Genomic DNA, 288,358 nt, shown 5'->3' on the forward strand with positions numbered 1-288,358 from the left:
GCTTATATGCTATTAAGGAAGACAAGATGTACACTGGAAGTTTTATGCAGAATAAATATATGGTAATAAAAATAGCTAGTGTTCATAAAGTGCATTAAAGTTTGCAAAGTGTGTTATTTCATTTACACATATGTTATCTCATTTGATCCTTACAACTCTGAAACAGAGGTGCTATATTATCCTCATTTTACAAATAAGGAAACTGAGGCAAAAAGAAATTAGGTGACTTGCTGCCAGGGTCATACAGCTAGTAAATGAGGCCAGATTTGAACTCAGAGTATTCTTGGCTCCACATCTCATGCACTGTTGACTGTGCCACCTGGCTACCTCTAGGAAGACTCCCACTTTGTAAACCTGAGTAACTGGAAGGATGTTGGCTACCCTGGATAGAAACAAAGAAATTAGAAACAGAGTGGGATTTGGGAGAAAAATAGAGTTCTATCTAGAATATGTTGAGTTTCATATGCTTGTTGGAAATATTCAATTGGCAGGTGGTAATAGGGGACTGGAGGCTACAAAATAGACTGGAGAGGGATATTTTGATCAGGGAGTCATCTGAATAGAGATGGATAGTTGAATCCATGGAAGCTGATGGGGTCACTGAAAAAAAAAGTGTAGATGAGGGCCCAGGACAAACCTTTCCCACCCCACTTAGGGAGTGGGATATAAATGATGATCTAACAAAGAAGACTGAAAAAGCAAGAGCTGGACAGGTAGGAGAAGAACCAGAGGAGTGTAGTATCACAAAAATCCAGGGGGGGTCATCAACAGTGACCAAATGCTTCCAAGAGATCAAGAAGGATGAGGACTGAGAAGAGGTCATCAGATAGGGCAACTGAGGAATCTTTGGTAATTTTGAAGAAGGTCATTTCAGTTGAGTTATTAAAGCCAAATGGTAAGAGGTTGAAGAATGAGTGGAAGTAAAATGGAGGCAACATATGTAGACAGCTTTTTCTGGCAGTTTGAATATGGAAGGGAGACTAGATAAAGGAAGATAGCTTGATGAGATAATAGGGACAAATCAGGGCTTTTGAAGGATGAGGAGACTTGAGCATGACTGTAGACAGCAGGGAAGGAGACATTACATAGGGAAATATTGAAAACAAAAGCTGGGGAAGGAATTGGGACAGGTGTAATCTGACAGGGGAGAAATGAGGGGATAGGATCAAGAACACAAGTATTGTAGAGAGTTGACATTTGTGAGAAGAGCCACTTCATCAAAGACTGGGACAAAGGAAGAGAGGATGAGGAATGATGTCAAGGAGAAGCAGAAAAGGGTAGAAGAGGAAACTCATGGAAAACGGGCTCTTTTTTTCTCATTAAAATATGAGCTGATATCTTCTTCAGGGAGAGGGAGGAGGAGGAGGAACGTTTGTGGAAGGTTTCAGCGTAGACATTTGGAATGGCTGCTGTGGGGACGAATAGGGGAGGGGATTGGAGGGTCACCCAGGGAAGAGTAAAAGGACTGATTGCCTTGTTGCAGGGAGAGCCCGGTTGAGAGAAGATTTTGCAGTGGATCCAGACAGCAGTCATGTGATTTTTCTCCAGCACTGTTCAGCAGTAGTTAAAACCTACCAGGGTATTAGCCTTGACTCTTCACTCACCCACCTCACATAGCAAATCAGTTGCAAGATCTTACTTCCACATCTCTCAAATCCAATCCCTTCTTTCTCCTCACATATCCACCACCTCAGTTCAGCACCCCTTCACCTCTCATCCAGATTATTGCCATGGCTCCTAACTGTCTCCCTGCCCCAAGTCTCTCCTAATTCCAATCCATCCTCCTCACTGTTGCCAAAGGGATTTTTCTTAAGTGCAGAGCTGACCACATGACTCCTACTCAATAAACAGCAGAAGCTCCCTCTAAGATTAAATATAAACTCTTCTGTTTATCTTTTAAAGCTCTTCACAACCTGGCCCCAACCTATCTTCTTTACAGGCTAACTGAGGGTCACTCCCTCTCCCTTGCTTTTGATCCAGCCCAACTTGCCCTTCTCTCTTTACCTCACACATGACCCTCTGTCTCCTCTAACTGCACCTTGGCACTGGTCAGGTCCTGTGCCCTGAATAAATGTGCCCTTCCTCATTGCTACCTCATAAAAACCATTTCTTCCTTCACACACAGCTCAAGCATCACCTTCTCTATGAAGACTTTTCAGATCCCTCTAATTGCTAGCACCTTCTCTTCCAAACTACCTGAATTCAACTCCTTTATATTCATTTATGTATTTATCCTCTTTGGGTTTGTTCTGAACATACTTAGGTATGGACTTGTTGCTCCAGATAAAATGCAAATTCCTTGAAAGGATTGTTTTTTACCTAACATAGTACGTGATGCTGGTGCATAGTAAGATATCAGCTTGGGGCGCTAGATGGCATAGTAGATAGAGTATAGGGCCTGAAGTTAGGAAGACCTTTCTGATTTCAAATGTGACCTCAGACACTTACTATCTGTGTGACCCTGGGCAAGTCACTTAACCCTGTTTGCTTTAGTTTCCTCATTTGTAAAATGGGCTGGGGAAGGATATGGCAAACCACTCCAGTATCTTTGCCAAGAAAACCCCAAATGGGGACATGATGAGTTGGACATGACTGAAGATGACTGAACAACAATGAAACATAGTAAAAATTTATAAGACCTTGTTGTAATTGACTAATTGGTTGATTTTTTTTTGTTTGAATATTATTTCATTTGTTGGTGATTGAGATCCAGAGTTGGGCTTTGGCAAGACATGAGTGGTAATTAGACCAAGAAGCAAGAAATTCAAGTATAGAGGATAGTGTATAGTTGAAATGGTTAACTATAGGGTCAAGACCAGGAAGGGAAGAATGTGAAGTCAGAATTTGGGTGGTAGACTGGGAAAGCATATCATCATAATCATCATCACTAAAATCATCACCATCATCATCATCATCTTCATCTTCTTCATCATCACTACTAGCATTTCTATCACACTTCAAGGTTTGCAAAGCACTTTACACGTATGATTTCATTTGATCTTCACAACAACCTGGGAGGTGAAAGTTGTCATGATCCTCATTTTACAGATAAGAAAACTGATTCTGATGGAGGGTAAGTGACTTGCCTAGGGTCACACAGCTACTAAATATTTGAGACAGGATTTGAACTCAGGTCTTCCTCACTCCAAATGCATCACTCTATCCACAATACCTCCTAGCTGCCTATCTGTATTTAAGTATAAAAGGACAGGAGTTCATGGTTAAAATGAAAATTGGGTTTCAGAGGAGCTAGGTTGAGGGAGAGTTGAAAGGATAAGAGATTGTGGTCAGATTGAGAAATTCTTGGTCATAGAACATGTATGGTTGATGGTGAGACTATCTATGTGTGTGGCTGAGGAAGGATGAAAACACAGATCATGAGAGGCTTGGCTATTTCAATATGCATGTTGAAAACCCTGAGTAAGAGTGGGATTGAGGAGAGGAAGAATTTAGCATATGCTTATGTTCTTGTCCTTGAGGGAGGAGGGAAACTGGCCTGGGAGTTTTTAGATAATTGGCAGCAGAATAGATAGAGTGATACACACCTAGATGGAATGACCCTCAAATTAGAAGGGGTCACTAAGTGAAGGTGGTAGAGAGAGGGTATAGAAGTGGGCATGAAGGGCAAGAAGAGTGCTTTCTTCCCTTCTTGGTTCAATGTTGGAGTGGGAGGTGGGAGAGGGGGCATGAGGGAAGTTGTACCCAGCACTGGAGGTGGAAACCTGAGATCTAGGATCTTCTGGAATAACTCTGGTCTCTGGGAGTGCCAAAAGATGGAAGGAACACAGTGAAGAAAAGGAACATTTTTATTTAAACAGGGTATAAAGACTTAAGCCAAACAGCTAACTATTGACTGTAGAATTTCCAATATCAGGAAATAACCATCATCTTTTTTTTTAACACCTTTCAAAAACCTTTTGATAAATCCTCTGCTGCAATCATTTAATGTACATGATTTGCTACTGAGTTTGCAAGATTTTGACATATATTCTTTAATTCATCATGAAACCATATTTTTGTCACAATGAATATTAGGGATACTTTTATCTAACTCCATTTTTTCCAAGTATAGCCTTGATAATAACCCATAGGTCCATCATCTTGATAGGATAAGAATGAAATCAAGTTCAGGCCCAGGCACCAGTGGAATGAGGCAGAGCAGACAGGGTTAATGCAAGTGCTAATGGTTAAAAAAAAAAAAAGCAGCAGAAGGAATGCATTCATTATTGAATTGTCACCAGGCATGGAAATGCAGTTCCAAGACCTTTGAGCTTCTTGGCCTCACTAACCTGTCAATCAATTAACAGTATGCAAACACTATGGAAATCAATTAATAACAGTCCAATCAGGTGTTCCAGAGTAAGACTGGAACTCATTGGAAAGTCTCAAGCCTTCACTGAGGCCAGGGAAGAAAAACTTGATCGAGTCACATTGGCCATTTAAGAAAGTACTCCCAGATTCCTTTGCTGCTCTTGTCCTGCCTGTCCTTTCTTTTTCAAAAACCTGAGCAGCAAACTTTCAGGAGTTTGTCAGCAAATTCCTGATACTTTGCTGCTCCTCGTGGCCAAATCAGTGGCTGAGAAGGTGGCTTCATGGTAGCCTCTCCCATGAAGAAGACAGGCTATTCACTGTCTAGCAGTTATTCAGGTAATTTGTAGTTTTTGTTTTAGATGTTGATTTTTACTAACATATTAGTAAATATGTCCCCAAAGATGTGTTCAGTTTATGCATAATAAACATTTTTAATAAATTTAACTAATTTTACCTGTAAATTTTGTTATGTCTCAGGAAAGGCTGTGTATATGTGTATCTATTTCTGTGTGTCTGGGTGGGTGGTTATGGGTATATTTCAGACCTACAATTTTATTGATGCAAAGGAAATTCTCTCTACTAATGCATAGTTACCTCTTCTTTAATTTACAGCCTAGCCAGAGGAAACACTTATTAACAATGAGTAAATTTAAAAGATCCAAATTTCTAAAAGTGACTAATTACATATATGCAACACCCCCAGTTGCATGTCAGAAACACTTTCTAATACAAAATTGGATCATGCTTTTAATTATCCAGAAACCTGGAAAGTTAGGGTAAACAGCTTGACATTTAAAGTCCTGCATAGTCTGACCCCAGCCTGCTTTTCTGGGGAAATCCTTGGGAGCAAGGATTTTGTATTTTTGTTGTTTTTGTCTCTCTAGTAGCCAGCACAATGCTTAGGCACATAGCAGGTGCTTAATAAATGCTTATTATTTGATTGATTCACTCTGGTGGCTGCTGCCTGAAACAGGATTTCAGCTGTTTGTCCTGCTGAGTTGGGGCAACCAAATTCCTTGCTTCTTTCTTGTAGGGCTTTTTTTATTTTTAGTATCCCTATCTTCAATCTACTCTATATGATAAATGAGCCATTAATACCTCTAATAGTGAGGGAAATGTACCTATCCCAGGCATTTGCAGCTCAGGCTAGTGTAACCTTGCTAAATGTAGCTTCTTAATTTCAGTGGAGGCCTGTGAAAAGCATCTGGCCTACCCCAGGAAGCTCAAGCTCAAGATCCTATTTACTTTGCATCCATATGTTTCTTGACTTGCGAAGGAGAGGTTGGGGGACACCCCAAATCAATTAGCCTGGGTTCCTTCCCAATGACAGTCAATAAGACATTTCAGATGTGCCCATGACTTAGCCATTACAGTTCTGAGTATTGTCATGTTCTTCATTAGCTCACATGCTCAACATCTGTTGATGAAAACATAATTATGCACCATACTAGTATTCAAGAAGGAAGGCTCCTTTTCCCCCTGGGAGGCCTCAGAGAAGTGCAGGGAACAGGTGTGGTAGGCTTTCATTTTTACCATAACAAAGGCTATATTTCTTGATTCCCTGGGAAGACATCTGATGAAGACTGATGAAATGATCCTATACATACACAAACATGAGAAATGAAAATCATTAGAATAAAAAGTGTAGATGTGCGAAACAAAAGGAAAAAAAATCCTGAATCAGAGGTTTGGGACAAGGGAGTATAACTCCCCAGTACAAATTGGACAGATCCTCTTCTTCCTATATACTATATTCCAATCCAGGGCAGCTAGGTGGCTCAGTGAATAGAGCAGCAGGCCTGGAATCAGGGAGACTCCTCTTCCTGAGTTCAAATCTGGCCTCTGACACTTAATAGCTGCATGATCCTGAGCCTGTTTGCCTCAGTTTCCTCATCCGTAAAATGAGGTGAAGGAAACGGCAAACCACTCCAGTGTCTTTGCCAAGAAAACCCCAAATGGGGGAACAAAGAGTTGGACATGACTGAAACAACTGAACAACAACGACATGTTCCAGTCTAATTGGACTGTTTTATATCACCTGTCTTCTGCTATTTTTATACTTGGACCTATTCCCCAGGCCCCCTCCTCCCCCCATACACACATACCCTGATCAACATCATCTTCATCTCATGAAGACCCTCCCAGCCTTTAAGGTCCAACTCAGATGTCACCTGTATTCCGAGAAACCTTCTCTGACACTCCCCACCGTTGAAAGCCAAAGGATCATAGACAAGCCAGAAGGACCTGAGAGGTCATCTAATCCAACTCCCTCATTTTATAGATGTAGAGACTCAGTCTCACAAAAGTAAAGTGACTTTTCCAAGGTGTAACACATACTAAGTAACAGAGTCAGGATTTGAACTCAGGTACTCCAATCCCAAGTTGGGATTTCCACTGCACCCCTGTGATCTCTCCCTCCACAAATTTTCATAACATTTTGCCTTTGCTTCAATCTCATTTTCCCTTGTATCTTGGTTATTTGTCCTTGGCCTTCTCCATGGCTATTAAATTATAAAATCCTTGAGAGCAAGGTCTATGTTGTATTTAGCATTATATCCCTAAGCTTCAGCCAGAGCCTTGAACGGGACAGGTATTTGTTAAATGCTTATGGAATTAAATTTTAGAATCATAGAATCTCAGAGTTAGAAGGGACCTCAGCTTTAAGATTTCCATTGAGGAGGTATCTCTTAAGGCAGTTCATTCCATCTTTGGTTGGTCCTGACTGTTCAGAAGTTTTCCCTTTGACCAAACCAAAATCTGTCATTCGCAATTTCCATCTATTGCTTTCAATTCTGCCCTCCAAAGCCTAGATACAGACACGGTTCCACTGAGTCTTCACCTTTCTAAGCTAGACATCCCCAGTTTCTTCAGCCAGTTTTTATGTGATGATCTCATATAATGTAAACTGAACTGAACTGAATTGGATGAGGATCTTTGCCACAAACTCCAAGGAGAGTTTTCAAGGGGATTCAGTGTCATTACTTGTTATGTCCTGGAAAGATATCAAAAGTGCTGCTTACCACATAGGTTACCAAATTAGTGCTCCATTGAGGGCACTCTAACCACAATTCCAATAATTCATTTTGACCTTCTATAGACAGGCAACATTGGCAACCTCAGACTCTCTGTATTCTCCTTTTAAAGCATATTTATCAAGTGTTTACCATGTATAATTCACTGGTTGAAAATGGGAATAGAAGATAAATGAGATGTTGGCTCTTCCTTTGTGAGCCTGAGACATGACATTTTCAGAACTACCAAGTAAAGAAGCAGATGCGGTATCATGGGACCATGGAAAACATTGAACAAGGTGCCAAGTCCCAGCTTTTCCACTAATAGCTATGTGACCTTGTGATTTTCGACGTTATCTAGCCTTTTTCCTCTGAGACTCATCTGTAAAATGATGGACTAGGCAGTCTTTAAGGCCCCTTCTAGGTTTGGAAATTTGAATGTATTTTCTCCCCCATTTTCCAAACTTGGTATCAATTGGTTGGTATATCAACACTCACATACAGAGCTAGTACGGTGTCAGGGGATTTTACTAAAATTTAGAATCCTGGGTTCTAGTCCTGATTTTGTCACAGACTCAATGACACTTGAGGAAGTCAATTAACATCTCTAAGCATCAATTAAATTATTAGTAAAATGAGGGGCAGCATAATATAGTGAATAGTGGACCAGCCTGAAAGTGAGGAAGATCTGGATTTTAATCCTGTCTCTGAGACATACAATTTCAGTGACCATGAGTGAGTTATTTAATCTCTCAGTTTTCCAAACAACTCTCTAAAACTGTGAGTTTCAGATAAGTTGCTGAATTATATCACCTATGAAACCACAGTTCTAGATGAAAAATTATTTGAGACTAGTTGACTTCTCTACAAGGGCACATTGGTATGCGTTTAACAACTGGCTTTTCAAGAACACCACCACACTTTTAAGTTTAATCTAAAGTGTAAACATTTTTCCTATGGCTTTCTAAGTCTGGATAATACTAATAAAGTAAAAGCAAAGTAATTAACAAGGCACTGATTTGTAGCATTCACTGATTTCTGAGGTTTACACTGAAAATTTAACAATCAGATCATACTTGGGAGGTGCTGGCTCCAGCATAGCCTTGTCTGTATCTCCTGGCTAAATGACCTAGTTTTCTGTTCTCATAGATTACTATAAATATCCCTATCATTTTTCTCTCAGGCAATGTGTATGGCATTGTTTGCAACCTGTTCACTTCAGTGCCCTGCACGTAGTAGGTGCTCATATTTTTTGTTGACTCTATAAATAAATGAATAAATTAATGAATTGATTGCAGCAAGTTGGAAATATCTGCATGGTATTATGTTGTTGTTATTGAGTCACTTTTCAGTAGTGTCAACTCTTCATGACCCCAGTTGGAGTTTTCTCACAAAAATACTGAAGTGGTTTGCCATTTCCTTCTCTAGTTCATTTTGCAGATGAGGAAACTGAGGCAAACAGGGTTAAGTGACTTGCCTATGGTCACACAACTGGTAAGTTTCTGAGGCCAGATTTGAACTCAGGAAGAAGAGTCTTTCTGACTTCAGGCACTGCACTCTATCCACTACCACTTCACTGCCCATTTGATCTTAAGGAAGGCACTTAAGCTCCCTGAGAGCTTTTATATATACATATACATATACATATACATATACATATACATATACATATACATATACATATACATATACATATACATATACATATACATATACATATACATATACATATACATATACATATACATATACGTATACGTATACACATACACATACGTATACACATACACATACACATACATATACATATACATATACATATACATATACATATACATATACATATACATATACATATACATATACATATACATATACATATACATATACATATACACACATATATATATACATACATGTAATACGTATAATTTTTTTAATATATGAAGAATATAGTTGAATGAGTATGACATATTGGATAGAGAGCTGCCTTGGAGCCAAGAAGACCTGGGTTCTCACACAGCACCTTTGCCAATGTGTGTCTCTGGGCAAGTCACCTTGGGCACTCAGTGTTCTAGACCAGAGTCCTGGCTGAAGGCATCTACTCATCTAGGAATTCCCTGAATCAATGAAATCACTAGCCCCGTTCCAGTCCCTCTCATGTATGATAGGTAGAACCTGCTGCTTACTTCATAAGGCTTTTGTGATAATCAAATGAAAGAATATATGTGAAAGCACTTCGTAAGTCCTACAGTTTGTACCAATATATAGCTTTATAGTATATTTATAGAGAAATATAATATCTAAGGCAAATAAAAGGACTAACAATCCCGTCTACAATCTCATCACCAAGTGGTTATCCATCTTTCACTGGAAGACCTCTAGGGAGTCCACTATTTTCTCAACCAACCTATTCCACTTTCAAATCCCCCCAAGGATTGGGAAACTTTTCTTTATATCTTGCCTGTTAACCCCACCCACCTCACAGGGCAAGTTGCCCGGGATAGAGAGGTCAGCTCCAGGTTCAAGGTGTTCTGTAGATCCACATGGCCTAAATCAATAGCTCATGAGCCCCAGTGGATGCATTTATTTTAATAGCAGAGAGTACAATTAGTTCAAAGCAAAGGCATTTAATACAATAAGAAAAGTAGCAATAAAGCATTCCCCCAATAAACCTGGGGTGCACTCTTCCACAAAACACGCATCAGTGGGAAAAGGGGGACACACGTTGTGGTGCTGGTGGTGGCTGTGGTTGTTCATCTGTTTTCAAAGAAGACATCATGGGGTGATATCTTGACTTTTGAGTGAATTGAATTTAAGGGAGGCAGAGTTGCGCAGTCATCAGCCTCACTCTCTCTTCCTGAATTATTGAAGTCCAGTGGCAAGACAAAAGTCAGGACAACTGGTGATGGCTTGGGACGCAGTGGATGAAGGGTCAGACATGTGGCCAGATCACAAGTCTGGAGGGGCACACACATGGAGAACACATGAATACACAGATGGGACAGCTGATGTCTTTCAGGGCCCCAGTCTTATTGTCTCTGCTGGACACATAGTTCCCACGTATGTAGTATATATGTTCCCCCTCCCCCCACTTTGTCTTCTCTCTCCCTTTCTCCTCCCCCCACTCTGCTTAAAGCCTATAGCCCTCCCCCCCAACCCAGTATTTTTAGAAAAGGCAGAAAAACCCTCATTCTAGGACCCAAAATGCCTCCCCTGTTTTGTTTCCTCAAAGTCTGGATATTCCTGAAGCTTATTATCTCCTAGTAGGAGATTTTTCAGTGCCAAGTGCCAAGACCTTTAGAACAAAGAATAGCACTTTCCCATCTGGATAATTCTTTTAACCTTAGTCTTTTCTTTGGATTGCCTTTCCTGGCCTGGGGCTTGATCCCCTATGTCAGAGGTATCACGTGAGTAATCCTCAATACTCCCAAATTTGGCCAGAACTGAATTAAAAATTGGGAAACATTTAATAAGTAAAAATACAATAGAACATAGATAATGTTAACATATGGTTTTCTAAGTCCATATGCAGCCCAATGGAATCCTTATGTACAGTTTAGAGGTTCAATTTCTATTTGAGTTTGACACCTAGATCATAAGCCTCAGCCTACCTTATGGTGATTATTCCACATGCTTCCATTTTCATTCTCTAAAGATTAGGCTACAGACCAAATAATTGTCTGATAATTATTAAACTGCTCTGAAGGTTTGGGATTCTCTAGTTTTAAAACCTTAAATCCATTTCATTCTCTCATGCAGATGTGAGGCACCAAAGGGAAAAAACAAAAAGAAATGGGGAGGGGAGGGTCTGTCTTATGCAGATGTAGCCTAAAACTGAAAAGGGCTCTGCCTCACATCAAGCTTAATCTCTTCAATTTCTGCCTCCTTACAAAAGGAACATACAAAATGTTGTCTTTCACCTTCAGATTGTAAGCTTCTTGAGGGCAGGGACTTGTCCTTTGCTGCCTGGCACATAGTAGCTGGTTAATAAATGTTCAATGACTGTTTCTACCCTTTGCTGCTACAAATAGAACAAGTCTTCTCCTTTCTTGTTCTACCTCTTCCCCCATTCTATATTTAGTCATTTCAGCCATGCCTGACTCTCTGCGATCCCATCTGAGGTTTTCTTGGCAAAGATACTGGAGTGGATTGCCATTTCCTTCTCCAGCTCATTTTACAGATGAGGAAACTGAGGCAAGCAGGATTAGATGATTTGCCCAGGGTTGCCCAGCTTGGAAGCGTCTAAGGCCATATTTGAATTCAGGTCTTCCTGACTCCAGATCTGGTGCTCTATCCACTGTACCATCTAATTGCCTTTATTAAAAGTATACTACTTAAAACAATAATGAAGGGAGGAAATAAGTATTATTAAGTACCTACTATATGCAGTTCACACCTTTACAAATATTATATCATTTGATCCTCACAGCAACCCCAAGAGGTAGGTGTTATTATGGTCTCCATTTTATATTATATAAACTGAGGCAGATAGTGTTAAATGACTTGCCCAGGGTTACACAGGTAGTAAGTGTTTGAGGCCAGATTTGAATTCAGGTCTTCTTGACTCCAGGCCCAGTGTTCTAACCATTATACTGCATAGTTACAATGAAAAAATGACTTTGTTTTTAAATTTACCTTTATCCTTTTTCAAAGATATTGGAGGACAGAGGGGAAATCAAGTCTGTAGAAATAATAACTCTCATTCATACAGTTCCTTTGGAAGATATCTGATCAGAAATTACAGTGTGCAAAGCTTATTTCTCAACAATAACTTTTTGAAGCAGGTAGTATAAGTATTACTTTACAGATGAGGAAAATGAAGGCTCTTTAGAGGTGAAAAGCCATTCCTATAGGTCCACAGTCAAAGCCAGGTATCCCGACTGCACATCCATCATGCTATCTACTGATCCAGGCAGCTTTTCATAATACTGACATCTTGCTTGATCATTGTTGGAAGGAGAAATCCACATTACGGTAAGTTATAGCTCCTTCATAGTAGTCTCCAGGTACAATGCACTGGGTTACAAACTGACCTAATAATTTTGTCTGTCAGGGGAGCATTGAAAGAATGCTGGCCCAGGGCCCAATCACACCGTGTACTAAAACAAATGCTGATATTCCTCAAGGAGATGAAGCTAGAAGTCCAGCTATAGTAGTAGAGGATGGATGGCAGGGCTACAGAGTACAGATATGTTGATTAGTTTGGAAGGAGACCTCCTCTGTCATTTGACCTCCATTCACCCACAATGGCACCCCTGGAGATGAAGCTGGAAGAGAGCCCAGGGAACTGCCTTTAATGATACAGCCTGGATCATTTCAGTTGCCCCCAAAGGGCTCCAAAATGTTATATAGCCTTGGAGCCACATGTCACTAATACAACAAGAAGAATTCCTCATTCCTTCTCCAACACCATATCCTCCTGGCTGAAATTCGGCCAAAAAGCACACACATAACCTTGAGCATGGTAGTAGTTAAAAGTTTGAGGGAGAAACAATCTGGAGTTGCAGAGTCAGCTTGCTCTGCATTCGATACACCATCAGATGACTTAAGTCCTACAGGGTAAAAAGAACATATGGAAAAAGCTTATAATTCATTCATTCCTCCTGCCTGATGCAAATCCTCTGAGTGTCAGTCCTATCTGCAGAAGACTGAACATATTTAGAAATAGAAGCAGAAATATCCATGCAGTGACTTGTCCATCTGCTCCTGGATCACAATGGGTCTACAAAGTCAATTAGTCACTCCCAGGGTCCACACTCATACTTCGGCACTGCCACTCCCCACCTCCTAGAAAAAAGTTCAAATTCTAGCATTCTCTATCTCTCCCAAATATAACAAATAGATAGTAGGATGAAGCCAGGTAGAGTCTTGGGCAATGGCTACCAAAGACATTTTACAACCCTTTTTGCCTGTAGAGGCAAAGGGAATTTGGGAGGGATCCGGTTCAAATTTAAATTCTCTCTCATTCCAATGTGTGCAGCAGTGATCTTGAAATGGGGAAAAACTACAAAGGTCTTTTTTCATCCTGGATTTTAGAGATGAGCATCTCAGCTCTTCCATAGGGGCAGGTGTGTAAGTGAAGACTCTTTGAAATTGACAAGACATCAATTACATACCTGTCAGCTACAGACAAAGGAGTCTGAACCTTTCTTGAAAAACAGATTAGAAACTGACAATTAGGTGGTCTCCATTGGGAGACCTCCATGTCAAAGACTTCTCTCATCTCAAAATCCATCTGAGCATAGTAACAGGTATGAATGCACTTCATCTTCACAAACAGATGAATAGAGTTTACAGGAATAACCACTGTGTAAAAGCATATTCAAGAAAACAATGTTCAATTTGGGGGAAAAAGCCCCAAGTTTCTGAAATAGGCATGCCTCCATTTATGAAAATCCAGTACATAAAAACCCAAAGTTGGAAAGCAAAATGAACATTTATTAGATTCCCATTACGTATAGGGCATATGCCAGAGAACATACACAGTTTGGATAAGGCATAGTCCCAGTACTTATGGTGTCTGCAGTCTGATACTAACAATGCAGCAACGGATATACGTGTGTGTGTGCACTTTAGGATTTGTTTTAGCTGTGTAATGTGTAATTCCCTCTGTGTATCCTTCCCAAACTTGCACAGAGGACTCACGGCTGCCTCATGTTCTAGGGATAACCATCTTGAGGATGGTTATTCCTACCACTATAGCTCCTGAGCCCCACCTAGTGTGCTTCCCATTATAACAATCAGTTAGTAGGTCCAATTTGCTTTTTAGCAAAGGCTTTTATTGAAATGGCATAGCAAGAATAGTAGTTACAAAAGCATGCCCTTCTTCCCTCCCCATAACATGGAGCGTATTTTCCCACAAATACACACAGGGTCCATGGGAAGAATGGACTTACAATTAGAGCACAGTAGTAGCGAGGAACAATAATAGTAGGAACTATGTATGGCAAAGGGAGAACTCAAAACTTCAGGTCCTGGAAGTCCTTTCTTGAGTCCATGGCCAGAACATCTCTCTGCCTTGACCGGTCAGGCTCCCTGAAATTACCTTCTGCCTTGGGTGGCTGTTTTTCTGCATCTACCTGTCCTTCATCCACTCCTAGTGCAGCTGTTTCACTTGACATCAACCAGAACCATCCTGATGGATATTAGTGCTACTGTTGCCATAGCCAGAAAACTCTAGTCTAGACCTTTCAGAATTCACAAAGTCAGCACCTGAACATGTCCATCTTAGGGCTACTTCTCAGTCACTTAGGAAATGAAATGCAAAAGATGCACCCCAATACACTCTCAGGCTTGCCTAGGTGGGGCACAGGCTGTAGTTGCTATGTGCTCCAAATGCATGGAGGTATGATTGAATAATAACAAGAACTAGCACAAACATATCACTTTAAGGTGTGTATAGCTCTTTACAGGTGTTACATCTTTTGATCATCACAATAATCCTGCAAGGCTAATTTTATTATTATCCCCATTTTGCAGATGAAGGAACTGAGGCTGAAAGAAAAAAGTGATTTGGCCAGGGCTAGGAGGGGTCCAAGGTAAGATCTGAACTCATATCTTCCTGACTTCCAGTATATATTACACCTCACTGGCCCAGATCTTGGGAGACAGCTCAAATTAGTCATGCCTCACTTGTAGCCCAAATAAGGAAAGAGGATTCCAAGAGCTAACTCATTCTGAGTTAGTAGCAGTTAGAGGTGTTATCCATCACACAAAGTAAGCCCTTGTACATGGCCAGAATTAGGTTCTTCAAGCTTCTCCACAGTGAATTAGAACCTAGCGGGAAATATCTTCATCTGCTCCAAAGAATGGCCTCTCTAGCCCAGTTCACTGATGTCACAGATTTAAGGGTGGATATTTAACCCTGGTACTTGAATCATGTGAGGATACATCTTAACTGAAAAAACCAGAACCTTTATACTAGGTACAAAAAGTAATTAATCAATTTAGGAGTGCTTGAACCTAAAAATAAGAATCATTCTCCTAGACTAATAATATATAAGACAATGGGAGAGAGAGAATTCTAGTCTCATACCCCCCAACCCTCTCAGAGGAAAACAATGTGGCCAGTTTCATGGACCCTTCTACTGTTCCCTTTCAGGTCAGATCAAAATTTCCCTGGGAGAGAAATGGGAAAGATTCCAGAGATATCTATCCATGCCTTCCTCCAATTACATTTATACAGCCTCATGTGGACATGATATAACTTACACGGAAAACAAACACACACCCACACCCACACCCACCCACACCCACACACTTTACACATAGATCAAAGGTTAGGAAGAGGACAATCCAGGCAAGTGAAACAATATGAACAAAGGTCCAGAGGAAGAAAAGCATAGAACACGTTGACTGGAGTATCAGTGCATATATTTTTGTTTGTATTTCTGGATTTCTAGAAGTGAGTGATTCTACGAGATGGAAGTAAGAAGGGAATGTGTACTAGGCATGGGGACACAGCTTACTCAAAGGCATGAAAATGGTAAATGGAATGTCCTACACAGGAAACAGCTATTGGCCAATTCAGCTGGAGCTTAGGATGTGGGAAGGAGTGTGATATACAATAAACTTGGAAAAATAGCTGAAACCCAATTTTCAGGGACTGAGAATGTCAAACTTATTCTGTATTTCGTATTTACCCATTGGTGTTCATGCTATTTTCCCTAACTAAAAATGCAAGATCGTGGGGACAGTTTCCTTTTTTCTCTTGCTATCTCCATTGTCTGGCATACACACACACACACATACATATACACACATATGTATGCACATATAGACATATATTTATGTACATGTATGTATGTATGTGTATATGTACACATACATACATGTGCATAAATATATGTGTGTATATACACATATACACATATAGGTGCATATATACATATATGTATGTATATAGGCACTTACTAGATGTTTATTGAATAAATGAATGAATCAGTGAGATGGAAATGGGAAGGAAAGAGTTCAGACTTTTTCTGGTAGACAGTAAGAAGACACTGAGTTATGGAATGATAGTAATATTTTATAGTTAGATAGCATTTCACCGTTACAAAGTTTTCAGCTACACAGTTTTCATTTAATCCTCACAACAATCCTGTGAAGTAGGTAGTGCACGTATTACTGTTCCCATTTTTCAGACAAGAAAATGGACACTCAGAGACTGGAGAGATCAAGTCTATTCAACAAGAATGTACTGAGTGAAAAAAAAAAGAAAAGAAAAAAAAAGTACTAAGTACCTAATATGTAAAAGGCACTTGTGTTAGGTGTTGGGGATAAAAAGGCCCAGATGAAAAGCAATTCCTGCCTTCAGGGGGCTTACATTCAGTCAAGCCAGGTAACTTCAGGAAGAGAGGTACTAGTTGGAGGAGGGTTGGAAGGCTGGGCTTTGAAGGGAGTAAGGGATTAGAAGAGGTAGGGTGAGGAAGGGAGTACATTCTGAGCAAGTAGAGGACATCAAAGGTTATACCACTTAGAGCCACCCCTCCCTACAGACAATGGGAACTAACAGTATGATCTCCCTACAGGCTCAGGGCTGGGAAGGGTAGCTTGCTAAGGCAAATCAAATAGCTGTACAAGCCTGCAAAATCATTTGATTTGAAGAACTCTCCATGCCATAACCCCACAGGTAGTGGTTGAACTCCACTGGTACCTTCTCTGAGTCCATACATAAGTATATCTAAGTCTGACAAATGTGTGACCCAATCACACGAGAGAGATTAACAGTTTATATAGTGGAGTAGGAGGAAACACCATCTTCTGCTACATCTGCTGCACCATGGATCACTCCACACCTCCGAGGCCACATGGTGGTCCAGAAAGCTTGCTCCACTAACTAAAGCTTGCAGATGACTTGCTGTTCTAGTTATTTTGTTACCTGATGACTTAATGTGACAGAATGGAGCACAGTAGTATGCAGTGCCAAAACTCTGACAAATGGTCTCCTGAGGCTTGAAGGTTTCTGAGTCTGTTCTGCCTTTTTGTAGGGAAATCACATGAATAAATTCTTTGTCAAGAAGAACCTGGGCCCCTCTACAATTGACTCTTTTTAAAATCTCAGTTATCATTGTACCAGAAAAATCTTGCCTGAAGAAACTTTCCTGTCCAAGTTTCTTTGGCACCACTCACAGTCTCTTGTCTGCACTCTTAGGTGAACTTTTTTTTTTGTTCTGCCTACATATTTCTGACAACTTGGCAGAACTTGTGTGATTTAACAGAAGACATTTTCCGATCCTTTCCATTTTCCTGTACCATCTAGCTGAGGAAAACCACAATGCTACATACTGTGTAACCAAAAATATACATGTTATCTGTCTCTCAGTCTATCTGTCTGTATGTCTGTCTCTCTCTCATTCTACACATACACACATGCACATATATCCTCATATAATATGATATATACACATACACCCACGTATATATGTGTATGCATGTATATATGTGTATATGTATGTATGTAGCACCATTTGTAGCAACTCCCTCTGACACTTGACTCAGAATAACTATCTCAGACTCAAGGTACTCTCTGGTGCAACATTCACTCAAAATCACAACTAATATGTCTCTACCAATATGTTTACTTTTTCTCAAGTCAGCAAAAAAACAATTAGTTGAAAGCAAAAAAATTTTTTTTAAATTTTTTTGAGACTGTGTCTTCATACCTCACCCAGCTAGGCAGCTAAGTGGCATCATGGATAGAGTGCTGGGCCTGAAATTGAGAAGACTCATCTTCCTGAGTTCAAATCTGGCCTCACTTACTAGCTGTGTGACCCTGAGCAAGTCACTTAACCCTGTTTGCCTCAGTTTCCTTTTCTGTAAAATGAGCTGGAGAAGGAGATGGCAAACCACTTCAGTATCTTTGCCAAGAAAACCCCAAATAGGGTCACAAAGAGTCAGACACAACGAAACAACAAAACATCTATCTGGCCCAGGCTTGAAGTACAGTGGTCATTTGTAGGATCAATCCCACTACCAAGTAGGGGAGCTTTGATCTGTTCTGTTTTTGACAGGGCCAGTTTGCTCCTTCTTAAGCAGCCTGGTGGCCCTCCACTCCCAGGGGCTCTCCATACCCTCCACACTGTCAGACTTAGTGTGAGCTCTTATAATGAGAATGAGTATGCTACTTAAGGAGGGACTCCCTTTTGTCCCAAGCCTCTTTATGACTAAGTATTTGTTTATGTAAGTTGTTTCTCTGTCACAAGATGAGCACTTGTGCATAGTTCGGTAACGATGTGTGTGTGTGATCCCCAAATCTGGTAAACAATCACTAATGATGTGTGTGTCACCCAGATTTGGTAAATACATATGTGTATCTCAGATCTGGTAAACAACTGATAAATCTTTGACAATCACATTAGGAAACTAAAGCTCTGATTAATGGTTTCCTTTCATCATAAGCTTAGATAATTGATCACCAATCAGAACTTAGGTGTAACATGTAAATGTCCTTTGTCAGAACCATAAAAATCTACTGGAGGACCCAGCCATCAGCCTTGCTCCTGAATAAAGACTAGGACAGACTGTTCTAGAATAGAACATGGAACAGAACTGTTCCAGGTTCACTAAAGACAGTGCTGATTGACAGAGACTAACCAGAATGAATGACATCTCAAAGGGATACACATAACCTCTAGCTGCGTAGAAAACGAACTGTATCATAAGCATCAGTATGAGACATGCTTACTGGGACCTTCAGGGATCAGATTGGTGGTTTGGGTTTTCTTTTTTTTTTTTTCCTAGAGGGGTTGATATTTGTATTACTGAATAGTCAACAAAATTTGATTGTGAATATTAATGAGTGTAAGTCTTTCTAGCACACCATCAGCTCCAATAAACACATGCAATGGTAAATCAGTTTTCTGTGTGCACTATGGATTACAACTCCAAATACATTTAGACCTACTTCAGCTCAGAACTCCTAAGCTCAAGTGAGCTACCATTCTCAGGCTCCCTGGTAGCAAGGGTTACAGGTATGTGCTACTACACCTGGCTGAGCAAAGGCATTTAAATAAATAACATAGCAATCGCAGTTACAATAGGACATTTTCCCCATAAACCTAAGGCACAGTCTTCCACACATAACATCCCATCAATAAGGAGAATGAGAACACATAGGGATCATACATGAAGGGCAAACACATAGAGAACACATATGGACTGGTCATACATATGAAGGAGCAACTTATACCTCTACTATACAGAAGCAGTAATGTCTTCTTGTGATATCATTGTATTGCTCTATTGGCCTCGTTTGGTCTCAGTGACTCTTAGGGGGTCTCAGCTGAATGTTGATTTGCTGGCCTTTTGACAATCTGCTAGGAAGCTGTGGTAGCTTACGGATGTTGGGAAGTGTTCCTTGCTACTAATAAATGGGCATATCTCTTTAGTGCTACTTTCTGGTCATCTCAACTCCTGTCTACTAGAGTATGATTGATTGCTAGAACATGTATTCAGATCTTGCCTCAGACACGCAATAATATCTATGGGACCCTGGATAAATCACTTAACTGCCTACAGGCTCAGTTCCTCATTTGTAAAATAAGGATAATAAGTGTCCACCTCATAAGTTTTCCAATCAAATGAGAGATAAAAATGTACTATGTAAACCTCAAAGCACTATTAAAAATCGGATATTATTATAATGTATGTAAGGTGCTTGACAGATGTAAAAGCGCTATATAAATGTCAGAATTATCATCGTCCTTCAAGCCTGTTGCAATTTTTAAAAATCTGGGTCTTGCTTAAGAAGCCAGAAGAAGAGCAGATAACCTCCCAATGGGTAAGCCTGAGACACTGCCCTAACTCGGGAAGCCTCAGGTAGGAAACAGAAGACCATGGCAATATTCCTACTGTGGAATCCGTAGCGGGAAATGAGAATATGTAGCTCCTTGATCAGGAAAAGCTAAACAGGGATAGAAAGAGAATTGCTATGTCAGTGAAGGCCCCTGTTGGAGGGAAAGAGACAAGAATGGCAGCCTTCAACCAAAAAAGGTCCACTGGAGGTGGAAGATCATGGCAGCACCATGATCAGGGACAGCTAAGTATACAGCTCCCTCCAAAGGCCACCCTGCACTCAGATTACAATCATACCAATGGAAGTGGAGAGCAACAGTAAGAACATAGGAAAGTGAGGCACAACCAAACAGGACTTGACCACACCCATTCAAGAGTACTGGAAGGGGAAGCACATAAGGAATTGAGGTTGTAGATAAGAATAAACTGGATACACTTAACACTATGAAGAAATAACATTTCAAGAGTGTGCAAGAGGGAAAGCCAGAAGAGAGTAACTGAGCAAGTATAAGCATATCCTCAGCCTAAAAATGGCTTGAAAACAAGAGCACCTAGAAAAAGGAAAGTAAAAGATTAAAAATGGAATTGTAGATAAAATAAGAGTTCTGGAGACTATAGCCATATGAAAAAAATGCCCCAAATCACAACTAATTACTGTGAGTCTGTTCATACAAGTCTTTCCATGTCTATTTGAAATCATCTATTTTCTCATTTCAGAATAATAGTCTTCTAGGAAGTGGAGAGTACCAGAAAAAAGAATTTATATAAAAATGAACAATTTTGAAGACTTTTATGAGTTGATGAAGAATGAAATGAGAACCACCATAAGAAGAATTTGTTCGGTAACAATACCGAACAAACAATTTTGAAAGTTGTAAGTACTTTGATCAATGCAATGACTATCCATTATTTCAGAGAACTGATGGTGAAGCATCCTATCTCCTGATAGAAAGGTGATGGATTCAAGGTGCAGAACAACACATATTCTTTTGAAAATATGTAATTAAGGATGTTTTTGTTTGAGTATGTATATTTGTCACAAGGGATTTGTTTTTCTTTTTTTCACCCCTAAATGGTTGGGGGTGGAATGGGAAAATGAGAAAAAAGATTTGTTAATTTTTTTAAAAAATTAAACTTTAATAAAAAGCCTATTATTGATAAATACAAATTAAAGCAACTATGAGACTCCACCTCATACCCATCAATTTGACAAAGTTGACAAAAAAGAAAATGACAAAAGTTAGAAGAGGTATGGGAAAATAAGTTCATTGATGAATTACTGAGGAAATTATGAATTGGTACGATCATTCTGGAAAGGATTTTGAAACATCCAAAAACTTACTAAACACTTCCCATCCCTTGGTCCAGTGATGCCACTACTAGGCTTTTGTCCCAAGTAAGTCAAAGAAAGAAGACTCTATATATACAAAAGTATTTGTAGATGCTCTTTTTGTGGTGACAAAGAACTGGAAACTAAGGGGAATGGCTAAACAAATTATGGCATATGAATGTAATTGAATACTATTGTGTTATATGAAATGACAAAAAGATATGGTTTCAAAGAAACCTGTGAAGACTTGAATTAACTGACGTAGAGTGAAGTGAGACAAACAGAAAGAACAAATTATATTATAATATCAATATTGTAAATTTTTTTGATAGATTTAACAACTATGATCAATGCAATAATCTATCATGATTCCAGACGACCAACGATGAAGATTACCATCTACCTCCTGATACAGAGGTGACAGACTAATAGACTAATGAAACACCTTTTTCAATATGGCCCACATGGGAATTTGTTTAGCTTGATGGGGGAAAAAAAAAGAGTTGTGGAGAAAAAAAATTGGAAGGCAAATAAATATCTTGGAACAGAAAATTAAAAAAAAAATTCAAATAGCATACTCCCTGAAAATTAGCATGGACAAAACAGGATTCAATAACTTTAATAACAAAAAGAAATATCAGAATAAGATAAACAGAATGAGAAAAGAAAGAAAACATATTTATTATTTTTTTAAAACTAATCTAAAAAGGCTTCAAGGAAATAATGTATGAGTTATCAGACTCTGAAAAACATGACCAAACAAATCACTTAATTCTATATTTCAAGAAATCCAAACTGAAAATTGACCAGATTTTTTAGAACTGGAGAATAAAGAGTGAAAACAGAAAAAAAAAATCTATTGATCACTTCCTGAAAGAAACTCCAGAATGAAACCTCCCAGGAATGTTATAGGCAAAATCCAGAACTTCCACGTGAAAGACAAAAAAACCCAACATTGTGAGTGGTGATAAAGTGCCAAGTGGTTCAAACACCAAGTACCAAGTACCAAGAATCAGTCAGAATGATGCAAGACTTTGTATCTATTAAAAAAAAAAAGAAGAAGAAAATCTTGGATTCTGCTCTTCCAAAAGTCAAAATATAAAAGTTTACAACCAAGAGCAATTTATCCTGCAAGATGAATATAATCCTATGGGGAAAGGATTGAACCTTTCATAGAATAGAGAACTTTCAAACATTCATGGTTTAAAAAAAAAAGAACAGAGCTAAGTAGAAACTGAAATGTAAACACAGAAGACAGGAAAGAACTATAAAGGTAAAATTATTTGATAAATTGGAAAGGGATAAACAATTTTGAAATGCTAACATTTTGATAGGGGATAAAGAAACATGTCCCTTAAGAATCCTAATGATGTATGTCCAGTGTCAAAGAGGAAATTAAATGAGATTATCAAAAACTGGAAATGGTGATTTTGTTTTGCTTTGATGGTTTTAAAAGAAAAAATAAAAGGGAAAAGGAAAATACTAAGGAAAAAAGGAGGAATATTTCTGATTCCTGATATTTCTCATAATAAGTACAGACAAGAAAAAGAATATACAGAAACTGAGAGAGGGGTGAAGGAAATAGTAGGCATAATATGGAATTCACTCTCATTTGAACCAGACAAAGGAGAGCTATACACACACACACACACACACACACACACACATTTCTGCACAAAGAACTTAGTGTTTAATAGACATTAAACTCAGCAGGAAATTAGGTGGGGAGAAAGGAGAAAGATTTAACAGGGATGGTGAAAGTAGGCAAGGAATAGTCATAGCAAAACAAATTCAGTTTTAGGAGGTGGATTGTAAAGGGAAGATTAAAAGGAAAGAAAGTGTAAGAAATAGTGATTAGAGAAGAGGGGAGGAGCCACAGAGTAGAAGCAGATTGCTCCAAATACAGATCACTGGAATTTATCACATTATTTTCTTTCACTTCCTTCTTCTCTATAAATTGTAGGAAAGGGGACAAAGAGGAAAAAGTACAAACGTTTGGAGAGAAATACACAATTAATAATCATATTAATGAATGTGAATGGAATGAACTTACTCATAAAATAGACGAGGTTTATCAGAATGGATTAAAAAGCAATCCACTAGTATTTTCTCTTCATGAAATACACTCTTAACATGAAGATTCACATAGAGTTAAAATGAGGGTATTAAGTAGTATTTATTATGCTTCAAGTGAATTAAAAACGAAGAAGTAGCATCATTATGTCAGATAAGGAAACAGACATGGTTTCAAGAGAGAAACAGAGAAGTTACATTGTTCTGAAAGGCACCATACCATGAAATAGTATAAATGAAATATATAAATAAAAAAGTATAAATGCTTAATCTATATGCCCTGGGTGACATAGTATCTAGTATTTAAGGGAAAAGTTCACTGAATTACAGGGAGAAATATAAAGGAATATCATAATAGTTGAAGACTTCAATATACCCCCTTTGAGACCTAGACAAATCTAACAAAATAAAAGTTAAATATCTAACTAGAACCTTAGGAATGTTCAATATGATAGATCTTTGATGATTACTGAATGAGAATAAGGAGAAACATGCATATTTCTTAGATGCTTATGGCACCTTTACAAAAAATATCCTCATAAACAAACAAATGCAGTAAAATGAAACACATCATTTACTGACCATAGTGCAAAAAAAAATTCTAATCAATAAAAAGCTTTTGAAAAAGGAAATAAAATTTAAATAGAGCCTCACATAGAAATCACAAACATGGTAAATAATTGCATTAAGAAAACAACAACAATGAGACAATATACCGAGGCTTTTGGGGTACAGATAAAGCAGTCTGAGAGCAAAATTTATATCACTAACCATGGGTATCAACAAGAAAGAAAGAAAAGATCAATGAATTAACTATACAATTAAAAAAAACTAGAAATGTAACAAATGAAATGACAACTAAACATAAAAATAGAAATTCTGAAAATCAAAAAAAGAGATCAACACAATTGAAAGCAGTAAATACATTAAATTGATAAAACTGGGAACTGAAAAAAACCAGTAAAATAAATCATGAGCTATCTTTTTTAAAGAGCACAGAATTAAATTGCCAGTTTCAAAAATAAAAAAGGAGAATTCACAATAAATGATGAAGAAATAAAGGAAATTATTAGAAACTATTTTTCCCTACTATATGCCAACAAAGATGTTACTGTAAATGAAATAAATGAATGTTTTAAAGAATATACAATACCCAGAATAACAATTTAAAAAAGAATTTAAGTAACCCAATCTCAAAAAAGAAATTGTACAAGCCATGAATGAACTATTCAAACATGAAAAGATGGATAATTGAACAAATTCTATAAAATATTCAAAATACAACTAATTCCACAATAACACAAACTGTTTGAAAAATAGAAAAATAACTCCTTTTTGGGACAAATAATATTTTAATTCCTAAATAAGGAAGCAACAAAGTAAAGAAAGAAAACTATAAATCAATATTCTTAAAAAGTATCAATACAAAAATTTCAAATAAAATATTAGCAAAATATAGCAATGTATTAAAAAATGATCACATACTGTGACCCAACTGGATTCACACCAGGAATGCAGGGTTGGTCAATATTAGGAAAATCATAAATTTAATAGGCCATTTTGACAATAAGAACCATAATAACTATACAATTACGACAATAGATACAAATAAATGTTTTGACATAATAGCATACCCATTTTGTTAAAAAAAAAAAACTTAATGGAAAAATAATAAAATAATATTCATCTAGAGGAACAAAAGAAAAATAATCTTAGTCATGGAAAAAAATTGGGAAAGGAAGGGTCTTAGCAGGACCAAATAACAAGCCTTAGGGCAGAAAAGAAATCATCAAAATTATTTGATACTGGTTAAAAAAATAAATAGAAAAGTTGATTAATGGAACAGATTAGGAATACAAAACCCAGAAACAAATGAGCATAGTAGCATAGTGTTCAATAAACTCAGAGACCTCAACTATTCTTCAAAAAATCTGCTGTTAAAAACTAGAAATCAGTCTGGCAGAAATTAGGTTTAGATCAGTATCTCACAGTACACACCACAATAAGCTCTAAATACATATGGGATCAGAATAAAAGAGTCACTTCACAAACAAACTGTAGAAGCATAGAAGGAGAGATTTTAAAGTTTAAGGATAGCGAGAGAGTTCTTGACGGAAGAAAACTGAAAAAAATTTAGAAGATAAAATGGACAATTTATTTTTTAATATACATTTTCCCCTAATTACATTTTAAACCAAATTTTTTAACGTTTGTTTAAAGTTTTGAGTTCCAAATTTTATCCCTCCTTTCCCTCTTTCTGAGATGGTAAGCAATATAGGTTATGCATGTGCAATCATGTAAAACATTTCCATATTAGTCATTTTGTACAATAAGACTCAAAAGAAAAAGAAAGTGGAAAAAAATAGTATGCTTTAGTCTGTATTCAACCAATATCAGCTCTTTCTCTGGAGGCAGTTGGATACTTCATCATTAGTCCTTTGGGATTGTCTTGGATCATTGTATGGCTGAGAATAGCTAAGTCATTCACAGTTTTTCACTGTACAACATTGCCGTTACTGTATATAACATTCTCCTGGTTCTCCTCACTTCACTTTGCATCAATTCATGTAAGTCTTTCTAGGTTTTTCTGAAATCATTCTGCTTGTCCTTTCTTATAGCACAATAATATTCCATCACAATCATACACCACCACTTATTTAGCCATTCTCCAATTTTTGGGCATCCCTTTGAGAAATTGACAATTTAAATTACATAAAACTGAAAACATTTTAAACAAACAAAATTAATGTAGTTAAAATTAAAAGGGGAATAGTTAATTGGGAAAAAATTTTGAAGCAAGTTTTCTCATAACAGTCTGATAACCAAGAAATATACAGAACTGATTAAATACATTAGAACAAAAGGTATTCCCTATGAGTTAAAAGTTCATATGGATAGGCAGTTCTCAAAAGAAAAGCACGCTATAAACGGCCATGTGAAAACATGCTCCAAATCACTAATAATAAGAGAAATGTAAAAAACAATGTAATGTAAAAGTATATGTAAAAATGTAAAAAAATGGAAATGCTAAAAAACAACTCTGATGTTCTACTTCACACCCATTAGCTGGCAAAAATATTCACAAAAAGGAAAATGACAATTTTCGGATGGGCTAAAGGAGAACAAGTTTAGTAATGTATTATTGGAGTTGAGGATTGGTACAACCATTCTGAAAATCAATTTGGAATTATACTCCTCAGCACCAAATCACTTACCTGTTCACACCCAGTGATAACACTACCTGGCTTATAGAACCAGAAATTAATAGTATACTCATCACTTGGGGGAGAGGGTTAACAAATTATATTATATGAGTATAAATAGAATATCACCCTTCTATAATAAATTATGGAAGGAATATTTTCCAAGAAACACGGAAATACTTGAATGAATTGATGCAGGATGGAACTATTAATTTATACAGTAACAACACTGTAAAGAAAAGCAACTTTGAAAAATTTATCAACTCTGATCAATTCAAAATCAACATGATTCCTGAAGACTGTTGATGACATATTTTTCCCTCTCCTAGCAGAGTTGATGCACTAGGAGTGCAGAATGAGACATTAATTTCTTGACATGAATAAATGTGGATTTGTTTTCCTGGGCAACGCTATTATGTTTGAGGGAGTATGTTGGGAGACAGAGAGAGAGAGAGAGAGAGAGAGAGAGAGAGAGAGAGAGAGAGAGAGAGAGAGAGAGAGAGAGAGAGAGAGAGAGAGAGAGGGGATAAGTATGTAAATGAAGCAGTTTAAGAAATGCTGAAGAGAATGTAAGGAGGCTCAGAGGGAAACACAGCGAGGGAAGCTTTGGAACTAAGGTGATAAATTTCTTACACATTTCTAAAAATCCGAGATGTGTATAATGGAAATTTGTAGTTTTGTACACAACCCTTTTTTCTTATTGCTCTTTGTAGATGGAAATACTTGTATTTGCTGATATTTTTCAAGGTCAGAACAACAAAAAAATTTTAAACTATGCAAATTATGTTAATGTCTTCTTATTAGTGAGCCCCAGTTGTCTTCTAGAAATGCCTGTTCTTTTAAAGCACTCATAAAGTATGTACTTTCTTCAGTGCATCAGTAAGTACATTCTTCAGTACTTCCATGGGTCCGTGATCTAATTAGTGCAGGTTATACCACATTTTCTGCATCCACATCTTCTTATTCCATGTGATTCTTGGTCACATCTTTTCATAACCTTTAATATTTTGTGGATGCCAATGCAATTCTTGTACTATTTTTCTGTAATGAACTTTTGCTACATGAACACCGTATCTCCCTTACTAGCCAATAGATATTGCTTCGTAACGGCTTTTATGCCACTTTCATGAATACATCTTCATTAGTAATAGGCAGCCACTTATATACAAGCATTTCCATTGCCCAAGAGTTCATAAACTCTCTGCTCAATAATAAATCAATTCTAGAATTGTGTTGGGGGCTGACTTTATTAACCTGCTGTCTAGGTAATCCATGTTTCTTCCTTTCTGAAAATAGGAACATTTGCCCATCTCCAGTCTTCTGGCATCTGTTTCATTTTCCCAATTCCTCGAAGATTATGGTGATTCATCAGTCTCATCTGCAAGTTCTCTCAATGCCCTGGAATCTAATTTGTCTAGGGCAGGACATTTGAGGTTACTTAGGATAGCAAGATACTCTGTTACTATCTCCTCACCTACATGGGATTTCAATTTCCTCTTAATCATGTTTATCCTGCCCTTTACAGCCTGAAGCTAATTCTCTTTCATAGGGGTGATTGATGGAAGTACTTTCGGACATTCTGGGTCATCTTTCTGGAAACAGTCTCCTATGCACTGATGCAAGATGTCAGCATGTGTTGTGCATCAAAAAATGGCCACTTCCAGATTTAGTTGTCTCTCAGGAACTTCCACTTCCACTTTACTTTCTAATCCTCAGCACCTGTGTGGGTCCCTGGCACAAACCTGCAGGTTGGTTTATGTATCTCTGTTAGGTACTATGTAGGATACGATGCTGAATGTGGGCTTTAAGAATCTGTGTCCTCCAATGTTAATTCATAAGTCTTTAATCTTTTGCGGGGTTTTCTCTATGGATTCAATAACTGTTTTACATTTGGGGATCAATTCTTTTTTTAGAGGGGGTAGAATTAGGGGAACAGGGGAGACTATTTTGTTGGCCACGTGACTAGAACATCTTTTTCAGCTAAAATCAATAAACATTTAAGCACACATGTGCAAAGTACTGTGCTAGGTGCAGGAGGATATTCAAAATTTAGATAGGTATGGCCCCTTCCCTCATTAACTTGCCCGTAGGATATGACATATATATGTATATGCATATGTTAATATATTGAAATATATAAAGCATTTGCAATGTCATATGATGCATAATACATGGTTAAAACAGACGCATATAAATAGGTTTGAAGGAAAGGTTATTACCAAGTGAAGAGATCAGGTAAAAAACTTCAAGGAGTTAGTATTTAATGCTACATGAAGACTATAAAATCATATCTAATAATTATTCAGTTTCAGATAGGGTATCATGATGGGGGTTTTTTATGCATTTTTAGACATAATTTTTTTTTAAACAGGTCTTTCACATAACCTACACATTGAATTCCAAGTGAATTGTTTACTACCATGGTGGAAGAATCACACTAAGCAATGAAAGCTACTGGCCTAAGGGGGGTCTGAGGATAAGTTGGGAGTAGAGTACATACAAATCAATTAGATTTTTTCAAAAATACTTTTTAAAGTCTGTTTTAAAATTTTATATGGGATAAAACCAACTTCAAAATTATTTGAAGATTATAGATCATAGATTTTAGAATCCATATTATCAAATAATTACAAGATACAGATATGATGTTTCAATTACACAGTATCTGAAAGAATATTCAAAAATAAGAAATTGTATTTTTTAATTTAATAATAATAATGACAGCTAATATTTCTGTAGCGCTGATTATTTTCCCAGTACTATGCTAAAGGTTTTATATTTATATTTATCTCATTTGATCTTTACAACAACCATGGGAGGTAGGTGTTTTTTATTACCCCCATTTTAGAAATGGGGAAACTGTGGCAGAGGTTAAGTGATTTTTTTTTTAAACCAGGGTCATACAGCTAGTATCTGTGGCAGGATATGAACTCAGGTCTTCCTGACCCCAGGTCTGGCACTCTAAGCACTGAGCTACCTAACTGCCTAATTTACAAATAAATTAGAACAAAATACTCTACAAATAAACAGAAAAAGGTAAATAGAATTAACTGCCCAGTGCAAACTTTTGAGTTTCTCCTACTAACCTACCTTATTGATCACATAGTAATTATTCTATTTTTAGGCTAAATATTTTAAAATACATTTTTTTCTTATCATAATCATACCACTTGCTACTAAGTAAAAATTCAGACTGTGCAAAATTATCTCAGTTAAAATAATTTGTATGTTGACTATTGGGATAATAACTTTTGTACAAATATAGTGTGGCAAAAACATCTCCCAAATATGTACAATTAACCTGCTAAATGGGAGAAGGAGGTATCTTTTCCCAATGACTTGAGAGGTAAGGTATCAGCTCCAATTTACTTTAATATAGAGACAGTATGCAAACATTTTTTAAGTGCCTTCTATGTACCAGGCACTATGCTAAATGCTGGGGATACAAACAAGAAAAAGTGGGGAGATGCAATAGAGGGTACTTGTATGGGGGCATGACATCGACGGCATCAAAACCAAGCAGAAGAGCTGATGGAAAACAAAGTTAGCTGGAAAGAGATAACTATTTGCTCCATTTTCTGATGTGACTGCAAAACCAATTGAAAAAAAGTCTTAAAAAATACACAGAGTTAGGGGGACTAATCATAGTTTATTTTCATTTTATAGGCATTATTTACCTATAATTCAAACATTTCCATAAAGTCTTATTCCTCTCTCTGCAGTTCAGACAGTTCTTGCAATATAAAGTTGCTAATGAAAGCATTTTTCTTAATTTATTCTGAATATAATCTTAAATTCACCATGTGAATTTAATGTAATGCAGTTTCTTAAAATGCAACCTAAAATCTACTGCTGAATCATAAAAAACATATACAAGCAATATCAGATTTAAAAAACACCTGTGTGTCTTTCTTCCTCAAGGACAGGGCACCCTGTTGCCTATCTATGTGATAAATTCTTCCGCCCCAATATATCTTCTCATACTGTACCATGTTTTTTTTTCATTTTATTATGGTAAAAATGAAAACAATTTAGGTTTAGCAGGTCTCTCATCATCTCTTTTTAAACAAGCAAATATACCTTGGATGGTGAAGGGTAACTCAGTCATTTTACTGTTGGTCCCCACACCTGGGACCATTACACTGAGGGGACGTGTGAATAGATGAGGAAGGAAAGAGATGGTTGTGCATCAGGAAGCACTTTAGGTAATGGGGCTTTTGCTGTTTCATTCTCCATGACCTCATTTGGGGTTTTCTTGGCAAAGATACTGGAGTGGTTTGCCATTTCCTTCTCCAGCTCATTTTACAGATGAAAAAACTGAGGCAAACAGGGTTAAGTGACTAGCCCAGGGTCACACAGCTAGTGTCTGAGGCTACATTTTAATACAGAAAGTTGAGTCTTTCTGCTTCCAAGCCCAGCGCTCTATCAATTCATAACCTAGCTTTAAGTCATCATAAGGGCAGCACTAGAATTGTTGAAGTGGGATGCAGAAAGGGAGGACAAACTTCATTTATTGCAAAATTTCACCTAAGACCATTCATGCACTAAAGAAAGGGGAAGAAAAAAAACACCTGCTTTTACTATGTGACTCTGTACATCCTGGACCTGGAATGTAGTTCTGCTGCTTTATGGGTTAAATATGTTTTTGTGGGTTTGTCTGGGAACCTACCCATGAGTTAGAACATTGTTTCTATGAAGAAAAAAGCATTTCAAGTTTCCAAAACTTGATTTAATAATGGTTGACAACAGTTGATATTTATATAGTACTTTTAAAACTTGCAACAGAGTTGGTACACATCTCATTTTAGCCTCGCAAAGGCCCCACGAAGGATGACAGATTTTATCATTCCCATTTTATGGATTAGAAAACTGAGGTTGAGAGGTCAAATGATTTGTCCAGGGTCATACAGCTAGTAAATTTCAGTCATGAAATTACTGCTGCTAAAGTTCATTTACACAAACCTTTTGGAGTATAGCCCATATATAAGCTGGGTATTCCCTACAGTTCTACTGAATAATAATAATAACGTAGTTTTTTGTAAAAAATAAACACAAATTTTTATTAAAACAAGTCTTCCTGGCTAGGGATTTAACTCATGAGCAGGAAACTTCTGGATCTATTTACTATCTGTCATCACATAGATATATCTAAATGTAGTGAAACTCAAGAGAGGCTGGCATTCAGGGAAGAATTCTACTTCTGATGAATCTTTATTTTGAAAATAGGTATTTTAATAGGTTCTTTTTTTTTTTCCTTCTAGAGACACTGGCACCTTTTTGGCAGAGCACAATTTCTCCTCCTCTCTCCCAGAAAAAGCAGTATACATTTAGTACTCTCTGGGCATATCATATTTTCTTTTACTTGAAAATCATAACAATGTGGTCTCACAGGGTATAGAGTTATCAGCAATTAAAATTATTTTAGATTTAATTGTGCTCTTAGTTGGAACTGGATCTTCCACTTGTCCTCTGTCTAGTGCCCTTGACTCAAATCTTTCTGAACTTGGGCCGGGGGCACATGGTTTAGCAGACAGAATAGAGAATTTGTATTTAGAAACAAGCTGTGTTGGAATCCCAGCTTTGGCTACTTGCTAACTTTGGGATACCGGGCAAATTACTTAACCTCTCTGTGACTCATTTTCCTTCCCTACAAAATGAGGGTTTGGATTAGACCCCTAGCATCCCTTCCAGTTTCAGCATCCTACAGTTTCCTTAACATCTGCAGTACATTTCTATGTAGTTTGGTGGTACCAAATCAATTTCCTGAAAGCTGGTACTTCTAGAAACTTTTATTTCATTTATGAACATTTTTTCTAAATGACTAATAATCATATGAAGATATTCCAAATCACTAAAAAAAAATGCAAGCAAAAACAACTCTAAAGTTTCACCCATCAAATTGGTAAAGATGATAAAAGAAGGAAATAGTGGTGGGACTATAGGAAGAGAAGGTAATCTACTGGGAAACAATTTAAATTATGTGAGATAGTCACTAAATTATATTCTTTGACCCAGAGATCCAACTTCAGGGCACACATCCCATTGAGTTCAATAACAGAAAGATAAAAATATCTATTGCAGAATTTTTTGTGGTAGCAAAAATCTGGAAACAAAGTGAGTGCCTAGCAAGGGCTTGGCTGCACAAATTGCGGTATGTGAACGCAATAAAATATTATCGTACCATGAATGAAAAATGACCGGGACTCAGAGAAACATGGGAAGAGTTGTACATAGTGCTGCAGAATAAAGAAAGCAAACCCAAGAGAAGAGAACATACAATGATATAATAGCCTGAAAATAAAGCAATGGCTGAACTCTGACTAATTGCAAGGAAAAATATTGTTTCTATCTGACAAAGAGTCTGGGGATGTCAGGTACAAAATATTGCACAAACTGTTGGACATGTTTACTTTGTCCAACAGTCTGGCTTAGTTGTTCATTTTTGTTACAAGGAAGGCTCAGTGATGGTACGGTAAGGTAAAGTGGAGAATATGTTGGTAAATGACTGTGATGTTATAAAACTAGAGGCAGCTAGGTAGTAGAGTGGACAGAATGTTGTACTTGGAATTAGGAAGACCACAACTTCTCTCAACCTCAGTTTCCTTGTTTGTAAAATGGAGAATAATTAATAGCACCTACCTCACAGGACTGTTGTGAGGAACAAATGAGATAATTTAATAATATGGCTCTTAGCAGAACTGAGGCAGCTAGATGGTGCCACTGTGTAAAGAGCACTAGACTTGAAGTCAGGGAGACCTGAATTCAAATATAACCTCAGACATTTGCTAGCTATATGACCCTGGGCAATTCACTTAATCTCGGCCTCAGTTTCCTCATATTTACTTCCCAGGATTGTTGTGAGAATAAAATGAAATGACATATGCAAAGCGCTTCAAAAACCTTGAAAATACTATGCAAATGCCAGTTTTTATTATTAACAACAACAATAATAAAACTAAAAGACATTAATAGTAAACTAAAGTATATATTTCCTTTTTTATTTTTAAAAATCTAAATAGGGAGTTAATTTGGGAGAATCTACCTACATACAATTTGGTCTTCCCATTTGGATACCATGTTAGTATCTCCAAAATCAGCATCAGTACTCAGTCTGAATCTCACAGTGGGAAGTTTTTGTTAATATACAAAATAATTAGACTGAATTAGGGGCAATGCTGCAGGGAGTAGATTTCTGCTCACTGTAAAAAAAGAAAAGGAAAAAAAAAGCTTTAATAACCATTGCAACCAGCATATGGTGGACTGGATTGCTGACTTGAGAGGTAATAATTTCCTTCTAAGTAGAGCCTGGCAACAGAAATCTGGATAACCCCTTTTGGTGAATATTGTAGAGGGGATTCTTGCTTAGGTATGAGTTGGATTAGATGGTTTCTGAGGTTCCTTCCAACTCTAGGATCTTGTGTATACCTATAATTTCACAGGGAAATAATGAAAAGCAGCCTCATTTTCATACTTTACCAATGCTCTATAAATACTTAAAAAAAAAACTGGACTTATGATTTCATTGGTATATAGTCTCTCTACCCAAAGGAGACTGGCAGTTGCCCTGTAACTTACAGTCCTAGAGAACTATCTGGTGGCCCTGAGAGGGTAAAGTGGTTTGCCCAGGGTAATAGAGCCAGTAGGCGTCAGAGGTGTTAGACAGAGGTCATCCTAACCCTGAGAGTGGTTCTCCATCCATTACACCACACTGCCTTTCTTGTAAATACATGTTACTACTTTAAAAAGATTAAACTAAAAGTTAAGCAAATAGTCTATATTTGCTTTCTGCAAATAATCTGAAAAAGTATCTATACAATCTGGTTCCCTATATTTAAAGTTTACTTAAGGAACATTTAAAAGTGTCACTCACTATTATAGATCTTATCTAAAAATAATGCATTAATGTCCATGGCTATGATTGTTAGTTGTAGGAAGCTTCTGGAAATCAAAGTCCTTTAGGTGAAACAAAAACAGTCTTGTTCAGATTTTAAACTTCTGTCTCTATGAATGTGTTTGGACTGGACACTTAATTTTTAAGTACAGTGGAATCATAAAACATATTCTTTTAACTTACCTGAGTTCAATTATGCACATTAGGCCTAAAAAATGTCTATTTAAATAGAGAAGGCATTCTGCTCACCATTCCACTCACTGAGTTTAAGCGGAATGAATGGGAGATGGGAGACATTAATCTACTGTTAATCTCAGCCGGCGTCATTTCCCTTGTGCCTTTCATAGTGTGAGCATCTCCAGGCACTGTGTGTAATTCTAGAATTTCCTCTTCATCATACACACTGACATTCTATTCACTCTGTTTAGGCTGATATAGTTAATGAGAGGTCAGTCTTAGTTGGCCTCACTACCATCCCTTGTTCCCTTTATCTTTCTTACATCTTCTTTTACCTCCAGTGACAAAAGAAGAAACAGTTATGTGATTGTGAGGTCACCCTTTAATAGTCAACACTTAATCGTGACACCTTTTCAAAAATATTCCACCCCCCCCATCAATTTATCTGTTTGGGGAGCCTCTCTATTTTTGTCTTCTGTTTGAGTAGAAGTCCTGGGTTCTTACAGCTGCCCTAATCAATTGCTTATTTGGGTTTTGTGAAAAATAAAATTTAGATCTGATTATTTCCATATCAACAATCTCAGATCCACTGGTTGTCTGATATGGATTGTTTTCTTTTAAAGAGGGCTTAACTTCTTTCCAGCTATATTGTTTAAATATACTGCAGTGTGCTGTATCAATAATTTAGAGAATTCTCAAGGATAATTTTGACCTTAGTGATTTCCACTGTACCATCTGACTTTAGAACCTACTACCCTCTCCTGCTCCAGGATGCAACTCAACTATAATGCTGCTGTAACTAAGCTCAGTGATTTTTCATTCATTCATTCATTCATTCATTCATCTCACAGACAACTGAGGCAAATTAAGTCACTGTGAACTTCACTTCAGCTAGTTCTAATGATAAAAAAATTATATTGACTAAGCTAACAGAAAATTGGAAAAAGCAGCCAAAGTAGAAATACTCAGTGATGCCTATTCAAGTGTTAACATTTGTTAATTAATAAGCTAACACATTAATTTTCTTAGCAATCCACTTTGAATCCTTCTCTCACGCTACCTATCACTGAATACTGATTTGCAATATGAAGACACAGTCCATTAGACTGTGAGCTCCTTGAGGGCAGGGACTGTCTTCTGCTTTCTTTGTATCTTTGGTGCTTCGTGCAGTGCCTGGGCACATAGAAGGAGAGAAATTGTTTCATGACTGACTGACTGAATGAATGAATAGTAGAACATTATATCTGGCCAAAAAAAAAAAACCCAAACCAAACCAAAACAAAACCTAAAAACCTGATAGCATATAAAATTATATAATGTGAGACTACTACTCTCTTATAATATTTTAGTATAAAATGCCAAATTTCTTTCCCCAACTATTTTCTAACTACATATAATTCTTATTACGTACAAGGATTATAATAATATCAGTACTTGTATGTGTGGTTGGTTGGTTTCTATTACTGCTACTGTGACTACTTAAGTTTTATATTCTGCTAATATCCACACTGTAAATTTTATCATTGGGACCACATAAATATATAAGATGTCATCAAGCATGTAAAAGTGAACAATTTTTGGGCAATAAAAACAATAGAAGAGTAAAACAATATGGTATTAGCTTTTGTTTTCTTTTTAATAAAAAGTGTTCTCAACAATGGCTATTGACTCAAAAAACCAAGAGAAAGTCAATTAGAACTACAATACTCTTAACAACAATCTCCCTTGGCTAATGTGACTGGTCTAAGAAGAGATAAGCCATATAATTTTACAGGAAGAAAGTCACTGAGTCCTTCAGAAAACACAGTTTGGCAATCTATCTTCAATATAAAATAATGAGGTGGCAGGAGTGCGATGGAAAAAACAGTCTTCGAAAACATCACATAAGGGAATCCAGCTGTGCTTGCATGGTCTCTAGCTATTTACAAGAAAAAAGAGAAAAAGAAGAGGGGGTAAAAAATTCATGTGAAACCTTGTTTAAAAACATGCAAATAGAATAGAAAAAACTATGTCAACAACCATGCATATGAAATCCATTCACAAAGCAATAAAAAACCCCACCACTCATGAATACACTTTGTTTTTTATGAAGAGTTTAGAATTTAGTGCTGTAACTTTGCTGTTCAATTTTTAAAAGATTGCCTAAATGTTACTGTTTTTAATGTGTCCAGCTGTTTTTCTGGTAAATTATTACTGCATAATAACAAGGTTTTAAAAGGGGGGCAGAGAGGTACTATTTTTTGCTAGATTTTAAAATCAGTATTTTTACAGAACACTGAATGTGTTCAAAGCTGAATCTTCATCTTGTCTCCTATATCACTCCTCCATCCTCAGCACTGAAATGAGGCTATTTCAACATTACCTATACATAAAAGATCAGAAAGACTGTGAATACATGCCTCTTTAGTTAATGTTTTACATGTGGATTAACAATCCCACTGCTTTAATTAAAACCACTTCCATCTTCTTCCTGCTTTTGTCAGATTTTATTCATTTAGGCAACGTTTCCCACTGTGAAACATAAGGTGTTTACAAGGGAAGTTGAGCATACACCACTTCATAATTGAGTATTTAAAAACACAAATTTATAAAGTAAAGGAAACTTAAAATACCATATATCAAAAGTCCTTTTAAAAAATACAGACCTTGTTATAGAACTCAAACAACTCCTTGTGGTTGAATTCCATACAAACTTTCTCCAAGTTCTGCCAAAAAAAAAAAACCCAACAAAAAAACCCAAGTTTAGTCCACAAGCTCAATTTTTCTCTCTGGCTGTCTTCAGAGTGTACCCTAATATTATTATCTGACTCAAAGATTTTTACAAGAACATTTTCTTTCTGCTCTATTCAACCATACCATTCCTAGATGTCCCTAAGACACATTCTACTTTAGCAAGAGTGAAAATCTATAGCTGCGTCTGTACCATAAAGTGACTACACAAAGGTTAATAAATAACATAGATATCAGCAAGAAAATAATTTTGTTACCAGTTTTTTCAACTCAAAGATACTACACAAGCTTGTATTTCATCTTTCTCAGCAGTCCATTTGATATGTACTAAATACTATTACCCAAAGACACTGGAGGCAGTGTATTTGATTGAACTCATGGAACCATTAATGCAATATGCCAGCACAGAGCTAATACCTCCTAGCATTAATCTAACAGTTACAATCTTAATGTCCTAAGATTGTTACATTCAGACTCAGCAAAAGTGAACAATGAAAGTGATGATTTCAAGGCTGGGACTTTTCTTCCCTTTTCAGAATACATTATATCTGCATATGCGCACACACATTTTATAAAATCCATTAGGAATAGTACAGATGCTGAGTAATAATATTGTTGGCATCATTATGATATCAAAGAAGGGCTACATTATAAACATAGTGTTAGTTACTTATGTAAAGCAGGAAGCCGCTAGTGAACAAATGTTTGTTGATTCATTAAACATTTAAATTTGATGCAATGTCTTTTGGGAATTAAAATGAACAGTGAAAGTCTCTGTGGGAAAAGTACACAGACTGTTGGACTATACAGCCCAGAGACCAATGCTGATGTCTTCGTAAATTCTAAAAATCTTAGTACTTATGTAATGCACTGTGCCTTTCTTCTGTGGATATTTTATTTGATAACAGGAAAGGAAAAGGACATTTTGTGTGAAATGAGAAAAGAAGGATGAGGAAAAACACAGGCTGTGCTGATAAAATTCAAGAGAAAAGCAGCTCCTCAGATAAAAGTTCTCAGATGGGCTGAGAGAGAACAGCTCTATATAGAGGGAAAGGTACTGAGTGATGGTAAAGATGGCAACGGGTTTACTGTTTCCCAGCAATTAACTTGAAAACGATTGTTTTCAGGATTCTGAAAGATATTGCTGGTAAGAGTTAGGGACAGACTAAATCAAAGAAATGTCTGGGGACTACAGGAAAGCTGTATCTGTCCTCATCTGAGAAACACAGATTGTAGATTACTCAGTCTGAGTTAAGAGATGGCTCACCACTTGAATCCAGGTCAGAAGATGAGGAGTCAGCAAATGAGAAAACAGAGTAAAGAAGAAGGATGGGAGAAGCTAACAAACGAGAGAGACCACTAAGAAAAAAATGTTGGCAGAAGCCAAGATTTCAGAGGCCAGAGAAGGGAAGAAAGAAAGAAGTCTATGGAGCTGAAGAGCTGCCAGAGTTGAAACCAATTGACTAGAGGCTCTCCTGGTGACGTAGGGCGCTGATTTGATCGGGGAAGTGTTCTGCTTGTGGAAAGGAAAGAAATCAAGGAAAGGAGAATCCCCTGCTCTGCACGAAGAGATGGCTAAGGAAAAGGCTGTCTTGCTCTCTAGTATCTTCCACAGCTTGAAAGACAGGAAACTCCTCAAAGATCTGCCTACGTTGCCCTAAACTGCTCTTTATGGCTAAAGAAATGAAAACTCCTTAAAGTTGATAGGATAGCAAGACCTGAGTAGCTTTGCAGATCCAGGATTAATGTGAACTGCTTTTTACTGAGACAATGTCACACTGCATAAACACCTAACCAAGTGGTACAGACCTGGGAAGTTCTGTAGACCTTAGGCTTACAGTATAAGGCTGATGGCATAGACTGTTTCCTAAAGAGACCACAGACATCTACCCATACAGTCTAGAATTTTGACCTGCTCTAGACATATGGGTTTTCTTCCTCACATTTCACAAGTGCTAGGTTTCCATAAGTTTGTGCCCTCTACTTCCATGTATATTGTATATATTGGTGAGAGAATGAGACCTAGGCTTGTGGGTGGATTTAAAAAAAATTCCTGAAGTTGCATCCTATATAGTAAATATTCTATTATGAGAATATTTACTTCTGCCTTCTTGTTTAGTAAATCCTTCCTGTTTAAGAGTTAATGGCATCATTGTGACTGATTTGTGTAAATGAGAAACACTGATGGGGCCCCAAAAGCCACAGAAGTAGCTAGCAGGAGTATATCTTCTTACATCAAGGTTATCCTGAGAGTAAGTCGTGAGCAATGTCTTAGTCATGTACCCACCACTTCTGGGGGATCACCTAAACCTGTCAAAAATGCATAGATTGGGGTGAGAGGGCCAGAACCAACCTAGAAAAAGGGAGAGCTTAGACAGTTGGGGGCTGGTGCTATGCCCTTTATAACTGTCATTCTTATAATAATAATAATAATAATAATAACAACATGCATTTATATACTGCTTTAAAGTTTGCAAAACTCTTTCTTACAACAAGCCTATAAGGTAAGCAGTGGCTAATATTATTATATCTCTTTCAGATAAGGGAATTGATGCCTTATAGCAGAACTAGATCTTGAATTCTGATTTATTCATGGGTTTCTAAGTCAGTCTTAGTGTCCCTTCCAAAAGTGAAGTGACTTGGTCAGGGTCACAAAGGCAGTGATTTGCATAGCTGTTTGAATGTTTGAATGTTAATTTTGATTCCAAATTCAGTGCTCTGTAATACCAATGCTCCAAATAGTTGAACGGTACCAAACACATTTTGAAATACATGCATTTGCCTTTTTTTGAATATCTTATACTATTCTCCTTACTTATTCCCAGCTTAGTTTTTCTTTTCTTGTTTCAATGTTCACTTTCTAATTCTTTGTCTGTTTAATGTTCTTTAAGTTAATATTACCATGATTCTAAGTTATTGCTATCTATTTCAATGACACTTTCCCCAAAAAGCCAATTAAGGTTGTGTACAAAAACTGTTCCACTTCATAAATCCCAAGCTCACAGGATCAAGTTTAGCACTGCTTCATTTTCATCCAGATATCAAGGTATTTAATCCTTAATATTAGTGTGTTCATATGTCTGCTGAAAAGTCTCATCCCTGTAAGGCTTTCTTTAAGAGAATAATTACTGTTTCCCAAAGAGACCAATTCATTTGCAACTGCCCTTCTTAGTGGACATTCCAGAACTTAGCCGCGTAGTAGTCACAATTATTTTACTGTCATTAACTCCAAAGACAAGAGTTTGACAAACATGTAACAAACACTAGTTCCCCAGTAGTAACAAGGAGTGGATAGGTCCACTTAGGTCCTGAGAACAGTAAGTCTACTTTATTCCATTTCCCATCCTGGACAAGTGTAAGGAATGAATATAAACAAAGCAGAAAAGAGGGCTTGTCCCCAGCTGGCGGCCTAGCTAATTCCAGAGCAGAAGCCAAACAAGATATAACCACACACCTCTTCTCAACAATGACTTTAAGCTAATACTGTGAATATCTTGAGCAAAACTTACTAGGAAATTTGTGTCCCTAATTTTGAGTTTTCACCTTTCAAACCATATAAAGAAGAAAGTGAAGTGACTGCTAACTTTGTTGCAAAGGTAGTAAACGATGAAATATAACTACAGTGAAAATGGGGTAGAACAAAACTATTCTTAAACATAGGTACTTTTAATGGACAATGAGCTGGGCCTAGAATTAGGCAGGAGAAGAATGTATTGGGTTGTATTTGAGAAACTGTGCAATGCTTTCAATAATCCAAAGCTGCTCCTTGCCACAAAGTACATTTTTAATACCAATTGCTCAGAACCACAGAACACCAGAATTTTAAAAGAATCAAAATCACAGGTCATATAAAGGGCAAAGGAAAGATGTATGGTGGGTGTAACTAATCTGTAGTATATTATAACAATGACTTGTGTAACAGAAGTGGGAAAAAAAGCCATCATCAAGTACACGTACTATGGAAAAGGAGGTAAGCTGGCTATGCAGTGAGAATGATCGATCACAGATGGATAGTCCAAGGGCTACACTGGTATCCATCAATGCCATCCACTGGTATTGACCTATCAGAGTAAGTAAGGATGTTTTAAGTATCTGTGAACAAAATCCTTTATGTACATTGGTATGCTGTTTAGAGAACTAAATACTTATTTAGCTAAAAGCACAAGAAAGAAAAACATCAGGATCTCATCCTGATCTGAGAGGATTTAGGGAAGCCTTGTAAGAAGAGGAGTGTGTGTGTGTGTGTGTGTGTGTGTGTGTGTGTGTGTATGCATGTGTACATATCTGCCTTTGTGATATGAATATATGAAGGTTTGGTCTCTCTGGAGCATAGGTATCATATTTATCCATATGTCCATATACCAAAATGTACCCCCAACCCCATTCTTTTCTTCTGCTTCTCTTTGTTTGCCTTGAGATCTCATATACACAGTTCTCCATTTTCTTATCTTTAAGAATAGAGAAGAGAGCAGGAGAGAGAAGTGGTGAAACTTTATCTGAAATATTTGCTTAAGAATTAAGTAAGCATCTTCTATTTGTTTAACATAGAATGCTGCTTTAAAAAAAACAAAAAACAACTCATAACATATTTGTAGAATTCATTGTGATGTACAATTCCAAAATTAAGGGTAGCCAAAGGCCTCCAAGAAGATGGAATAAGTAAAAGGTCTGTAATTTTACCAGGTTGAGTAACTTCTGGTGTGAGAAATCCCTCCACCAAAACACATAGTCCTATGAAGTTGCTACTACAGGCAAGCTTAATATCAGTAACCTATTCAGGTTCGATGTGGGGACAAAATAAGGCATTTGCAAGTCACTGAATAATTAACAAATGGGAATTTACTTTGCTCTAGAATAGTAAAGATATGCAATAAGATACTGTGGTACATATCTTCTCTGGATGTACTCTCCCTCCACCCTAATTTTGAATAGAAATGCATCTGGATCAGCAGGGTAGGTATGGTGACTCTTATGGTCCTCAGAAATCCTCCAAGTTAGAGGGGACCTAACTTTTCATGCCCTTAGGTGACTAAGAAGCTGTGTCTAAGAAGGCAGAGGCCACTCAAGTCTCAAGGACAGCTCTGCTGCCTTTTAGGAAAATTAATCCTTATTGTTAGGGAAAAGGGAACCCTGGTCCTTCTAGAGTTGCATAAGGTACAAAGATTAAATGTTTAAATATAGTCCTAGAATCATAAATTGTAAGACCCTGGAGGTCACCTCAGATGACTTTCTTATTATTGTGAGAAATACCAGGGCTGAGGCTAGAGACATAAGTAAACAGAATACAATGACCACTATAAAGACATATTAAGGTCCTAGAGATTCCCAAGATGCAAATTCAAAAGAAGACAGTAACTTTATAACAACTAAAAGTAGATTCAGAGGGAGGAAAATTTCTAGGCCATAATGACCTAAAGAGTATCTGAAAGAAATGAAGCAAAACATAACAAATGAAAATGTAAGTGAAATAAGAGCTCTTGAAAAATAAACTGGAAGGAGAATAAGTAGCTTAGAAAAGAAGGCCAATAATGAACTTCCTGGAAACTAGAATAGAGCAAATAGAAGTAAAAAAACTTTGTGTAAAAATAAGAAATGTTATAACAAAATTAAAAACTTGAAAAAGTAGAAGAAAATGTAAAGATATCATCTACAAAAAAAAAAGACACTGATGAGGAAAACTGGTCAAGGGAGAGAAGATTTAAAAATCATCAGATTCCCTAAAAACTATGAACAAAAACAAAATGCTGATAGGACAGTTAAAAATCATATATTAAAAATGCTCAGATTCATTAGAACCAGAGGGCAAAGAAAAATAGAAAGAACCTACCAGTCACTTCCTAAAAGAAACTCCCAAACGAAAACTCCTAGGAACATCAGAGTCAAAATTCAGAGCTTTCAGGTCAAAGAAAATATACTTTAAGGATCCAGAAAGAAAGAGTTCAAGTACTAAGGAACCACAGTCAGCATCATAAAAGCCCTGTCAGTTACTATTTAAAGACAGTAAATTTCAGAATACAATATTCTAAAGGGCAAAAGATAAAGGCCTGCAAGTAAGAATAACATCCTACAAGGGGAGAAATTAACTTTTTATGGAACAGAAAACGTTTGAGAATTCCTGGTTGTAACTGAATGTGAACAAAGGAGTTAAGAGAAATCTAGAAATGTAAAATACATTTGAGCAACTGGAAAGGGCTATTATGATGAAATTTTTATATTCTAAAAGGGAAAGAAGAAACAAGATGGCATTAAGACAAATAGAGGGTCAGGAGCTGGTTTTCTCTTATTTTGATGGTTTTCAGAAAGGAAAATATATACACTAGGAAATGAATGAGGAAAAAGTGGACAGAAATTACCATTTTTCACAATTGGTGTGCACAAGAAGATTCTAACTCCATCACTTATTACTTGTGTACCTTTAGGCAAGTCATTTGACCTCTGTAGGCCTCAGTTTCCTCATCTATAAAATGAACTGGTTGGACTTGATGGTGTCTAAGGTCCCATCCAGATCTAAATTTATGTTCCTATTTAGTCTAACCATTATGTACAGAATAAAATGGAAGAAGTAGGGAAAGTTGACATCATTCTTAATTGGCCAATGGTAGGTTGAGATCATACTTAAACACACAAAGATTGTGGTGCGAAAATAAACTCAGCAGAGAATGGATGGGCCAAGCAGAGGACAGTGGAGGAGTTCATGAGGAAAGGAAGAATTGGGGAGGGAAGAGTAAAAAGAGCAAAACAGCTTCATAGGGTAGAACATGGCATGAGGTAAAAGAGAAAAGGAGGGGAGGAAGGAGGGGAGGAAGGAAGGAAGGAAGGAAGGAAGGAAGGAAGGAAGGAAGGAAGGAAGGAAGGAAGGAAGGAAGGAAGGAAGGAAGGAAGGAAGGAAGGAGGGAAGGAAGGAGGGAAGGAAGGAGGGAAGGAAGGAGGGAAGGAAGGAGGGAAGGAAGGAGGGAAGGGAGGAGGGAAGGGAGGAGGGAAGGAAGGAGGGAAGGAAGGCAGGAAGGAAGGGAGGAAGGGAGGAGGAAGGGAGGCGGGAAGGAGGGAAGGGAGGCAGGAAGGAAGGGAGGAAGGAGGAAGGAAGGAAGGGAGGAAGGAGGGAAGGGAGGAGGGAAGGGAGGAGGGAAGGGAGGAGGGAAGGGAGGAAGGAAGGGAGGAGGGAAGGGAGGAAGGAGGGAAGGAAGGAAGGAGGGAAGGAAGGAAAGGAGGGAAGGGAGGAGGGAAGGGAGGAAGGAAGGGAGGAGGGAAGGAAGGGAGGAAGGAGGGAAGGAAGGAGGAAGGGAGGAAGGAGGGAAGGGAGGAAGGAAGGGAGGAGGGGAGGAAGGAAGAAGGAGGAGGGAAGGAAGGGAAGGAAGGAAGAGGGAGAGGAAGGAGGGAAGGGAGGAGGGAAGGAAGGAGGGAAGGAGGAGGGAAGGAAGGAGGAAGGAAGGAGGGAAGGAAGGAGGAAGGAAGGAAGGAAGGAAGGAAGGAAGGAAGGAAGGAAGAAAAGAAGAAGGAAGGAAGGAAGGAAGGAAGGAAGGAGGAAGGAAGGGAGGAAGGGGAGGAAGAGAAAAGAAAAGATTAAGACCCAGTGATCTGGGTCTGGATGAGAGGAAGAAAGGAATTAGAAAATAAGTGGTCCTATCAAATTCTTTCTATGCCAGAAATATAGTTTTAATATGAAAACCTGGGAGAGACAAAGAAGAAAAAGAAACTCATAGGCCAATATTTTTCATAAATATTTACACAAAAGTTTTAATAAAATACTAGTAAAAAGGCTACAAGCAACATGAAAAAATACACCATATAACCAGATTGGATTTATATGAAGAATGCAGGTTATGATTACATAACATATTAATTTGTTCATTCTACTGTCTTGGTTTTCTCCAGGTAAACATAGCCTCTGTTCTCCATGGAGAAAGCTTAAATTTTTCCAACTTAAGGATGCTAATGGTTCCAATATCCTCAACTGAGAGTTTCTTTCATTAGTTTCATATTAAAATAAAGTTGCCCCCATATTTACTTTGAACATTTATGTCACCTTACTTGTGCAAAATAAAGGGGGTAGCCTAGATGGCCTCAGAGGTCTCTTTCAGGTCTAGTTCTATAACTCTATGCAGCTTTTCAATCTGTTTTTCCTTTCATCCTCTATTTTCATCCTCTAGAAAATAGGCATCTAATGATATAGTTCAGCAAGGCCAAAGACACTACCATCAATGTTATCCTCAAAGCACAGCTCAGGAACTAATTTTTAATTTTTTTAAAAAATTCTTTGAGAATGCAAGAACTCTGGAAAACATTCTTAAGGAGGGGCTGGTGTTTTTTGCAGATGTTTTATAAAACATTTCAATTACTTTTATTGAAAAAAAAACCTATCAAATAACCACTAAATATTTTCCTAGTTAGCCAATATTTGAGGGTTTCTCTCTCTCTCTCTCTCTCTCTCTCTCTCTCTCTCTCTCTCTCTCTCTCTCTCTCTCTCTCTCTCTCTCTCTCTCTCTCTTTTATAAATTCTTAGTTAAGCTTAAAACTTTATAAGATGATATTACTAGAGCAAAAGAGATTAAACACCACAGGACACTCACCCTTGAGATCGAGTCTCTTTCCCATCTTGGACATTAATTCCCCCATCACAGTCATTTCACTAAGGTAGAGAACTAAGCTTTTAGCCATCAATGCAATTACTTAGAATGAGATGTACTAATTGAGGCTCTGCCCTCCAAGATGGGTGAAAAATAGGAATTTGGTAAATTAAATAGGGGAAGGAAATTCATTTTTCTATTTAGTTGATTTTGGGAAAAAAACAAAACTTAGGATGTAATGTCCATATCTTGATTCCTTTGTTACTCTTCTAAAAATCATTTTTAAAAATCTTTATTTTTCCAAGATTAATTTATTCTTACATGCTATTTTCTCCAACCATGGTGATAACATTTGACTCGGAGGAATACCAGAAATATTGATGGCATTTCTAATTTTTACTTAAAATTTTAGGCCACAGTATAATTTAAGCCTAACTTTAATTTCTTCCAGGCCTTAGGCCTAAAGATCAGTGCTAATTTGCAGTGATTGATTTATACCCTCAAAAGTCAAATGTCAGAAATAACATCTTTGATTTTTTCCTTTCTTTCTTTTTTTTAAAGAACTTGAGGGGGGAAAATCCTGGAAAATGGTCTCAGGGATATAGACCAAATTCCATAGAATTATCCATTAAAACCCTTTTCAACACAAGTAAATATGTATATCCTATTTGGTTCGAAGATTTAAGATAGTCATAATAAGGGAGACTGAGTGAAGAGATACTTGGGAATTGAAAGACAAAAATTCAAGTATTCTACGGCACAAGATAATGTCTCATGTCACACAACTCCAGACTTGCCAAAATCCAGACAAAGCTTCTCAGTAACTATTTTTCTGGCTTTCAAATGTTTTCTGGGCCATTACTTGCTTAGAAAGAAGAAATACCTCATATATTTCCTAAGAATATATTTGAAAGCCATAATCCTGAATGTGATAATCAATATTTAAATTTAAAACAGCCATTCATGTTAAATAGCCTAGAATTTCTGTAGAAGTTTCCAAAACATCTAATTTGACAAACTGCAAACACATTCCTTATTTAGTATGTGGGCAGAAATTAAATTTAGGCTTAACTTAGGAAAAGGCTGGGACCTGATCCTGATCTGAGAAGTCTTGGGATGACTAATGAAAGATGAGGATATGTGTAGGTCTGATGTCCTTGTCCATGGTGCTCAATCCCCCTAGAGTGCAGGCTTATAATCTACCTCAAAGTCTGCACAAACAAAAATGTGTTCCCTTCTCCTGGTGCTCTCTTTTCCTTTGGCTCCCTCTTTCCTTTCAGTTCTCTATTCATTTATCTTACCTAAGGAAAGAGGAAAGGGTGGGAGGGAAAAGCGGTGGATTTTTTCTGAAATATTTGCTTAAAGGTGTCAAGTTTCAATTAGTCTCTTGTAAGAATTTTTTTAGCTTCTACTGTGCGCCCAACACTGCATGACACTTTTTTTTGGGAGGGGGTGGATCCCAGCAAGAGAGTTACAGAATTTGTTGTAACATATCATTTATGAATTATTATATAAAGAATGTCTTGCATTTAGCAGACATTTAACAAATGCTTATTGATTGGTTGAATGACTGTGGTCAAAGTTGACATTATAAATAGGTAGAGAAAGTCAAATAACTATTTTTATTCTAGGGTCACCAGAAAGACAAAAATACTTATTCCCCCACTCCTCCATCATTGATGCCTTAAATTCTACCATAAATGATTCATTGCTTTGTGGGGAAGAAGAGTCGTGACAGTAGTAGTAGTGATAAGTAAGGGCAATAACAGTAAATGATGCTTTAAAATTTGCAAAACATTTTCTATACAACCTTTTACATAAACCTCACAATAACCCTGTGAGGTAGGTATTATGATCCTTATTTTACAGATGGGGAACCTGAGGCTCAGAGGCAAATGATTCCATTTGGCTGAGAATTATCCACACACCCTTTATTTCTTCTCCTTCATGATTCTAGCTTTTTGTCCAGTTTCATTCAACAAACATATGTTAAGTATGTGCTATGCGCAAGTTCACCACTCAATAGTCCTCCTATCCAAGGGAGGAAAAAAGTAAAATACAAATCTTTTGATCAAGCTACCTTTTAGCAAAATGAATTTGATGGCTTGATGAATGGTTAAAATAAGTTTTTGTTGTTTATCCTTGTTACTAATAATTGGTTGTATAATCCCTATTTTTTAATCTGAGAAGAAAGAGAATCAGTATCATAAAACTTGGTGCATAGGTTAAACTGAGTAACAGGAAACCAATTCCAACTTCTCAAAATTATACCAGAGAGTCTCCAAAACATATCCTCACTTTGGCAACCCTATTCCCAAAATGTTTTAAAACTGGATCATCTAACTTCATCTTTTCATTATGATATCGCTGAAATGAGACAGCTAGGTAGTGCAGTGGATACAGTGCCAAGCCTGGGTTCAGGAAGACCTGAGTTCAAATTTGGCTTCAGACACTTACTAGCTGTGTGACCCTGGGCAAGTCACTTAACTGTTTGCCTCAGTTTCCTCATCTGTAAAATGTGTGAAGAAGGAAATGGCAAACCATTCCAGTATCTTTGCCAAGAAAATGCCATATGGGGTCATGAAGAATCGGACATGACTGAAATGGAACAACAAAAATCACTGAAATACACAGAAACTCAAAAGAGACCTTTTTGTCAAGCAGGGATGTTCAGACGTGAAAACTTCCCATCTTTGACTTAAGTAGATAAATCTTAGAGAACTGACGGAGTCACACAGATATTAAACGACTTGCCAGGTATTATACATCTAGTAAGGGTCAAAGGTTGGATTTCAATCCATCTCTTCTGGTCTACAAGCTTGGCACTCTTATCTTTGTTGTGCTGCCACACAATTCTAAGAAGTTTTGTCACAGATACTTCCTTGGTGCTTAGAAATGAAGTTTATGACAACAGTGTTTACACATTCTCCCAGCAATGAGATGATAAAGAAATTTTCATGAAATGGAAAACAATTTCAAATATATAAACTCAGAAGAAATTGAGTTAGCTATGAGTTCTTGTTGAAATTCTATAATAACTTTCAAAGAGATGCAATCATGTGATAAAGTAATACTAAATATTTCAAAGTAAACATGTGGAGCACAGGTTATTAGGTTTGTTTGTTTATCTTTTTGCACACTGATATCAACAGACACTAATATTCTCAGGTATGACTGAAGAAACATTTAGCGTATTTTAGATGCATCTGATTCATTCAACAAACCTTTACAACTATCTGCTACCTGCAATGCACCATGTTAAGCCTTGGACAGAATTAACAAAGATCCAGTCCTCAAGGAGGTTACTCTCTGTTGAGTGTAATAAGAGAGTAATTTATCCAAAGCCAAGCCATAGTACAGTGTGCTGAGTTGTTTTATTCTGCATATAAATGTACACATATACACACACATAAAAGTAGCATTTTTTTTAATCTAAAGACGATGCCACTGCTGCACTATCCTTCTCCCTTTCTCTCCTCCACACCTACAAAGTAGCACTGAGACATTCATACCAAGTCCCTCTTGTGATCCAAAGCAACCATTCACAGGATGGCCATCAACCAGTTAACAAGCATTTATTAAGCACCTACTATGTATCAGCCACCATGCTTGTCGTTGGAGATATAAAAACGAAAATGACAAAGGTCCTATCGTCACGGAGCTTATATTCTACCATCAGAGACAAGATATACACATATAAATATACACACATTTTGTTGGTATAGAGAATTCCCAGGTGAGGAAAACTTCCCCTATCACTGCAAGTTGGCACCTTCTTGGCAACTTATAGTCTTAAAGGACTGCCTGAAGCACCGAGAAGTTAAGTAACTCACCCACTGGATACAGATAGAACGTATCAGAGGCAAGACTGGCCCCAAAGCTGATTCTACATCCACTACGCTGTTCTGCCTTTCTTATACAAACAAAATAAATAAGTCAATTTTTGGGGAGAAAGCACTACCAACTAAGCAAGCCTGCCTAACTGAAGCAGCAGGATATCCCAAGGGAGAGGCAGAAGGCAGCTAGTGCCAGACAAGTCAAACTACCTTAATCACCACCTTAACCATACCTCTTTTCAGATCCAGATAGAAATAGCCCAGGACCACAACTCTAAGGGCATTGGAACAGTAATGCCCCCAAGACCATTAATTCTGCTTCATGGCCACCACTGTCACCATAGAGAAAGGGCTCATTTTCTTAGCACCAGCAACACTAACTGTTGACCAACTGCCCCTAGTAGATGAGTAAGTGCAAGAGTAACCCTGGAATGGAAGTACCCCTGGAATGGCAGTACCCCTTGCAGGCTACAGGACTTGCTTCCAGCACAGCCCCTGCAGATATTATCCCAGAAGCAAACTAGAGATGTTGCCTCACACCTGCTTCTTAGGATACTGAAGTCACAGTACCAAAGTTGAGAACTCTGGTGACCAGAAAGATGGTGGTATCACTGACAGAAATAAGGAAATTCAAAAAAGGAATGAGTGTAAGGGGAAAGATAACTAGTTCAATTTTGGACATGCTGAGTTTGAGATCTGTAGAACATTCAGTTAGAGGAGAGGGGAGGCGAGGCCAACTTTTGGATGGTGAGCCATTCTATATCTGGGTAGGTGGATCTTTATATTACAGACCGACTGTTGGCTAACATATCATACATGAACTCTTTCAAGTTCCAGGTTTAAGTCTTAGGTCTTTTTTTGTTTTGACAACCTGTGGGACCTAAGCAAAGTCATTTTTACCTCTCTGGGCCTGTTCTCCACTTCTAGGGGGAAAAAAAATAGGGAGGATAGACTAAAGTGATTTCTAAATCCCGTATATCTCTAAAATCTTATCATATTCCAGAGCTTGAATTCTGTAGGTAAAACATTTGAGAATCTTAGAGTGGCTCTATGCCACAATCAGCCAGAAGAGTAGGGGCATTTCAATGGCAAATGAATGACAATACAAAATAGTGGATTATGTTTTGGGGTGCATGTGCCTCATTTTTCCAACTAGACTCTATATCCCTTGAAAGCAGGGCCTTAATGCAACACTTTTGTACAGTAAGCATGGCCCTTTAAGCACAGAGTATAGGGTGCTCAATATACATTACCTAAATGATTAACGACTGCTAAAGTCACAGAAAATTCTTTGTATAGCATTTTGAGTTCCACAGAGGAAAGATACTAAATTAATCTTAGTAATTAAATAAGTTAATATACAGACAATAAGCCTGGGTGGCTGTTCCTAAATTTACCTTCAATCTACCATTTTCTAGTAAAACCCATTAAATTCACTAATGGCAGTAAGTAAATGTACACAGACTGGAAGATTTATTCTATTTCTCCTGCCCTAAACATCTACGATTACAACCGAGAATCCACTTAGAAAACTCATTTCTTTTATTGACTAAGCTGCTCTCATGCATTAATACCAAACTCAGACTTTTTCAGTACCTAGTCTGAAACCATTATAAAATGAAAATCCAAAGATTAATATTCTACTCACTGCTCATGAGATGAAAAATGGGTTATTTCCTCCTTTATTTATTTACTTTTATGGTTAGTCTGTAAACATGCCCAAAGACCATCCAGAAAGTGCTGCATGCTACCTTTTGGAAAATTCCAATGGAGGTAAGAGGTCTGATTTTCTGCAAGCTAAAATTTTAACTACCTTCTTTTCCCATTAGTATTAGCAACTCTACTTACACTTTTCGGAACAGAAAAGCACTAACTTCACAGCAATCATCCAGACAAATGTATATGGGGATGTTGGAGTACAGAGTGGAGATAGAGAAGCCACAGATTTATGTTTTTAACTTGATTTTTTAATTTTGTCTAGATTTCAGAGTTTGTAATAATATTACTTTAGGAAGCAGAGGATTTTTTTACATAGTAGACATGAAGATTTTGCTTTCCAAAAAAAGAATATGTTCTTTTTCTGCCTTGCCCAGTTTGAGATGGTTTGCACAGCCTAACCCTTGCATTTGAAAACAAAGTTGTTTCTTCCTCTTCAAAAAAATAAAAAATCCCGGTTTTGCCCATTCCTTTGCAAGTGCACATACAGTGAAGGGAAGAAAAGTCCTAAGTGTCATTTAAGGCTCCGCTAAATTGGTTTTAGCACAATTATTAGACAACATTTACTAAATTAATACCCAGATACATTTCAGTATCTTCACGATTAGTTATTGTTAAAAACATTAAGTAAGCAACACCCTCCTCCCATTCCTCTCCTCTCCATTCCCCCACCAACCCTGCCTCTTACAGATGGAATGAACCACAATATTCCTTTATATGTACTAGCTTCAGTCATTGCAAAGATAATTTATGTAATATAATTTACTTATGTCCCGCTATAGGAAGCTGCACACGATCTCTGATGCGCCCTTTCAATTCTATTCAACAAACATTTATTAAGCACCTACTATGTGCAGGCACTATGCTAGGTGCAGAGGAAAGCAAATCAAAATGAAACAGTTTCTGCCCTCCAGAAGGAAACTACTATGTATACAGATAAATAAAATTTAAAAATCTATACAGACTAATAAGCATTTCATTGTAGTTTCATTGGTAATGGGACTCTGGTTAGGAAACACCCTCTACAATGCAATTCAGCACCCTCTCTGCACCTTATAGTCTTTGAGAGTTGCCCAAAGTGGTGGGGTCAAGCTCAACTAGAAATGGGGACTACGAACAGTATATAAGGATCCCTGCAGGCTATAGCCCCTTTTATTTATTTTCTCCCCTAGACTGCTGCACAGGAAGAGCCCTGCTCTCCCTCTACCTAATCTTTTTATCTCCCATTCCCTCTGATGGGTAGGGAGGACTTGGGGGTGAAGAGATTCAATTCCATTTGCTGCAGCCACTACATCCTGAAATTGGAAATCTTGTTCCTTTTCAGTGTGTTCCTGCCTATGCTATTTTGAAGTGACTATTAAAGCATAAGGCCCTTAACTATGATTACTGTCCAAGCCTGTTAAGTACACTGTTTGGGATTGAGAGAGGGGAATATAAGCTAAAGGAGGAGAGATTTTCTCCAAGTCTGGACTGGAGTGGGGGACAAGTAGAGAGAAAATTTTATACATTTTGGAGAAATCTGATCACATTGTAGACTGTCTTTTGAACCCAGAGAGATTCTTTTTTTCCCCAAATATTTTATTTTTATTCAGCTACATGTAAAAATAATTTTTTTAACATCCTTTTCTTTTTTTTAATTTAAGTTCCAAATTTTCTCTTTCTCTCCCCTCCCTTCTCAATGGGAAGGCAAGCAATGTGATATAGGTAATACATGTGCAGTCAGGCAAAACATTTCCATATAATCGTGTTGTGAAAGAAAACACAGACCCCCCAAAAAAAAAAACCAAACAAGAAAAAGAAAGTTTTTAAAAAGTATGCTTCAATTTGCATTTAGACTTCATCAGTTCTTTCCCCAGAGAGATTCTTAAGGAAATGATCATGGAGACATATAGGAGATTAATACAGGTTGTATTGAGACATATAGGATACTGGTAGAGTTGTATCCAAGTGCCCCCTTTGGCACATACTGATTATACCTAGTCTTCCATAGCATTAAAGCACTCTCTTACCACATCGTCCATGGGTCTCTAGTCCTCTATATACATGGAGATGACAACCCTCCCTAGCAAAACACCCAAATAGAGGAGTAAGGAATACTAACAACTAGCAGAGTCAGGAATAGCCTCTTGGCTTTGCGTGGCACTTGAGCTGAGTTCCCTGAAGAGTCCTGTGGATTCCAATCAATTAATAAGCGTTCCTACTAGGTGCCAGGTAATGTAAGAAGCAGCAATGAGGAAAGGGAGCTTTCTAGATATGGCAGACTGCCCTGTTCACAGTCATGGATGCAGGGGAGAGAATGTCATCAAAGGAAAACAAGTAGGCCAGCTTAGCTGCTTAGATTAGTGCTAAGAGGCCAGTATTTTAGATGACCTTTTCCCCTGTTACAAACATATATAGCAAAGCAAAACAAATCCCCCCATTGTCCATGCCCAAGTAAAGCATGTCTCATTCTGTGCTGAGTTCATCATCTATCAGGAGGTGGGAGTATGGTTCATCACGAGTTCTCTATGATCACGGTTGGTCATTTGTTGACCAGAGTTCTAAAGTCTTTCAAATTTGAAACTATTATCTCAATAAGAAGCCATAATAACAATTTTATCAGGAATAATAAAAATACTGAAACAAATGTACTTTTTTTCTTCAACTGGAATAATAACCTCAATTCTCTACCTCACTGAACAAGTACAGACATGAGAACTGTGTGGACTGGTAAAGATTACAATTCATATGGTTTACCAAATGTTAGTATTATACTTATTAGATTTATAAGACTACCTCAGACACTAATTTTGCACTGGTTACAATAATTAAAAGTTGTTATATCATGAAGAAGATGATTTTATAAAAGTGACAGACTGTTCCTAAGATTAAATCATAAATTCAGAATATAAAAGGAATTAAATTCATGAATATACTTTATTGAACTATTCTTAAGGATGGAGGCAAAAATAGGATAGAGTAACAATCAGTAAAAAGTGCAGAACCTATTTTTACAGATCCCACCAGGCTTCTAATTCCACAGGCTGTCCATTAAAACACATTGTCCAGCACAACAGGACTCTAGAGACCCACAGGGATGGCTCTGTACTTTTTCTGATAACAACAGACAAACATATCAGGTTTAAAATCTACAATAAATAAATGTACTTCTTGCTATAGTAGACATTTTATTGCCAATTCATGACTGCAACAGAAATTTTACAGTTTGTATGCAATGAAGTGAATGATTTTGGTAAACTATGTGAAATTATAAATATACTTCATTTTCCCCTAATTTTGGCCAAATAAACAAATTTAAAATGTTTAGCTACTCAGGGAGCATGTGCTCAGTGTTTTCTGAATTAAGAAAAGAAAAATTAAGATAAGGACATTGCTAAATTTTACCACACTCCCTTCAGCTCTCTGTTCTCTAGGCTGGGAAAGGGATGGGGGAGAAGCAACATTCGAAAGAACAGAAGATGAATTAGATTGTGTATACACAGGGACAATATTTTTCAAATACGTTTGCCCAAAAAGGGTATGCCTGTGTGTGTGTCTGTGTGTGTGAGTGTATAAATCTCATGATACCTATCTACCCAATAAGCAAAAACTGTAGGCTAAATCATGTCTTTTGTATATAGATTACTTAGCCAGTTTGAATTCAGCCCTCCATACTTAAAAGACCACCGTTCTAGCTTAAGTTATATTGATTCAGAAGCCTATCATTATCATGCTCCTCTATCTAGGTAGAAAAGAGTTATAGCTATCTATATAATATACAAATACATTGGTCGAAAGCTTTATTATTAGAATGATAAAATACTGGGTGAAACACTTTTCACAAATGGAAGAAGTCTGTTTTGCCTATGAAGATATTTCAGCTTCTAATTATATTGAAGCAGTTTATATCCTACCAAAATACTAGGGGTTTTTCTGTTGTTGTTGGCTTTGTATTGGTTTTTTGGTAGTACAGACATGGTTACATATTTTGCAGGAATCTTCTCATCTCTTTTCTTTATCCTAAAGACCACGTTATACTGTACATGAAGAGCACAGATACTCAACTAACCAGAAGAAAAGCTTTCTTAGCTTTCATTAACTGCAGCACATTACTTATTTACAAATACGTCATAATTTTCAGCCATGCTGTAGAAATGCTTAAACGTGGTTCTGGACTGTAATCAGCAAGATAAGGGTTTTAGAATACAATTATGTGGAATTCTTTAAAAATGGTGAAAATCCTTGTTAAAATGGCCTAGTTGAGAACTAGAGTTTTGTCCTATAATAAGTCTCATATATGATTTTAACTTTTCCTGGAAGTTATGCCTCTTCCTATTTTTAAAAATTAAGTATTTATCTAGGTACAGTTAAATTCTCTAAAGAACTTTATCATGAATTTGAAATAGGTATACTGTTCATCTTTTCAAACTATGTTGTATATCACTTAAAACTTTGAGGTTCCAGGAGAGATATAAATACTGAATTAAAACCATATTATTTGTTCATTGCTTTGATCAGAGTGGTGTGAATTTTGGGGCCTTTTGGTATCTGGTACCAAAATTTGGATTTCTCCTTTGTCCACAGAAATACTGACTCATAAAAAGAAATGCTTTCTTTTGTCTCTTTTAGATGACACTGTATATTATGCATTTTAATTAACCTGATTTAATTTACAGTGCAAGAAAAAAGGTAATTAAAAACATATGCTGGTTTTATTTTTATCTTGTGCTGTCATGTCAGTCTTCAAGGCAAGGGATACCAATATGCGCACTTAAATGGGTGTTAATTTTATAATTTAGCTTTAATTTACACCTCTTATCAGCTAATTGGAAGTTCTGCTTCTAGACAGTATAAAAGGATATTTAGTAGCTCCTTCTAAGAAGATCATCTCTTACTGAATGATAATTGGCACCTGAAAGCCCCCTGAAATTGCCAAACTGCTAAGACTCATACCCCCGAGACCTAAAGAGTTGGAACTTCTATGACAATGATAATATGCTTCTATATATTTCAAAAAGCATTTCACTGATTTCTGGAAATATGACATTTAGTGTCCTTTTTTTGGTTATGGCTTTCAGGTAATCCACTGATTCTTAAGTTATCTCTCCTTGACCTGTTTTCCTGGCAAGTTGTTTTTCCTATTAGATGCCAAATATCTGACCAAAGTCTTTAGACTTTGTTTTAATATTTCTTGCTGTCTCACAGAGTTACTAACTTCCATTTTGCAACTTCTAGTTTTTTAGGGAGTTTGTTGCCTGAGTAAGGTTTTATAACTCTTGTATCAAGCTATTAATCCTCCTTCCAATTCTTTCTTCCATAACTCATTTATCTTCCAAATTTTTCCTCTAGCACTCTTCCATTATAAAATTATTTTAAACTCAGGAAAAAAAACCCTTTTATATTATATCATCCAGGAATTTTAATTGAACTTGTCCTCAAGCTGTGGTTTGTTTTTTTGTTTTGATTTGGTTTTTGAGGCTTTGCTTGCAGACATTTAAAAAACTTCCCAGAACTTCCAGAACCAAAAAACAGAATAAAAATAGAAAGAACCTTCTGATCCCCTCCTGAAGGAAACACTAAGATGAAAATTATGGCCAAAGTCCAGTAACCAGTTCAAAATAAAAACACTGTAAGCAGCCAAGAAAGAAAGAATTAAAGTACCAAAGAGTTACACAATTTAGCAAGCCTTCACTATGAAGGAATGGATAGGTTGAAATACAATATTACAAAAGGATTATAATCAAGACTAACTTACTCAGCAAAATTGGATAAAATCATACAGGGGGAAAATGGATCTTTAATGAAATAAAGGACTTCTAAGCATTCCTGATTTAAAAAAAAAAAAGACCAATGATGTTGAGAAACTGAAATATATACCCAGGAGCCAAGAGAAACATAAAAAGATAAACTATGAACAAGTAATCATAAAGAACTAAATAATGATAAATTGTTTATATTCTAATATGGAGAGATGATGCATTTGTCCCTCAGATCTCTTTCCTAATCAGGAATCATAAAGAGAGTCTAATAAGACAGAGGGCCTGGGAATGATTTCATTATATTTTGGTGATCCTAAAGAAAATATAGAAAGGGGGGAAATACATTAGGAAGGGAAAAGGGAGAAGAAAGACAGGGGAACTTATCTCACATCATCAAGGTTATGCAAGAAGATACAAAGAGGAAAGGGTCAGGGAATGGGCATCACTTGAATTTAATTCTCTTCTGACTGGTCAAAGGGGGGAAAAATACATATATACACATTGGATACACGTATACATTCCACTCAACAGAGAAAGAAAAGATAAAGCAGAGAAGGGAGAGGGAGAAATAAGAGTTGAGTTGAGAAAGGGGGAAATTAGTTCTAAGCAAAACAAAGTAACTACAGAGGGTAGATTTTTAAAAAAGGATAAGAATTTGTGATTGGGCTATAAGTGAGGGAAAAGAGAAGGGCAGGAAAGCAGAAGCAGACTGAACCACAACTAGCTAAGCACACTCCTTCCTCTCTTACCACCTTACCTTCTTCTTCTTTCCAAAGAGGAGCCAGGAAACAAAGAAAAGGAAAAGTATAAGAAAATGGGATGGAAGGAAATACACAATTAACTATCATAACTGTGAATGTGAATGGGATGAATTCAGTCATAAAATGGAAGAGGACAGTAAATTGGCTTAGAAAGCCAAATCCAACATGTTGTTTACAAGAAAGACACTTGAAATAGAAAGGTATAAACAGAATTCAAATAAGGGGATGGAGTAACATCAGTTACTCTTTAACTGAAGTACAAAAGGCAGGGGTAATCTTCATTACACCCCTGGATTTCACAAATTGTAAGTACCCTCTACCTGATGGGCCTCTGCGTCCAACTGAATGGTTCCTCCCAGAACCTCCATTTAAGAAGGGCACACACGGAAGTCATGTCTCGTTCCTCTCCAGGCTATACTGTGGACTTCTTGTATTATGCTTTTGTACCATTCTTGCTACTTTTCTATGTCTACATGCCCATACTCATTACTTTTCAGCTTCCTTTTTTTTTAAAAAAAATAAGTCCTGATATCAGCTTTTAAATGTGAATTTATATTTCTTTCTCACATCTGCTAATGTGATTTTCCTAAAGCAAATGATACAATATTACTTAGAATAGAAAGTGCTTGAATTGATATTTTAAAAGCTAAAAAAACCAAGATGGGCCCATACATATTCACGTGGCTTTCCTGAAACAGAAACAAGTTTAGATGAGTCTAAGTAACTACTTAGAGATGAAAAAAGGGTAATCTAATAGACCCCTAAATGCAAACTTTGAGGAAAATATGTTATAAATTTCAACATGTTTTATACATGAGCTATTGTACAAATATTCTCCTTCACCTATACTTGCACTTGAAAAATGATTGGAGGGGAATAGGGGAAGGGAAGACACTCACACATTCAAGGTAGTCCTAAAATGAGAGCACTCATGGTACCCAATGATGGAATTACTTTCACTAGTCATCTAGTTGACACAATTATTTCAAAACAAAGTCATTCACTGAAACAGTAAGAACAGTAGTAACCACACATCTCTCCCCCATAATCCTAAAGCTTTCTTTCCCACAAGCACATGTAGAATCCATGAGAACACTGGTCATAGAGTTCATCAGTGGAGATGCACACATGTAAGGAACACATGTGGACAAAGCAGATGCTGGAAGTACCACACCTGTGATGCTGCAGTATTACAGGACGACTAATATCACTGCTCCTGCCAACCTCGGTCTTGAGGTCTCAACTGGATGCTGTTTCATTGTTTGACCACAGTCACCACAGTTTCAGATCCTGCCTAGAATACTGTTATATGCTTTCCAAAAGAACCCTAGAACTAGCAGGAATCTCGGCTTAGGGGCCTGCCATCTTCTGAGCCTGCTTCTAGCTCTGGGTTCTGGATTCGACTCATCTCATCAACTTGCTCAACTCACAGCTGGACTCCACTTCCTAATAAGCTCTGTATGTACTTTTCCTGCAAGATGCCATTGCTGGGGGGGGGGGGCAGGGCGGCAAAGGGTTAAGAGCAACATCAGGAGACGAAGTTTTCCTTCATAGCTGTCTTTCTTATTAACCACTAGAGCTGAATCCCTTGAACTGGCTAGTTTGCTTTTAAAAATATAAGCCCCAGGTGCATATCAAGGATCATCTCAAGCAGTCACCAAAATGTTCCTGTGTGGTATCAGCTGTCTTCATCTAATGGCCAAAGTCCTAAAATCCTCTCAGAGAGATTAAGAAACATTTTCATATTTTGTGGTCAGATTGCTTACTTAGTTCTTTTACAGTTTTAACAAATACAAGTAAATTAAATATGTACTCCATCTCCACAGGACATGCTCTGGATTCTTGCTAAAGGGCTCGGTTGGCTCCTCAGCTTCTGTGATTGGGAGAGGGGGGGAAGGACTGGATATTTTCTTAGGTCACTTCTGGTGACACATATGCTTTGGCTTCTTGCTAAAGGGCATACATGACCAGATGTTCCTAATTAGTCCCTTGGTCCCCATGATAGAGGGAGTGGGTAATCATGGGGCTAAGTATATACTTAGGCCACTTCTAGTAAAACATATTCTAGCCTTTTGCTAAAGAGAAAGAGCAACTAGAGGTACCTGGTTCACTCTTTGGTACCTCCTAATGAGGGAGGGTTCATGCCAAAGACGACTGAGCAGAAAGAGCTGAATATTTAGAAGGCTTAATAGGAGAAAAAACAAAACAAAACAAAAAAACTACTCTTCTCATTCTCTCTTCCTCTCTTTGAAGTGGATTGTTTGGGACTCCAATAGCCTCTCCCTTGAAACACGAGTAAGAGAGAGGATCTCTCCCCTTTTTCCTGGCAAAAATGGCAACCACATGCATATAGAATTGAAAGTATGTTTAATTTAGGTGCACCTGAAATTGGGCCTCAAATCCTTTGCTGACTCTTCTGCTTGGTACTTTAAGCACATGTGATACAACAGCAATCCTGAGATGGATGTGTCTTGCCTTGACAGCAACCTTGTGAGTCCAACAAGTTCGGGGCTTCTTGATGAGGTGTCAATTACCTAGCAAGAGGCAAATTCTGCAACAACGTCTCAAAGGAGAAGGTAGTGTCTGTGAGGCATCTTCCAGAAGATGCAGACATTTGAGTTGCACAAGTCAGGTAAAAGCGAAATATCTCTTCAGTAGCCTTTAAAAGTTATTCCAGGAGGAACAGATTGCTCTATCATATTTTAAATATCCATCAACTAATCTTTGGGGTTTTGACTAGTTCTTTTGTGGCAAGGCAAATAGATACCCTATCTATAGCTTATCTATTCTGACTACTTTTCTAAAGAGGACCCTGTTAATTCCTTTTGGGAGATCACAGACGGGAGCTAAATCCAGGCACTGCAGAGCTTTCCTCAAGTGAAAACATTCCTCTTAGCCCTCTAGGTCCATAACATCAGAGTTATCACTGACTTAAAATTTTCCCAGTGCCTTCATATCCAATCAATTGCCAAGACCTCTGATTCTGCCTCTACATTTTCTCACATTCCCTTCTCTCCACTTACAGAGTCACCATACTACCTACACTCTCATCATTTCTTACCTGGGCTATTTTAATAACCACCTCTCTGATTTCTCTTCTCCTCCTCCTCTTCTTTAATTTATCAAACAACTACAAAAATAATCCTCCTAAGAAGTAACAGGTTTAACCATGAGACTTCTCCCTTACTTAATAATTTCAGTGACTAACAATTGCCTGTAAAACAAAACATAAAGTCCTTGGCCTGGTATCTAACAGCCTCCAGAATATGGCTCCAACTTATCTTCACAGCCTTATTTCATGGTATTCCTCTTCACATATTCTGCATTCAGTCAACTTGGAAATAGTTGTTCTTTTAACACAACCTTCTTTTTCTTTGTATGCCTGCACGAGCCATATCCCATACGAGTAACGTTCTCCTTTCCTTATCTCTGTCCTTCATAATCCTTGCTTTTCCCCTTTCAAGTACAATGTAAACCTGACAAGTAGAAGACAATGCACCTTTAATTGTCTGATTGTTATCTTCCCTTCTAAAACTATTAAATGCGTAATATTTATGAAAATAATTAAGTGCTGGTTTTGGAACTTGAGAACTTGTGTTCAAATCCTAGCCCTGCCACTTATTATCTGAATTATCTGAGGTCATCTAACCATCTCTAAGCCTCAGTTTTCCCAACTGTAAAATGAAGGAGTTGAATGAAATAATTGTAAATGTCTCTTCCAGCTAGAAATCTGTGTAATCCTGCATACGTAACATGGACATGGTCATGGACTTAATGGATCTTATAAAACACCTGTATTCCATATTATCTCAACCATTAGCCTGTTGTTGAGTATTACCTGTAGCATGTTTATATGTTAGTTGAAGTAGAATCCAATCAGCCATGTCTGGACTGAGATTTTAAGCTCTACTGACTGACATTCAATGCATCATTCCTATATGTAAAGTATTAGTGATGACAGTATGGGCTACTGCATCAGATTTCAACTAAGCTGCAACATTGCACTGGAATTTAAATTTAAATTCTAGTATTTCTTTGGGTTGGTATCCGTAAGAGCTTTGCAATCATTAATTAGTTGACAGTCTTATAGAAAAAAAAAACTAACTTCTTGTGGAAATGGGAAGATTGATGACTTAAAAACATATGCTTGCAAAATCAGGTAGATCTTCTAAAACTCGCCACAATATATGCTTGTTGATGGTGGCCACTGTCATAATGTGTTATTTTTAAATGTTCCACCTACTTTCTGGAAAAGTCAATGAAAAAAAATTTAAACATCAGTTTAAACCCTTTAATTCATCTAAAGGCAAGAGCAGGAACTAGAGGCCTAGATCTGAAATATTATTTCTAAATGATTGTTTTTGTTTTTTATGATTTTCATCTGTAAAGTCTGAAGATTTATCAAAACTACATAAAATAGTTAACATATCTACTGATGATCAGAGAGGCTAAACATCAGTTTTGAAAGTCATTAATATTAATGAATTCTGTGACCCGACCTGAAGAAATAAGGCAATCTGTTAAATATCCTGATAGTAGGTTATCAATAGTAATTCTATCTTCAGATGGCTCCATGAAGTTTTTTTATGTCTAGAAAATGAACAAAGGTTTCAATGGTAGTTCACATATCTGAAGAAAAAATTACACAACAGAGAATGCATCTATCAAACATATCACTTTTTGATTAGAGGTCATATAGGAAGGCCTGTTTGAAAATCAGAGATTAATGGAATAGGGAATTAAAGCACAGATAATTCCACAGATGGCTGGAATACAATGTGGGAGCAGGTCAAATCTGTTTAACCCCAAAGTGATTACACATAATTTTTACATTCAAGCCAGTCCTGAGTAACAAATATAAAATTGAAAGGTTGGCAAGGTTTTGCCCAAACAATTGCAGAAAAATTACTCATTTCTGACATGGGATTGGAAAAATCAATTATAAAAATGGAAAGCTACATGTAGCCATGTTATTCAAGACAGAATAAAGAAGCAAGCTTATCTCTCAAAAGGATGAGAAGGGATTTGCCTTTTTCTTTTTTTAAGGTATCTGTAGAAACCAGAGGAAAAACTAATGCTGTGTTATAGGCTAAGGGCCACGCTCCCAAGACTAGCTCTCTGTGTAATGACTAGAGGTCTCCCTGCTGGAACCAAGTTGCACTAACATATATTATTTTGTAATGTTGATACAGTTAACAGCTGTCTTAATAAATGTGTATTCTTTCATATGGTTGACTTAGAAGTAAAAACAATCCTGCAGTCATAATATTGTGGTCTTACAGTATAATAAAACAAGGCAGTAACTGTTGCCAATAGCTGTAAGGAAGGCACCAGCCTTTCAACCATTATGGGGCAAGTGGCAGTTGGCAAATAAAACTTGGGAAAAATAAAGCTTATTTGCCGACAGTCATAGTATAGCATATAATTCTGCTATTCTCAAAATGATTGTGTTACAGAATCACAGCTTTTGAGAGTTGGAAGACACTTCACCAGGCACCTGTTCCAAACCCCAAATGGAAGGAATATTATAATATATCTCACAAATTGTCCTCTGGCCTCCGCTTGAAGGATAAGGAACTCACCACCTCCTGAGGCAGCCTGTTTCACATTTGGTCAGCCCTCTGTGGCAGAAAGTTTTTCTTGACTTTCAGTCTAGATTTGACTCATTGCAATTTTCATACATGGCTCCTGGTTTTTCCCCGGGGCCAAACAGAACACATCTAATCCTTCTTCTTCATGGTAGTCCTTCAAATACCTGAAGAGAGCTATCAGATTCTCCCTGAGTCTTCTCAACAGTCAGCAAGCATTTATTAAGTACTCCCTATGGGATAGGCCCTGCACTAAGTGCTAAAAAGCTAAACATGTACATTTTCTTAAAATTATTCTCTTATGACCAGGACTCAAAGCTCTTCACTATTCTGGTTGGTCTCCTCTGACATTATCCAGCTTAGCAAAGTTTTTCTTAAACTGTGCCACTCAAATATGAAACTCCAGATGAGATCTTATAAGGGTAGAGCACAATAGGACTATCTCTTAGAAGCTATGTGGCTTAAGATGGCATTAGGATTTTTGGTTGCCACACTGTACTGCTGTTTCATATTGAGCTTAGGGTCTACCTGAGCTACCTACCCTATACTTTTTTTTTTTCAGAGCTGCCACCTAATGTTTCTTTTGACTTGTAGCTATAAAGTTGATTTTTTGTATCTAAGTTTAAGACTTTACGTTTATCCTTACTGAATTTCATCTAATTAGATTCAGCCCCATGCTTTAATAAGTTGTGATCTTTTTGGATCCTGACTCTAATGTGCTGTATGTTAACTCTCCTCTAGCTTTGTGTCATCTGCCATTTGTGTCTTTATCCTACTCAATGATAAAAATATTGAACAGCCCAGGGCCAAGCCTGGATCCCAGGGTATCACACTGCAGGTCTCCTATCACAGTAACAATTAGCCAGTAATAACTCACTAACTCCTTTTTGATTCTGGCCATCCAATCAGTTCTGAATCCATATCACAGTATTATCACTTAGTCTCCAACTTTTCACCTTCTCCACAGGAATAGTATTAGATATTGTACCAAAAGCTTTACTAAAATCTAGATAAAACATAACCAATATCTTTGGACTCTTCAGAGCACATCTTCCATGTCAGTGGCAAATGCCTGTAGTGAGCACTTCCCATTTGATGCTTCACTTGATAGCAATACTCAGAAGATGACACAGCAGTACTGTCTGTGTGGCTGTATCTATTAAACAACCTTATACAATTTTAATAATTCATGGGAACACTTTCTGGGAAGAAAGTCTTTTAAGTTTGCAAAAAAAAAAAGCAATAAACAGTTCACTTGAAATACAAAAAACAAAAACAAACTACATATTTATAATTATGTTGTTGCTGTTCAAATAAGCTGCTTTATATAAAGTGCTAACCTGGCAATTTGAAGATGGCCAAAAAAATGCCTATCTGGCTAACAATTCTGAAATCTAATCTTGTAGTCCAGCATTTTCCCAAGTAATTTGATTCTGAACACTCTAGGACTTGAAATACATTTATGTGTTGCAAAGTTTCATAGTCAGTGCTGGAGAGGACAATTGTGGGGGGAGAAAGTGCATTACAAAGGGTAGAATTACAGCACTGTACCGGTGCATGAAAATTAACTCTAACTTAGAGATCAGGGTTGCACCATTGCTAAATCTTTATGGTGGGAGTAGGGAAAGAGGAGGACACATTTCAGAGAGAAACAAATTGTGGGGTGAGGCAGAAAATGGCATATTGTCTTGAGACATCTGTGTGGTTCTGGAGAGGAACAGGTCTTCTTGTCCCAAACACTGCCTTTGAAGATCTACAGTGGGAGATGCTAGTAATCTAGTGTCTTCCTGTGCTTCTTGAGCATGGAGTGTCAATCATGCAAAATTGACTGGGGTTTCGGTAACATGATTGGAATTTCAGTACAGAATAGAATTAAGATCTGAAATACATGTAATATATTTACTCACCATCACTAAAGAGATAAAATGAAAACTACAGATATAATTATCAGACATTATCCATCTTGTTCTTTCTTTAAAAAAATGAACTGGTCAAGCAAAAAGAAGCATTAGATACCCTTAATATCCGTCAATATCTAATATTTCTAAAGATGTGAATTTATTCATAGGGAAGCTGTATTTATGTGTAACAGAGACTTACTTTAAAGAAATGACGGCTGCCCGATAATATCCAAATTATGCAAGACACATAAGTCAAAAGTCGTCCTAGGTAAAAAGTACCAGTAACAGTTTGCATTGAGAAAATACCTTTCTCCCAAAGAGCTTAACACAGCTTCAGAGTCTGTCAGAAATGGTAAACCTTATATCAAATTTCTAAGTGGGTAAAATGAATATTAAGAGATAAATGGGAATTCAGCAATTTAGTACACAGAACAGAAACATCAGTGAAAGAGGGGGAAAAGCAGTGCTATATCTGAAATATAACCAAGTAAGCTGAAAAACTATAATCTTTCTCAATTTTCAGATTAAATGTCCTTTGTTTTTCATGTCACTGTGGCACCCTGTCATCTTCTGATAAGAGACAGATTATCAAGTGGTAGAAAATCAGGTCTTTGCGTGGAAGGTGCCATGATGAAGACAGAAGTAATGATAGGTGTTGCTAAACAAATTGTCAAACTACACAGCCAGACTGTAGTGAAGGAATTCCTTGAACATGAGAACTATCACTAAATAGTCATTTTTGAAACTATGAGAATGAAGCAGAATATTAAAAAGAACAATGGCTTTAAGCAAACTACATATATCATACTTCTCAAATCCTGGCTTGGAATATAGCTGAGTAGAAACTGAAAAATAAAAAATAAAAATGTCCCCTTTTCTTTTTCCCAGGAGTTGTCTAAGTGCAATGGCACTTCCATAGAAGTAGATGGTTCCTACAGATCAAGAGGTTGCTGGCATCCACAGTGGACATGACATGGCAGCTTAAGTTGTCCTCTGAACTATTTCAGAGATCCTAAGGGCTCTGGAGTTCTGACTCTATAATTAGTATGGTCCATTTCCTAAGTCTGGACTGCCTACCTATGCTTCTCTATAAAACTAACCCTTGGAGTAATTATGTACGTTTTGTGCCAAATATATCATTAGAGTTCAGGATACAAATTAAATTTAATAACATAACTTGCTTCTACTTGACAGTTTAAACGCACAAGGTTTTTTTTAGACATAAGGTTGAAATAACTATAATTTTTAATTAGTATTGCTTTTAGTTAATTTACTACTAATAATCATTTTACTACTTCTACAAGTACTAAGACCCTTTAAAATAACAAAACATCAAACTTTATTTTAGTTTGTTAAAGAGACCATAAACAAATAAAAATGTCATACTGATATTTAATGAAATCATGAAATTTGCCAATACTATTTTTTATTTTACCTATTTAAATCTAAGATCTGTTCATTCATCCTCTAAACCTTTCTTCAACATCTATGGTATACAGACTGCTAGATGCTGGGGGAGAGGTGAGGAGACAAAGTTTAGATAGGAAGAGGTCCCTGCTTTCATAGACTTTAGTAAAAGGATAAGCTGCAAACAAACAATATTTGTATAATTGGATGGAGCTGTGATTTAATTGCTCGACCTTGGGGATGGAAACACATTTGTGGATTCTAACCCTCTGTGAATTTTATCCATATCCTCCCCTAAAACCTCCACACAGCACACTGAAGACCTTATTTTAGATCTTTCAACATTTCTTGGGTATCAGTAGTGTTAAGATTGCTCATTTGTTCTCCTTCCCCTTCACTACATGATTAGCCTTTTCTGACTGTATGTGGGATCAAAGGGCATAGATTTAGAGTTTAAAAAGGACCTTCAAGGTCATTTAATCCAACTTCTTCATTGTATAAGAAAGAAACTTGGGCCCAAAGATACTAAGTGATTTATACAAGATCATACTGATAGTATTGAAAAACCCAGAATTTGAACCCATTTCCTTTTTCTCTAAATCAAGAATTCTCTTCACTGCTGCATTTGCCATACTTTTCTTCAATGTTTACATAATTTCTTGCTCATGTTATCAGTTGCACATCATTACTGAAGACAACTTGCACCCTCTATGTATCTTTCCATTGGATTCCATACACCTCTTATGTATCTCTCCATTCCCTATTGAGTTATGTTTAATTTTGATTCTTTGGCGATTGTGGTTTTCTGTGATTTTTACCACTAGGTAAATACTAGTATTAAAAAGTCGCATTTTGTGATCAAGTAACAGTTTAGAATCCCTGACAGTGGTATTCAATCTCCTCCTGTCCAGTTCAGGGCCTTGCTCATTACCTGTAATGCCTGTTCAAATACATACCCTGGTGGATTAACTCACTGAAATGGCCATCCAATTATATGTCAAAATCCTGGCGTATACCATTCTTTATAAGTTAGTTTTTAGTGTAAAGACTACTAGATGAATTTCTTTTGAGTAACTATCTATCTAAATGAGGAATCCATGTGGTATTCTCAGTCTTATTGTAATCAGCAAAGTGTGAGTCTTAAATAGGAGCATCACCCCACCACCTGTGGGGGCCTTCATTTGGATTATACATAGTACCATCCTCCGCAACAATGATAAATATACTTCTCCCCATGTTAAGCTTCACTCATAATTGATAAAAGGAGATTAATAACATATTTATACGCAGACACGTATATAGTCACATCTACCAAAGAACTGAGTATGATTCAAACACACACAAATGACACACTTTGAGGATAATCTTTAAGGCAGAATTTTGGTATGGGACAAATTTATTTTTCATACACTAAAAACATAGGATCTTGTAATCTTGATACCTTTCCAGCAATTGTGTGGCTGTGAAGAAGCAATTTGCTGTAAAGAATTTTCTACAAATGCTTCCTCATTCCTTTCTCATATTTTTGTCAAGTTCACCCTTAATGCAGTCATAGAAATGAGAAAGCAAGCACACTGAAGTGTAGTTGCTTGACTGCTTGATCTCATTCTGTTTGGTAATAACATGGCTCAAGATTTTTTCCCCATTCATTTGGTATCCTCCCCCTCACGATTCGGAACTTGATCCCTGCAGCTTTCAAAATTGTGTTTCTAGGTCCAGATCCAGAAAAAGTTCTCATCACATTTTTTATTCTAATAAGTGATAATCTGATATTATAATAAAAAACTGAAAGTCTCTAATAGAAATCAAAATTCATCTGTAAACTACCTTTCTGAAATGGCCCAGTGGTGCTTAAAGCCTAATAAGGGAAGGACACATATAAAATGACTACAGTAGAAAATCATACATGACTATTAGTAATTTTCCTTATATCAAAGAAGTCTTCTTCCTTGCCAGCTTCTACTCTTTGTTTCTAATTCTGCCCTCTGGGAATAAGCAAAAGAAATTTAGTGACTATTCCAAATTACAATACTTGAAATCAATTCTCATGTCTTTTTTTTTTTTTTGAGAAGGCAATTGGGATTAAGTAATTTGCCCAGGGTCTCACAGCTAGTAAGTGTCTGAAGCCAGAATCAGGTCCTCCTGATTCTAAGGCCCATATTCACCTGGCTGCCTCTTGTGCCACCTACCTGTTCCATTTCCCAAATCTTCTCTTCTGGATTGATATCCTCATGCCCCTTCAACTTTTACATGGGATAGCTTTAAGTCATTATCTTGGTTACCACTCTTTAAATATAATCTAGCTTTTTGCTATCCTTACTAAACACTAAAAACTGGAAAAAAAAATATTTCAGATGTAATCTAACCAGCCCAAGAAGATAACCATCTGACTACATTCTGTACATTTTATTTCCAAAAATCATCCTAAGATTGTATAACCCTTTTGAGGGCACTGTTAAAATGGAAGGCAATCCACTAAAATTCTCAAGACTTTTAAAAATAAAATTATTTCATGCGTCTTTCATTTTGCACATGTATAATTAATTGATTTTTCAAACATAAGTATAGAATCTGACATTTTCTTCTAACATAAGCCATCATATTAAGTTCATTCCATTGTTCTAACCTATCAAGATCACTTTGGAGGAGATAAGCAAAAAACAAAACCAAGAATAATCAATGGAATCAAATTACTTTTTTAAATTGGGAGAGGGGGAGAGAGAAGTTATTTTAAAAGAGTAGAAAGAGCACTAGATTCAGAATCATAAAGAGCTGAGTTCTAATCTAGTTCTTCCACTGGATAGAAAGAACACTTAACATCTTTTGGGCTCAGATTTATCACCTGTAAAATGAGAGACCTGGGTTATATGAACTCCTACATCCCTTCCAGCTATGATTCTTTGACCCTATTGATTACAATTAATCAGAAAATTTGGTATGAAGATATTAATTGAACCCTACTAAACACAGAATTTTTGCAGATCACTACAATTTGTGATGATCAAGATCTGGAGAACTGAGAGTTAACAATGAGACTATGTTTGTAAAAAATAACAATAAGAATAATACAAACACAACTACTCCTCCCACCCTTTGTTCCCACCCAAGACAACAGTAATATCTTTGCTAAAATTACTGAAACCTCTAAAGGAAAAAGCAATGTCATAGAGCTTTCAGACTCTGATTCTCCACAGGGACACCTCTGATTTCTGATTGCACATAACTCTCTTATTCAATAAACTTCTTTGCACGTTATAATCAAGTTCTTTTTAATCAAAACTAATCATATTGGTAAATTAGGTAGTACTGAGAAAGATGAAATTCATTATAATATTTTCTTTAAGGTGTGCTTTTAATCAGTTAAGGATCCAGGTTTTTTAAAAAAATAATCAACAAATAGTAACTCCAGTGAAATCTTGTTTTGTCTACATCTTTTAGTCAATTATGTGATGGTAAAGATGTGCTTACTGTGGACTATGACTTGTGAATGCCTGCCTATTCCTCACTAATTCTCAAGTCACTAATGTCATTAATATATGTGTATGTGATTCTCATAAAAATTTTATAGATATGGGAAAGCAGGCACGTATTCCCCAGCATTTTGGTTGGACCCCCTGTGGTAAACTTTGGGGAGAGTATGAATAAGAGTTGCATAAGATGAGCAGGAATGGAATGGGCTGTGATCTGCAACTTTGGGAGGGAAAATCTAAATTGATTAGATCACAGATCTATTTGAGTATCTGAGACACATTCATGCTTTTAGGAGGAAAGTAACAAATATTCACGGTCTAGCAATTTTTTAAAAAAAATTGAACAGATGTTGACCTAAGAGGAACAGAAAAGGAAAAGTGAATCAGATTTTTTATCAATTTCTACGAAGAAATATCTTTTTTAAAAAAAATCCGGGTTGGTTTTCATCAACTCTCTAATATATTAACAATTTCCAAGTTTTACAAAGACAGAAATTCTTATAAATTCCAAGTTTTATAAAGATAGAATTTTAGAAATTTTGTCTTCAAAATTTTAACATGTTGCTTTATGACCTTCTTCCTATACTTTCTGGTGCATTTTTAAAAGAGCATATTTATGTTAACAAAAATGACTCCCTAAGCCCTTCTAAACATCAAATAATTATAATTTCTAAATGCTGTTTTGAAAAATTGAGGCCTGGGGTCTAATTTGCCTTAATTTTTAAAAAAAATCTAATTAATAAGTTGGTTTTAAATAAATTCCTCTATCCATTCCAACCAATATTTAATGTACCAGTACTTATTAACAATGTTTTTAGATTGCTTTCAACAACCACTGATTCAAGTGTCACTCAAGTGACACTTGTTTCTCTGCCTACTTTGAATCTTGCCCAAGGTAGGACACTAAAGTTTTTTTGATAAATCCATTAAAATGTGTCCGGTATCTCCCCTTGTAATACTGGAAAATTAATTACACACCCCATACTCCCAAAGCTGAAAGATTATTCTACTTTTAGAGGCAACATGTCTTCTATACATAACACGTCAATATACCATGGACTGTTTACACTAAAATAACTGAGTCAAAAGCACCAATCTTAACAGTCTGTTAACAAATGTGCCTAAACTGATTGATCATTTTAAAAAATTACAGAGAAACTTCTGAATGGCTATGTGTGCAGAAATATTTCACTTTTAAGTTATGAAATCATGGCAAATGTTAATGATAAATAAGTGACTTCGTTACAATTTTTTTTAAAAGGAAGAAAGGAAACAAGGAAGGAAAAAGAAAAGAAAGAAGGGAGGGAGAGAGGGAGGATTATTAAGAACTTATGTGAATCCGGCCTCAGACCCAACAGTTGACACTTACTAGCTGTGTGACCTTGGGCAAGTCACTTAACCCCAATTGCCTAAAAGCAAAAAAAAAAAAAAAAGAACTTATGTAGCCAGGCAGTGGGCTAATAGCTTTACAAATTTTTTTTAAACATGATTTTTGCAATACCCCTGGGTGGTAACTGCAATTATTATTATTACCATTTTACAGTGGAGGAAACCAAGGCAAAAAGATTAAGTGACTTACCCAGGGTCACGTAACTAGTTAAGTGTCTGAGCCTGAATTTGAATTCAGATTTTCCTACTTCTAGGCCTAATCTTCCATCCACTTTACCACCTCACTGGCTCCAAAACATTTAAGATATCTAGAAGCCAGCAATGCAACATTCTCATCTCACTCTCTTATAGTTTTTCTTAATTTAATCCTTAATTTGCATTTTTAAAAAATTGAACAGCTCCCATACTTTAGCAGGCATCTTTTTAGATATACCCCAAATTTTCTTTATACCTTCAGATTTCTTCATCAAAAGAGAAATGGTGCAATTTATGTGCCTTTAGACTCACAATCAATTAATATTTTTCAAAACAGAAATCTATTCATACTTGCAGTTCATTTAATCCTCACTAGAGTTTAAAGTCAGAAACATTTTAAAAATTCTGAACAATTATATAGTGTCGTTGTACCAACTTTAATACTACTTGAAAAAATTTGTTGGTCAGTCACTGAGTTGTGTCTGAATCTTTGTGATCCTGTAGACCATACTATCTATGGGGTTTTCTTGGCAAAAGTACTGGAGTGGTTTGCCATTTTCTTCTCCAGTGGATCAAGGCAGACAGAGGTTAAATGATTTGTCCAGGGTCACATGGTTAGTGAGGTGGCATTCCAACTCTACGGATCTCAGTTCTCCATCTGTAAAAAGGAGTTTGTTGGGCTAAATTATTTCTATGGTCCCTTCAAGTTCTAAATGCTTGATTAGAATAGTTAATGCTGGTTATGTTAGAAGAGATCAACATCAAATACTATGCATTCTAAGCTTTAAAAAAAATCAGTCCTTGGCAAATTACATTACAAAGAACCCCTCCAGATGATCAAGAAGCCTCCAAAGAGATGCTGAGCTATACTACTTTAGGGCCATCCCTGTAAAAGAATACCCAAATATGAAGGCTAAAGCAGGAAATTGGGATTAATGTTATAGCTTCCATGCTATTCTAGAGTAAGACAGAAAATTTCATCATAATTTTGAAGAAATTTACCTTGATGCTAAAAGGAATCCATATTAATGAAATAAAGACAGTCTCTAATATCACACAAACATCTTATTGGTATCATTTGCAGTTTACAGTCTCAACACTAACTTGACTGGTAAGTTTCTTGATCTTCAATTTCTTATTATATGCCCTTTCTTTGAATTCTTATTTCATAATTTTCAAAAGATAATAAATGTATCCCATTGCATAGGGTCTCCAGGAATAGCCAGGTGTAGTATAGAAGTTCAAAATATTACTTAGGAGAAAAAACAAAGTCTTGCTGTTCTGTACCCACAAGCTTTCCCTAAAAATTAAAAATTTATATAAAATATCTTCACCTAATTTTTAAAAATATTTATTACAATGTGATGCTTCAAAAATTGAGACTATATCAGAATGAGAGGGAAACAACAAGGCCAAAATCCTTTTTGGAAAATTCCTTTTCTCTGGTTTCTTGAAATAGAAATCTAAGGACCACTGATCAAGGCTCCTCAGATGATCTCTACTGTCAAAAAGGTACACAGAAAAGATGATTTCTATGGCAACCAAGGCACAAACCATAATGAGCTCTTGCAGATTAAAATTAAACACAAATTGCACTTCAGCATAATTATGTTTTCACTGGTGACCTTCAGGCAAAGGTATAATGTTTTCCATATGCTTGCTCAATGTCCACAAATGAACAGAGGGTTGCGAACTGCACCAACTGAAGTTTCCAGTGAACTTCAAGGTTAATCCCATACAAAACACATAGTAAAAGTCCATTCTGGGGCTCACAATGGATGGATGATTTTTGTTTCAATTTAAAACTGCTGCTTTCCTCACTTGGTACCCATCTAGGGAACAGCCACAGGATTTTTATCAAGTAAAATAGCATGTGTGTGACACCACTAGGTTATTTTCTAATGCACTGGGATATACTTATATGTGTAAATTTTAGTCACACATTTTAGCTAATTTATTTAGTAAAGATTAGAGACAAATATGGCTCAGTATTCATATCAATGAAAATTTAAGGAAATGAGAAAATCCAAATTGGGTCTATCTAATTGTGACGTTCTGAACACCAGCGTGCAATTTACATTACTCAATGCTTTAAGGACAGGGAATATGCTCCTCTCTTCTACTTAATGAGATTAACATTTCTCAGTGGCTTTAATAATATAATCCGTATCTCTTGTGAGCAAAAAAGACATAACCAAAGAGAGCAAATAAATCTGAATTTGCATAGTTAGCATGTGGGCACTATTAAATATTAGCCTTGGTTTACGCTATCATTAAATTCAAACTAAGATTATGAAATGTAGATATATTATTCAGCTCTTCCAATCATGCTACACCAATTTTTCAGCAAATGTAAATGTCTTTGGAGAGGAAAAAACATACAGGATCAGTTACATCTGCCAGACATAACTAGATACCTCACCACTCCAGTACATCCTCTACTCAGCGGCCAAAGTGATTTTCTTAAAGCACCAGTCTGATCATGTTATCACCATATTTAATAAGTTCCAGGATCAAATATAAAACTCTTTGTTTGGCATTCAAAGATGTCTCAAATCTAGTGCTGAACCTCTCTCCATGGCCTTTCCAATCTTCTTACACCTCACATCCCACCAGGTACTCTCTGATCCAGTGACGCTAGACCTGGACACTGACCTCCACTCTATTTCTCAGCTCTGAGCATTTTTTCTGGCTCTCCTCCATGCCTGGAATGTCCTCCTTCCCTTTACCTTTTGGTTTCTCTGGCATCCTTCAAGTCCCAGCTAAAATCTCACCTTCTATAGGAAGCCTTTACCAATCCTTATTAATTCTAGTTCCTTCTCTTTATTAATTATTCCCTATTTGTCCTGTACATGACTTGTCTATAAGCATTTATTTATTTTTTTGTTCCTCCATTAGATTGTGAGCTTTTGCCTTCCTTTGTAGGCTCAGAGCTTAGCATAATTCCTGGCATATAGCAGGTGCTTAATAAATATTTATTGACTGACTAGATACCTAGGAATTTAGTTACTAAGGGCTACATAAAATGAACTGCTCTTGCAAGTAGAGCTGGTTTCATTCTGCAGAAACCCAACATAAACAGAGGCAACTAGTAATGCACAAATAACTGAAGTAAAGAACTAATGAATCACTACTTCGGAAAAATTTAAAAAAAGATTCAGAAGAAGACTAAGTAAATCTTATTGGAAGCAGGCTTGCTGTGTCTTCTCATTTCATCAACTTCTGTCTATTAGATAGTCTGAAGTTTTAAAAGTTGGCTATCAAAATTCCATTTTGGTATTAAAAATTCTCTGTATGATAATCCTATTTGTCTCCATCATGGGATTTGTCATTGGTATAAAATTCCCTGTATCAGAGTCCAACCATCCCACTGTGGCAAGGTCAGCCTTGGATGGATAGCCCAGAACATTCATCATCTCCAGCTAAGTCAGGTATTTCACAAGCTTCTCTAAAACCAATGATTTTATGGAAGTTCAGAGTTTCCTATTCAGCCACAACTGCTGAGGGTGGAGCTCCAGCATCCGACTAAGTAGTTCTTTTGTAGAGGGTAATCAAATGGGAAAGCTGGACCAGGGCTGGAACTGGGGCAGAGCTGTCAGATCAAGTATGACAGTTGGATCGATATTCCCAGCCTCTTCAAGCAACTGAAGCTGTCCTTTAAGTGACATCTCAACCCTTATCCTAAATAGGGAGAACCTTGGAGGGCTTGGCATCTTTCTCAGTCCATATGTACCTGGCCTGGCAGAAGCTTGACCACTTCCTGACATGTGCAAAGATAAAGATCTTTTCCAGCACCCTCATAACCCACATCTCCTTGGATTCCAGTTGAGACAACTGAAGATGCTGTTCAGGTAAGTTCTTTAAATTCTATAAAATTTTTCAGTGAATCAATATGTATTAAGTATCTCTGCCTGCCTCAGTTTCCTCGACACTAAAATGGGGATAAAAACAATACCTAACTCCCAAGGTTTTTGTCAGTACCATAGGAAATATTTGTAAAATGCTTACCAAGGCACCTGCCATTTCCTTCTCCAGCGGATTAAGGTAATCAGAAGTTAAGTGACTTGCCCACAGTCACACAGCTACTAAGTGTCTGAGGCCACATTTGAACTCGCCAATACTCTATCCATTGTGCTACCCAGCTGCCTCTATAAATGTTTAAGAATTAAAATTGGCTTTAGGAATAGAACAAACTTTTTTTTTAAATTACAAAATAGTAGCAGTTTATAATATACAAATCTATGCAAATCAAACTTAATCTGAACTCTTAGTGTTTGAATTTCATGAAGCTAGGGGGGGAAAAAATCTCATCTCTCTCTCTGTCTTCAATTTTCTCCTGCACTTTCATTTAACCTTATTCCCATCTCCTAATCATGTTCTATTACTTTCTGAAGAAAAATTATTTTTTACTTTCATGCCATTAGCTTATAGTTATCTTTGCATATCTTTAAAGTTAAAATCCTACATATTTACATGATATAAGCTATGTTCATATTCCTGAAATAACCATACTGTAGCACTGCTGAACTAAGTGATATGATCTACCATGATCAACCACTTAGCTTATTCCACAGATATACCAAAGCTCACTATGCCATTCATTGACCCAGATTAATAGTTAAGATTACCATCAGGAACTCTAACAGGCTATGTATGCTCTACCCGTCCAATTACATGACAGAAGAATTTTAAACTCAACACGTCCAAAACTGAAGTCATTATCTTTCACCCTAAACTTTCTCTTCTTCTTAACTTCCTTATTACTCTGGAGGGTACCACTATCCTTCCGGTCACCCCGGCTCACGACTTGGGTGTCATATTTCATTCCTCACCACCCATACCCAATAAGCTATAAGGCCTACCAATTCTACTAACATCTCTCCCATACATTCCCTTCTCTCCTCTGACGTTACTATTGCAGTCACGACTGGTTGGCCTCTCTAGCTCAAGGTGATGCCACTCTAGTCTATCCTCCATTCAGCTACCAAGTGATAAAGCCCAGGTCTGACCTTGTCATCTCACTTCTCAATAAATTCCAGTGGTTCCTTATTACTTCTAGAATCAAATATAAAATCCTCTTTGGCTTTTAAAGCCCTATATAACCCGATCCCTTCCAACCTTTCCAGTCTTCTTTCCCTTGATTCCTCACTGTGTGCTTCACAATTCAGTGACACTGTCTTCCTTGTGGTTCTTCACGTGAGACTCTCCACCTCCTAAGAGTGTATTTTCACTCGATGCCCCTTGCCTGGAACTTTTCCCCTCCCCATCTCCATCTCTCGGATTTCCTGGCTTCCTTCAGGTCTCAGCTAAAATCTTCTGCCTGTTCCCGTTAATTGTTAGTTAGTGTCTGCCCCTCATCTGACATGAGGCTCTTTGAGGGCTGAGACTGTTTTTACTACCTCTCTGTATCCATAGTATTTATTTAGCATGGTGCCTGGCACACAGTAAGCACTTGGAACAAATGCTTGTTGACTGATGGACTGAAAGAAATTGCTGACAACAGGCCATTTAGCTTCTGGTAGAAGACATGCAGGGAGGGGTATTTCTACTACCCCCTCAGCATCCCTGCTCACTTCTGCATAGTTTTAATTATTAGAGAGTTTTTTTCCCTGACATTAAGCCTAACTTTGCTTCTTTGGAACTTTTACTCATTGCTTCTGGCCCTGCTCTCTGGGACAAAACCAAATAAGTTCTTATTAGCTGCCCATAGACCAAAACTTAGTTATCACATCTATCCTAAGTCTCTTGTTCCCTGGGCTAAATATCTTCAGTTCTTTCTATCTATCCTCATGACAGTGACTCAAAATTCTTCACCATCTTAACTGACCTTCTTCTTGATGTTCTCCAACTCATCAATGTCATTCCTAAATGGTGGCAACCAGAGCTGAATATGATACTCCAGAAGTAGTCTGGCCAGAACAAAGTATAGAGGGGCCTGTCACCTCACCATTCCTGGAAGCGATGCCTCTCCAAATGCAGTCCATGATCGCATTAGCTTTTTGGCTACCACATCACACTGACTCATATTGAGCTCACAGGCCGATATGGCAGTTGGGGTTAAGTGACCTGCCCAGAGTCACACAGTTAGCGAATGTCATGTGTCTAAGGGCAAATTGAACTCAGGTCCACCTAACTCCAGGGTCGGCGCTCTATCCACTGCGCCACCTAGCTGCCCCCGGCAAAGTATATTTTTGCACCCCAGTCTAAGACTTTACATTTATCCCTAATGAATTTCACCCTGTTAGCCTTAGTCCAATGCTTTAGCCTGCCAAGATCTTTCAGGTTCCTGATTCTGTCATTTAGTATGTTAACTATCCGTTCTAGATTTGTATCATCCTCAAATCTCATAAACATACCACCTCTGCTTTTATCTAAGTCACTGATAAAATTGTTAAACAGCATAGAGCCAAGCACAGATTCCTGGGGGCACTCCATTAGAGACAAGCTGCCTTAGCTAACACTGTTAATAAATTACTCTTTGAGTGTGGCCATTCAACCAGATCCAAATGAATCTCACTTCATTATCATTTAGCTTGAATTTCTCCATCTTCCACAAGAATAACATGAGATACTTTACCAAATGCTTTGTTAAAATCTGTGTAAACACAAGATAGATACATAGACAGATAAAAAAAGAGGACAAATCATTTAACCTCTCAGTACTATAGGCAACTAAGACTGTATATATAAGTATGCACACGCGCAAACGTGTGTGTGTGTGTGTGTGTATGTATGGGGTGGGGTGAAAGGGGCAGAAATGATATCTACTTCATTTCTTTGCTCTTCCAGAGTTCCATAACAGTGTCAAAAGACGAAATAAGGTTGGTCTGGCCTGATCAGTTCTTGTCTAAGCTTAGGCTGGCTCTATAAAATCACTCCTTTCTTTTCAAAATGTGCATTAACCACCTGCTTCATTATCCATTGTAGAATTTTCCAAGAATTGGAGTCAAATTCATTGGACTATAATTTGTAAACGATTTTCTTACCTTTTTGAGAGCGGTGGGAGGGTGGAGAGAAAATCAGGACATGTGTCCACATTCAGTCCTATACCATCTCTCCTGCTCTCCACCATCTAAAAGATCAATGATAATCTTAGAGCAGTTTCAGTGGAGTTGAGGAGTTAGAAGTCAGATCAAAAAAGAATGAGGAAAAAGTGAGAAGCAAGGAAATAGAGGCAATGACAACCCTTTTAGCAACTCAATGCAATGAAACTGTACCACACTGAAATGAAATTTTTGTGCTAAGTATAAAAACTCCAAGAACTGACTGGCATAGGAAAGATCCTGGGAAACTATTGCCTAAAAGAATGTCAAGATATCTATCCCTTACTTATTGGTAGAGAATCTAGCAAATACTAAGTCTTCCTAAAAATTATTTAATTTTGGCCTGATTCTTAAATGTGGATGGGGGGAGGGAACTATTTGGGGTTGGGAAAAGGAAGACAAAGAAATTAACCAAAAGAGCCATAAAGGTTCTCATACTTTACAAAGACCCTAAAATCATGTTGGCTATGCAGTAAACAATCAGATTCAAGAGATGTTGAGATTTTGCTTTGAGCTAAAAAGAAAATTACTTAAAATATATGTATACCTGGGAAGAAAGATAATGTACTTTTTTTTAAGATAGCATTTGTAAATCCATCCTTCTTGTGATTGCTGGTCTCTAATAGGAAATGGTTTGGGGTAAGGAGGAGCAGTTGTATGCTGAGACTAGTAATACAACTACTAAAGTCACTCCAGGGTATTTTGGAAGTAATCTGTGTCCTAGAAAACAGGACTAACAGTCTGCTAGCAAAATAGTTTCTTGTTCAAATTCAAAAATTCCAGTGCAATCCCATAAATTTAGAAGACAACTGAACTTAAAAAAACTAACTTTCTATGTTTACTTAGTTCATTCTTGCTGGATTCATGAGTAAATTTTTAAAAGAAGACATTTATGAAGAAGGAAGTTATTTGGGGAAGTCCCCATTCATCATCTGTTTGGCCATTTTAAAATGCAGAGTCCCATACCTACACAAACATTGAAGGAAGCTCATCCATGTTGAAGCTATTCTCAACATAACCTTGTTTTCTCTTCATAAAAATGAGATTGTTTTAAGATTAATTGTCTAGTTTATGGGTAAAGAAAATTAAAAATCTAATAAGATATATTAAATCTTTTTAATTCTCAGTTCGGCTTACCAGAATTCTAATCCCCTGACTATAAGCACTTGAAACACAGATCAATTTGGTTACTTACCAGTAAGATAAAGAAAACAGAAAACTGCAACTGACATGTTGCAACTCAAAAACATAGTCAAGGACTCTTTAAGGCTAATTAAGTATTTGAAAGCTGAAAAAGAAATTACAATTTTTTGAAGGATAAAAATATGTAATTTCTAGCATGTTTTATAGTCATATGAAGCAGGGATGAAGAAGGTACTTCACAATTAGATTTCAAAAGACATCATAAAGATGTAATCATAAAAACAGATTAGTGGTTAGAGTAGATAAGTAAGACCCAGAAGCAACTGAACATAGCAATCTAATTCAGACTACCAAGAGGAATATCTGTTTAACAAGAACCTCTAGGAAAAATGAAAGAGGTTAGTAGAAATTAGGTTTATGTCATATCTTACACCACAATAAGCTACAAATGGATATACACCTAAATATAGAAAGCCACAACATAAAAACATATGAAAATGGAAGGTTCTACTGCTTAGCAACTATGGCTAATGAGAAATTTTTAATCATAAAAGGGACAGAAGACCAAACCATAAAAAAGGACAATTTTGAATACAAGAGATTAAAAGGCTTTTACATGAACAAAATTAAGGTAGCTAGAATAAGAAACCTGGGAAGAAATTATCGTATAAAATATCTTTGATATAAGTCTGACATCTAATATATATAAAAATGACCCAAATGCATATATAAGACCAAAAGTCATCTATCAATAGTTAAGTGGTCAGTTACCTAAAATAAGAAATATAAACTATCAACAACCACACCAAAAATGCTCCAGATCATTAATAATAAGACAAATTGTTATTCTTGTTGTTGTTTGTCCTTTGTTCTCAAAGAGAACCATGACATCAGGAAGGTGATGCCATGACATGCAAGTGAATTGGATCTAAGTGAGGGAGCACTGTGCAAAGTCACCAGTCTCATTCTCTCCTCTGTAGCAATCTGGGTCTAGTGGCAAAATATAGATCAGGACAACTGGACACATAAGTTTAAATTAAAACAACACCAAGGTTTTACCTCACATCTATCAAAGTGATGAAAATTATAAATGTTGGATAGACAGAGGGAAGACTGGCACAACATTCTGTTGGTAGAGCTATGAAATGGTTTGACCATTTTGGAAAACAATTTGGAAGAGTGTGAGAAATATCACTAAACTGATCACATCCTAGAGAACCCAAAGAACTCAAAGTCCCTCTCTCCCTCCTCCACCCCCCATATATGAGTGTACATACGTATACACACATGCATCTCCACACATATTACAAACTCAGAGCAATACTTTTTTGTGATAGCAAAAAATCAGAAACAAAACGGAGCAATGGCTAAAGAAATTGCGGCATATGAATGTAATGGCATATTTTTGCATCATAAGAAATAATGAATATAAACTCAGAAAATTAAAAATTTACAGAGAGTATATACTTAAATATATATATATATATATATATATATATACACACACACACATGCATATGTGTGTGTGTGTGTGTGTGTGTACAATGACCACAATAATGTAAATGAAAACAACACTAAAAGGCAGGCAGATGTTTATTAATCATAATAACCAAACTTGATCCTAAAAGAAAAGATGATTATAAAACACTTCCCTCTTCTTGGTAGTGGGGTAGGGAACTACAGGTATAGAATATTCCATGCTCTATCAAATTGTCTCTGTACAGGATGGTTTTGCTTAACTTTTTTTTTTTCAAGAATGGGTTCAAAGGAAGTACACAGTGGGGTTTGCTGGGAAATTAATAGGAATAAAAACAGGCAAACCTTAAAAAAATTATAAAGAGGGAGAACAAATGTGTGATAATTTTCCTAGAATACCTAGGATAAATTTCCTAGACTTTAAGTTCAGTTCCATGAGCAAAGCCTATGGATTTGGTTAAATGATAACATTTTTAATTAATTATTCTTAGCTTTCAATATTCACTTCCATAAGGAAGTTTTCAGATGAAGAAATTAATATAGCAGTCACAGTAAAATGATGGCATTGAAAATACAGGCCTTTGTTTTCATGTGAAGTTTGGGGTCAGTTAAAGAACTTTGTAATTTCCCAAAAGCAAGGCAGCTTTCTCTCCTCCTCCTCCTCTTTGCATTTGAACCCAGTTCCCTGTCCATCTGTACAGTCTGTCCCAGAGTGTTGGAAAGCTTTAGAGCATCCATTCATTTTGAAATTTGGACAAAAGACAAGTTTTCAATGGCTTGTCTTTCCCATGTGGATGGACAGACCACATCCCTCTAAATGTTTACACATCTCTTCCAGGATGTCTTGGGACTTGATGAAATCAAGCGACCTCACCATCCACAGAGAATTCCCCTGGCAAATGCCACAAATGGTGTATCATCACCCAATGACGGTGGAATTTTTAACAATCAAAGCCAATTTGTCTGGATGACACAAAGGTAAAAATGATACCAAAAAGAGTACATGTGGTCTAGATTGGTAATGTGAAATATGGTGATATTTTCAACTAAAACAAAAGCTCAAGTTGTGGCTAAAGGAATGTTCAAGAATAGCATTAGAATAGCATCTCATATCTGGTAGTCATCTTACCAAAGAACAGTCATCCAATCAACAAACATTTATTAAGTACTTACTGTATTAAGTACTGGGAAGGCAAAAAGTGTTCCTGAACTCAAAGACAGTATGAAAATAACCATGCACATATAAAACATACTTAGCATAGGGGGCAGCTAAGTGGCACAGTGGATACAGCACCAGCCCTGAAGTCAGGAGGACCTGAATTCAAATCCGCCCTCAGACCAGACACTTGACACTCACTAGCTGTGTGACCCTCGGCAAGTCACTTAACCCCAGTTGCCTTAAAAAAAAACATACTTAGCATAAATAAAATGTAATCTACTTAAAAGAGATTAGGTGGAGGTGATGGGGAGAGATAGGGAAAGGCCTCCTGCAGAAGTGGGAACTGAGCTGAGCCTTGACAGAAACCAAGACAGCCAGGAGATGTAGGTGAGAAGGGAAAGCAGACATGGGGCACAGCCAGTACAAATAAATGAGATCAATATGCATGGAGTAGAATATTGAATATAACATCAAAATTTTTGATGGTTAGTTTGAAGTAATTTTTTTCCTACTTTTTTTTTTCATTCCCCAAGGTAGACGTTGGCAAACTACAATCTACACAGCCCAGAGTAGGCCAATGCCAGTTTTTGCGTGGCCTTCGAACTAAGAAATGGCTTTTACATTTTTAAGGCAGTGGGTCACATCTGGCCCATCTGGACTCTTTGAGAATGGGTAAGGGAAAGGGATATAGTGATAAATGTAGGTAACTTAAAAACAAAAGATATCAATAAAAATTTCTCTAAGAAAAGAAAAAGCATCCCTTTGAAGTAAATGGTGCTATGTTAAATATCCACTGCAACAGGTCACCTGGAAAAATCCACCCATATATACAGTCATTGACTCTAATTTCTTTCCCTTAAGTCTATCCTAAACCCTCTGCAATCTGGCTTCTGACCTCATCATTCAAATGAACCTGCTTGCTCTAAAAGTTACCAATGATCTCTGAAAAGCCAAATCTAATAATATAGCTTCTCATGTTTTTGATAGAATTGCTTTCTGTGCTAATGCTGCTGTCCATGCCCGTCTCTGCAACTGCTTTCCTACATATCAAGCACAAATGCTGCTGGCTGAAACCAAAGAAACTCTCATTAGGAGGCCCTGAAGTGGGCTAGACTTACAGGTTGCGTAACCATTCATTAAAATCCGTATCAGGAAATTTTTGTTTTAAAGTTTAAAATTTGTTGAAAACAAGAGCTAACCTAAATTAAAAAAAAAAGTCACCTAAGAACTATATTGAATAACCTCTCTTTCCTGCAGAAAAATGTATCAGTTTTCGCTGGGAAAAATTTGGAGTAAATGTTAATCTTAAATTACAAAAAGTTGAGACAAATAATTTGAAATAGTAAAATGAACTCAACAGAAAATATTTTGACTGAGACATTTATCTAGAAGCATCTAAAAATCTATGAAGCTAACCTATTTGAAACTAGTTAGAAAAGAAATAATGTAACACGATTGTTCATAACTCTTAAATACAATTTTTAATAAGGACTTGGGAGAAGTAAACCCTATTTCCATGATGAGGTCATAAGTGTTTTAATTCTAATTTGATGAATAAGTCCAACAAACTCTACTTGGCTGCCCTAAGACATTTAGTATATATTATACCAATTGAAACTAAATCAAAATTTGTGGATATTTTTTAAACATCAAGAAAGAGAATTCAGCTTATTATTTTGGAACCAGCACCCCTTCCCCCAAAAGACTATGGACATATATGGTAATGTAATCTATCTCAGTAAGTTCAAGTAAAAAAATGTGAAAGCGAACTTATTTAACATATACTGAAATGTATTAGTCAGAGTCTACCTACCTACTCAGTGTATAGATGAAGAAAGTCTCTCAATATTAAGGAGATCTCTTAGATGAGCATAGTCTCAAAACTGAAGAGATCACTTAGTGCATAGAAGCAGTAATTTGCTAAATGGCCCACAGGGAGTCTTAATGGAACTATGATCCTTGAGAATTGGCTAACTTGCTTCCTAAGGAGTCATTTACTTGCAGGATGGTCAAATAAAATGACTCATTTTACTCTGTTCTGCAAAATGAAATCCAAAAGTAGTTGCACTGAAAGTGAAGGAACTTGAGGTCCTAGTCCCGTGCTTCTTAAACTGTGGTTCGCAACCCTATCTATATGAGAATGTGTAACTCATTGTGGGGGTCAAGAAAATTTGGCAACAGTAAGAAGTTTCTGAACGCACAACAACCAAAAATTAATTCAGAATCAAATGTGTAATGAATCTGAGGTGTTTCTGGTGGCACTCGCCTGTGCTGCATCGTATAACTCCACTGCAGCCTTAGTTCTGAACACACAACATGCGCACTTCACACTGCGCATGCCCTCATGCCACGCAGCACCAACAAACGCTGCCAGAAACAGCTTGGCTCAGATTCAAGACTATCGTATGTTATGAATTGCAATGATTTTACCGTACATACAAAATCGTTAAATGAATTTTGGCTTGAGATTAGGACAGAATTTCCAACAATTTCTGAAATAGCCCTAAAACATAATTCTGCCATTTTGTACTACGTATTCATGTGAAGCAGTGTTCTTAGCACTGATGATTATAAAATCAAAGTATCGATAAACTCTGGAAAACCTTGAAGATGATCTACATCCTGCAGTATCAAATATTCTGTCAAGATTTAATTCTTTATGTAAAAATAAACAAGCACATCAATTTCATTAGTATGCAAATTTGCTTTTGTCTTTAATAAATGGTAAAATTATATGTATACCAAAGAATTGTTTTAAAATGGATTTCTTTATGATTTATTATCAGTAAATGTTTGATTTACATACCTATTTTATATACCTATACACCTAGGGTCACATCAAAATTTCTCAGGCAAAAAGGGTTCACAAGCAGAAAAAGTTTAAGAAGCCCTGAATCTTAAAGTACCCCTGTACTTTATAAAAAGGGAAAAACTGAGACCCAGAGAGGTTAAGTGGATTGCTCAACGTGACACACTAAGTAGCAGAGATAATATTAAATGTCATGTTCTCTGATTCCAAATTTAGCATTCTTTCTACTATATTAAAAGCCTGCTTGTAAGAATGGAATTAACAATAAATATTCCCAAGGCAAATTGCTATAAATATAAATTAGGTCCCCAAGACAGCTCACAAAAACAATAATTTCATTGAACTATAACACAGACTACATGATATAAAAATATACATGATAAATACTATATACACTATTAATCAATCAATTAAACAGCAGTCATTTATTAAGCCCCTACTATGTACCAGGTACAACTATAAAGACAAAGAAGAAAACAATTTCCTACTGGCCAAGAATATATTATAATGAAGAAGCCAACAAATGAGTATATAAAATATAAACAGGATATATAAATATAAAGAAATTTAACACAAAGCAATTTGGGAGGGAGAACACTAGTATTTGGGAGAATCAGAAAAGGCTTCCCCTACAAGATGGTACTTGGGCAACATTTTGAAGGAAGGAAAGGATCTTATGAGATGGAGGTGAGAAGGAAGTACTCTGGCATCAGAGATGGCCACTGCAAAGGTACCAAGGCTGCAATGCGATCAATAAGGAACAAGAGGTCAGTTTGGTTGGACTGTGGAACACAGGAAAGGGAGTACATATGATGAGGCTGGAAGGACAGGCTGAGGTCAGATTATAAAGGGCTCTAAAAGACAGAGAAGTTTTTTATTTGATCCTAGAGGTAATAAAAAACTACTGGAGCTATCTGAGAAGGGAAATGAAATGGGCAGATCTGCACTTCGGGAAAATCACTTTGGCAGCAATATGGAGGATAGACTAGTAAGAGTAAGAGACTCGATGCAAGGAGATTAACTAGGAGGCCATTGTAATAATCTAGGAGAGAGGTGATGAGAGCTTAAATTAAGGTGAGCTGTATGGGTAGACAGAAGGGGTGGGGTATGACATATTCTATGGAGGTAGAAATGACAAGATGTGGCAAAGTGAAGGAGAGTGAAGAGTCAGGGGTAAGGTCAACATCACAAAGTGGGAAGACTGGAAAAATGATGATGCCTTCAACAGAAATAGGGAAGTTTGGGAGAGTGGTGGTTTGGGGTGAGGGAGGGGGGAAAGATATTAAGTTCTCTTTTGGAAATGCCTGGGACATCCATCTAGTGTGAAATGTCCAGTAAGCAGCTGGGGATAAAGGCTTGGAAACTGGACTGGATGCATCTGGATAGATCTGAGTCATATGCTCAGAAATGACAAACTCATGGGAGCTGATAAAATCATGAGAAGAAGAGAAATGATATGAGGAGAGGAGGGGCAGAGAGAAAAGAAAAGTTTCTCACTTGGGGGAATGATATGGATGATGAGTCATCAAAGAAGACTAAGGAGAAGTAGACAGGTGGGAAGAAAACCATCAGAGTACAGTGCCACAAAAACTCAGAGAGGGATACTCAGTGAGCATCCAGAAGGAGAAGGCAGGGAGTGAGACAAGAACTCAATTAGGGAAGAATAAATGGATTGGCCTGTGGCATGAAAGACCAATAATATTTAAATATTAAGAATTTATAATGTATTCAGGCAGCACACTGGTATAAATTCCCCTGGTTCAGTTCAGTAGCTTGCGAGTAGGGGCAGAGGAGATGGGATGAGGTTTGGCCAGACAAACAGAATATAGGACAAGGAGTGAAGGAGACTCACGAGTAGAGGGACAATGTGGAGCTGAATTGGCTAACTTTAGAGTTGAAATTAACAAGGGAGGGAAATGAAGTCAGAGAAATGTTATGGCCTGAGAAAGTTTCAATAGATGGAGAGGTTAATTAGCACAATAAGAGCAAAGAATAAGTGACGTAAGGGGATAGATGTCACTCACATTTTAGAGAGCTGAGTCAGGGTACCAGGAACTTATTGCTTCTGGTACTGTCCCTCTCCTCCTTAAACCAGCCACAGCAGTGGTAACATTCACTGGAATATAGTTTATAACCATTCCCTTTCAAAGGAAAGAAAAAGCACATAAGACAGAAGAATGCAAATTGAGAGTAGCAGGAAGATAATATGATCCCCAGTGGCAGATGTGCTAGGATGTAGAGGAAGGAGGAATAGGGAATTCCTAATGGGGTCCATAGCAACGCGGGTGGTAGGGTATGCTGGGAGAAAAATTGGGAAAAGAAAATCTCTCACAGCAGCAATGGTTGCAGGGGGGGCAGGATCTCCAAAAGCAGCAATGATTTGGAGAGCCAGAATGGTGGTGACAATAAAGACAGGAATAAAAAGGAAGTTGGAGTTGGGTTAGCTGGATTCACCACTTATTTGTGAGGGGCATTTGTAAGTCAAGGATTGCCTGTACTTAAAAAAAAAAAGAAAAAATAGTTAAGTAGCAAGTTGGAAAATAAGATACATTTTAAAGTTATTATCAAAACAAGGTCATATAAACCAGAAAATATGAACAGTCTAAATTTTAAATACTATGATAGCAGTAATGTAATGCAAATGGCTTTGAATATCAGTAAAGTTCTTATAGAGGTAAAGCTGATGAATTAGGAATGAAGAGACCATTTATGTAAAATAAGCTTTGAATGGAATAAAATGTATACCTTTCAAATGGGGAAGCTAGTGAGGTGTCCAGAAATGATACATTTAAATAAAGCAATTTGGCTGGATCTGTATTCATCTGTAAATAATTTACCTGCAGGCTGAGTTGAGAACTAGCTTAAAAAGGGTATGAGTTTTTAAAAGATGCCCAATAGTATAATTTAGCCTTTTTTAGGTTAGAAAAATACTGATTTTAAAGAATTCAGCATCCTTTTATGTTGAAGATCATAAGTTTAAATCATTTCCAGAGGGCAGGAAGCAAATTAAGACTCCCATGGCTGATTTGGATCCATAGTTTTAAGGGTTGTTTTTTTTTTAAATGGACCTATGATTACACTGCTATAGGGAAGTCATGGTAAGGATGCTCATCTGCAAGTATTTTGCAACTTACAGTTCTGAGCAGTTGGCTAGGGGCACTGAGAGGCTAAGCCACTTGCCTGGAGTCACACAGCCAATACGTGTCTGATGCCATATTTGAATCAGGTCTTCCTAACTCTGAGGCTGCCTTTCTGTTCACTATGCAAAACAGCCTCTCTATTGTAAATACAGAAAATAAAATGGCAATGAAATTACTTCCTAGCTGCCTAGCTGGTCACTCGCCTTACTTAACCACCTACATACCCTTCTATTTACTTTTTAAGATGTCCATGACAGAAAGTAGCTGTTTGTGTGACTATTTTGGACCTCTTTTTCTCTATCAATGGATGGTTTAAGGCATTCATTCATACTAAGAAAGGCCTTTGTGGATCCTTAGGTAGGCCTAAAAAATTACATCCTATACATTATCTGAAGCCTTCAGTTTTCACCAGAATCTTAGAGGACAGGAGCTACGTGTGAGATTTTCTTTCTTGTAAGCTGCCTGGCACAGCACTGCACCAATTAGGCACTTCATAAGCACTGGAAAATGATGGTAAATTATTCTAAATTGCCTTTCTTATAATAAACAACTTTCATGGCAATTCATCTAAACAAATATTTTTCTGTTTTGTCTACATTGTATGGTTGGTACTAGGAACTAAATTAACTACATGGCTACGGTCTGTGTGGGGGGCAAAAATCTCACTGGGACTAAATGTTTCTTGCAATTGTTGGTAAAAAGATGGTTCATGTCTGTTACTGGCTCTGGAAAAGCAGCTGATATGTGGTCAATTTCTCCTACTATCAGCCTAATCTGGGAGTGTAAAAGTACTACTGCTCATGAGCTAACTCTGGGTCCCAAAATTTGTACATGTCCTCAGAGGTTGCCAGAATCCAAATCTGGACTACCCATCATCAAGGCAGATCTGGACTGAAGGACAAGGACAGAGGGGATCTGTTCTGGATTGCTAAGAGTCAGTAAGAGGGTTGGCACTGATAAAGGACCCTATTCTATGATCACTATAAGGTAACACATATAAAGCACTTTGCAAAACTTAAAGCACTAGCCAAATGTTATTATTATTGAAATTATTATTAGTCTGAACTGCTGTAATAACCTCCAAACTGATCTCCAGTCTCTCCTCTCAAATCCACCCTCCACACCACTACCAATGTGGTACAGCTACGACCATGTGATTCCCCTCTGCACAAGCTTCAATCGTTCCCTTCTACCTCTCTGTTTGGCATTTAAAGTCTTTCACAGGCTAGCTCCAATAAAAAATGATCCTCATTCTGCCTTCTACTATCCAGTGAAATGGACTGCTTGCTTTGACATCATACACAACATTCGATCTCCCTAGGCCTTTACACAGCTGTCCCCCATTGCCCAGAATGCTCTCTCCTCACTTCTGCTTTTTCGAATTCCTCACTCTATTTAAGGCTCCCCTCAAGTAACGATTCCTTTCCCGATCCCCTGATTTGTTGGGTGTCTTGCTTTGGGTGATTATCTTTGAACACTTGTATCTCCCTATTGCCACATTATCATAGAATGTAAGCTCTGTGAGTGCTTAGCATAATGCCAGTAGGTTGCTGAATAAATGCTTTTTGATTGATGATGCCTTGCTTCTGAAAAAGTAGATGCTTGTAAAATCTAAAGAGTATGTTTATTTACATACATAGGCACTTATATCCAAACTTATTAAAGTAAGAAAAATGAGTACAAAATGAACACAGTATAAGGCAACAGCTAGGGCAATAGATCAAATATTTGGTGGAACATGTTTAAAATCAAGCATATCATTTCATCTTTGCTTGGTAATACTGTTATGGAACTGGTAAGTATTATTTTTCACCATAAGATTTATTTTAACTCTGAGTTACAAACTCAGATAAGGGGGGAAAAATCAATAACCACACAAAGATTTCACCTTTTGTATTCCAGAACCCAGAGAAATATTACAGAAACATAACAAATTATACAAGTCTTACAAGTGGAAGTACTATTAGAAAATATCTCAATCACATAAGTAGGCATTATCATCACTAAGTTTTTATACAATATGATCAAAATATATGGAAAATGATGCATTTATATTTATTAAGGAAAAACAGTGACTATACATATGCAGTAAACAAATTCTTCATTTCTTCAAGTTCACAGTGCTATTAAACATAAAGTTCTTGATTTGTATCTATCATTCTACCAATCCCAACAGAAAAAAAGTGATTTTTTTGTTCTTTCTTCAGAGTTCAGATGATAACATAGAAAGAGTAGGAAAGACACTAAATGTCAAGAAGTCTTGCCGGGAGAATATAATCTATTGTTATTGGGTCAAAGCAATTTTCCTAAACTTCTAATATATAACTGCATTTCACAATACACAGAACTCTCTTTTTGAGATGTTACAATCTTCCATTTTGTATATATTTATACTATTTGGGAATCAATACAACTCAAATAGCAAACAAACAAGGCTTAAAAATACAAACACCCAATAGTCCAACAGGATACTTAAACTTTCCACACAGCCTCACACAAAAAGCTATTTCCTGAAAGAAATGGGGCTTTTCTGAACAAGATAACCCTTACATATAACTTCCAAAACTACTTACAGTCACTACTATAAAAGCGTTAGCAGGAAATAGTCCTCATTGTTCAAGGAATTGGACATATCAGAAACAGTCATGTCTGCACCACATTATAACTGATAATCGAACATATTCATGAGTAATAGGTCAAAATGCATGAGTTTCCAATAAACCTAGATTGAGCCACATTTAAAACTCCAAGGATTCTATTGTATAAACTCTTTGTCATTTTAAACTGATTTAATTTTAAAATTCTTCCTAAATACTGCATCTCTCAGTAACTGGAAACCAGTTTAAATTAACATTATATTTAATACTGCAAACTCCAAGCTTCTGCTCTGGGAATCTCATTTTCAAGCATTCTCTGTACCAAAGCAAAAAAAAAAGTAGACATCAACATTAACTTTAGAGTTGATTTTGAAACAAAGAAATATAGAGATTCCCTAGGAACTCTCATTCAATTGAACCATATCAATTTTATTTAAACAATAAAAACCCCATCTCTCTTTGCAACACTATGAAAAATACACTCCCAGACTCCTTAATGGGGGTAAATTTCCAGGGAATGATTCCACTGAGAATATTGCCCATGTACAAAACCTAGCAACAAGACTGGGAGGAAGATTCAGCTTTGACAAAGTACCACTGTGTAATGGTGGGGCTGGTAACCTCTTTTGTCAGTTACAAATATGGATCTGTTTAACATCTTCAATAGTTTAGACCAACAATTTGGATGATCTTAAATCGCCTTGAAGCTTATTCATGCAGCAATTAAAGCTCTTCTGTTTCAAGTTTAAAGTAATACTAGTATTATAAGTAGCAACATATGGTAAGAAAAAAAACCCTCATTTTAAAAAGCATATGTTTGTCTTCTCCATAGAAGTGAAGTACTTAAGTGATTTGTGTTTAATAAAGGGAAGATTATATATGCATATAGGCATATAATATATATGTTAAAAAATGAATTCGAATTCAACTCAAAACATAATTTTCAATCTGAAGAGGAGCACAACCCTGTATGTTCTTAAAACTACATACAGTACTTAAGTAACACTTTCCTCACAAGAAACATAACGTATTTCATAAATCCTTAGTTAACCAACAATAGTCCTCACAAAACTACTGGGACATAAAGATAACAACTATAATAATTTTTATTATTCTATTTATTCCCTATCCAAAAACCTCCATAAAAACAAAGACAATCTAACTGTGTAAATAAATTAAACCTCCAGCAGCCACAGGAATGATTGTAGGGAACGGGAGCTGATAAAAGAACCACAACTAAAACGTAGGATCTTCTTGGCCAAATCACGTTCAGTGAAGTAGAGGCAGCTCAATAAGAGTCTATTTAGCCCTTGAGAGTCCTTAACCATGCTTGTGCCAACCCATTTTAAAAAAAGAAAAAGCCAGAACTGATCTTGTGAAAGGTCCCCATTTGTTCAAGTTTCACTGGGCCACCACTGCATTTATTGCTGACATGGGTGTTCTCGGACATTTAAAAGAGAGTCATGAAGGGAAATCACAAGGGCCTGCAGTGGATAGTGAAACAGTAGCAGCACACAAAGCTGCTTCCAGAGAAGTGGTTAGGAAGATATAAAGCTCCCACGAAGTGGGGAATGGCTAATAAAGTTGTGGCATGTGACAGTAAGGAATATACCATAAGAAACAAGGAATATAAAGAATTTGGAGAAGAATGAGAAATCATAGTATGATGCAGAGTGAAGCAAACAGAACCAGGAAAATAATAATATTGATTTACAAAGTGCTTTACAAATGTCATTTCATTTGATTTTTACAGTAGCCCTTTGAGGCAGGAGCTATTATCATCCCCATTTTGCAGATGAGGAAACTGAGTCCGAAAGAGGGTAAGTGACTTGAACAGCATTTCAAAACCTGTAAGTTTTTGATGCAGTATTTGAACTCAGGACTTCTTCTCTTCAAGTCCAGTGTTCTATTTACTACACTATCTAGCTGCTTTCTCTAACTGAAGAGAAACAATATATATAATCACTATAGGAGAGAAAATGAAAAAAAAAAGAAGAAACTGTATGTTGTATGACTGGACATGGTGTGGAGCAGGGTTAAGAAAACACAGATGCCTCCCTTCATTGCTGAGATGGAGATTAGAGTGCAGAATATTTCCTGTAGTATCAGACGTGGTCAAAATGGTGATTGGCATTGCCGAACTACTTTTTTTCTCTCTTCTTTTAAAATCTTTGTTACAAAGGAAGAATCATTGGCTCTTAGAGGATCAGGGAGTGAAGAAACAGGTTCAGTGATCAGAAACCAGATGGGGATCAAACAATGTCACCTTCTACCATAACTATCTGTGTGGGTATAGGTATGTGCATATGATCTTATGTAAATACGTTTGCCTGTCTTGACTGCCTTTTTAGTTTGCTTACAAAGACAGACGGCAGTATGCTAATGATAAACTTCCCATGAAAAGGTCTATATATTGATCTTTCCTGATCCCCCTTAATGCTAAAACCTTATCTCTAAAATTGGCTTCAATTTATTCTGTATATATTTTGTTTGTGCATAGTTGTTTGCATGGTGCTTCCCACCTTACTTAGTGAGCTCCTTGAAAGCAGGCACTAGGGTTGTTTTTTTTTAAATCCACAGTACTTAGCACTGTACCTGGCACATAGCAGGCACTTAAAAAATCCCTACTGACTTCACTTGACCTGACTAATGATGTTCTTGCTTCTCTGATCTCCCTTTAAAAAAGTAATTATTCACTCTAGGTTTCTTTAAATTACAAAAAGCATAGGAGCAACGGGGGCATGAGGTGAATGGAAAGACCAAGAAAGTGCCTAAACAAGATTAAAACCTGAACCTAAACAAGGTTCTTTTTCTGTGTAGGAGGTACAGAGAAGTTACGGGTGTGTGTGTGTGTGTGTGTGTGTGTGTGTGTGTGTGTGTGTGTGTGTGTGTGTGTGTGTGTGTGTGTGAGAGAGAGAGAGAGAGAGAGAGAGAGAGAGGGAGAGAGAATGAAAATGAAAACGACGGGAGGGGGAAGAAAGGGAGGGACAAGGAGGAAAAGGGAGAGAGACTAAATTAATTATAAGTGACCTTTTAAAATGAAAACTGGAAATCACTACAAATGGAAGAGGTGAATGACAGATAAGAAAAAAGGGAAAGTTAAAAGACAAGATAGGAAAACAGAGAAAAGGAGGCAGATAACAAAGAATAAAGGGATTTTTTTCCTTGCCTCTATATCTCAATTCCCTAGCACACACAAGTACAGATAAATTGTCTTTTCATGAGGAGCTAATTCTTCCTAAAGAAATAATTCATAAAGACGCTTCTTTTAAACTTGTTAATCTTGATGACAGACTATATGACTACTAAAAATGACAACTATGTGAACTCAGCTATGCAAGGAAAGAGATGGAAGTTGAAGAGAAGCAGATTTAGACATTATTAAGGAAAAACTTCCCAACAATCAGCACCATATACAAAGAGTATAAGGGGTTGGTTGCATTAGGATATAATGAGCTTCCCCTCAAGAGCTCTTCAAGCAAGGGTTGGATGACAACTTGTTGAGGATGCCCTAGAACAGATTCTTATGCAGGTCCAGATTGGACTAGATGGTCCCATCTATTTCTAGGACTATACATGAAATTTACACGTTAAAAAAGTAACATTTTCAAAGTGGTAGAAACACATTGATTATAACTACATAAAAATAATGTGTTACACGTAAAGCCTGTATCAGATTACTTACCATCTCAGGGAGGGCAGAAGGGAGAGAGGGAAGGAGGGATAGAACTTAGAACTCAAAACTTAAAAAAAAAAATCAATGTTAAAAATTGTTTTAACATGTAATTGGGGGAAAAAAGTATTTTTTAAAAAAAACTTTAAAAAGTTAGTTATGTGTTTGCATTAGCAAAGATGAAAAGAATTGGGAATGACATAGTTTAATTTTTTAAAATGAGCTGTTTAACTATATATATATATATATATATATATATATATATATATACATACGTATATATACATATATATACACATACACACACACATACACACACACACACACACACACACACACACACACACACAAAGCTTGTGTAATCTGCAATGTATAGGGCATTTTCCAATTATAAGAGGCCCTTGTTAGTGGTCATGGGAAGCCAACTGGTCAGAGGAACCTGTTGCTATGTCATTCTTCCCTTCCCTCACCCACCTACATGCATGGAGGCCACTGTGCTGAAACTAAGAAGTCAGAGTATCACCTACTTCATCAAGTGTCAAACTAGCCACACAAAGTACTTTCAAGTGCTGTTGGAACTAGATTAATATATAATTGGGAAATATTAAGCACAATAAATAAAAGTACAATTGAGTGGTTTTCTAAGTCAATACGCAGCCCGGTTCAGAGGCCCTTGTTTGTATTTGAGTTTGACATTACTGCTACATCATGGCAGCCTTTCAGATTTTGTAAGAAGAGAGAAAGAAAAACAGTAGCCAAGATTTAAGGGCTAAAGCATATAAACTTGAGTATTCATCAGCTCATGTAATTCAACATTATGAAAACAGTGGTTAAAGTTGTTTTCCATCTAATATCTATAGTTATTCAACAACCATTTATTACTTATTTTGTCAGTATGCTGTAAAGAAAATTTTGGCACAATGAAAACTTAATAGTATTCAACCAGAAAAAAGTAAAGGAAAATTATTTCATATTGTGATATTAACTTCCACACAAATATTCAAGTTAAAGTACAGCCAACATTTTTCTATTATTCCTCATATCCACATACTGATCTCTCTGGGGTTAATCAGCCAGTCATACTTATAAAGGTAGACTATATTAACTAAGTGGGATTTCTGTAAAGAAAGTTGAGTAAAGAATACTATAATGGGGAAAAGGAGGCAAAGGACAGGTATTTTTCCACTTAGAACAGAGAAAATGGCTTATTTCTAGGTGCAATTTGCGTAAGGTTCATTGTTTCCATTCATAAAATCAAAGGTGAAGAAATAGACAAGTTTAGATCCAAATGCTGAAGAGCAGAACCAAATCAGCATATTTTAATTGAGGAAATAATTAAATGTTAATGGCAAACTACAGATTCCTATACATCTGTTATTTTGTAAGCTACCATAAATTTTGCACACACTCTACCAATGGAAACAACTGCTCTTGTTATTGACACAACCATTACAAAGCAGGGCAACAAGCCATATGTTAGACACTTGTATTTAGGGAAGAAATAAAATATACGATTGGAATTTCTTCATACCATTATATAACAACTCACCACACTTGAATTTAATTGGCTTGTTTATCTCTGAGCATTTCTGACACGTCTCTATCAAACTTATTCCCCCTCCAACATGCCAAGTGAAAAGACAAGTGTCTGGGAGTTCTTATGTTAAAATAAAAAAGACAAATCCATGGTTTCCCATTCCCTCCAGTTATTGGTAGCTTCTCCTTTAAAATTACCTTAGACCTACTTGGTATGGATCTTGTGGATACCTATTTATGTACGTATTATGTACTTATCCCTCCTATTAAAATGCAATTGAGGGCAGAAGCTGTTTTTGCTTCTTCTTTGTATACTTGGCACCTGGTACACTGCCTATGATCTACTAAGTAAATGCTTGTTCATTGATTGATATCACCTAGAGCTGACCAGGCCCAGTCAGATCTTGTGGAAATTCTTATACATAAAATGCAAAACTTTTGGTACCTTAGCTAGAGTATCAGACTTGGAGTCAGGAATGTCTTGTTTCAAATCACACATCAGAACTTAATATTCCTAGGCCTCATTTTTCTCATCTGTAAAATGGAGATAATAATAATACCAACTTCACAGATTTGTTTCACAGAAACAAATGAGATAATGTATGTAAAACATTTTATAAAATTTAAAGGGCAACATAAATGTTACTTATTATTATTACTGTTGCCTATGAGTGACTATTAAGAATTGTTGGAAGTTTTATAGACTCAACAAGGTTGAAGAGTATTAATGCATTTTAGACAAGACATTCTAAATTGTTATAGAAAAAGTTGCCATTTATAATATTAAATAGATTTAAAAGATTAATATAGGGAAATAGCTTTGTTTGAGGATCCTCTGATTATTAATAACAGGCAAGGCACAAAATAGGGAGATCTGTGCTCACAAAAGGCATTGTCCACTGATACAGAGGAGCTAGAAATCAGAGTACAAGTTGAAAAAGGATGGCCTAGAAAAGGTAAGGTGATTCAGATGTTACTGTGCTGGCTGTTTCAAACCTGTGGTGCCTCCTGGAATAGACCTATGACTACTGAAGGGAGTGTGGCCCAGCTATCCACAAAGGAAAAAACAAGTGAATGAATACTATTATTCAGTTTACAACATGCGGGTAGATGGACAACCTACATAGACTCATCCATAGTATCTGCACCATATATATATATATATATATATATATATATATATATATATATATATATATATACACACACACACACACACACATATATACACATATATACATATATAACATACATACATACATATACATGTGTATGTCTATACATGTATATGTATGTGTGTGTATATATGTATGTATGTATGTATATTAGAGCAGGATTGGACTACCCTTGGAGAATGCAAATTTCTTTTAATGACCCCAAAATTCTCCCAAGAACAAAGGCCCATTTTTAATACAATTGTTCTACTAGTATTGTACAGCTATGAGGTGAAAGATCTCTTAAGATTTAAAAATCAGTCTCACGCAGAGGGAAAAGGAAAGACACATGGTGGGTGTGGGCCAGTTGCAACAACTAACAAAGAACCACAGAGAAGAACATTATTCAAGTATGCCACCTAAGAAAGAAATATATAATTAAAAAAGAAGATGGGCTGGTCATGTGGTGAGAACAGGGGAGTGATTACAGATCTCTTCTGGTGTCCTCCGTTGTAGGCCTAGTGATGTCAGGAAAGTGGAAGGAAGGGCCTAGTACAATGGATAGGCCTCATGGTGTGAACTATAGAAAGATACAGATAAGACTGGCACAAGATGGGCAGAAGTGGAGTGTTTGCAGTTGTGGTGTGTCCTTCATTCTCAAAGAGGACCATGACATCAGGGAGATGAGGACATGACTTGCAATTGACTTTGATTTGAGTGAGAAAGGGCTGTGCAAAATCACCAGCCTCACTTTCTCCTCCAGAGCCATCTGGGTCCAGCAGCCAGATATTGATCAGGACAACTGGAGATGGTGCAAGATGCAGCGGGAGACCTTGGCCTTTTTGAGCTAAGGTCTTTTCAAGCTCTCACTTTGAGGGAGGCAATGCCCATTCAGTGAATAGACCTCTTTAAGAAATGAGTCAGGGGCAGCTAGGTGGTGCGGTGGATAGAGCACCAGCCCTGAAGGCAGGTGGACCTGATTTCAAATCTGACCTCATATCAAACACTTGACACTTACTAGCTGTGTGACCCTGGGCAAGTCACTTAACCCCTATTGTCAAAAAAACCAAACAAACAGCAAAAAGTCACTTAACCCCTATTGTCAAAAAAACCAAACAGCAAAAAAAATCAAACCTATCACTGAAAAAAAAAAACATTCTCTTCTATGAGATCACAAGTCCACTCTAATGCAGTGAAGTAGCACTAAAGTAAGGCTGCTGCTCTAGTGGGAAGGATACCGGAGACTTAGGTTCTAGTATTGTCTCTGTCACCATTTAGTTATAATACACTGGGAAAGCTAGTTAATCTCTCAGGGACTCAATTCTCTCATCTGTAAAATCAGAGGTTTAGAGGAGATGATTCTTTAAAGTCCCTTCTAGCTCTAAAATTCCATAATTCTATCCAATTTACTCAATCTCTGAAAGAGAGAGCTAGAAGGGTTGTCAGAAATCACCTACCCTGGCAAATGTTTCTATAATAATTAGAAGTACATCTCATTTGTCTTCTCCTTTCCAGTGCCCCTGCTACCACTTTAGTTCCTGCCCTCATTATTTCCCTAGTAATGGCCTTCTAACCAAACTCCCTGATTTTATTTTCTCCCCTACTCTAATTCTAAACACTGAGGTCAGAAAAATCCTTGCCATTGTAAGGATAACAATGCTCTCTCCCTGCTCAAAAACCTTCCTTGGCTACAGGATCCCTCCTGAGTCTAAACTCTTTACCCTCATTATCAAGTCCTCCACAATCTGGCTCTAGCCTTTTCTCACACCACTTGTCAAGTATCAGTAATTCCAGACAATGAAATTATTCAGAATGATACAAACTAGTTCTGCCTTGTTTAACTCCTTAGTTGAAATGAGTTTGTTTCCCTGCACCTAAAATATACTCTCTTTGTTACTACCACTCATGTCCACCTGTTGAAATTCTACCTGTTCTTCAAGGAAATTCAATGCCGCTCACATCATATATCCAGATGTGGAAGGGATGTCAGGGTCAATCTAGTCAACTCTCCTCATTTTATAGAGACAGAAGCTGAATGGGACTAAGTGATTTACTTGCTAAAGATCACATATTTAGTAATCATCAAATCCTCCAAGTTCTCCTATACTTCACCCCCATATTCATTCCCCAAGACTGAAGTAATCTCTCTCTCCTCACAGCTCTGACATCACATTATTTAAATCTCTCTTATCCATTGATTATATCCTAGGCTGTAAACCAATACAAGTCATCAACCGTGTAAGCTCCTTAAGGATGAGAAGACCATGTCCTCTGCGAGTGAGAGCATAACTGTATTCCCCAGTACCTGTGTATAGAAGGTACTTAACAACTAGGTAATTCTGTTCATCTGAATTATTTGCATTTATAAGTTCATTTTTCTTTCTCTTTAGCATCCAGAAATCTTGTGAAACAAAATGTTAGAATTGCAGAATCATGGTTCTCTTAGAGTCCAGCTGGGGTTATAGTAATAGGTGATCTTGAATACTCCAAGGCTAATGATGATTGTCTTCAAAATAGACCCTTCTAAAGGGTATATCCATTCATTTGTGCTGCATAATACAGGACCTTAGTCATGAATGGAGGGCATTGTCTATTAGCCAAAGAAGTCATAAGACAAGGAGAAAACTACCAAATTTTAAAAAGCAAAATTCATAACCACTAACCTTAGTGCAGGAAGGAAGAATAATCTTACAGTTGGACCTATCACATTAACAAAGAAAAATCATATTTTATATATATATTGGTGATATTTAGTTTTAGCTCCTTCAGAAGTCCACAAAATTTTATGGTTAAAGAAAGAGCTCACAAAGAGGCATGGTCCAACACTTGATCATACCATCATCCACAGGTATGCTACTTTAACCATCACAAACTCCAAAATTCCTAGTTTAACCTCTTATCATTCCATCTTTTCTCAGCTGGGCTTGACTCAGGTCAGTCCCCTGGTAGTTTAGGTTCAATATTGGAACAAAATGGTACACTCATAGGTTATTCAACATTTGACAAAAGGAGATTTACTTAGCCATAGCAGGAAAGTTATATTCAACAAGGGAAAGTATCAAGAATCCCCTGAGCCGATTCAGCTGAGAAGAGCTTTGATCATGATTCAACAGCTAAGCATCTGACAGCCACTGTTCCTCCATCCCACACCCATAGATGGCTTTGTACTCAGGGGATGAGGAAGTGATGTCAAAAGTGTGAGACTCTAGTTCCCTGAGCCAACCAAGTCTCAGGAAATGTCTCAATACCTCCAAAGAAAACAACTAGCTTAACCTGCATGTGGGTAAGGATTAAGATGCTGATCCCACCAAATTCCACCTGTCAGTGACAAGGTCCTTAACATCTTCTTGAGGATCTTCCATTCCTTAAATGATTTTAAGACTACTAAAAGTCTACCCTGATTTCCAATATTCAAAATGCCTGATACAGGCAGCACTAGTGGAGGAAATGAAAAACTAAAACAGAAAAATAATGAAAACAGAACAAATAATTCAACAGTTCCCTAGAGTGGCAGAGTCCAAGGAAGGACAAAGAGCTGAGTCTAAATGATTAAGTCCATGTAGTGGGTTATACCAAATCTTTGCATTTCATAGTGGATCTCTCAATGTAAAAAAGGTGACTATTAGCAGGAGCAGAACCAGGAATATGAGGCCTACAGGAATGGTAACAGCACTTCCTACAGTCACTGATCTTCATCACCAGTCAGAGAGAACTGCACTGCCACCGATTTAGTGTTTCCTGGGCCACCAGTGAGAACCATCCACTCTCTGTCAGGTTCCATTAGCATAGTCTAAAATTTTACCAGGCATCGAAGTCAAGTTCATTGGACTAGAATTTGCAGATCTAGTTCTTTTCTCCCTTTCGAAAATCGAGACATTTGACCTCCAGCCCTGCAATACCTCTACATTTCTCTGCAATCTTGCAAAGAACACTGATCCTGGCTCATCAACTGCAGTTGCCAATTCTTTCAGTTACCTTAGGTACTCCAGCTGTGGCCATCAGAATCTGTTCTGTAAAGTGCTCCTTTATCTTACTAGTGCATATGCTTGCTTAGTAAAGTGCTTTTTATCTTTCAAATAACATTTGTTAGTCTTAAAGTTCGGCTAGCTTCAATTACCCTATGTTGCAGTCAACTTTCTGTTTCTATGAAACATCCTTCCAATATGTACAATTACCACACACAATATCATATTTGATTTCGTGTGTGTGCGCGTGCGTACTAGTTCTTTCACATACATTTTGTCTCCAAAACTAGATTATGCATTTTTCTAGGGCAAGGATCATGTGGAGTATTTCTTTTGTATCGTTTACTGTCTTTAATATAATTCTGGATACCCAGTAGCTACTCAACAGTTGCTTGTTGAATTGAATACTGTCCTTAATCATTAGTACTATTTTTCTGTGAAGCACAGTTGCATAAATTTAATGCTGAAAAACTGTCAACTTTTATAGTGTCCTATGACTACCACACTACAAGAAGGCAAATTCAGTCTTCATGTCCATTCAATCAATTCCTTCCCTGCCTAGAGTAGAAGAATGCCAATCAATGCCAGCTTAAGTGGTATTTTTCCTTACATATGGATACCTGCCATCTAGAAATTGAACTAAGAAAAAACCTACATCTGTCTACAGTCATTATTAAACTTTACCTGAGTCATACAAATGATTGATTTTGAAAAAATTTCCAAGTCCATTTGCAGGCACTTTCATTTAGTTCTCATTTTATATTACTGTTCAGAGTTTGAACAAGAGTGAATGGGGGAAAAATCCCAAGCTTAGATTGTGGGAAGAATGTTCATCAGATGTAAATGGTAAAATATTGGCTCTTTGGGCCTTGAATATTAATACAAATTAGTTAGCTAATTCAACTTTACTCTGTGCTCTACTCTCCAATCTCTTGACTCCTTATTCTATAACCACTTATCTCTTGATAAACCTCAGCTTTACTTTCACCATCTACTTCCTCTACTGCTCCTCACATGCCGTTGAGCTGAGCTGTAGTCACCTATCCATGTCACCTAGGTACACCATATATTCATGTTATCCGGCTTCAACTGGGTCCTCACTATAGCAAGACAATCTTCTTATTCCTCTCAGAGGCAACTAAGCGGAACAGTGGATAAAGCACTAGGCGTGGAGTCAAAAAGATCTGAATTCAAATCCAGCCTCAGACACTGGCTGTTAGTTACTCTGGGAAAGTCACTCAATCTCTGTTTGCACCAGTCTCCTCAACTGTAAAATGAGGATAAGAATAGCACCTACCCCCAGGGTTGTAGTGAAGATCAAATGAGATATTTTTAAAGCATTTAACACAGAGTGCCTGGAACACAGAAGGCACTCAATGGATATTTGTTTCCTTCGATTCCTTATCTCACTCCCCTTGAATCTTTTTATAAACCTTCTTTCTCTCCTCAAGCCTCTCAGACTTCCCCTTCCTCCTTCTCTCCCAGTTGAGGACTTGGCATCTTTATTGAGAAAACAAAGGAGAGGGGAATACACACATAGCACCATGGCATTATATGTTCACAGCATCATATAATGTAAGCTTTCTTTTCTTCTCTTCTCTTCATCTCACACTTGACATCATCTTTCACTCACTTCTCCTTTCCCTAGTCTCTGACGACGAAGTTGCCAAAGACCATCCTTCCACATGTGCCCTTAATCCCATTCCTTTATATCTTTTCCAATAGATGCAAACTCAATCATCCCTATTCTATCAAATCTCCAATCTCTTCCTATTTATTGGTTATTTCTTTATTGCCTTCAAAAATGCCTACATCTCTTCATTCTTAAAAATTATTCATTAGAGTACTGTCCTCTTGAACTGTCTTCCCATAATTCTCCCTCCCTTTCTCAACCAACCTCCTAGGGGGAAAAAAAAGTTCTCTACCCATCAGTCTCTCATCTCTCAAATGAAACTGCTTTCCAAACATTTAGTAATGATCTCTTAATTACCAAATTTGGGTCTTTTTTGAATCCTCATTCTTTTCTACTTATGCGTTGCATCTAACACCATGGACTCTCTTCTTGGATTCTCTCTACCCTCTGGGCTTTTGTAACACTTGTTCAGTCATTTTCAATAGTATCTGACTCTTCATGACCCTATTTTGGGAGTTTTCCTGACAGAGATACTGGAGTGGTTTGCCATTTTCTTCTCCAGCTCATTTTACAGATGAGGAAACCGAGGCAAACAGAGATGAGTGACTTGTCCAGGGTCATATAGTTAGTAAGTGTCTGAGGCCAGATTTGAACTCATGAAGATGAATCTTCCTGACTCCAGGCCTGGTGCTGTATCCACTGCACCACCCAGCTGCCCTTTTGTGATACTACTCTCCCCTTATTTTTCCCTTAACTGTCTAACTTCTACTTCTCAGTCTCCTTTCCTGGTTCATCATCCAGATCACAGATCACACTCCCCAATAATAAGTGTTCCTCAAGCCTGTCTTAGGCCCCCTACTCTTTTTTTTCTACACTCCCTTAGTGTCCTCATCACCTGCCATAAGTTTAATTATCATCTCTATGCCGATGATTCATTGATCTATATACCCATTCCCAGTCTCTCCCCTAAGATTCAATCCCATATTACCAATTGCCTCCTGGACATTTCAAACTGGATGTTCTGAAGACAACTGAAATTTGACTTTTCAACACAATTCGTTATCTTTCCCCCAAAATTCATCCCTTTTCCAAACTTTCCTATTTCTATTGAAGGTACTACCATTCTTCTAGTTTCCCACGGTTATTATTTTGGTACTGTCCTCCTCACTACCTCTTGCCTCATATATCCCATCACTGGCCAGACTTTACTGTTTTTACCTCTACAACTTCTTATATCTCTACTCAATACAGCCTCCACTTTTCTAGATTATTTCAATGGTCTCTGAATTTATATCCTTGCCTCAAGTCTCTCCCCATTTCAGTCCATCCTCCACATTTTACAGAAATTTTTTTCTCTAAATGCATATGAATAGATTACTCCCCTATTCAATTAATTCCAGTGGCTCCTTATTGTCTCTATATTCAAATGTAAACTTCCCTGTTTAGCTTTTAAAGCCTGTCACAACCTGATACCACTCAATTTACCTTTCCAATTTCACTATTCATTACTCCACCTTTTATACTATGTGATTGGGCAAGACCTTCTGTCACTAACACCTGACCTCCTCTATGCATTTGCTCTGGCTGTCCTGGACACATTCAATGCACCCTCTTCTTACCTCCTCCTCACAGGACTGGAAGCTAGGTGGCATAGTGAATAAGCCTCAGTTCAAATTCAGTCTCAGATACTTTGCTTAACTTCCGCCTGACTCAGTTTCCTTAACTGGGGATAATAACAGCACCTAACCCCTAGGGTTGTTATGAGGATCAAATGAGATATATTTGTAAAGTGTTTATAGCAAAGTTTCTGGCATACAGTAGGTGCTTAACAAATGCTTGTTCCCTTCTTTTTCCTTTCCTTTATTCTGTCAGGATATAGTTCAAAAGCCACCTTCTCCATGAAGCCTATACTCCTACTCCTCTCCCTCTTAAATTACCACTTATTTAATTTTTTTGTTGTTGTTGTGTCATTTTTCAGTTGTGTCTGACTCTTGGCAAAGATACTGAAGTGGTCTGCCATTTCCTTCTCCAGCTCATTTTATAGATGAGGAAACTGAGGCAAACAAGATTAAATGACTTGCCCAGAGTCACACAGCTAGGAAGTGTCTGAAGCCAGACCTGAATTTAGGAGGAGTTTATTTCATATTTATTTGAATTTCACCATTTTATTCTACATATGCATAAATATATATACATATACATATATACTTGTCTTTCCCATTAGAATGTAAACTCTTAATGATTACTGATCATTTTATCACTGTGTTCATATTCCCAATATATAACATAGTTCCTAGCATACCAGTAGGTGCTTAATTCTTGTCAACTACTCAAGAATTTGAACAAATAAAATTGTTCCTATTCTAAATTATAGTTTCAATGGAAAGGGTTTTTCCCTACCACTTTATCAGAGGGTAAATAATCATCAAAACTATTTTAAAATGGCAGAGTCTATAGTTCTATAATCTAAACTCAATGAATCAATTTCCATATGAAAATATGTAATTATCTCTTTTGCTACCTCTACATATGTTTATTATAATGCAGCACAATTTTTGCTAAAAAAAAAAAAAACTAAATCATGAGAAATTACAGTTGATACCCATTCACAATCAGAGCCTATATTTTAATATGAACTGATCAAAAATAGTCAGAGTGATCCAAGAACAAAGACAGTGACTGGTTTTTAATTTTTAGAAGAAAAGGATCATAATTCCTGCCTTCACAGTCATTTTCAATTCTACTTTCAAGATAAATTTCAGATTTATTCAACCTTAAGAGCTTTTTTCAAAAATATCACATTATAAATTTCTTGAGGTCATTGTGGCAGTAGGGGACAAGAAATCACTAGACCTGTGATTTAATCATTATAGGTTACTCGCAGATGAAAAAACTCCCTCTATCAATGCAGGTAGTCATCTTTTCTGTAGCTTTAGTCTTAGAAAACTGGGGTACTAAGAGGTTAAGTGACTTGTCCAGCGTCCCAAAGCTAGACTTAGCGAATCAGAGGCAAGAAATTTAGGCCAGCTCTACCCATTATGTAACACTGTCTCTAAATTGGGGTTCTGGATTTAAACAAAGCAACACTCTAGTCAGTGTTCTAGTAATCTACTTTCACTAAAAACATATTCTCAAGGAACCATTAAAAACTAGTAATCTGGGTAGGGTACTGCTCAATATCCCCATGATAATTCTTTTTTCTAAGTGAGCTTATTTTTAAAGCATATAAAAATGACCAAATAAATTTTATTCCTACTTCAACTTGTTTAAATGATTTTTTAAAAATTAACACATGTCTACATGTGCAATATTATCAATAAATAATATTTTATTTTAAAAATCTACACTTTGTTTTTTAAAAAACCTTATGAACAATAAACATTAGTTATCAAAACTATTGTTTTGTTGGTAATCATATACAACATTTCAGTTCCTAATAAAAAAAATTGTCAGGAGTTGAATTAGAAAAATACTAGAAAAAAACTCATAAAAATGGATCCCCTAATGACTTCATTGGTTTTTTACACATTAAAGACAACAGGAGACCAAAGCAGACAAATAAAAAAAAGTTACTAGCATAGCAAATTCATTCATATTTATTACTACATTGAGGAAAAAATTCAAATGCCCTTACCTCTAAAAGCTTTTTAATCCCATCTGAAATATATGCATATGTGCATTTTTCTGATGACATTTTACTCCCTCTTGTACCTCTTGTTGACATTTAGAACATGACCTAGTTCGAGTGAAATTACCTTGGTGAAAAAGTAAAGATAGTTTGATAAGTGATTCTGACTAGACATAATGTCTGGTTCCCACTGGTATACAAGAACTAATGGCCCTGAGTGAGAAACACTCATTCCTTCTACTTGTCCTTTCAGTGCAGAAAAAAAAAAGTATGTGACACTGACTTTTAAAAATTCTTTGTTTCTAGGCTGAAAACCAGAAAAGTAGTGAGTGCTCAGCATCTGCAAGAAAATAATGAAATAAATACTGAAATACCGTAAGACAAAGAGAACCTGAAGACAGTATCTTAGGAAATGAGAGGAAGAGGGTTTTAGGACACTGGTCTATACATACCCTACATCTCCAAAACCATTGTGGATTTGCAGAACTGAAACAGATATGATAAAATGTGTGAGGTTTAGAGTATGTTATTATTCCATGTGGTAGAATGTGTAAACTGAATGAAGATTCTTGAATATGACTGGAAGTATCACCCATGATGGCAAATAACAGTCAGAGTTGTGGAAAACAAATTACAAAAAAACCCAACAAAAACAAAAACAAACCAGGGAGTACCTGAGAATTTCTTTGAATGCAAAAAATAGAAAGTAAAAAAAAAACAGGATAAGATTATGAAGAGTAGGGCATGTTAATACAATGAAATTAGCCTTCTAGAAAAGCACCAAAAAACAAGAAGAAAAAGAGAAGGACTGAATATTAGGAGGAAGGCAAGATATGCTAAGTTCATCTCAAAGAGACTGAGTTAAGATAGAACCTGCCCAGAATGAAGGAAAAGAATAATCAAGGAATTTCTCTAAGGGAGAGACCTAATATTACACTGGAGGATGACTTCTGGGTTCATGTGATTGTATGAGGAGAAAGTTTTATATAATGCGTGGTGGCACAACGGATAAAGCTTGGAATCAGAAAGACCAGAGTTCAAATCTGAACTCAAATACTTACTAGCTGTAGGACTCTGGGCAAGTCACTTAACCCGTGCCTACATAAAACTGGAGAAGGAAATGGCAAACCACTCCAGGAGCTTTGCCAAGAAAACTCCATGGAGAGTTGGTTCACAGGGTCGAGAGATGAGTCCGACTGAATGACTGAATGAGACCCAAAGAGAAATAGACTCTGATTCTCTGAGGACCCTAGGAAAGGGAAGTCACTAATTAAGTAAGCAAATGAACCATGGTCCTACATTCTTCCTAAGAAGTTCGCCTCGGGTGGAACTCTCCAGAAAGGACCATGAATGTTAAATAGAGAATCAAGATAATCGTGTAACTTGAGATCATGAATACAAATTATCTAAAATATATACATATATATATAGTTTTTACCCAAGTCTCTCATAGGAGATTGTGGGAAGATGACCATACGTTAATTTCTAGAAGAGCCCAGTTACACCACAATCACCCCAGTAAAAGCTCTACCAGAACCAACAATGACAAAGAAAAGCAAGGAGAAACAGGCCTATCCAGTCTGGAATTACCAAAGGAAAATAAAATTAAAAAAAGACTGCCAGAGGCCTGTGAATGCCCAGAGTAAAGACAAACCAGAATAGGTGAAAGGTCCAGACTGACAGCAGGAAAAGGGGTCAAACCAGTGCCCAGCATGGCAAAGGGTACTATTTCATCCACATCCACATTCAAGGCAGGAAAAGGAGCTCAATCTGCAACAGCAGAAAGCAAGGCTAGACAATTCTGGCAAAAGGTGGGGTCTAGCCTTAGCCACCAAATTCAAGATCAAGCCCACACACAACCATCCAGGCACAGAGAATTGGTGTTTGCTAGCACAAGCCTCTAGTCTCATAATTGAGGATAGAGACATGGGTAAACAGAAAACAAACAAACAGACAAACAAAAAACCACTGAACACATTAAAGAAATGCCTTGGACTAAGAGAAGCTCAAGGTAAAAACCAAGAAGGGAGTAAATCCACAAATACAAATAGATCCTTATAGAAAAGAATGTCCTGGCCAAAAGGATTATACAAGTTCTTGGAATAACTGAAGCAAGGGATTAAAAAACAGAATAGTCAAGAAGGAAAAAAATTACAGGGAGAATTAATATTTCTTGTAATAGACCAAGGTAAACTTTGACCAAGAATTGAACTCCCCCAAAATTAGAATAAGCCAAACAGAAAATGGCAACTCCATGAAATAATAAGAAATATTACAGCAAAATCAAGATCAAAAGAATAGAAGAAAATGTAAGTGACATGTTCTCAAGAATAACTGACCTACAAAATAGGTCAGGCAGAAATAATCTAAGAATCACTGGATTACCTGAAAATGCTGACCAAAAGAAATTAACAAAAACTGCCCAGATCTCTCAGAACCAGGGGGCAAAGTAAAAATAGAAAAAAAAAATCTATCAACCACATAGTGAAAGAAACCCTGAAATGAAAATTTCCAAGAACATCAAAGACAAAATCCAGAGCTTCCAAGTTAAAGGAAAAAAAGAATACATGCAGTATTCTGCAAAATAGAATTTTTTCAAAAAGGAATCATCAATCAAGTACCATGGAGCCACAATGGGTAGGCTTATCAGACTCAAGCTTGGAATATGATATTCTAAAAGGCAAAAAAAAAAAAAGACTTACTACTAAGAAAAACCTGTCCTACAAAACTGAATCTAAGCCTACGTGAGAAAAAAAATAAATAAATCTTTAATGAAAGAGAGGATTTTCTTTTTTTAAAATTTTATTAATTTATTTTGATTTATCATAATCACTTCCATATGTTTTTGAGTTTAAAATTTTTCTCCCCCTTCCTCCCCACCACTCTCCCCAAGATGGTACACCATCTGATGTAGGCTATACATATTTATTTCTATTGAGCATATTTTCACATTAGTGGTATTGTAAGTAAAAATTAAAATCAATAGGAGGAATCATCAGAAAGAGGAAACAAAACTCAACAGAAGAGAAAAAAATAGCAATTCAACTTTCATACTTCTTTCTTTGGATGTGGATAGCATTTTCCATCACAAGGCCTCTAGAGATATCTTAGATCCTTGTAATGCTGGGAAGGGTTAAGTTTATCAATATTAGTCATCACACAACGTGGCTGTTATTGTGTACAACGTTCTCTTGGTTCTGTTCATTTCACTCAGCATCAGACCATACAAGTCTTTCCAGGTTTTTCTGAAGTCAGCCTGTTCATCATTTCTTATAGCACAATAGTATTCCATTACATTCATATACCACAACTTGCTCAGCCATTCCCCAATTGATGGGCATCCTTCTCAATTTCCAATTCTTTGCCACCACAAAAAGAGCTGCTATGAATATTTTTGTACATGTGGGTCCTTTTCCCATTTGTTTGATCTCTTTGGGATGTAGCCCTAGAAGTGCTATTGCTGGATCAAAGGGTATGCACATTTTTATAGCCCTTTGGGCATAGTTCCAAATTGCTCTCCAAAATGGTTGCATCAGTTCACAACTCCACCAACAATGCATTAGTGTTCCAATTTTCCCACATCTTCTCCAACATTTATCATTTTCCTGTTTTGTCATGTTGGCCAATCTGATAGGTGTGACGTGGTACCTCAGGGTTGTTTTGATTTGCATTTCTCTAATCAATAATGATTTAGAGCATTTTTTCATATGACTATAGATGGCTTTCATTTCTTCATCTGAGAACTGTCTGTTCACATCCTTTGACCATTTATCAATTGGGGAATGGCTTGCATTCTCATAAATTTGATCTAATTCCCTATATATTTTAGAAATGAGGCCCTTATCAGAGAGACCGGTTATAAAAATTCTTTCCCAATTTTTTACCTTCCTTCTAATCTTAGTCGCGTTAGTTTTGTTTGTGTAAAAACTTTTCAATTTAATGTCATCAAAATTATCCATTTTGCTTTTTGTAATGTTCTCTATCTTTTGTTTGGTTATGAATTCTGTTCTCCACAGATCTGATAGGTAAACTATTCCTTGGTCTCCCAGTTTGCTTATAGTTATCAGCCTTTGTATCTAAATCATGAACCCATTTTGACTTTATTTTGGTATATGGTGTGAGATTTGGGTCTATGCCTAGTTTCTGCCATACTCTTTTCCAGTTTGCCCAGCAGTTTTTTTTAAAGAATGGGTTCTTATCCCAGAAGCTGGGGTCGTTGGGTTTATCAAATAATAGATTACTATAGTCATTGACTACTGTGTCTTGCATATTTAACCTATTCCACTGATCCACCAGTCTATGAAATAGAGGATTTTCAATCATTCTTAATGCAAAAGCCAGAACTGAGCAGACACTCTGAAATGGAAATACAGGAGCCAAGAGAAACACAGGAAAGATAAATTTGATCAGTTGTGTATGGCACCTTTACAACTGACCATTTACAGATGCATAAATACCTCACAAAGAAACGCAGAAATAGTGAAAGTGTCTTTTTACTTACCACAATGTAATAAAAAGTATATCCAAGATCCCTTCAAACTGCAGTGAAGTAAAGATCCGTGCACTTGTTAAATTCCCAGGAGAGAGGTACCATCAAAGAGGAGAAAAGTAGAAAAATATGTTCTTTGGGGAAGAAATCTCATTTCCCCACCCTAATTCACTTCTAAGTAGCAGCAGCAGAAAGTTACCCAAGGGAACAAGAAGCTAGCTGGGTTTGGGGTCTCCCGGGAAGGTACTCCAATTTCATCAAAGTCCCTTTCAAATTGAAATTAAACATTGATTAAAGCAAGAAGCAGTATTGTAGTAAAGATAACAAAACAAGTCACCAGATTCACAACACTTGCCCTTCCCTTGTCTATGAATGACATTAGCAGTTCGAGAATACAATGTAGTTGAAACACAGAGATGAGGTAGCAGGGTGAAACGGCAGAAAAAAACGTGATTTATAATCAAGCGACTGGGGTTTGAATCCTAGTTCTACCTTAGTCTCTGTGTGACCTTGGAGAAATCCAAGGCCTCTTTGGGCCTCAAATGTCCTACCTGTAAAAGGAGGGTGTTGAGCTAAATACTAGATCATGTGTAATGTATGGGCTCTTCTGAATCTATGATTCTATGAATGTGAGAGGACTCTAGGACAATGCACAATGTTTCTGCCTATATCAAAGCTGTGTTCTGCCAGGATATTTTAGAGCAAGAAAACAATGTAAATATTGTTGGTATATTTCAAACTAGCTCTCACCATTCCTCACATGCAGATTATAAATAAAAGGGCTGTCTTTTATAAACTTTGGGAGTAACCCATGTGTTGAGATGAATTATTATTTTTGAAATGACAGATACATAGCATTTATTTTGTCTCTTGGTTTGCCCCTAGAACTAGGGAGGACAAATTAGCACAGTAATTACAAGAGACTGTGAATGTAAAATCCACAGGTCCATCATGTACTCAAGAGGCTTTGTAACTGGATGAGAATAAGCTGGGAACTACAGAACATGTAGCTTGGTCCATTAGGTAAATCATAAAATCAGATGGGGAAAAGATGCAAAGCTTATCTGGACCTCACAAGGACCTCCTAGTCTAGGAAAGAGGAGCCTAGTGGGCCAATCTAGGGTTTGGGAAACATAACTAGAGAGAATAGATGAAGAAGATTAAATACTAACCAGTCTTTAGCATTTAGTTAATGTAAAGGAACTTCGAATGACTTTACCCTGATACATTCTTTCTCAATTCATATATTCTTTTTCCTTGTAAATAAATCCTAGAAAATAGACTCTTTCAGCCTCTTCTACGGGTTGGGAGAGGAAGCAAGTAGAAGAGAAAGACCAGGAAATGTTATCATAGTATCAGCAAGAGGAAAAAAAATGTAATCAGGGATTAATTCAGAACATTTCTGAAAGCAGAGAAGGCATTTTAGAGGGCAAGTAAATATAGGAAGTGATGTATTAAGATCTAGTTCATGTCTTTCAGAGAGAAAGACATCTCACAAGATCAAAAAGGTTTAAAAAGGCATGAAAGGTGAAAGCCGGAGGGCCTGAAGCAAAGATCCCAGCAGAGGCCCAGGTCCAGGGCTGGATCATTAACAGAGTAATTAAGTGCTAAGCCAGAGGAAGGAAGCAGAAAGGATTCTGATCTTGGTGATGCAGCAGCACAGGGCCACTGGGATCATGGGTCTCTTAAGTGTCTACATCTCTGTGAATGTGTCACAGTGTTTACTGTTGTGGGGCACCATTCTTGTAAGTGGCTACATTGTTCCTAAGCTTGTCTTGGATCCATAAGGTCAAGCTGACACTTTACTTTTAAAAGCCCGTGTACAATCAGTAATATTCAAGATTAGTCTTTGGTGGCATTATGCCTTCAGTTTCAACAGAAGCTACATATCAATTAGAAATGATTGAAACTATTCTCAACGTTAGGACACATCTGGCAGAAGCTAAGAATATACTACTTCAGACAGTAAAAGAATTAATAGGAATTTATTCTTTCCCCCTAGGCTCTATGGTCTTCCCAACTTCCAAAATGTCCCAGGCATCGCTCCCACCCCAACCCCTGCCTTAGTCACCCAGGCGCTCAATGGTAGGTGACATCTTGGCTCCTCACTCTCTCTCTTCTCCCCTAACCAATAAGTTGCCAAGTCCTATAGATTCTATTAATATCTTTCATGTATACCTCATTCTCTCCTCTGACACTGCCACCACCCTGGCAGAGATCATCATCACCACACAGCTGGATTACTGCAATAGCCTGCTTGTTGGTCTCCCTGACACAACTTTCTTCCCACTAAAGTCTATTCTCTGCTCAGCTTCCTAGAGCAAATGTCAGACTATGTCTGACCCCCCAAAATTCCAGTGATTCCCGATTACCTCCAAGATCAAATATAAAATCCACTCTCAAAGCCTGGCTCCCTCCTATCTTTCCAGTCTTCTTACATCTTACTCCCTAACTCATATTCTGTAATCCAGTGACATTGGGCTCCTTGCTGTTCTTCACATAAGAAACCCCATACCTGAATGCTACACATTTTCACTGGCAGTCCCTGATGTCTGGAACACTCTCTCCTCATCTCTGCCTCCTGGCTTCCTTCAAGTCTCTGCTGATGTTCACATTTTGCAAGATGCCTTCCCTACCCCCCATAGTGTTAGTGCTTTCCCTCTATGATTTTCTCCAATTTATACTGTGTAGGTAGGTAGGTAGGTAGGTAGATAGATAGATAGACAGACAGACAGATAGATGATTAGATAGACAGATGATAGATGACAGATAGGTGATAGATAGATTGATCGATCCATCAATCGATCGATCTTGCTTGTTTATAGTTGCTTTCATGTTGTCTCCTCCCCTTAGACTGTGAGCTCCTTGAAAGCAAGGGCTGTCTTTGCCTTCCTTTGTAACCCCAATGCTTCATACAATGCCTGGCACATAGTAGCTTAATAAATACTTGTTGACTGACTCGATATGACATTCTTGTGTGTGTGTGTGTGTGTGTGTGTGTGTGTGTGTGTGTGTGTGTGTGAGGCAACTGAGGTTAAGTGACTTGCCCAGGGTCACACAGCTAATAAGTGTCAAGTGTCTGGTTTGTAAGAGGATTTGAACTCAGGTCCTCCTGACGCCAAGGCCAGTGCTCTATTCACTTTGATATGCCATTCTTTATGCAATAGGACACAGGTGTCACTGATCAAAGTTTCCTCCCTTCAAGACAGTCACAATATAAATATGACTGTTTTGGTCTTATGACAGTATACTCCTGAAATCTCATCAATATTTTCTTACAAGTTACATGGAAAAAAAAAAGATAATTTAGGGTTTGAGAGAAGGAAAACTCCCTGTAAACTTTCAAAAGTACCACAAAAATCTTCCAAATAAAAAAGCAAATGATTGTTAGCATAAACAATCATAAACAGTAATGGCCAACTACAAAAATGGTCAAACTAGTTTATGCACAATCATTAAAAAAATGCTAACTCTTTCTCAACTTTAAGTCAGTCACTATCAGTTGATACTTAGACTGGAATTCTAACACTTAAATTTTAAAAACATCTTCAGATGCAAAAGCTATACAATAAATGCTTTACTTAACAACAGAAAAATAAATTTATGGCTATATTCAAAATACAAACCTGAATAAAAATCAACTACGGTTGCAAAAGTGGTCTTCATTTTTTGAGTAGTATTTTTAGATTAAGCTGAATTACTTGTCAAAAAAAAATGCAACTCTGAATCACCAGTCAATACGACAACAATAACATTCTTAAACCTCATTAAAACAAACAACAAAATCCTATAGCAGTCAAAAAGCCATTCAGAAAAATGGGTAAGAGAGGAACAAGTATTTGCAGTAGTCTACCAATTTATAAAACTGACAGAAAAGAGAAACTAGTCATTATTGGCAATCTGCCAATACTCCAGGCCCTACCTCCAGATTTAAGATGTACTAAATAGGATCAACATACCCATGATTACTATTCCTGGGCACAGACTGAAAAGGTGACCATTACTGAATTTACTTTTCATTTAATGAAAGAAATAATTGGCAAGGAAAACTAGAGCAAACTGCAGCACAGACTGATTTTTGGAACTAATTTCTTCTTCAGCAGTTCACAAACACAGTTTGGGATGGATAAACATAGAGTTGATAACGGATAAACAGGTTAACTTGTTCTTTAGATATTTCAGGCCCAATAAAGTTCCTAGGCCCTAAGGGGACATAAAATATCGAATCCCTACTTTAAGTATATTAAACTATCAGAGGAAGAGAATCTATTGGGGGGTGGGGGGGAGAACAAGCAAGTTCCTTAAAGGTGATCAGAGGTGAATGGAAATACTAGAAGCTTTTGGATTAGAAGCAGATGGATGAATGAGGGATATCTTGGTGGAAAGGAAAGAAAAAAAGGATTAAAATTTAGGATTTTAGATTCAAATGTTACCTAGCTGGACCATTCACTAGCTTTACTTTTTTTTGGGGGGGGGCTTCCTTATCTGTAAGTCAATTTAGCTAAATTCAACAAATATTTGTTAAGTACCTACTACTTGCAAAGTACTGTGATAGGGATGCAAAATCAAAAGTGAAACTCCTTACCTGCAAGCAAACTAGGTCATCTGCAAGGTCCTTTCTGGCTCTAAGATTGTATGAAATCATACAACAGCCAATGTTAGGAGCATCTGGAATCTGGAAACCTGTCCCCTGGGAAAATGCCTCTAGCTTTATCACAGAAATATCAATCACATACAAGTATGTGAAGCAGTCTCTTCAGAGGTTCCTCCTATAAATGCAAGACATTCTAATATATGCCACTTTGTAGGTCAAGAACCAGAACTACAAATAGAAATGCTGAATGTTCATTTGGAAAACCCAAGGATTTGTAGCTGCTTTGAATTTCCTGATAATTCCATTCAATGCCGTTTCAAAATACTGCCCATCAAAACACACAGAAACCCGATAGGAAAAAAAATGGTGTAGAATAAGTAACAAAGATATGTCAAGTGCCAAAATGAACAGAAGCTAAGAGATGCCCATCTAGTATAAATGTTTAGTGTGAGAATAAAAGACTTGTGAACTATAAACATGAATCTAGAAGTTTATTAAAGATGATGAGATAGAAGCAACTTCTGAAAACTCTATTTGTAATTTGTTTTAGGGCCAAAGGGATAGCCCAGAGGGAGGACCTGTTTCTTATCTTACTTCACATCCTACAAAACTTTTGCAAACATAAAATACTCTTTTGAAGTCAATAGGAACTCTGCATTCAGGTGAGCTACCACGGGCCAAGAATAAGGCAGATTCTAAGAAAATAGGTTTTTTTAACGCTGTCTTTTTAAAATTTTTACTTATTTCGTCAGTTTATGGAATAAAATAAGCATTTTTTTCAAAGATGCAAACCAGGATTGATGAGTCTTTTAGATAAATCTGAACCTTATACTGTAGCTATTTTCTAATTAAATGCCATTCTCAACATCAAAAATAGAGAAAGAACTATTTTGTTTCTGATTCATTTACCTAAACTGCAAATTCCATGTAATTTATCACATGCACAAGTTTTATCCATAGCCTGGAATAAAAGTTCTCAAGTTTGACGTGCATCTTACAAAAACAGGAAAGAGTGAATTTCAAAGTTAAAAAGAGAACTTTTGAACATTGGGAACAATGATAAAGACAACAAAACAGGCCTTAAAAATTATATTGTAGGGCAAGAGAGCGATTCAAAAAAAGATAGGACTTTGTTGAGAAGGCAGACAGAAGGGGAAAAAATGGCCATGATAATAGACAACAGTAAAAAGGTATTCCAACTCTTATTATGGGTTTCCTCTACCCAAAAGAATCTCCAAACTGAGGAGACAACAAAAAACAGTTAACAAGCAACCAAAATCCCAAATAAGAGAACAGCTACATACCCAATTAGTAAGAATTTTGTATACCTCAGGATACTGAAAGAGCTTAAAGATGTGGTTGCTGAATTACTGTTTCTAACTGCAGAAAAAATATAGAAAATGGCATATTCTCTACACGGTGGAGTTTATTCCTGGATAAAGAATGGTAATTAATGGGTAAATGTCAACCTGGTATGATCTTTAAAATGGAATAAGAATTATGTACAACTTGTCCAAAATTGAATCATCATCTTTCCCCAAACCATTCCTGCTTCCAAACATCCCTATTATTGCAAGGGTACCATCCTCCCAGTCACTCAAACGTGCTACCTAAGTGTCATCCTCAACTCCTCACTCTAACCTCCCATAACCAATCTGTTGCCAAGACCTGTTGTTTCCATCTTTGTAACATCTCTAGTACATTCTTTCTCTCCCCTGATACTGACATCACTCTGGTGCAGGCCCTCATCACTTCACACCTGGTCTCCTGTCAAAAATCTCTCTCCACTCCAATCCATCCTCCACTTAGCTGTCAGTGATCTTTCTAAAGCATAGGTATGACTGGTACTTCCCTTACTCAACAAACTACAGCGACTCCCTATCACCTACACAATCAGAAAGAAAATTTCTGGTGCTGCAAGCCCTCCATAATCTCCCCCATCTCCACCTTTCCAGTCATCTTATTCCTTATTTACTCGCACATACTGTACCACCAAGTGAAACTGGTTTCTTTTGCTGTTCCTCACACAAGACATTTCATATTTGGACTCCATGAATTTTCACTGGCTGTCCCTCATGTCTGAAGCTCTCTCATTCTTCATCTCAGCCTCCAGGCTTTCTTGACTTCCTTCCTGTTCTTCATTTCCTAAAATTCTACCTTCTGCAAGAAATCTTTCCCAATCCCCCTTAATACTAGTGCCTTTCATCCGTTGTTTATCTCCAATTTATCATACATGTATTTTGTATGTGTATATACATGTATACATAAAATATATGCATACACATATGTATATTTACATGTAGATATATACAAGGTATACATATTGTACACACTGCATGTATACAAGATATATATATATACACACACACACATATATACATAGATACACATGCATGTGTGTGTATATATCCACACACATATAATATGTTGTTCAGTCATGTCCAACTGTTCATGACCGCATTTTGGGATTTTCTCAGCAAAGATACTGGAGTGGCTTTCCATTTCCTTCTCCAGTTCATTTTACAGATGAGGAAACTGAGGCAAACAGGGTTAAGTGACTTGCCCAGGGACCCCACAGCTAATAACTATCTGAGGCTGGATTTGAACTCAGGTATTCCTGACTCTAGGCCCTGTACTCTATACACTGTGCCACCTAGCTGCCCCCACATATCTTATACACATAACACACAAATGTTAATGTTTTCGTACTATTGATTTTCTCCAATTTATATATATATATATATATATGTATACACATAAAAACATATATCTACTGTGTGTATACATATATATATATATATGTATACACACACACACACACACACACACACACATACATACTATATGTGTGTGTATAATAAATTGGAGATAATCACCAGTAAGAAGGCACCACCCTTAAGGGGGACTGGGAAGGGCTCCTTGCAGTTGTTTGAATGTTGCCTCCCTTATTAGACTGTGAGCTGGCTAATAGCAATAGGAGAGAGGTAGGAGGGGAAACTGGAGATAACACGAGGGATCTTTTAGTGGTTTAAATGAAATTTCTGTTTGCAATTGACTTTTACTTTACTGTCCTAATGAGAATGTTCAACTCTACATCTGATGGCAGGTTGGTGGTAAAGCTCTCAACCCCTCTTTCCTATATACCAAAGTTCAGTACTTGAAATTGAAACTGAAAAACTTTGATTATATGGGTCCAAAATCACACTTAATCTTGATTATTTCTAAATCTGGCCAAAGTTTTATGGTTTTTGACACCACAAAAAGTTCAAAAAATGGAAAATTTAATACTAATCAGGGTTATTGTTGGTTCTTGCATTTAAAATGCAGGTATACTAGGAAGACTTGTATGGACTGATGCAAAGTGAAATGAGCAGAACCAGGAAAACATTGTACACAATACCAGCAATAATGTGTAACAATCAATTATGAATGACTTCGCTCTTCTCAGCCACACAGTGATCCAAGACAACTACAAAGGTCTCATGATGGAAAATGTTATCCACAACCAGATAAAGAACTGATGGACTTTGCAGATTGAAGCATACTTTTTTCACTTTTTTTGTGGTTTTATTCCTTTTGAACTGTTTCTTCTTTCACAACTGTGACTAACATGGAAATGTGTTTTAAATAACTGCACATATATAATCTACATCAAACTGCTTACCACTTTAGGAAGAAAGGAAAGGAGGGAGAAAAGTTTGGAACTCAAAATCTTGTAAAAATGAATGTTAAAAACTGTCTTTACATATAATTTGGGGGAAATCAAATACTATTACAAACAAAATAAAATGCTGATATTATTAGGGTAGAAGGTGAAGTTTCCAGTCCTAATGACATAGCAGCTCAAGAAAGTAAAAAATAACATAAACAAAACACTTTCTCTCTTATACCTATACTTGCCGTAGGGAAATCTGCAAGGGGAAAAAAGGGCAGTCAAATAGGTATCTTTAGTTTCTCAAAGAAGCCTCAAAGCAATGCAAGTCTCCAGAGAAAGATTTCTCAAAGATCAGAGTGAACATGTCCTCTGTCCAAAGACATTCTCTCATACTGACTTTGTAGTAGGAATCATGTCAGTCGTTCAATCAATAAACAATTTATTAAACACTATGCGCTGTGCTAAGAACTTGAGCTACAAATATAAAAATGACAGTCCCTGCCCTCAAGGAACTTATAATCTAATAGAGAAAATAATACACAAAAGTAATCGGAAAAGCTTTGGGGGCCTGCGGGGAGAGAAGGTTCCCAGGACAGAGGCATGATGGAGAAGTCCAAAGGTGTGCCAAGTGGGAAATGAAGAGCTGACTGCCTGGACCCCCTCCTTAAATGGAAGAGTTCCATTTCTGGAGCTTACAGCTCTGCCTTCCAGAGGAGCAAAGGGCTCTGAAGAGATGTGAATACCAAAGCTGATTTGATGTAAAATACAAAGACATGCGTGCACACACACACACACACACACACACACACACACACACACACACACACATATACAGTCAACCCTCATTACTAAAGGATTCCATATATGTGAATTTGTCTACTCCCTAAAATTTATTTTTAACCCCAAAATCAATCCTCATGGCATTTTCAAGGTCATGCACAGAATGGTGAGAATTCTGAGTTGCCTGACATACAAGTTCCCAGCTTAGGCTGAACAAAATGATGCTCTGCCTTCTTGTTTCGTTCCTATGCTATAAGCAACTGTCCTTCCCATGGTCTATTTTGTGCCGCGTTTTTGCACTTTTTTGTGTGATTTTGCTATATAAAAAGGCCCCCCAACATAGTGCTAAAGTGCTATCTAGTTCCTGAGTGCAAAAAAGCTATGATGTGCCTTATCGAGAAAATATGTGGGTTAGATAAGCTTCGTTTAGATATAAGTTATAGTGCTGTTGGCTATGAGTTCAACATTATTGAATCAATAATATAGTACATCCAGAAAAAGGAAGAGTTCGTTTTTTCATCACATATGTTTATTAGGGCTTACAGTACATTAATGCTTATTTTCATCAAAGCATATGCAATCAAACTTTATTGACTATTCAACAATACAAATATCAAATTTTCTAGGAACAAATCACCTGCCTAAGGTCCTGGAAAGCATGTCTCCTACTGGTGTTCATGACAAGATTCTCTCTTTGCCCAGCCTGAGATTACATCTCTCCCTCCAAGGTGGCATTCTGACAAATCTTTTGTCAATCAGACAGGATTTCTGAGTGAAAGCAGATATTCAAATTTTCTGAGTGCAGAAATTATCCTGGTCATGATCTAGAAGCACTGGGGCTTCAAGTGGGTTTTTATGGTTCTGGCTAAGGGCATTTACAAATAACAACTAAGTTGGGTTTATAATTGATTAATCTAAATTTATCACGAAAGGGAACAATCAAAGCTTATGTCTTCAGCACGTATTTATCATTTGGGACACATACATCATTAGTAGTTGTTTACCAAATATGAGATTCATACATTACTAGTAACTGTTTATCAAATTTTGGGGACACATATGTCATTGCCAAACTACACCACTCAAGACCTCATTACAGAAAAACAATTTATACAATAAATACTTTGTCACAAAATAGAAGCTTAAAATAAAATAGAATTACTCACATTATTAAGATACTTATTCCCACTATATGCTGCTATGAATATTTTTTGTAAATATGGGTCCTTATCCTCTCTTTTGATCTCTTTAGGGTATAAGCCTAGTAGTTATAAAGTTGGATGTGCACAACTTAGTAACTTTGTGGACATGATTCCAAATTGCTTTCCAGAATAGCTGGAGCAATTCACAGCACCACCAACATCACACAAGTGTGCCTATTTTCCATTTTGTGCCAATCTGACAGGTATGAGAAGGAACCCCAGAGTTCTGTCCTGGGTTGTCTGAGAGCCTGGCCAGGAGGCAGGGCTTTCAAAAACTTTAAATTTTAACATTTTTATAACAATAAGTAATATGAAGAAAGCTTAACATAACAAAAGAATTCTGGCCAATAGATTGTTCTTTTACAAGCACATATAAACTGATAGTACAATATATATCTATTCATGAGTATTTAACAGTTCTGAAAAAACCTAAAAACCATATTAACACTATAATCAGTTCCTATACAGCACATCATATTCACAGAACACAAATTCTTCCCATGTTCAATCTATTTCTGGACCACCTTCCTCTTCCCCTTTACCTTATCATAGTAGAAGTGTTGATCCCTCATTGTACAGCCTTAAGATCACCTCTCACCTCTCAACCAATATAATTCAGACTGGCCTCACTCTTCCTCCAACCCTTGAACAGTAGATTTTCCATGCCATCCCCTCTTGCCCCATTAATGAGAATTATTTCAATTCAATCATATAGAGAACTGCAAATGAATGCCAACACATTTCAGTTATTGTCCCCTCATCCAAATGAACTTGGTCAAAATGTACAATGCATGTAGTCAATTAATGCTTTGTCTTGGTATTTTTAATGTGAACAAGTTGTCATCTTTATATCTTTAAAGATTTTGAGGATTTTGTTTATACTGTGTCTCATATTTCTTTTCCTTGTGCTCCGTGACACTCAAACTCTGCACACCTATTTTCAAGCTCAACCACTATTTTAAACAATGACGATAAAACTTTAAAAGAAAATGAGGCATGAAAAAGAGATAAAATGCAGTACACTTCCACAAAATCAAATTCTTCCCCCCAAGAAACTAAACAAAACCTAAAACAATCAAAGGATGTACTAATGGCTCCCTTATTAAGCAAAACTACCCTACCCCTGACCCTAGAGAGAGAAAGTGCATCTATTTCTATTTGCATGTAAAACTGTGCAGAGTAGACCACCAATCAGGAATTTTGTAGGAAATGAGTTGGAAAGAGTTGAACAGTAGGAGGTCTACTTTGCCCAGGCACATATGAGATAATATACTAAGAATATATGTCTTTTAAACAATGTGGTAATTTTTCTCTTACTAGAGCTTTCTATACTTTGCTTTGATTATGGAAAGACTAATCACAGAAATAAGCCCTGCAGCCTATGCTTAAATGTATTTCCACCGTTACCAGTATGAACCTAAAATTTGGCCCTGAGGCCAGAATTAAACTGCAGATATACGAGAAGATTGTTGTGGGATTGGGGCAATATAAAAGGGAATGGGGATGGGAGAGGAGAATGAGAGTAGTCAAAAGAAGAATAAACAGTGTGATCCAACTTACTGAATTTACAAAAGCATATTCCTCATGGTCTTTCTCTCCCCAGACCCACCTTAATCCTCCATCACAGTTATACCAATTAGCACAACTATCTCTATATCTTCTTTTCTTTGAAGACAGAATGACATATTTTCCTTTGCAAAAATGTATCTTATGTTGTTGTTTCCAAAGCAACATTATTTTCAAGACATCACTACCTCCTAGGGAATAGAAATATCACATATATTTGCTCAACTTAGCAGTTTAAGTGTTAAGCTCCATTGCAGTGAAGGTTGTGTCTTCTCCGAACTCTAAAGCATTTTCTTTAATGTTAGAGAGACTCAGATAACTCCCTTTTATCAAGTGCTTCAAGTCTTCAAAGTTCTTATTCCTTTTCATGCTGCATCTCATTCTTAGCTGCCCCTGGTCACCCAATTTCTAGAAAGTTTGGTACCCAAGGCAACACAAAAACCCAGGAAATAATCACTCAAGCTTTAAAGTAACATAAGCACATCATAAGACTAAGATCACTGTTGAAACACAATATTCTCCACATACAAACACATACCACATGCAAGCTCTCAATGCTTGTCACTTTTATACTATGATAATATCTTGAATACATAAAATCTCATAGAGACCAATATATGTGCATAAAATGGATATTCTGTCCAGATTGAAACTGGCAACAAGTCTAAAAATATCATATTCCATTTGTATGATAATGGAAGACATGTCATGCCAGTGTTCTTCCTTTCCTCCTCAATTAATGAATTAGAATATACAATAGAATTCAACAGAATTACATAAGAGGATTGTAAACATTCAAATCTCCTTTCAGTGGCTTTCATTTAGTTACAGTGGCATTTCCATTAATGTATTACACAAAACAAGGATATATTACATTTTGAAAAGACCAGAAATTTCCTATGGACCCTAAAGTAAGAACAATAACCCAGAAGAGCCTCTATATCCCTTTTTGGTTGAATGACAGGCCTAGAAAACCAAATGACCAGCTTGATTGAATTTGAGATCTCACAAGAGTAGACAAAAGCTGGCATGCTCATACTTAAGGAAACATTTCTATAACACATAAAGCTATTTAATCACATGCCTTTAGGATTTTTTTAAAGTGCCCTCAAATAACCAAAAGAACAAAACAAAAGAAGTAGGGAAAGGAGTACTAAAGCTCTTCATGGATATATACAAACATTCACATTCATTTATTCAGCACATATTTCTTAGTTTCTATTCAAGAACCTGTGCCTAAGTGCTTCAAGGTAATGCAATGATGTACCTGACCTCAAGGAACCTACCTCTATTTCACCTCTGAAAATATTTGGCTTGAACAAATATGAGGCTAAATGACTGTGATATTTTTAACGAGATAGAGCTTTTATTATGGTCACTATCTAAAAATACTTGTTTCCTCTACTTCCCAGCCTGTCTGCCACCTAGACCCCAAGGGCTGCAGGGCCCAACTAGGAGCATCAGCACCAGAAGCCCACCTTCATCTCAGAAGCCTTCATCTCAGCCCTCCCACCAATGGCCTCATCTTTCTCCTAGATGGATACTGATTTCCTCCCACCCCCAAATACCTATGATTTCTCAAAGGAATTCAGAGCCCCTGACCATCAAGAGCCCACATTCACCTTCTTTTCAAGTTTTTCTAACTTGTCCCTTCAGTCCCTGTGATGGTTATGGTCTCATATCACTGGGATGATACACTATTAGAGACCTCAATTTACCCCCTTTCAGATCTAAATAAAAATAATTTTTTTAAGGCAACTGGGGTTAAGTGACTTGCCCAGGGTCACACAGTTAGTAAGTGTCAATTGTTTGGTCTGAGGCCAGATTTGAACTCAGGTCCTCCTGACTTCAGGGCCAGTGCTCTATCCACTGTGCCACCTAGCTGCCCCAAAAGTAATTTTTTTTAAAAAAGAAATTAAGTACCTAAATAAAATTTTAGAAAAGTTAGATATAAGTCTCTAGAGATTAGTAAATGGTAACAAAAATGAGTGTACTTATTTCTCAGCTGTGCATGGTACCTTTACAAAAACTGACCATGCATTAGGGCATTTAAACCTCACAAAGAAAGGCAGAAAAGCAACACACTACTAAACAATACAAGGTAATAATGTAATAAAATTATATTCAATAAAGGGCTGATAAAAAATTTAAATTAGAGTCTAAATAACTTAATTCTAAAGAATGGGTGGATAAAAGAACAATTTATAGAAACAATGGATGATTTCATTAAAGATGACAACAATGAGAAAATACACCAACATTTTAGGGATGTAAACAAAGCAATTTGGGGGGGAAATATTTATGTCTAAATTCTTTCATCAATAAAACAGATAAATTGTGTATGCAACTAAAAGAAATTGGAAAACAAATTTAAAACCCCTAATTAAATTTCAAAATAAAAATGCTAAAACACAAAGATGAGACTGACAAGGTAAAAGCAAAACAAAATTATTGAATTAACAGATAAAACTGGGAGCTTTTGTGGGGGAAGAGGAATCAATAAAATGAAGCATTACCTAACTTGATTTTTAAAAAGAATCAAACTACCAGTATTAAAAGTGAAAAAGATAAATTCACAGCCAATGAAGAAATAAAAGAAACTGTCAAAAATTATTGTGCTAAATATGCCAATAAAACTGCCAAGTGAAATGGATAATTACAAAAATATAAAATGCCCAGAACAATAGACCAAGAAAATAAAGGATTAAACCAAAATTCAGAAAAAGAAATTAAAAAGTCATAGATGAACTTCTAAAAGAAAAAAAATCTGTTACTAGATGAATTTGCAAATGAATTTTATGAAACATTTATTTAAAGTAGAGCTAATCCTAATATTACATAAAATGCTTAAGGAAATAAAGAAAAAGGAGTCCTACCAAATTCCTAAAATGATCTAATTATGGTCTTGATACCTAAACTGGGGAGAATAAAAACAACGAAAACTATAGATCAATAATCACTAAATGAATAATAATGCAAAAATTCTAAATAAAATAATAGCAAGGAAACTACAGAACATATCACAAAAACTATACAGTGTGAAGGCCAGATTGATACTAGGAACACAGAGTATGTTTTATATATTTAAAAAGATATAAACATAATTGATCATATTAACAAAACCAACAAAAATCATAAGATTATGTCAGATACAGAAAAAGCTTCTGACAAGAAACATTCCTATTTTTAAAAAAACACTAGAAAGCATAGTAATAAAGAGATTTTTTCATTCACATGATAAGTAGTATCTATCTAAAATGAAAAGCCAGCAATATCTATAATAGGGACAAACTAGATATCTTTCCAGTACAATCAGGGATAAAAGCAAGGATGTCCATTATCACCATTACTATTCAATATAGTACTGGAAATACTATTTAAAAAAAAAGAAACTGGAAGAATAAACATAAAATTATCACTTTTTGCTGATGATATAAGATTCTAGAGAGTCAACTAAAAAGATAAATGAACAAATGAATGATTGTAGCAAATGTGTAGGACAAAATAAACCCTCAGCATTTCCGTGTATTACCAACAAAATCCAGTGGGAAAAAATAGAATTACACTTAAAATAATTAAGGAAAATGTAAATAACTATAAAAAGTATAAAATACTTAGAAATCTATCTTTCAAGTCACACACAAGAGCTATATGAATACAACTATAAAATTTGCTTTACAAAAATAAAGACAGATTTAAATAACTTCAGAAATATTAACTGCTCATGAGTAGGCTGGGCCAATATAATAAAAATGGCAAAACTACCTTAACAGATTTATTTACTTAGTATCACACCACTCAAACTTTACAGAACTGGAAAAACAGTAACAAAATTCATTTGGAGGGAAAAAAAGATTAAGTATCTCAAAGGAAATAATTTTTAAAATGGAAAGGAAAAGGGCCCAGCAGTTTCAGATGTCAAACTATCCAACAAAGCAATAATTAAGAAAACAATTTGATGTTGGTTAAGAGATACAGAAGCTGATCAGTAGAAAAGATTAGGTACACAACACACAGATGCAAATGAGCACAGCAGCCTGTAGCTACCAGAGCAAGAATCCATTATTCTATAAAAACTGCTAGGGAAACTATAAAGCAATTTGGCAGAAACTAGATATAGACTGACATCTCATAGTATATACCAAGATAAGCTCCAAATAGGTATATGATTTATATATAAAGGTCGCCATCATATATAAATAAAAGGATTATAGAAGAAATTATTTCTCCAATCTAGAATGGGAAGAGGAATACAGGAGGTAAAATGAACAATTTTGATTACATAAAATTTAAACACTTTTTTTCAAAAAAACAATGCAGTTAAATTTTAAAAAGAAGTACATAGGAGAAAAAAATCTTTGCAGCAGGTTTCTCTGATAAGGGTCATTTCTAAGACATATAGGGAATTGATTCAAATTTATAAGAATAAAAGTCATTCCTAATTCATTAATTGTCACACGATATGAATAGGCAATTTTCAAAGGAAGAAATTCAAGGTACCAATAGTCATATAAAAAATGCTCTAAATCACTATTAATTAGAGAAATACAAATCAAAACAATTCTGAAATGCCACTTCACACTCCTCAGACTGACAAAGCTGACAAACAAGGAAAAATGATAAATGCTGAAGAATCTGTGGGAAAAAATGTTCACAGTGAAGCTGTGAACTGATCCAGTCATACTAGAAATCAATTTGAAACTATGTCCAAAAAGCTATTAAACTGTGTATATTCTTTTACTTACTCAGTGGCTATGGTATTTTTTCTTGTTGAGGTGAATGGATGACAATTTCAAGTAACATTATTTATAAAACTCAAGATGCTAAGAAAAATAAACATGTATTTAGGACACCAAATATGGCAACATTCATATTTGTCTTCCTAGGGGTCTTTTTCAGGGCAAGTTACGAGTTAAATACATTGTCTTCCTTAATCGGTTTTTAAAAATTAATTACAAAAAAAACTCAAAAATGGATCTATTCACTTTAAAGATAAGATGTAGGATGGTTTTTTTTAAAGAAAAAATCTAAAAATGTGTTGAGATAACAATTTCCCAAAACTTTTGTGGCAATAAGGATCAGATATAAGTAAATGTTAAGGTATTATTAAAAAGTCCTAGGAATAAGAGTGTTGTGAAAACTGGTATGAGTAAAGAATAACTACATAGTGACATAGAAACACATTATTAGGGAAAAAAACTGATAGATGCTTCTGAGAGACCCTGAAACAGTAATGAAAGACTTTTTTCTTTCTATAAGCTCTTTACTGTGGTGATACCATTAATTTTCTTACAAAACTCCCCATGACAATCTAAAATTTTACAAATACAAAGCACTGATAAAACTCAAACTAAAATTAAATTCACTATGCACTAATTCAGTTACTACAAGACTCTATCATTTTAATTACGCAACATCACCAATTTTATGAGAGGAAAATGCTTTAAGATCTTGGGCAAAACAATTAAAATTAATTAAAAATCAATTAAAAGCCAGATTTTCTGCAAACTTTTGTACATGAAATAAGTGAATTTAAACCAAGTCCCAAGAAAACCATTCAATTAGCTTTTGTAGATGATAGTTAATACAAATGAATTGTAAAAGAAATTCAATGGATTAAAAAAATAGCAAAGATGGTGACAAAGAATTGGAAATTGAGGGGATGCCAATCAATTGGGGAATGGCTGAACAAGTTGTGGTATATGAATGTAATGGAATACTATTGTGCTATAAGAAATGATGAGCCAGCAGACTTCAGAAAAACTTGGAAATGGACTGATGCTAAGTGAAGTGAGCAGAACCAGGAGAACATTGTACACAATAACAACCATGTTGTGTGATGACTAACTTTGATAGATTCAGCTCTTCCCAGCAATGAAAGGATCTAAGACATCTCCAAAAGTCTCATGATGGAAAATGCTATCCACATCCAGAGAAAGAACGATGGGGTCTGAATGCAGATCGAAGCATGTTATTTGCTCTTTTTTTTCCTTCTGTTTTGTTTTGTTTCTTCTTTCTTCTGGGTCCTTCTATTGGTTCTAATTCTTCTTTACAACATGACTAATATGAAAATATGCTTAATAGGAATGTATATATAGAGCCTATATCAGATTGCATGCCATCTTGGGGAGGGAGGGGAGGAGGAAAGGGGAGAAAATGTAAAACTCAAAAGCTTATGGAAGTAAATGTTAAAAACTAAAAATAAATTAATTAAGGGAAAAAAATAGCAAAGATTACACAAAAGAAAAACCCTAAGTGAAAACCAAATTCAGCTTTCATGAGAAAAAGAAGAGCTTTTTTTCCATAGATAATTTGGGCTTATAAGACCTTTTGAGAAAATTGTTAAACTAATCAGAATTAAGTGGGCTACAGTTTAGCTATTTGTGAAAGAAGGGCAACATAAAGATAAGCTAAAATAGACTATAAACTTGAATCAAAGGGACTTTTGTTGAATTTTTATCTTTTTCTATGTAACTTTTTCCAAACACTGGTATAGATAAAAAGAAGCATCAAGCTGTACCAATTCAATGCTAAAATAGAAAATTTAATACCAGAAAATTTCAACATTTTTAGCTTAAATACCGATTGGATACTAAAGAAGAATATGCCTAATCAAATTACAAAATTAATAAATACATAAATTCCTTTTCTCATATTAATGATGTAAGAGTAAAGTGTTGAGCAGATTCTTGTCATTCCCAGTTTCTTCTAAAACTTCACTGAAATGCGAAGGTCACCTCCTTTAGGAGGCTTTCCCAGTACCTCTAACTGCAAGTTCCTTACCTACTAAAGTTATATTCCTTCAGAGGCAAAGAGGTGGTGCAGTGGATGCTGAGAAGCAGAGATAAGGAGCAAGATAATTCCAGGCACGGAAGACAGTCTGTACAGATGTACAGAGATGAGAGATGGAGTGCCATTTACAACCAACTGCAAATTGGCCAATGTGGCTAGATGGTAAAATGCGTAGAGGAAAGTGTGAGAAAACTGGAAATGCAGGAAATGGCTAATTCATGAAGGGCCTTGAATACCAAAAGACTTCATAACTGATCCTTAAGTAATAGGATTTTATGAAGGAGGTTTTATCTTTTTAGAAAAATCAATTCAGTAGCTGTGGGGAGGATATGGGGAAAAACTTGAGGCATGAACAGCAATTAGAAGGCTGTTGCAATAGTCTTGGTGACAGAAGTGACTGCTTGAAACAGTACAATTGAAACAAAGGGAAATGAGAGATATGTTGGGAAAACAGAAATGACAAAACTAGGTAATGATTGGAAATGTAGGGTGAAGAAAAGTAAGTAGTCAAAGATGACACCAAGGTTTTAAATATGAGTTACTGGGAGGATGGTGGTACTCTCAACACTAATAGGCAAACTGGGAAGAAAGGAGGTCTGGAGAGGAAAGATAATGAGTTCTGCTTTGGATGCTGAGTTTGAGATGCCTACAGGACAACCAGTTCAAGATGTCTAATACAGACCCACACAACTTGTCAATAGGTAGGGGCCAAAATTAAAATAGGCTAAACTTCAGGCCACAGACAGGTTTTTAGTGGCTCACTTTCCAAGTAAAGGTATAATTAATTAATGATTAAACTATTTAGCAAATAAACCATATTTTAAAAAGGGAAATTTCAACTAATTACACTTATTACTTAAGATTTTTATCATGAAATCACATCAATGTTTAAAAAATTACTTTGCTAAGTGATACAAGTTTTAATATACTTGTTAAGGTTTTCTTTACTGTCTACATTTAGTAATGACCAAAAACATAGCAAAAAGATGACTCTTGCTCCTCTCAGACTAGAGACAGACTGACAATGGTTGGTTGCTGTGAGTCATGTAACAAACAGGAGAGTGTGTGCAGTGGCAACCCACCCACCAAGTTACATGATAGGCACAATAGTGACTAGTGGCAGGTGGGTTAAGTGGGACACCGACAAAAGACTCATTACATCTTTACTTTCTTTTATATCCTCTACATTTTTCAGAGGCCACCTGAAATCCTTTGGGGGCTGCTTGTAGCCTAAGGGCCATATGTTGTGCAGGCCTGGTCTAACAGGTAAGTACTGATGTGGGATTGGATCTTATAAGAGAAACTAAGACTAGATAAATAGACTTGGGAATCACTGCACAGAAATGATAATTGAACTCATGGGAGCTGATGAGATCACCAGGCTAGAGTTTAGAGGGAAAAGAGAAGACAGCCTAGAACAGAGCCTTAGGAGACACTCACAGGTAAGTGTGTGTAACATGGCAGAAAAAAGGAGACTGAGAAGTATGAGACAGGCAGGCTACCAAAATGATACTCTATAGGAGGCCACAACTTTACAGTCACACAGCTGAAAGATACAGACGATCTCACTGTGTTTCTTGTTGTTTGACTATTTAAAAAAAGCATTTGATTCAGTAGAACCAAATGCAGCCTATACAACAAAGTATACCCTGTGCATATGCCAAGATCATACAAAATTACTTGACAAATGTAACAAAAACAACTTTGTTCAGTGGTCTTCTGATTATGAATGTCAAATCATCCTAAAACAGGATGAGAGTGGGCTCACCAAAGCCACTATCATAAAGGATGTTCAGTACAGAGAACAAAAAGAAGACTGACTGAGAGGGAAGGTTCTCCATGTGTTCCTTTTTGCCAGTGAAATTCTACTGACTGCCTCAAGCCCTTGAAGACTGCAGAGCCTCCTATATCAGATTTACAATCACTCAAAAAAGATCAATCTTATTATTCAAATAGGAAAAACCAACTACTTATTGTCTAGACTAAGATATGCCCTCGAATAGAAAGACAGCCCATTGAGCTAATTAGTCCATGAGTGTGTATAGTTTCTCTGTCTCTCTCTTTCTCTCTGTATTTCTGTCTCTCTATTTGTCTGTCTTTGTCACAGACACACATACACACAGACACACAGACACACAGAGCCCTGAATTAAAGACTGGGGAGAAAGCAAGCCGGATTTCATTAGGGAAACTCCTTTTAAAGACAACTCCCTGAACCAAAAATCCATCTTTCTTGATACTAATATCTTTTTAAAGATGATCATAATTAAAATAACTATCAATAAAACAAGTGAATCAACATATAATTCAACTCAACAAGTATGTATTAAGCACCTACTACGTGCAACACACTTATGATAGGTGGTATGGACCCAAAGACAAAAACAAAACAATATCTCCCCTGAAGAGCAGGCTGGGGGATGGGGGATTGGAGGGAACAGATGCATATACATTTTCTTATATTTAAGACTATAATCTGGCAGCTTGTGGTGGAAGGACAGGAGCTATTGAGGAAGTGACAAGTGAGGAGCTGTGAGAATGGAGAGAAGGGGACAAATAGAAGTTGTTGGTGTAGTAGAATCAACAAGACTTGGCAAATGATTAAATAGGGGGATGGGAAGGGTGGAGGCTGCAAACCTGAGTGACTGTCTGGCACACAGTAGGCACTTACTAAATGTTTATTGGATTGGACTGACTAGATAGGGAAAAGAAAGGTTGAAAAATAACTAGCAAAGTACAAGAGATACAAGTCTGCTGAGTAAGAGAACTGGATGAGTACAATGTCACAGAAGGCAAGGACAGAGAGAGTAATAAGGAGGCAGTCAAAAGTTTCAAATACTTCAAAGAGGTTAAGGGCAACGAAGGGCAGAAAAAGGTCACTGGATATGATATTAGAAGGAAATCAGTTACTTTTAAGAGGAATAGATTTCAGTATAGGTTGCAAAGATTTGAAGAGTGAAGGCACAGAGGGCTCTTTCTAGATGTTAAATAATAAAGGAAGGTGAAAAATGGGATGACAGCTTAAGAAGGAGAGTTAAGGGGAAGTTTTTTAGAAGAGAGAAAAATCTGTTTCTAAATTTTATAAATGTTTCCCCTAAGAATCTATCTGTATAAATACTTTTTTTCAAAATGAGATAAGGTAAATCAATTTAAAATATACATTTATTAAGCACTTGAGTGGTACAAATACAATGATCAAACAAACAAAAATAACCACTGCTTACCTTCAAGAAGCTTACACTCTGGCACTTACATTTCAATTACCTGAAAATTTATATTTGTATCTTAATATTATCTATATTTAAAGTTTTAGTGTAGTTTAGTTAACAATTTAATTTATTAAGAACTAAAACCAACAAGATTTATCTTCTTTCACTTTGCTGCATATAATGCTTTTCAAAATCTATCAACACAGTTTTATTTATGATTGACACTATTAATGCTAACCATTTTAATTTTAGTTAAGAACTAATGATGTTTACAATTTTCACTTTCCATTTGCTTTTTCAGTTTTCAACTCCAGTAAGGCTACTTTATTTCAAGTTATAATTAAATAAGTTTCCCAACTAGTTGTAAAAATCAGCAACTGTGAAAAAGTGTTTGGCCTTTTTACATTGAAATTGTTTAGTTCTTTTGATCCATTTAATTAAATGGCTATTTAATTAATGCCTATGTTGTATGCTACAAAAACATCTGGAGCTTATGACAAAGGGGAGTAATTGGGGGATGAGGGTTATTACTGCCAACACACTGCCCAAAATTACACACTGTTTGGTAATGCAATTTTAGACTGCTGACTTACTGGCTTTCAGTTAATTAAAAAATGAGAATCACAGAATTTTAGAGAGGGAAGGAACATCAGAGGCCATTCAGAACAACCCATATCCAAAAGGAATCCCTACCCCAAAATCCAAAAGGAATATCAGACAAGTAGATATTCAACCTCTGCTTGATGACTTCCATGAAGGACAGCTTACCAACTCTAGAAGCAGTCCATTTCACTTTTGGTCAATTCTTTACATCAGGAAGATTTTCCTGACATCGTCTAAACATCCCCCACTACTCCTGGTAGCCAATTCTGGTAGTTCTAATTGGCACCAATCAGAACAAGGATAATCCCTCTTCCACATGACAGCCCTTCAAATATTTAAACATAACTAACCTGTCTGCCCTAAATCTTCTCTTCTCCAGACTAGAAATCTCCAGTTCCTTCCAACTATCCACATGATACAGAGCCAAGGCCATTTGGCATCCTCACTACTCACCTCTGCATACCTTCTTAAAGAGTCTTGCCCCAAAATGAACACAGCAATGTGATCTTACCAGGGCAGGCTCTGCCTTCCAATGTGTTAGCTCTCCCCTCCCTGTAGATCTGTGTCATTTATTAATTAGATAAGCAGAGTGTATATATCTTTAGCCAAGTCATTGAAAAAATGACTTAAATAGCATAAGGCCAAGTACAGATCCCTTGGGTATACCCCTATATCTCCTGTCAATTTGACTTAGAATAATTTACCAACAGCTACTTTTTAAATTCAGTCATTCAAACAGTTTTAAATTCATCTAATTGTAGTCTCACCTAGCCTACATCTCTTCATTTTTTCAAAAGAATAGTATAAAATACTATTTATTAAATGCATATGCATAAATTCTATTGAATGCAAGGAAATAAAGATAATCTATCATGACCTGTACTTGATGAACCCTTTCTGGCTCCTTGTAATCATCACTTACTTTGCTTAGATATTCACTAACTATTTCTTTAATGATCCATTTTAGAGTTGTTTTTTTTTTTCCCTGGAATTGAAGTTGAGCTCCTTAGTCTATAATTTGCAGACTCTTTTTTTAAAATCAGGACAGCCTTTTCAAAGGTAGACAATATTTTTCCTTTTCCAATCCTATGATCCCTCTCCATTCTCCATCTTGCATATATTACTGCTAGTGGCTCAGCATGCATCTTCCAGTTTTTCCAGTACTGAAGGATGTAATTCCTCTGGGTCAGTTGATATAAATTCACCAAGGGTAACTAGTTGCTATTTTTCTATCTCCTTACTTATCTTGCTTATCAACTTGCCATTTGCCATTTTTGTTGTCATTGATCATACAAGGTCATTCTCCTTAAGAGGAGAAACAAAACAGAAGCAGAATAAGAATAAAGCAGCTTTTCCTTCTTTCTTTGATCACTTATCATCATCTCATCCATTTCAGATGGCATCACTATCCTTTCTTTCATTCTGTTCTTTTCCCCCAAGAGAGCTAGAAACACCCCTTTTTACTATTCTCAGCTTCTTTCACTGGTCTCCACTCATTCAGAGTTTTAGCACTCAACACTTCTTTGGAAAGACCACACCAAACTTTTAATATCCATTCCCTGTTGCCCACCCTTTCTTCTACCTTTTGGACACATCCTTAGAATATCCACACTGATTGGGAAATTCCCTGGACATTTACATTAGTCATTTCAAACAATTTTCATTTTCTTCTTCATCTGATTATGTCTTCATAATTTTATTACTGAGAACTTCCCATTCTTCCTGGACTGATTTCCTCTGGGAAATTTTAGAGTTTTGGATCTTGCCTGTCCCGAAACCCTTTAAAATCTACTTTTCCAAAATCTAGGGCTCATGTAAGAGGATGCCAACCACAAAAGAAAACAGGACAGAGGTCTAAGGAACATCCAAGCTTAGTGAATAAGAAGTGAATAACAACAGCAAAATATGCTGAGAAGGAATCAAATAGGTAGAAGAAGAGAGTAGAGAGAAAGTATAGGAGAAGTTAAGTGAGAAGACTGTCTAGGATGAGAGGGTCAAATGCTACAGAAAGGCTAAAAAAAAAAAGCACTTATCATTAAAATCTCCTTCATCACAAATTCTAGCAGTAAATGCTTACTTTCCCCCAAGGTTTTATTGCTTCTACCCCAGCAAACAGCTCTTCCTTGTTAGCAAGAAACAAATCGAATATAAAAATTTCCCTTGTTGGTTCTCCCACCTTTTAAAGGATGAAACTATGATTATAGAAAATCAGGAAGTTATTAGTAGCCCTGCTTTTGGCAGACAGAACTCCAGCAGATGCTTAGGTTAACTGAAAACTGCCATCATTGCTACATTACACCTCTATTATCTGTTTTCTGACTTGCCCACCTATTTCCTTTTTCTGTCCAAGTGGTATGTGGTGTACTCACTCCAATGACAAAATGACTTTTGTTTGTCCCTCTGTTGATCTTTATCCTAATGTTCTCTACCATACTTCTCCTTTTTGGCTCCTAGATTACCTCATATAAGTATGCCTTATTAGTATATCATGCCAATTATACACTTAGTATATAATTGTCTTCACATATCTAGTTACTTTTGAATAAAGTATGTCTATCCAGAGCAATATTCTAGTCACAGATTTCATCCCCTCAAGTTACAGGGATACTTATGAGGCCAAATTTGCATTAAGAATTCTACCTACTTAGTATGTTTGTTGTTTAAACTTTGGACATTTGTGTTAAAACACTTCAGCCCACTGATTTTTGCTACTAATTAATAGAAAACAATCTTCCGTCTGACAAAAAAAAAGTTTAATTTCAAATAATTAAAGCTTGGAGTCTAAGAAAAAATGTAATGACCCAAGGCAAAATTTATTTTTTAAGTAAACTTCTCTAATACAGAAATACAGATTATGGCTAGACATAGATTTGGGAGTCACTAACGTAGAGGTGATAAGGAAATCTATGGGAAATAATAGGATCAATAAGAAGAAGGTAGGTCAAAAAAGAAAACAGGACAGAGTTCTAAGGAACATCCAAGCTTAGCAGATAAGAAGTAAATAACAACAATATACTGAGAAGGAATCAAATAGGTAAGAGAAGAAAGTAGAGAGAAAGTATAGCAGAAGTTAAGGGAGAAGACTAGGATGAGAGGGACAAATGCTATAGAAAGGTTGAAAAAAAAGCACTTATTAAGAGATCATTGATATTCTTTGAGAGAACAGTGTCAGTGGAGTGGTAAGTGTGCAACTCAAAAGACAAGAGGTTATGAGAATAAAAGCTATAGAGGGAAAAGCGTGGAGGGTTCTATCCAGGAGTCCGGCAGTAAAAAGCTGGAGAGATGTAGGAAGAGAGTTGGAGTGCACAGCTGGATTCTGTTTTGTTTTGAAGGATAAAGCAGACCAGAGTATGTTTGTAGGGAGTGGGAAAGTAGCTAGTAAAAAGAGAAAGACTGAAGTTAAGTGAATGGATGAAAAGCATCTATTAAATGCTTCGTATGTGTCAGGCACTGTGCTAAGTGATGAAAATACAAATACAAAAAGTAAGATAGCCCCTGCTCCCAAGGAGTTTATGTTCTTATAGAGGGGAGACAACACGAGGCAGATGGCAAAATGAGATATGAAATATGGTGTCTAGTGTGGGCTAGTCAGTAGGGCCTAGTAGGCTAGGCAAGTTTGTATTCAGGTACCAGTCAAAGCAATTCATTCCTGGAGCATTAAGGCCAAAAATAAGTGGATTAACTTCATTTACCTGTGTAGATAACATGACAAGGCGGAAATGAAAGGAAAATCTCTGGAAGATATGTGAAACATGAGAGAGAAGGAATGATTAATTGAGAAATCATTCAAAGGATACAGGACAAGAGAACAAGTAGCATTTTCTGCTTCTGGGAGCCAAGACGGCAGACTAAGAAATAAGTCACTCTCACCCTCCTCCCTCATTGACCTCTGAAAACCCAGAAAATCGTGACCCAGGAAAAACCCCGAGCCAATTTAAAAAAACAGGGCACAGCAGTCGTGTAGCCCAGGAAGCTTGGGGGATTAATGGGAAAGGCCCCTCTCGCTCTGGGGGAGGGGGAGCAGTACTGGACTGGTGGCACCCCAGCAAGCCAGTGGCAAGCCCCATCTCAGCATACCAGCGGGAGATCCTGAGACCCAGGTTGGTGGATCAGGTAAGTGCCAACACCAGGACCCCCGGAGAGCCTCAATATGGGCAGGGGAACCAGTAAACACCAATTTGAAAAACCAGCACAGGAATACTGGAGCCAAGATGGCGGCATGAAAACAGTGACTTGCTTGAGCTCTCCCCCAAACCCCTCCAAATACCTGTAAAAAATTTGGCTCTAAACAAATTCTAAAGCAGCAGAACCCATAAAAAGACAGAGTAAAACAAATTTCCAGCCCAAGACAGCCTGGATGGTTGATTGGAAAGGCATATTGCGCCATACAGGGAGAGGAGCTCAGTTTGGCTTGGGTGCACAGGCCGCAGCGAACCTGGAGCAGGCCTCAGAGGAATGAATCACAGGCAGCTGTGGCAGTTTCCAGACTCCTCAATCCACGAACGCCAAAGACAACTTAGAAGGTCAGTGGGAAAAGTCTGTTTTTGTGGTGAAAGAGGAGCTAGGTCAGAACCAGTTCCAGAGTGAAGAGCTCTGGTGTCGAGGCAGTAGCTGCGTCCTGCACTTCTGGCCCACAGACTGAGGGGGAATCAAGTGGCTGATCAGAGGGGGACTGCAGGGATCTCTTTGCTGGTGCTGAGGCAGGATTCTCTTGCTTTGCCCGTGCTTGGATCTGGGTCACAGTTCTGGGTAGCAGTCCTGGAGTGAGGAGGAGTGCTGGCTCGGTGGACCTTGTAGTGGCAGTGGAAAGGAAACCCTCCTCACAGTTCCAAGAGAGAAAAGACTGCTTGTGGTCGGTCACTCAAAGACCAGAGCACAGGCCAGGAAAAGAGTAAACACCTTGACCCTTATCATACAACCTTGGAAGAACTGAAAATTTACAGGTCCCTACAAGTATCTACGAAAACAGCTATATAAACCCCTGAAGCTTGGGACAGTACATTCTCCACATTGGAAGCAGACTCTTACCTTAACAAAGAGTTTAAAACTCAAGTAGTTGGCTGAGATCATGAGCAAACCTCGCAAAAAGAGTCAGACTATATTATCTTACTTTGGTGACAAACAAGATCAAAACATACAACCAGAAGAAGACAACAAAGTCAAAGCTCCCACATCCAAAGCCTCCAAGAAAAATATGAATCCGTCCCAGGCCTTGGAAGAGCTCAAAAGGGATTTTGAGAAGCAAGTAAGAGAAGTAGAGGAAAAACTGGGAAGAGAAATGAGAGTGATGCAAGAAAATCATGAAAAACAAGTCAACAGCTTGCTAAAGGAGACCCAAAAAAATACTGAAGAAAATAACACCTTAAAAAAAGCCTAACCCAAATGGCAAAAGAGGTCCAAAAAGCCAATGAGGAGAAAAATGCCCTAAAAAGCAAAATTGGCCAAATGGAAAAGGAAGTCCAAAAGCTTACTGAAGAAAATACTTCCTTAAAAATTAGAATAGAGCAATTGGAAGATAGTGACTTTATGAGAAATCAAGACACAGTAGAACAAATCCAAAAGAATGAAAAATTAGAAAACAATGTGAAATATCTCATTGGAAAAACAACTGACCTGGAAAATAGATCCAGGAGAGAGAATTTAAAAATTATTGGACTATCTGAAAGCCATGATCAAAAAAAGAGCCTAGACATCATCTTTCAAGAAATTATCAAGGAAAACTGCCCTGATATTTTAGAACCAGAGGGCAAAATAGAAATTGAAAGAATCCACCAATCTCCTCCTGAAAGAGATCCCCAAAGGAAAACTCCTAGGAATATTGTAGCCAAATTCCAGAGTTCCCAGGTCAAGGAGAAAATATTACAAGCTGCCAGAAAGAAACAATTCAAGTATGTGGAAACACAATCAGGATAACACAAGATTTAGCAGCTTCTACATTAAAGGACCACAGGGCATGGAATATAATATTCCGGAGGGCAAAGGAGATAGGATTACAACCAAGAATCACCTACCCAGCAAAACTGAGTATAATCCTTCAGGGAAAAAATGGTCATTCAGTGAAATAGAGGACTTTCAAGCATTCTTGATGAAAAGACCAGAGCTGAATAGAAAATTTGACTTTCAAATACAAGACTCAAGTGGAACATGAAGAGGTAAACAGGAAAGAGAAATCATAAGAGACTTATTAAGGTTGAACTGTTTACATTCCTGCATGGAAAGATGATATTTATAACTCATGAGACCTTTGTCAGTATTAGGGTAGTGGAGGGGGAAAAATTATATGTATGTATAGATAGATAGATAGATAGATAGATAGATAGATAGATAGATAGATAGATAGATAGATAGATAGAAGAGGGCACAGGGTGAGTTGAAGATTAAGGGGTCATATCTGGAGAATAAAATTAAGGGATGAGAAGGATTATAGGAGAAGAAGAAAGGGAGAGGTAGAATGGGGTAAATTATCTCACAAAAAAACAGAAAAGAAAATTCTTACAGTGGAGGGGAAAGGGGAAGGTGAGAGGAATGAATAATCTTATTCTCATAGGATTTGGCTTAAGGAGGGAATAACATACACTCAATTGGGTATGGAAATCTGTCTTACCCTACAGGAAAATAGGGGAGGAAGGGACAAGAGAGCAGGGGGATGATAGAGAGAAGGGCAGATTGGGAAAGGGGTAATCAGAAGAAGTACTTCTGAGGAGGGACAGGGTCAAAAGAAAGAATAGAATAAATGGGGGGCAGGATAGGATTAAGGGAAATAGAGTTAGTTTTTCACAACATGTCTACTATGGAAGTGTTTTGCATAACTGCACATGTATGCCTGTATTGAGTTGCTTGCCTTTTCAATGAGGGTGGGTGGGTGGAGGAAGGGAGAAAATTTGGAACCCAAAGTTTTAAAAACACATATTTAAAAAAAAAAAATGTTTCCACATGCAACTGGGAAATAAGAAATACAGGAAATGAGGTACAGAAATCTATCCTGCCCTAGAGGAAAATAGAAGGGGAAAGGGATAAGAGAAGGGGGAGGGAGAGATAGAAGGGAGGGCAGACTCCATAGGGGAAGGGGTATTCAGAATGCATGCCATCTTGGGGTGGGGGGAGGGGAGAGATGGGGTAAAAATTTGGAATTCAAAATCTTGTGGAAGTAAATGTTGAAAACTAAAAATAAATAAATTTATATTAAAAAAAAGAAAAGAAAAACCATCACAGGAGATGGCATTCTCCAGCAGGGAAATCACCCAGTGCCTCAACATAACTCTGGGAAGCACAACTCCAGAAGGCAAAGCTCCAGGCTGACAGACAACCACCAGCAACAAAATATCCCTGTGCAAGGTCCAGGCGACCAAGAGCCAAACATTCAAGTGCAAGGTCTGGGTGAGCAGGAAAAGAAACCTGGGTAAGTGCCCCCTTCATTCCAGCAGGAGAATTCAACATTTTTTTTAAGTCAGGAAATGGGCAAAATGAACAAAAAGCAGAAACAGAAACTGACCACAGGTTCTTATTTTGGGGAAAGGGAAGATCAAGCCACAAATTCAGAAGAGGACAACATTGTTAAGATACCCATATCCGAAACCTCAAAGGGGAATATGAACTGGTCTCAAGTCCAAAAAGCCTTCTTGGAAGAGTCACGAAGGATTTTAAAAGTCAAATAAGAGAACAAGTAGCATTAGCCTTTGCAAGAAGATATGAGCTTTTTGAGATGTGAAATAGGCTAAATTTGTAAGAAGATTCAATTAATAACTAGCATTTGTTATATGAACATAGAGTACGTGTAAGAGAATAAGGCATACTAGGGTAAGAAAGGCAGATTGAAGCTAGGTTGTGACGGCCAAGCTTAAACACCAAACAAAGCCATTTTTATTTGATCCCAGAGGTAATAGGGAACTACTATAGTTTTTTTTTTGAGCAAAGTCCACACCAGAAGGACCACTACCTCCCTATAGCTGAGGACCCTACACCTAAAAGCCATGAGAATAGGAGCCGGTCATTCCCACCATTACCACTAAAAGATGACTGGATGCCAACACCAGGTAAGCCCAAAAGCCCCAGAATTAACAGTCCTCTCCCATTTCAGACTACTGGTTCTACTTCCATCCCAGTCCCATACACCCCCACCCTCCCATTCAGCCATCATTCAACCCTTGTGGAGATGCAACCTGGCAATTACCTCTACAAGTATTATATTTCCCTCTTCAGCCACCAATGCCAATAAAGACTCAGCAAAGAGAGTAATGACCACCAAAGTCTTAGTCATTATCAAATGTCTCAGCATTACAAAGAGATACGGTTTATCAAAGGAAATAACACTAAAGAAAATATATTACTCTATCTGCTTTGGCATGAGGTCCACTCGGCCTTTCCATCTAACTTTCAACTGAAACCTCATATATATGTTATCTCCCCCTATTACTGGGGTTCTTAAAGTGGATCCCATGAACTTGGCTTTTTAAAGAGAATTTCTAATAACTGTATTTTGAAATAATTGGTTTTATTTATAATTTTATGTATTTTATTTTGAATATTTACAAATATTATTCCAAGGAGTCCAGAGACTTCATCAGGTTGCTAGTGGGGTCCATGAGCCCAAAAGAGTTAAGAATCTTTACCCTATTAAAATGTGAGCTCCATCAGAGCAAGGACACTCTTTTTTCTATTTGTGTGTGCAGCACTTTGCACATAATATGTAATAATGCTTTTTAATATTCTTTCATTCATAGTTTAGACCTATGCTTCAAGAAAATCATCTTAGCAGTTGTATAGAGGATAAATTAGAGATGAGAGTAGTTGAGAAAGAGAGATCCTGGATCTACCAAATACTACATTTACTAATTTGGGCAAGTCACTCCATCTCTTTAGGCGTATTTCTTCATCTATAAAATGAGGGGTTGAATTAGATAATTTCTAAGGACACTTCCAGTTCTACATCCTAAGATTTATGAAATGGCAGTGCTCAGGGAAGATGATCTTGGTTTTTAGGAAAATGTAGGAACTCTGGCCTATCAGCTATGGGTTGGAGGCAGGGATGGTTTTGGAGGTGGCACTGAGAGCTTGGAGGGAGAGCAGTAGTTTGGGAATATCCACTTTTAAAAAATGTGATAGGCTGGCTGAGAACAAGATGTGGAAGATGTTAGTCAAAATGGAGTGGAAATTTTAAAAATGAGTTTTCAAATACATTGCACGGTAGAATAGTGTTAATTCATAAGACTGCTGTAAACTGGCAGTGGACAGAGAGTTGGCTTTGTAGCAAGGAGGTCATAGTTTCCAGTCTCATCTCCGACACATGGTGGCTAAGTCTTTTTTTTTAATGTAAAATTTTATTTTTTCAAAGTTTTTATCCTTGTTTGCTGTTTTTCAAGTTCACAATAATAAAAAGTATCGATAAAAAAAATCAAGCTTGGAAATTGCATTTTACAAAGTAAACATTCTTTAAGAGATTATTTCTACCTGCTAGCCCAATGTATTGTTGATATTCCTGTTTTTCAATAGAAACTACATTTAATTTCTTAAGGTAGTCAAGATATTTCTCTCTGATTCAGAAATCTACCTGAGAGATCTGTCTCTGGCAACAGATTCAGCAAGTTATGCTTGACATTCATGGCTTAAATCTTAATTTTAATTTAATCTTATAAATAATTTTTTGAAAAGAAAATTCCATGAATATCCCCCCCCCTTTCTTAACTCTGAGTAGGCTATTTTATTTCCAGAGCTAAGAAGCAATGATAAATTTGTCCATGCATACATCTAATCATGAGGGAACTTGAAACTACTGCTTTAGATGGTGATAAATAGACCATCTGACCCAGTGACACAACTGTTAGGCACAGTTGGAGGGATGAGAGAAGGTTGGTGGACAATAACATGAAAAAAGGGCATCAGTGAATCAATGTAAAACTTTAAAAAATTATTCAACTCTGTTCCTAAAAAGCTCATAAATTTTGGACATCAAGATGCTCCAACAAGGGGGGAAATTCTAGCAGCTCAAAATACTTTAATGACTTCCCATGAAAGACTTGAGAGTGCCTTATTTTCGTCCAGCATCAAACCTGAACCAACAGAGTATCTGTCTGAGTCAAGGCCATATCTGAATACGGTAACCCTCATGAATTTTAAAGAAAAAAACTATGTTCAAATAAACTTGACATTTATATTGGGCTTGTTTTTAAATTTTATTTTTCACAAAGAAAGACTAGTACTATTTAGTGTACCAAAAAAGGAGAGCAAGAAGGATGACTACTGAAATAGAATATATATGAATCTCTTCCAATAGGTCAGCAAATACTAGGATGCTACTTTTTTGTGGGAATAGCATATTGATATCACTAAACATTCAAGAACACCAGATGCCACTGTAGGCAATATTGTGAATTAAACTTTAATGTGTTTCTGTTTCTATAATTATAAGGAAAGAAAATACAGATAATTCTTTTACAGTATTAAAAAATATAACAGTCCATAACAAAAGGTAAAATTAATATTCTATGGAAATTCTGTCAGCTTTCAGTTTTTTTTTAAATTTTTCTTAAATCTGTTAGAAGTCATTCTACTTTCCTTAATGACTTTCATTTCTCTGGTGAATGAAAAGCTTTTAAATTTTAGGGCTTTTATCAGAGTCAAGGTTTTAAACTGACCAGATGTCATGACTCTCTATGATATTTATGTATAATGAACTAAAAAGGAAAATCTTCACATTAGGACGCCTTTTTATTACTGTCTGGTTTAAAAGCACCTAACAGGGATGGCAAGTTTAATCATGCACCTTTAACTACCAAATTCACAAAACAAACAGAAGGTTTAGCATGGGAAGTAGAGAGAAATCAGGCGATATCCTCCAGCAACTCTTCCAGTAAAGCAGCATGTGGTGACTAAAATTGCTATGGGAACATGGGAGCTCATCAGAAAAATTTAGTTCTAGGTGAATGTATTTATTCTTTAACATCTTATACCTCCATAACAAACAGAAGGCATTTAAGCAGCTGTCCATAATCAGTACTATAAAATGTTAATGGAGACCAGACACATGTTATATTATACAGCTTGGCATAATTTAACTCTTATTAAGAATAAACAGATCTTTGCATACATTCTTTGTAAAATATTTCAGATGATGTTAATACATATTATAATTTCAAATGAATAAGAGAGAAGGCAAATAAGGGAATAAACAAAAGATGAATTTATGATATGACTCTGGACAAGTCACTGAATATTTCTGGACCAGTTTTCTCATCAGTAAAATGATTAAGAAATCATTTTCCAAGGCCTTTCTAGCTATAACATTAGAAGATACTCATCTTCCATTCTGAACCCATTTCTGAATTCACTACTTTTATTTTTAACAACTACTAGGCATATCTATTGTACTTCAAGAAATTTTCCAAATCAATTGTACTTATGAAATAAATCTCTTATCATTAGCTTTTCCATATTTATTCCATGATTACTCAAAAAAATGCTTTGTTTATAATAGAATTTTTCAATCACTACCATTAATAATTTTCTTTTGCCATTAAATATTTGTAATATAGCCATTAGGGCATTTGGAAGTTTTAAGAAAGTATGTTTCCTATAATGTCTTTTATACAATTTAAAACAGATGGTAACCATAGTCATCTTCTCATTTCTGATGCTAAAGGGAAGTCAGAATGCCAAATTTATGACATTAGTTATTTCCATGGCAACATACTGATGAAAAATACAAGCTCAGGATTTTTTTATAAGATCAATCAAAGGGAGAGATTAGACAATAAAGGTGAATTCACCTCTTAAACGCATGCCACCTTGAATGACAGTAAGAGGAAAATCAAAATGTACTTGGGAATTGAACTTTCTTTTGGGTTTCCCCTATCCTCTCAAACTGTGGCTAATATGAAAGTATTAATCTCCAAACCCAAAGTCATACAGGTCATTAGTGACAGAGTTGCTCTTTCTCTATTTTAATGATGTAAGCATTTAGAGATATAAATTTTCCCCTAAGTACAGTTTTGGCTGCATCCCATAAATTTTAATATGTTGTCTCACTATTACCCTCTTTAATGAAATCATTGATTATTTCTATGATTTGTTCTTTGACCCACTTACACTTTAGGATTAGCTTATTTAGTTCCAATCAATTTTTAATCTACCTTTCCATGGCCCTTTATTGAATGTAATTTTTATTGCATTATGATCTGAAAAGGATACATTTAATATGTCTGCTTTTCTGCATTTCATTGTGAGGTATTTATGACCTATTATATGTTTAATTTTTGTGTAAGTACCACGTACCACCGAGAAAAAAGGTATATTCCTTTCTATTCCCATCCAATTTTCTCCAGAGGTCTGTCATATCTAACTTTTCTAAAATTCTATCCACTTCTTTAGCTTCTTTCTTGGGTTACTTTTTGGTTAACATTATCTAGTTCTGAAAGGAAAACGTTGTGGTCCTCCACTAGTACAGTTTTATTGTCCATTTCTATTTCTTCCTGTAACTCATTTAACTTCTCCTTTAAAAAATTGGATGTTATACCACTTGGTGCATGTATGTTTAGTATTGATATTACTTCATTGTCTATGGTACCTTTTAGCAAGATGTTGTTGCCTTCCTACGGAGCAGCTAAGTGGTATAGTGGGTAGAGCACTGGACCTGGAGTCAGGAAGATGAGTTTAGATCCAGCCTCAGACACGACCCTGGGCAAGAATCTTAACTTTGATTGCCTCAATTTCCTCATCTGTAAAATGAGCTGGAGAAGGAAATGGCAAAGCATTTCAGCATCTTTGCTAAGAAAATCCCAAATGGAGTCATGAAGAGTCAGACATGGCTGAAATGACTCAACAATAGAGTTTCTTTCCTTATCTCTTTCAATTAGATCTATTTTTCCTTTTGCTTTGTCTGAGATCATGATTGCTACTTCTGGGGTTTTTTTGTTTGTTCGGTTGTTGTTTTTTTGTTTGTTTGTTTTTTTACTTCAGCTGAAGATCCTGCTCCAACTCCTCACTTTTACTTTGTCTGTGTGTTTCTCTCTGCTTCAAGTGTGTTTCTTGTAAATAGCATATTGTAGGATTCTGGTTTTTAATGCACTCTGCTATTGACTTCCATTTTATGGATGAGTTTAACCCATTCATGTTCACAGTTATGAGTGCTAACTATGTATTTCCCTCCAACCTAATTTTCCCATTTATCCTTCTCTCTCTCTTTCACCCTGTTCTTCCTCACAAGTGTTTTGCTTCTGACCACCACCTCTCCCAATCCACCCTCCCTTCTATCAGTACTCCTCTTTCTTATTCCCTTTCCCTCCTACTTCCCTATATGGTAAAATAGATTTTTATATCCAACTGAGCATGTATGTTATTCCCTCTTTGAGCCATTTGTGATGAGAGCATGGTTCAAGCATTGCCTGCCATTACCACCCCCCACCATCTTTCCCTCCATTGTTACAGCTTTTGTGTTTCTTCATGTGAGATAATTTATCCCATTCTACTTTTCCCTTCCCTCTTCTCTCAGTGCAATTCTCTTTTTCAACCCTTAATTTTGATTTTTTAAAAAGTATCATCCCACCATAGCCAACTTATGCCTGCAACCTCTGTCTATCTATACTAAGAGTTACAAGTATCATCTTCTTGTGTATAAATGCAAACAGTTTAACCTTATTGAATCCCTGGTGTTTTCTCTTTCCTGTTTACCTTTTTTTATATTTCTCTTGAGTCCTATATTTGAAAATCACATATTCTGTTTGGTTCTGATCTTTTCATCGAGAATGCTTGAAAGTCCTCTATTTCATTGAATATCCTTTTTTCCCCCTGAAGGATTATACTGTTTCACTGGGTAAGTGATTCTTGGTTGTAATCCTAAGTCCTCTGTCCTCCAGAATATCATATTTCAAGCTCTCTGATCCTTTAATGTAGAAGCTACTAAATCCAGTGTAATCTTGTCTGTGGCTCTATAATATCTGAATTGTTTCTTTCTAGCTGCTTATAGTATTTTCTCCTTAAAGGGAGCTCTGGAATTTAGCTATAATATTCTTGGGAGTTTTGATTTTTATATGTCTTTCAGGAGGTGATCAGCGGATTCTTTCAATTTCTATTTTACCCTATGGTTCAAGGACATCAGGGCAGTTTTCCTTGATAATTTCTTGGAATATAATGCCCAGGATCTTTTTTTGATCACGGTTTTCAGGTAATCCAATAATTCTTAAATGACCTCGCCGGAAAGTATTTTACAGGTTAGTTATTTTCTAACAAGATATTTCACACTTTCTTCTATTTTTTTCATTCTTTTGATTTTATTTTATTGTTTCTTGATGTTTCATGAAGTCATTAGCTCCACTTACCTAATTCTAATTTTTAAAGGAATTATTTTCTTCAGTGACCTTTTTACCTCCTTTTCCATTTGGCCAATTCTACTTTTTAAGAAATTCTTTTCTTTAGGGTATTTTTTACACATCTTTTTCCATTTTTTGTGCTTCCTTTACCAAGCCATTGACTCTTTTTCCACGATTTGCTTATATCACTCTCATTTCTTTTCCCAATTTTTTCTTCTACCTCTCTTATTTGATTTTTGGGGCCTCAGACTAATTCACATTTTTCTTCAATGCTTACATGTAGGCATTTTGACACTGTTGTTCTCTTCTGAGGTTATGTTTTGATTTTCCTTGTCACCATAGTAAATTTTTATGGTCAGGCTCTTTTTTTTTTTTTTGGTTTTTGTTTATTTTCTCAGCCTATTTAGTGACTTCAACTTTATGTTAAAGTTGGGCTCTGCTCCTGTGGTAGAACAGGAACTGTCCCAAGATTCTTGCACAAGGGCACAGGGCCTCACTGCTGGCTGGGCTAGGGTCTGGGGACCCCAGGCCCTCACATCCTTGCTGTTGGCTTGTCCTGGGCCTCAGGGTCTGGCTGCCAGCTTGCTGGGACATGGCCTGCTACTGGTTTGCCCACACAGACCTTTCTAGTCAACTTTCAAAGCTGTCTTGGGCTTAAAAATTGTTTCACTTCTGCCTTTTGTTGGTTTTGCTGCTCAAGAATTCATTTTGAGGTTTTACTTTATAGTTGTTTGGAGGTGAATTTGGGAGACTTCAGGTGAGTTCCTACCTTACTCTACCATTTTGGCTCCAGCCCTTTAACGTGATTTTTTGTTGTTGTTGTTTTTGCTAGGCAATAAGGTTAAGTGACTTGCCCAGGGTCACACAGTTAGTGTCAAATGTCTGAGGCAGGATTTGAACTCAGCTCCTCCTGACTCCAGGGCTGGTGCTCTATCCACTGCACCACCTAACTGCTCCCTGTGATTTTTTTAAAGCATATGTCTAAACCATAAGCTAGCATCATTTGCAACAGAAACACACTTATAAGTCTTCTCAGTAAACAAAGGAGTAAAGTAAGAATACCCCTTTCCTCACTATCAGATAAAGTTCCAGATAAACTAATAATAGCAACAAGATGAGACAAAACAAACACATAGACATTGGCAAAGGAGAGACTCACGTATTTCTTTTTGCAGATAACATAACTGTTTACTTAGAAATCCCCAGATAATCCACCAAAGAAACTAAGACAATAGGTTCAGTAGAGTAGCAGGATATAAAACAAATACACAAAAAACATCAGCCTTTTTATGCTGTACAGCAAAAACAAAGTATAAGATGAAATAATGGAAAAAAAAGAAACTCCATTCAAAAAAACTTCCAAAACAATCAAACAAATACTTAGGTATGTATAAGAGAAATCCCACAGAGGAATCAAATTCTTTACAACACTGAAGATATCAATATCAGTCTTGTTATGACCTTCTAGCACCTAAATAAAGAACCAGGAAAAAATAATTCAGGACTATGAATTTAACACTAATCTGTTCTGCCAGGAAATTTATCCTAAGGGCCCCCTTAAAAGTTGTTAACTGAATATGAGAACAAAAAAGGAGGGCACCATAGGGCAAGGGTAGAGGTATAGCAAACTTGAAAATTATCATCAAAGGAAGAAGTGTGAATCTTTAATAACCAACAACTTTTCTCATCCAAGTAATCGTTCAGGTACAGAACCCTATAGTAATATTGGTATGCTAACAATGTCCCCTACTTATACAGCTACAGAGTACCACAGGTAAGAGCTGAGGGCTTTCAACTCTAAAACTCTTCCATACCAAAGGGAATCTGAGATAAATCTTCCATAAGCCTATTTTCATTCGATTGAAATACTAAAACCCTTGACATTTATAGTAACTATATTTTTTCAAATCCTTATAGATAGGTACATTTATGCTAAATATCTGTGTAGAAGCACATTTAAAATCTCTTTATTTTCTCCAGAGATATTTAGAAATAATCCCTCTAGTACTAACTAAAATATCACTTTCTACAAGGTCTTTCCAAATCTCCCTTAATGTCAGTGCCTTAACTCCAATTTATCCCATGCATATACCTTGTTTCTAAACAAGTTTTTAGTTGTTTTCACATTTTTTCTTCCATTAGACTGTGCATTCCTTGAGGGCAAGGACTCTTTTTTGCCTTTATTTGTATCCCCAGTGTTTGACACAGTTCTCGGCAAAAAGAGCCATTTCCTAAGCCTTTCTTAAGGAAATAGATTAAGGGTTATGATCAGATTTAACCTTTGTCTCTACAACATTTTGTCCTTTTCTTTCTCCCAAACCGTTGCCAAATGATTGGGGCTGGGACACACCTAAGGGAACAAGTACTCTATTCAGTAGTATGCTAGTAAATGATTTAATAATCAGCTCTCTAGAAGAAAGTATATATACATATGCATATGTTTATTATAAATTTCATCAACATAAAGAATATGCAGCACAAGATTAACAAATAATAAAATACATAATACTTTTTATCATAAATTCCATATAGCCAATTCATTCTCACAGAATGTTTTGTTGATTTTTGCTAAACTTTTGTACTGCAACCTACGGCTGCAGTTCAACCATGATTTGATAAATGAAACTGCATCTCAATCTACTCTTTTTACAATAAATTTATTGTCATTACATCAGATGTGTGATCTATTTTTTAAATTATTTCTCACTTTCCTACATATTACATTCATTAAACTAAAAACTCTTTCAGCTTCAACACCAATGATTGTAATAGTGCTAACTATTCTTTAGTTTTTAGCAGGAAGTAGAACATCGTTTGATTCTACATTACTATCCACAAAATCCTGAAAATTGTTCAAACCAATTTCATATTCATATTACTATTTCATATTTTAAAATTTCACCTAAATGATGCCATTTTTTTTTTTGCCAGCTATAGATGGTAAAGTTAGTTCTTCATAAGGACAAGCAGAGGGTTCTAACAAATCAAAATGAGAATGGTTTTATCAAAATGGTTTTTTCTGCATTTATTTTTAATATTAATATTTTCACACAAATTCACTGAAAGTAGGGGGTGGAGGATAGAGGCTTCTATCCTGAGGCAGAGGAGCAGTGCTGTGTGGTAGGGCAAGAAGGGGTGAGAGGGTCTCCCTCAGTAAGAGGAGAAAAAAAGAAACAGCCAACAAAACTAAAACAAAACTCCAGATAAACTGTTGCACAGAGGTCATCACCCTTAATCCCTAAGGTTGTTTCATTTTAAAGTCCATGTTTAAAAACTGGTAGCAGAGGGGGCAGAGTTCTTTCTTTTCCTCTCCTCTTGTTCATTACATGTACAGTAACATGTTTCTGTTTCTACACCTACTCCTACAGTATAGGAGTCTCTCACTTGCCCTCCTGAAGGTACAGAGAGCAAAAGAGGGAGGGGAGAGTTGGGACTGGCCCAAGAAAATGCAGGAATCTGGGACTGGCAAGGGAGGAAGATGAGGTCTGACTGCCATGATAATAAGGCCAGAACCCAGGGTAAGATGCAGCATTGGAAAAAGAGACATCATTATTTCTGTCCAGTAAAAAATGTAGATTCATACGTTGAGTTATATTTTCTAGTACCATTCTTAGGAAGAGTATTAAACTTATAATTTTTATTAAATGGAATTTCTTTAAATGTATTTTAACTTAATCAAATTTTTAACTCAAGATTCATGCTTTTCAGTACTAATTTTTAAATTTTCCAAAGATCTTAGAGTATGTTTGATTACTCTTTGTTCTTTCTGAATGGTAGTTGATCTTTATTGCAATGCAGTTGAAAGTAATGAAAATTCTTCAAGAATGTCAATTATCAAAACAAGATGTTACAAGAAATTAATGTTAGCCAATCTCTTTTTGCCAAACCAGGAGACAAATGAACAAATAATGCAAGATATGTATGCCACGCAGCAGTTGCAGCTACTAAACTATACACTGTCCATCTCTGTCCTAGTATGAAACTAATTTTGATCATTTCAATTTCAAGTTCTTTAGCTAGTTTCTAGCCCAATTTTATTTTTGTTAGATTGGTGGTCAATAGGATAAATTTTATCCAGAAATATCTTCAAATTATTAACTTGTTTTATTTCAGATAGTGAACTGTCTAGTGATAATTGAAACTGATAATTTAAACAATGCCAAATGATGATTCTAGGAAATTTTTCTAACAACTTCACAGTTACTCCAGATTTTCTTCTTAGCTTTGTATTAGCACCATTAGATCAAAATGTAATTAATTTTACTTTTAAATATTTATTATTAAAGCCACAATCATCTAAAGAAGACAATATATTTTAATATGTTGTATTTTCACTGCAATGTATTTTCAATACATTCTAATTGACACTACTTTTTTTTTTTAAAGGCAATTGGGGTTAAGTTACTTGCCCAGGGTCACACAGCTAATAAGTGTCATGTTTGGTCTGAGGCCATATTTGAACTCAGGTCCTCCTGACTTCAGGGCCGGTACTCTATCCACTGTACTACCTAGTTGCCCGACACCTCTTCTTTTAAAGCAACAAATGATATTTTGGTACAGGAGTTGACAGAACTGTGTAATGGCTGTGTTTAACAACCAGCTACCAAAATTCCTAAAAATTAAACATCAGACCTTGAAAGTGACTAGGAGTCAAGTCCTACACACCACTGCCTATAGTCCACTGAAAGGAAGGCACCCTCCCCACTTCTTATTGAGAAAAGATTCTAGATATACCTCTCTGGGAGTAGTTCCATTGATTCCTAGAGGGAAGTGGTCCAAGAAAGAATGGAATTGTGACTTGTTTCTCAACTACTCTGAAATGTTAACCCAAACTGTATTTTTTACATGTTGCTTTTCTTCTTCAAGATTCCAATAAATGTTGCCTAAAATTGTCTTGAAAAGAGTCATGTCAGAAGTCATTGGAGACCACCATTTTGGACATCTATCTCTCAAAGCTAGAAATGCTTGGATATTATTAGATCAGTGTTAAATTGTTCTGGAAAACTTCAGCCTAAAATGAACAATACAATATTAGCATTCATATTTTTTTCTCTGAAATTCTGAATCTGAGATCATTGTTTTTTAAAGTTGACATGATGGCCAACAAAGCCCGCTTGCCCACCTATATGTCATTGTGTTTCAATATGGAAATCCATGTTATTTTAAGAGGTAACAAAAACTCAATGAAGAATTTTAAATTCCATTTTTTGCTTAGTTACACTCTAAGTAAGTCAATGAAGCAAATATTAAAAACACTGGAGAACATCTTGTGCTCTTCTTCAAAGCCTTCATAACTGAGTTAAAGACATTTAGCATCAGTTTTGTTAAAGAGAAAATTTGGAGAAATTTTAACTGAGTTGATCCTAGTAACAGAGTGTATTTACTTTCCGCAAAAACAGCCTACCTCTGTATGAAACTCTCAAGTATTAATTCTTTGAATATTACAATACATGAAAGAAAATACGAAATGGCCTTCATTCCACAATGCCCTTCTTCCATTTCTATAGTTACTTTGAAACACCAGCAGAAAGTGGGATAGATGGTGCTTAAGAATCACAGTTTTTAAAATCACTGTGAATAAAGTTATATGAACCACCATTAAGTAGAGAAATGAAAATTAAAACAACTTTGAGGTACCCCTCCACACCTATCAGAATGACGAATAGGACAAAAAAGGACAATGATAAATATTGGAGGAAATGTGGGACAACTGAGACACTAATGTACTGTTGGTGGCATTGTGAACTCATCCAACCATTCTTTACAGCAATCTGGAACTACGCCTAACGGGCTATAAAACCATGTACGCTCTTTGACCCAGCAATACCATTACTAGGTCTGTATCCCGGAGATAAAAAACAGAAAGGAAAAGGAGCTAAACGTACAACAATATTTATAACAGCTCTTTTAGTGGTGGCAAAGAATGGAAATTGAGGGGATGTCCATCAATTGGAAAATGGCTGAACAAGTTGTATATGATTATGATGGAATACTACAGTGCTATAAGAAATGATTAGTAGGATGCTCTCAGAAAAACCTAGAAAGACTTACATGAACTGATTCCAAGTTAAGTGAGCAGAACCAAAAGAACATTGTACACAGTGACAGTAATATTTCATGATGATGACAGCAATATTATGATGCTCAGTTGTGAATGACTTAGCTACTCTGATCAAGAATATTCTGAAGGGCTTATGATGCAAAATGCTATTCATCTCCAGAGAAAGAATTAATGGAGTCTGAATGCAGATTGAAGCATTCTTTTTTTTTTTTACTTTATTTTTATTGGAGTTTTTTGGTCTGTGTTTTCTTTCACATTAACTTGGAAAATGTTTTTAAACCATTTAAAAACACTAACTCTAAATGTGGAACACTCATCTTATAACCAAGTAGATGTACTACTGGAGGGATTAATCTTAACTAATCTTGACATTATCACAATAAATGAAACCAGAAGAGGAAAGGAAGCTGCAGGCAAATGAAAGGAGGGCTCACAGGTTTTCTCTAGAGAGACAAGTAAATAAGATGGCTGAGATGATCTTAATCTGTGTCCAAAGATAAAAAGAAACATTATTTCATGGGACATTTGGTCAACCTGTATGGCAGTGCTATTGATAAATATCTGTAAAAATATTATGAAAATAATATCAGCTTATGTACCAATATCTGTGGGAATGGGTGAAGAGTTAGAAAAATTCTACCAAGAATTTAATGAGACCTTCAAAAATTAAGTCAATAAATATCTTGATATCTCCTTACATGGAGTATAAAGTTATATATTATGATTAGGGATAACGACCGAGGGAGGGTAACACTTAACTTGTTAATTTTATTGACAATGGAGAGATATGGCCACCAAAGGCAATACCAGTTTTTAATATAAGCTCATTTACCAAATCTTATGAAGAAAGATCTTTAAAGACTATGAGTATACCTCCCTCATGAAAAAAGGGAGAAGCAGTGTAGGTTAAAACTAGTTTAATGAAAGCTTGTCAAGAGACCTAACTAAACAGACACTTGAGGATGGAACTGGAAGTAAGACAACAAATATATGAAAGCTAGGAAAGATTTCCAAAAGACATTTTTTGACATTCTTTTCACCACCAAGGAAAGTAAACAGTCCCATACATGTTTACAGAAGAGGTAGAAATGACCCTGAAGAAAGCAAGGAAAAGCAGCTGAACTAAAGCAAACATACATCCAGAAAAAGATTAGCGCTGGAGTGTGTCTCCACAAAAGTGTGAGAGCACTAAAGAGATCAGTTACTCAGGGTATCTGAAGGAAGGCAAAATCGGAAAGGTATGAAAAAAATTTCATCCTTTATTACTATCCCTAAAAAGGCACAAAGAACATCAATAATTACTGACCTGTAAACCTACTCTCCATTTGGCAGCTGGATGGCTCAGTGGACAGAGTATTGAGCCCGAAGTCAAGAAGATCTGAGTTTAAATCCGATCTCACACACTAGCTGTGTGACCCTGGGGGGGAAGGAAGGAAGGAAGGAAGGAAGGAAGGAAGGAAGGAAGGAAGGAAGGAAGGAAGGAAGGAAGGAAGGAAGGAAGGAAGGAAGGAAGGAAGGAAGGAAGGAAGGAAGGAAGGAAGGAAGGAAGGAAGGAAGGAAGGAAGGAAGGAAGGAAGGAAGGAAGGAAGGAAGGAAGGAAGGAAGGAAGGAAGGAAGGAAGAAAGAAAGAGAAACAAAGAAAAAGAAAGAGCAAGAAAAAGAAAGAGAAAGAAGAAATTCTTTGATGCTCCACTAACTGCAATATCTGGAATCCTTAGTTCTCTCTTCTCCTGGAGTCACAAGTTTCACTGAAGGTAATAAAGGCACATGCAGATTTCTGTTTAAGAAAGAGTCCCAAATCATCATCTCTCTGGCCACTTTTCAACTCTGTTTTTCTCCACATTCAGTCAGCCTTTTAAAAGCCAAGTACAAGACTGCTTTGGAAACAATTACTCTTAATATGGTGACAAATAGGCACCATATTATGAGTACTCTGGGCAAAGTGAATTCACTGCTTACCAAAGAAACACTATAAAAGCCAAAACAAAAGTCTCATTATATCATTGTCATTCATCTTGACAAGGCACTAATCAGTAAAGGAAATCTCCCAGAAGGGCCTTATAACTCTTTATATCAAATAACTTTGTAAAGGGCTATTTTCACCAAAAATAAAAGGGTCTTCACCCCACAATGAATAAATGATACTTCTTAATCTTTCTAGCAGCAGTTTTATTTTTAAAGAAGGAAACTTTTTAACCCAAATGAATCTCTAATTAACAAAATTCCAGGAACTATAGGGATGATATTCCAAGATAGGATGACAAAATTCTGGACAGTCTGCTCTTAGGATAAGTATTCTTAAATTATTGCCTCTTGTCACACCTTCTCCTCCTCCACTTTTGAAACCAGAAATTCTCCAAAAAGTTCCACGTGTTTTCACAACAGTATTAAAGGCAGCAGGTGGCTGGGACAGTGAAAGGAGGGGGTGAGATAGCTGTGACAGCAGTCCTTTGTATCTCTGAGACACTTGGAAGCCTGGAGAATGAGGGGGTTTCCTGTACAATACTGAGTTACTGAATTTGAGATCATTTATTATGGTACTTTTAATTTTCCTTTTATTTTTTAAAACATACACAAAATATGTATAAATAGGAAGTGTTTACCTTTTCCCTAGTAAACCTAAGTGGCTTCCTCCTGTTTAAGCTATTAATCTTGAAAATCTCATCCTGTCTTTGAAATCAATTTTAAACAAAAGGTCTGTGGTTTCAAATTTCTGTTTAAATATAAGGATGCAACTCCAATCTGGTGAGGAAAAAACAAGTTAGCAGCTGCGGGTAGGTTTCCAGGAGGTTCAATCAAGAAGGAAGATGGAATGAAACAGATTGTAAACCTTTCATTTCTAGTTGAAGGAAGTAGTTGGGGTAGGGAAAGAGAAGAAGCCAATGCTCTTGACATATTTGACTACTTACAGAAATCTGGGATACCTTAATTCTGATTCATAAACTCATTCATTGCTAAGACGCTTGTCAGAAGTCATGATATTACAATGTTTTAATATTATATGAATAAATGGTAATAAATGAAGAAAGAGTTGTGGTATACCAAACATAATCAGAGTCTATTTTTCCCAATAACACTGAAAATCAATAATACTTCTATCATTTCAAAATTTTGTGAATATTGAAGGACATTTATCACTTTTGTTTAGGTTGTTACTTTGCCTCCTTTGATTTGTAACTTTGCATCCTCTAAATTAAATAAATGTTTTTGAAAAACTTGTATCGAATGAAAACCAATATCTACAGATAAAATTTGGTCCAATTTAAATAGTGCTTTAAAGTTTATGATATGCTTTACGTGCATTACCTCATTTTTTCACTACAACAATCCAGTGAGATAGGTGTTATTTTCCCCAATTAAAGATGTGGAAAATGAGGCTCTGAAAGGCAAAGTGACTTACTGAGGATAGTTAGCAACTTAACTATCTGAGGATGGGTTCAAATATACCTCTTCCTAATTCTAATTCCTGTGTTCTCAGTTCAAAACAATGAAAAATTTTAATTATATCCTTTTATGATGAATAAAATTTTAAAAAATTCAAACTTCTAGTTAAGATTGCAATGTGAATGGTTTGGGGAAGATACAGCTCACCTGAAAAATATATGTTGAATAAATATATAATGGATGAATGAAGCATTAATCAAGCCATGATTACATCAAAGAACTGCACTCAACCCTGGGAATACAAATAGAAAATGATAACTACCTCTGTTCTCAAAGAGATCACATCCTAATAGGGGAAAAAGAACACATATTAGCAGCAGCAAGTCAGATGAAAGGCCCCTGTAGGCCTTAGAGTGCAAAGATAATGGTAATGTATCTCCTTTAAAATCAATTCCATTGGTTTAACAAATCCATTTCTGATGCTAAACCATTTGAAAATACAAAGGGCTTTGACAGTGAGAACCAGAATCTTCTTTTTCTGGGTCTTCAGCAGCTGTGTTTGCTGAGGAGGTGGTGCTGGAGAACCTGCACAGCTTGCCAGGTCCTGCCTTCACAAGAGTTGCTTCCTTCTGGACAATGGCTGGGAGGTGGGAGGGAGACAAGACCCAAATGACAGAAATTTTTTAAAATAAGATCAATATGAAATAATATTTGATCTTAGAGTCAAGAGGAATTGCTAGAATTCATTAAGCAGGGGAGTGATATGTTCAGAAGTACACTTTAGGAAATTCTCTTTGGTAGCCTTGTGAAGGATGGATTGGAGAGGGGAGAGGCTTGAGGCAGGGGGACCACTTGGGAGGACACTGCAATGGTCCTGGTGAGAGAGAGAAAGGGCCTAGACTAGAATAAAGGCTGCCAGAGTAGAGTGAAGGGGTGAGATTCAAGATGTGGAGGTAGAAAAGAGAAGAATGCCCATTGATCTGATACGTGGAGTCACACAGAGTCAAAAATGACATTGGGGTTGTAAACCTGGGTGACTACAAGGATGGTAATGTCCTTAACATGGGCAGCTAGATGGCACAGAGGATAGAACGCTAGTCCTGGAGTCAGGAAGACTCATCTTCCTGAGTGCAAATGAGGCCTCAGATACTTACTAGCTGTGTGACACTGGGCAAGTCACTTGAGCCTGTTTGCCTCAGTTTCCTCAGCTGAAAAATGAGCTAGAGAAGGAAATGGCAAACCACTCCAGTATCTCTGCCAAGAAAACCCCAAAATGAAGTCACAAAGAGTCAGACACGACTGAAATAACTGAATAACAGTGCCCCATAACAGAAATGGGGAAGTTAGTAAGAAAAATGTGTTGGGAAAAAGAATAACATAATATTTGTGATGCAGATCACAACATATCCATGCTTGCTCACCTTTTAAGATTCACTCTGCTTCACCCAAAAGGAAAAGGGGTGGAATGTAGGGGCTCTGGTTTGCCTTTTCACTGCTGTGCAGTGCAAAGTCCACCCTTTATTCCCCTGATGCCCCCAAAGTGATCTGGGAAGCAGGAGGTAGGTACGTGGGAAGAGTGCAGGGGAATTTTCCCTGTACCACTGCTGTCTTGCAGGTCAAAAATGCAAGAGGTTGGAAATTGAACAGCAGAAGAAGGAAGCAGAGTGGGGGAAGCATTAGGCGACATGGGTTAAGTGTGATTGTGTTGGAGACTAAACCACTGTTAATCTTGGAAAGAGTGGAATTCAATTCATCTTGTCAACTACAGACTGATTTTATTATACACACCCTGGTGTCCGACCAAAGTCACTCTGAAGACCACAGCCATGAAGCCAACCCAAGAATATACCTCCCAGCAGAGACAGGGCAGGCAATCAAAGGATGCCCTAGGAGAGCAATCTAAAGCCAGCAACAACCTTGGTAGATCTACTTCAGGACTAAAGCCTGAAGATCAAACTTCCCAGTATGTGAATGCACATCCTAGACTTCAAGCTAGAGTGATCTGGGTCAACCAAGGTACTCTGAGACAGACCTCTGAAAACTGACTGCTCCGAGAAACAACAAGCTCAACCCACTGGGGAATCCTCAAATGACTGAAGAAAGCTGTAGACTGTGACCATGAGGGAGGCGTGGCACCAAGGCTGTGTCTAGCTCTCAGCAGCAGGATAGGACTGAGATCTCAAAGCCAAGGCTCTGGAAGAAGGCAGAGCCTGGAACCATCATAGATGATAGGTAAACAACCTCCAGACTGTGGAATCTAACCAAGATAATTAATGATGACAACAGCAACTTCACCCTAATCCCTCTTTTCTTCAAAGGATCTTTCCCTTCCGAGGAATTTAAAAGTAACTCCTTTCCACATAAGTCTAGGAACTACTATGTGCAGGACACTCAACTACACCTAAAGGTCCCCAGTCAGGGCTCTGAGTTTATAACTAAAGTATAAAAGTCATAGTTCTGATACTCAGTTAATGCCATTCAGTCTCTACTACCTCAGGCTTGTTACTGCCTTGTTGAGTCTTTCTGTTCAATGAGAAGAAATAAGTAAAAGAAGTCATTCAAAATGACAAGTATGCTTACAACACACTATTATTGTCTTAAAGTACATCTGTTTTGAAGTAAGCAACCATTTTTAACGTTAAAAGAAAAAAGATAAAAACACCACCACCCAGAAAGTATATAATTAATGGTCTATTTTATTAACTCAATAAAGGCAAATTCACTTCCATATTTCCATTGTGTGCTGGCACTAGAGAACATATACATATAATATATCATCTAAAATTCATCTATGAAGACATCATTTTACATGCTTTAGTAAAGTTCCCATATTCTACCCCTCTCCCTGTCTTACTACAATACTGATAAATTTTCAGGGTTTTTTGGTGATGTTGTTATGCATCAATAAATAAGAGCTAGAAAAAGTATAAGGTGATATGTTAACACATTAAATGTTACAGGAATTCTACCCTAATACCACTTACTGCAACAAAATACTGCGATATCTCTGTGCAAATGTAACCATGAATTGTAATTTATATGCACATGAAATTTTAATACCTGTGCAAATGTGGAATTCACAAAAACAAACGCACCATCACTACCATCTGTGCCTTTATTATTCTCATTAATTTATCTTGTTTGTATAACTACACTTCCATACCTTTGTCACATAGTCCTAATTATAATGGCTTTGCAACATTTTACTTATAATAGGGCACTGAAGTTGGGAGCAATGTCCAGCAGACATCAGAAAATACAGCATTCTCTATCATGTTCACTTTATTCACACATTCAGCAAGCATTTATTAAATGTTGATTCTGTGCCAAGAACTATGATAGGTACCAGTATTCTTAATAAGATTATTTAAATGGTTCCATTATCTGATCAAAGTCACCAATGTCTTCTTGAGTATCAAACTGGAAGCTCCTTTATAAAATTCATTCTTTATAACCCCTCTACAGAATTTCAATCAACAAGCATCTATTAAGTGTTTAATATGTGTGGGTCACTATCCTGGGAGATGGGAATACAAAGATAAAGAATGACTCTAGGGACGGCTAGGTGGCGCAGTGGATAGGCACCGGCCCTGAAGTCAGGAGGACCTGAGTTCAAATCCAGCCTCAGACCAAACACTTGACACTTACTAGCTGTGTGACTCTGGGCAAGTCACTTACCCCCTATTGTCTAAAAAAAAACAAAAACAAAAAAAAGAATGACTACTCTCAAAAAGCTTTCATTCTATTTTTAGAGATAACATGTACATATATGAGTTTATACAGAACAAACACAAAATAAATACAAGGCAGTTATGTAGGAAGGGCACTAACAACTATGGAGATTAGAAATGGTTTCATGGGGGCTATACCTGAGCTATATCCTGAAGGAAGAGAAAGATGCTTCTATATGGCAGAAGAGAGGAGGGGAGTGTATGCTAGGGTAAGGGCACAGAGGCACAGAGATGGAGAATGCTGTGTGTGAAGAACAGAAAGGATAACTGAGCTGAACTGTAGAAGGCACAAAGAGTAATAATGTCAAATGAGACTGGTGAGATAGGCTGAAGCCAGTTTCAAAAGGCTTTGAAAACTAAATAGGGAATTTTGTGTTTTATGCTAGAGACAGTAGGGAGCCACTGGAGCTTAATGATCAGACTTACACTTAAGGAAAATAATTTTGTCAGCTCTGTGAAGAATGGATTAGAGAGGGGAAAGACCTGAGTAAGGGAGACCAATTACAGTTAACCCTTCCACACTGCAGGGTTTAGGGGCATGGCATCCCTGCAATCTGGACAATCCACATAAAATTTTTGGCCCTCTCTTCGAAGTACCAAAGAAGTCTGATTTTTTCTTTTTCTTTTATGAGGTGTTTACAATACCTTATTATAAAACTTGGGTTGAAATTATACAATACTACACATATATTTTATGCACTTCTCAGTTTCTAAACTTTTTCTGTGTTGTCTGCTGGCCTTTGCACATCATCTGCAGATTCTGCAAAATTCCCATTTAATTTCTTATGCCAAGCTGAAATATATAGAAACCATAATGGGGAAAGTTATAATGTGGAAGGGGTTAACTGTATTAGGATGCTGAAATAATCTAGGCAAGAGGTGACAAGGGCCTAAGCTATGTGAGCACTGAGAAAAGGTTGGATATGACAGACGTTGTGGAGGTAGAAATGACCAGATTTGGCAACTGAATGGATATATGAAGTGACAAAGAGTGAGAAGTCATCTATAATACTGAGGTTACAACATGGGTGACTGGAAGAGTGGTGGTAGCTTTGATAGAAAAAAGGAAGCTTGAAAGAATAATAAAAATAAATATATGGATAGCATTGTCCATCATGAGACTTTTGGAGATGTCTTAGATCCATGCAATTGATGGGTATCCCCTCAGTTTCCAATTCTTTGCCACCACAGAAAGAGTTGCTATAAATATTTTTGTACATTTGGGTCCTTTTCCCATCTTTATGATCTCTTTGGGATACAGCCCTAGAAGTGCTATTGCTAGGTCAAAGGCTAAGCACATTTTTATAGCCCTTTGAGCATAGTTCCAAATTGCTCTCCAAAATGGTTGGATCAGTTCACACCTCCACCAACAATGCTTTAATGTTCCAAGTTTCCCACATCTTCTCCAACATTTATCATTTTCCTGTTTTGTCATGTTAGCCAATCTGATAGGTATGATGTGGTACCTCAGAGTTGTTTTGATTTGCATTTCTCTAATCAACAGGGATTTAAAGCACTGAAAAAGAGATTTTTAAAAATGAAATATTTTGAGGAAATAATCAAAAGTAATAAATCTTACCCAAGAAATGGACTCCCTGGAAACTAGAAAGGACCAAACAGAAATCAATGACTCCATGAGACAGCAACAAATACATAAAACAGAATCAAATGACTTAAAACAATAGATGAAAATGTAAGGTGTATAATTTTTTTTAGTTGACCTAGAAAACAAGTTAAAGATGAGTTAAAAAATCATTGGACTTTCTGAAAATTATCATTTAAACAAAAAAATCTAGACACTATATATTTCAAGAAATCACATATGAAAACTTTCCAGATCTATTAGAACCAGATAGTAAAGACAGAAAGAATCCATTGATCACTTCCTGAAAGGAACCCAAAAAGGAAAAGACTTAGCCAAAATCCAGAGCTGTTATATATAAAAAACAAACAACCAAAAAAAATTACCCATAAGCATCCAGAAAGAGTTTAAGTCACGATTACACAAAACCTGACAGCTTCTACTAAAACGAGAGGAACACTTGGAATATAATATTCTAAAAGGAAAAAAAAAATTTAAAGACTGATGCCAAGAAAAACTTACCTTGCAAAACTAAGTACAATCCTATGGAGAGTGGAGGGGAGAGGAGAATGAGTAGTATCTTTGAAATATAAATAAAAAACTCCAGAGAAACTTAGAAAGGTAAGTTTATTTGAGTAATTAGAAGGAGCTGTTGTGATGATGTAATGCTAACACTCTAATAGGGGAAACAGAATCAAGTGTCCCTTCAGAAACTTAATGTCTTTAAAGACTATTTAGGACTGTTAAAGTCCTTAATATCATTAAATGATAGAGGGAGTGGAATAAGAAAAACAGACAAGGAGGGGAAGGGGGAATTGGTTCTATTCTGAGGGTTTGAAGACAGAAAAGAGAAGGGAGGGTAAGAGAAATATACTGGTGTTGTTGTTGTTTGTCCTTCATTTTAAAAAGGAGCAATGACATCACAGGGTGAGGTCTTGACCCATGAGAACAGGATTTAAGTGTGACAGAATTGCATAAAGCAGTCAGCCTCACTCTCTCTTCCAGAGTTATCAAAGTCCAACGGCAAGACAAAAGTCAAGATGGTGATGGCCTGAGATGCAGTGGATGATCTTGGCCTCTTCAACGTCTGACCAAGCCCTAAGCACTTACTCCACAATGCCTGCTTCAGCTGCTTTCATGGCCATTGGAAAAAAACTCTTTTCATCTTCCAGTTCCACTGGGGGAAGTCTTCACATACTTGACGCAGGATGAATGAAAGGAGTGACAGTGGAGGCAATGAGTACAGACAGCTTTTCCAAGGAGTTTGGCTGAGAAAGGAAGAGATATGACAAAGGCCAGTGATGGTTTGGTTTGGTTTGTTTTGTTTTGTTCTGTTTTAAGAGGGGACATTTGGATGTGTTTATCAATAACAGGGAAAGAACTAGTAGATAAAGAGAGGCTGAGATTAGAAAGGATGGGGGCAATCTTCTAAAGAAAAATAATGAGGGACAGAATAAAGGCACATGTCAGAGGGGTTGATCTTGTTTTTTTGGGGGGGTTGTTTTTGTTTTTATTAATAATAAATTTATTTAACTTTAGTTTTCAACATTCACTTCCATAAGATTTTGAGTTTCAAATTTTCTCCCCATCTTTCCCTTTCCCCTACCCCAAGACAGCATGTAAATTGATACAGGCTTAACATATACATTCATATTAAACCAATTTTCATATTAGTCATGTTGTAAAGAAAAATTTGAACCAATGGGAGAAACCATGAGAAAGAGGAGTTGATCTTGTTGAGGAGAGACTTCTTAATGGCTTACATTTTTTTTACTACGATATTCTGCAGAATAAAAAAATGAAGCTAATGCATAATTTTTTTTAGTCAAGGCTTTCATCTTCACACACCTCACTTCCCTCATACACACATTCTCATACTTTCATCCCTAATGTAGCCTGTTGTAGACTGTCTATTTCATAGCTTACCTGATTTTGGCATGTATAAACATCTCTTCAAAGTGATGCCAACTCCATCCTTAGTCTCAAATAGTTAAGTAGAAATAAAGTGCTGATCATTTCAGAGAATTTTCATTTTAATAAACTCTTTGATCACTATGGTTTTCATCTATCAAAGCTTCAAAATACCAAATTAAAATCCAATTTTAAATATCCATGTCAAAGAAAGGAAAGCTTGAAAATAATCATTCATTCATTCAGCTAGGCTGGGACTCTACATACCTCCCATCACATCAGGAAAATTTATCCAATGCAAGAGGTTGTGGTTCAAAATTTTGGTGGCATTTCAACCGAGAAGCAAGTAACAGAGAGGTGGCTTTGATACAATAAAAAATGCATGGAGTATGTAGAAACAGAGCTTGAATTCAAACCCCACCTCCACACTTACTACTTTTGTGACTTTGGGTAAGTCACTTAACATCTCTGAGATTCCATTTCTCAACATCTGTTAAGGGTGGCGGAAGGGATGCGGGGGATGGAGGGGATGGAGGATTAGGCTAGATGGCCTTTGAGTTTCCCTTTAGCTCTAAAAATTTACACAGACTTCTGGCAAACAGAAAAAAATATATACGAACATAAACAGAAGTTAACTACAAATTCTAAGATTTTGAATTTTGTCTTGCTAGACTGTGCAGCTATATATCAAGGGCTTCATTTTTTGGACTTAAAAAAACTTGTTCATTTAGGGATGGGGGATAGTGGGAACAACAGATTAACTTTAAAGAACTTAATAACTGAAAAATAAAAACATTAAATTTAAAAAAGGAAAATGTCTGAATCATCTATTCCAGAAAGTCTACAGTGAGTAAAATTTCCATTAGCTGGTGTTATTCAACTTTCATGACAATTCTCATTCTAAGTACCTAAGAGTAAGTAAGAGAGTTAAGTGATTAGGATCTATTACATGCCTCAGAATTGCTAAGTTATTAATATAATCCTGTGGAAATCATTCAATCTTTTTGAACTCCTATCTCCTTATTTATAAAAATAAAAATGTTGATAACTTGTTGCTTGAAAGGAAAGAGAGAAAAATGTGACATTTATATAGTTCTTCAAGCCTTTGGCAAAATAATCATGTAACACTAGCAAAAGCAGTTTGTTCACTGCTTGTCTAAAAAAGGTTTCCTCCAAATGACAAATGGTCAGGTGACTTGAACAGAGGAGGTTTTTCAGAGGAAGAAATCCAAGCAGTCACATGAAAAAATTCTCTAAATCACTAATAATAAGAAAAATGCAAATTAAAACATCCCTGAGGTACTACCTCACACCTATCAGGTTAGCTAAGATAACAAAAGAGGAAAATTACAAATGCTGGAGGAGATACGGGAAAATAGGTATAGCAATGCACTGACGACAAAGCTGTGAACTAACTAGCCCAACCATTCTGGAAAGCAATGTGGAACTATGCCCAAACACCTATTAAACTGTGCACACCTTTGACTAAGCAATATGACCAATAGGTCTATAGTGACGAAAGATAAAAGGAAAAAGACTCATGTACAAAAATGTTATACAAGTTCTTTTTGTGGTGACAAAGAATTGGAAACTGAGGGGAAGATCATCAATAGGGGAATGGCTGAAGAAGTTATGGTCTATGATTGAGATGGAATACAATTGCACTGTAAGAAATGATGGAGAGGGTTTCAGAAAAACCTAGGAACACTTATATGAACTGATTCAAAGTGAAGTGAGACAGAAGTGGGAGGAAAAAATTTAGACAACAACATCAATATTGTAAAGATAATCAAAAGTGAAAGACTTAGTAACTCTGATCAACACAATGATCCATCACAATTCCAAAGGATTTGTAATGAAAAATGCTTTCCACTTCTAAATGGAGTGTTGATGGATTCAGAACAAAGAATGGAGCATTTGTTTTCTTCTTTCTTTTTCTTCTTTTCTTATTTTTTGGTGGTGGGAACATGGCTAATTTGGAAATTGGTTTGATATGACTTCATATTTGGAATGGGTTTTGTCTTCCTAATCTTTTCAACCGAGGCTTGAGGGGCTGAGCAGAGAGAGAGAGTTTGGAATTGAAAATAAAACTCAATAATAAAGGGAAACTAAATAAATAAAAGTTTTTCATCTGCCAATGTCAACTATTGTTTCTAACACACTAGTCAGTCAACAAACATTTATTAATGCCTGCACTGTGTCAAGCACTATGTTAAACAGTGGGCAAGTGCCTTCCTTTTCCATTGATCACATCAGTTCCTATCCACATTTCAGCCTCACCCCACACCACTCCAACCTTGAAGGGAGAAAAAGAAAACAGCATTTGAAATGCTGTCCCAAGCATCTCTTTTAATTTACATCGACAGCTGAAGAAAAAGGTGCTTGTGAAAGAATACAAACAACAGTAGGATCTTAACAAAGCTTTTTGGTTTCTAAAAGTTTTTGAAATGCCACAGTTATAAAGGTAAGATTAGTGCTGCAGGAGGTTAAAATGAGTTAAAGAATATTATGCTACCAACGGATTTGTTTATATTAAATGGGACTTTATATTTTGAAAGATAAAAACCTTTCTCAGCTTTTGTTTCTCAAAAAAGCTTTAAGTCTGAAAGAAACAGGACTGCTGTTAACAGAAAAGTATGTATCTATTATTGCCTCTTACTAAAGAGATTCATTCATCTTCAGCTGCCTTCGTGTCTTACTAGTCTCATCTACTGCATTTAATTAATATGAGCAAGGGTTTTGTCTTCTCTATGTTTTGCTACAGCACCTAGCATTTATGGTGCTGACTTGCATTTCTGAGGGTCAATAGAGAGCTGGCTGCTATAAAAAGAGACACAGTCTACGTTTAATGGATTTAAGATATAGCTAATGTCAAAACAGAAGTTAAATAAGAATTACTAATAGGAAGAGATGCCAAATCTCTAGCATTCTAATTGCTTCCACATCTTTATTTCACACACCCACACACAAAAAAATTATTCTGATGCTATTTGCATCAGAGTAACAATAGCATATACTTCTCCCAATTAGTCACAACTAGATCTCTGCTGTCTCCACCAATACCCAATTTTAGCTATATATTAGATCAAATATTAATAAGAAATGAACAGGTACGGAATGGAAGAAGACTATAAGGAGAAAGAGGATTAGGATTAGAATTCTTGTTCCCAGTCCCCAGCTCCAATATCTATTCCATCACAGTGCCATCCTAATTAGCACTAGCACCATCTAAGGACAGAGCACCCTCACTAGACCCCTGATGCCTCCACTAAAACAAGGTGAATGCAATTCTATCTTAAAACAAAATTCTAAGTTATATTAAGTGATTTAATTTTTGGCCATCAACCTTAGTTGGTAAATTTAGGTTTCACAGATTAAAAAGCAATATGGGGTGGGGGTTGGATTTGAAGTTGAGGACTTGTGTCTGAATACTAGTTCTATCATTTACTATTAGTATGCTCTTGGACCAATCACTTAGGGTCCTTGATTCTCATTTTCTTTTCTATAAAATGAAGGAGTCGAAGTATACGACTTCTGCAATCCCTCCTAATTCCAAATCTATGTTCTATGATAACAGCCCTTCTATAACACAGAGACTCAACTAAATTACAAACTAAAAGTACTTAAGTAATTTGTTCCCAAACGATAAAGGACAATAAAAGGAAAATAACCAAGGAATCTTGGTTCAGTCATTGGAGTACTATCATTTTTATTATGATGACACAGCCAAATATGAACAATATCTTTCCAATTATTTAAGTCTGTCTATCTTTCTGCCAAGTGTTTTATAACTGTATTCATATAATTGTTTTGGTATGTTTATTGTACGTTTTGGTAGGTGGATCAGCAAATATCTTACAGATTGTATAGTGATTTTGAATGGATCTTCTTTTTCTCACTTTTCCTGTTGGAATTTGTAGGCAATATAAAGAAAGGGTGATTATGTGGATTTGTTTTACATCCAGTTGCCCTACTGAAGTTATTGCTTCAATTATTTTTGGATGAATATCCAAGGGTTTGCTAAGTATACCATCATGGCATCTACAAAAGTGGTAAGTGTGCTTTTTCTTGGCCTATGCTTATCTTCTCACTTTCTTTTTGTTTGTTTTATTGCTATAGCTGGATAGCATTTCTTGATTTTAGATAGATACTATTTATCATAGTGAGGAAGAGTCCATCAATTTCTAAGATTTTTAATGTCTTTTAACATAAATGAGTGTTGTATTTTTTCATAATATTTTTCATCATCTATTGACCTAATCATGTGCTTTTTATTACTGTTATGGATAATAGGATATATTTATAATTTTCCTAATACTTTATTCATATTTTAGTACCAATATTCATTGAAGACACTGATCTATCATTTTCTTTTTCAGCTTTAACTCTCCCTGGTTTGGAGATCAGGATCGTATTTGTCTTATGGAAGAATTTTGGTAAGATTCTTTTTCCTCTATTTTTGTAGATAATTTCTATAATTTAGGAATTAATTGTTCTTTGAAAGTTTAATAAAATTAATTCACTTTCAGATGGATCTGGTCCAGGGTTTGGGGTTCTTGCAGGGGAGACAGAGGTAGAGGAGTGGTTATTTCTAGTTTATTCAATCACTTTTATGTGACTGAGTTACCTAAATTTTCTATTTCTTGTTCTGTTGATCTAGGCACTTTATAATTTTATAAATATTCATCCATTTCATTTATCACTTTTAAAGGACATCCAGTCCAAGCCTCCATGTCACAGATGATGAAATTGAGACTGAGCACAAAATGATTTCAAGGTCACACCATTATCAAGTGTCAAATCAAGACAGGATTTAAACTCAGTTCTTGTTCCTGTGGCACCAAGTTCAAGACTCTTTCCACTGAACCAATGCCTTTATTTTTTCTTTATTTGTTTTGAATTTCACTTTTTTCATTTTTACATTGATAATATAGTTTTATCTTTTTAAAATCAGAGTAGTTAATGACTGGACTATTCCCCCTCCCCCTCCAAAAAAAAAACAACTTAAGAGTTTCATTTTATCAATTTAATGAGATTTTTTTGCTTTCAAATTTGTTTTTGTTTTCAGAAATCCATTTTTTGTGTGAAAATAGTTGAAGTTTTTTGGTTTATTGCTCTTCTAGTTTGTCTGCTTGGTTTGTTTTTTTTTAATAGCTGACTGCCTAATTTATTGATCTGTTCTCTCTTTATCTTGCTGATAAAAGAATTTAGGTAAACGAATTTTTCCCCTAAGGACTCCTTAGACTTCATCCCAGAAGTTTTGGTATATAATCTTATTGCTGTCATTTTCTTTGATGAAATTATCATTTGTTTTTATGATTTGTTCTTTGACCCATCAATTCTTTAGGATTAAATTATCTGACGTCCATTTAAGTTTGAAATGTTCAAATTGGCTATTTGTTGATCATAAATTTATTATATTGTAGTCAGGTCAGAAAAGCATATGTTTAATATTTCTGCTTTTCTGCATTTGTTTAGAAGGTTTTTAGGCCCTAGCACATATTCAATTTTCATAAATGAAACATATAAAGCTGAGAAGTATGTATAATCCATTCTATTTATATTCAGTAAATACCAGACAATTAACATATTTAACTTTTCTAAATCATATACAGCCCGAGTTTTTACCATTTTGTTAGATTAGTCTATGTCTGAGAAGACCGTAATGAGGTATCAAACTATTGTGTTTTTCCTATTTCTCCCTAGAATTTAATTAATTTTTCCTTTATGTACTTAAATGTTATACTAAATGGTGGATCTATTTAAGTATTAATATTATTTCATTATATATAGTGCCTTTAAATGTATGTAGTTTCCCTGTTTATCCCTTTTGACCGTATTTATTTTTATTGTTGCTTTAGCAAACATCATGGTTGCTATCCCTGCTTTTTTGAGTTTGCCCCAAGCATAATAAATTCTGCTCTAGCCCTTCATGTTAATCTTGTTTGACACTACTTAATGTTTTAAATGTATTTACCGTAACAACCTATTTTTGGATTATGCTTCCTAATCAATTTCAATATCCTTCTTTACTTTATGGGTGAGTTCATTCACTATCATGATTGTTCATGTGTATTTTCTTCCATCATAAGCTCTTTTATTTTTTCCTTTCTTTTCCCTCCCCAAATCTCTCTTTGCAAAGGAGACAGAACAAGATCAGCACTAGCCATCTATAACTGAAGTTGTCTGCTCCTGGTCCTCTGCCCCTCCTCTCTTCACCAAGCACTGATCCCTATCTTACATACTAATACATGTTAAGATAACAAATGTGAAAAAATTAATACGTTGATAAATTGTCTTGTATGCAGATTTGTGGAACCAGGATGGTTCTTATCCTACAAGACTGTCAGAGAGCAAAGGTGGCCACTTATAAGAGTTTGTTGAAAGTTTATCCTGGCCAATAATAGCCTGTCTTTCTAGACCCATAAAAAAATTTCTTAAACCAAAGATTCTTAATATACAAAACAGGAAGAAAAATACATGTAACTACCTACCTCAGAGAATTGTTTTGAGAATTCATTGAAATAGTGTATGTAAATGGTGCTACAAATTTTAAAACACTGTAAACTACTATTTTTATTAGATACTTAAAAAAAATTTTGCCAATGCAAAATGCCACCATTTTGCCAGCAAAAAAAAAAAATTAGGACTTGAGGGAAAATTAATATATTTTCCCCTCATCCATTTCTACTACCTTATCAAAAAAGTATATTCTTTGTCATAGTGTTATTTCATTAAAAGAGATCTCTTACTACCATATTTTATTTAAGACCCCAAAGTTACTATTCTAGTTTTGGGCTTTAATGATAGAAAGGTCATTGCAATTTTAGCCTATAAAAGACTCTTTGTTTTTTATTATAGTTCAACTTGTTTTAGTATTTTAGAACACCAAGTGTAAATTTTGAAGCTATAGTAGCGATAAATGATAGATCCCTGACAACTGTGAATCTATTGGCAAAAGAAGAAACAAACTTGCTGGAATTAAGTGATGGAGGTGGTCAACTGAACCTTTCAATCACCTGATGAAGGACAGCAAAAATGCAAACATTATTAAAACCTAACTGCTGATGAGTGTTTGACAGGAGACTCTGAATAGTCAAAACCTCGAGAAAAACAGATCTTTCAAAAATGCACAACACATTTATAGATACATTATGTACAAACTCCTAAAACTGTCAAGTTCACAACAAAATTAGGCAATTATTGATATTTTACATTTTTAAATAGAATGGAGTACACAAAACCCAAAAAACTAGCTAGAATAGTCATTACGATCAGAATGTCTTTGCTTTGTTATTGAATGAACAAAATAATTTGTCTGAAAATGTTTCTAAGCCCTCTATTACCTTGATGTGCTTCACTCAGTTGACCAATAAACACTTAATGACCATGCGCATGATATCACGCTAGGTAAAGAGAAACAAAAAATAGCCCTTGTCCTCATATACTTCTATGGAGGGAGAATGAGGAACAGCACATACAGAGATAAAGTGAGAATATATGCAAAGTAAATAGCAAATAAATTTCTTTAGAAATCAATCCTGTATTTGCCAAAAAACAAAAACAAATGGGGTTACAAAGAGTTTTGGACACAACTGAAACAACTGAACAACAACAATAATAACAACAGTCAGATCTATGCATAAAGAAAATTACTTTGGCAGCAATCTGGAGGATGGGCTGTAGTGAAGTGAGACAAGGCAAGGAGACCAACCAGAAGACTGTTATAATAATCTAGGCAGGAGGTAAGGGCCTGAACTAAGGTGATACTGTGTAAAAAAAGAGAAGGGGCTGGACACAAGAGATGTTATGGAAGCACACAGCAAGAATTACAAAAACACTAATACACTTTCTAAATTAATCACTTCTATCAATCACATAATCCAAATAACATTATTGCTAAGGTTAAAATTGGGATTTTTATATCTTCTTCCTAATTTACAACTATCTAGCAAGGCAGGATATCAATTTCTTGTTTCAGCAGCACAATATATGATACCTTTTAACACTGCCTTACTGAGATATCTGCTGAACCCTAACAGGAGGTGAATCCCAATGCCAATTATCTGAATGTTCCTCCAAGATGCTAAGATTTAACTCTAGTTGAAAACACACACCCTTAAAAATAAATTTCCCCTCTACTTTTACTCCAAATAAAAGAACATCTCTCAGTCTCTACAATTTATTGCACCAGAACTGGGTATATGATCCAAGATCTACTGATACTTCCCCTGACTACGTAACTATTAATTATATCCATCCCCTTAATTCACTGATACTACCACCCTTGAGTTCAGGTGCTCATCACTTTTCACCTATATTATTTTAATAGTCTCCTAATTTAGTAACCCTATCTCCTCTCTCTGCTCTTTAATCTATCCCCCACACAGCTGGCAAAATGATATTTCAAAAGCACATACAAACCATGGCTCTGCCCTGCTTTAACAAACTCCAGTAATTCTTTATTTCATCAAGAGTCAAGTTGGCAAGCAAAGCCCTTCACCTTTCTAGCCCTAATATATACCAATCTCCTTTATGAATTCTTCATTCCAATCAAATTGCCCTTTTGTCATTTTTCACAGAAGACATTATCATCTCCTATCTCTGTCCTTTTCACTGGCTATACCTCATGCCTAGAACACACTTCCTCCTCACCTGTTCCTCTTGGAATCTTGCCAAACCTGTTTCTATCTCCACAAGATTTGCAGACTCACCACCTTAGCTCACCTGTACTATTACAATAACTTCCTATTCCATTTTCCTTCTTCAGGCTTCTCTCCACTCCAATCCATCCTCCACACATCAGCCAAAGTAATTTTCCTCAAGTATGGATTTAACTATATCATCCCCCTTCTCAATAAACTATAATGGAGTTGGCCAGGTGGCACACACCTGTAATTCCTGCAGAGGGGAAAGGATGCTTTCCTTTCTTCTTCCTTCCTTCCTTCCTTCCTGATTGGGATTAATGCTTTCTTTCAAAGTAAAGTTCAAACATCACCTCCTAAATAAAGCCCTTGCTGATACCCCCAGATTCTAGTGTTTCCTCCCCCCAAATTATCTTGTATCTATTTTGGATGTGTATGTTGTCTCCCGTTAACTCACAGCAAGGACTGTTTCACTTCTTCATATTCCCAGCACCCAGTGACATTAAATAAACGCTTCACCACTGACTGATAGTCACTTTCTTTAGGTGATCATTAATCTGATTAGTGGAATGTGACTAACATATAGCACAGGGTAACAATGTGTTGTTTTTATTAATCCATCTCATACTGATTACAAGAAAAATAGTTACAAATAACTGAATACACATATAAAAGATATTGTCAATGACTTCATACTCTGCTATGCAATTCTTGAAACCCCTAACAAATCACATAAAGGGATATTCTTTTTAGAATAGGAAAATTACACTTAAAAATAATTAAATATATTTGCCTAAATCAAGGACCATGACAAATAATTTTAATTCCATATTTTAATTAAGTTTCTATTACTATTTCATTAATCATAAATTACTATCACATGAGACGGGCAGCTAAGTGGCACAGTGGATACAGCACCAGGCCTAAAGTCAGGAAGACTCATGTTCCTGACTTCAAATATGGCTTCAGACACTTACTAGCTGTGTGACCTTGGGCAAGTCACTTAACCCTGTTCGAACTGGTTTCTCATCTGTAAAATGATGTGGAAGGACATGGCAAGCCATTCCAGTATCTTTGCCAAGAAAACCCAAAATGGGCATGCAAACAGCCAGTTACAACTGAAATGACTGAACAACAATCACATGTGACCACAGGAAACAAAACAATGTTTTCTATGAATCTGCTGTCTAAAATGGTCTGTAAAATTATCAACATGTATTAGACATAAGTGCTCCAGAAAAGTAAAATAAAATTAAGACTTTGCCAGTTTAATACAAATAGATAATTTTACAAAAAATGTATTGCAAGTCTAAATACACAATACTCCTCTTGCAATGAGAATGTGCTTAGAAGCTCAATTTATAAAGGATATCCACATAAAATAGAGTTGACACTCTAACAATCAGTTCAAGACAATGTACTACAAGATCATAATTAAAGATGTCAATGGTAAAAACAAGCCAGCATCCTAAATGGAGAAGAGCAACCCCAGCCTCAAACATTCTCAACAAGATGTTAACGCCAAAATTATTTGACAAGTTATCACCTTACTTTTTCTTCTTTGCAACTGTGGCACTGAGTAGAACATATCCTCCAAATCCCTGGCCTAGCATATATGTTTATACTTCCATGAAAACCACTTTCAATTTTAATATAAGTGCACCTAAGGTTTCTTTCTATAGTACCTTTTTTCTAAAAAAAACTCAGTCATTAACATATCTTGTGTTCTCACAAAAATCCAGAAGTGAAATTGTTTCTAGAGGGGAAAAGAAATCAAATGACTCACCTCAAATCATGTAATCATAATTTATATCTAATAGGGCTGAATCAAGAACCTAGGCTTCAATGTTTATTCAGCAGTCTTTTCACTTCAATGTGGGAGGTAGTTTTGGACACAGTTTTGTCCAAAAAGTCCTGAAGCTGGAGGTAAGAGACCTCATGTCTCTCTAATCCTGGCTCTATCATTTATTAGCCATGTGTCCTCCAATAAGACACTCGAATGACTTCTGTAAGCCTCTGGTGGCTAATTTGCAAGATGTACATATATATATAATATATATATATATATATATATATATATATATATATATATATGCACACACACACACATATAATATACCTATTACACGGAAAGTGCTTTGTAAACAATAAAGCAAGATATAAATGTGAGCTGCCATCATTCTTTAACTTTATTTTAATTCCCAAATTATTTATTATTAATAACTACCTCACTATAAGAGCTACCATTTGTATAACATATAATGGTTTACAAAGAACTTTAGATACACCTTATTCCCCTCCTTGTATTCTGTTACCCAGTGACTCTGGCCTCCTTGCTGTTCTTCACATAAGACATTTCACCTCCCAACTTGGGATATTTCATTTAATAGCTATCTGCCTCAGTTTCCACAACTGTAAAATGGAGATAATATAATAAACCCTAACTCCCAAGGTTGTTGTGGGAATAAAATGAGATACTTCTAAAGTACTCTGTAAACCTCAAAATACTATGCAATGCTAGCCATCATTTTTGTGATTATTATTCTCACAATAAGCTTGTGAAGTAAGTAGGCAATTAATCAAAGCATCAGAATTTAGAGAAGCATGGAAAAAAGTGTATGAATTAACGTAGAGTTAAGTAAATAGAACCAAGAGATCAGACAATATAAAGGTGTCCCAAAAGTCTTAATTTTAAGCTACTAAAGCTTAAAACTGCATATAAAGACTATAATGATGTAAATGAAGCCCCACTGAGAGACAATCAAACTCTAATTATTTGTAATAACCAGCCTTTGTCCAAGAGAACAGATGATGAAACACAGTTCCCTCTTCTGGTAGATGTGAAGTATTATACAGACTGTCCAGTATAGTTACTATATCGGCTGGTTTAGCTTTAACTGCTTTTCTGTGTAACACGAGAAGGTTCCATTTGGAGGAGGAAAGATACTGAGGAAGGGACTATGACATAAAAACAAAAAGCATTCGTAATTTTTAAGCAGTTCATTAACATAAAATATGACAACTAGACATTTCGATATACCTATTTTTCCTTCAAATGTTTTCTTAAGACCATATAACTGGTCATGATTAATGCTAAAATCTTCAAAGAGGAATCAAAAACTAAAATGAATGATAACTTCTGTTACCATCATCTAGTCACCAGTGGTATGTTCCTATTAATTAATTAACTAAAAATGTTTCCACTTTTTTGCTCATAAAGATAGTTCCATCTTTTTTCATATAATGACTACATTTGTAAATGGGAAAACACACTTATATTGAACTTAGAGTTAACAAATTAATTCCCTGAAACCCGTGAGGCAGCAAGTATACATATTTATTGTCCTTGTTTTACAGATAAGGAAGACTGAGGTTCCAAAAGTCACACAGATGGTATTTTCACAGTGTTGAACCTAAGTGTTCTTTCCTTTAAACTAGGCATCCTTAACCTCTCTTGTCTCATGGACCCCTTCTCAGAATAATATTTTTACATGCAAATATACAAGATTACTAAGGAAAACAATCATATTGAAATATAGTTGTCAAAATGTTTTTTTTTAAGTTCACAAAACCCAGATTAAGAACACCTACTGTAAACTTTGCAGCTTGTCATAAAAACTCATTAAATTTAACGTGAGCCTCCTTGTTGAAAAGAATTTGGATTCCCAGAAGCCCTGGATTTACTATCTTTGTGATCATTTGTAATCGTTATAGTCATCGTATAGCTGTTTTCTTGGTTCTACTTATTTCACTCTATATCAGTTCATGAGTCTTTCCATGCGTCTTTGTATTCATCATAGTCTTCATTTCTTATAGCACAGTAAGGTTACATTACAATTATGTACCATGATTTATTTAGCCATTATCTAATTGATGGGCATCAATTTTATTTCTAATTCTTTATCACAATAAAGTGCCGCTATAAATATTTTAGTGTATATGAGGTATGGACATTTTAGTCATTTTATTTGCACAATTCCAAAGTGTTTCCTAAAATGGCTGAACTAAATCCACAGATCCACATGCCTATCTTCTCACTACCCCTCCAACTTTTGCTAATCTCATCTTTTGTCATCTTTGCCAATTTTCTGGGTATAATGTGAAATCACATAGTTGTTTTAATTTGCAGTTCTCTTATAAATACTGATCAGGCACATTCTTTTATGTGGTTGTTAATAGTTTTCACTTCTTTTGAGGACAGTTTGTTCTCATACTTTGGCCACATATCTTCTGGGGAATAGCTTCTGGTGAAAGAGAAAGGCAGAGACAGAGACAAAGAGAGAGAGACAGAAATACAGTGAGATGGAGGGAGATGGAAAGATCTGTTAGTTGTGAATATCTCTTGGATGCCAAACTCTTATCTGAAAAATTTGAAAAAAATACTTTTTCCCATTTAACTGCTTCCCTTCTTCTCTGGGATGCATTAATTTTGCTTGTACAGAAGTTTTTCAACTTCATGTAAGCAAAATTATCTATTTTTATCTTTTAATAGTTACTTCTATCCCTTTTTTGGTTAAGAATATATCTCCTACCCATAGCTGTGAAAGGCACGTGATCTGCTTCTCTTCTAATTTTTTATGGCATGATCTTTAATATTAAGGCCACGCTCATTTTGCCTTTTAAAAAATAATTGATAGATCTATTTTAGAATGTCCAGCCCCAAGGCAGAAGTCGTATTCTCTCATCCAAGCAGCTTTTTTTTCCCCCTTCATTAATAAAGAGATGAAGGTAGTGGAGGAAAGGCACTTTAAACAAATGCTTAAAGACATAGAACAAGATATCTATTTTCAGATACAGCTAATGTTTTCATCTGTTTTTCATTCAACTCTACTTGTTTATTATAAGGGAAGGCTTCTATTTTGATGGGGGTGGGGAACTTAGTGGTTAGTACCAGTGATACAAAAATAGAAAAGAAAGAACAAAGTGTCATTAAACATTAAAATATATATATATATAAAAACATATATATGTGTGTGTGTATATATACATATATATACACATATACATATACATATACATATACATATACATATACATATACATATACATATACATATACATATATACACATATATATATAAAAAGGCTGAAAGCAGCTCATAAGAGAAGACAGAAGTTTGGAAGTTTTGTTACTATGGTGTCAAATTTAATACAGGCTTTTAAAAAACTATATAATGGAAATTCAGTTTCATATACAATCATTTCTGTTCTTTATAGAATGAAATGTTAATATTTGTTAAGAGCATACTAAAAAATTCATTTAAAACTAGAAATTATTTGTCTTTTCTAGCAGTTTTTTATCTACAGGGTATTAAATTCTTAAAGCTCTCTTAAAATTTTTCAGTTTAATTTGTTGAAATAATTTACTTCTATAATTTTTCCTTACACAAGTGGATGTGTCTTTATGTTAACAGCTTAAAGAAAACAAAAAAAAAATAAAAATATATTAAACATCACTAAAATAAGTCAAAACTATTTCCTGTTGTTCACAGCAATTTCCATGAAATCTACAATAATGGACATTGAGAAGAATAAGACAGGTAACATTAAATCACTTTAAAGGACTTTTATACACCACTTTAACAGTTTACATATATTATATCATTTGAAATAAATCTACCATTGGTTGACTATTGACAGTCAACATAAATTGACTACTGACAAAAGAATATATCTCAAAATGTTTCGTGGAAATGGGATACTCAAAAGATAGAATTTTGCTCAATCAATGAAACTACAAGCATTCAAGCAACAGCGATGTGCCAGGAACTGTTGGGTACTGGGCTTGGATCTGAGGCCATTCTAGGTTGGAAGAACCTGGATAAAGTGTGTATTCCACCTGCTATAGCCGTCAGGATCCCAGGGTCACCTCTACCCCACACTAAAGTATCAGAATTTTAATGAAAGACAGCAATGAAAAAACTGCACTTATAATATTCACAAGACACCTATCTCAGATTCCACCTGAAAGGCCATGATATCCACTGGGATTAGTCCAGGATCTAGACAATATAAAGTTCAGAAATAGAGCTGTAGTAATCATTTATATCACCATTAAATGATGATTAGACTAGGGTACTGTCAGATGGTACTATTAAGGCAGGGACACTAGTTTTGACCCATACTCCAAATCTAGGGAAGGGGGAAACTGAGTAAGTATTTATATAGAGCCTGCTATGTACCAGGCACTAGGTGCTTTATAAATATTATCTCATTTTATCCTTGCAACAACACTGGGAGGTAGGTGCCACATCCCTATTTTACAGATGAAGAAATTGAGGCAAACTAAGGTTAAATGACTTGTCTAGGATCACACAGCTAGTGTCTCAGGTTAGATTTGAACTCAAGTATTCCTGATTCTGGGGCCCAGCACTCTATTCAATATGGCACAGTCAGTTTAAATCTAAAGCTACTCTGGAAGCTCTACCTGGCATATAATTACTTTAACGGAAATCCTACCTTTCATTTTAAGCATCATAGTTAATAAAACTGTGTTTTTGAAGAATATTATTTTAAAATTCAACCTCTTCCTTTATTCTTCAAACTTATTCACCACAATAATAATGTTCTTAAGATGCTGAGCGGCATGCTGTATAGAGAACTGGACTTGGAATCAGAATGACCAGGGTGCATATCACATCTCAGATACCTCATACTAACTGTGTGACCCTAAGAAGTTACTCAATCTGACAGTGTCAACCTGACACCCTAGGCAATTCTGTAAGACAATAAGCCATAGAAAAATTGCTGACCAGCACTGATAGAAGGCATTTCTTCTTCTGGGAGTTTCCAATATCAATGAAATCAGAGATCCAGTCCCTATTTCTACATTTTTATGGCATTTTACAACATGTATTATATTCACTACTTCATGTGGTCTTCTCATCAATGCTAGAAGGTAAGTATTGTTATCAATCTCATTTTACACATGACAAAACTGAGGTTTAAATTGGTTAGCACAGCACAAAAGTCACATGCAAACTGAGCCCATGTTCAGGAACTCCAAGCAAGGTCAGTGCTATTTGGATTAAATTGCACTCTTACTCTTAGGAGAACAAATCCTGATGCATGTAAATGATAGTCATGGATAAGTTACAGAAGTCTTACTATTTCTGTCATTACCAAGCCCCAGCCCAATAAATGTCAAAAAGTAATAAATGCTCCTGCTTGTCTACATGTGGCAAAAAAAAAAAGGCTACAATGATTCTAACAGATCAAGCTGCTTTAAGAATAGTGCTCACATATTTTCACATTTCATAAACTATGATCTTATACAAAAATACAATATATACAGTATAGCTTGGTTTTGGTAGTTATTTTTACATATTATAATATTGTTGAGTTTTTCAAATCTGACCTGTCTATCACTTTCATAAAAAGTTTTCAATGTCTAAGTTTTCAAATTTTGCCACATGTGACATTTTAAACATAGTTATGGCTTCATAATTTCTGATTTGGCCCAGACCACTGATTTCATCAGTATAGAGAACTTCCAGTTAGGAAACTTCCTTCAGCAATTTTCATCCACTGATAAGCAATCACATTTACGGCTGGCCAACTGCCATACCACACCTTTAAGGTGATCCTTTTATAGTAGATCTTCTACTCAGGGTGACAGAGATCTTTGAGTCAAAGATCCCAAAGAGGTCAAATACCTAATAACACAAGGAATAATGATTCTAGAGGTCATATTCATTCCTTCTTAAGACATGTAGGAAGGAATACTCCTACTTAGGGAAAAGGATGCTGTTTCATTAAAAGTGAAACGGATGCACAGAGAGCCTGCCTTAGAATCTGGAAGACCCACCTCTAACCAAGTCCTGGCTGAATGCCCCTGGGGAAGTAATTTAATCTATGGGTGCACCAGGAGACTCTCTAAGACATTAAGTTACAGAAAAGCTCCTGCTCACCAGGAGTTCCCGAAACAAATCACAAGGTTACACCATCTTAACAAAGCAAATCATGCTAAATCGTTTAGGCAAAGTTTACATATGCTGATTGGACAATGATATTCCATTCCTTACCACTAAGAAGTTACAAAGAGGCATAATACCTATTATAGAAATTACTGAGACAATGTGCAAGAGTCTTCTGGTATAGTCTTAATCTGGAAAATATTTTCAAGAAGCATTTGTGATGTCTTAAATTACATTTAAACAATTGCAGTGTGGCAAAATGAAAAGAACACTGGATTATTGGGCAAGAAACCTGGATTCTAACCCTAGCTCTTCCCCAAGCTCTCTTTGTGTGTATATTACAACTAGCAGGACCAGGAAGTAAGTAATCCTAGGATCATGGATTTTGAGCTGGAAGGACTATTCAGGATTATCTAGTCCAACCCCCTTATTTTACAGATGAGGAAACTGAGGTCAAGAGAGTCTGAATGACTTGCTGAAGATCACACAGGGAAGTGTTTGAGCCAGCATTTAAGCCCAGATCTTTTGACTTCAAATTTGGCATTTTCTACTGCATCATATGGACTTTCTACAGGACAGGAAGTCTAGTACCTGGAGCAGGTGAATTTCAAAGTATAGTTTGATAACTATATTTCGGTATAACTGGTTCCCCTTATAATCCTATGTATTTTACTTCATGCATTTAAAAACAGTACACTAAGAGGGGCTTCATCAGACTGCCAAAGAATTGTGTAACAGAAAAAAGGTTAAAAACTCTTGCTCTAGAATGTAAGTTCCTAGAGAACAGGTATTGGTCTATTCTTTGTATTTGTATTGTACCTAGCACAGTGCCTGGTACAAAATAGGTACTTAAAATGCTTCTTTATTAACTGTTTGGTCAGACATTTACTGCATTGTGTTGTAAGTGGGATGCAGATAAATGATCAAAAATGCAGAGAAGCAACACATTATAATGGAAACATTACTGTTCTGGAAATCCAAAGACACAGGTTCTATTCCGAATACTGTCACCAGCTCCTTATATGACCATGAGCAAGTGACTTCAACTTTCTGGGCATGAGTACCATTATCTTCAAAATGAGAGGTGTAATTAGATGATCTCTAAAGTACTTTCCACCTTAACAGTCTTTGATTCTATAGTAATTCCACACTGTTTTCTTTAGTAAACCAGGTATAATTGGACAATTATTCTTTCTTTGTCTCTAGCTACAAAGGTTAGTTTTTGCTTTTGTTTTCTAAACAAACATAAACCTTTATTGAATTGCCTTGAGGTAACTTTTTGATGTGTTTGGACCCTCTGAATTCTACCCCATTAATACTCAAAAGAGAAATCCTTCTGCTATTAAGGAGATGCTCTATTAATTTTTAAATTAGTAAGAAAAGAATTTTGAAACAAATCCCACCTCTATACCCAAAGACACCACCCTAGAAAAACACTCTACCATACAAGAAAATTCCATACTCTGGCAGTGAAAAGGATTTTGTCTAACAGCATTAGATGGATAACATTTCTGACATCTGTTTTCCTAACTAACAAAGGTTAGTCAATCTGTTATTGTGAATCAGATGGCTTAAATGTGTGTTTAAGAATGCATACTTTGGAAACACTGCTGTTTTCTGTTCCTCTTTATATTATGAAATGTTCATGGTTGTTAATGTTTAAATTCCTTACAAAAATTTCTTTTTAAAAAAGTATACGTTGCTGAGGAGTAACTACTAGCCTTTTAGCCATATCTGACAAATAAAGAATAAGGAAAGAAGCCAAGAAGAAAATTAAGTGTCTAAAAAGAAGAGTATAAACAGGATTTTTCTATATTTTACATAGATCCTAAGCTTTTATCTTTAGCCAGCATATGCAATTATTTGTATATAAACCAATCCTGGCTAGAAAAGTTACACTGAAGTTGTAACAGCTCAGTTACTAAAAGAATCCAAATCCAGATAAACTCCACAAGATACAAAGTATCAGACATACAAAGGACAATTAATTCCAATATTACATAAACAATATTACATAAAAAGAAGGAAAGAAGAAATCACAATAAACACATATAAAAATATGATCTTTATGCCTTAATTAGAAAGGGAACAAAAACAGAGAAATAAAACTATGGACCAATATCCTTAATAAATATTGACACAGAGATAGGGACTAAAATATTATCAAAAAGAATATAGCGACATGTTACAAAAGACCACATTCTATGACCCGGATGAATTTATACCAGGAATGTTGCATTGAATCAATACTAGGAAAACTATAACATAATTATATAACATAACAGATCATAATAACAAAAGTAATAAAAATCACAGAACTATATCAATAGATACAGAAGAAGCTTTTGACACAATAGAACTCTTTAAACTAAAAGTAAAAAATAAAAAATTAAAGTATAGGAATAAATACACCTTTCCTCAAAATGATCAAGAATCAGCATCATCTATAATAGAGAAAAATTAGAGGCCTTTCCAATAAGATCAGGATGTAAATACTTGATAGAAATAAGCTAAATAATTGCAGTCCTAAATAACTGGAGAAAGATAATTCCTCATGATTGAGTTATGTCAATACGATAAAATGACAATATTACTTTCAATAATTTACTAATTCAATGTCAGGCCAAGTTATCAAAGAATTAATTTATAAGGTGGAAAAAAATAACACAATTCACCTGGAAGAACAAAAGGTCAGGAATCTCAAGATAAATAATGAAAAAAAATGGGAAAATACCATATCTCAAATTATAATACAAAGCAGTAATCATTAAAACTATCTAGTACTGGTTTCAAAAAAATTTTTTTACCTTGATCAGAACAGATTAAATACACAAAATCCAGAAGGAAATGACCATGAACCCAAAGATCCCAATTACTGGAATAAGGAATCAGTATTTGATAAAAACTAGTAGGTCCAGCCTCAGACCAAACACTTGACACTTACTAGCTGTGTGACCCTAGGCAAGTCACTTAACCCCCAATTGCCTTAAAAATAAAAACTAGTAGGAAAACTAGAATGTAGTCTGGCAGAAAAAGGTTTTAGACCATAATTTCATACCATATACCACAATAAACCCCAAATAGATATATAATCTCTATATAAAAGATCACAAACAAAATAAATTAGAGGAAGAAAGGAGATATCTTCCACAACTCCGGAGAGAAGAGCTAACCAAACTAGGAGCTAAAATGGAAAATTCTGACTACATAAAATTTCAAAAAACTTTTCACAAACAAAATTAATATAGTTTGAATTACAGGATAAAGAATTAAAAGTGAAACACTTGTTTCAGTAAGTTTCTCTAATAAATGTCTGATTTCCCAGATATACAAGAAATTGATCAAAACATAAAAAAGAGCCATTCCCTAAAAGATAAAGGACCAAACAAGCAGTTCTCAAAAGAAGAAAAGTAAGTTGTCAAAAATCACATAAAAAAACTATCCTAGCTTACTGATAATAATCACTCATAAGACTGGCAAATGTGATAAAAAAGGAAACTGACAATTGTCAGAGAGGCTGTGAGAGGACAAATACTTTAATGCACTGTTGGTAGAGCTCAGGCATTCTGGAAAGAAATTTAGAATATGCCCAAAAGTCACTAAACTATGCAATACAACCCTAAGCACAACTCCTCAAAAAAAATCAAAGAAAGAGAGAAAGGTCCTATACATACAAAAATATTCACAGCAGCACTTTTTCTTAATAGTTACAAAATGGAAACTAAAGGGACATTCATCAATTGAAGAATGGTAAAATCAATTGTGGCATATGATTATAATAGGATAGATTCAGAGAAACCTGAGAAAACTAGAAGTACATGCTCTAGGCTTATTCTCCCCACCTAAAATGGTAGCCTGGGTCCCCAGAAAAGCAAACTCTTTTCCCCTTAAGTTTCTAGGGATCCCCGGGGGCTTCAGGAATGGTTTTCTACTGTTATAGCTCATGAGACCCCACCTGGTATGCTTTTCTCTGTTGTTTATCAAATGAAACGCATTAGTCATACAGACTTAATTAGCTTTTACTAATGTTTACTAAGGTGGCAAAGTATGAAGAGTTGTTACAAAACAAAAGTCGTTGACACATTCTCCCACCAGGATATACAGAGTTAAGGGGAAAGTGGGCCAAGTCCACTTAACCCTCATGAGTAAAGTGATTAACTCACAGCTTCTGATTATTGGAAGTCTTTCTCTCCCTCTATGAACTCCTCAATGACGTTCCTCTTAGGCTCTGTGTAATGGCCTGAAGCAGGAGCTTACAAAGAGCTGGTCTAATTTGTCCTTGATTCCCAATGCAGAATCTGGGGCCAGTCACTGCTGTTCCTGAGAGGCTGCTAGGACAGTGATGAGAGGTCCAAATCCTATGACGTTCTAAAGTTCACAAGGTCATCCTTTGGTCAAGAGGAAGGAGAGATAAAGGCTCTACCCTATCCACCTCCCCAAGCAACTCCCACTCAGGAGCCAGTCTAGAGTTACTCTCTTCTCTAGGATGCTTGGCACTCAGATCACAAGTCCAGAAGACCAATGGTAAAACATGCTTCCCACCTCCTGAGACAGGGACAATTGACTAGAGGTATGGAATGAGAGATCCATTTTCAGACATGGTCAATGTGTGAATTTGTTTTGCCTGGCAACGTTTGTTGTAAAGGAAGGGAGCTACTGAAGGTGGAGAGGTGATAGTGACAATCATGCCAAACAAAGAAGAGAAGTATCATTGAAATATTTTGATGCATAAAAGAGAAAACAGTGAAATTCAGTGAATGAATGGATAAGCAGGACAGCTTTGGAACCGTGTTGAATTTATTATGTATTTTAAAAAAACAAGTCATATGGAAAAGAGATTAGTGGTTTCATATATAATCCTTCTTTTCTGCTCTTCTTCATATGTGGAAATGTATAAGTTTATTGATGACTGTGAAGGTCAGAATAGCAAAAGAAACCAAAATTTTAAAGCCTGGGGGAGGGGGGGAGAAAAATAGCTAACATCTGAATGTACTGTTACTTAAAACTCATTAGAGAAAATAATAATAGGTTACATTTAGATTATGCTTTATAGCTTGTGATATCATTATAGTTTTGGTTTCAGATTAAACCTTTCTTTCAAGAACTCAAAATATTCTGTTATAGTAATAACAGCCCATGTTTAGACAGTACTTTCCTCAGAACAACCCTGTGATGCAGGTAATAGAGTATTATTATGCCCATTCTACAGATAAGGGAACTGTGGTTCCGAGAAATCAAGCGAATTGCCCAAAGTCATAATGCAAGTAGGTAGTAGAGCTGGGGCTCAAAATCAGGTCCTCTGACTTCAAATCCAGTTCTTTCCACTTCACAAGAAAAAAGATATAGTTTCCATTTTCTAACGTAGCAGCACAGGCTTTGGGCTCAACTCTCCCAGTCTTACACTAGCACTGAAAGGTTGGGTCCCCAAAGGACAGCTGGTTCCGTCTCCTCTCAAGACACCAGGGGATTACCCTAAATATTTAAGAAGGGGAGGGGTTTCTATTATACTAGAACTCATAAGCCCCCACCAACATGATTCCCACAGGTAATCAATTTATATCAATTATAATCAATTATATTAACAAGACACAGTTAGCTTTTTTAGAAACAGTTACTGGCTTAGGAATAATAAGAACAGTTGTTACAAAGCATCCCTTCAAACTGGGGGCACATTCTTTCATAAGCACAAAGAGAATCCAGGGGAAAGTGGATTCAAGCACATATGACAAAGGGAGTTGCTGGAAAGCCTTTCCAACCCGTCATGGGGTCCCAATGAAGCTCTTTTTAGGTATGGCATAGCTTTCTTCTAGAGACCCTCTTTCTTCTTGTACAGCCCTGATGCTGCCTCTCCTCAGAATATCTAGGATGACTTTGGCTCCCGATGTGGACACTGCCAGCAGCCACTACTGTTCCAGGGACAATGCTGGGATGCTCATAGGAAGTACAAAATCTTCCAACCTTTTGAAGTTCACAAGATCTTTTTCTGGGGTTAAGGAAGAAAAGGGAACAGATGTTTTCTGTCCCCATTTCCCACCGCTGTCACCAAAGTAGCACAGTGGATAGAGCTCTGGGCCTGGAATCTGGAAGATTCAAGTTCACATCCGGCCTCGGACACTTATTAACTGTGTGGCCCTGGAGGAGTCAATTAACCATTGTTTGCCCCAGTTTCCTCAGCTGTAACGTGGGCCTAACAGGGTTGTGGTGAGAATCAAATGAGGTAATATTTGTTGAGCCCTTGGCATAGTGCCTGGCACATAGTAGGCACTTAATAAATGCTCGTTCCCTTCCTCTTCCCCCAGCAGGGGCTTGGTTAGACTTCCTTCTACCACTGGGCTGACCTACCACTGGAATGCCAGAATCTGAGCTGGCTTGCTATTTTTTCCAAGCCCCAAAGGCGTGACTGAGTCTCCTCAACCAATCCCAATACACTTTCTGTGCAGCATCATTTTATTTGACCCAATGGCTTTCACTCCTTCCAAAGTTATTGGACCTCTAGATGTTAGTGCCTTCCACTCTGAAGGCCTTGCCTGCAGCTACGTCAACACTTTCACTAATTGATTCAAAAGACTTGTTTTTATCTGATAATGACATTAGAGTAGGCTACACTGAGGTAGACATGATTGAGTCAATAGACCCCCTACCCTTACAATGATATTTGACATGTATGGTATAGCAAAAAGAACCCTGGATTTGTAGTCAGGAGAGCCTAGGTTTGAATCCCAGCCACTTTCGTTATACTACCTATGTGTTCTAGGACACTCTGGTCTCAGTTCCCTCATCTGTAAAATAAGAGAGTTGAATTAGATGATAGCTAAGGTCCTTTCCAAGTCCAAACATTATTTGGACAAATATACTTCTTCCACGAAGCTTTCCCTAATCCCTAGTCAGAAATGATCTATTCACAATGCCTTATTGATACCCCTCTCATTAATTTGCCACAATCTATTTTTATTATGCTCATTTGTTTATACCATTTATCTTCCTTAACAGATTAAACTACTCAAACATTTATTAAATGTCTACTATATATAAAGAGAAGGGAGAAAAGGAATAAGCACTTTTATAAAGCACCAATTCTGTACCAGGCACTGGACTAACTGCTTTACAAATACTAATTCACTTGATCTTCACAACAACCCTGTGAGGTAGTTGCTGTTGTTATTCCCATTTTACAGCTTAGGAAACTGAAGCAAGCAGCAGTTAAGTGACTTGCCCAGAGTCACAAAGCTAGTAAGTTTCTGAAGCTGAATTTGAATTCAGGTCTTCTTAACTTCGGGCCCAGTGTTCTATCTACTGAAGCACCTGGAGAGACAATATTCTAAGTACTGAGAATACAAAGGGAAAAAAAATGAGTCCTGCCTTCCAGGTATTTACATCCTACTGAAGAGATGGCATGTGCCCAGATAGGTCAATATAAGGTAATGGATGGAAGAAGAGAACACTAACACTCAAGAGGGAGCAGGAGGAGGAATTGAGCAACGGAGGAGGCTTCACTCAGGAGGTGGCACCTGAGCTCAAACCTGAGTGGAAAAAAAGGATTCTGAGAACCAAAGGAGAGGAGAGGTTACATGAGGCAGAGCCTATCTCCAGAGACCCAGAGAAGGGAGAAAGACCACTGAGTGCAGAGAACAGCGAAGGGCTCCATTTGGCTGGAAGGCGGAGTACAGAAAAGGGAGAAGTCTAGAAAAGTAGATGGGAGGCAGCTTGCAAAGGCCTTGAAATGCCAAGCAGCAGCAGTTTCTATTTCATCCTAGAAGTAATTGGGAGTCAAAAAAGATTTCCTAGCAGAGGAATAACAAACGTGGGTCCTATATAGGAATACTAATTTGGCAGTTGTGTGAAGGATGGATTAAATAGAAAAGATACCGATGGCAGAAAGACCAATCAGGCAAAGTCTAAAGTGGGACAGATGAGAGGTGACAGAGGGGATGGAGTTGAGAAATGTTGTTGGGGTGGAATTGAGGTGGCATGACAACAGACTGAATATGAGGGAAGAGTTGAGAATGATTCTGAGTTTACTAAGCCGTGCACCTAGAAAGACAGACATATTCTCAACAGAGGTTTAAAAGAGAGCAGTGGGGATGGGGGGGGAGGGAGGGAAGAGGTGGAGGGGAAATGATGAGAGGAGGAAAGGCAAGGCAGCATGGTATAAGAGGGAGAGCACTGAACTTGGACAGAAGACCTAAGTTCAAATCCTGCTCTGCCAACTTGTTACCTGTGTAACATTGGGCAAGTTACTTCAGGAATTTAGTTCTCTGGGCCAGTCTCCACTTCTGTGAAATAAGGAAGTCTGCACTATATGATTTCTAGGGTCCCTTTCAGCTTGAAATTGATGCTACTATTCAAATATGAACTCCCTGAGGGTAATTTATTATTTACCTTTCTGTTTCCTCTATTAGCTGACCCAGCTATCTCCCACCTGATGTTAATATTTCCTCTATCAGCTGACCTAGCTATCTCCCACCTGATATTAATCATACCTCCATTCCCTGGGCTCTAATGGGTGAGCATTCACTCACCTAGAATCAGGCCACCCACCACTTCTAGCCTTTTCCACATGACAGCATCCTCCACTCTCTCTTTGAGTTCTTGTCTACTCCATTAGAAAATAAGCACACTGAGGGCAGGAACTCTCTCGCTTTTATATTTGTATCCCCAGCACTTAACAAAGTATTTGGCACATTATAAGAACTTAAATGCTTTTTCATTCATAGTATATTGCCTAGTTCACTGCTACTCACTAGGCATGTTTGCTGAATGAATAAATAGGAAAAGGATATTCAATTATCTATCCTACAAGACAAATCACTGGTGTGTCCTTAAAAATCCCTTGTGCTTTAATAACCACCATGGCTGATATAAATGGAAACTGGCTTCTTATCATTAAACTGGCATCTGTGCTCAGAATAAATGAATAAGAAGCCCATGATTTCACAGAATTTCTCCTCAGATCAAAAGGTATGATGTTATAAAATTTGAAATAATTGTTATTTATAATAAAGAAAAATTCTTTGGAGAATCAGGTTTTCTTATCAAAGTCATACCAAGACAGACATTGAACAGTAAGAACATTTTCCATTCTTTCCAAAGAATAATTATAACAATAACTGGTACGTATAACATTTTAAAATGTACAAAGTATTCTATTTCTCATCAGCTCTAAAGCAAAAAAGAAAATATTAAATTAAAATTAAATATTAAAAACTTGATCCAAGGAATTAGTTGAAGTACCACAACTAGGGATTAGATGAGAAGACAATATAAGGATCACTGGAATAATGGACATTTCTTTGTTCACTCAAACATTTATTAAGTTTCCACTACGTACAAGAAACCATCTGATGGAGGAAATAAAAAAATAAAAAATATACCACATCTGCCCTTCATAAGATCATTCTATAATAGGGGAGAAAAGAAATATATACAAACAACTACAATACAAACAAGAATATAAGTTCATAAATATTCAGAACAAGGAAGATCACTGGGCGCGGGGTGGGAGAGGCGGGGTACATGAACAGGATTCAAATGAGTGTTAACTGAATATAAGCCTTGAAGGATAGGCAAGATTTTAACAGGCAAACCTATTCTGGACATTGGCCTAGTTATACTACTAGGTGTACCTCAGTTATTTATAATTTATGCATAACTTGGTTCATTAAAGATGTTAACATGATTGGTACAACAATACCCTCCTTTCTATGATGATCAACCATAATTGTGAATGGCACTTTTTTTGGAGAAATTAGATATTAACAAATTGGGGGTACGTTTTGTTTTTAAAATGATGTGGCCTATTTCTTTGTTCATAAGCCAGCACAATCAATGATGTCAGCATAGCTCTTGGAATAAGTGTGGTTAATGTGTGCTCCCTCTACTGAATTAGTCGGCTCTAAAGAAGCAAATGATAACACTGCTTCCTAAATAAACACTTCTGTGAATTTCTCTCACCAGCCAGAGTGGAGTTGTTTCAAATTAAAAATAAAAGGAAAAAGAAATTTAGGATCCAAGGTTACGTCAGAATAGCTTTCAATATGCTAAGCATATAACTACACATCACAAAGCCAATCGCTATTCTAATAGCGCTAGACAAAATTTTGTAGGATCTTACATAAGAAAATCCATTCTAAGTAGGACTTTTCATAAATTTAAGAAATGAGATTAAATACTTCTGACCCTGAAACTTAGTATCTGAAGATCCTATTTTAACTCCAAATCATAATTTCCTTTCCATAAATAAAGTACCATCTGCAACCTGAGTATAATCCAATTTACCACAAGATAAATGAGATTTCTGTTGTCAAGGCGATTTTATCCTAGTTGTTCAAAGAAAGAGAAAAACGAAAAAAAAACCCACAAGGAATCCTTCTTAAAGGAAGTAAAAAACTAAAATTACAGTTACAAACCCACCAAAAAATTTTATAGTTTTAAAAATTAACATCAGTATAACCTCATAATACTGTTGGTTTTAGGTAATAAATTTACTTGGCAATGAAAATGCCTTATGCAGTAAAGAACAGTAAATAAAAATACTTAAACATCAGAAAAAGGTGTTTGTTTTATTGGCTAACCTAACTAGTATTACAGAAATAATTTTAAAGCTCCTCAAAATTACTATACAGAATAATAAAAATCCAGTTCATTGTTTTTACTCAGATCTGGTGTGTCCTAGAGACATCAAATAATTTAAAAATAATACTTTTATGCTAGAATCTGACAAATATGTTAGTATCTTCAAAAGCTTTTTCACCTATTGTACTTCACTAAACTTTAAAGGAGTGGAATGGTGATGATTTCATTTATTTGGTCTGTACTCATCTGATTAATAGCACTAACTTCAAAAATGTTACCAACAGAACTCTATTGTTACATACAGATTAGAAATGTAAACATACTTTTCCCACAACTACAGACTTCACAACTGATTGTGCATCTCATTTCAAAGAACATTATGAAAGGCTGAGGTTAAATCAACTAAAGAACACTACTGCCCCCTGGTGAGTCAAAAGGCAAATGACTTTTAATTCAGTAACACTTCATTTTTCTGTAAAACAAGAATAGGACATTATCTTGAGAAGCATTGACAGACAGAAACCTAGGCAATTAACGAAAACAACAACTGGGTTACATACACTAAGGCACTGCAAGACAAGTGACAGTCTCCTTCATGGGTAAATTTAGTACCAAAAAAGGAAAGCCAAGAAAGAGAAGTGTTGTAAAAGAAACAAAATTCAAACAATGTCATTTAATGTGACAGCAGTTAAGACTACCAAAGGTAACACAACACTATTCCTACGTGAATGTTAGAAGTGGAAGAATCAATTAATCACCAGCTACTTATTTAGCATCTACTATATGTCATGCTCAGTGCCGGATGCTAGCATTTACCTAGTGTTTTAAGGTTTGCAAAACACTTTACACATAATTTCATTTTATGCTCATAATACCCCTGGGAAGTAGGTGCTATTATCATCCCCACTTTACAAATGGGAAAACTGAGGCAGCCAGTAATCAAGTGATTTGCCCAGGGTCACACAGCTAGCAAATATCTGGGACAGGATCTGAACTCAGGACTTCCTGACTCCAGGTCCAGGATCTATCCATTATGCCACGAAGAAACAATTGTTCCTTCGAAGGAGCTTACATTCTAATGGGGGAGACAAGAAGTACATATAAAAACATGTACAGCATAAATACAAAGTTAATAAATACAAACATACACAAAGTAGTTTGGAGGGAGAATGCTAGCAATTGGAAGGGGAAAGGGAAAGAATGAAAAACTTTTGTGAGCACAGGAAGCTTTTCAGGTCAGAGATTCACATTCGCCTCACAATACTAAAATTTCATCAGTATGGGAACTCCTTTTGACCCACAGTGACAGCTACCTCTAACTTTGATGGTCTTCAAGAGCTTCCATAACCTGCAGACAACCTCTCTGAATTGAGGTAGGTTGGTTCTGGGATGACATATATGCAATCCATCATCAAACTATACTGAAAAAACCGTCAAAATATTTACTTTCATAATGTATATTGTTCCGCCCTTCATCAAAACTGACAATACTATTTTAAAGTTTATTTTTATATTGAAGAAAAGCCATAAAAACATATCTTCAGTTAAAAGAAATCCTCTAAATATCTTGTTTTAAGCAATCTCCAACCCAAGGTAGAAACAATTTTGCATCCTACATTTATCTTTTTTTGCTTTACAGTACAAATTTTTAGGGTTCTTGCAACCTTATTTATCCCTATTCTTGCTACATAGCATTTCAGATGTGTCAAGGGATTTCCTTGTCAGAAAGTGCAAAAAAAAATTTTTCTGGAAAAGCTGAATGGGTTGTAGTTAGGAAACTGTGTGATGATTTTAACAAGTCCAACCTGCTCCCTGCCACAAAGGTCTCTGTTTTTAACACATACGTTCTCCTGACCGTATGATTTCAAACACTGAAACTCAATAGCACATGAACAATCAGTGGTGAGTGCCTCAGAGACCCATGCTGGACACACAAAAGCTGTAGGATTTTTCCAAAGTTGACCTCTACACAAGAAGTGGCTGAGGGCAAGGGTTCTCAAACATTCTGGTCTCTAGAACTCTTTGTACTCTTAAAAATTATTGAGGACTCCCTTCAAAGAGCTCCTGTTAATTGTGTTATATCGACCCACACTTACCATATTAGAAATTAAAATATCCAAGTATTATCATGAAAATATTTTTTACCTCATAGACCCCCTGAAAGGATCTTGGAGATGCCCAGAGGTGCCCAGATCACACCTTGAGAACCACTGGCTTTGGGAACACCAAACATAATCATGTGGCAAGAAAAGCTAGACAATCCCAATGCTTCACTGACAGCCACAAAATGGAAAAAAGACCTTCGAGGAAGGCCTCCAATATATTGGGTAAGTCCTCCGGGTAGCTCTAAGGAAAAACATGTTCAAAAATCACACAAAATAAGAAGGCATGGATCAGTGGCCCTCTTCACTGATCGAAAGAATCCCCACACTGATGAAATCAGAGAGCCACTAAAGTACTGAAGTATAAGCCAGTGGTCTATGATATCAAAAGCTGTAGAAAGGTTATCTTCGAGATGCCAGGTGAGGCAAAACTAAAGAAAACAGAATTCCACAACAGTCACAGGTCGAGTAAGCACAATGCAGAAAAGCATGGATTCTATAAAGCTGTCCACTGAGCAGTAGCTAAAACCATTCTATGTGATTTTTTTTTCTTTCCTTATGGACTCTCTACCTTGGTAGTAGGTGACTGCTGTGATGAGAGAGTAAAAGCAACAAGGGACTGATCCAGAAACTGCTTATAAAGATGAAATGGCAAGCTTTGGGGCAGCATTTTGCAGCTACCGGAAAAGAAATGTGCAAGAAGAAACTGATTTTCAGCTTAAGCCTCCATGAAAGATGAAAAGTAGGTACCTTTTAACATTGCCCTGCTGCCAACCTGCCTTCTCAACAATGGTTTGATTAACTGCATATGAAAGCACTTCCAGCTCTGAAAATTACAAACTTAACCAAAATCTTTGAAATCAACTCAAAATCTAAAAAAAAAAAACCACAATCCATACAAAAACATATGCATTTACTCGTGTCCTCATGTTTTTTAAATTTTTAATTTTTATTGATAGTTTTTTGTTCATCTCCTCTTTATAGACAAGGCATTACAATTACACAATGTTCAGTCTCATTGTTCTTTCCGTCCACATCGCTGTAGTCAGATGTATGTGATTTTCCCGGTTCTGCTTACTTCCCTCTTCAATTGTTTGTATAAATCTTCCCATGTATTTCTGAATTCTCCATACTCATCATTTATTACAGTGCAATAACATTCATGTGTAAATTCATAAGCCACAATTTAAATAATGGCCACCTACTTTGTTTCCAATGTTCTGCTACAGCAAAGAGCTGCTACAATTACTTTTGTACATGGGAGATCTTTCCCTCTTTGACCTCTTTGTGGTAAATGCCCAGCAGAGAGTTCTCTGAATCAAAGAGTATGAACGTTTTAATCATTTTCTTAGAATGGCTGAGCTGATCCACAACTTCACCAATAGTGTATTAGTAGTGTACCTGTCTTTCCACAACCTCTCCAACAGTGACTATTCCCAAATTTTGTCATCTTTACTAGGAGAAACTGAAAAGTAATTTTGATTCGAATTTCTCTCATTATTGATAAGAGATTTATTATTATTGTCATTAATAAAAATAAAGGAGCAAATAGTCTTTAACAGTTTGCAATTCTGTGGAGAATCATTTGTTTATATCCTCTTACTACTTGCTCAGTGGAAAATGACTCTTGGTCATACATACTTGTGTTTGTTCCATACATATCTGGACTATCAGACCTCTATGAGAGATGCTTTCTACAGAGATGCCTCCTCCCCTTACAGCAGTTTCCCTTCTCATTCCAGCTACATTGAGTATTTGTGCAAAAGCTTTTGCTATTTCATGTAACTGAAATTAACTATTTCGTCTTTTGTGATTGCCTGTTTCTTATCTAGTTAAGAATTGCCATGCTTTGCTATAGTTGTGAAAGGCATCTGCTCTGGTTCTGTTGCAAATTTTTTATTGTGTAAACTTGAATATTCAGATCACACAACCACTTTGAGTTTATTATGGCATATGGTTTAAGATGTTGATCTAAACCTAACTTCTGCCAAACTGCATTCCACTTTTCCCAGCAGTTTTTATCAAAGGAAATTATTCCCCAAATAATTTATGTTCCCAGGTTTATTGAAAACTGAACAATTAAGAAAAACTGTTTCTGATTCTTCCTTCCTGATCTCTTCCACTGATCTCCTTTTCTCTATTTTTCAATCAGTAATAAAGAGTTTTAGTGATTAACTGATTTGTATTATAATTTAAGGTCTGGAAGTACTATTCCCCCATTTTCCCTTTTTTTCTCATTTTTTTTTCATTGTTTCCCTTAAGACTCTAGACCTTGTATTCTCCAAACGAATTTTGTAATTAGTTTTTCTAGTTCTATATAAAAATAGAATGGCATAGTGGATGGAGAGCCAGACTGAAAGACCTAGATTCAAGTCTATCCTCTAACAGTCTGGATGTGTGACCTTGGGAAATTCACTTAATCTCTCATGCTTTAGGCAATCCTCTAAGAATGTAAGTTGCAGTGAAGTTACCAACCTACATCACATGAAAGATTTTCCTGATTCCAAAACTCCCTATACCAATGAAGTCACAGGTCCAGTCCTTATCCCTATTTATAAAGTATCTCCTTGATAGTTTGACTGGTATAGGACAAAATTTATTAACTTAGGCACTACAGCCATTTTTTATACTGGTGTGATCCAATCATGAACAAGTGAATAACCTTTCAATTATTTACATCATTCTTATTTCTTAAATGTGTTTTGTTATTAGATTTCTATGCTCTGATTCTCAAGACAACTGAGATTTCTGAATGCACCAAATTTAAAAATGTGTATATTTATTGATTTTTAAATTATATTTGCATTTGGGAGGGGAAATTTAGTTTCCTCCATACATACAGGATGAATTCGATGTAATCACAGAAAGAAGAAGATAAGTAAGGAAAGGGAATTTGCTAACAAAGTTCAAATACCTATCTGTGCCTTTCCATACCCTTATAAGTATGGGGAAAATTATCTGATTGAATTGGAAGGGAGTTTGGGTTTGGCTATGTAAAGATTGAACAAACCCCAGGTCCTTTAAAAGACAAGCCTGCCAGCCCTTAGGTAGTTCAACAGTCTAAGGCAGAGAACAGTATCATGGAGTGTGACCCTGGGCCTCTACCAGAGGGCATCTAGGTAGAAGAGGATTTTCTCTCCTCCCTGTCCCACTGGTAAAAGAGTGGAACTACAGTAGGAAACCATGACCAGCAGAACACAGTTCAAGAGCATTTAAGGAACAGTTGAGATACAACAAACAGAGAAACAGAGATGATCTGCACTCCTAAAAGGAAGCAGCTTCAAGAGTGTGACCTATGGCAGCAGAGAAGAAAACTGACTATGAATTGAAAAAAAAAAAAAAGAACTAGCCCCAGCAACTAAGAATGGAACTATGGGGAGGAACAAACCCAAGGAGCCCAGCTGAGCAACACACCCAGCAAAGGCTCTAGCAGGGGAAGTATCTAGCAAGGGAAGTAGCATAGGGACTCAACAAGAAGAAAAAGGACATAAAAGCCCTGTAATACTTGAGACACAGTTCTCTTAGCTATATATATGCATCCTACATGTATGCCTCACTAGCACTATACTCTAAGTATGTACCCACTGGAAGATCCAACCTTTTTCCCATTCGTACTGTGTACATTTATTAGAGAGCGAGCCTTCTAAATGTATGGAGGGGAATATTTCATAAATACTGTTCTTACTATGCCATCTAGCTAAATGTCTTTGTTTTAAGCTAAATGTGTCTACTGTTTATTGAAAATAAACTCACTAGTGGGGGCTTGTAAACTATACCTTTAGCAGTATGGATCCACAAAGTATCTTTCTATATCTAGGGGATCTGCCATCTAGGGACCCAACCTTCAAGTAAAAATGTGTGCTGGGAAGAGGGTAGCCCAAGAGGGTACTACAGATACATGTACTATGGTACTACTGATAATATAAAACAAACAAAAAGTAAAAATTTTAAATGAAAGTGAATAATATGTGATTCTCAAATTAGTAAGAAGACACTGGAGTTTAATGAGTAGAATTGTGACATGGTTAGACCTGCCCTTCAGGAAAATTACTTTGGCAGCAGTGTAGAGAATAACTTAGAGAGGGGAGAGTTTTGAAGCAAGGAGACTAACTAGGAGACTCATTGCAATGGTCCAAAAGAAAGCTGGTGAGGGCCTGAATTAGGATGGTAGCAGCTACAAGAGGAAGGAGAAGAGGTCAGATGGGAGAGATTTTATGGAGATAAAAAAAGACAAGATTTGACAATTGATTAGATGTGTGGAATAAAGGGGAGCGAGGAGTCAAGAACGACACTAAGATTGCAAAGCTAAGTGACTGGAAGGATTATGGTGATTTTGACAGAAATGGTGTTCAATAAAAGGAGGCAGGTTTAGAGAAAAAGATAATGTAATGAGATCTGCAATGAAGATCATAATACATCCATGCCTACATATCCTGAGTGACTCACTCTTTCTTGCCAAAAATGAAAAAGTTGGGGAGGATGGGTCTTATTCACTGACCACTGCTTTGAAGCACAGAATCCCCCTGTCAAGAGGCACCTGCCACAGGCAGGTGTGATCTGGGGAGCAGGGAATTTTGCCTGCATAATTGCTGAATCACCTGGGTGTCAGTTAGATGATAACCATCATGAAGGAGACCAAAGCCTGGTATAGCTGAAGGCAGCCAGCATTGGGAGGGGGCAGAGTAAAGAAATGTTAAGCAATAATAGATGAAGACGGTAGTGTAGTTGGTTGTGTTGGAGAGAAGCCCTAAAATAGGATATTACAGAAAGGATGGGATCTGACCCATCCTCTCACTCTCTTCCTTTGATGGATTTCCGTTTGAGTTCATTCAATGGCCCCTACTTTGGAGACAACTTAGATAAAAATACAGCCATTCCACTTAAAACAAAACCTATGTATTATAGATGCCTAAAAGCACAATCAGGAAAAGACTTTTTTTGGGGAGGAGGAGCAAGTGAGGCTAAGAAGTGAGTACAGCTGGCCCCACAAGATGAATGTTCTGCAATCCAGCTTCTGACTTCATCATTTGCCTAAAACTACTCTCTCCAAAGTCATAAACGGTCATTGTCAAATCTAAAGGCCTTTTCTAAATCCTCACTCTCATTGACCTCTCTGTAGCATTTGACACTACTGATCACCCTCTTCTGGATACTCTATCCTTTCCAGGTTCTCATGATACTGCTCCCCTTGGTTCTCTCTTCCTATCTTCCTTCCTGCCTGCCTAACCATCCTTTCCCAGTCCCTTTCACTGGTTCTTCATTCAGGGCATACATTTCCCCCAAATGTCTGGCCTGGGACCTCTTCTCTTTTTCTTCTATATCATCTCGCTTGGAGATTTCATAATCTCCCATTTGGTGCACACGCAGTTATCATCTCTATATGGATGATTCCCAGATAGGTATCTCCAGCCCTAAATCCCTCCTCACTTCTGCCTACTGTCTTCTCTGACATCCTTCAAGTTTCAGCTCAAATCCCACCTTCTACAAGTCTTTCCTGCTTCCCCTTTCCCTCCCCCCCACCGCTTGTTCCTTCCTTTTAAGATTTTCTTCCATCTACTCTGTATTTACCTTGTATGTACATATTTTAAATGTTCTCTTCCCCTTCCCATGACAATTTGGTGACTGTCCTTGAGACCTGAAATCATATTTTTTGCCTTTCTTGATATTCCTAGCACTTAGCACAATGCCTAGCCCATAGTATGGATTTAATGAATGCTTATTGACTACATTAGATAATGTTAAACTCAGAGCTATTCTACAGTCACTTTATCTGTCTCCGTCCTCATGTCCTCACCCCTCATGTCCTCATCTTTATCCTCTACCCCATCCACCCTGATTTCCTCTGGGTGATGGGGCTTGATCTAAGTAGCTTACATCATTACCTTACGAAACTTTTCAGTGATAATTTATAAACTGTTAATTAATATTTCTTTGGCACTCCGCACTAGTGTCACATCTAAAAATCATCTGACGTTCTTAATAAATCATGTCAAATTTCTATTAAAAGGTAACAGTGTGGAGCTCAATATATTTGCAGTGAAATCCAAACTTATTTTTTCAGTAAGTCAATAAACACTTATTAAGCATTTACTATGTACCAGACACTGTATTATGTGCTGGATCTTGCAAAGGACAGAAAATATTTTAAAATCCACAGGACCTTAAAAGACAATTCGGGGCAGCTAAGGGGCACGGTGGATACATCTCTGGCCTTGGAGTCAGGAGGACCTGAGTTCAAATCTGGTCTCAGACACTTAACACTTACTAGCTGTGTGACCCTGGGCAAGTCACTTAACCCCAACTGCCTCACCAAAAAAGCAAAAAAAAAAAAAAGACAATTCAGATCATTGCCATATTCTAATCACTGACTATACAGTTGTTTATGATGAATGATACTCATTCCTTGGCATGTGTACAGAGTAAAACAATTTTAAAACAAAAAAACTACTGCTAACATTTAAACATAAAAATCAATCTATGACCTTTTCCACAATTTCTTCCTATTATAGAATTTAACGAGAAATTTTCCATCCAAAAAGCCATCTACAAAATAAAATAACCTTTCAAAGAAATACTAAAAAGTACCAAATTTCTTTTATGTATGACTCCAAAGCCTATTTTAGTAAATAATGACATGCTAATTTGTTATCAATCCATGTCCTTCAGTTTTAAACTACCTGCTTTTAACTTTTCAATATAATCCACAAAGCTCTAACTATAGTATGGATCTGAAGCAACAAAGTACACTCAATTCACCTGGAAATGGTTTCTTACCTTTGAATCTTCATTGCTCACTCCAAGTTCTAACACAGCTTGAGGAGATTTCAGCTTCGCTTGATTAGACTGAGCCATTTGAAGGTTAAGCTGCCATCCAATTGTCTCAAGCTGCAACAGACAAATACAGATGGAAATCAGATGGTGCAGAAGCAAAAAAAAAACCCCAAAAACCAGGCACTTTAAGCATGGCTCCCCTCATAGTAATGAACAAGAATAGCCAACAAGGCTACCCTCGTATCAGCCTTGAGTTTCCTTCAATATTCATACCCTACAATTCTCCCTCTACTGACAATTAGGCTTCTTGTCATGCCTATGAGAGTCAGCAAAACTAAGCAGTTTATAAGTAATGGTTCTATACAGTGGCCCAAATAACTCCAGAGGACTTATAAGGAAACCTATCGCCCTACTCTCGATAGTTAGCAGGCTGCTGTACAGAACAGTGCCATCAGTTGTCAGACAGGGTCACTGATGCATCTGTTTTGTTAACCTGTCCTTTGTTATATGAGAACTTTCTGTGGGAGATGGGTTATAGGGAAGCGGCAGTAATGTAAAAATACATCAATAAAATATTTTTTAAATAATACTTCAGAGACTGAAGGAAAGCGTGCAAGAAACTTAATCACTTTGTGGCATTAATGCCTTTCTCTGATAAGCTCAAAGCATTTTAAAGACATCTCAGTGACTTCAGTAAGCAAATAACAGTTGTTAATACTATGTTATATTTAGCTGGTTTAACAAGTAGGTTTTGAATGAAGCCAGGAAATATAAAGGTCAATGGTGCAATCCATAACACTGCTTTCGATAACACACAAATTTATTTTTTCCACAGAATAGAAATATACTTCATGAACACAAAGTAATAATTTCTAGGTAAGGCATACCATGAAAAAGTGAAACTATGGTTGTTCAATTTTTCTTCTTAATATATCAAAAGGTATGAGTTTGCTTTGACTAAATCTGCTAACTTACTAACTCCTGCGATGTCAAAACCAATTTAAGGTCTTGTATTTACTTTTTTCAAATTTCAAGTACCAAAATGCATAAGAAAGTTTTGTGAACTGCAGTTTAAATATTTGACAATATGCATGAGTAACGAAAATATAAGACTACTTGATGACACTGGTAAGAATGACACTATCATAACAACTTCAAATTGACTAACGTACTAATTATTTAAAAAAGATTGCTAAACAATTGGAAATCACAGCAGTAACTCAGAGCCAAAATGGAAAAAGAAAACTGAAAATGTTTTCTTTTAAAAGCTAATAATTGGACGAGAAACCAAAGCTACAGCCCTAATATAGTACCTTTCAGAGACTAGGGATGAAAAGGAGAGAGATGTTGTACAGACATAATCAAACACCACAGGCTAAAAATCAATTAAATGGAACATTTTAAATAAGGACCCTTGATGTACTGATCTTTATCACGGATGTACGACAGCCCAAGACACCAACCCACAGCTGTTTCTGAGTAACCACATACTACACACTTTAAACAACTGAGGATAAACACATGCTAGCATATTTCCACTGCCTGGGACAATTCCTGATGCAATACGTCATTGTAATCAGCAAAAAGCATTCAACACTCGTGTGTATTTTTACAAAACTGCTTTGACTGGTACTATGCCTAGAAACATCAAAAGAGGTAGAAGAGACCACAGTGGTCATCTAGTCCAACTCCATAGTTTTGCACATGAAGATAATGGAGCCCAGCAAGTTCCCATGTTTTGCCCATTGTCACACATATGGTAACTGTCAGAGATGTGATTTGAATCCAGGTCTTCAGACTCCTACTGTACTATAAGATCTCCTTGAAATAAAGACAAGATATGTTACACCTGAGAGAGCATGTAGGCCATGTATTCTAACCTACCTAGTTTACAGAAGAGGAAACTGGTGCTCAGAAAGGTTATAGGACTTCCCCAACATCATAAAACATATCCAATCAGTGGCTCAGTCTTCTCAAGTCTACCTGCAATGTCTCTCCCAGCCTCACGCAGCCGCTACCCTATTTCTGGCCTTTCTTACTTCTTGCCTGGACTACTGCAGTAGTCTTCTAATTGGCCTCCCCACCTGGGAAGTCTCTCCCCCACCCCAATCCATCCTCACAGTTGTCAAGGTGATTTCCCTAAAGCACAGGTCTGACCACAGCATTCCACTACTCAATGACCTCCAACTATATCCTGTTGTTCAAATAAAAATGCCTTTGTTTGACACGTAAAGCCCTTTGTAGCCTGGTTTCCACTTACCTCTCCAGCTTTACTGCACAAGTACCTTTTACATACTCCCCAGTCAAGTTAAGCTTTCTTTCTAGATGTTTCTCACACATAATATCCCATCTCCTTGCCTGTGCACAAGCTGTGTCTCATAGCTGAAAGGCCATGCCTCTTCACCTCCATCTCTTATAATCTTTCAAGGATGAACTTCTATGACAGGCCTTTCCTGATTCTCCCAGCTACTAGTGCCTTTCCCAAAAAATTTAGCATGTAGGTATTTTGGCCTCAGTTCTATCTAACCACCATATTCAATCTAACCACCAACTGAGCAGAAAGTTCGTCTCACTCTAATAAGTGGTTATCTAGTAAACCTTAGATCCAGTGTTGATTACATTATAAGGCAATCCCTTCCACTTCTGGAAAGCTTTAAATGTTATGAAATTTTCCCTTACATAGAGGAGAAATTTTGACTCCCTGCCTCTTCCCCTCATTAGTGCTAATTCTGCCACCTTGAGCTACATGAAATAAATCTAATCTTTCATCCACATGCTAATCCATCAAATATGTCTGACCTCTTCCCAATAAAATCACAGGTCTCCCAAAAAAAATCCAATTATCTTGTTTCACCATCACATCTTCCTGCTGAGGCATACTGAGTCTCATACGCAGTCCACCAAAACCCCCAGATCTTTTTCACTGCTGTCTAGCCATGCCTCCTCAATCCTGTAGTTGTGAAGTTTATTTTTTGAATCCAAATGTAAAGCTTTAAGTTTATCTATTTAAACTGTATCAAATGTATTGATAACGACATTAAACAGAACAGGGTCAAGGAAAGATGCCTGGGGCATTACAACTAAAGATCTCTAGTAATCATCGATCTTGAAGTTCATTTCTAACCATTATTCACTATTCTTTGGGTATAGTCATTTAATCATTTCCAAATCTATCTACCTGTCCTCTTAGCTAACCTACATTTCTTCATCTTATCCCATAGGATATTATGAGAGATCTTGTCAAACGCCTTGCTGACATCCAAGTACGATATACCTCCGGCATTCCCTTGCTCTTTCTACCTCACATTCCATTACCTCTTCCATGTAAATACAATGCCCTGCTCTAATACCTCCTCAGAATGCAAATTCTGATGGATCTTTTTCAGCCCTAGCAAATCATGAAATGACAAACGACGAAGGCACAGACAGATTTAAGTATGTGTCAGTGAAGGTGGTATTCACCCAATCAAGAAATCAGAAATCATCTGAAGTACTGAGGTAGTAATAATTAGGGTTAGGGTTAACCCATGCAAACTTCTATAATTCTTATCTACGTCCTCCTATTAGTTTGCTACAGGCAGTTTAACCAACATGCTGGGGATTTTTCTCACTTTCTTTTGACATCAGAAAGATACCAAAAGATACATTAGTTTTCCCTTCCTATTACTACACTTTCACCAATCCATCTTCTTTTTGAAACTTATGATTTTGACAAAATTCTTTCCTCCAGATCTCCCTGTTTACGAGGTGTTATAACCTACTCTAATCAATCACAAATTATTCATTGCCCTCTGGGTGATACTCATTTTGAATCCTTCAGAGACTGTCCCATGACCTTTAGCCATATAACAAAAGGATAATGGCATTAAAACGATGGACAGGGGTTTCCAGGGCACACAAGGAACAAGTTAGCAGACTAGACATTTTCTCCAATCCCCATGACCTCTCAAACCTCTCTAAAACAGAAACTAGATGCCAAAGAAAAAGCCATTTAAGCTGTCTCCAAGGTCTATCACACCCACAATCCAAAGGAATGTTAAAACCACACACACACACACACACACACACACACACACACACACACACACACACAGAGTTTACTGACCCGAGCTCACTTAGCAGCCCTCCTCAATCTCCTATGCCACCAGCAGCAAGGCTACACTAGCAGACCTTAGTAGACCCTTATGCCTCAGTACCCCTCCTGCTTTCCAGTGCCATGGAGACCTTGCCCCAGAATGCAGAAGTTTGCTCAGGCCTTAACAACCAGGTTAGTCACAGCCCTTGAGGTACAAAAGCTTTCCAGGGGTAACAACCCAGAAGCACCAGTGCTACAAAGTTCTGAAATGGCAGTGCCCGGGAAAACAGGTTCTGAACTACTGGCATGAGGCCAGAGAACTGAAGAACAGGAGTGTGATAGGTCACCAGAACAGGATAACAGAGCATGGGAAGGGGAGGATGGAGAGTTGGGAAAGGGCTGATACGTACTCCATCAAACGTGAAGAAAGTGCAACATCCAGCTGGAGCCAGGTCCCACCACCCAAAAATCAGTTGGGGTAGAGATCTAGACTGGTGAGTCATGAACTGCCATGTGAGGGAGGAGACTGAGATGCTGCAAGAGCCAGCCCCCAAGAAACTACAATCAGAGGATAGGGAGTCAAGAAGCAAGTGATAATGAAAGTAAGGGGGGGGGAAAGATTGAAAATCCCAATGGCAGAAAACAAACTCACACCTTGAACATAAACAGATAAATCAACAGGAAAGATAGCAACAACAGAAGGAAATAACGGCCTCCAGATCTAGTAATGAATTCAGACATCTACGAATAAATACTACAAAATAAAGGAAAATGAAGAGATAGAGGATCCTATAAAATTTGAGAACATGGAACCATAACGTGTTGTTCCTGAGTAGTTTAAATGAGAATTACCAGAGCAGAATTTATCCCGCACAGCAAAAATAATGAACAGAGTAGAAAAACTTGAATCTACAATGTCAAGCCCCACCAAAGAAACAAAATAGAGAGCAAAAGATTGGGAATACAAATACATAGAAATGAAGGACAAACTAGAATAAGGGAAGCAAAAAAAAAAAACATTAAAAGAAAATATGCTCACTGTGCAAATGGATCTCAAAGACAGGCTGCATAGAGAAAACTTAAGAATCACAGGTCTCCCAGAAGATGACAGAACAAAAAATGTTAACACCATAACGATGCCCAGAACTTCCGAATGTAGAAAATGAAATTCCAATTGAAAGAATTCACACATCTCCTCCAGGAAAATATACGAGGCTGCAACTCCAAGACACATAGTGATTAAATTTAACAATTCAATTAAAAAACAAGTTCTCCAAGCCATCGGGAGAAAGACCTTCAAATACAAAGAAAAAGACATCTGATCAGTGCAAAAGGAGGAAAGAATAAAATAGTGCCCCAAAGAGCATAAAGCTCAGGATGAAGCCCAGGGTGACCTATCCTGGTTCAAGCTTAACCTGACAGGACATAAGATAGCTATTCAATAATCAAGAAGAGTTTAAAACATTTTTAGAACACCCCAAACAACAGAAATGCATCAGTAAATAAATGCATTAGGTATGGACAGCAACAGAGTGACAACAGAAAGACCAGTAAAAGATTTCTTTCTAAATATACACACAAAGACAGGGCTGAACATGGAAATACAGTAGTGGTAACACTGAAGAGGCAGACTAAGGACATCATGGACAGACAGACTCTAGTGACACCCTACCTCCAGGTGAATGCTTCTTTTGTGAGACTACATGACAACATTAAAAAAAAAAAGTCAAGAATCGCAAGGGAAATAATGGGGGGGAGGGGAAGCTAGGAATGCTTACTAGCTCTGTGACCCTGGGGAAGTCACTTAACCCCAACTGCTTTACCCAAAAAAAAAAAGGCTAGGAATGGAAGGGATCCCACCAGTACTAGATCTCAAAACTATACTGTACTACGAAGTGTTAACAATAAAAAAATATGATACTGGTTAAAAAATAGAAAAGATGATCAATGAACCAACAATGCCAAAAAGCAAACATAACATAGTTTTTGACGAATAAGCTTCAAATGAATATGTTACCTAAATTTAAAAGGTCGTATCATTAAGAAATCAGAGAAGAATAGGAGCTAATTCCTCCATAAGGAATAAAGGTTATCAAAGTAGATAAAATGGATAATAATATAGGTAATTCAAATTACATAAAATTGAAAGGTTTTTGCATGAATATTGTGTTTGAAAAACTCTAATTCCTATTCCCATACTCCATGACTACGAAAAATCAGCAAAAACAACATAAGAGTTAGGAAATTGTTTTTAAAAGAACTATTCTGATATTAATCAAGAAAAAGTCATCAGATTAGTACTTTAACACTTTTCCTCACTTGTAACTGTGAGGTGAATAAAATGATTACCAATATTATCAATTGCATTCAGAAAAAGAAAAAGAATCCAATGTCAAATTGGGCCTTATTAGTTATACAAAATTTGCTTCTGTTTAATATAAATAACATACTGTCCACAAACATTTCTATATAGTAAAATGGCCAAGAATTTTAATGTTATTTTCCTATTTGTACTGCAATTCAGAAAGGTGAGGCTATTTAGAGTTTAATCAATACTCTAGGCCTTATCAACAGCAAAAATAATATAAGTCTCTCAGATTGTTAATATCTTTCAACCACAGTTTATAGGGTGTGTCATAGCTCATCTCACTTTTATAACTTGAGGTGACACATTCCTTTGAGAAACTGTTAGTTATAATGTCAGTTTAAAATGGTAATGAATTCATTATCTCTCTAATTATCATATACCATTTGCAACTTAAGATGAAAAAGTCAAAAACTTATAATCAAAATTGTTTTGCAACTTCCTCCTCCCTTCCAACAAATAAAGGTCAACTCTACCATAAGATAAAATCTTAAAAACTGGAAAATAAAGTTCAAAAGGAGACTTGTCTATATTTCTTTAAATTTTTCTCAAAAACAATTTTAGACACAGAAGAACCCTACTCCAACACTCTCAATTTTACGGATCATGTAATTGAAACCTAAAGAGATAAAAGTGACTTGTCCAAGGTGACACTGCAAATTAGTGACAACAGTCCCAACTGGAATCCAAGTCTCCTTTCTTCCAACCTAGTAACTTCAGAAGACCAAATCCTTGGATACTATGAAGTTGATATAATATTCTGTACAAAATGTAAAAAAAATGTAGCAAAAAACATGTCATGAAAGCTTCAACTGCTTCCTTACGTTAAACATTTTGATTCTGTTATCTGTTATTCTGACCCATTTCTAAAACTCTAGTTGCTTAACTGTTAGCAAATACTAAAACTAAAAAACTGAACAAAGATACAACTCATTGAAAGAAAATTCAATATAAAATTATTTCCTATTTTAGAATTCACGAATCAGGAAGCTAACATACATACCAAAAAAGGTTCATCCACCCATCTTTTCAGTGCCCAGCTCCTTCCCAATACCCTTTCCTATACTGCTAACTGTATTATATATTCAAAACTACAAAATTTTATGTTTGGTAAGAAGAAATTCCCAACCTAGAGACTATATTCTAAAAAATGATTTCTCAACTAGGTTGTTTGAAAGCCAGAAAGTATTTTCACACAGAAACAATGTTTAAAATGCTGCTCAAATTCCCAGATCAGCCTACAAAAGCCTATTTAACCCAAAACAGAAGTAAGAGTTCTCTAGAGTCCTAAAATAGATGCCTCATCAGTCATGGAGGTGACTTCGGGTTCTTGAAAGCCATGCTACCAGAACACAATTTCTGGTAATTTCTATCATGCTGGCCCCCAAAGCAGGAGTTGTCAATTTTCCAGGGAACAACCTAGCTAATTATGAAGAGGACTGTAAACCTGACCACCTGAAATTTTTTCCTCTGGCCATGGTAACCTCTGAAACTAATAAAAATTAAAAATAGGGCTAAAAATAGGTTTCAGTGTTGTGAAATCCCTTCCACATATGCAGTGACAGTAGCAGAGTGATGAAATGGAAAACTGAAGGTACTAAGAATCACAGTTTTTGGACCCTCCAAACAACATGCAAACAAACATATACAAAGCAATCTATATATATAGGATAAATAGGAAATCAACAGCGAGAAGTCACTGAAATTTAAGAGGGGTTGGGAAAGGTTTCCTGTAAGAGTGAGATTTTAGTTGGACTTAAAGGAAGTCAGAAAGGTCAGTGGTCAGAGTGGAGGAGAGGGAACATTCCAGGCAAGGGGGAAAGCTAGGAAGAATGCCTGGAGTGTGGTAAGAGAGTGCCTTGTCTTATTCATTGAACAGCCAGGAGGCCAGTGTCACTGGATTGAAGAGTATGTGTCAGGGAGTAAATTGTAAGAAGACTGGAAAGGTAGGAGGGCTTTGAATGCCAGAGCATTTTGTATTTGTTCCTAGAGACAATAGAAAGCCACTAGGGGGAGGAGGGGTACACATGGTTAGACCTGCACTTTAGGAAAATCACTGTAGTGGATGAACGGAGGATGGATTGGAATGGAGAGAAACTTGAAGCAGACAGATCCACCAGCAGGCTAATGCCATAATCCAGGTATGAGATTATGAGAGCCTGCACTAGAGTGGTGGGTGGCAGTGTCAGAGGAGAGAGGGGTATATTTCAGAGATGTTGCAAAGGTTAAATAAACAGGCCTCAGCAACAGACTGGATATGGCTGGGTGGGGGGGGGAGTGGAGGTTGGGGGTAAGGTTAGTGAGAAATCCAGAATGATTCCTAGGTTGCAAGCCTGAAAAGCTGGGAGGATGGTGCTACCTTCTATAGGAATAGGGAAGGTAGGAGTTGGGGAGGATTTAGGGAGAAAGATAATGAGTTCAATTTTGGGCACATTAAGTTTAAGATGTCAACTGGACATCTGGTTCAAGATGTCTGAGAAGCAGTTGGAGATGTCAGATTGGAGGTCAGCACAGAGGTTGGAGCAGGAAAGCTAGATTTCAGAATCATCAGCACAGAGATGGTAATTAAATCCATGGAAGCTCATAGGATCACCAAGTGAGGTAGTATAAAGGGAGAAGGGAATAGGGCCCAGGACAGAGCCCTGAGGACACCTATGGTTAAGGGAGTAATCTGGAAGAAGATCCAGCTCCACCCTCAGAGAAACAGAGGACAAATAAGTACAGTACGGTCTTACATAGATGCATATGAATGTTTATGTCTATAACAAGCATGATTATAGATAACTATATACAGAATGCACACTATTCATTTTTTTCAGAGCTGTTCATCTTTGCTTCCTTGTAAGAGGAACTTCTAAGTAAGAAAACTTACAAGGAAGCAAGGATTGGCAGCTCTGGAAAAAAATGAAGAATATTTATGATATACACTTTCTTGAAATAGAAATTTATTGCTATATATTTTTAATCCTCTCATGTTCAGCTGTACACATGGCAATGCTTTTTTTTCTTATTTTGTATTTAAGTTTCAATATTTAAGTTCACAATATGTTTCTTTTTCTTTTCTTATTGTGTATTTAAGTTTAAAATTAAAAAAAAAAAAGGAAGAGGATCCAGCAAAAGAGATAGAGGAAGAGTGGTCAGACAAGTAGGAGGAAAACTAGGAGAGAGTGGTGTCCCAAAAACCCAGAAAGAAGAGAGTATCAAGGAGAAGAGAGTTATCAACAGTGTCAAAGGCTACAAAAGAGGTCAAGAGAATGAGGATTGAGGGATGAAAAAAACCATTGGGTTTGGCACATAAGAGATCATTAGTAATTTTGGAGAATAGTTTTAGTGGAATAAAGAGGTCAAAAATTAATTCAGACTATTCCTTGGAAGGACTGTAAGAGTATAATAAGAAGACAGTGAAAGGAGACAAAATGGAGGCACCTATTATAGACAGCCTTTTTCCACACAGTTTAGCTACAAAGGGCAGAAAAAATATAGGAAGTTATCAGGGATCGAGAAATCAAGTGAGGGTTTTGGTTTTTGGTTTTTTTAAGGATGCGGGGGATACAGGCATGTTTGTAAGCAACAGGAAATAAGCCAATAAAAAGGGAGAGATTGAAAATAAATGAAAGTGTGAGGATGATCAAGGAGACAACGTTAGAAAAGAATGAATGGGATGGAATCACTTGAACAAATAGAGGGGGTTAGCCTTGGTAGGTGGTAGACTACAGGTATAAAATGGAGTATACATTTTCAGATACTGCCAACGTGTAAGTTAGTTTTGCTTTTTGTTTCAAGAAAGAGCTGTTGGGGGGGATAATAAAGGAGAAGTGACAACAGCATTAAAAGAAAAATAAAAAACAAAGACCTTCAATAAAATATTTGTTGAGAGAAGGAAAGAGGTGCCAGATTGTATTGGGATCTAAACTGTCAAGGTTTTTCCTGGAGACAATAGAAAGACACTGAAGATTTGTGAACAGGGAAATGATAGCCTAGATGTAGGTGTCAGGAAGATTAATCTAGCCACAGTATGATCCGAGGGAGGAAGATATTGCAATTGTCCAGATGGATAGTAATAAGTCACTGTATTAGGGGGATAGCGGAGAGACTAGAAGAGAGGGGACAAATACAAGAGATGTTATGAAGGTAAAACTGACAGGACTTAGTAACTAAATGTTGGGAGGTTATTTCTCTAGAAAAATAATTCCAAAACAAAGTTATTGCTTCTATTTTTTTGTTGTTGTTCAATCGTTCAGTCATGTCCAAAACTTCATAACCCCATGGATCATAACATACCAGGTCCTTCTGTCCTCCATCTGCCAAAGTCTGTCCAAACTCACAGCCATTGCTTCCATGACACTATCTATCCAGCTCAAGCTCTGCCATATGCTTCTCCTTTTGTCTTCAATCGTTCCCAACACTGGTGTCTTTTTCTGATGAGCACCATCTTGTCATTATGTGGCCAGAGTATTTAAGCTTCAACTTCAGTATTTGTCCTTCCAATGAACAGTCTGAATTAATTTCTTTAAGTATTGACTGATTTGACCTCCTTGCTGTCCAGGGACTCTCAAAAGTTTCTCTGGCACCACAATTCAAAAGAGTCAATTCTGTAGCATTCAGCTTTCCTTATAGCCCAACTCTTACAGCCGTACATTACTACTGGAAAAAACCATAGCTTTGACTTCATGGACCTTTGTGGCAAGGCAATGTCTCTGTTTTTAGGATGCTGTCCAGATTTGCCATAGCTTTCTTTCTAAGAAGTCTTTCAATTCCATGGCTGCAGTCACTATCTGCAGTATTCTTTGAGCCCAAGAATATAAAACCTGACAGTACTTCCATTTCTTCTCCCTCTATTTGCCAGAAAGTGATGGGACCAGTTGCCATGATCTTAGGTTTTGGTTTTTTGGTTTTTTTGATGCTAAGCTTGAAGCCAGCTTTTATACTCTCCTCTTTCACTCTCATCAAGAGGCTTCTTAATTCTTATTCACTTTCTGCCTTCAGAGTATCATCTGCATAGTTCATATTGTTGACATTTCTCCCAGCAACCTTAATTCTGGCTTTTGATTCATCTAGCATGATGTGCTCTGCATGTAAGTTTAAAAAAGTGACAATATACTGGGGCAGCTAGGTGGCGCAGTGGATAGAGCACCGGCCCTGGATTCAGGAGGACCTGAGTTCAAATCCGGCCTCAGACAGATAACACTTACTAGCTGTGTGACCCTGGGCAAGTCACTTAACCCCATTGCCTAGCCCAAAAAAAGGGGAAAAATTTTTTTTTAAAAAGTGACAATATACAGCCTTGTCATACTCTTTTTCCCATCTTAAGCCAACCAGTTGTTCCTCAGGGAACAAGTAAGATAATTTAGCACTCATCTATTTGAGGACTTGCCACATTTTAATGTGATCCACACAGTCAAAGCTTTATTAGTACAATCAATGAAGCAGAAGTAGATGGTTTTCTCCATAATCCAGCAAATGTTGGCAATTTGGTCTCTAATTCCTATGCCTCTTCAAAAACCAGCCTACTCTTCTGATAATTCTTGTTTCGCATATTGCTGAAGCCTAGCTTGCAGAATTTTAAGCAATTTTAATCTTGCTGGCATATAAAATAAACACAATTGTTCAGTAATTTGAACATTCTTTGGCATTGCCCTTCTTTAGGACTGGGACTGATCTTTTCCAATCCACTGGCCACTGCTGAGTTTTCCAAATTTGCTGGCATACTGGGTGCAACACTTGAACAGCATCATCTTTTAGGATTTTAAATAGATCAGCTGGAATTCTGTCACCTACATTAACCTTATTGTTAGCAATGCTTCCTAAGGCCCACTTGACTTCATTCTCTAGGATGTCTGACTCTAGATCAGTAACCACATAATAGTGGTTATCAGTGATATTTAAGATTTTTCTAGTATAGTTCTGTACATTCTTGCCACCCCTTCTTAAACTTTTCTGCTTCTATTAAGTCTCTACCATTTTTGTCTTTTATCATGCCCTTTTTTGCATGAAAATTTCCCTTGATATATCTAATTTTCTTGAAGAAATCTCTTATCTTTTCCACTCTACTGTTTTCTTCTATTTCTTTGCATTACTCATTTAAGAAAACCTTATCTCTCCTTGCTTTTCTCTGGAATTCTGTATTCAGCAGGATATGCCTTTCCCTTTCTCCTTTCCCTTTCTCTTTCCTTCTTTCCTCAGCTATTTGTAAAACTCATCAGACAGCCATTTGCTTTTTTGCTCTTCTTTTCCTTTGGAATGTTTCTTGTTGCTGCTGTTGCTCCTGTGCAATATTACAAGCCTCTGTCCATAGTTCTTCAGGCACTCTATCAGATCTAATCCCTTCAATCTATTAGTATTACTTCTCTAACAGACTTCAAATTCCCCACAAAGCTATATGCCATTAGGCAATTTTCTGCAAGGGCAGCAGTAACCTATTGTCCTCTCATACTCCAAGGAAAATGACAAATCACTAAGCAAACATCCTTTAATTAGTGCAATCCTATACCCCATAAGAATGCTTTAAAAGCTTGTGCTACAAATCATACCAAAATGCAAAGGGCCTTTTAGAAGCCTTATGACTTAGGGACAAAACAATGCCTAGCCGTAGACCCTGTCTCCAGTGCTCAGGGCCTAAAAATTACCTCCAGGGATGTGGATCAGAGAATCCACAACTATTTAGACATCAAGCAATCTGTTCTCAGGCTAGAAGATTGCTGGTCAAAAACAATGGTTTCAGAAGTTCTCAAAGAATTCTGATGCACTCAAAAGAACTGAAAATGTGTCAAAATATGGTCCTTGTTTCCCAAGAGATATTCTTCTTATTATTATTCCCCACACAAAGCCACTAAGAACTTTCCATTTTCAAGGGTCTTGAAGAGCTCTAATAATTATAATAGCTAACATTTATAGAGTGCTTACCATTTGTCATGCACTGCTAAGCACTTTACAATAATTATCTCATTTGACCCACGCAACAACCCAAAAAGGTAGGTGCTATTATAATCTCCATTTTACATATGAGGAAACTGAGGCAAACAGAGGTTAAGTGACTTGTCTGGGGTCACACAGCTAATAAGTGTCTGAGGCCAAAATTGAACTCAAGTTTTCCTGACTCCAGGCCTGGCACTCTATCCACTGTGCCACCTAGCTGCCCTCAAAACTGAAGCCAGGGTCATTGAGTAAGTCCCCTAAAATCACCACAGTCTTTAGCAACAATTCTAGTGGTCCCAAGAATTTTGAAGAAGAGGGGTGCCCTTTGGCTTTACTGTACCCTCCAACCCAGGTGTAACCTTACCAGGCAAAGACTGTAAGGGACATTTCAGTGCAGCCTGGGAGGCACTGAAATGTTTTGTGACCAAAATTCTTACAACTGCCACACTACTGAGAATACACATTATAATCACTGTGTCCCATAAGATATTGAAGAAAAACTTGGCTAACGGACAGTTCTTTGGCAGAAGTGAAATATTTAATTTGTTAATGTTTTCACTTTCAGCCAATTAATCAGCCAGTTAGCACATTTCTGCTTCAGATAAACCTGATTAAAGGTACCTTAGATTCAAAGCTCCTTAAATTGATTTCTGCATCAACAGTTAAGATTGTTTATTACCTTTTCCTGGAGAATGTCCATCTGTTTCAAGCCAAAGTCATTCCTCATCTCTTTATTCTCCCTTTCACTGGGAAGGAAATTAAATTGATTGGAATCTATTACACCAAAGGAACTCAAAAACTGCAAAATAAATGTGCCCCAAATGCTAGACATGCAACCTTGATGAGAGCCACAGTGAAGGGCAAGGACAGCACACTCTATTGTCCATGGTTTCCTTTCTCTGTCTTACCTAGAAAATAACCTTCATTATAAGAAAACTAGGCTTTACTAGGTGGCCCAGTAGATAAAGCACCAGGTCTGGAGTCAGGAAGACCTGAGTTCAAATCTGGCCTCAGACACTCATTAGCTGTTTGACCCAGGGTAAGTAACTTAACTCTGTTTGCCTCAGTTTCCTCAACTGTAAAAAATGAGCTGGAGAAGAAAATGGCAAACCATTTCAGTATCTTTTGCCTAAACACCCCCAAACAGGGTCACTAAGAATCAAACAACTGAAATAACTGAACAACAACAATAAGGAAACTCAATAAATTACATTACAAAATAGCAATTCATGAAATAAAAAATCCATTTCTTACCTATTTCTTGAAGACTCCCAATTACAAAATGATGGGTTCCATTTTAATCAATCTTAACCCTGAGGCTGGCATCTTATTCTGATCAAAGCAAGGTCAGATTTAAAAGCTTTCACAAGGGCAGTGACAGAAGTGGATAACTCCTTCCTACCCCCATTATAATTTCAACTAACAAAAAGAGTCAGGAAGGCAGTGATGGGTGTTCTGAGCATTAGTACTTCTCAACACACTAGACACTGTCTACTTGTTTTTTTCATAAGATAAAAAAGACATTTTTATTAGGATGCTCAAGACCAAGAGTTTTCCTCCATGTTGACCTCATGCATTGTCATTCAAGCCTTAACTACTTCTACCAGCAGGCAACATAACCAGTCTTGAGCTTCCCCTGTGATAGCTGCCTATACACCAAGGACAAAATAACAAAGAAGGAAAGAAGACAGACAACAGCACTAGCTGCTTCTCTGTCAAACTGTGACTATTATGCTGCCTCTGCTACTATACAGGAGAAGCAGTGAGGGGGATGTAGAGAGAGGCAGAAATTAGCAACAGCAGCAAAGCATCCCCCTTCTCTGTAACTGGAACATTGCTACTGCTGTTTTTGTCTATCTCCTTTTAAGGATATACCTCTAATTTCACAATAAAAGTAAATGGAAAATAAGGTTCTCTTTATACAAAATTCTGAGCAACTTTTATGAACTGTCTCTAAGATCATAGCTCTGGAGCTGGAAGGCCATTTAATACAATCCTCTCATTTTAAAGAAGATGAAACTGATTCCCAGAGAGGATCAGTGACTTGCCCAAGGTAGTATATATCAAAGTGGAGAGTTGCACTGTACAGGTCCTCTGATTACAGACTCAGTGCTCTTTCTACTGGGCTACCTGCTGAGGGATAACTATATCCTCAACTGCATAAAGCATCTTCCCATAGGCATCTTCCCACTCTGTAAAAGCAATAGTTCTCAAACATGCTTGGCCTGTGAATCACATATGGGGCCAAACAAGTCTTTAGCCAATTTAGTCCAGCTATTTACTAGCACCAAAAATCATCAAAATGAATTTATGTGTATGTGACCAAGACCCAGAGAACCATATATCTGAGCATCAACTCTAAAGCCTTTGACCACACTATTAATAAGAAGAATACTATTATTGTTGGTAATTAGAAAAACATCATTGTATAATAAGTATTATCAATTGGTAATAATAAGTATTATTGTAATGATAAGTAAAGAGTACTAATTACTATTACTTTTGTATAATAATGAATAATTGCATAAATATATTGTATCTCAAACCAAAACACACTGTCACATTATAAACATAAAGACAAGAAACAATGTGCATTATGTGAGAGTGGTTCTCTGCTCTTTGGGTAACACAGATGCTTTCAAAACTACCATTTTAGTTTTAGAAAACCACTTAGTTACAAGGGATTCCCGTTTGTTTTGTAAATCTTCCCTCATAGTGAAAATGAATATCCTGAAATACTTCCCACTAAGTAAATGAAGTAACAATAATGTTTTTGTCTTCAATGAACAGCCTAACGTCAACATCCCATAAGTACAGTATTTACTACATTTTCAATCTTTTATATCTATTTTGGGACTTCACTGAGTAGGAGTGCTTTATATCCAAATATCTGTCTCCACTATTCAAGCAGATTTCATATTTTTTCAAATACTATTCAGTCTTTATATAAGGGGTCAATAAAACTGTTTATCTAACATTATTGATATCTATTGTCTCAGCATTAGGACCAATAAGTATGTTGAAAATGGCTTTGTCATAAGGTATAAGATTCACTTTTTTTATGCAACATAATATCTTTCTTAGTAAAAGTATTAATATGATTATCTGAAGCACTAGTAAGTCAAGAGATGATATAAAACTGAGAAATGTTGCTTAGAAATGTTGCTGAAAAACATTGCAGAGGTTTCCTGAAAAAGATCTACTACAGTCTGAGATTTTTTTCTATTTTTGTTTCTTTTCAACATGAAATGAAGAGGTAGCAAATGTATCAAGTTTCTATCAACTGGAATTTTTCTCTCATTCCTCCTATCAACTAAGAAGGCCCCACCGTAAGAGACACCATCAGCAAGGTCCAGATCACATCACTCTAATTAGAAGCTTGGAACCAATTTAATCAATAAACTTTCCCATATCTGAGACTTCCCCTGGCCCATGACTTGCAAATTCCTGACCTCTTGCTCTCCTACTGCTTGAGATACCCATTATTAGCACCATCAACAACTACTTCTTCTGGACCAGCCATCATAATGTTTTGCATATAACAGGGACTTAAAAATGGGTACAGAACTAATTCCCATATTGACCTAAAAGAAAAAAAAATGAAATACGTATGTGTATATGTGTTTAGACAGATATGTGTGTATATGCATATGTCTGAATATCAGCAGTCTGGTCCCAACACATTTACATTCAATCACTTCCAAAGCATGTAAAAATATGACTTTAATTTGATTCACAGAATGCCAAATGCTAAAAGTAGCAAAGTAAACACCCATTGCAGTCATATGCCCAGATAGTTGCCATAAATGACCTTCTTCATTTCATTTTTAAAAAAACCCACTGTTAAAAAAAAAATTTTAATTTTAAGAAAGCTTCAGGTAGGTACTGTTTTCTTTTGGTTTTGAAGATTTAGTTGCCTAAAGTAAACTCCTGATTTTATACTGTAATAAAGTCACATGCCCTAAAAACTCTCATATAAATGAGACATGTATCTTGCAGTAACTTCAAAATCGGGAGCACCGAGGAAAGTGGAGAAGGTTATCATCTTATAAATGAATTCTGTTTAAGTGAACTTGCTTAACATTTATGGGGTAAATAAAAATAGTTATGACAACAGTATAGTGAAAACTTGTTTCTCATGCTTTAAAGGAGACTTTGAGATCTGTATCCATAAATCCTAACCAGCAATATCAGTTTTGAAGTACTAAAATATTCTACTAAAAGTCATGCCTTAAAAATTTAGAGTTACTGCCCACAAGTGTATGTTGATGATACACCACACAAATATTTCCCAACAGTAACCACTATGAAGGCTATTGAGTCAAAACTGTGGTACTTATTAGTGGTCATACTGTGTGTGTGTGGGGGGGTTTCAATTATTACTACATGAGTTATTTTCATTTTTTAAAATAATTACTGTTTTATTCTAACCTAAATATAAGATAACGAAATTATATTATGGTTAATTAAGCTATTTCATTAAATGCTTTATCTTATCACCTTGATCAGTCAATCAGTAAGCAACCATTTATTAAGCACCTACTATGAGCCAGACACTGTGCTAAGGACTGAGGATACTAAGAAAAGCAAAAGACAGTCACTGCTCCCAAGGAGCCTCTATTTAATAGGGGAGATATGAAAACAATTATGAACAAGCAAAATAAATACAGGAAATAATAAACAGAGGGAAGGCACTAGAATTAGGTGGGGTCAGGAAAGGCTTTTTGTGGAAGATGGGATTTTAGTTGGGATTTGAAGGAAGCCAGGAAAGATGAGAGACAGAACAGAAGAGGAAGGGCATCCCAGGCACAGAGGAGAGGCAGAGATGAGTGTCTGGTTTGAGGAGCAGCAAGAAGGCAAGTGTAACTGAACTGCAGGGTAAGGAGTAAGAAAACTGGAAAGCTAGAAGAGGGCCAAGGTTGTAATGGGTTTTAAATGCCAAACTGATAATTAAACCCAAATCCTGGTAGTTATATGACCCCTAGGTCATTCTCCCTCCTTTATTAAGGGGCTTTCAGTAAAGATTGTCTCACAATATTCCTCTTCCTCTCTGCCCCAACCCCCATCCTTATTCTTAGGGTCCAGCCTGGCTAGCTCTAGCCTATGAGGGCAGGAAAAGTTTCATTCTTGTCCTTGTATCCTAGCACCTCGTATACTAACAACCGATAAATATTTGCTGAATTGAATTAAGTGACTTGGCCATGGTCACTGACCCAGTTAATTCTGGACTTTTTCACCTGTCACCTAGACTATTGCAATGGCTCACTGGTCACCTATAGTAGAGGTGTCAAACACCCAGACCACAGCCCCATGACTCACAACACTCCTGAATGCAGCCTGAACCAGATTAAAATGTAATTGGGAAATATTTAACAAAATAAATAAAATACATAACATTATCTTTTAAACTAAGGCAATATATGGCCCGCAGGAATCTCTATGTAATAGAAGCCCCCATTTCTATTTGAGTTTGACACAGCCGAACCATAGGATCAAATATGAAATTCTCTGTTCCATTTTCAAAGCTCCTCACAATCTGTCCCCTTCCTATCTTTGCAGTCTCAGGACACAGACTTCTCCGTGTTCCAGCGATGCCAGCCTACTTGCTGCACGACATTCCATCTCCTCTCTCTGCGGGTCTGCAATGGCTCTGCCTCCATTCATGCCTGGGATGCTCTCTCATCTCACCTCTACCTGTCCGAATTCCTGGCTTCCTTCTAGACTCAGAGGAAACTGCACATCTTCAGAAAGCCTTTCATAGTTCCTCAGCACTTAACTCTGTATGTATCTTGATTGTTCTTATAAGAACATTTGTTATTTATGTATCTCATATAAGTGTACATATACTGATATGTCTACCCCATTAGAATGGATGCTCCTTGAAGAGAGGGATGGTTTTTGGTTTTGTTGTATCCCTAGCAGAGTTATCAAAGATTTAATATATTAAAGGCACATATTAAAAGATTTAATAAAAGCCTGTTGGCTTATTGTTTCATACAACAAAAATTCTTCAGAAATACTGTATTAGAGTGCTATAGAATCAGGATTAGTTAAATATCATTCTTTTGGAGACAATAAAAGAAGACATTCTAAAGGAGGTGATTTTTTTTTTCCTACGTTGCTCAGGGCTTTGGTTTAAGGAACCAGAGCACTTCTGACAAGCAGAAAGATATTTTAACTCCACTAACCTGTAATAATGACAAACCCAAAACATAAAGGGAAAAATATAACCACAAGAAGAAAATAGGTGAAACAATAAAACAAAATACAGACTAAACAAATTATGTCCATAAAGAAACAAGGTTATGGAAATGATCACAGTATGTTTATGTAAAGGAAAGACACAAAGAACAAAGGCTGAGCTGTACCCAGATCCTAAGAGGGGTGGGGGAAAGAGGGCAGGGAGAGGCAAGTCGAATAAAGCACTTTTGTTAACACCATAATTAGCCCTTTGGTTAATTGTACAGCACAAATTATTTCTAAAAATGATTTAGCCAAGAAAAAGCCAGGCAATCTAAAGTTCTATCGTATATTCATAGAGCACTTTCCACCAAGCAGATCTATATCACTTTAGGGAAGGCAGCTGAGACATCATCTAAGAGAACATACACACCTTTCATACATAAGGAAACTGGAGGCCAAAGAGGTTAAGTACTTGGGTACCTGCCAGTTGCAACTAAGCCCTAGAGCCCTCTTTATCCGCAGGCCAGTGCCCTCTGTGCTGCATGCTGCCGCCTCTGATGCTATATGTCTATCAACAGTCATAATGCTTCTGTAAGATTAGAGACACTGACTATATTGCTTTCCTGATTTTATCCAGGAAGGTAACAAGAACTTATTAAGCATTTACGAGATGCCAGGCCTGTGCTAAGAGCAGGAGGCAGAAATAGAAGCCAAAAAAAAAAAAGACAGCCTGTCTTCAAGGAGCTTACATTCTAATGGGGAAAGACCACACACAAAAGATCGGGGAGGTGCGGTGGGGAGATAAGAAGCATCTAGACAGAGAAATCCTCAGAAGGATGAAGCATGGCCAGGGTCTGAGCCCATCACCAAAATAAAAGCATTGAAAGGAACTCACCAATGGGAGTCGGGGCCAGCATGACAGAAGGATATTTATTATGAAGTGAGAGGCATTATAAAGTCTCAGGCACTGAGGAAAGTTCCAGGGTGAGAGGATACATACAAAAAGTATTCTTAACTTGATCAAGACAACCAATAATTCAAGATTTTTCAGTCCTAAAAATCTGACTTCCAGTATTCATAATACAATTCTTAGAAACCAAGAAATTTTGACCAGCGATGAGATAAAAGCACTACAATTTGTGTCTCTTCACATTTACCTTAGGAAGAAACTGACCCACGCCTTTCTTTTCTCTGTGCTCTTTATGTAACTTTTCTGAAGTTGCTAAGGACTGTGGTCTCCCAAAGAAGTTAAATATTCCCACACATCAGGACATACATAAGATGTCCATCTAAGCTTTAGCCATATGTTCAAGTGTATTATCTATATAATTTACATTAAAGCAGAATATACATACACTGCATATTTTATATATAATTTTTAAACTAAGCATTTAGTCAGTCAATAAGGATTTCTTAAGCACTCACTATGAGCCAGGCACTATACTAAGTGCAAGGGATATAAGAAAGGCCAAAAACATGGCCCCTGCTCCCAAAGAGCTCACACTCTATTGGGAGAGAGAACATACCTAAAATTGTACACACAAGATAAATACAGTGGAAGTGAAAGGTGATCTTACAAGGAAAGGCACCAGCAGTGGAGAAGCTGGGGAAAGGCCTCCTGCTAAAGGTCTGAAATCATGTTTTTATCAAAGTTAAGTGTTTGACTTACACATACTTCAATATAATATGTGTATGTATGTGGGTACACAGGAGAGACAGCACCCCATGCACAAAGAGTCATTTAAATTTTACCTTAACAAGAACCAGCTCTAGAAAAAAAAAACAGTTAATTTTGTGACCATAGAAAAGTTATTCCACTTCTCTGACAGTTTACATGAGTCATATTCTATTTGGGACAAATAGATAAACCATTAGGAGGACATATTAGGCTCTAATCTCAAAATGATACAAAAATATTCAGCACTGTAACAAGAACCTTAATAACAACAGTATGTAGCCACTATACCTTTAATTTATCTTTTAGTTCCTGAAAAGATTAATTTGTCAAATGATTTTTATCATGCATAAAATCTATCCTCCAAATTGGTCTAAATACATCCCTTTAGGATAACCAAAAGGATACTAAAGAAGACAGTATTTTTATTTAAGCTCAGTTTCTTACTCCTAAGGGTTCCATTCATTATATGCTGTGAGAAAATGTTGCTTTTGTTCTAATTTTTATCAACTATGGGAGTATATTTCATCAGACTAAGTAAAATTAGGCTTAATTAAAAAATAAGTTATAGTAGTAAATATGGAAATTGATTTGATTTTTTCACTCATACTAAGAACAAAGGACAATACATGATTTTTTGCTTTTAAGTAAAATCTATAATGCTTTGAATCACAGGATCAAGGACATACAACTGGAAGAGGCCTTAGTGATCATCTAATCCAACTCCCTCCTCTTACAGATGGGGAAATCAAACCCCCTAAATGGACAGAAACATCCCTGTCAAACCCAGGTCCTTTGTCTCCAAAGCCAGTGCCATTTCTACAAGACGTTACTTTTGTAAACTTCTTCTCTCTAAAAATGTTATAAAAACACCAGGCAAACCCACATGTACAAAAATATTTATATCAGCTCTTTTTTGTGACGGCCAAGAATTAGAAATCGAGGGGATGCCCCTCAATTGGGGAGTGGCTGAACAAGTTGTGGTATATGAATGCAATGGAATACTATCGTGCTATAAGAAACGATGAGCAAGCAGACTTCAGAAAAATCTGGAAAGACTTGTATGGACTGATGCTGAGTGAAGTGAGCAGAACCAGGAGAACGTTGTATACAGTCACAGCTACGTTGTGTGATGACCAACTTTGATAGACTTAGCTCTTTTCAGCAATGCAAGAATCTAAGACATCTCCAAAAGTCTCATGATGAAAAATGCTATCCACATCCAGAGAAAGAACTATGGAGTTGGAATGCAGATCAAAGCATACTATTTGCTCTTTTTTTTTCCCCTTCTATTTTGTTTTGTTTCTTCTTTCTTGTGGTTCCCTCTATTGGTTCTAATTCTTCTTTACAACATGACTAATGTGAAAATATGTTTGATGGGAATGCATATGTGGAGCCTATATCAGATTGCATGCTGTCTTGGGGAGGGAGAGGAGGAGGGAAGCAAAGAAAATTTAAAACTCAAAAGCCTATGGAAGTGAACGTTGAAAACTAAAAATAAATTAATTTATTTTAAATGTCAGGCAAATTAAAGTCAAGTGAATAATACTACCTTTTGGGGAGCCAAAATCCTTTGTCTGAACTTTTCGACTGTATCTTGACCCATACTAGCCCAAGCACTGGCAAATGCTTCAGCTTTGTCTTGACTGAGATGAACGTTCTCTAACTGCTGTTGCAGAACTACTGGTTTCACATTGTGATAAACAGCCTATGAAACAGAAGAAAAAAATATATAGTGCCATGCATCATTTCAATATATTTAAACATTAGAAGAACAGTACTATATTAACCCAAAAGCACATTTATAGCTTTTGAGGAGTTTTTTTTTAATTATTATTTCATATTGCTATTAAAACAAATTCTTCTAAAGAACAGTTTAGAGAGCCTCAGGTTAGACAGAAAGTTGCAGAAATACATGGAAAACTCAACATTAAAATGTTATTTGTGCCTAAGGGTTTGTATGTCCCAAATATATTAGGTATTTGTATAACCTCCTCCTTGTCTTTGGCTGCATAAATTACTTTTCCTAACTAGTGAGCATTCCCTAGCTATCATTCAAAACAATTAAGTACCTATGGACTTCCAAGAGGTTGGAGGGAATGATTACAAAGGAAGTATAAGATTAGAAAGCAAAGCTGAAGCACATGAAAACAAAGAAAGAAAAGATGAGGGGGGGAAAGTGTATGATTACCAACTCTAAGTACAATAGGAACCTAAGTAAGAGGAAGATTTATATGGACTAAAGTACACAGAGAAGGTGTCAAGAAGGAGATGGAATTTTAATTAGACTTGAAGGCAGGGAAAAAGAGGTAGTATGTTGGGGATTTTTGAGGGGTTTTGTGGGAGGGAGGCTCACAGAGGTCACATAAGCAAAAACTCAAAAGTATTTGTTTTAGTTGTCCTTTTCCTTTAATTTTATTTTATCTTCCTACTGGAAAAAAATTCTAGATTACTTTCTTTGTTAACTTTTTCAGATTTGACTACCTGGAAACAATAGATCCAAATAAATAACTTTCTCACTTTGACTTATCATTTATTGATCTTTGACATCAAAAAAAAATTCATGTATTTGACTAAATAATTTTAAAATAACTACTTACTAGCTTTGTTTTTAACAATATAAAAAGCAAGTCAATTAAGAAAATCCTACATCATGCTATGGATAAATATTAATATGCATAAATATTTGTTTCATTTACTTACATCCTTATATCACTTCTTCTGGAGAGAGAAAAACTAGCCAAATACTGCACCAAGGTTTTTGCTATTGCATTGTTAGTGAGATATGTATAATAAAGACAAGAATACAGATTAGGTAGACAGAGAACAAAGACCTTGCCTCCTTAACTTACCTTTCCTCCAAAGTCAAATTAAGTTTCATTCTAAGCCATCTTCTGTTCAGGGGAAAGTAGAAACAAGCCTTCTAGGGAGCAGCATTTCCCTAAAAACCTTGAGAAATTATCTAGGACTACCTCAGGCTTTGATCTGGAGGGTAGAATTGAGTGCTTAAAGAAACACACAGTCTAGTGGAGGCAGATGGAGAAGCAGTGGGATCTCAATATTTCAGCAGCAGCAATAAGGTAACACCCACACAAGACTTAATAATCTGAGATGGAAAGAATTAGCTTCACCAGGTTAAGTATGAAAAAGGAGAAAGAACAAGGAGAACTGAGCTATGGCAGAGAAGAGAGACACCAAGAAGGGCTACCAGAGCAGAAAATTCTGGCTGAAGCTTCAGATTTTATCGCTCTCTTACAGGATGAAGGGAAATTCCAAGAAAAGCTCTGCTTACCCAACTTCCCCTCTCTGTGCTTATTCATTAACAGATGCTATAACATTCTCTGCTTACTTCTTTACTCAAACGTCTCTGGTCACCTAAATTTTGCCTCAACCATAAAGAGGCCATGGGATAGCTAGAGATAAACATAAATTTAAATTAAGCAAAAGAGCCAAAGTTCTGCCTAAATGTTGGGAATTTTCCTGAGGGCTTCTGAGTAACTGCAATTGTATTCTTAACATTTCATTCTCCATAAAGCAGGAGAGACCCATGTGAATCTGAAATGCCATTATTCAGCCCCACAATTTAAAAAGAAAAAAATCTAATTTTTAGAACGGACTATGGCTAATTAAAGCTCTAGAGACAAAGTAGGAAAGGATGATACCACCCACTCTACTCAACAGATATTCAAAGATGTTACAGGTAAACTTTCAACTCTACATGGATAATCCAGTGTTCTAAAACAGAGAGGTGAGATCTCCACCCAGATGGAGGGGTCAAAAAGAAGACTTAATCTTAGCACAGCAGCACTCAATCTAGGTCTGGCTTTTGTTAGCTGGGCATAGTATGACTAAAAATATTGTCAGGTGGCCCTTATTTGAGAGATATTCTAATCACTATACCCTAATGGTCTAGATTGTAGGCAGGTAACCCCGAAGAGATGAGTTCAAAAAACAATAAAAGGCAACAAGGTCCAACTGAGACTGCATGCCTAGCAGGCACCGGATACCTGCACGGGCATCGGTTAGCACTGGAGACCACAGGGGGAACAATGCAATGGGCCCAGCAGAGATGCCAACCTAACTGAGAGAAGACCCAATATAAGCAGGGCAATGAGATCACCAAAGGACTTTAGGTTACTGTTAGGGAGCAAGCCCCATGAGAGCCATGGGGTGACATCTCCAGCAAAAAGTGGTGATCCTGAAGCTTCAGAGGCATGAACTGCTCCTCAAGTCATACTACCAGAGATTCAGAACTGAAAAGGAAACTCAGGGTTCATCTAGTTCAAATCCTTCAGTTTACATATGAGAAAACTATAGCCAAAAGAGACTAAATAACTTACCCAAAGTTACACAGATAGTAAGCATCGGAGGTAGAATTCGAACCCAGGTCCTCTGAACGCAGAGAGAGAGCTCTTTGCACTGCAGTATATGTGCTCTGCGAACACATATTCCCTGTCTCTGTGCCACTCACACCTGAACCCTCAACATGCCCACTCTCCTCAGATAGTGTGTCTACTTGTAGGAGAGAGAGAATCCTAGATTTACAAGAGAAATACTCTATTGAAACTTTTCTTATTATTCTATTTCATTAAATTCCTTTGCTTTAAACTGACTAACTGGAGTGGGGGGAGGGGGAGAGGAAGGGAGGATGGAACCAAGATGGTCCAGTGCAGGCCATGCCAGGACAGACTAGACCCCAGAAAATCCAAGAGCAGGCCTTGGGAGCCACCAAATCAGCAGCGGCAGCAGCTGCTTCTGGAGCTCTCAGCCCAAGAAGGTAAGGGTATCAAACAACTGGTCAGAAGGAGATTACAGGGGTCCCTTTGCTGGCACTAGGGGCAGGATTCTTTTATATTAGCCACACTCAGATCTCGATCATAGTCCTAGGTTTCGGTCCCAAGACGAGGAGAAGTACACCAGAGCTTGTGGCTGCAGGGAAGTGGGGACCCTAGTCATACTTCCAGAGCAGAAAAGAATGCTTATGGTCACTCACAGATCACAACACAGATCAAGTGAGTAGTAAACACACCTCTCCTTTGATCATAACACCTTGGAAGAACTGAAAACTCAAAGACCCCCAGAACTAGCTCTGAAAATAGCTGCACAAAACTGCTGAAGCAGAGAAAAGTGCACCCTCCACCCCAGAAGCAGAGCCCCATTTTAACAAAAAGTTAAAAGTCAAAAAATAGACTGGGAAAATGACAAACAACACACAAAAAAAATTCTGACTATAGAAAGTCACTATGTTGAAGATCAAAAAAAAACACTCAGAAGAAGACAACAAAGTCAAAATTGCTACATCCAAAGCCTCAAAGAAAATAAATGGGTCTCAGGCCATGGGAGAGCTCAAAAAGGATTTTAAAAATCAAGTAAGAGAGGAAGAGGGAAAACTGGAAAGAGAAATGAGAGTAATGCAAGAAAATCATGAAAAAAAAAAGAATCCACAGCCTAGTAAAGGAGGCAAAAAAAAAATACACACACACACACACACACACACACACACACATATATGTAGATGAAAATAACACCTTAAAAAACAGAACAGGCCAAATGGTAAAAGAGGTACAAAAATCCAATGACGAGAGAAGAAGAATGCCTTCAAAAGCAGAATTGGCCAAATGGAAAAAGAGGTATAAAAATTCACTTAAGAAAAGAACTTAAGGAACAGCTAGGTGGCACAGTGGATAGAGCACCGGCCTTAGAGTCAGGAGGACCTCAGTTCAAATCTGGCCTCAGACACATAACACTCTCTAGCTGTGTGACTCTGGACAAGTCATTTAACCCCAACTGCCTCACCAAAAAAAAAAAGAAAGAAAGAAAAAGAAAAGAACTTAAAAAGCAGAACTGGCCAAATGGAAAAAGAAGTTAAAAAAGCTTGCTTAAGAAAATAATTCCTTAAAAATTAGAATTGGGCAAGTGGGAGCTAATGAGTTTATAAGACATCAAGAAACAATGAAACAAAATCAAAACAATGAAAAGACAGAAGAAAATATGAAATATCTCATTGGAAAAATTAACCTAAAAAATAGATCCAGTAGAGATAAATTAAAAATTATTGGACTACCTGAAAGCCACGATCAAAAAAAAAAACCCAAACATCATCTTGCAAGGAAAATTGCCCTGATATTCTAGAACAAAAAAGTAAAATAGAAGTTGAAAGAATCTACCAATCACCTCCTGAAAAAGATCCCAAAATGAAAACTCTCAGGGATATTATAGCCAAATTCTAGAGCTCCCAGATCAAGAAGAAAATATTGCAAGCAGCCAGCATCAAAAGAAACAATTAAAATATCACAGAGCCAAGCCAAGATGGCAGAGTGAAAGCAGTGACTTACTCGAGTTTTCCCCCACACCCCACCAAATACCTGTAAAAAAATGGCTCTAAACAAATTCTAGAGCAGCAGAACCCACAAAAAGACAGAGTGAAACAAATTTCCAGCCCAAGACAACCTAGAAGGTTGGCAGGAATCTTGCACCAGGCTGAAAGAGGAGCACAGTTCAGTGTGGGCCATGCCACCAAAGACCTGGCCTCAGCGATCCTGGAGCAGGCCTAAGGGGATTGAATTAAGGGGAACTGTGGTGGTTTCCAGACTTCTCAACCCACAAACACCAAAGACAACTTAAAAGGTCAGTAGGAAAGGTCTATTGACTGAGAGAGGAGCTCAGTCCAGCCCCGGTCCTGATGCAGCCCCAGGGCAGCTGCTTCCAAAGCTCTCAGCCCACAGAAAAAAAGCGAATCAAGCAGCTGATCAGAGGGGAATTGCAGGGATCTCTTTGCTGGTGCTGAGGCAGGATTCTCTTGCTTTGCCTGTGCTTGGATCTGGGTTGCATTTCTGGGTGGTGGTCCTGGGGCAAGAAGGCGCACTGGCATGGTGGAGCTTATGGTGGCAGTGCATAGGGAATCCACCTCACAGTTTCCAAGGCAGAAAAGAGTGCTTGTGGTCACTTGTGGACCAGAGCACAGGCCAGGAAAGGAGTAAAGACCTTGCCCTTGATCATAGCACCTTGGAAGAACTGAAAATTTACAGGTTCATAGAAGTATCTCTGAAAACAGCTGCACAAAACCCTCGAAGCTTGGGACAGTACATTCTCCACAGTGGAAGCAGACCCTTACCTTAATAAAGAGTTTAAAAGTCAAATAACTGGCTGGGATCATGAGCAAACATTGCAAAAAAAAAAGTCAGGCCATACAATCTTACTTTGATGACAAAGAAGATCAAAACATACAACCAGAAGAAGACAACAAAGTCAAAGTTCCCACATCCAAAGCCTCCAAGAAAAATATGAATCAGTCACAAGCCATGGAAGAGCTAAAAAGGATTTTGAGAAGCAAGTAAGAGAAGTAGAGGAAAAACTAGGAAGAGAAATGAGAGTGATGCAAGAAAATCATGAAAAACAAGTCAACAGCTTGCTAAAGGAAACCCAAAAAAATACTGCAGAAAATAACACCTTAAAAAATAGCCTAACCCAAGTGGCAAAAGAGGTCCAAAAGGCCAATGAGGAGAAAAATGCCTTCAAAAACAGAATTGGCCAAATGGAAAAGAAAGTCCAGAAGCTCACTGAAGAAAATACTTCCTTAAAAATTAGAATAGAGCAAACAAAAGCCAGTGACTTTATGAGAAATCAAGACCCTGTAAAACAAAATCAAAAGAATGAAAAAAATAGAAGACAATGTCAAATATCTCATTGGAAAAACAACTGACCTGGAAAATAGATCCAGGAGAGATAACTTAAAAATTACTGGACTACCTGAAAGCCATGATCAAAAAAAGAGCCTATGACTTCAGAAAAACCTGGAAAGACTTATATGGTCTGATGCTGAGTGAAGTGAGCAGAAACAAGAGGACTTTGTACACAGTAACAGCCACATTATACAGTGACTAAGAATGTTAAACTGAACCCTTCTCAGCATTACAGGGATCTAAGACATCTCCAGAGGCCTCGGGATGGAAAATGCTGTCCACATCCAAAGAAAGAACTATGGAAGTCGAAACGCTATCACTTATTTTTACCTTCTGTTGAGTTTTGTTTCATCTTTCTGAGGGTTCCTTCTATTGGTTTTAATTTTTACTTACAACTTCACTAATGTGAAAATATGTTTAATGGATATGTAAATGTAAAGCCTATATCAGATTGTGTGCCATCTTGGGGAGGGTGGGGGGGAGAAAGGGGGAGAAAAATTTTCAACTCAAAAGTATATGGAAGTGATTATTGATAAATCAAAATAAATTAATAAAATTTTTTTTAAAAAGAGCCTAGACATCATCTTTCAAGAAATTATCAAGGAAAACTGCCCTGACATTCTAGAACCAGAGTGTAAAATAGAAATGGAAAGAATCCACCAATCACCTCCTGAAAGAGATCCCCAAAGGAAAACTCCTAGAAATATTGTAGCCAAATTCCAGAGTTCCCAGGTCAAGGAGAAAATATTGAAAGCAGCAATGTGGAAACACAATCGAGATAACACAAGATTTAGCAGCTTCTACATTAAGGACCACAGGGCTTGGAATATGATATTCCAGAGGTCAAAAGAGAGAGGATTACAACCAAGAATCACCTACACAGCAAAATTGAGTATAATCCTTCAGGGGAAAAAAATGGAAATTCAGTGAAACAGAAAACTGTCAAGCATTCTTGATGAAAAGATCAGAGCTGAACAGAAAATTTGACGCTCAAATACCAGACTCACGAGAAGCATGAAAAGGTAATAAACAGGAAAGAGAAATCATAAGAGACTTATTAGAGTTGAACTGTTTACATTCCTACATAGAAAGATGATATTTGTAACTCATGAGACCTTTGTCAGTATTAGGGCAGTTGGAGGAAAAAATTACATGTACAGATAGATAGATAGATAGATAGAGGGCACAGGGTGAGTTGAAGATGAAGGGGTAATACCTAAGAAATAAAATTAAGGAGTGAGAGAGATTATACTGCAAGAAGGAGAGGGGGAGAGGTAGAATGAGGTAAATTATCTCACATAAAACAGACAAGAAAAAGCTTTTACAGTGGAGGGGAAGTGGGGGAAGGTGAGAGGGAATGAGTGAATCTTACTCTCATCAGATTTGGCTTAAGGAGGGAATAACATACACACTCAATTGGGTATGGAAATCTATCTTACCCTACAGGAAAATAGGGGGGAAGAAGATAGGAGGGAGGAGAATGACAGAAGGGAGGGCAGATTGGGGGAGGGGGTAATCAGAAACAAACACTTCTGAGGAGGGACAGGGTCAAAAGAGAGAAAAAAATCAACAGGGGTTGGGACAGGATGAGGGGAAATATAGTTAGTTTTTCACAATATGACTACTATGGAAGTGTTTTGCATGACTACACATATACAACCTGTATCGAGTTGTTTACTTTCTCAATGAGGGTGGTGGGAGAGGGAGGAAGGGAGAGAATTTGGAACCCAAAGTTTTAAAGACATGTGTTAAATTTTTTTACATGCAACTGGGAAATAAGATACACAAGCAATGGGGTATAGAAATCTATCCTGCCCTACAGGAAAATAGAACGGGAAGGGGATAAGAGAAGGGGGGAAGGGTGATAGAAGGGAGGGCAGATTAGGGGAAGGGGTATTCAGAATGTATGCCATCTTGGTATATGGGAGGGGTGAAATGGGGAGAAAATTCGGAACTCAAAATCTTGTGGAAGCGAATGTTGAAAACTAAAAATAAATTTTTAAATAAATTTTAAAAAACAAACAAATAAAAATACCATATAGCCACAGTCAGAATAACACAAGATTTAGCAGTTTCTACATCAAAGGGCTTGGAATACAATATTCCAAAAGGTAAAAGAATTAGGATTATGTGGGGTCTTGATTAGTGAAAGCCATAACAAGGCTACAGTAACCAGTATAAGACCATGTATTGTTTGGACATCTACCCAACAGCACTGGCCTTGATGCCCAGGGTTCTGGACTAAACTCCAATACTAGGCAGTAAATCAAAACATTAGCCAAACCTTGATCACATGTTTAATGACACTATCACTCCTCCTCTCTTTGTGTGATTTCTATAATTACCAAAGGGCTTTTCTGGAGTCTTGGCAGGGATCGATCTATTACTGAAACTGTTTCATCTGGCAGCCACCTCAGACTGTCCCCTGATGTGAGTAACCCAATTGATTAAACTACTATCTATAATTAATCTGGAGCTTCCGGACTCTTTCTTTGGTATCAAATTAGCTCCTCTGTTTGGGGATGCCATGAATATCCTAGTGTACGGGGACATTGGACCTTGCAGATCACAACCAAGAATCACCTACTCAGCAATACTTCATGGGAAAAATTGAACATTCAATGAAATAGAAGATTTTCAAGCATTCCTGACGAAAAGACTACAGCTGAATAGAAAATTTGACTTTCAAATACAAAACTCAAGAGAAGCACAAAAAGGTAAACAGGAAAGAGAAATCATAAGGCTTAAATTTTAACAAACTTAAACTGTTTACATTCCTACATGGGAAAATGATACTTGTAACTTCTAAAAACTTTCTCATTATTAGGGCGGTTAGGAGGAGTATACAGAGAAAAGGTATGGGTCTGAATTGAATATGATGGGATGATTATCTAAAAAAATAAAAGAGGAATGCACTGAAAGAAGGGGAAAAGGAGCAGTAGAATGGCATACATTACCTCACATAAAAGAGGCACTAAAGAGCTTTTAGAGTAGAGGGGAAGATGGTGGAAGTAGAGGGGAGAGAGACTGAACCTTTGTCTCATCGGTATTGGCTCAAAGAGGAAATGACATATCCACTCATTTGGGTACGGACATCTATCTTACTCCACAGGAAAGTAGGAGGGAAAGGAGATGAGAAGGGGAGAGAGGGGAAGTAATAAAAGGGAAGGCAGGTTGGAGTAGGTAAAAGACAGAAGCAAAACACAGGGTATTGGACAGGGTGAAAAGAGACAGAATAGGATAAACAGAGGGGAAAATAGGATGTAGGGAAATATACAGTTAGTAATCATAATTGTGAAAAAAAATCACAGCAAATTTCTCTGATAAAGACCTCATTTCTCAAATGTATAGAGAAAGGAGTCAAATTTGTAAAAATAAGAGCCATTCTTCAATTGACAGTCAAAGGATATGAACAGTTTTCAAAGTAATCAAAGCTATCCATAATCCTATAAAAAAATGAAAAAATCCTCAAAATCACTAATGATTAAAAAACTGCAAATTAAAATAACTCTGAACCATCACTTCCCACCTATCAAATTGACTAATACGACAGAAAAGGAAAATGGCAAATGTTTGAGGGGATGTGGGAAAATTGAGACACTAACGCACTGTTGGTGAATTTGTAAACTGATTCAACCTTTCTGTGGGGCAATTTGAAACTATGCCCAAAGGGCTATAAAACCATGCACTTTGACCAAGCAATACCACTACTAGGTCCGTATCCAAAGATATAAAATACAAAAAGGAAAGAGACCTACATGTACAAAAATATTTGTAGCAGCCCTTTTAATGGTGGCAAAAATTGGAAATTGATGGGATGTCCATCAGTTGGGGAATGGCTGAACAAACTGCCTATGACTGTGATGGAATACTATTATACTATAAGAAACAATGAGCACTATTCTCTCAGAAAAACCTGGAAAGACTTACATGAACTAATACAAAGTGAAACAAGCAGAACCAAGAGAACATTGTACACAGTTAGAGCAATACTGTATGATGATCAACTGTGAATGACTTAGCTATTCTCAGCAATACAATGATCCAAGACAATTCTGAAAGACTTGTGATGAAAAATGCTATCCATCTCCAGAGAAATAACTGATGAAATCTGAAGGAATATCAAAGCATACTTTTTCTTTACTTTATTTTTCTTAGGGTTTTTTTGGTCTGTTTTATTTTACAACATAACTAACATGGAAATATGTTTTGCATAACTGCACATGTATAACCTATATCAAATTGCTTGCCTTCTCAATGGAGGCAGGGGGAGAAGAAGACAAGAGAATGATTGGAAAGAGGAAGAGAGAGAATTTGGAGCTACAAATTTTAGAAAAACAAATGTTACAAATTGGTTTTACATGCAATTGGAGAAAAGTGTTAAGCCATTGGGAAAAAAAAATAAACTAACTGTGAAGTTTAGCTTACTATAGAAAAGGTAGACATTAGTAAGGGCTTGTGAGCTATAATTTCATGTAGATTTGGATCCATAAAATACCTTGAACCTGGAGTAGCCATCCTAGGAGCTCCATGTGACGGGTAGGTACCTTAATTAATATGGTAATTAGGCCTCTTCCTTACAAATATAATTTTCAGTAAAGATATTATCAATTACAACTTATACATCTATCTTGCCTTAAACAACTCATGTGTTTTATAAACAATTTTGGACAATGAAAGTACCTGCTCCAAAATGAATGATATTGTTTCAAGAACCAGGTGAAGATCTTGTTTCTCTAATGAAAATGCAGCTTGGAGTTTTTCTTCTTCCTCTTCACTGAAACTGTTCTCAGTCTGCAACATATATAGAAATTTATTAGCATTCAATCAAAAATTCAAGTCTCTAGCCTTCAAAAGATCCATCTACTTTGATAAGAAAGCCTTTTAGAAATAAAGTGCAAACTGGGAAGAAAAAGTTACTCCACACAGGTAGGGATCAATAAAAAGAATACTTTGTAATCATAATCCTACTCTTATTTTCCACCTACAATATAAAGTCTGAAGTTTTCTAATGAGCAGTAGTACATAAGACATCCTGACTAGTCTGGCTGATGCAGTGACACTGAGACAGTTAACAACATGTGAGGGCTACTGTTTTTTCTGGCCTTTTCAAAAGAATCCCATTAGTCTGAAGATATCACTCCCTAATAGAAAGGTCCCATGTCACAACAGTCCAAAATACAAAAAAAGCTTTAATCCTCATTTACAGATGAGAAAACCAAGACACAAAGATGTTTTATGACTTGCCCAGGAACACAACAACTAGTATGGGATGGCTCTAAAACTTAGCTTCTAAAAAATAACCTTTCCACATGTACCACGTCAATTTAAATCATGTTTAAAATACAAAATAATCGTGTTAATACATTAAATAAGAAACCCCCATTCTTCAAGCTGTGCACAAGGATATCTACTAAAGTAAAACTATTTGGGATAATTTCACTGCTTTAACTGAAGAGACTGGGGGTGGGGGAAGGAAAGGAAGGACTGAAGGTCTTATCTCCTCTGTTACTCGCACAGAATTCAGTAAGCAAAAGCATTTCCAGTCTAACAACATTAGGTGGCCCCACAAAAATGAAATTCCAAAGGACAGTTAACTCCATAGGAAAAGTGTTATAAATAGACAATCATAAATCTTTAGGCAGAATTTTGTGACTTTACAGCAGTGTTTGGTCATACCATAACAGCATCAATCAAAATAGGCTTATCTAATGTATTTATATATTCTTAAAATAAAGCGTGGCCTGTTCTTCCTCCTTCCACTCCAGAATTGTTCCTCTCCCTCCTTTTTCTCTTTTTTGTCTCTCTTCATTCTTTCCTTAGTGATCTTCTCATTTACTTTCAAAATTTCAACAATAACCTCTATATAGATGATTCACAAATCAGTACTTCCAGCCTCAACTTCTGTTTCAGCTATAGACCCAAATTTCCAAATGCCAGCTGGAAATCTCCTGGCACCTGAAGGTCAACATGTCTACAACCACATCCATCAATCTTCCAATTTCATCATCTTTCTCCAAAACCTACTCTTCCTCTTAACTTGCATTTCTATTGATCCTTCTCCAAATCACCCACATTCAAAAACATCAGCTTTGATTCTTCCCTTTCCCCAATCCCTCAAATCCAATCATATCTATGCTACCCACCACACCATTCTTCATTCTTACTGATACTCACTACTACCACTCCAGTTTGGTCCCTCATTACTTCTTACCTGAACTCTGACAATACCCAACTAACTTGTGTTCTGGTACCTGGTCTTTCCTCACTCTAACTCATCACACATCCCTGTTCCAGTTTAATCTTCCAAAATACTTATGATCATATAACCCTCCAAATGAAAAAAACTGCAATGGTTTCCCCACTGCTCTCTAAAAAGTTTCAACTCCTTAGCCTGGCATTCAACATTTTTCACAACCGGGCTCCAGTCTCTTTTCACAGCTTTATCTCATATGCCTTCACACACTATACCTTCAAATTTAAAGTGTTCCATAGGTAACAAACTTGCTTTTATCTTAAACCTTCTCCTTTCCAACTCCTTCTATCTTCTTGTTCTCACTGATACCTGGATCTCTTCTATCAGGGGGGAGAGGGGAGGTTTGAAGGGGGTTGGTGGTAGGTAAAGCTTCCACAGCAATCCTTTCCACCAGTGGTTGCATTCATACCCCTACTCACTAGTTGAAATGGGGGAGTTGGCCACTGTCCTTTCCAGGCTCTCCCTCTACCTGCATCACTTCAATAACCTCTCCTCTTTTGAGGTTCACTCAATACACATTTACTACCCAACCAAGATTCTGGTAGTTGTTATCTACAGACCTCCACAACACTATTCCTCTTTCCTCAATGCGTTCAGTAGCTAATTCCCAAACTCTTCCTTTCACACTTGAAGACTTCAACATATATACCAGTGTTTCTTCAAACACTCTTACCTCCAAAAACTTCAACTTGCTCATTTTCCATGAGCTATTCCTCCCATCTCATCTACACAGAGATAATCATACCCCTGATCTTGCCAATACCCAAAAATGTTCCATATTCATGAACTCTGAAATTCCCTTATCTGATCACAATCTGTTATCATCTCACCCCTCCCTCTACCTTACATCTCCTAACCCTGTCCTTCATCTTCCCGGCAAATTCCAAACCCCCAACCCCCTCAATTCTTTCCCAGGCCATCATCCCTGCATTGGCTACTCTCCTAGCTTCCCCATCTCAACATCTTTGTGAACAACTTCAACCATACTGTTCTGTTTTCTTGAGTCCTTTGTTCCCTTGTCCTATCACTGATTTTGGCTTGCCAAACCTCCTTGGATTACTCCTACCATCTGCTACTTTCACTCAAACTCACCTGACACTGAACAAAGCTGGAAAAAAAAAATCACATAACCATGCTAACTACATCCAATACAAGTTTATGTCACATAATCTCAACTGGACCCTGATTGTAGCAAGGCAATCCTTTGATGCCTCCTCATCAATTCACTATCCCTTTCACACAAGAGCTTTTCCAAAGCTTTGCATCCCTCCTCTAACCACTCCCATTCTCCCAGCTGAGAATCTTGTCCTTTCCACTGAAAAAAACTGAAGCCATCTCACAAGACTTCCTCTCCTTCTCATCTCACATCACTCAGATGCCTTCTAACACTAACCCCTCCCTCATTCCTCTGTCACATGAAAAGGTAGCCCTTCCCTTTGCTATGCAAACCCTTCTATATCACATGATCCCATTCCATCTTATCTCCAAAAGACTGTCCTCTCTATCACCCCTATTTTCTCACTAATCTTCAATCTCTCCCTGTCTACTGGGTACTTCCCTACTGCCTAGTAACATACCCATATCTCCTCCATCCTCAAAACACTCCCACTTGACCTGTCTATCCTCATTAGGTATCATCTCAAATTTCTCCTCTCTTTGGTTGATAAACTCTTTGAGAAGTCTGTCTACCATCTGCACCTCTACTTCCTTTCCTCTCTCTCTTCATAACTCTTTCCAGTCTGGCTTCCAACCTCAGTCATTCAAATGAAATGCCTCTCTCCAGTTACCAGTGATCTCTTATTGCCAAATCTAATGGTTTACATTAATTAGTAATATTTTTACTATTAAGACAAAGCGAATCTACTGCAGAGAGTACTGAAATCCTAACCTCCAGTCTCTATTTACTCTATCCACTTAAACAATTTCACCCACGGAACAAAAGGACAGAATAAGCAAAAACTACATTGGAATTTTAAATACTGGTTCACACAAAGCAAAAGACCTTGCTATTTTTACCCAGAGGAATAATGCCACTATGTAAAAAAATTCTCTGGATTTAAAATATCATCAAAAGTGCAGCATAATGGAAATGTTACAAGTTAGACAAAAGCAAATATACAAACCTTCAAGTGAAGTTTCTGAAGAATTCGGGTGAGCAATCGAGGAAATCTTCCAGTATCTACTGCGTTAACCAGAGACACTGCTTTTTTCATGCTACATATATTTAAAAACAAAAAGTTAATTTTTTAAAAAATTTTAAGGGGAAATATATTAGTTACAGTGCTCTATGACCTATTTTATAATTTCCAAATGTTCTAGGTACCCTAAAGATAGGTACTTAGTATTAGTGTGCATTAGGATAATACTAAAGAAACATTCCAAAAATACTCCTACTTAAAGGGCTTTCCATGGAAAAGGCCTGTTGGATGAATTCCCTCTTTTCTTTGGACTACTTTTGCCTGGGTAATGGTATAAATTTATGGGTAGGAGTATAATAACAATGTAACACAAAGTGACTGACAGCAGCACAAAACTTTCCAATAAATAGATTATAATAAATGCACTGAGAAAAGAACTAAAGAATAAACTACTGAAAAAACTGTACAAAATAAAATCATCTGTTGTTACTAAGCATTCCCATGCATTTCAAACCTGCTTCAATTGTAGTGATTTTGAAGTCATGCTGGGTAAAGAGAGCAGTATGTGATGTCACTGTACAAGGTGCTGGCAAAAAAAAAAAAAGTGCAGTCCTTGTCCTCAAGACGCTTAGAGGACTCTCACCATTAAGACCAGGGACTCTGACTGATGAACTTTCACTACAGCTACTCCAGGTCTTAGGCCCAGCACAGCTACTTTCTGGTCATCTCCATGCCATGCTTCACTATACAGCTCTAGTTATATGTATTCACAAGATAACAGATTTACAACAGCAAGAGATTTTAGAAGTCATAGAGTAAGATAACAGGGTTTGAACAAACAGGAATGTTGGCTGTTATCTAAGTACAGCTCTCAATGCACTGTCTTCCCCTATTATAGGGATTCTTAACCCTTTTGTGTGTGTCATGGACCCATTTGGCAGTATGGTGAAGTCTACGGACTCAGAATAATATTTATAATAAACATAACATATACTAAATATAACAATAATGTTATAATAAATATAACAAAATAATATATCAACAATATGTTACAATAAATACAACAAAGTAAAATACATAAAATGACAAAGGAAACCTTATATATTGAATTAGTTATCACAATAATTTTGTTTAAAAACAAGCTAACAGATCGCAAGTAAAGAACCCCTACCCTATATGAATGTTAAGCTCACTAAAGGCAGGGGATGTCTTGCTATAGTCTAATCCCTAGCATTAATTATAACAATAATAATAAATAGTAACAATATTTGCTAGCATTTAAATAGTATTTTAAGGTTTGCAAAGTTCTTTATATATGTTAACTCATTTTATCCTGAACAGCAGAGCACTGGGCTGAATCTAGTAAGATGAGATAAGTTGGTAGATAGATAGATAGACAGACAGACAGACAGACAGACAGACAGACAGATAGATAGATAGATAGATAGATAGATAGATAGATAGATAGATAGATAGCATTTATATATCACCTACTATGTGATATATAGTGATTTTTACTATACACTGGTCTAAGTGTTTTACAATTTCATTTGATCCTCACAACAAGCCTGGAAGGTAGATACTATTACCATTCTCATTTTACAGATGAGAGAGACAGAAAGGTCAAATGACTTGCCCTGGGTCACACAGCTAATAAATGTCAGACAGGATTCGCACTCAGGTGTTCAGACTCCAAGTCTGGCATTTTATCCACTACCTCACCCAGCTGGTTCCAAGCATAACACCTGGCACATGGTAAGCACTTCATAAGTGGTTTTTAATTCATTCATTCATCAAGGCAGAGGAGGTACAAGTGTGTGGGCTGAGAGATGAGGGCGAGAAGGTGGGTGTGGGGGGAGGGTAAATGGAGAGCAGAAAGGCGAAGCCGAAGCCCCTGGCACTGGCAGCGAGTGCATGAGGGTGCCAAAGTGGGGCAACAGAAGAGATCCGCCCTCTCAGAACACAATCTTCTCACCTCCTCCTGACTTGACAGACGGCAGCGCACGTCTACCCCAGGCTCTTCCTTCCACTCACCACAAGCCCAGCCCGAGGTGGCTGCACTGCGTGCTCCCCTATGCCCACTCCCCGGTGCCCGCTGCCCACTCCCGCGTGCCCACTGCCTCCTACCCACGCCTTCGTGCCCGCTGCCTGATGCCCGCTCCCCACTGCCCATTCCCCCGTACCCGCTGACCACTCCCTCCTGCCCACTGCCCACTCCCTCTGCCCACTGCCCATTCCCCTGTTCCCGCTGCCTCCTGCTCACGCCTTCGTGCCTGCTGCGCGCTGGGGGGCGCCCCAGGAGACGGAGTGGAAAGTTGGCAGAGCCACCCTCGTAGGCCCCGGACTCACTCCACCCTCACCACCCCCGCTCCCTCCCCCTTCAGCCCTCCTCATTCTCCCAGCCCAGCCGGCAGAGAGCACAGGTACCCAGGCTACCTGTGAGTCTCGGGGAGAATCAGTTGGGTCCCCGCCGGGGCAGCCATCCTCCCCCTCTACTCAGACGCTCGGCCGCCACCTTCCGTCAGCTGCTTCTTGCCAGGCCAATAGAGAGCCAGAGACGGGACGCAGGCAGAACCAATCCCCGCCTTCCTCTGGGAATCGGACCGCGAGGATTGGTCGGCCTTGTTCCGGGAGCTCTGCAAGGCGGGTCCGCTGCCTCAGCTTTGAGCAGCCGATTGGCTGCTGCTCTCTCCCCCCCGCCTTTCCGACTTTGGGTGAAGAGTGGGGGTAGCCTAAGTTATCTCAGGTCAAAAATCTATCACCTGGAGGCCAGGTAGTGAAATTCCCGGAACTTGGCCAGATCGTTTTATCCCACGTAGAAAGAGAATCTGATTATGGAGGTTAGTCTTGGGGACTACGAAAAGTATGCCTCTTGCTCAACCTCCAATCCTGACCCCAGGTCTGAGTAGGACCTGAGTGGTCAAGTCAACCAGCATTTAATAACCACCTGTGCTCCACGCACTGTGCTAAGCGAAGATGACACAAAACTAGGCAAAAGACGGTCTCAGCCCTCAAGGAGATTACAATCTAACGAGAAGACAACATGCAAGCAAACAAATACAAAGCCGGAAAAATAGGAAATAAACACGAGGGAAGCCACCGGAATTAAGAGAACTTGTGGAAGGCTTCCTGTAGAAGGTGGCATTTAAAGGGAGCCAGGGAGGTCAGTAGTCCGAGGGGAAGAGGAAGAGAATTCTAGGCGTGGGGAGAAAATGTCGGAGCTGGGGATGTGCTTTATTCGTGGATCAGCAAGGAGGCCAGGGTCACTGGATCGAGGAGTATATGTTGAAAAATAAGATTTAAGAAAACTGAAAAGATAGGAAGGAAAGTAAGTTATGAAAGGCCTTGAATACCAAACGGAGCATTTTGTATCTGTTCCTGCAGACTATAGGAAGCCACTGGAGTTTTGTTTTGAGTTTGGGGTTTGTTTGGTTTTTTGGGGGGGAGGGGGTGACATGATCCGACTTGCGCTTTACGAAAATAGGTTTAGTAGCTGAAAATGCAGAATGGATCAGAAGGAGGAAAGACTTGAGGCAGGCAGAGGCACTAGCAAGCTGTTGGAATGGTCCAGGTGTGAGGTGATGAGGACCTGCACCCGGGTAATGACAAGTCAGAGAAGGGACCATATATGAAATATGTTGCAAAGGTGAAATGGACAGGCTTTTGCAATAGACTGGATATGGAGAGTGAGAGATAGTAAGAAATCCAGGATGACTCCTAGGTTGTAAGCCTGAGGGACTGGGAGGATGGTGATCTCCTCTACAGTTAAGGAAGGTAGGAGGGAGGGAAAGCCTTAGTGGAAAGATAATGACTTCTATTTTCGACATATTGAGTTCAAGATGTCTGAAACGCAGTTGGAGATGAGAGACTGAAGGTCAACAGAGAGGTTGGGGGCAGGATAAGTAGATTTTTGAATCATCAGAATAGAGATGGTAATTAAATCTATGGAAGCTCCAAGTGAAGTAGTATAGAGGAAGAAAGGGCCCAGGACAGAACCCTGAGCATGATTTGGAGGATGCCACAAAGGAGAAAGAGAAGGCACAGAGAGGTTGGAAGAGAAGCAGAAGCTGGTGTCTCAAAAATCTAGAGAGAAGACAGTATCAGAGAGAGTGATCACCAGTGTCAAAGATAAGGAGAATGAGGATTGAGAAAAGGCCACTGGATTTAGCAACTAAGAGATCATTAGTAACTTTGGAGAGAGCAGTTTTGGTGGAATGATAATATTGGAAGCCAAGATTATTAGGGTAAGTTAAGAAAATAAAGAAACATCAGGAAGTAGTCCAAAAAAATTCTGTCACTAAACTGAGCATATCCAAAGACCCAGCAATACTATTAGGTATATTCAAAGAGTTAAAAAAAGACTCATATACAAAAATATTTACAGCAGAGCTTTTTTGTTGTAACAATGAACTAGAAACAAAGTGGGTTATCGATTGGGGAATGGCTGAGCAAATTTTGGTAGATTAATGTAATTGAATATTAGTATGTCATAAAAATTATGAATTTAACACATTCAGAAAAACAGAGGCTTATGTGAGCTGATGCAGAATGAAGTGATAAGAACCAGGAAGTACAATTTCTACAATTGCCACAGCACTGTAATAGAAAATAGCTTTGAAAGACTTCAGAACTCTGATCAATGTGTTGACCAATTATGACTACAGAAAACTGATGGATACTTCCCATTTCTTGGCAGCAGTATGATGGTCTGGAAGTACAGAATAAGACCTGCGTTTTCAGATAGCTCCATTGTGTTGATGTGTTTTGTTTGTTTGTTTGACTACACTTATTACAAGGGAGGGCTTCTACTTAGGGGGAAGGACGAGCTGGTAAGTAGTAAGAGCTGGTAAGTAGTAACAAAATGTGAAGAAAAAGAAAAGCTTTGGTGAGACATTTTTAAAACTACACAAAAGAAAGCAGAAGAAAGTTCATTAAAGGGACCCAGACAAGCTGGGCAGTTTTGTTACTACCAGATTAAATTTAAGATAGGGAGGACTGGACCTGTGATTCATTGTTATAGGGAATGCCCAGATAAAGAAATTCGCTCTAACAATTCTAGTCAGCACCTTCTCTGCAATTTACAGAGCTGCCAGGACACTGAGAAGTCAAATAACTTGCTCAGTCACACATCAGTATGTGTCAGAGGTAGAACTTGAACCTAAGTCTCCTTAGCTCTGAGACCAACTATCTATTATGCCATGATGTCTTTCAGAAATTTAACATACATGTTAAAACCAAAAACTATGTAACAGAAGTTCACAGTTTCATATAGAATCTTCTTATACCTTACTCTCAGACACATACTCTTCGATCCAGTAACGTAGACATCCTGGTTGGTCCATGAACAGTATTCTCTCAGCTCCGAGCATTTTCTCTGGTTATCCTCCATGCCTGGAACATTTTCCCTCTTCTGTTCTGACTACTGACCTCCCTGGCTCCCTTTTAAGTCCCAACCAAAATCCCATCTCCCACAGTAGGAAGCCTTCCTCAGGCCCTTTCTAGTGCCTTCCCTCTGTTAATTAGTTCATATTTATCCTGAATGTGGCTTGCTTTGTATATATTTGCTTGTATGTCATCTCTTTCATTATACTGTAAGCTCCTTGAGGGCAGGGACTGTCTTTTGCCTCTTTTTGTATCCCCAGCACTTAGCTCTATGCCTGGCACATAGTAGGCAATTAGTAAATGTTGATTGATTTCCAATCTTTGTAAGTTGAAATGTCCATGTTTGTTGATGATAAAATGTTTGTTTGGTTTGTAATAAAAAAAGAAAATAATCTAAACACGCCAAAGTTGCGTAATTTTAAATTTGGAAAAGCTTTCAGTGGCCATCTAGTCAAACCCATGTCCCAAAAGAATCTCCTCTGTAACATACAGAAAAGGTGGCCATCTACTCTCCACCTGGAGACCTCCAATGAGAGAAACCACTACCACCTCAGGCAACTCATTCAACTTTTGGAGAGCCTTAACTGTTGGAAAGTTTTTCCTGATATCAAGCCTCAGTTTAACTCTGCAATTTCTGTCCAATGCTCCTGGGGCTAACACCTGGAGTCAAATATATCTAATCCCTCTTTTGCATAACAACTCTTGAAGGCAGCTAACAAGTCTCCCCCAGATCTTTTCCTCTCCAGACTAAGTATCTGCAGTTTCTTTAGCCAATCTTGATCTGAGATGGCCTCAAAGCTCATCCCCATCCTGGTCACCCTCTAACTTAACAATGTCCTTCTTAAAAACTGTATGCCCAGAACTAAACACAATATGCTAGATGTGATCTGATCAGGGCAGAGGACAGAGAGAGCTGGAAGCTATGCCTCTCGATGCAGCCCAAAATTACATTAGCTTTTCTGGCTGCCACATCACACTACTGACTGCTATTGAGCTTGCAATGCACTAAAATAGCCAAATCTTTTTCAAACTGCTGTCTAATTATGCCTTTCCCAATCTCTTCTGGAAAAAAAAAACCTGTCTCATAAAATTCTCACTTTATAGACTCCAATTTCTGCCACTACTAGCTTCCTTATACAAGCAGATACATGAACCTAGGCCGCCTCCTTTAATATTGGTCCTCACCTTCATATAAAAATAAAACCAGAGGACCACCAAGATTTGGATGACTTTATCCCCAACTCAATGTGGGTGAGGCTAAAAAGATCTAGCAACAAGATGGATTCTAGGCACAATTTTCACAGAATCTATGGTGGGGAAGTAGGGATTAAAAAGAGCCAGTTTCTATGAATCTCAGCTCTGTCTCCTTGCCCTAGACCCCTTAGAAAAATTAGTCTAGACACTTCTACAATTAAACTGCCATCATAATTTATTTTCTGCCTTCATAGCCAGGTAGTTAAATCCAGTTATAGAATTTTATAACTGCAGCTAGGTGGTATAATCCTGGAGTCGGGAAGACTCAAGATACTGGGCAGGTCACTTTATTTATTTGTTGGTTTGTTTATGGTGAGGCAATTGAGGTTAAGTGACTTGCCCAGTCACACAGCTAGTGAGTGTTATGCATCTGAGGCTGCATTTGAACTCAGGTCCTTCAGACTACAGGGCCGGTGCTCTATCCACTGCACCACCTAGCTGCTCCTAGGCAAGTCACTTAACCCTGTTTGCCTCAGTTTCCTCATCTGTAAAATGAGCTGGAGAATGAAGTGGCAAACCATTCCAGTATCTTTGCCAAGAAAACCCAAAATGGAGTCATGAAGAGTTAGTCCTGACTGAAAAATACCTGAACATGACTGAAAAATGACTGAACCACAACAATTTTTATGACTACAGAACAAAGAATGGTGGTGGCAGAAGCAAAAAATATGCAGATAGACAAAGTATAGTTAAGGATAACCATCTTTCTCCCAATCTGATTTCCAGTATACAGGACAGTAGCTACTGCCTAGATAGCCAGATACTAAAAAACTTAAAATTCACACAAGGGATATCTTCCTCATCAAAACCAACTTTAGAATCATGAAAATAGCTTCAATTATTGAAGCAATCATGTCAATTTTTCTCTTTAATGTTCCTGTTTCAGTGCTGAAGTGGAAAGGGTGGCATTTTGTGCTATTAAACTTGTCAAGAGGAAATTGTATACATTAAAAGTTAAAGTGAATAGAACCTTTATGTAAATACTGGTAAAGCCATTCTAGCATTATAATTTAGTGTTTCCACAAACTCAGTAGCATTTCAAGAGCGTTTATGTTGTAAAAATGTAATAGATAGTAATTAGAAAAATGAAGTCAATTTCTCCACAGACAGATTCAAAGTTCTGCATCTGCATGAGATCCCAGAACTTTCAAGTAAGAGGGGAATTTTGAGGTGATTTAATCTACCCCAGTTGTTTTACAAATGAAGAAACTGAAATCCAGAGATGTGTAGTGAATTGGCCAAAGTCATACAACAAGTTAGTGACAGAGCAGGGACATGAATTCTTAAACTAAGGATTCATGACTCCCAAGCCATTGCTCTTGCACAATACTACAGAAACTTTCCTAAGCTTAAGGTTTTATTTTTTTAAAATGCAGCAATTTGTTATAGCTAATAAAAGAAGATAGTATAAATAAATCATAATGGCTCACAGGATCATAGATTTAGAGTTTAATCAGTACTTCTTAAACTGTGGGTGGAGATCCCATATGGGATCTCGAAAAAATTGGCAAAGTAAAAGGTTTCTGAATGCACAATGACCAAAAATTAATTCAAAATCAAACATGAAATGAATCCGAGGTGTTTCTGGCAGCACTTGTCCATGCTGCATTACACAACCTCACCGCAGCCTTGGCTCTGAACACAAAGCATTCACACTTTGCACTGGCCATGCCCTTCAGGCCACACAACGCCAATGAACTCTGCCAAAATGGGAAAAGGGGTCATGAGTGGAAAAAGTTTAAGAAGCCCTGATCTAGTTCAATCCTTTCACTTTACTAATGAGGAAAGTTAGGCCCAGGAAGATTAAGTAATTTGCTTAACATAAAGATAATAAATAACAAAGCAAGGATTTAAAAACCAAGTTCCTATGACACTAATCCATCCTTTGTTCCACTCCACCATGCTGCCTCTTCAAACATTTTATTTTTCTAATGCTGAGAATTTGAGGAACAACCACCTCATTTAACAGATCAGGAAATTCAATTGTTCAATATTAAATTGGAAAAGCTTATCACTAAAGCTTATGTGGCTTGTGATATGACCTTCCTGGGTTGGAAATTAGCATGAACTCACATGTACCAGAATTATACCTAGTAGAGTGCAGTGGAATTATAACTACTGGAGAAAGAGGAAATAGCAAAGTTCCCTTGGATCATGGCCCCAGGGAAGGTGTCCCAGGGCACCACAAGGTTCTATGCTGCAGAAGGACTAAGCCCTCCTGGAAGGAAGTATTCCCTGGATTACTCAGAGGTTTTTCTATATTGTTGAAGCATTGTCAGGTGGTATTACTTGGCACCCTCTAAACTTCATCCCTTGAGACAAAGCTGCAATGGTTAAGCTCCTGAGGCTCCTAGTTAGAGCTGTGAAATGGGCACATATGAGCATATACTTATACCAGCACAGTAGCATACACAGGTCTAAACCACATCATGTGTTCCTAGAGTTTTGATTCTGACACTTAATAAAACTCCTAGATACTTTTATACATATTCATGAGACACACTAACAGTCTTGAAAGATAGCCAAGTAGCAGAGGGGAAAAAATCAATTAGAGATTATACTGACAGCCTAATTTCCTCAGTTAATGTAATCAGATAATATCACTGGAGTTCTTGTTAATCTGAATATAGTGCAAATAACCTAAGTGTTTTATTCACAGTCAGATTTTTTTCCACTTTATCTAACAAGAACCACAGGCTTGCAAAAGAAGTCTCTCAATTTATATAAATCGTTTTCTTAATATTTACTTCATACTTGAAACTTTTTGGGGGGGGGGTCACAGCTAAGTGTCAAGGGTCTGAGGCTGGATTTGAACTCAGGTCCTCCTGACTCCAAGGCCGGAGCTCTATGCACTGCACCACCTAGCTGCCCCTGTACCTGAAACTTAATGCACTGAATCAAGTTTGACTCCAGAAGGGAAAATCTTCAATAAAAGGAACTGCATCTCTTTCCCCCGGAAATGTTTTTTCAGCACCTTACCTACGTTTCTATATTAAAAAAAAGGTATAAAATATGTGCACGTAATAGTACATATTCTATTTGCTTAAATTTTGCTCTTTGGAAAGTAAAATAAAAGTGTACTATATTCTTCACCTAAAAAAAGCACAAAGGTCATTTTCAATGACAAGAGGTGAGAAGAGGGAGGGTTTTTAAAAATTTTACTTATTTGAAATCTATTTTTTCCAGATATGGAAAGAGTACAACTAATAGTATAGTGGAAAAGCATTCAACTGGGAGCCAGGAGCCTTCATTCTAGTATTCTGCATTCGACCATGAATTAGCTTTACGACCTTAAGAAAGCTGCTTCATCTTTCTGTACCCGTTTCATTGTCTGTAAAATGAGTGAATGAAAGCAGATCGTTTTGAAAAATGCTTCTAGTTCTAAAATCCTATGATTCTACATTACATACTCCCTGGAGTTACTTTTAATAATGATTTTCACCTATTACAAATCTGTATATTACCAATGAACACCTTAAAGGGTCTGGCTTTGACACCTTTGCATTTTTCTTCCTTCTTTTAAATACAGCAATCTACAACAAATCACATTGAACCCTGAAGAACCAAGCAATGAAAAAGCAACACAAGCCTCTGCATTAGCTACTCATCCTGCAACAACTTGGTAGGCATGGAATTATTGCTATGAATATGGTGTTACTTTACAAAGTAATACGGTTAAAAGTTATAAAATGTCATGAAGCTTCAGGCAGCTGCCCTGGTTCACACTGGTTAGACAGAAAGTAAAGTTTCAGAACCTCTTCATGCAGGGGGGAAAAAAAACTACAAACAGCACACACATCATAGAAGTATAATTTATTTAGTCTAAATATTATGACTTTAATAACTTCTATCTAATCACTCTATTCCTATTCCTCATAACCTTAACTTTACTGTAACTCAGAACACACAGAAGATGGTGATATCTAAAAGACAAAAGAAACTCAGAAAAATTTCCACAATACCCTCAACAGCACGAGGGAAAAAAAAGTATTTCAGTCAAGTCCTTAGTTACATACTATGTCTTACAAGAAACTACTTATTAATATACTATATAGCTTGAAACATATAAAACATGCTTTTAAAACACAACTCACATTTTCTTGGTTTTGTTTTTTGTTTTCACTTTCAAGTAGTAGTTGCAAAGTGAAAGCCATTGGGCTTTTGGCTTTAGAAACTAAGAGTTACTACTTCTTATTCTATTTGAATAAAAGATAAATTTTTGTTTATGGAAAATAGTCCAAATAATATGCAAATTTTTAAATCTCAAGACAATTTCTGCACTGGACCTCGTGACAAACAAAACTATAAAGAAAATGAGAAAGAAATTAAATTATTCCATTCCATTATGCGTAAGAAAATGTTTTCTTTTTGGCGTTTGGAACATCTTAAAGTTTAGAAAACTGTAACTGAGGAAAACCTGAATTAGCACATCTAAGGAGAGGTGCTTTTTTGATCGTTCACCACAATGAAATTATTTTTTTCATATTAATCAGACATTTTGGAAAGACAAAATGAAAAGAGTTGAGGCAATAACTTCCTATTAAGCACAAATCTTCTCACAAAGGCCTCAGTCAGGAACAAAAAATGGCACTGTGCTAATAACATCACCAGTCTCAGTTACAATATCATCATAGACCCATTTTCTATTACAGCGGCACTCTGGTCCACATTTGTTTGAGTTACATTTGGGACATGGATAGAAGCAACCTAAGCAGTTCTTCTCCAGGCAGTCACATAAGTCTACACCATTACAAATCAGCCGGCCATTCTTGTCATATTTCTTCATCACTCTGCAAGGAAAATCATGAATATAGTTCACTTTGTTTTCAATATTTAAAGTGAGTTATCTCTAGGTAAACTTCATTTTTAAAAATTCTCTTCACACTGTGCTAATAGCATTGTGGTTAAACATAACAAAATTTCTGTATACAATTTAACAGTGATACCAAAGAAAATCCAAATCAACTTGAACTATCAACAAGAAAGAAAATAACTTACTCAATTAGTCACATACAGTAACACCTCATTTATCCGGCACTGTTGAAGAACTAGGTGTTCCATTTAAGGGAATTATTCAAAAAGATAGCTTAAATTTACACCTTCAATTTCCAATTTAAAAAAAAAGATTTGGATGGAAATCTTTCTAAAACGCATTATACACATACCTATTTTCTAAAATAATGGATATTAAACTTAATTAAGCCCTTTCTTGATGATTCAGGAATATAAATTATCATGCAAAGATGTAATATGACAGTTTTTTCTATGACCTCTCCTGATGTTGGGCATCACTTCTGCTGTCAAGATCATCTGACTCTTGTAATCCTCAGCTTTTTAAATTGCTTTTAATATGTTGTGGTCTGAGAAATCAGAAAGCCAAGACTGTTAGAATTGTATATAAATAGCACTGTATTTTCGTACAGAGTATAAGAGCTTTAGTGCATTGGATTTGTAATAGCTCATGATACTTCTATTAACAGAGAAAGCTTTCATAAAAATAATTCCTTATTTGAAAAAACTTCATTAATATTGTGAAGATGATATGCCTTATATCAGCATAACAAAAGTACCTCTATAAAACCTGTATTTGCTCATTCCACATTGGTCAAAAATAGAAATGGACTTTAGCAAAACTGTCTAGTTCCTCCTTTGTCTGGAGTACTCTCTTCTAAGTGGTAAGGCCTCTACCTCCCCTCTACTTACAGTGCCTAATGCTTTCCTCCTTTCTTCATCTCTTTCCCCTTAAAATAGGTAAAGACCTGACAGCAGTATTTAGCTTATTGACTGACTCTTACTTTGTTATGAATAAGTCTGTCAATAGTAACCAGTATTGTTAACTTAACCATCATATTTCTTTAATTGTGAAATAAAATGTTCTATCCCCTCGTTAAGGAATTTCAGGTATCAATAAGTATATAAGGTTATTTTATGCAAATGCATAAGAAACAGGCGAAGAAAAGAGATCCCCAAAAATCATACTATTCAACTGGAGAGAGGGGAGGCAGAAGAGAAATCTTCAGAACTCAAACTCCACTTCCTGTATACTCTTTTTTAACAGCTGGAAGGGATCTTAAAGATGTCCAATACCTGGGCAAAGCCAGAAGATTTAAACACATTAAACACATGTTCTACTTGATCTTAGCCAAAAGGACAAGAAGCAATTCTGTGCTACCCCAGAGGAAGGCTATTCTTGGGAGTGGCTAGGGGCAGAGATGCTTTTCTTTCTTCACCATCACCTTCTTCCAGACTCTAGAGCCTTCCTTGCCCTATAGAACATACACCAGAAAGCTATTCTTCCTCCCGATGCTAGGCCTTCTCTATATCATCTCTGATAATGAAGTTTCTAACCACAAAATATGTAATTGTAACACAGTTCCTTTAATAGAGGTATTACTGCATTACAAAGGCTCAAAGACCTTTTTTTACTAACTTCCTGCTTCTTGGCTGTATTCCAGATGATTGAGGATTCCACAAGCCTGACCTCCGGATAAATGGGGTACTAATGTAATTTTAAAAAGCTTTTTTCATAAATCACAAACCAAAAAAACTCCCAAATTACAAATCTTATGTAAAGGAAACTCATTCCACAATCCCCTATTCTTATATAGTAAATTATTATCTTACTTGTTCACAGAAAAATACTCATTCATCTTTGACATGTGGGCCTTCTTTTTCTGCTCTCTGGTTTCAGGATTGAAGTCTGCAACCTGAGGTCCTGGGTTTTGAAATGCTAAGGATTTTAATTGTCGCTCTATTTGTTGCTATAAAACAAATAAGACTTGTTAGTAACTACAGCTTTATAGTTTCATATTGTTTTATTTTTGCTCAAATTGTATTATTCATATTGGCATAATGGCATGAAATATATAGTTGTTTTATATACCAAACTCCATAATGGCATGAAATATATAGATGTTTTATATACCAAACTCCAAAGAGTGTTTCAATTTTTCAAGAAGTTAATTCTTGTCATTGTTAGAAATACATAAACTCTTAAGACCTTTGAACTCTATGTACTTTTTTTTATTTTTAAAAGGTCTTAATGTAGCTAAATACTCCCATGACAGAAGAAAAAATCCTTATGCTGTAAACAAGAACTGCTAACCTCCACAGTATCTCTTACATTTATCCCTTTCTCTTCACTTACACAGCCTAGTTCAAGGCCTCACCACTCTCACCTGGACTGTTGCAATAGTCTTCTAATTGGTCTCCCAACATCCAATTTCACCCCTGCTCCAATTCATCCTCCACACAGATAGCAAATTAATATTCTTAAAGCATAGGTGTGACCATGTCACTTCTCTGCTCAAAAAACTCCAATGGCTCCTATTGCCTCCAAAATCAATACATACTCTTTTGTTCCACATTTAAAGCCCTTCACAATCTTATTTCAGCCTATCTTTCAATGCTGATTACACATTATTCCTCATCATGCACTCTACTTCAAACCAAACTGTCCTACTTATCACAGGATCTTAGATTTAAAGCTAATGCCCAACCTCCCTTATTTTACAGATAAGGAAACTGAGGCACAGAGAGGTGAAGTGACACACAGCTAGTAAGTTCTTGAAACATGATCTGAAACCTGGTCTTCCTGACATGAAGTCCAGCACTACACCATGCTGCCTACACTTGATCTTTCATCTTCTGTCTCCATTGTTTTTTGCACAGGCTATCGGTTCCCTGAGCCTCCTCACTTCTTCCTCTTAGAATCAATCCCCTGGCTTCCTTCAGAGCTCAGGTCAAGTGCCACCTACTCCAGCAGAAGTCTTTCTTGACCCCCTCAATGGCTAGTGGCTCCCCACAAATAATTTTGCGCATATTTTGCACTTAATTTTCTACATTCACGTTGTTTCCCCCTTACTGTAATGTCCTGGAAGACAAGGACTGGTTTGTTTTTGTCTTTGTGGCCCCACTACCTAAAATAGAGCCTGGCCCACAGTAGGCACTTCATGCTTGTTGAAAGGATCAAATATGAACCAGGGCTCAACATCAGGTGCCTATAATAGGTAGTAGAGCAGTATATGTTTCCAAATATAACCAGGTGTTTGGACTGATGTCCCTGTGGAACAGGAAAAGGTCTAAAAACAAAACTGTGAATTCTTGGAATTGTAGTCATAGACAGATGGTTCTCCTCCCAACAGGGGAGGGAGGGAAACCATCATGAATTGGAGCCAGTGGCAGACTTCCCCTCCTTGGCTGCCATCTGCTCTCCTCTCTTACAGCAGGAAAAACTCCAGGTATGGCAGAAAGTCCAGCCCTGCCTTTGAAACGGCAATAGTATCATTTTCTCACAAGGCAAAAGAAGTTTCTCTGGGGCTACAATTCCCAGAATTCACAGCTAGGTTTTAGAATTCTCACTAACCTCGAGGTGAAAATAGTCCAAATATATAGCTGAACCATTATCAGATGTCTAAGCACTAATCAAACATTATATAAACTGTAAGCTGGCAGTAAAGTACCTCAGTGGGCAAGGTATTCACAATAGAGAACTCAAAATCTATCACCCCACCCCCAATCCTAGAAAGGTTTTATAGCCTGCCTATTTTATCCAACCAGCACCACCCTTATCAAAAATTGATGTGGATTTGAAGTATATGGACCCACAGAATACAACTCAAATGATGGACAAACTTAAAGGATTTACTCTACACGACTCAGAAAACAAGAAAATTGTCACTTAAACTGGTCATTTGATCAAACTAAAACCATTGCTCAGGTAAAGATTATTGGATTTTTAGCTTTTAAGTTACATATTAACAAAGGAAAAGAAATCCAAGTATTTGTAAGACTATTTTAAACACTGAAGTAGAAAGAATGCTATTTTGAGGAATATTAAGAAAGAATATCAAACTAAGCACAACAAAATTTAGTTTGACCTTTATCTTCAATAGAAGAGAAACTAACAAGGGATATTCATTAAATAAATTGGGAATAAAATCATACACACCATTAAAATACGGCTTGTTATAGTAACTCAGTCTAAAACTAATTAGGTTTCTTTTTGCTCTGGCTTAAAAAAAAACTTATGACTACCATAATGTCTAAATCTGGTCTACTTGTAGATACGGCCACTAAAGTCACAAACATTACTTTTTAAAATCACATCAGTGTACTGTATATAGTACTCTATAGTATAGTACTCTAAAAATATATGAGATCATTATTTTAAAAAACACGAATATATAAATATTTTAGAAAGCATTTTATTGCACTGGACTAGAAATTAAAAGTTTTATTTCAGTTCCAATATTATATTGTATAAAATCAAAGAATCAAAACTAAAAGGAATCTTGGAATACATCTAGCTAATCTCCCTAAATGATATCACCTAAAGTGTTTTGTTTCTGATGCTTCAGTGTACTTAAATGTAGCACACCTCCTACAGGAGAGGCCAGTTTTTCCTTAAAAGGAACTGAAACTATCACAGAGATTTAATTAGTACAGAGGACTGAAGCTTGAACCACCAATATAGTTTCCTGATTGCCTGAGTACAAAATCCAGCACGGGAGTCAGTGGCTTTTTTCTTAGACTCAACACAGGCTTCTGACCTGCAAGCCACCATAGCAAACGCCAAGGCAAGGAAGCTATGCCCAACTGAATCAATGTTGCATCCTTGATGAACATCCTTTCTATGCTTCTGCTAAGTAAACTTCCTTTTCGTTAAGGAAGAAAAAAATGGCCTACAAGTGTCTCTTTACATTGCAATCCCAAACCTGTACCACCAGACAGGCCTGAGTCAGGTCTGGACTAGAACATCTAGTTTGTCTCTAATCCAAAGCAATACTGAATTAATGATGTTCCTAGATTATGTGCTACTTGGCGTCACTATGCAGGAAATTCCTAAATCACTAACAAGTTATATTCCAAAAGATTGTTTTCAAGTCAATGTTTTAGAACTCAAACCCCATTTTCCCACAGGAATAATGTTACAAAGTAGGGTTAAGTTCTCAAACCAGGCCACAAAAAGCTCATTAAACCCACAATGTACCTACAGTTTGGAACTCCATAATGCTCTGAAATACATAACAATGTTTATTTGAGGAAATACACTCAGAATTTCAATTTGGGACATCCGGTGCCTGTCTTTCTTCCCACAAGGTAGCCCTGGTAAAGCTCTTCTTTTACCACCACCACCTCCTGGGAAGTGGGAATAGGGACTTGCCAAGCTCCAAGACACTGGAGGACTTCTATTATCTGAGGAAGGGACTCCTAAGGTTAAAGAAGAAAGGAACTAGATTAGAGGCAGTAGCAGGATCTGCTGCAGTCATGTGGATAGGAAGAGATTGCAAGGAAGGCAATCTCTAGCAGCCTACAGCTGTCAGAAGAAAAAAGTGTGGGCTTGCCATTTCATTAGCACAATGCCTGGCACACAGTAAGTGCTTAAAATCTTAATGACAGATATATTAAATTCAAGAGAAATCTATAGTTAAGGTTACATGAGATAAAGAATTCCTGTATAACACTAATAAAACTCTAATTTCATACCAGTTGCTTCTGTCCAATTTGACAGTCTCTCTCAGGAAAACTTGAATCTGCATGTTGAGTGGAACTGTTTTTTTCATTATCAAGTTCAGATGGTGCACTCATTTCTGATCACTAAAAAAAAATTTCACAAAAGTAACATATTAAAATATTATGAACTTGGTAACATTATATTAGAGAGATAATTTATATATTACTAACTTGAGCTAGCATACTATTTTTTTCCTTTGTTTTTAATCACTAGTTCTCAAAAAGCGTGCTTGGGACTCACTATCTCTATTTCCACATCATATACTCACTCCTTAAGCTTCTACAATCTGGCCTCCACCCACACCACTCTGATACTCCTCTCTCTCAAAGATTTCTAGTGACTCTCTACCAGAAAGGTAGTGTCTTCAGTCTCCTTTGCTCACTGCACTTCTTCTCATCTGCTAAATATGAGCAGAACTCACTCTCATGGCTTCAACTTTAAGGGACTGACTTTAAATTGTACTTTTGTAGCCCTGATTTCTCACCTGAGCTCCAGTCTAAAACCTCTAATTTCCTGCCAGACATTTCCATTTTTGCATTTAGCTATCCTCCCAAAACAATTTTGCCTCCAAACATTTTTGTCAATAGTACTATCTTTCTCCCAATTACCTTGGTTCAAAACCTCTGAATGAACTGATACTTCACAGAGTTCCTTTCTTATGCTATCTTTTTAAGTGCTTGTCTTCTTTCTCCCTAACTCAAGCTTAGACCCACAGCATCGTAAAGCTGCTGACAAGGCAGAGAAATTACGAGGCTACTCCTGAACCAGTCCCCTGGTTACATTCCTCAACAATTTGCATATTGAATTGTAAATACCAAAGAACTGTGGAGAAGGAGGGATCTTTGACCACGCATGAAGCTGTTAACGATCTAACCAAACAAGAGAAGTTGCAAGGATAAATTCTAACCCAAAAGTTAGCTTCTACTAGTGTCTAGTATTCAATGAATTACATTGCTTGGAATAAATTAGGTTATATCAATTAGATCTACATAGTAACCCCAAGGAAATGCTCTGAAAGTTAATTTTTAAAATTAGAATTTTAAATTAATGGTCTCTAAGATGGTCAAAATGTTTTCACTAAAAGTCACAGAGGAGGTTTGTTACATTCATCTTCCTCTTATCCTCTAATACCATCACTAGTTCCCACACTTGCTAACTGAAAAGTGGTTGACATTTTTGAAAACTGTGGCAAATCCCATCAAAGCAGTTTTTGCAAAGGGATGTAGGTGATCACTATATCATTTAAGTTAAAGCTGTAGCAGATGGCTCCCTCAGAGACCAAGTACACAGATGTATCCACCCACAAAATTGCTCAACAACCCCCTGAAAATATTTGTTGCCATAATGAAAAATGCTCATCTCTTCCTGTACAAGCAATTTTAACTAGAATAAAACATTCCAAAATGTTATTTAAACAGCACAAAAAGACCTTTATCAAACCAATAACTCCAAGCAATCCAATATAATGCTGATAATCAATAACTTTAGCTAAATTCTCTAAGTGGGCTTCCCTATCCAAGTTTTAAGTGTTCATATAAATATCTCCTAGAGACTTTTAAAGTTTAAAAAAAAAAACCTTCAATAACAACAAAGTTTTCAGTAACCAGGGAATTCTATCAGATGCTTACACCTAGGACCAAAAGCAAATCATATCACTCAACAGCTGCTCTACTAAATATGCTTGGGAAATCAATTTACCTCAAATACATAAATAATGACAAAAATTTTCCTAAGTCCCTGCAGGGATAGTAAAGTTCTTTCACATTCATTTTCTTTTACTTTATATTTACACTGAAGACTTTTAAAGAGCCCCCTAATTTCTCACACTTGCAACTGCAATTCATATATATTTTAAAAAATCAACATTCTGTGATTTATTACCACCCCAACCCTATCATTTTTAGGAGAAATAAAGATTAAAATGAATCAACTACAAAGAAAAACTGAAATTTAGAAGCCAGCACTAGCCAGATTAGTTTCTCTATTTTTAGGACTTCCTGCTTTTCCCCTACAGTTTTCTTCTGCAGAGACTAGAGTAGTAAAGGAAAGGTATACATACCTTCAAGTTTGATTCAAAATAATCTGTATGTAGAAGAGAAAAAGGCTGCAATACTCATACTATGGAAAGAGAAAGAGAGAGAGATTGTATTCTCTTGTTTCCTTTGTTTTGCCAGGAAGCCACAGATTTCTCCTGGGAAAAACTGTAAGGCCTCAAAGGTGCTCCTACAATTTAATGCTTCTATAATAATGGCTTAGGAGAAGGGGGGGAAAGAAAAAATATATAAACTTTTATTTTGCCTTATTTTTCACTGTGAATCAGGTTTTCAAAATCACAGTAAACAAAATGTTAGCTCCACCACCTCTCCTACAAGACCTAGCAACATTTGCATAAACAAAATTTGTCCCATTTTGCCAACTAAAATGATTACTGAACCTCCAAGCAAAAGCCTGCCAAATGTTTCCACAGGCAATATTAACCTACCAAAAAGGTATCTTTTAGCCATTTCTCCCCCCAAAGTTCACCCAAGATCAAGCAGAAAATCAACTTCCTTAGAAAATACACTAACCTCATAGTCCTAAGAAAACTAAAGTAACAATGAAGAAGTCATAACTATCTCTTTCCTAACATAACAGTGCATATGTAATGGTTATAGTCACGGTAAAATTAGAATGAAAAACTTTGATAATTCAATTTAACATATATTTAAGATCCTACTATGTGCAAGGCAGTCTGTTACGGCCCTAGTGAAACACAAACAAAATAAACAGGCACTGCCCTCAAGAACTTGCATTCCACTTACCTTTGATAATTATTTGTCTTTCTTTGATAATTATTTTTGTGTCTATTTCCACGTGTAAATATATACCTCACCAGCCCCACTCCTACTCAACTATATACTCCTTAAGGCAAGGTATCATGTTTTTGGTTTGAATTCACCTCAGCCCTATCCCCATCACCTAGAACAGTGCTTGGCATATGGAAAGTGCCTTAATACTTATTAATCAATTGTATAATCAACAGCTTGATTGGGCAAATAAACTTGAAATATTTGAGGGAAATTTTACCATAAAATTTACTCTATATACAAATGTAATATTGGGCTATTGGATTTTTATTAGCTTCCTCCGGCTTGCCAGTACCCACTTACGTATATTGAGAAGCTATAAAATGTATTTTCTTTACCAAGGCCTCCCCTTTTCAGACAACTGATGAAGGATGAGGCTGCTCCCTTCCCCAGACAGAGGGAATTCATTCCTCCAAATGAAACCAGGGTGTCCCCTCCCCTGCCCCCCCTTTCAGTGCTAGGGCGCCTTCCAGCACCCCCCGGACCCCCCAGGGGTTCCTGCCCTCCTCCCCTCCCCCACCCCAACCCCCACTCTTCTCAGTTGACGGGAGTTACAAGAAGAGAAACCCTCAGGGGACGGGGAAAAAAAAAACAAACCATAACTGAACCTCACTGAAAATGTAAAAAACAAAACAAAAAAAGGGGGTTGGGGGGAAAAGTCAAGAAGGGAAAGGAGAAGTGGGGGAGGGGGAGCAGAGGCACTTAGGCCAGACACTAACCAGACAGCCACCGAGCTACGAGCCACACCAACTACAGCCACGAGGCGGAGTGGGAAGCGGGGCTTGGAAGGGGTGGGGCTTCAGGGGCAGCGCGCATGCCCCTTCTGCGCTCTCCCATTGGCTCCATAAGGTCCCGTGGCTCCCCAGCATCCAGCTACTGCCTTGCTGAAAAGCCACGTGAGGGCTTTTAGGCGTTGGTTGGCAGTTACTTTCATCTTTTTTTTTTTTCGTTGGTTTACTAACCCCTCAAAAAAAATATCCCTCCGCCAAAAGAAAATTAAAACGTTAAAAGAAGGTTTGTTTTTTGTGTTTTGTTTTCTGAAATTCCTGAAACTAGGAGGCATAGTTAAGAGAGTCGAAGTCAAGTAGAGACCTGACTTCAAATTTGAACTCAGACAGTTCCTTGTTATGTGACCCTGGGCGACTCATTTAACGGCTCTTGGCCTCAGTTTACCCATCTGTACAATGGAGATAATAACAACACCTACCTAATACGGCTGCTGTGAAGCTCAAATGAGGTAACATTTATTTGCAAACTTTAAAGTTTCATGCAGTGTTTCAATTACTTGAAACTGCACTAAGATTTTTGGGATAACCTGTATAAATGCTAATTATTATTATTGTTATTCCGTTATCACCAGATTTAAAACATAAGGGGAATGGGAAAAATACCAAAGAGAAGCCAAAGAAGAAATCAATTTTGGATCTATCTATACTGTGGTACATTGGGAAATTGGATGTGAAGTCTGAGAACTGGGTTCCAATCTTCCAGCTGACACATAACTACCTGAGAGACCCTGTGAGGGGTGGGGAATCTGTGTCCTCGAGGCCACATATGGCCCTCTAGTTCCTCAAGTGCAACCCTTTGACTGAATCCAAACTTCAAAGAACAAATCCCCTTAATGAAAGGATTTATTCTGTAAAACTTGGCCTCAGTCAAAAGGTTGCAAGAGGACCTGGAAGGACATAGGTTCCTGGTCCCTGCTAGGTAAATCACTTAACCTCTCCAGGACCAAGTTTCATTAGCAGCAATATTGTAGTGTTGGACTAGGTAACCTCAAGGTTCTCTTCCAACTCTAAAATTATGATGCTATTATGATGTTTTCCCAGGAAGACACTTTGACTTGGTTATTAATATCAAATGTTTTAGTATTATGTATCATTTCAAAGAATTTAAGAGAATTAGCCAAATTCTCTTGTTCCACAATGTTTTTGTATCACAGACTATTCTTGATTAGAAGGCCTCTGTCAAGGACTTGAAAAAATCTTTATACCAAAATTTTCACTGTACTAGTATTATCTTTTATAATGGAATTTGATAAATACTGAAAGAAAAGTAATTTTGATTGTGTTGGAGTAGCAGGAGTCCCAATTTTAAAAAAAAGCCAGCTTTCTTTTTTGCTTAGCACTGCAAATATCATTTGAGGAAAATGCCTAAAGAGCTCCACCAACAATAACACATCACAGTTATGTGACTCTTTAAGATTACAAAAGCTCTCTCTATATAATTTCATTTGAATCTCATAACTCTGGCAGATAGTAATATATTACTGATCTCTGATTTATAGAGGTAGAAACTGGGGGGAAGGAAGGAAGAGAGGAAGGGAGGGAAATAAGCATTTATTAAGTGCCAGGCATTATGCTAAGCACTTTATAAATATCTTACCTACATAACTCAGTTAAGAAATACTTCCTCAGTTCTCCTCAATTCTTCAATTACTGAGGGTAGGCTATACCCAGATTACTTGCATAGGAAATATATTTGATGTTTGACTGATGACTTTGTATTTTGAAACTGTCTTTTAAAAAAAGATAATTTTCATCCTAAAGGAAGAATTTTCTTTATCAAAGCTAATTCTTTCTGAACCCTTCCAGGACCTCACTCCTATACTTATTGCCTACTCTTCCAGACTCTTTAGTCTCTTCCCATTGAACATCTGAAGCTTTACCTAGTCTCAAAAAAAAAAAAAGACCCTGGAATGTTCTTGCTTTCTTTTCCAGCTAGGTTCATTTCAAAGGCCTCATCTGTAAAATGATGAGGTTGGACTAAATAAACTCTAGAATTCTGAACCCTATGATGATTTCTCTTAATCTCAAAGTCATTGATTTTTTTTTCAGTAGCTTGTGGAGTTGTGGGGACAAGTAGGCAATCAAGGAAGGTCCCCAAAATACACATCCAATAGGTGGAATCCTATAAGCAGTTCAGGGAGAAGGCCACTGCAGACAGGCAGCAAGACATAAGAAGATTCTGAAGATGGTCACTAAGAATTAGCCCCAGAAAATAAACATTTGACATCAAGGAAGTCTGTCAGCAGATAACACAGGCTTAAACATTGGGATTCCAGGCAGCTATCCAATCCCAGAGGAACTGGGGTACCAGCTAGCTAACCAAAGACTGGGTATTTGTCTGTCCATGGCATTTAAGAATGTTGACCATTCCTTCCTAAAATCTTCTTTTCTATTTGCTTCAGTGACTCTGCACTATGCTGGGCTTTTTTTTCTCCCCCTGTGGTTTTTTTTCTTTCTTCCTTTCTTTTTTAAAATTGGTGGCAGGATGGCACTGCTTACCATTCCAGACAGTGTCAACAGGCAATCACAGCCTCACAAAACTTACATGAAAACTAGGTTTATTACAAGAGAAATGAACATGCATGTGGAACCCAAAGAGTTCACAATCCATACAGAAGTCTGCATATTTATGACAACGGGACAAAGGAAGGAGGAGGAAACACAAATCTCTACCTAAAACGGGGGTAGTATGAGAGGGAGAAAGGTGCAGTAGAGGTGAGAAAACCCCTCCTAAAAGAGCAGGGCATTGGCAAAAGCCTCTTTCTTTTCTCTTGAGAACTGCTAGACTATAAAGGTAGGATAATCTGCTTATCTACAGGGTCCCAGATGCACAAGCAGTTTCTCAGCCTAGCCCAGACTGACTGGCACTTATTGATTCCCAAGGACACACAGGGTGTCCAGTTTGAGATGCAAACAACAAATTATGTCAGTGGGCGGGGGAGGGGGGCGGGGAGACACTTTGTCCTTGACTCATTCAAGGCCTCCAACATGCTTTGGGTCTAGTGTTTCAGGAAAAAATGTTAACTCAAAAAAAAAATTCAGGAGACACCTTAACAGTACTTAACAATAGCTAAGGCAACAAATAAACACATGATTTCAGGAAATGATAATCAGTTCTAAAATCACCAAGTCCACCAGCTCTGGAGTTTTCATATTCTATACCAAAATCAACAGGTACAGCTGCATCCTAAATGTGTATGTAATTTGAGGCTCTGGCCTAATCCTTTTCTTTTTTCTTGGGCTAGTGGATAGAGGTCTTCCTTCAGAATCAAGAAGACCTGAGTTCAAGTCTCACTTCTGACAAATACTCACTAGGGATCCTAGGTAAATGACTCTCAGTGCCCCCAAACAGCTCTCTAAAGCTATCCATTATAGAGAAAGAACTGGTTTGCATTGGCAGGAGAAACTTCTTATACTTATGAAAAAATCATATGGATTCTATCTTGTCATTGATTCTATTCTGTCACTGCTAAACATTTTGTATGGCTGCCTAAGTCAAGTTTCTTTGTCCCTAAGTTAAGTCCAGAAGTTTATGAATTCAGAAGTTCAGTTTTCTTCTGAGTTAAATTTAAGTTCACTTTCCCTATAAATTGGGCAGCTAGGTGGCACAATAGATAGAGTGCCAAGCCTGGAGTCAGGAAGACTCATCTTCCAGAGTTCAAATCTAGACTCAGATACTTACTAGCTGTGTGACCTTGGGCAAATCACTTAACCTTGTTTACCTCAGTTTCCTCATCTGTAAAATGAGGTGCAGAAGGAAATGGCAAACCACTCCATGTCTTTGCCAAGAAAACCCTAAATGGGGTCCCAAAGAGTTGGACATGATTGAAAATGACTGAACAAAATTTCTTATAAATCACTTTAATTAAAAGAAAATCCATTACCTCTATACCACTAGCTGTTCTTGTACAAGTAGAAGAAATATGTTGTCTCTATGCCATTAGTTATTCTTGCAGGTGTACAAAATCAGTCAGAAATAGGAAAGGAGGGGGTGTTGCTAGCTTGGCATTCCTGATTTCCAACCAATCATATTGTTTTCCCTATCTTTGATACTGCCTTCTAGTTTTTGGATGCTTCTTTTGTCTATAAAAATGATTGTCAACTCTCGTTCTAAGGTGTTAGCTTGTTAAGGAGGCTGAGACCCTGTTTAATGACAAATTCACACTTTGCTTATGAACTGATCATGCTTGGAGCTTTGTGCCTCAGTTAACATTGATTTCAATCACAACACTTATAAAATCACAGGTCTGGTTAAAAAAAAATCACTCCTCAAAGAATTTGTCAACTCTGATGTCTTCAATTATTAGCATTAAACTGATCAGCAGCAATAATAAGGTGGAAAAGGACTGGGAGCTTTAGAATTAGCAGGCCCAGATTTTTACTTTGGTTTTCCCACTAACAAGCTGTGTGACTGGGGACAAGTCACTTCACTGGACTTCAATTTACTAATGTTCAAAATAGTCCCTCCCAGTTCTAAGTTCTGTTGATTCCCATATCTATATCTTTAGTTGTGACTTCGTTTGCTTTCCACTATCTTCATCTGGGATGTTCACTGTTGCCTCAGAACTCAAAATGTCGAAAACTGAATTCATTTTCCCCAAACTATCCCATTTCTGAGAAAACAGCAGAATCACTGGCAAGCTCATAAACTAGAAAGTTTGAAGTCATTTCAATCTCTCGTTCAGCTTATATTCCCAGTTCTCTTGTTGCTTCTTTTAAAATGTCCCTTAGATTCACCCTTCCCTCTAAATTTTTTGAGTCATTATCATACTCAAAGTCTTCATCATTACAAGCCTTGATTACAACATGGTCAGGCACTACAGCAACTTCTAATATTGTTTTGCTATCTCTAATCTCTTATTCTGGTGCATGTTGCAAATCACCACTGATTGTTGTTGTTCCCGTCACTTTTGAAGAGGACAAATGACATCACAGGGTAATGTCTTGACGTGCACATGAATTGGATTTTAGTGAGGCAGAGTTGCACAAAGTCCTCAGCCTCACTCTTTAATCCTGAGTTATAAAAGTCCAGTAGCAAGACAGAAGTCAAGATGACTGGCCATGACCCAGGATGCAGTGGATGATCTTGGCATCTTGATGTCTGACCAAGCTCTGAGTGCCCTAAAGTAGCTTAGATTCTGTTGGAGGAAATGTATATACAGATAATACAAAATATACAATGAAGATACCAATAAAGGTGGGGTGGGGGATAGGAGAGTATTCGCCATTGGAAGGATCAGGAGAACTTCCTGTAGGATGTGGGACTTGAACTTAACTTTAAATCACGGGGGGTGGGAATGGGGTTAAGAGGTGATTTTGAAGAGGCTGTACTTATGCTTACAGTAACTGAGAGAGAATATGGAATATATCCTGAATGGAAGATAGCACTTGCCTCATCTATAAAACAAGAATGATACTATACTACTTATCATGTAGAGTTACTGTGAAAAATCAAATGAGAATGTCTATAAAGTGCTGTACATGTGTATATTATTGAAAGATGATATGACAGAAAAAACTGGGCATGGAGTAGGTAGGCAACAAACTAGTTATTCCTCAGGCAGCCTCAGTTTCCTCATCTGTAAAATGAATCTAGTCACTAGGTGATCTCTAATGTCCCCTTTCAGCTTGAATAGTTGCAGATTCTATGAAAATTTGAGGTCTTCATACAGAAAACAGCTTCAGAAGTCATTCAATTAATACATTCAATAAAAGTAGTCTATAAGAAATAGCAGGCATTTTTTTTTCTTAAGTGTGATTAGAAATATGAGATGCCAGGAGGGACCTAATACATAAATGGGGAATTGGAAAGTACTCATTAAACTCATTAATGATAACAAAGGTAAATAAATCTCAAGTGGCTGCTAGCTCTACTAACTAGCAAAAAAGTCTAAACTGAAGATGAGCTAAGGTGGAAAACAGGATATTTCAGGTCTTGGTGCAGGTGTGTGCTGGTAAATGTTTGGCAACTGGGGAGAGAATTTACTAAGGACACACTTATAAATTTAATCTGCATTATTAACATTTGTTCCATCGCCTTCTTAAGTCTTTATGCTCTAAACCAGATGGTCTACTCTAGACAATAAACCATCAAACCCTGATTTGTAGCATTTGCAGATTTCTGAGGTATGAAAGCTCACATTGAAAATTTAACAACCTGCTCCTTGTGTGTTGACTTCAAGGTCTTAGGAAATGGTAGACATACCACCTGTTAACCTAAACTGCAAGTCCTTCCTTCCCACAGGAAATATTGTGTTGTATTTGACCAAAACTTTAAATTGTTTCATGTAAATTACCACACCCCTTATATGTTTAAACTTTTCAAAATTATTTCAGAAACAGTCTGAAGGAGACTTTAGACAAAGGCCTTTCAGATGTTGGTCTCCTGGTGTTAGTTCTCCTAAGCTTATTAGACTGGAACCACACACACACACACACACACACACACACACACACACACACTACCCCTTGCCCAAAGAAATAAATGTGAGTTAATACGAATTCTCCTTCTTCAAGGCTTTATTGTAACAGAGATAGCATCCCTGGGTGATTGCGAGGGGGTGGCACAAAGCCTCAAGGAGTAAATAGGGGCTTTCATTAACCAACGCTGACCCATAGCGGTTTTCTGGTTGTTCTAAATGATCAAAAACCCTTAAGGGAATAATACTGGTAAGGACAGCAACATTTTGTGACAAATAGCCTAACCAGGAAAAGCCAAGAGCTGACACCTGATGCCCTCCCAACATCACAGGGACCCAACTCACTCAATCTGTCTCACTGAGGAAAGGAAGAGAATATGCATCTTTTATCCATTACTGCATATTTTCCAAGAAATTAGTAGCTAGCTCAGTAAAGTTCCACGGTCACTATAACCTGGACACCACCCTCTGAGCCAGTGACCCAGCTCAGATACATCTTGGTCTGATGTAAAGACCAATTTACTTCTCTGACTTATTAACTATTTCAACTAATGCAGCCTCATCAGAACTATCCAGCAGTGTGCACTGGCTCCCCCCAACTGTGTCATTATTAAATTTTCAGTGTGAGCATTGACACTTTAGAAATCTGCAAATGCAACAAATTAGGACTTGGTGTATTGTTTTGTGGATTGTCCAGATTTAGGAACTTTATAAAGTAAATGTTAAAAATGCAGATTAAGTTTAAAAGTATGTTGTGCTGATCCAACCATTCTGAAGAGGAATTTGGAACTATGCCCAAAGGGCTATAAAACTGTGCATACCCTTTGATCTAGCAATACTACTATTAGTTACATATCCTAAAGGAATTTTTTTTAAAAAGGGGGAAAGGACCTATTTGTATAAAAATATTTACAGCAGTAGCTCTTGTTGTAGTGGCTGAGAATTGGAAATCGAAGAGATGCCCATCAGTTGGGGAATGGCTAAACAAGCTGTGGTATATGATTGTGATGGAATATTATTATGCTGTAAGAAATGACAAGCAGAATGATTTCAGAAAAATCTGGAAAGGCTTACATGAACTGATACAAAGTGAAGTGAACAGAACCAGAAGAACTTAAACACAATAACAGCAATATTGTATAATGAATTGTGAATGACTTACATATTCTCAGCAATACAATGATCCAAGACAATCCCAAAGGACTAATAATGATGAAGCATACTATCCACCTCCAGAGAAAGAATTGATATTGTCTGAATACAGTCTGAAGCATGCTATTTTTCACTTCCTTTCTTTTTCTTTTATTCGAGTCTTCTTATACTTAATGACCAATATGGAAATGTTTAACATGATTGCAAGTGTATAATCTATATGTGATTGGTTACCATCTCAGGGAGGGGTGAGGAAAGGGAGGGATAGAATTTGGAAGTCAAAAAAATGTTTAAAAATTGTTTTTTATGTAATTTTATGTAATTGGGGAAAAAATAAAGTGTTTATGTGTGTGTGTGTGTGTGTGTGTGTGTGTGTGTGTGTGTGTGTGTGGTGTATTTTCCAAAAGAATTGTTACACTTTTACCAGCATGCAAAAATACACAAAATATTCTCCCCTAATCATCTACCTCCATCTCTGGAATAAAAAGTCCATATGTCCTCTCCCTCTTCTTCACTTCTTTCTCTTGTACCTTACCACCATTTTCATTTCCATGGTCCAGTTGGAAGATAGAGCTGAAGTTGGGTTCATTCATTATTTGTGATATATTTGCCATTGATCGCTTAGGCAGAGTCACTTCTTTCTCCATTACAGTTTTCTCTTCTGGTCCCAAGCTTTGAGTCTCTAGATACACGTGGACAGTTCCTTTAAATAAAGTGAAACCATTTAAGTAGTAAGCAACCACTGGTCAGCCTCTGGGCAAATTCACTAGTTTAGCACCTGCATGTGCCACTTCTAACCATGAGCAATTTACAGAGAAAGGAGGACAGACTGACATTCAAGGCAATGCCTTTGGGCAAAACAGCTAGCTCAATTTGGAGGTACTTAGTCCAGCAAGTCAGCAATCCTTTAGGCACCTTCTTATCTCTAATCCACATACTTAGCTAAGCAAAGTTCTGCTCTTAATTTTGGCTTTACAAGCAGTTTCCCTTACCAGAAATAATTTTTTTTCCTATGATAAGCTGACAAAATGAGCCAATTTTCTCACGTTATGGTCCCACGGGGTAGCAACTAGAATAATAAACTTTGTAGTCCAAAGAGGCAGTGAGGAACTTTGAGGCAACTTCCAAGCTTTCTTGTGCTCCTAAATCCCATTATCAACAAACATTTACTAAGCATCTACTGTACCCTAGGCTAGGAATAAAAAGGAAAAGAAATGAAACAATCCTTGCATTCAAGGAATTTACATTATATTGAAGAAGGCAACATATATTTAGATATGTATATACAGAATAAAAACAAGGTAGTTAAACATAAAGTAATTAGGGAGAGGACACTCATAGTTGGGGTGGGGGATCAGGAAAAGCTTTGTGTGAAAGATGCTAGTTAAGCTAAATTTTGAAGAGAGAGATTCTAAGAGGCAAATTTGAGGAGGGAGATGGGAAACAGAAGGCCAAGTGTGAGGGAAAGAGAGGCCAGTTTGGCTAGACTTGTAGTAGTCTGACTCTTTGTGACCTCTTTGGGGGTTTCTTGGCAAAAATGCTGGAGTGGTTTGCCATTTCCTTCTCCAGTTCATTTTATAGATGAGAAAATGGAAGCAAACAGGGTTAAATGACTTGCCCAGGGTCACATAGCTAGTACATGTCTGAGGACAAATTCAAACTCACAAAGATGAGTCTTCCTAACTCCAGGCCAAGTGTTCTATCTACTTCACCACCTAGCTGTCCAGTAGAGTGTGTGGGAAGGTCAATAATGTATAATGAGGCTGGAAACATAGGTTGAGGTATGGTTTTGAAGAGTTCTAAAAAACAAACAGAGGAGTTTACACTTTATCGTAGAGACAATAAGAAGCCCCTGGAATTTATATCATTATACTTAACATAGAAGGTTGTATCCTACTCCCCCCACACAGATTTGTAAAATAGAGGCTGTTACTGCCACCAAAATCTTCCAATGATGTGTTGGAATTCTGTAATTCTCTGTAATTCTACCCTTCCTCAACCAGACATTTTACAAATTTGCATCTGTATGCTCACTTTTGAGAGTAGACCTTCAAGTTTCAGTTCTATTGTGTGAAAATAAATGTGTCCAGTAGGTGGCAGAAAAACCCTAATCCAAAATAAAAATGCCGCTAAAAAGAGTTTTAAAAATAAATTGCAAATTAAAAAAAAAATCAAAATGAAACATATGGAAGTTAGACTCCTCATTATCACCCCCACCCTCCATTTCCAATCTTTTGTCAATTTCATCTTTGCCACATCTCTCCAATAGCCAGCCCCTTCTCTCCTCTGATACTGACACCACTCTAGTGCATCTCATGTGTGAATTATTGCAATAGCCTGGTGAAGGGTCTGTCTGCCTCAAGTCTCTTCCCATTCCAACCCACCCTTCATTCAGCCACTACAGTGATTTTCCTTTTTTTTTTTTTTTTTTGGCTAGGCAATGGGGTTAAGTGACTTACCCAGGACCACACAGCTAGTAAGTGTTATGTGTCTGAGGTGGATTTGAACTCAGTTCCTTCTGAATCCAGGGCCAGTGCTCTATCCACTGTGCCACCTAGCTGCTCCTACAGTGATTTTCCTGAGCCCGGGTCTGATCATGTACCCTCCCTATTCAATAAACTCCAGTGCCTTCCTATTACATCCAGTATCAAATACAAAATTGGCATTCAAAGTCCTTCATAACCTTGCCCCCTCCTACTTTTCCAGTGTTCTTACACCTTATTTCTCAACACATACTCTGAACCAGTGACACTGGCCTCTTGACCATTCCACAAACAACGTCTCTGGGCTCCTGGCATTTTCTCCCCATGCAAAGAACTCTCTCCCTTCACCACTCCACCTACTGACTTCCCTGGCTTCCTTTAAGTACCAACCAAAATCCTACCTTCTACAGGAAGCCTTTCTGACAATTCTTAATTGTAGTGCCTTCCCTTTTTTAATTATTTCCTATTTATCCTGTATATATCTTGATTTGTATATATTTGTTTGCATGTTGTCTGCCCCATTAGAGTGTAAGCTCCTTGAGGGCAGGTATTGCTCTTTTTGGGTTTTTTTTTTTGCTTCTTTTGTATCCCCAGAACTTAGCACAATGCTTGGCACATAGTAGGTGCTTAATAAATGTTTATGATTGATTTATTGGTGCCCCAACTAAATATGAATTTCTAGCATTTTCATCAGATGGGCTCTTTTTGTAAAGCCCCTTTACAACCTGTGAGGTTGCTCCTCATCTTCAAGGGTCATGTAGCAGAACTACATTTTGAGAAAGTCAGATAGAGAAGACAGTTGCCTGTGATTAAGATTTAGAATCCTGGACCTTTGTACCTAGAAGGGACTTGGGAAATTATTTAATTCAATCTCCCTCACTTTATAGCAATCAATCAGCAAGCATTTATTAAATGCAAAGCAGTGGCACTGGACCAAGATGACAGTACCAGTCCTAAAAGATTTTATAATGTAGCCAAGAGAGACATGTACATATTTAAGTATGCAGAATAGATACAGGATGATTTTAAGGGGGGGGGGTTAGTAGGGAGAACCTCATCCCAACTGAAGTGACTTTCACTAAGGGTACAGAGTTCCTTGATGGCAAAGCTAGGACTAAAATCCAGGTCTTCTCATTAATAGCATAGCTGAAACTAGAATCCAGGTCCAATAAGGCAGGCTAATTATCACCTTATTCTAAGGGAGGAAGTATGGGAACTCACCTGCTAGATTTGTAGTCAGGATGACCTCATTCATTCAATAAACATTTATTAAGCACCTAACATGTGCTAGACAAAGGACTAACACCAAATAGCTGTGTCATCATAGTCTAATCTCTTCTTAAAACCTGTTTCATCATCCATAAAATAAAAATAATAATACTTGTATTATCCATTTCACTGGCTAAAGAAATGTGAATTTTTACCAAAAAATGTCATCTACACCAACCTTCAAACATGTGTCTATACTCTATGAATCCCTACAATTGAAATACTAAACATAAAAAGTATTATTGCCTCTGGATTCAGTCGCTTCCATTTTTTGAAGTTCTTGGGGTACAGTACATGGAATCACTTAAAACATTTGTTTCTGAACCATTGTCTGGGTCAGGGAGTCATTTCATGATTGCCATGCAGCTTCTTTTACTTAGTTTGCTAGCATGATTGTCCATCAGGCTTTACCTGTTCATTTTAGGGACTCTAATTCATCTTTTAGAAATAAACAGTTAAAGAAGAAAGGAAAAAAGAAAAGAAAAGGAAAGAAAAGAAAAGAAAGGAAAAGAAAAAGAAAAGAAAAGAAAAGAAAAGAAAAGAAAGAAAAGAAAAAAGAAAAGAAAAGAAAAGAAAAGAAAAGAAAAGAAAGGAGCAGCTAGGTGGTGCAGTGGATAGAGCACTGGCCCTGGATTCAGGAGAACCTGAGTTCAAATCCGGCCTCAGACACATAACACTTATTAGCTGTGTGACCCTGGGCAAGTCACTTAACCCCATTGTCTAGCCAAAAAAAAAAAAAGAGAGATAAGCAGTTGCAGTGGGTTTTCTTGGGTGGTTCTCACCAGTCTCTGGTCCAGTTTTGTAAATAGACAAGTTGTCCAGTCTCTCCACAACTCAGTATGGAGTAGCTCTATCCATTGATCTACTAACCTGTATGTCCTATGAATACTAAGATTTCTTAGCAAGACTCTTGCTGAAAGTCTTGACAGTGAACTCAGGCATGATATCATCATCCTTCATTCCACATTTTGGGGAGAGTAAAGTTGTATCTCATTGGTAAGCTTCCTTTAGTTCCTCTCTCAACCATGAGATATTCTGGTTGTACATCAAGGTTCTACATACAATCCACCTCTTCAGCTCACTGCCATATTGGATTCTATGAGTAAAGGAGGAAAAGATGCATTAGGAATAACTTATGACTTCATGCTCACTGCTTACAGGAATTAGAGCAATCTCATTCCCTGGCACCATCTCCTTTTCCCAGAACTGGTCCTGTGAGCCTCAACTTTTACAACACTAAAGCAACTTTCTCTTCACAAGTGCACATGGTCTTAGTGTGGCCATCTTCTCTACTGGTGTCGCAGAAAGAAGTCCTTTCTTTCTGATTTTCTCCTGTTGGTGGTGGTTCTGGACTGGGCCTGACCTGAGTCGATCTCCTGGTAATTTAGGTTCAGTATTGGAACAAAATGAGATATTTGTAAGTCATTCGAAGAGTTAACAAAAGGGTTACTTAGCCATAACAGAAGAAGGGCCTAGTCAATTTATAGAATTTGTTAAATACCTGGTAATCAAATGAGATAATATGTGTGGCATAAAGTAAGCACAATAAATGCTTATTCTCTCCCCTTCTCTTATTTCCAGGCACTATGCTAAGAGATACAAGAAAAGCAAAAAAAACAGTCCCTGTTCTCAAAGAATTCACAGTCTATTGAGGAAGACCATATGTATTGACAACATTTTACAAAGATAGACATCAAGGACACCTTGAGTTAATTTAGCTAACTGAAACACAATCCACCAACCAAGCATTGGAGAGCTACTTGTGCCTGCCTTGTATAAGAATGATAAGAAACAGCCTGAGCTTTTATTCCCCTGAACCAATCAAGAATTGAGATGGTCTCAATATCTTTCAAGGAAAAACTAGCCTAACTTTGCATGGAGAGAAGGGATTAGGACATTGCTCCTACCACACTGATGTTGATGTTATCAGGCTATTTTGGCCTACATTCTCTTATCCTATATAACCTTTTAATTGGAAAGGCCTAGCTCAACTTTTCACTAGATTTCCTTTAATTGTCTCTGAACTTGAAAGGCTATTGCCCTTCTTTATTTTCTTGGACCATGCAAATGTTCCTGAAGTAGATGAAGTCACATATCTGAGGGAGCGGACTTCTTATCAAGATTTTTCCATTAGCTTATGTGCTTTCATATATTGTTTTAATTTTTACCTGATAAATGTTGCTACTTTGCTATAGATTCATTTAGGGATAGCCTAAATAGATAGCAATCTAGGCTACTTGTCCTTTGGCTCCTTGCTGGGTCAAAGGATATAGGTAGTTTAATAACTCTTTGGGCATAACTGAGTTATTAATATTGAACATGAGTTCAATCTGCTCATGTCTTCTTTCAAAGAAGGACTCATTCCTTTCCATAGTGGTTTCATTAGGTTCATGCCTGCCATAAACTGGGATGAGAATTCTACTTAGTACTGAATGATATCTGAAAGCACTATGTCAGGACAATATCTCAACATCTCTTAAACATCGTAGATACATGATTCAGGGATTCTATATCTTAAATTCCATAACTATTCAAACATAGGGTCTTTGGAATTTCCTGGCAAACAATTTTTAACATTTTATTTTTAATTTATGGAATAAAACAAGCATTTCCATAACAGTACAATAAAAGATGATTGCACATGAAACTGCAAATCTACCATGCACAACTTGCTATTCCCTTCAAATATGTAACAATATTATCATGTAAATTTCTTTTTATTCTTTCCTCCCCTCCTGCCCTAGAGATGGCTGCTATTAAACACAAATAGGTATACATATATATAAAATACACACACACATAAAATCATTCTATACGTATTTCTATTTATCAGTTCTTTCTCTGGATGCAGATAGCATCTTTCTTTGTAGGTTCTTTATAGTTAATTTGGGTATTTATAATAGACAAAATAACTTATTCACTCAAACTTATTCTTAAACAATATTGCTATTACTACATACCATGTTCTCTTGATTCTGCTCATTTCACTCTTCATTATTTCATGCAAGTCTTTCCGTGTTTTTCTAAAATAATTGAACTCATCATTTTTTATAGCACAGTAGTATTCCATCACAATTATATACCACAACTTGTTCAGCCATTCCCCAGTTGATGGGCATCCCTGCAATTATCAGTTCTTTACCACCACAAAGAGAGCTAGTATAAACATTTTAGAACGTATAGGTTCTTTTCCTTTTTCCCTAATCATCTTTGGAAATAGACCAAGTACTGGTATTGCTGGGTCAAAGGATATATAGGTAGTTTAATAACTCTTTGGGCATAACTCCAGATTGCTCTCCAAAATGGTTGTTTCACAATTCCACCAACAATGAATTAAGGTCCCAATTTTTCCACATCCTTTTCAACATTTGTCACTTTCCCCTTCTATCATTTTAGCCAATCTGATAGTTATAACATGATATCTCAAGGCTGTTTTAATCTAATCTAATCTAATCAATAATGATTTAGAACATTTTATTATATGACTATAAATTGTTTTGATTTCTTCATTAAAAAACTGCCTGCTTGTATCCTTTGACCATTTACCAATTGGAGAATGACTCATACTCTTATAGATTTGACAAAGTTCTTTATATATTTTAGATATGAAATCTTTATCTGATAAACTGTATATAAAATATTTTCCCCAATTTTCTGCTTTCCTTCTAATCTTGGCTATATTTGTTTTATTTGTATAAAAACTTTTTAATTTAATGGAATTGAAATTATCTATTTTACATCTAATGTTGCTCTTTCTCATTTATTCATAAATTGTTCACCTATCCATAAGTCTACTCTAACAGACCTAGCCATAGGGGCTTTCTTGCAGTTGTCATACTTTTTAGGGGAGCTAGCCCATCCCTGGCATAGAGAAAATGGAATCTCACTGGCATAGAGAATATGGGATCAGCATTACTAATAAATAAAGAGTGATTTTGTTGGCAAAAATCATGCCTTAGTTTTCTATAGGTGAAAGCCCAAGTATAGTTCTAAGTTTGCATATCATCTGCCATGCTATATAACACTGATGTTGCAATATTTCTACAGTACATCTACTCTCTTGAGAGTATATTGTAAGCCAGTTTCCAGGTACTGTCCCCAATTTGAATTTTGCCAAATGTTTTTAAATTGTCATATGAGTCTGGTAATTCACAGAGCATATCTTTAGTAGATTCTCCTAATCTCATCTCAATATAGACTATTTTATAGCCTTCCTGCCCTCCTATTCTTTTTATTTATCCTTTGAAACTTCTAAAATAACCTCAGTCTTAGAAACACACAGTCTTACATACATACTACACAACCCTAAATAACGATCCCTTATAAATGTCAACATTCATCTAGGGACAAAATTTCACAATCCCACACTCTCATTTTCACCATTTTGATCCATAATTCTAATATTTAATTACTGGAAGGATGTCCACCGACTAAACAATCTAGCCAAATTCCAAGACAATAGATATTCATCAATTAACAACAAAGCATTATGCAAATTGATAGTAGCAGCAGCAGCAGCAGCAAGGGGAACATACAAATAAACAGCTATCACAAGAGTGGTTTGCACTTACATATAGACAGGCAATTATGTGAGTTAGAATTCACTTTGACACCAACACATAATAAGCATTAATATGTGGATGTAACATAGATGTGTAGGAGATCAAGGTCAGTGAAAGCCAGTGCACAAATAAGAAAGAAAGGAAAAGGAAAGCAATTTTTAATATTAGTTGAGTAAAAACAGCATTTTATACGAAACAAAACAAATTCAACTTCCGTGAGAGAAGAAAACAAAATATCATATCAGGAAATAAAAGCGTCCTTCAAAAGGAAATTGCTTATAAGATTATTTTAAAATTCAGCAAATACAACATTAATTTTTTTAAATGAAATATCCAATAACATTCCTCAAAAGTAGCTAATATTGGACTAATTCCAACTTTCACGTCAAGCTTTAAGGAAAAAAATAAGTTAACATAAAATGAAAAAATCGAAATTGAAATGTTGTATTACCAGTATGTTAAATGCTTGAACCAATAATGTAGGAACTCCTGCTCAAAAATAAGCCAAACTAATGAAAACAGTATCTAAACTCCCAGAGTAAAGAAAATCCAAAAACAGAAAATATCCCAGACTTTGCACTTGTTAAAAAGCAAGTTCTGCTAGCTGGTAAACTTTGGAAGTTTGGGGAATGGAACAGGCACTCATTCTGCAGGTGCTGCTGTTGCGCTTAAGTAGGTTGCCAAACTATACCGTTTTTCACCTGTTGGCCAACCCAAGAGGCATAACCTTCCCCTTGGCTATGCCTCTACTCTGTTTCTTACTTTGGAAACAGAAGCTTCATCGAGATGTCTATTCTCTAAGCCAACTGAATTTGATTCACTATGATAAGATTAATATCAAACAGCATTTCTCCACAATATGAGTTAGGTCCATTCTACCTCCTTCATTATTGTTTTTCAGTTTGTTTGGTTTTTTTAGACAACAACCTTGAGGGTGGTCTTTATTTGAGGTAGAATTTGTCTTTAGTCTAACTGTTTAACAATTTTTCTCTCTCTCTTTTTAAACATTTATTAATTTATTTATTTTTCGTTTTCAGCATTCACTTCCACAAGATTTTGAGCTCCAAATTTTCTCTCCATCTCACCCCTCCCCCCACCCAACATGGTGTGCATTCTGAATACCCTTCCCCTAATCTGCCCTCTCTTCTATCACCTCCCCCTTCTCTTATTCACTTCCCCTTCTGTTTTCCTGTAGGGCAGGTTAGATTTCTGTATCCCATTGCCTGTATATCTTATTTCTCAGTTGCAGGTGAAAACAATTTTTAACATTTGTTTTTAAAACTTTGGGTTCCAAATTTTCTCCCTTCATCTCTCCCCACCCACCCTTATTGAGAAGGCAAGCAACTCAATATAGGTTAAACACGTGTAGTCATGCAAAACACTTCCATAGTAGTCATGTTGGGAAAAACTAACTATATTTCCCTTCATCCTATCCCACCTCCCCCCATTTATTCTATTCTCTCCTTTGACTCTGTCCCTCCTCAAAAATGTTTACTTCTGATTACCTCCTCCCCAAATCTGCCCTCCCTTCTGGCATCCCCCCTCTCTTATCCCCTTCCCTCTTATTTTCCTGTAGGGTAAGATAGATTTCCATACCCAATTGAGTGTGTACGTTATTCCCTCCTTAAGCCAAATCTGATGAGAGTAAGATTCACTCATTCCCTCTCACCTCCCCCCTCATCCCCTCCACTGTAAAAGCTCCTCCTTCACTACTGTAATTTGGATTAGCTTTCTCTAAAGAGAGACAAGAGCTGCTAGGCAGTGCAGTGGACAGAGTGCTGGGCTTGGAATCAGGAAGATTCATCTTCATGAGTTCAAATTTGGCCTCAGATACTTACTAGCTGTGTGACCCTGAGCCAGTCAACTTTTGCCTCAGGTTCCTCACCTGTAAAACACATTGAAGGAGGAAATGGCTTACCACTCTAGTATCTTTGTCAAGAAAACCCTAAACCATAAAGAGTTGGACATGACTTAACAACAACCCATGAACAGCTTCTTTTCCCCAGCTACACCATGCAGTGGACCCAGGTCCCTCTTCCCTCCCTCTTGTGGCATGGATTTTCCTAAAAGGAGGCAAAGCTGTCCGAGGGAACTAATTGGTCAGAACTTCCTTGACATAGCTTCCTGGTCACCAAAGGGCATGTGGAGTTGGGGCCCCTCAGACTTGATGGATTTCTGAAGACTCCTCCGAGTCAGCTCATCCTTCACCATATGATGAACAGATTCATTTCCATATGGAGACAGGAAGGGGCTAGTGCTATTATATCCTTGTCATATATCTTTGCAATGTTAGAATGAGTCAACCTTCTTTTGTTAACTGTTCACTCATAACTGATTCATGAGTGCCTTATTTCATCCCAACATGAAACCTGAACTAAGGAAGTGCTGGTGTTAGAACTGACTCTAACACTCACCAATGACTCCATTAGTCAGTTAGTAAAGGTATTAAGTGCCTATTATGTGCCAGGTACTATGCTAAATGCTGGAGATAGAGACAAATAGTCCCTGTCCTCAAGGAGCTTACATTCTAATGGGGGAGACAATATGTAAATAACTAGGTACATACAAGATAGATATATACAGAGTAGATGGAAGGTTCCTAAAAGAAGGCATTAGTACAGGCTTGCACAACCTATGGCCCATATGGGCTGCTTGTGGCCCACCTAAGGATTTTGGGTGGCCAGCAAAAAAAACATAGAGGATGTTTTTGCTGATGCCCCGCTTAACTTGTCTTCCACTAGTCACTATTGTGTCCATCATATAACTTAGCAGGTTGCTACTGCACACTCTCTTTACTTGGAAAATAAGCCACTAAAAATCTGTCTGTAGCCTGAAGAAGTTTAGCCTATTTTAATTTTGGCCCCTACCTAGTGCCAAGTTGTGCATTAGTAGCTAGAGGGATTGGGAAAGGCCTTTTGTTGAAGGTAGGGTTTTAGCTGAGTCTTTAGTAAGCCAGGGAAGCTAAGGATTAGCATTACAGACCTGGAGGACAGCTAGTGCAAAGGCACAGAGATGGAGTACCCTGTGTAAGACAGTATGACTTGTCTATAGAATTTGTAGAAATGAGTGATGTGTAAGACTGGAAAGGTAAGGAGTTGGTTTTGGAAGAGCTTTAACTGCCAGAGGACTTTATATTTGATCCTAGAGGTATTAGGGAATCTAGTGCTCATTGAACAGGTGTGACATAGTCAGACCTACATTTTAAATTAATCATATTAGCCCCTGAGTCATGTAGTTCATCTAGCTCTACTACTTAGAAACTCATTGGAATTGTTAATAAAATTCAAACAGTAAGATTCTTTTACAATTGGCTGAGCCCCCACTGAGGGAAAGAAAACCTTAACGTTCTGGACAGAGATTTATACCTCAGCCCTGTTCAGTTCCACAAATACCAAGCTAGTCACTAGCACTTACCCCGCTGCATTCAATATACAGACTGAGTCTCAGATAATTTATGATAGGACATAGTTTACAGGAGACAACAATAAAGGAAAATAAACATTTTTTGAAAGAGTAAATCATGGAGAAAATACCTGCTAGCCATAAGAATGCAAGAAAAGAGTAAAACTTTTACTGTTTTTGCACTGATCCCAAGGAATGACCACTACCAGCAACATCAGTATTTTCCCACCATCCCCATCAGAGTTCATTGTTCTAGAGGGCAGAGGCACTTTATTCTCTGAATTCCTATTCCAGAATGCCTGTAGCAGCTTCCCTCTGTCTCTCCACAAATACAATGGTGTTCATGTTCATTGTGTTGCTGCCAACAACTCTGACTCAATCCTTGTCAACTCCTCTCTCTTCTATAGTCCTCTTCAAAAAATCTCACAGTGCAGTGGTAGTCCATCCTTTTATATTCCTTAGAGATATGAGACAATGTCTGCACATAGTAGGCACTTAACAAATGCCTATGGGGTTGATTTTGTCTTCATCCAATACTTCCACATATTGATAGATCTACAATCTCATTGATGTAGGTAGACCTTCAGTTTGATAGGCAGTCTAATACACTCCTCTCCCATACTTTCCTTTGGAGCCTCCCAAACACTGAGCTAGCTCTGGCAATGAATGCATCAACCTCATCACCTACGTGTACATCTCTGGAAAGTTTACTGCCAAGGAAAGTGAACTTATCCATAGTAATCAAAATTTCTCCATTTGCTATAACTAATGGTTCCACATATGGATGGTGTGGTACTGGCTGGTGGAGAACCTGTGTTTTCTTGGTGTTAATTATTAGGCCAAAATTAGCACAAAGAGAAGAGAATTGATCCATGCTTTGTTGCTTCTTAGCTTCAGAGGCTGCATTGAGTGCACAATCATCTGCTAACAAAAAATCATGTACCAACTCTCCCTCCACTTTAGACCTTTTTAGTCAAAGGTCTACAGAGCCACTGTGCTAACCTCATTGTTGTAAGCCTCTGAAACCTAGATAGTATACCAGCAATGTGCCAGGAAACTGAACCACTTTCATTTGAATTGTCTTAGGAAGATTCTGAAGATCAACTGGCAAGATAAGGTACCAGACCCTGAGGTCCTTTCTCAAGCTGAATTGCCAAGCATTCAAACTCGAGTGCAAATAGCGCAGCTCTGAAGGACTGGCCCAACATATGTTTGCCTAAAAGACTATTTTTATGGAGAACTCACACAAGGCAAGTGTTCACATGGAGGTCAGAAGAAGAGATACACAAACACTTCAAGGTCTCCCTACAGAACTTTGGAGTCCATTGTGTGACATGGGAGACACTGGTAAAGGACCGCCCAGCACGGTGTGCCTGAGTCAAAGAAGGCATTGTGCTCTATGAGGGAAGCAGAATTGCAGTAGCTCAAAAGGAACGTGAGATGCACAGATTTAGAGATACCTCCATCCCAAATGTTCACGTAAACTATTTGTGCCTGACCTGTAGTAGAGCCTCCTGGCCTCAGGTTGGTCTGATCAGCCACAGTCAGACATGCTGTCGTTTTGGTTCTCTTTGAGAAGGACAACAACCAAACAACCAATGTAGGTACTCCCTTTGATAATGTGACCACAAGCCACCCGGATCTTCTCATCCTGCATAATTCCTGTCCATGTGTACTCATAAATCATCCATAGGAGATCCATTCAAAGTGGTAAGAACCTTCCTCTAGACCCCTTGGTCTTGGGAGGAGTACCCATTGATTATCAACAAGCATTTATTAAGGACTTGCTCTGTCTCAGGAATTGTGATAGGCACTGGAAATAAAAATGCAAACAACAGAACTATCTCTGCTTGCAAAGAGCTTACATTATTCCTCCACCTGTTACACGACTGTTCATATAACTTCTTTTGATTGACTTGTTGATTGACTAATCAACAAATATGAAGTGCTTGCAATGTGCCAGGCACTGGGGATGCAATCAATCAACAAATATTAAATGCCTATTATGTGCCAGGCACTATGCTAAGCACTGAGGATACTAAAAGAGGCAACAGGTAATCCCTGTCCTCGAGAAGTTTACAAGCTAATGGAGAGACAATATGTAAACAAATATATACAAAGCAAGCTATATACAGGATAAATAGGAAATAAACAGAGGGAAGACACTGGAATTAACAGGAGTTAAAGAAGGCTACCTGTAGAAGTTGGGATTTTAGTTGGGACTTTAAGGAAGCCAGGGAAGTCAACAGTCAGAGTGGAGAAGGGGGAGTGTTCTAGGCATAGCGCATCCAGAAAAAATGCCGGGAGCAGAGAGATAGAGTGCCTTATTCATGGAACAGCCAGGAGGTCAGTATCACTGGATCAAAGAGTACAAAGAATGAATCCCTACTTGCAAAAATCTTATATTCTATTGGTCGATACAGGTATATATAAAAATATCTACAGCGTAAATATAAAGTGAATAAATACAAATGAGTACAAAGTAGCTAAATACAAGGTAGTTTGGGAGGGAGGGTACTAGCAGTTAAAAGAGGCACTCTGTGAGATGGAGGAAAGGAAGGAATGCATTCTCAGCATGGAGGAGGGCCAGTACAAAGGGAAATGGACTATCATGAATAAAGAAGCTAGAGAAAGACCATTTTCACTACACTTCAGAGTAAGAGGTGGAGCAATATTTAATGAGCCTAGAAAGATAGTTTTGGGCTAGATTATAAGGAGCTAAAAGCTAAAGAGAATTTTATATTTCATCCTAAAGTTAGACTCAAGAAACACATAGACACCAACATATATCAAGAATATGTACAATTTCCTGTTTTGCATATTGCACATGTATAATCTGTATCAGATTGCTCACCATTGGTGGGGGGGAGGAGGAGAAGAGAGGGAGGGATAAGATTTAGAACTCAAAACAAAAAATGTTTTTAAAAAATTGTTTTACCATCTTATTGGGGGCAGGGGAAGAATATGTGCAATTTCCAATGACTTCATCATGAAGGATAGAGCTTTCAGGACTATGTGCGTACCCTGATGGCAAGATAAAGTAGTATCACTGCCATGAACTGTTGTACTATGCTATAAAAGTTAATACTAGGGCTTGGGTAACCTCTCTAGCTCTGAGTGCCAACAGTTCAACTAAGCAGTGACTTTAGAACGACTGAAGCATAGAGAAGGGAAGAGGAAATGAGGGAGGAAAGGGGGAATTTAAGATGAAAGGATGAAAGGGAGAGAAAGATGAAGAGGTCAGAGGATCAGGGAATGAGTGAGGATTAGAACAGAAAGAGAAAAATGAAGGAAGAGAAAGAAAAGAAGAGGAAAGGAATATTGAGGTGAAAAACAAAAGAGTTTTCATTATTTGTCTTATGTTACAATGTGATACAGGGGAAAGTTTTAGATTTGGAGTCAAAGGATCTGGGTTTGAATTCCACCTTTCTCATTATCCATGTGATCTTAAGCATGTTACTTAAGTATTTAGTAAAGTAGTATCCTCATCTGTAAAGTGATAGTTGGACAAGATGACTTTTAGGGTCCCTTATAGTTCTAAACCCATAATCCTCCGTGGCACTGGTGAAGCTTATTGTCTACTGATGCAACTATTCTGACCATTGGAATAACATATGAAATGAGCATTTAAGGAAATCAGACAAAAGTTTCATTGTAGCTGTAGAAATGAATTTTGAAGGCTTGAACATTTTTGTTACTTAAATATGAAAATCTTTGGTTTTGTGAACATTTCTTTGTTGATACCTAACCAGGCTTTGTTGTGGCTCAAGTCTTGGATGTAGCCCCACCATTTGCATACTTCAAAGATGCGCCTTTCTGAGAAATGCAAACTGAAAACAACTTAGAGGTTTTACCTCATAACTATCAGATTGGCAAAGATGACAAAAGAGGAAAATGACAACTGACGAGGGGCTATGAGAGCACAGGGACACTAATTCCTTGTCAGTGATGCTGAGTTGATATAACCATTCAGGAAAGTGTCAAGTCCTAAAATAAATCAAACTCATAAGTGAAGGAATAAGACATCTTTAAACAAGATAACAGGGTCACAAACTTGCCACTGATGAGTGATGTTCCATCAGGAGACTTACAGAAAAGGTTCTTGTACTTTTAGGAGAAAAGAGGGAGGGGATCATAATATGTAGCTAGGCTTGGTTTGAGACCTCAGCCACTCTCAGGAATCTGGGCAAGGAAATCTGTTTTTTTTACCCTTCATGATTGAACTTACCATAAATTCCAGTGAGGGACACAAGGACTCTAGAAGTCACTTTGGCAGTTGACCTGGCTCAAGCTGGCTTTGTTTACAAGCAGGTCCCAGGATTTAGCTCACTCTAATTGAGAGTAAATGCTACCAAGAATAGGAATGCAAGGACATTACTAGGATTTTTCAGAGGGAGTAGCAGGTCATAGGTAATATTACACTTGATATTAACAATTTTTCCATCACAATTTAGAACTCCACTCAAAAAGTCAAAAATAAAACTTAAAGGTCATCAATTCCAGTCTCTTTATTTTATAAAAACAAAACGTAGGGACCTGAGAGGTTAAGTGACATGCCCTTAGTCACATAGCTTATTGGTGTGTCAGGATTTGAATTCATGACATCTTGACTTCCAGTCCAGAAGCGTTGGGGTACAAGGTCGTCTCGATAGAATTTGCTCAGGCTGTCTCCAAATCAAGTAAAGGCATTTATTGCAGGTAACACAACACACCAAGCAGGCTTCTCCACCCCTTAAGGAGGACGAAGCTTAAGGGAGGGAGCTCCTTAATGGAGACAGCAGCTCCTTAAGAGAGACAGCCCTGCCAGGGAGAGAGGACAGCCCCCAGAAGGAAGAGCCACCCCCTCTCCCAAGGAAGACAACTCCTTGACAACAATTCTGGAAGTTTTTTTTTTATTGTTGTCTTCATTATTTAGAATTGAGGAAACTGAGGATCTGAGGCAGAATTTGTGCTCAAGTCTTCCTGAATTCAAGGCCACTATTCTCTGTGCTTTGCCACCTAGCTGCAGCATGAGTCAGATGACAAGTGAACGGGAAGGACTTATTCTCTTCAAAAAGAAGAGTAGTTCTGAATATAATTGATATAGTGCTGATGAAATTCAAAGAGTGGTCAGTGAGAAGCCCATTATCTCAAATGAGATTCAAGTAAATTCTGCCTCTGACATTCAGTTTTCTTAACTGTAAATAATAAAGATGATAATAATAAGCTAACCTCCCCAAGTAGCTGTGAGGATCAAACAAGATAAGATAAGCAAAGTGCTTCAGACCTTAAATACTAGCTATTATTATTATTTGTATTTTAGTCCTTATCACAGCTTCCAGGTCAGGGCTCTACTTTCTCAAACAAAAAATTTTTGAGTGATTCTATGCTGAGAAACTGATTTTTAATTCTGCCCCACCCCCCTCCACTTCATATTCCTCTATACTATGCAAATGGATGTTTAGAGAAAGCCAAAGAGAATGGGAACTTTGTCTCACTTGCCTCCCTGGTTTCTTCCAGGTCCCTATTCATGTATATACATGTAGTAACTGTATATTTTCTTCTCTTGGTTCTGCTTTCTCTACTCTGAATCACTTCATACAAGTATTCCCATTATCTTTTTTCAAGAACTTAAAGCCCATATAGTTAAAACTCCTATATATGTGTATATATTATAAATAAATTATCTTTTCCTGATTTTTTTCCATCACTGTCATTTCCCAATACCACCACCTCAGTGTACTGCCCCTCCCCCATAACAAAGAAAAACAATAAAGTAAAACAATAACACATCAACCATGTCTGACAGAGCATTCAGTAATCTGCATTCATAGGCTACAAACTCTATTTTAAAAAGAGGGAAATGTGTCTCATTATCAGTCCTCTAGAACCAAGAACAGTCATTTTTTTAATCTGAATTTCAAAGTGTCTTAGGTTGTTCTCCTTTATATTACTGTGATCATCATATATGTTATTTTGTTAGGTCTGCTTTCTTCCCCTGCATCAGTTCATAAAGATTTTTTTTAGTTTCTCTGATTTCCTTATCATCATCATGTCAAATGGTATAATGACATTTCATTACATACCACAACTTATTAAGCGATTCCCAAGCTGATAGATATACACACTTTTTTGTGCGTAATTCCGGAATGATTAAAGTAATTCACGGACCAACCAGTTGTGGATCTCTTTTCTTGCATCCCTACAAATTTCAAATTTTTTTCATCTTGATAATTTGAGGGTTATGAGGTGATGCCTAATAGCTGTTTTAATTTGTATTTCTCTGAACATTATCTGAATAGCTAGGTGTTGAAATGGATAGAGTAACTGGGCTTGGAAGCAGGAAGACTAGTCTTCCTGAGTTTAAATATGACCTCAGATACTTACTAGCTGTGTGACTCTGAGCAAGTCACTTAAGCCTGTTGGCCTCAGTTTCCTCCTCTGTAAAATGAGCTAGAGAAGGAAATAGCAAATCACTCCAATTTCTTTGCCAAGAAATTCCAAATGGGGGTCACAAACAGTTGGACATGACTAAAACAATTGAACAACAACAAGAAGAACATTATCTATATGGGGCATTTTTATTTATTTTCTTTGTTATTATGAGCTTAAACATTAACAAATATGAACATTTCAGCATGATGGGGTGATAGGGCCTGGACCCTTAAAAGGAAAAGACCACATCTTTGAAAGCAGCCCAGTCCCTGAACTTTCCCACACAACCCAATCTCTGGCCCATCCCACTCCACCTAGATACTCAATAATCCTTTTAACAGCCCTTTCACTGTGGCTCTCTGACCACTTAACTCCTTTCATTATCTGCACCTGGCCCACTCCAGGCAATTTACCACTCCTCAATCTCATTAAGATCTTTTCCCTGGCCCTTTTCCCCTTTTTCTGTATATCTGTATCAGTCCCATCCTCATCAAGGGGCAGATTTACTAGGAATCTTGGTCACTCTATTGGTGTTATAATAAACCTTGCTACTTTGAAAGAAGGCTTGAGTGATTGAGTTATTTCCAGGCAGACCCTTATACCCTTATATTTTGGGGTTTCCAGCACCCCAAACCACAACAGGCACAGAGAGAATGGGGGGAAAGTGTATATATGAAACTGGGAATTTTTATTACATATAGTTTATTTTTGAAGTGTATATTAGATTTAACATGATAATAACATATCTCCCTTACTTTTGGGGGGGTCCCTCTGACCTTCTGTCTGCTCTTTTCTATGTATTTTAAAATATTTTGTTTATGCTTTTTTCTTTTTTTTTCCTTTTTCACTACCACTACCCAGTCACTCCTTCCCTCAACCCCCAAAGAGAAACTCCACTGTAGCAAATAAGTATAGTCAAGCAAAAAAAAAAGAAAGTACACATTGACAATATCTGAAAATATTGTGTCTGCATCTCTTCTCCATTACCTCTTTACCAAGAGATAGGAAGCATGTCTTCTGAAGTCCAAGTTGGTCATCATATTGATCAGAGATCAAAAGTCTTTTAAAGTTTTTTTTTCCTTTGTGTTATTTTAGTTTAGTCATTCCCTAGATAATGGACATCCATCTTGTTTCCAATTCTTTGCTACAATAAAAAGTGCTGCTAGGAATATTTTGGTATGTGAGGTTTTGTATAAATGTGTGGGGTTTTTTGTTGATTTTTCCAGGCTGTTTCTTTTCTTCTTGTTATGGTGTAATGCCTGCATTGTAAACACTGCTATTGGAGGTAGCTGCTAACCTTGAGTAGCTGCTATTGGATTGCAAAGCAGCTGGAGCAAACTTTGATTCTTTCCCCAGCCCTTTTACCTGTTAAAGAGGAGTTAGCTCAAAGCTTGTGTAGCGCCTTTTTCACTAGGTTCTCTCTCTCTCTCTCTCTCTCTCTCTCTCTCTCTCTCTCTCTCTCTCTCTCTCTCTCTCTCTCTCTCTCTCTCTCTCTCTCTCTTTATATGTGTATGTGTGTATAGATATAGATAGATGGATGTATCTTTGAGATGAACTGAAAATAAGACAGAGTGAAAAGAGATGGAAGAATAAAACTGTTTTTACCTTTATCTTGAAAAGAGGATTTATTTAGGGAGACCATTAAAAGGGTTAGTTTGAGAGAAGATAAATATTTCATGCAGATAGATATCAGACACATTTCTTCTTCCATGCAGCTAAGGAACAAGGAACATCCCTACTTCAAGAAAAGCTTAGGAAACAATCTCCACTGATCCCAGCTGGTAATCCCCAAAGCATCAGAAGCATACTGATATCCTACCCCTAGGCAAGCACAGTTTCCATAAATTGGAACCTAAGAACTGGCTGAAATAATCCCTTGGGACAAAAATGAGCCAAGACAGGGAAGGCCCAACCTCCTGAAGGGATGATTGTGTTACATATGGAGTGCTTGCTCCTTTTACCTGCTACCAGGAAAACAAAACCCTAAAAATGGAAACTTGATATCAACACCAACAACACAAGGACCTTATATGTGAGGGGCTAAAAAAAATGCTATACTAGCTATATTTGCTTTCCTTTATATTACTTTTATTTTTATATAATCAAATAGTATATTTTATCTTTTATAATATCTTCTATGTTGTGTCTGGCTGTGAATTCATCTTCTATCTACAGAACTGAAAGTTATGTCCTTACCTTTTTCTTTTAATAGTCTGACTTTTAATATTTTAGTCATTAATCCACTTGGAATTTATTGTAGCATGTAGTATAAAATGTTATTCTAAACTAATCCTCATTTTTTATAATACATTTTATCAATGTCTTTTGTCTTTACATTGAAGTCATTTCAAATTACTCCCTCACATCATAGTATGCTCTCCCTGTGACAAAGAAAAGCAATTAAAACAAAGAGAATGAAATCATGTAAGTGATTTGTAAGGGTTTGGACTAAGAAAGTAATAATGATTTGAGTTGGAGACATTTGGGAGAAATCGATCAAAATTTAAAGGAGAATAATCTCCAGGACCAGATATTGGTTTAACTCATACTTCTAAGTTTAAAGAACAGGATCAAGGAGAATTAAGGAGTAGAACTTGAAAAAGATTAAAGAAAGAATAGGAAAAGGTAGTTGGCAAGATAAAACAAGGTATGTAAAAAATGATAAGTAGAATAATTGGAGAGTAAAACAAAATGAGATAATGGATGGTGTAGGCAAATTGGTAAAATAGGTTGGCACAACATTGAAGCTGAGGTGGATATGGCTGTGGAGATGTTGAAATGAAGAAAAAGAAGTGGGGTCAATAGGTACTCAGGGTCGAGTTGTAAATACCCACCAGTATTTTTGGCTGAAAATGGTTGAACATCTCAACCATCACGGAAAAATTGTGCAATGACTTGCATCAAGTGAGTGATGTTTATATTTCTGCCATAGCTGGGTGATTGATATGTGTTCCAAATGTAAATTTATTTCCCTCCTGGAAGAGAAGGTAAAGGAGTTTGAAGATCACCTCTCCATGCTCTTGGTTGTAAGCACAATGAAATATTCCCATGGAAAACTAAACCAAGGTTTCAATGGAAGTGGAGGGGAAGGCATTTGAGGTAGAGATGTGGAGACTCGATCCTTATCAGGAGATTGAAAAGTACAAGAGTATTACACAGAGGAGAAGGAATCAAAAGGACAATCATACAATTAGAGTTTAAAAATCAGATCAGAGTCTCTTACTAAAAAGAAAGCTGAAATCTCCGAGGAGGAACAAGCTGCTTATCATTTCAAGAAAGATAGAACAGAGCCACAGAAACTACCAGGTGAGAAATCAGCCAGTAAAGGTCAGAGGATGAATCTGAGAGTAGTAGTGATTAGTGATTCCCTTCTCTAGGGAGGCAGCTATTTGTGTCGCTCATAAAAATAGGGCTCTATTCTTCCTGGGATGTGGATCTGAGACATAACAAAAACCTCTGAAGATATCAAAATGCATGATAACTACCCACTACTTGTGATTTGTGTGGGCACAAAAGAAACCCCAAATATTGCCAATTATTGTGGTCTTAGGCAAGAAACTGAAGACTATGCATGGGGGTTAATGGTTGTGTTTTTTTCCACTGTTGGCTGGCAAGAGATGCAAAAGAGAAAAACTATTTTGAGAAGTGAACAGCTGTCTGAGAAGGTCATGTA

General features: G+C 37.0%; 2 protein-coding genes and 1 pseudogene across 6 annotated transcripts; all 3 read right to left on the reverse strand.

Annotated features, from left to right (window-relative positions):
* Positions 1-9,936: 9,936 nt before the first annotated feature.
* COMMD10 (COMM domain containing 10) lies at positions 9,937-240,747 on the reverse strand. 4 transcript variants are annotated; one of them, XM_020967373.2, is made up of 7 exons: positions 240,635-240,743; positions 238,184-238,274; positions 234,488-234,598; positions 223,675-223,830; positions 200,913-201,023; positions 37,440-37,499; positions 36,412-36,712 (listed from the first exon to the last, which is right to left on the reverse strand). In XM_020967373.2, exons 1-7 carry the CDS (start codon positions 240,679-240,681, stop codon positions 36,674-36,676), a joined length of 615 nt encoding a protein of 204 aa, XP_020823032.1. In that variant the 5' UTR covers positions 240,682-240,743; the 3' UTR covers positions 36,412-36,673. The 4 variants fall into 4 exon arrangements, with proteins under 4 accessions (XP_078009098.1, XP_020823032.1, XP_020823034.1 ...); XM_078152972.1 differs by lacking the exons at positions 36,412-36,712; positions 37,440-37,499 and adding an exon at positions 9,937-10,282 and having other exon boundaries at positions 240,635-240,747; XM_020967375.2 differs by lacking the exons at positions 36,412-36,712; positions 37,440-37,499 and adding an exon at positions 111,777-111,800 and having other exon boundaries at positions 240,635-240,744.
* Positions 150,659-152,540, reverse strand: LOC144456662 (E3 SUMO-protein ligase KIAA1586 pseudogene; annotated as a pseudogene).
* Positions 240,748-248,628: 7,881 nt separating the features above from the next.
* Positions 248,629-259,026, reverse strand: ARL14EPL (ARF like GTPase 14 effector protein like). 2 transcript variants are annotated; one of them, XM_020967370.2, is made up of 5 exons: positions 258,916-259,024; positions 257,410-257,468; positions 255,323-255,433; positions 251,459-251,595; positions 248,629-249,624 (listed from the first exon to the last, which is right to left on the reverse strand). In XM_020967370.2, exons 3-5 carry the CDS (start codon positions 255,422-255,424, stop codon positions 249,402-249,404), a joined length of 462 nt encoding a protein of 153 aa, XP_020823029.1. In that variant the 5' UTR covers positions 255,425-255,433; positions 257,410-257,468; positions 258,916-259,024; the 3' UTR covers positions 248,629-249,401. The 2 variants fall into 2 exon arrangements, with proteins under 2 accessions (XP_020823029.1, XP_020823030.1); XM_020967371.2 differs by lacking the exon at positions 257,410-257,468 and having other exon boundaries at positions 258,916-259,026.
* Between the last annotated feature and the right edge of the window lie 29,332 nt (positions 259,027-288,358).

Source organism: Phascolarctos cinereus, unplaced genomic scaffold, assembly GCF_003287225.1.
Source record: "Phascolarctos cinereus isolate Bilbo 61053 unplaced genomic scaffold, phaCin_HiC Scaffold_4;HRSCAF=312, whole genome shotgun sequence".
Classification (NCBI taxonomy): domain Eukaryota; kingdom Metazoa; phylum Chordata; class Mammalia; order Diprotodontia; family Phascolarctidae; genus Phascolarctos; species Phascolarctos cinereus.

Coding starts and splice junctions, on each gene's coding strand:
- COMMD10 (XM_078152972.1), bottom strand. CDS start 240,681: ATGGCTGCCCCGGCGGGGACCCAACTGATTCTCCCCGAGACTCACAG. Junction 223,831..234,487: donor TATCATTCATTTTGGAGCAG/GTACTTTCATTG, acceptor TCTGTTTCATAG/GCTGTTTATCACAATGTGAA. Junction 201,024..223,674: donor GGATTTTGGCTCCCCAAAAG/GTAGTATTATTC, acceptor TGTCTGTTGCAG/CTTGAGACAATTGGATGGCA.
- ARL14EPL (XM_020967371.2), bottom strand. CDS start 255,424: ATGAGTGCACCATCTGAACTTGATAATGAAAAAAACAGTTCCACTCAA. Junction 251,596..255,322: donor AAATTGGACAGAAGCAACTG/GTATGAAATTAG, acceptor TTTGTTTTATAG/CAACAAATAGAGCGACAATT. Junction 249,625..251,458: donor GAGTATTTTTCTGTGAACAA/GTAAGATAATAA, acceptor TTTTCCTTGCAG/AGTGATGAAGAAATATGACA.